Source organism: Simochromis diagramma, unplaced genomic scaffold (genome assembly GCF_900408965.1).
Source record: "Simochromis diagramma unplaced genomic scaffold, fSimDia1.1 OVJJ01000159.1, whole genome shotgun sequence".
NCBI lineage: Eukaryota > Metazoa > Chordata > Actinopteri > Cichliformes > Cichlidae > Simochromis > Simochromis diagramma.
The window spans coordinates 287,280-575,637 of record NW_024387197.1 but is presented as its reverse complement, the minus strand read 5'-3'; the positions used below and the strand labels follow the sequence as shown (position 1 = coordinate 575,637).

Genomic DNA, 288,358 nt, shown 5'->3' with positions numbered 1-288,358 from the left:
CCCGAAAGCTACTTTTGAAAAGGGCTTAAATGCTTAACTAACCTTGACCTTGAACTGCAAATTTTCTATAAATTTCCTAAATCCAACTTTCATGATATCAGTTTTTATGCTATTTCCCCATATGTAGGGAAGGCAGTTGGTGTCCTGCGACGTCTCCAACCTATTTGGAACTCGACCTCCCTGAATGTAAGGGTCAAGATCAGACTACTGAACTCTATAGTCTTCCCTACTGCACTTTACGCTAGTGAAACCTGGCGCTCAACAAGTGCAATTATTCAACACCTGAACGTGCTTCAACAACGTGGCTTGCGGCGAATCCTGAGAATTTCCTACCGGGACCGAATAACAAATGAGGAGGTCCTACGAAGAGCAGGCACCCGCCCATTAGCCGATGTTGTTGCAGAAAGGCGCTTTTGCTTTGCGGGACATATTTTACGCCTACCCCCTCATCGCCCAGCTAAGATTGCCATGACATGGCGTCCACGCACTGGCAAGCGAAAGCAAGGCCGACCAAAGACCACATGGCGTCGAACATTTATGGACGATCTGAGAACTGTCGACATTGCCTGGGACGAAGCTGAAGCAGTCGCTGCTGACCGACATCGATGGAGATCACTAGCTGCCCGATGCGCCGCTCGGCGTAGGAGGAACTAAGTCTAAGTCTAAGTCCCCATATGTCCTATGTCATAGTTCCTTTGTGTCAAGTTTGAGTGTCTTTCCTGTCAATTCCTGTTTTATTTGATAGTGTGTATTTTTTGTCTTCTCTCGATACCCGATCACCCAGTGTACGTATAAATAGAAATAAATATAAATATAAAAAAAAATTTTGCTTGGTTTTTGTTTACTCTGCCTGCCTCCTGAGTTTGCATTTGGGTCCCTAACCTGCAAAGTCTGATTTACTTTAATTTAATTTCCCTCTAAGGTCATGAGTACCAACTTAAATGTTCTCACGACAATGATTCAAAGTCAAAACTTGTCATCAGAAATATGGCAAAACACATCTAAGTAGACACATAATGCAGCTGGTAAATGTTACTCTTTGATTCTGAACTTTTGCACTGATTAACAGATCACATTAAAATGATGTCTTATGCATGCATTACAATATGCGAATGTATTCAGAGGACAAGGTGTTACCACATGCTCAGCCAGAAAGATCTCTGTTTTTAAAGCAGATTTGCATTCTCAGAAGACAAATATGTAAGACAGGCTGGAACTTAATACCTGACATGCTGTTGTTGGACTAATAAAACTAAATATGAAATATTCACATTCACTGTTTCCATTTAAATGGATTCGAGTTATAGTTTAGTTTGACATTTATGTAGGTGTACATTGGCTCGGCAAAATGCTTGGAATCATTGCAGAACATACCAAACACTGCAAAATGCACTCACAGGCTGTTTATTTGATTTCAGCTCGATAAACAGTCAGAGCAGCACCGAACACAATAATAGCTTTGGGGGTTCAATAGGTTTTTATAGCCATAAGTGAATCTAGTCAGGCAGTATATTACAGTCATGTGGCAGTCAGGGGAGACTTACTAAAGTATAAATGTGTCTGGAAATCAGAAGGGAGGTAGCAGGGCTAGCACTCAATCAATCTCCTCTTCTTATTGTGGTAAAGGAAAAGATGAGTAGGCATGTGGAAAAAAGAGGCAACAGAGAATGTAAGATGATATTTCAGTTTCTGATGATTGCTATGATTCTTATAAATGCTTTCACTGTGAGGGAGGTTGTTTGAAGGCTGGGAATAGAGTGAGTCAGTTTTATAGCTGCTTTACACAGGACATTGAGGAGACGCCATATGATCCATCTGGTCTCGGAATGGCATGTCAGCACAGAGGACTGGTCTGCGAACAAAGGCCCTTCACTTAATTTTGAAGAGACCGTCAGTATGGCTACAGCTCACTGCTCACAGTAATTTGAAAGGAGATCCCACTAACATGATATTTCTACATATTTGTACAAATTTTGCCCGAGATTATTTCTTGAAATATTATTCTTATGCATACACATATAAAACTGACAATACTCAGATCTTTATCTCATAATAACAATGGCTCAGATTACTCTGTGTGAGCTGTCTAATTGTAACAACTGACTTTAAGCCCAATATGTTCTCATGTTCCCAAGTCAGAGCATACTGACAGTTTGTCTGGATGAATATAGGTGGTTTGGTTACCACTTTAACTTAATTTCTCAGTGTGCCGAGTAGAATTTAACAGGAAATCATATGAAATAGATGTGAAGAGAACATGGGTAAGTGTTCTGCTCAATATGTAGAACACTTTGACCTATGTTCAAAAGTGTGAGGGGTGGGGATTGAATCTAAAAAACTATGTATAACAAACATGATGCAAAATTATCAAAATAAACAGGAAATAAATAAACTACATAAACAAAGGAGACTGAAGAAAGTGGTTCTAAATACTAAAAATAAATAATATAGAAGAGACTGAGATCAGAAACAAATCAGGAGTCCCCAAACATAAGCAAAACAGAAACTTAGAACCAGGTAAACCCACAAAAAATGAGACAAAAATCACAGACTGAAATATCACTCAAGACATAAGATACTCTATAGAATAAGAACAGGAGGACACTAAACCAGGAAACATGAGCATACATTAAACCTCACTGAAACCTAAATTCAAAAGCAAAAAAACCCAGACGCCATGACAGTTATAGCAAGACATTATCTGTATATATATCCCATTGGCAGGAAGAAACACTGGCATTCATTTGAGTGATGTATCTGGGGATTTTACGTCTAAACATCTATCAGGTCACCAATGACCAGTCATTTTTGAGTTTATTTAATAGAAAAAAAGAATACTCTACATATAAATATTGATTAGTGTATTATTAATTCTTCCAACAAATCTATGCATACTTATAAACTCAGAATGAATCCATTAAAATTACACAGGAGTGAGAATCAGTTAGTGCAAGCTGTCATGTTATCTCACCATCTTGAATCCAGTGGCCAATCGCCATTCTGCATCGTTGCATTTTTTTTTTATGTTTCTAGAGATGAGGGTTAAGGCAGGGATGGGCAACTGATTTTCCCAACGGCCCTCATGAAAAACTGGGACTTTTGTGTAGGGCCGCACCAATAACAGGCACAGTGAAAACACCAACATTTTATTAAAAGTTTAATTTATTGAAATGTGCATGTTTTTGCAAAATGTCATTTTACTTCTAATTTAATTGCTTCCTCTGCACTTTTCAGTTATTTTCTTGTTCGCTGAGAGAAATGTTGTCTGTTTTGACCTTGGACAAGTGCATTAAAGTCAGGTTCAATGTCTAAGACGGAAATGCAAGATCTGCCTTCCATTCTGCATCTCAGAGCCGCTCAGGAACAACCGAAGGGTTAGATGTGGCCTGGGGGCTGTGTAATGGCCAGGTCTGGGTTACAGTGTAGTGCTTTCTGCATTTCTGTAAAAGTCACCAAACAGCACTGATATATAACCACTTTTTTTCATAGGCATATGGTTCATATAGCATATTGAGTTGAAAAGATCAAGATGCATGAGCGATTTGGTTGAAACTGAATCAAAAACGTTGTGCTGTGTTGGCAGTGGCACTTAAATATTACTAGGTCTGATCTTGTGTGGCTATTGCTCTTTTCACAAGAACATGTCCCGGCTGCTTGCGACATACATTTGGATGCTGTATTGGGAAGTCATCCATTTCTGGAAAGGTTAGGATAAGTAGCTCTGATTTTTATTAGCACGTTGGATACATGAATTAAGTACATGAAAAGGCAAAATTTTACTGTATTGCAGGACATGGAGGTCTACTCATTTTTTGACTGCTTCCTTCAAAATGTTTTCCGATTCCTCATCACCTTTGCTTTTTCAAACAGTGGTTATATTGTGCAAGGAAATGATGATTAAGGAAAATCCCTACACACTATTACACACAGCCTATAAATGCTCTGAGTCTGAGGTTTGAAAACTCTGTGTGGTGGCTGCTGTAAATTACAACAGCAGCCTGATGTTGCCATGCAGGTGTGTAGAGACACAGACTTTATCACCCCAAAGATTTTAACATGTGGCTGACCTTGTCTGTGCTAAAGAGCAAAACTGGATTCTAACAGCACCTCTGCACACATCTGACATCAGAAGATTTAATGTCAGATTTACATTTGGACGTTCTGAGGAAATGAGTCATGCATTTGCAGAACAGACACATCTGATTGTAGTCTGATGAGACCACAGTATTATCTTGATGAAAGCCAGATTTGAGCTCACTTACTGAGTTTGGTTAATGCTTCAATTCACAGACACTGAAACTATGTCTGAATCCAGTAGCTCAGAGTGTAAATCTTGTTATATGACCTGACCTGTGACACCAATTTTTTTAATTGGTGTGGCAGCCTCAGAGGATAATGACCTCATCAATGCACTTGGCAAGCACCTGGGAGCCAAACTAAGGACTAAGGCAAAATCCTATTTGGCCTTTGGAATGTACGTGCTGATTACATCTTGGAGAGCAGCACTTCCAACTGCTACTGATGCCAATAAAACAGTGGGTGGAAAGACACTGAGCAGCAGGCATACAGGTCGCCCTCACACACTGGGCCACTGGCATGGCAGCTTACCGTGTGACCTTCTATACATCACCACTTGGCCATTAACCAGGTAAAAGGATGGGAGAAGGGCAATAGTGCACACCAGACCTAAGCGCACTATGTAAACGCATTTATCCCAGGATGCATGGAGTGTGGACATGCTTAAATCTGCTCTGCTGGCAGTTCGGTGGTGGTGGTGATGTAAAGTGGCACACTTCACAGCCACACTCAAATATTGCTCAGGCTCACCGCTGTCTGATAAATCAACAGAAAACATCCCACATTGCTAGGGTGTTAGCTCTGAGAGTGATCCTCTGGCATGCTGTCTGGAACATGCCTTTGCATTTTTGCAGGAAACTAGCAGCAGAACAGTAAACATATCTGCTGGTAAGTGTGCAGCCCAGCGGCCTGGCAGAGTAATAGGAGATCCATTATAGAGAGATGGCAGTCTGAATAATGCAGGCGTTTGTTCTGTCTGAATGAAAAGGAGCTGGCATTGGGCTAGCTCTGCTGGCAGATGATCCAGTAGCACAGTTCCGCCTTCTCTCAGAGAGGAGAGGGGGCGAAAAAATACAAGCCTCAAGCAGAGTCTGCCCTCACACCAGACCTGAAGGTAAACTGCAAAATCACACATTCCTGCAGCCCTCAAGTCACAAAGTTTGCAGCTGATAAATGAAGAAAACTCCTCCAAAGGCATAATTGACCTCAGAGGAGTTTGCACCGTTGTGTAGCTACCTGTTACGATCTGACACCAGCTCCCCTGGAGAGCTTGTGCCCATGGAAACGGGAGCCTGAGAAAAGCGCTGTGCAAGGTGCTTTTTTATACCCTTTTGCTCCCATTAATTGGTTGCCAACACCACTTGACTGTAGCAAGTTGAAGCCTCCCCCACTTGGCAGGTTTTTCGCTCTGTCCAGAGAAAAGCTGGGGCCAGATGAGCGGAGGGCTTTTTGGGGGGGGGGGTTGTTTTTTGCCAGGTCTCAGTGCCAAAATCACCAGGGAGCCGGATCATTTGCATTGATAAGACAGGCGCTGTGTGTCACACAAGTCTGGGCTAAGCCTGGGTCCACTCTTTTTTGGATGAAAGCTCTGTTTCAGGCATCACGTACAGAAGGAAATTATTTCATCCGTTAGTCTCCACTGGTGACAAGGTGGGGGAAGATCATCAGCTCCCTCCTAACTAGGTCACTGTGTTATTCAAGTCCAGCAGGAGACTGGAAGCAAGAGAAGGCTGAATACTGAAACTCCCCCTCACCCGCCGCTGGAGATCTTGTTTAAAGATGCCACAGAAAATGAAGAGGGAAAATAGAACAAGCCTCATTTCATTTCTAGAACAAAAAAGTGTAACACAGATATTCTATTTCATGCACTTTCCTATTTCAATAGAGTACAATTTATCCACTGGCTTCCCTGAGCCATTACAGCTACAGGGAATAGTAAAATAACCACTAGTAACTGATAAAGAATTCAGGCTTTTTATAACTTTATGAGCTTAGTATTCCTTTGGCGTGCTGTTGTCAAGTTGAGGATCATTTTACACAAATCTACCCGACCGCTGCCACTGTCAAGAGCCTCATCTGGAGATACGAGCCAAAAGCCAAGTCATTAGTTTTAGTGGTCTCATCATGTCAGTCAAGAAACTCCCATCTCAGACACTTGTGACAAAAAAATACACTTCTTCAGAAACAGCCGCCTCAACTTTGGACAACCTTAGTGAGCGGCTGCTGCATGAGGTGTCAGTGGCTCTGAAAAGAAGCACACTGAATTGCCTCTAATAAGGTCTCTCTCAAGTTAAACGCTGGGACTCTCAATGACTTCTGCACCGATCATCTTACACCACAATGGCTTGAGGTTAAAATGAGAGACTCCAGCAGAAAAAGAGAGCACCTGCAGAACCATTAAACTTTTAGAAGGCTTGTGGTAAGAAGTGCAGGGGCAGGGGAATGAAAGGATGATGTTACTTCTGTATAGGCCTTTTGCAGTTAATATATGATGTGCTGTTATCACTGAAGCAATTTCCATGTGACATTCAATGGGATGGAGTTAATATTTCTGGGTTTTGACCCAGAATTCTAATTGTCCATATGAAATATTTGCACTGATGAAGTATATGTATAAATCACTTTACTACTCAGATCAGTTAGCTTTCCAGCCAAATAAAGAATCTGCAGAAACAAACTGAACTGAATTCATGTTTCTACCCAGTGTCTTTATATTAGGGATTGATTCATCAAGAAAAACAGCTGGCGGCACTAATTGGTGCTAGAGTGGTGCTCAGTCAGGTGCAATCAAACCACAGCAGGAAAAGGGGACGCAATGATATAAATGAAGTGCCACTCAAACCTGAAATGTTAAAAAAAAAAGAGAGAACAGAATATGAGAGATGCAGAAAACATGATGGAAATATGACTTGAAGGTTATAGTTTCCCAATCATTCCATTTTCATGACTTTTTCCCTTTACCAGTACCAGATTGTTTTAATTGCATATTTAAAATTTCTGCTAATGGTTTATGGGCAAATCAAAAATGTCAGTTTTTTTGTTAATATTTGAAACAGTTTTTTTGTATGGAGTTTATATTTTTCACAAAATTTTGAAATTCCAATATTCCATATTTTTAAGAGTTACTGTGTTACTATGTGTACAGCAACAACAACAGCATTGTGTAGAAGCAGTTTTTAAAAGCCTTTGGAGCACAATAACCTGTCACCTGTTTGGCACTGTACGTTTTAGCACTACAAAATGGCAAATGGTAAATGGCCTGTATTTATATAGCGCTTTTAATAGTCCCTAAGGACCCCAAAGCGCTTTACATATCCAGTCATCCACCCATTCACACACACACATTCACACACTGGTGATGGCAAGCTACGTTGTAGCCACAGCCACCCTGGGGCGCACTGACAGAGGCAAAAGGTTTTAAGGACAGCCTACCTTCTTTTTGTTCCACGATACAAGGAGAAATACTGTACTTCATTATCTGCAGAGTAGACATGAAAGTAGAAATCTGAAACCAGGGAGTGACACCTCCTGTACTCCACATTTATTTATCCACTCCTGGATTCCATAATAAATGCATCTACATTTTACTATTTACTAGTCAATAAATAAATGAAATGATGCGTGCACAAGAGGAAAGCTAGGCTCACTGTAGGTCCAGTCTGATCAGTAATGGCATCCTAAGTAAACTGAATAAAAATCTGTAAGAATACATTGTAAAGTACCAGGAAGTGCACGGAATTTCCTGTCTTCATTTTTTATGGATTTTTTTTTTAAATACAAAATTTACAGTGACTAATATTAGAATAGAATAGAATAGACTTTTCTTAGCCCATGAATTAGAAATTTGGGTGTTACACAGCTCTTATAGCAAGGGGAATATGAAATATAAAAGGAAGACACAAAGTAATCCTATATACATAACCAACTGAAGTTCATATATACAGGCAACAATGTATGGAAATATGTATAAAAACTGTACGGAGATATGTAATAAAGTGTACAGAGTGTTAAAATATTGATTCATGTTATTACATTTTTGAAAGGTAGCTTTATTACAAACATTATTGCTTCAGATGTATGACTTTATAATAACTCTTTTATTCCATAATCGCTACTTTGGATCTGATTTACAAGTGGACTATGATAGTCTATGTAACATTCTTTCTTTGTGGAGTTTGCGTGTTCTCCCCGTATTTGCGTGGGTTCTCTCTGGGTGCTCCGGCTTCCTCCCGCAGTCCAAAGACATGCAGTTAGTGGGGATAGGTTTCTATGTTTTAGCCCTGTGACAGACTGGTGACCTGTCCAAGGTGTAACCAGCCTCTCTCTAACTAGAGAATGGATGGATGCGTATTATATTATAGGTTAAGGCTAAAACTATTAAACTAATAGTAAAAAAGTACACAACAGTTGAGTTTATGAAATGTGTTTTGTAGGCCAGCAGTTATCCTTGCATTATCTAAATGCCAGAATTAGCCATCATAAATTATTGTTGACTGATGTGTCTCTTTTTTGTGTTATAGGGACTAAAAATAGTAAATGGAATGGAAGTTGTGCTTTTCTACAATAACTTCCCACTTAAAACACTTCATCTTCAAGATAATTGATCAGGGTGATCAATGGGAGTCTGGTACCTTAGGTACTAGAGCCAACAATACAAAATAATCAACACTAAACACAAAACAATAGCTAATATGTTACTGTCTATGCGCAACACCAAACAGTGCCAACATATATAATACTAATGCTTGATGACATTATTAGGGAAGGTTAGAATACTGTGGAACCAGGTATGTTGCAGGACCCTGAACATATATGAGAGCTGTAACTTTTTGCACAATTGCTTTTTTGCTAACATGCACATCTCAATCAAAGCACACATGTTGCAGATGAGATTGTAGGTCTGTTAGGTAGTTAGAATCTGGCTACTACTATAGAATTAAACTAAATTCCCAAAGACCTCTCTACAGATTACATACTATTGAGCTGCATGGCTCTTCAGTCTATTGGGTGGATTGAATTGATGGAAAGCAGAGCTCTAAGAAGTTTTGTTCTATTTTTAACAGAATCATTCAAAGAACAATATTTGCTAATGCTTTGTTGCCTCCACAGCCAACATTGCCTCCCCCAAGGCTGCCCACCCCCAAAAGGGGACCCCAGCCTAGAGGCATGCAAAGGTAATGTGGGGGAAATTCTCCAATCAAATAAGCCATGAGGGACTCGCTGCTGAAGAGCGAGGGCTTCCTCTGCCTGCAGCGCTCTCCCTGGCTTTGTTCTTGTCGTTATCTTTGGTGGCAGATAATCCTGAATGTGCTGTGTGGATCACAGCTGCTTCACCAGGAATCAACCAGCGGCTCATCATGCATGTTAAACTCATTACATATTCAAAAGGAACTAAATCTCCTGAATATCTGCCTGCCGGAAGGGCATTGTGCATGTGTATTTACAGCCATGCATGTGTGTGTGTGTGTGTGTGTGTATCAGCTATGGAGCTCCATCCTTAAACAGGCTTTGCTAATGGCATTTTTCATCCCCCATTTAACCTTCCTCTTTCATCCTTCCTCTTGTGCACTCAAAAGATTTTGAAAACACTTTGATGACAAACTTCACTTAGTGCATTCTTTGGTGATGACCCAAAAGCAAATAACTGTTGAAACACACCTAAATATACATCAAGGCACTCAGATGAGGTGGCTGTGTTACACAAGGTCAAGGTTGTAACCACCATGTGTCTCTAAGGGACATGACCTTCTCCCAGTTTAAACAGGTTAGAGGAGACAATTGATCCTACAAGGGTCAAAGGTCAAACGGACCTACCTCTGGAGGTACACATCACGTCATTTTAAAATCTCTGGATGCAAGTTTTGATGTCCAGCAAAAATCAAAAATTATTTCACAGTACAGTTAAGTATGTTTTCACAGTATTTCTGGTTTAACTTTGCAAGTTGGATGGACAACATTGGATAAACTCTCTAGAAACACCCCGAGAAACAATATCCACAGTGTCTATTGTTTTTGACATTAAGTTTCACTTCACTATAGAGAAAGTCTTTATATATTATAATTTCTATTTCCAAAACTGGCTGAAAACCCAAGAGCAGCACAAACAAGACTACAGTAGCCCACAGACTGCGTATTTCACATTTTGTTACCTGGTGACATTAAACAACTCCACCATATAGGCAACAGCCTGCAAAGCTGTGCATAGGCTCTGAGCAGGAGCATTGCACAATAATACCAATCCATTAAACAGTGTTGCTGGAGGCCAAAACAGAGACTAAACACAGTTAGTAGTATTTCACATTTGGGTCTAGATGGGATAATAATTACATTGCTTTATTAGGGATGAAATTTTAAGAAAAAGCCAAAAAAAGAACTAAAGGAAAAATTTAGTTATTGATTTTTGAATATATTCATTGAGAAACTGCTTTTAATGCAATTTTATTTTTTTTACATTACATTTTATCTACAATCATAATTGTATTTACATTTATAGCTGACAAATAACTACGTAAAATAATGCTGAAAAATGTATTGAAACAGCATACACTTAGTCTGACCAGAATTCAAAACAAGCTTATGTTTGAACTCAATTAACAAAGACTGCAAAATCCAGAACTTAATAGGATAGGGTGTATACGCGTTCAGTATCCCATCTAATTAAGCTATATCCCAGCTAGACGGTTATTTGGATTTCTCATAAGAAGGATTAAAGCTAATGTGGACTTTCTGTAACAACAAAATGATAATGACTTGAGCAAAATCTTAAATGCAGGAGGCGACTGTTCTGAACAATAATATTGCCATAAAAGCAAAGCTCTATTGGATTAAATAGCTGCTGCCAATATAGACTAAATTTGTTCCACAAAGACAATTGCTGCAGAATACGACCATCAATGAGAGGGATTCTCTGTTTACTATACGAGTTGATCAGCTTACCTATAACTTATATTCTTGTACCAATCACATCATATTCTAGGATCTGCATGAAGGGAATTAAACAGCACATCGATCTACTGCAGACATGTGCTCAGTAATGTAGCTAAATTAGTCCTGTTGATAATGCGCTTGTTTGCATGTGTGGCTCAGTTAGTGGCCGCTGATCTATCTACAAGTCCTTACCTCCATATTCACCCACTAATCCTGTTCCCAGACAGGCTGATGCCAGATCATCAGTGACTTCAGGCTGGAGGGACCCGTGTCTCCACAAACACGGCTGTTAGACACCCCCTATAACAGTATTTACCAAGTATATGGATGGTGCAGTGAACTGTTCCACACCTGGCAGCTGCAAAAAATATGTACTTCTTTATACCATACTCACAAGCCCAGTTATGTAGGTTCATCTATTATATATAACACTGCTCTATCAAGAATTTTGCACTGTTTGAAAAATTCTTTGCATTTTTTAATAGAACAACAGAAACAAAGAAGCCACGAATCCCCAGTCAAAAAAGGCTAAACATGTATTATAAATGTGTTTATTGATTAATACAACCCATCTCGAGTGCCACTAAGTCATTTATTTTCAGCATTTTGTTGCATGAACGCTCAGTCATGCAGATAATTATGAGGCTACAGCTGCTGGTACAAAAGCCCTCTAGCTGGGATTCTCCCACAAACAGACAATAATTTTGGACTTTTACTGTACAAAAATGGATAGCAAAAGTCAATTTTAGTCTCTCCAATAATACATTAGAGCTGATTACTGGGCCTCAACATAACTTCTGAAAACACTGCCTTCAGATAAATAAAATCAACTTTCTAGGGTAACATTGTCCTTCTTGACAGCCAAAAATGTAAATTTATGTTCCCATTTATGTTCCGATTTGTATTGTTTCTTCTACATCTTAAGATGCAAGGTAGGTGCAAAGTACATTTTTTTATGTTTATTTAATAATATAATCTGTTCAGAGGTTAGCACTATCATTTCACAGGGAAAAAAACATCTTGGCTTCCGTTTTGGTGCGGCAGTTTTCTTCTGCAATCCAGTGAAATATGTTAGGCTGACTGGCCAGGTAGATCCAGTCTTGAGTGGTCAGTAAGACAGTACTTAATAAAAATATTTCATAGAGATAATTGATGCCCACTTTTGATTCTTTTTTTAACCTTTTAACATCCCCAAGATCATTGATGATCCATCTGGAAACAGGTATAGGGTTTCTGTTAAGTCAGAAAAACTGTCATTCCAAATTGTTTCAGACATGATTTGAAACATGATATGGTTTTTGAAGTTTTTTCAGTTTGGATTATTTAGTTTGTGACTAAAGCTAAACCCAACTCTTACCTCAGATAATTCTCAGGTGACCTAGCAGCAGTACAAGGGTTTAAAAGGTTTGATTTTGTACCAACACATTCAGTTACAAAATGTTTTGCCTATTTAATTACCTTTGTGGAGTGCTGGTCTCTTTAAAGTCCAAATCACAAGGCTACAAAAAGCACCGCTTTTCAAGTTTACAAATCCAGGGATTGTCCCCATTGATGATTCAATGTAATGTTAACAAGTTAATGAGGTACTAGACTTCTTTGAAAGTTTACATCACTAATAAGGCCTTTCAGTGTCTTTACCATCAAGATACATATATAAATATATATGCACATACATATATATGTACCTTCTTTAAATATGAAATGCTCAAATGTAAGCTGACACATTCAAAGATCCAACCATGCAGGTTTACTGCCAATAAACCCAGGCTATGATCAGGAGGTGTTGCCCAGACATCTATACCTCAGTCCCAGAAAGATGACTAAATATGTCAAAATGGACAAAGCATCTATGACCCAGGATCAATTTCACCTCCTGACATTTTTGTTTTTTACAGGAGCTTATTGGCTGCTGTGAGATAAACAATGGCAATTTCTTGGCTGGAAAGGGAGAGTGTGTGAGCAGAATAAAATTATGCCTCGAACACAAGGGCAAAAGAGCAAATCGTTGGAAAGAGAAAAACATATACAGTACTAGCTGCAAAATAAGTCAGTGCAATTTCTGGCAGGGCTTACTAAAATTGCCCTGATCATAAAATATATGCAAAGGAGCAGAGATCAGAACTGCTGCATGTTTATTTTTCATGAAATGTGGAGTTCTGGAAATAGGTTAGATTACTGTGATAATGCTTCTTTTATTTACAGGACGCATATGGACTGGGATTCACCATCACCCCAGTGCATGCTCAGAATTTCTATCAGATACTGCTGTCAGACACCCCCACTAGCACCAACACCATCTCCACCTCCCCATCCTCAATTCAGCATAAACCTGTCTCAGCAGATCATCCTCCTCCACACTTGCCATGATATCCTAGTCTTATCATCATCATCATCCATTGTCTGAGAAGCACAAGGGGAAATCAATGTCTGATCATGAGAAATGCACAGAATAAGGCAATCTGGGCTGTATATGACCTATAGGGGCAAAATATATTATATGTCTGCAGAGCTCAGGTCATAGAGAAGAGAGCCTGTCCACAGAGCCTTTGATTACACTACAAAGTCTTTAAAAATGCACTTGGGTCAATGGAACCCAAACTTGGATCGATAGCGCTTTTGAATCAACAGCTTTGTGGGTTTGTGTTGTCAGCTTGATTAGATTCAGGAGGAAAGTGGGTTGATGAGTAAACACGACAGCATCAATATTACATGAGACTGAAGATCCAACGATTTCTTTCTTTAATGTCTGTAAGAGATCTGGGTCGAATCCCCTTAATGCCCTGACATAAATACGTCCTGTTTTTCTCATGGATTAAGCTTAAAAACTGAACATAGAATATAGAAAAGTGTAAGAAGCAAGAAAAAGTAGAGAAAAAATTATCCAGTGCAAAGTCACATGTTCACACAACAGTCTAATTTTACCACATGAATCATTAATGTTATATAAACAAAGGAGAGAAAAAAAACACAATTCTTAAGGAAAAGAGACTACATCCTCTGGATGATAAATCAAAAACAACAAGAAGAAGTGGAAAGATTCTACCTTGGTCATATGTAGCCAGGGCACTGTCAGTGCTGTAGCTGCAGGGTGCTTGTGTTTCCCCAGTGAACTGAAGCAGATGTCAGCCGAGACACCTGCTCTGGCTCAACCTCCTCCTCCACTGCCTGTCGGGCCCAGCGTTGGGGTTGCCGCCCTGCCCCAAAATACACCCAGCACTTAGCCCCCTGGCATGCTATTGTCTTAAGCGCAGCCATGGATTCATGAACTCATTGAGACATGCTTGCGCATTTCTCATCTGTTGCATGAGATGTGAAAGATGTAAACTAATGGGAATGATAGCTGTTAATTTATAAACAAAAGGAGGTGTCGTTAGCATCATCATCAGTGCAGAAATATGACTGTGATTGCTTTCACAAAAATACACAAATTAGTGATAAGCATGGTTAAAAAAATTCTAAGGAGCTTAGAGTGTTTTACTGACAGAGGGTGGGGGTGTGCGCATGTGGTGGTGACTGGCCATCTGTTTGGGGACATTTCATGGTGTGATTGCATCAACACTCATATGATTGACTGACAGTTGAGTAATCCAATCTCTCCAATTCTCTCCGAGTGAGAGTGTGGAAAGAGTCTGCAAGGCACAGGGCAAGAGTTCTCGAAAGAACATCTAATCATGCGGTATAAAAAAATAAATATATAAACACATATATATATGCATATATTAAAAAATGTTGTGTAACTTGGCAGTGTCGGGTGAGTCCTTAGGTCATAGGTTGCTGCTTTAATCAGGCCCTGCTCAGCAAAGACACAAGGAAGGGTGACCTACATTTATCCTCATCTGAATGACAGATGTCCCCTGTGTTTGCTGCACAGTGGTGGTGCTCATTCTTTAGTGATTACAGCTGCACGCTCTCAACTTGTGTAGCAGAAAAGATAATCTGGGAGTATTCTGTAATCAGGGGTTTCATGCATTCAGTTCTTAAGGGGGCACAATTTCAGAATTCCATGACATTACTGATCAATTTATGACCAATGTTTGATTCGAGAAACCACATCTGTTCTGAAACGAAATTTGTCATGATATCCAAGACACCAGTGATGCGTCTAGCCCCTGTGCAATCACAGGCTGTAATTTAATTAATGAATAAATTAATTTCAAGAGAATAATGAAAATTACTTTCCAAACAACATCAAATGCTATTTACATTTCCCTTTTCCAAAAAGTTGCTGGTTGCCTCATGACCTTCACACACCAGTGTGTGTGAAGCATAAAATCTGTGTGATTATTTCACTGGATTATTTGTGACTTCTTCTTTTTTTTTAAACCAGGCTCAGTATTTGCTAAATAAACAGATCTGACCAATCAGACCACTGCATTTGGCAACAAGTGCAGTGTAGCTCAAAATGTGCACCGGTCCTGAATACACATACAGTAAAATAATGCTATTTTACCTCAGACACACAGCTAGGCGCTGCTGGTCAATTGGATCTCTAAAATGATTTCTCTGCCTCCTCAGATGTGGTCCCAACCCTGCCAATCACAGCTCAAACTGCCCCACTGGCATCCTGAAATTTGGACAAAATTTATGATACAGCTTCAACTCCTGGATCAAACCATGAATTTCTCCCTGCTGATTTCTCGTGTGATCTGGGTGAACTCTGAATCTGTTTCTTCTGTTTCTTGTTTAGAAACATCACATCAAACATCACAACCAGCTCATCACTGCTTGATGTCAACTTTATTTTGTTTTCAAATTCTTCTGAATATGTCACTTTTTTGCAAAGCGCTTGGTGTATCCTGGCCTCTTAACCGCTTAATACCAAATTACTGGCAACTCATCTAGAGTGTATTTGGGTAAGATTTGCATCAAGCTCTTGTTTGGATTTATTTTGGAACACCTACATAAAAGAGGTTTTAACAGAAAAAACTGTAAAACTTATCTGAGGGGTAACATTTAAAGGTTTATGAATGTTTTCTATAACGCATTGCTTAAAACATGCAACAGTATCTGCCCCCAGCTTGCACTTAATATTTTTTTTTACCTGTTCATGAATAAAAACTTTAATTTGTTGCTTTGTTAGGCCACTAACAAGATCTTTTAATATCAGTGGATAAGGTTTCATTATGTCCTATAAACCTACAATAAAAACCTGTATTCTGTGTAACTAAATCAGGTTTGCATTATTATACGTCTGACACATTGATGTGGATGCGCTTCTGTTGCTTTGATTTCTTTTTGTAACTTGGCCTGTGGATCATAGAGCTTTTTTCTCTTTGATGTGATGAATGGCTAAACTGGTTCATTAATCCACACAGTCATTACAACAGAAACCTGGCTGTCAAAAAGGCCTGGCTAATCTGTAGGCATTGCAGTGAGGGGATTGCATCTATCATGTTACACACCTCTACTGATGTTCTTCATTGTGAAGGTAAGGTCAAATTTCACTCTCCCACTCATACACACAAACACACACACACACACACACACACACACAAGTGTACAAACAACTAGCTTCAACTCACCAGTATTTTAAGATCCTCTACACATTTGTAAAATATGCACATAGAAATTTTTTTTTAATATTATTGAGGAGCAATACCAGTGTGTTGTGAGACAAAATTGTGAATAATTTCTGATCCAAAGTTGTTGTGTCACATCATGGATATACACACTGAACATTTTGCATTTGAAAAAATAAAGTCAACATCAAGAGACGATGAGTTGGTTCTGATGTTTCTAAGCAAGGAAAGACAGAAACAGACATTCTTGGTTTGTCCAATTCTCATGGGAAGCAGCAGCAGGGAGAATTTCATGGTTTGATCCAAGAGTTGAATCTAATAATAATAATAATGTATACTTATATTGATCCCTGTGGGGAAATTCTGTATCATGAATGCTTTCCTACATATTTCAGGATGTCAGTGGGGCAATTTGAGCTCTTGTTATCAGAGTTAGGACCACATCTGAGGAGGAAGAACTAATTTCAGAGAACCGGTTAACCTGAAGCAGTATCTAGGTGTGTGCCTGAGGTAAAATAGTATTATTTTACCATTTCCATATCATTTTATATTGAGTACCGATGTGAATGTTTGAAAGTATTTGCCCACTTGTTGCAAAATGCAGTGGTCTGATTGGTCAGATCTGTTTATTTGGATATGAAAATCGAGCTTTGTTTGAAAAAATAAATGACACAAATCCGTCCAGCAAAATTGCACAGTTAATGTTAACATCTGCATTAAGAATTGGTGAGTCCAAAAAATATTTTTCATGAATGAAATACTTGCAAGGATTTTACACATTTGGTGTGTAAAGGCCTTTCCTGATACTTCTTTGCTGTGATACTGGGTTGTAAGTGCAAAAAGACAACAATAAATATAAGAAGAGCAAGAAATAAATATACACTTTAAATTTACAATTTACAGTTGAATGATTTAAAGTGACCTTGAAGTGGTTTGAAATGATCAGGAAATACTAATACACAGTGTTTGTAAGAAATACTAATTTCAGTGGAACATCAATTGGCTCTCCCAAACATTTTTTAATCCCATAGGCCCAAAGCTAATTTTCACATTAATGATAAAACATCTCCAAACAGCCCCCCAACTATAACACCAAAATAAACAACCTATGGATGAGGCAATCCACCTTATCACCCTCCCAGTCCAGAGAGGATATTTAAAAGAAACTTCCCAGCAAATACTACTACTATAAATAATAGCTTAATAAAAATGTGTCAGTAGACAATGTTCTCAATGTTCTCCACTGTACTTCACCACATTTGATTCACTAAGAGGGTTCTTCAAAGACTGTGCCATTTCAGGTCAAGGAGCTCTGGAGTTTAAAAAAAAGTGTGTGGTTATGTGTTAATTAATTGCATAAAAATTGCATTTGGTAAGGGATTGATAAAAAGCATAGACAAGTCTGCTTTTTAAGGTCTCAGTGAGGTCAAGAAAAACAAATGCTACACAACTGCATTTTAGATAATAATGGCATTTGAGTTTTCTGACTCCAGTTTTAGGAAGACTGTTTCTTACTCGAACATGACAGTAAGAAATAAGAAAAATGTTCTCAAAAACCAATCAAAAAGTTCTGATTTTAAGATTTATTTCCTAAATCCAAACAGGTATCAAAGAATCTGGAAGTAACTTTGAATCAAACTGGATTTCTGGCCTGATTCAGATTTACCACCCAGCAGTCTTGGACCTTGTCCAACCCCTTTGAGCATGAACAGAGGCAAAGCACAACAACTAGGTCCCAACATATGGCATTTCATTGGTTTTAGAATGTGACACGCAGCCATTTCCACATATAGATATAAATGAATGTTGTATGCAAAAATGTATTGCTCTTCTTCAGTTTCTTAGTTATTATGCGTATGATTAACGAGAGTTTGACTAAAAGGAACATGAATGATCTTGAAATACAAGCTGTGATTTGTGAATTTTGCCTCAGCATCTCTGTAACTTTGATCTGCCACTTCATGATAACTTTCTGTGGTTGCATTTTGAAAAATCACCTCATACAGGAATATCTATCTAGATACTTCACAAACATGTTCTACTTACTGGTTCTTTGGGTCTCGCACTGTACTGGTAAAACAATGTGTTTAAAACATCAAAAGCTGTAACAGCAGCTTGCTCCAGTCTAGTGAAAGTGGTAAATGGACTGATTCTTATATAGCGCTTTTCTACTCTCCTGGCGTACTCAAAGCACTCTATAACTTGCCACACTCACCCAATCACACCAGCCCTTTCTTTAACCTGAGTGCTTTCTAACAATATTCACACACATTCATACTCCAATGGATGCATCAGAGAGCAACTTGGGGTTAGTATCTTGCCAAGGGATACTTGACACACAGATTGGAGGAGCCAGGGATCAAACCACCAACCTTCCAATCAGTAGGTGACCTGCTTTATGTCCTGAGCTACAGAAAGTGAAATTTAGAGACTGTATAGTGAAATACATTTTATGTAGGGTGCCTATATACAATGTATAGCGACCTGAAACAACATATTCGATGTGTACCCAAATATTGAGAATATGGGGGGTTTTTTTTGCCTTGTTCTCGCCACCAGATGAGATCAAGTTGTATTGAAAATGGCATTTGCTGTTTACTGCCAAACAAGTTAACTGTGTGGGGAGGAGAAATTAGGGGAGACAGATGCTCACATCTCAGAAACTCATTAAAATGAATGAAAGGCATTAGACTGGGGCAAATGTTTTTATCTGTAGCCAGTGGGAATTTGAAAATTGATTGAACATGGTCAGGGAATGGGAGGTTCTAAGGAAGATTATTGGCATGTTATGCCTGTGACAGACACCTCAATGCTGGCTTTGCTGACAGTAGAAATTAAATTGTCTTTTGAAGATATTACGCCCCTCATTGCCTTTTCTTACAAAGAAATAACTGGAACAACTTAATTATGCTCCCTAAAAAGATGAAGATGTTGTATACTGTATTTCAGCACGTCACAGGACATGTGGCTTGGAGAAAAGATACACGAGGATGAATAATAAAAAATAACTTCAGTAGTTTTTCCCTTTATCCCTTTGGCTTTTACCTATCACATCACTGCTGACTCTGTTGAACCACACAACACATGTCCATGTAAGATTTAGAGCTGCTCTCAGTTACTTATGTTACTTTTGACTAATGCTCAGTGATCCTGAGTACCTTCCGTTGTCTCTGTTGTCATCTTATGATGGTACAGTATCATGTTTTTTTTTTCTAGCACTGATGGGGTTTATGAACATTTACCTATGCAATTTTACTCTAAAGTCACTGAGTATGGCCACATTTTTCTTTTACAAATGCACATGCTACACACAACTCAGACAAATCTGCAAAGGACTGTTGTGATGTGGGGGTTGATCCACTCATTAACATTGCAAATGAAAGTGAATCTAGTCTAAATATAGTATTTCATAAACAAATATAGGTTACTGGGACACAAGAAACTGTCTTGTCTTTAGTCCCATGGGGGTTGTATTCTCAACCTCAAGGAGCTTTAGAAGAGTAAGCACTGATTTCTTAAAAAAAAAAAAATGCTGGCTTTGTTGTCAAGCTCAGAAGCCATCATATGCAGATTTGTGGAGGTGGGCTATGCATCCTTTGTGGTTCAACCAGTACATCTTATGTACATTTGTGGATGTTCAAATGGTGCTCCTCAATTTCCACTTTTGATCACTTTACTTCATAAAATATACATTTATATATATATAATATATAATATACCTTTATGCAAACTGCATTTCGTTGCCCTGTACCTGTGCATGTGCAATGACAATAAAGTTGAATTCTATTCTATTCTATTCTTTGCCTTTTTTTTTTATAATGTTCAGGCATAAGTTATCATGTCTGCACCACACACTCTTAACCTTTTTCCACTACTACGTACTTGCCTTAACTCAGATTTGCTCCATTGCAATCAAGTACCACTTAACGTGCGTGTTGTTATAGCAAACCGGCCGAAAGTCCCGTGCCGTCATTTGTATGCAACATGAATGCCACAACAAAGGAGCATGTGCCTCATTCTGGGACTATTGTATTGCTTTTTGTGCAGGCACTTCCTTCGTTACCGGGTTTCAAAAATGCCGATTTTGATTTTCGTCAAGGAGGCACTGTCGTGACTCATCAAGTGACACCACTGACTAGCCAATCGGTGGCATACGGTCTGCTGACATCACATTTTCCAAGACCCTGGCCAAGCAAGTACTAAAAAAGTACTTGGTACCAGGTACTACCACCTAACCCTAACGCTAAAAACTGAACACGTACTAGTGGAAAAGAGCTTTTTATGTGCACATACAAAACTGTGCACTCTGTTTTAACTGCTTGATATAAACTTTTTTTTTTCTTGCAAGTGTCCATTTTCATTTACAATGGAATATGCTAATGGAAACTAACACAATCTAATCAAACTATGATGTTGGATTTTTTGGTGAAATTAGTTTCCAGTCAAAAACAATGCAAATGAAATATAAGAGAAATAAAAATAGTATTTAACAGCTGTCCTTGTACACTGGACAATGCCATGAAATCAGTTTGGTTCAGTGGCCATGCTTAACATGACAGTAAAATGTAAACTTGCATTTTGATTCTTCAGTGAGATTATATTACTTGAGATTTTGTCTATAAAGAATAAAAGTGACCTACATAAAAAATGACCTTTAATAAAGTCCATGAAAACACAAAAAACTAAAGACTGATTGCCACAGAGATGGTTAGAGACATTCACAAATACGACTTTTCCTCCATTCAGTCTTTCAGCAGGTAATAGGACGCTTTCCATCTTTCCATCTACTTAAGTTGGCCGAGATTCACCTCAGAAACTGTGCTTTTATTCACTTAGCAGACAGTGTGATTCATAAAGAGGTAGATTACGGTATACTATGAGTCATGCCCAACCACCAACCACAGCTCATATTTCAAGATCATTCATGTTCCTTTTAGTCAAAGAGAACATGAACACTGAAGTTTTCCTCTGCCTAAAATTACAATTACACGTCATGAACTTGGAGTGTATGACATGTTTCTCCCAGAAGGTAAGCACATAAAACGTATGTCATCCAGTTTTTATAGCCTGAATAAACTCCATCACGGTTGAGCAAGCATCCAAACTTATATTTGTATTCTTTCACAAATTCATTTATCATTAGGCTGACTAACTAGCTCCTGCTTTGGGGGAAAACTGAATTGTGTCATTAAATGTAGAAGAAATTTGAAAACTCAAGGAAATTACCACAGAGCTATGCCCTGTGGCTTATGTAATGATTGCTATGTTCAGAGTGTTAGCATGCTGACATTTAATAATCAAAGTCATACAGAAATTACAATTGTTGATTGGAACTGATTTTGAAACTTTTTGACAACTTTTTTGGTTTTAGCTTTTCGGTTGTACTTAAGGAAGCCTGCCATCACATGATCACTACTGGTATTTATCCCATAGGGAACATTACATCTGCTCCAATTGTCATTTAAATTCACCCATCACCTCATGGGACCACTCATCCTGTTCCAAGTAAGCCAAACAGCAAAGCCTAACTTCTAACCTTAACCAATAGTCAATTGGTGGCATCACACCCAAAAGGTGGATTAAGTTGTAAAATCGAGAGGAAGACAGAGAAGCAGGTGGTAGTTCCTACTGCCAGTGGACAGTAGCTTCGCCAAAAGATGGAAAGGGTTTCGATTGAATTTGAATCTCCTTCAAGTGCCCATTAACAGTAAAATATGTTGTGCATCATTTGGCCACAATAACCAGGTACTGTGTCCTTGAATATGATTATTAAATTTTCCACTTTGTACAGGGGTACACTCATTTTAAGGGTAATCTGTGTCTGTTGTTTATTTGTGTTACTAAGTTTACCTCAAAATTCCGGTCACTTCACATCTATGCGTGATCAGATAACCCCTGAGACTTCCTCCCTGATGTCAGCATTTCCTTTTTCACTTAATGTCTGTCTTTTTGTCAGGTGGTTTTCTCATTTACCCACAGCACACCTGCCAAAGAACACAAAAAAAGATTTCATCCATCAAACCAGAGCAGAGTGGAACACCCAAGCACGGAGAACTGAGCCCCCAGAGAGACTGTCATCCTCAAGTTACCATGCTGAACATAACTCTAGGTCTGGACATAGAAAGGCAGATGAAAGCCAGAGACAGAGGAAGTCAGCGAGCCAATGGACAAGTGTCAGGAAAACGAAAAGATTGGAACTGAGGGTAAATTTTCAAACAGTAAAATAAAACGTGTGGTAACCACACAACAAACAAAGCCCAAACAAGATAGTTTCACCACTTCAAACCAGATTAATGTCTTATTTTCAGAGAGAAACACTTATTGGTTATAGAATAGATTATCATAGACAAAGAGCTGTATTTAAAGTTTTCTGGACAGCATATTTTATCTGTGCCACCGAGTCATACTTCAGTGTTTAAAAAAATAGATATATTATGTAACATTGCTATGGATAATATTTGTTTGCTTTATATTGCAGTTTTACAGTTTCCATGTCTGCATGTCTATGTGAGAGTCTGCTTGGGAACTTTAACGGGCGACCGTGGCTCAGGGGGTTGGAAATTGTATCTGTAACCGGAAGGTCGCCGGTTCGATCCCTGGGCTCTCTGTCCTGGTCGTTGTGTCCTTGGGCAAGACACTTTTGCCTACTGGTGTTGGCCAGAGGGGCCGTTGGCACAATATGGCAGCCTCGCTTCTGTCAGTCTGCCCCAGGGCACCTGTGGCTACAACTGTAGCTTGCCTCCACCAGTGTATGAATGTGAGAGTGAATGAATAGTGGTATTGTAAAGCGCTTTGGGTGCCTTGAAAAGCGCTATATAAATCCAATCCATTATTATTGATGTGTGGTTCCATACAGACATTCACATACCCGCCAATTTGTTGTAACCCTGTGGACAGTTGGGCAACCTTGGTAGTTTTAACTTAATTCAATTCAATTTTATTTATATAGAGCCAAATCACAACAAGTCGCCTCAAGGCACTTCATAGATACAGAGAAAAACCCAACTATCATATGACCCCCCATGAGCAAGCACTTTGGCGACAGTGGGAAGGAAAAACTCCCTTTTAACAGGAAGAAACCTCCGGCAGAACCAGGCTCAGGGAGGGGCAGCCACCTGCTGCGACCGGTTGGGATGAGAGAAGGAAGACAGGATAAAAGACATGCTGTGGAAGAGAGACAGAGGTTAATAACAGATATGATTCAATGCAGAGAGGTCTGTTAATACATAGTGAGTGAGAAAGGTGACTGGAAAGGAAAAACTCAATGCATCATGGGAATCCCCGGCAGCCTACGTCTATTGCAGCATAACTAAGGGAGGATTCAGGGTCACCTGATCCAGCCCTAACTATATGCTTTAGCAAAAAGGAAAGTTTTAAGCCTAATCTTGAAAGTAGACATAGTGTCTGTCTCCCGAATCCAAATTGGAAGCTGGTTCCACAGAAGAGGGGCCTGAAAACTGAAGGCTCTCCCTCCCATTCTACTTTTAAATACTCTAGGAACAACAAGTAAGCCTGCAGAGCAAGAGCTTACTTGAAATGATGTCAGTCCACTTCCTCTAATGATTACTTGAGGTTGATTCCAAAGTAAGCCAGGCCCAGTAGACCATGTAAAATATGTCTATTAAAACATGAAAAAAAGCAATATTACTTTTGTACTTTTTAAAAATAACATAGCCATCTTATATGGATACCGTAAGACTTCAATTTAGAGGTGTGGTTTTCTGTCGCGCTGTGGGGAAAGTCACAAACTTTGTGCTTTAGTTTTGGTGTGAAAAGTCTAGTATTTTATTAGTACCAGGTGTATTCAAAGCATCTACTCGACCATTTTCTAATATTTTTGCATGCATTCTCAAGCATGTATAGTGCTAGCAATGTAGAAAGGCTTGCGTTAAAATTAGAAATTTACATAGGGAACATCATCCTGTCACCTTCATGACAACAATAGTCTGAGACCACATTCAGAATCTGAGCTACGCCTGAGCTAGTGTGCTCTACCTGATAATTATTTTTTCTTTAGTTTAGGGGAGTTTTTCCCACGTTTTATCTGTTAGTGGATTACTTTATTTGTATCTCAGCTTGTGTTGTCCCCTCACTTTGTATCAGTCTTTGAAAGTCTGACAATTTAGAAACACTTCCAAACGAGTTTTGTCATCACAGTGTTCACTACTTTGTGTAAAAGGTCAGATTTCACTGAGTTGTTCCACTAAATTATCTTCACCTATTACAAAGTTTTGCCTCGATTTCCACCAGAAAAACAAAAAAGAAAAAAAACGTAATTCTTTTACAGAGACCGCTCTCAGACTGTAATGGGTTTTTTTCAGTCTACAGCCAATAGCAAGGCAGGACCATGCCCGTTCAGTTCTGTATGGTGTCTCATAAAACTTGCACTCCACCATGTGTTTGCTGCGGAGGAAAAACCATAAAGGATATTTTCATTGTCACTAGGTAATCCTCGGCCCCCATCCCTATGACCAGACCAGACATTTACAACTTGTGCCTCACCTGCCTACAGTATTCATCTACCGTATGTGACTGTTAATAATTTGTGACCTCAGCTATGCCAGACTGAAAGAGGATGCAGGGTTGTTACTTGTAGCTCAGAGAACCTGATATTTCCATTGTCTGTTAACTCACAGCAGCTCTGTTTGACATTTTGCAGGAGGACCAGGAGACCTAGAGGACCTGGGTTACACAGAAGCTGCAAATCTTTGTGTTTGTTTTAATCTGCATTCACTGCCAGATGACTGAACTATAGATCAGACTTTTACTTCACTTAAAATATGTCACGTGTGAGATAATGTCCCTTGGGAAGACTAGAGTGAATATCGCATCAGTCAAATGACTACATTAAAGCAGAATTCCAACATTTTGTGACACGGGAATCTAACACAGTATTTGTAGATGCCTAAAACATCCATCAGTAGAAATAAACTGCAAGTTTATAATTGAAAGCCAAGTGTGTTTGTTTGTTTTTTCCTTTTCATATATATCTACTTCTGTTTTTGTGTGGTTTTATTGTGGGCAAAGTGGATCTGCAGAATCACTTGGTTCTGGGCCATAGTGAACCAGGGGACCACAGAACTAGAACAACATGAATGCAAAGACTGAATAGCTCTCCTACGAATACGCTACTATAAATTTTGTGAATCGAGTCTAGTTCTAAGGCAGGGGTGGGGAACTCCAGGCCTCAAGGGCCGGTGTCCTGTGGGTTTTAGATATCACCCTGGGTCAACATACCTGAATCAAATATATATATATATACATATACATATATTTGTGCGAGGCCCAGTATATGGTTCATACAATAATTGACACCTGTGTCAGTTACAGCCATACCAATTATAACCGCAACAATCAACCTTGCATATGCTGCCTGGATGGCGCGAGACCTTAGAACCAGACACGATTCACAAACCGGTCAATTACACAATTATAAGACTATTTCTTTCAAAAGTTTCTTAGTTACACTGTAAAATCGAATTAGTTCATAGAACTCAAAAAAACTATGCAAACTTGTTGCCTCAAAAAAATTGAGTAAAGTTTAACTTAAGATGATTAAGCTAGGGCAACTTACCCATTTTGAGTACACTGTACAGCCTCATTAGTTAGCCAGAGGGGCCGATGGCGCGATATGGCAGCCTCGCTTCTGTCAGTCTGCCCCAGGGCAGCTGTGGCTACAACTGTAGCTTGCCTTCACCAGTGTGTGAATGTGAGAGTGAATGAATAGTGGTATTGTAAAGCGCTTTGAGGGTGCTGAAAAGCGCTATATAAATGCAATCCATTATTATTATTATTATTATTATTATTATTAGTTCCCAGAACTCAAAAAAATTGAGTAAAGTTTACTTAAAAATTATTAAGTTAGGGCAACTTACTCATTTTGAGTACACTGTCCAACCTCGTTAGTTCCCAGAACTCAAAAAAACTATTCAAACACGTTGCATCAAAAAAAAAATGAGTAAAGTTTACTTAAGATGACTAAGTTAAGGCAACTTATTCACTTTGAGTACAGAGTAAAAACCTATTTTGTTTCTAGAACTCAAAAAAATATGCAACCTCTTTGCCTCAAAAAACACTGAGTAAAGGACAACTTATTCAACGTATTCATTGCAAGTCTGCAGTATTAAGAATAACTTGATATTTCTGACTGTACAATACTAATTGTTTACCTGCTGACAAACATTTCAAGTTCAACTAAATGAAAAAACAATTTGTGGTAACCTGAATATAATTAAAAATAATTAACAACACTTTTTGTAATGATGTTAAAATCAGCCCAACTTTTATTTTCAGATGCAAAAAAGTATAACAGCCAACATACTGGACACTGTTCTGCTGAATAACAATTATATTGCCATCACTAATCTTACAATTAAACAAAGTCTCAGATTTAATTATTCTGAAAATAAGTTTAGGCCTACCACAAGTTTGTTTGGTACTTACATTACGTACATAATCAAAATAAAAAATATTTATTGTTCTTTCACAAGTGCAGTCTCTGATTTAAACAACACATTTGTTTTTCATTCCAACACAGGAGCTGGAATGTTGTAATATTTTAAGGATGGCTTGTTTCCAGTCCAGGCATTACTGCCTGAATGACTATCATGGATCAAGGTGATCCAAATGTAGGTGCAGAAGAAAGTCTTTAACTTCCCTTAAGTACAGTGGCAGTGGATGTGGGTTGGAGATGTAATGAGCTTGAACCTGCAGGCGACCATCTTAACTCATCTCTGCTGGTGTCCTGCAAGCAAACAATCATATTTTTTGGAACATGAACTTAATTGCTTTCTTAAAACATTTTTTTTTTTGCATTTTGTATAGAACACACTCCGATTTAGACAATCTCAGGCTCCCTCCCTACCGGAGAGGTGACATTCAATGTCCCACTTGTCAGTCTGGATACCCCTGACCACCACCCGACACACAATAATGTCATGAAAGCATCATTTTAAAAAGGGCTATGCAAACATGGCCAATAGCTTTCATTCTAATGATGTGCAAAATGATTTGGGCACAAAACAAATTTTGCTGTTAGAAAACTTGCAGACTTCACTATATACAGTGTAGACCCTCTAAACTAAGTTTGGGGGGTGTGATCTTTCAAGAAATGCAGACCAAACTGTTGTTGTTTGTTTACTTACACAGCATGTCTTGTAGAATTAACTGGAGTCACCAGCAACAGCATAGTGCAGTCATATCTCAAGTCTAATAACAGAAGACAGGAAAAGATCAGTAAAGAAACAACTTCCCCAAACCAAAGCACAAATAAAACAATAAGTAAAACAGGCTGATCTAAAGTATGATTAAAGTTCAGCCTGATTAATAAAAATGTCACTGACAATTGCTAATATATTGGAAAACCAAAATACTTACCACTGAGTTGATGTCTTTCTGTCCAACAGTAGGAGTGCTGGTCCCGAGCCTCAAAGACAGCAAGAAGCAAGCAGAGGGAGAAAAAACAGAACATTTTTTAGAAGCTGATTTGATCCTTAATGGCTATAATGCAATCATTATAACTTTCAACACAGAAGGTCAATGTAGACCCCATACAACCAAATTAGACTAACACATATAGTATTAAAACACCATCTACTACTGTGTCTGAATGTGTGGTACTGGCAATGTCAGTTTAGGCCTAAAGAGATGTGTTTTAAAAAAAGACCACCTAATTTAAATATAATCATTACATGTTTGTTAAAAGTTAACTTCCAATATATAAAGTTTCTGATAAGCAAAAGGACCAGATCTAACATATGGCAGGGTTTATATGTAACATAATGTTTCTTATGATTCAACTGTGGAACTTAACTTAATTCTTTAGAAGGACAAGCTATAATACTTTATTCTCAATTATAAAGCCAACCTAGACTTTAACCATTTAACAGGCCACTATTCTGGATTATAGCTTTCACAACAAAACTTGTTTTTAAAAACATTTTTTAACAAAACAAATACTATTGTTATTATTATTTGAAATGTAATTAAACAGAAAAGTGGTTAAATATAAAAGCAGTTTGCTTATGTTGTTAAAGAAAGGCTAGATTTCACATTAGAATAGAATAGAATAGAATTCAACTTTATTGTCATTGCACATGCACAGGTACAGGGCAACGAAATGCAGTTTGCATCCATCCAGAAGTGCTTTAGTGATATAGATATATTACAATATATATTAGCAATAATATAGATATGTGAGTATATTACAGAAATGGGTCTATTATGGTATGTTATAATGTACACGGTATGAAGTATGTTGTGAATATTCTATAACTATAAGTATGTACAGGCTGTAGTGAGTACAAGCTATGTACAGGCTATGAACAGGATATAAATATGAAAAACTATACAGAATATGAAATAAATAACTTTACAGAATCTGAGATATACAGCTATACAGAAATGGGAACTATGCAAGTTGTAAACAGTTGTAGGATTAAAGATTATCGAATGTACAGAATGATTATTTACACAGAGCTATACAGTAGTGCAGTTAAGATAAGTGAGGGTGTAGATAGTTTCTACAGAGGCTATATAAAGTGCTAGTGGTTGTGAGTGGTGGTTCAGTCCATGTTATTATTGTGTGTTTGAGGGTACAGTTGTCCATTGTGGGTGTGTGTATGTTCAGTCCATGAGTTTAACGTGGGTCAGATGTCAGGAGGCAGAGTTCAGGAGTCTGACAGCTGTGGGGAAGAAGCTGTTCCGGTACGTGGTGGTCTTAGTAGGAGTCTTAGGAGCATTTTTGCAAATATGTGATGTCTTGCTAAATCGAGCAGATATTTGAACTTTATACGGCTACATTCTCGCCTGAAAATATCTTAAAAGTTTATTTTGTGACCCAGAAAAAGAAATATTTAAAAGTAATATTGCTGCGTTTGAGTTTTGGACAATTGCATTCTGGGATATTTAGCTCTACCAAGTCCACACAAGTCACCACTAGTGATGGGATTTCCAGCTCTTTTTAGAGAACCAGCTCTTTCGGTTCGGCTCACTAAAAAGAGCTGGCTCTTTTGGCTCCCAACAAGCTCTTCGGGTTGTTTTGTTGCTTTAATTAATTTATTATTAACAATAATATGAAATTATGCACAAAAGGAATTACTAATGTAAAAAAAAGTGGTTTTATTTATATAAATTTTATATATAAATATATGCGGTAGCCCCTAGAGACAAAGCACGTACAAACTCCAAAAACCACGTACAAATTCCAAAGCACATTTCTAGCGTTAATTGAACTTCCAAAACAGAGCTACCTAGATCACTTAAATTACACAATTGAAAGCATATGTGTATGGTTTGTGTATTTATACACAAGCACTCATATATATTCAAATAATTTAATTTTGTTCATTTACCTGTTACTACCACACACCAAATCCGGTCATTGGTACTTGCTGGCTTGTGTAGCCACTAGGTAACAAAAGCTCAACACTGCGCCTAGCATTCTGGAGCACTTCTGTTGTGTTCTGTACGTGTTTTGGAGTTTTTACGTGCTTCTGAGTTTTTACGTGTTTTGGAGTTTGTATGTGCTTCGGACTTTGTACGTGCTATGGAGTTTTTACGTGTTTTGGATTTTGTACGTGCTTCGGGGTTTGTACGTGCTTCAGAGTTCGTACGTGTTTTGAAGTTTGTACGTGCTTTGTCTCTAGGGGCCACCGTAAATATACTTTTATTTATTCACTCCACATAAAATGTAATAAATAAATCATATAATACAAAAAAACAACTATTCACAGTTCAACTTTTAACTATTTAAATTTTCAGCTTTTTCCTTTTAACCCTTGTGCAGCCTGGACCAAAAAAAAAAAAAGAAGGGGGGGGGGGTCACGCAGACCCCAGGTCTCGTCACGAAACAGGGCTCCGGTTTGCGGTGGGGGCAGATGGGGGTCAGGCGGACCCCCGGCTATAGCGAGTCTCGTCACAGCGTCGGACAAAGGCACCTAATTGGTTGTAACCCTCCATCGATCGTGTAAGTTACGATGGCAAACCCAAAGCGCCACGGCAACGACTCTCAACTTCACATCACCATCATCATCGTCTCCTTCTCGAGAGTGTTCGCGTACACCGGCCTCAGTGAGGACCTCGGACTCTCCGTTCCTCCTCGACCTCCTTCCTCCTTCTCCCCCGTTCTCCTGCTCCTCGCAGGCGAGCGCTTAGCCGGATGGGCCTCGGGTTACGCGTAAACCGGCCTAAGTGGGGACCGCGGGCGATCCGTGCTCCGTGGGTACTCTGTGACCCCTTAGTGAGCATGATGGGGTATTTCGCAACCCCACACCACATTCGTAAGTTACGATGGCAAATACTGGGGTCTCGAGGGACCCCGAACCACCGGAGCAAACATCTCTCAACTTCACATCATCATCATCATCGTCTCCTTCCTCCTTCTCCTTGGTCCTTCTACCCTGCGCTTGCAAACGCTCAGCTTTACAGAGGGTAGTATTCACGTAAACCGGCCCTCTCCTCAGTTCTCCTGGGCCTCGCTGTTGGACGCTTGGCTTTACAGAGGGCAGAGTTCGCGTAAACCGCCCTCCTTGAGGGCCTCAGACTCTCCCTGCCGCCTTCCTACCTCCTTCTGCTCCATTCTCCTGCTCCTCGCAGGCAAGCGCTTAGCCGGGTGGGCCCCAAGTTACACATTCGTGAGTTACACACAACTCACATTCGTAAGTTACGATGGCAAACACTGGGGTCTGGAGGGACCCCGAAACGTCGGAGGAAACAACTCTCAATTTCACATCATCATCATCATCATCTTCTCCTTCTCGGTAGTGTTCGCGTAAACCAGCCTAAGCGAGGACCTCGGACTCTCCCTGCTTCCTAGTCCTCCTTCCTCCTTCTGCTCTGTTCTCCTGCTCCTCGAAGGCGAGCATTTAGCAGGATGGGCCCCAGGTTACCCGTAAACCGGCCTAAGCGGGGACCTCAAACTCTCCCTGCCTCCTAGTCCTCCTACCTCCTTCTGTTCCGTTCTCCAGCTCCTCGCAGGCGAGCGCTTAGCTGCTGGGCCCCGGGTTACGCGTAAACCAGCCTTCGCGAGGACTGGGGGTGCTTTCTACTCCGTGGGTACACTGTGACCCCTTAGTAATCGCGATGGGGTATTTCGCAACCCCAATGCACATTCGTAAGTTACAATGGCAAACACTGGGGTCTGGAGGGACCCCGAACCGCCGGAGGAAACACCTCTCAACTTCACATCATCATCATCATCGTCTCCTTTTCGGCAGTGTTCACGTAAACGGGCCTAAGTGAGGACCTCGGACTCTCCCTGCCTCAGCGTCCTCCTTCTTCGCCCTGCTCCGTTCTCCTGCTCCTCGCAGGTGAGCGCTTAGCCAGATGGGCCAAAGGTTACGCGAAAACAGGCCTCCGTGAGGACCTCGGACTCCCCCTTTCTTCTAGTCCTCCTACCTCCTTCTGTTCCTTTCTCCAGCTCCTCGCAGGCTAGCGCTTAGCCGGGTGGGCCCCGGGTTACGTGTAAACCGGCCTTCACGAGGACCAGGGGGTGCTCTCTGCTCCGCGATTACTAAGGGGTCAAAGTGTACCCACGATGGGGTATTTCGCAACCCCAATGCACATTCGTAAGTTACGATGGCAAACACTGGGGTATGGAGGGACCCCGAACCGCCGGAGGAAACAACTCTCAACTTCACATCATCATCATCATCATCGTCGTCTCCTTCTCGGCAGTGTTTGCGTAAACGGGCCTAAGTGAGGACCTCGGACTCTCCCTGCCTCCTAGTCCTCCTTCCTCCTTCTGCTCCGTTCTCCTGCTCCTCGCAGGTGAGTGCTTAGCCTTATGGGCCTCGGGTTACGTGTAAACCGGCCTTCACGAAGACCGGGGATGCTCTCTACTCCACGATTACTATGGGGTCAAAGTGTACCCACAATGGGGTATTTCGCAACCCCAATGCACATTCGTAAGTTACGATGGCAAACACTGGGGTATGGAGGGACCCTGAACCGCCGGAGGAAACAACTCTCAACTTCACATCATCATCATCATCAATGTCTCCTTCTCTGCAGTGTTTGCGTAAACCGGCCTAAGTGAGGACTTCAGACTCTCCCTGCCTCCCCGTCCTGCAACCTCCTTGTGCTCCGTTCTCCTGCTCCTCGCAGGTGAGCGCTTTGCCGGATGGGCCTTGGGTTACGCGGAAATGGGCCTAAGTGAGGACCTCGGGCTCTCCGTTGCTCCTCGTCTTCCTTGCTCCTTCTCCATCGTTCTCCTGCGCCTCGCTAGTGAAAAACCAGCTGCTTGGCCTGCCTAGTACGCGAACACCGCCCTCCAGTTGGACCTCAGGCTTTCCGTGCCTCCTCGTCCTCCTTGCTCCCCCTACATCCTTGTCACGCTCCTCGCTAGAGTATGCTTAGGTTTGCAGAGGGTGGGTTTCGCGAACACCCCCTTCGGTGAAGACCTTGGGATCTCCGTTGCTCCCCGTTTTCCTTGCCCACTCTACATTGCTCTCAAGTGCCTCGCTAGAGAAAGAGCAGCTGCTTGGCCTGCCTATTACGCAAACACCGCCCTCCGTTTGGACTTCGGAAACTCCTTGCCTCCTCCTCATTCTTGCTCCCTCTACATCGTTCTCATGCTCTTCGCTAGCGTACGCTTAGGTCTCCGGAGGGCCGGTTTCGCGAACACCCCCGTTGGTGAGGACCTCGGGCTTTCCGTGCCTCCGTGTCCTCCTTGCTCTCTCTCCATCATTCTCAAGTGCCTCTCTAGTGAAAGCGCAGCTGCTTGGCCTGCCCATTACGCGAACACCGCCCTCCGTTTATGCTCCTCGCTAGCGTACACTTATGTCTGCGGAGGGCCGGTTTCGCGACCACCCCCTTCGGTGAGGACCTCGGGATCTCCGTTGCTCCTCGTCCTCCTTGCTCCTTCTCTACCGTTGTCATGCGCCTCGCTAGTGAAAGAGAAGCTGTTTGGCCTGCCTATTACGCGAACACCGCCCTCCAGTTGGACCTCGGGCTCTCCATGCCTCCTCCTCCTCCTTGCTCCCTCTCCATTATTCTCAAGTGCCTCGCTAGTGAAAGAGAAGCCGTTTGGCCTGCCCATTATGTGAACACGGCCCTCCGTTTATGCTCCTCGCGAGCGTACCCTTAGGTCTGCGGATGGCCGGTTTCGCGAACACCGCCCTCTAGTTGGACCTCGGGCTCTCTGTTGCTCCTCGTACTCCTTGCTCCCTCTACATCATTCTCAAGGGCCTCGCTAGTGAAAGCGCAGCTGCTTGGCCTGCCCATTACGCAAACACAGCCCTCCATTTGGACCTCGGACCCTCGCTCTCACGGGCCCCCGCTGGCAAGCCCTTAGCTTTTGCGAACACCACCGTCTGTGAGGAACCCAGTACCTCCCACACACACACACACACACACACACACAGGAGGCAGTGAGGAGTAGAAGGAGGTTGTTGCTACGCCTGCGTCGCGAAACCAGGGCTCATTGTGTGTGCGCCCGGAGCAGCTACGGGGGAAACACATGGGACAACCAACCAGTTTGGGGCCATGGTTTATTCAACGTGTATTTTCAGTGTGGTTTAACTTGCTAATCTGATCTGAAATACTTTCCTTGAATGTGCCTTAATTTCACCTCTTTTTTCTTTCTTCTTTTCTTAACTTACTGAAAATGTTGGCGACCAAAGGCTGGATCCAGGGATGTGTGCTGCTTGTGCTACTGGCGTTATGTGGGCAAACTGCTCGCTGTCAACATCGATACAAAGGTAAAGTGCAATCCCAGGGTTGTGTGCTGCTTGTGGTACTCGCTTTATGTGGACAAACTGCTTGCTGTCAACATCAATACAAAGATAACAAAAGAATAGCCTAGTGTAACGTAGTTACGTTAGAGCACTTATGGAAATATGTGATGTCTTGATAAATCCAGCAGATATTTGAAGTTTACACAGCACCATTCTCGCATGAAAATATCTTAAAAGTTTATTTTGTAACCCAGAAAGAGTAATATTTCAAACTCCGCCACTCTGTGTTCCTCCGCCACTGCCTCGTTTGAGTTTTGGACGAAATGGATTCTGGGATATTGCATTTCGTCATTTCGAGCTGATTGGAGACCAGAACAGCCAATCAGATTTTTTCCATCCAAGGCTGTGATTGGCTGGTTTTGTGGCACAAATATAATGGCGTAGGCAAGGGCAGAAATGTTGAGAGTGCGAGCAACACATTGCGAGCGAGCGCAAATACAAAAACTGAGCGAGAGGGGCTGCTATTGTGTCTGTGTATGGATAATAGCAAACACTGAAATACATTTTTTGCATGCAGCAATGAATTTTGTTCAATCAAATTCAGCTTTTCTTCGCTCAAAATAAATTTCTCCTCAAAATGCAACACTTGCACCTGCAAACCTTTTTTACGTGCGCTCAATTTTCTTTTTTTACATGCGCTCAGAATAGTGGCACAAAAATAACGCTATACCCTCCCCCCTCTTCCCAGCTCAAAGCACAAGGCTCACAAGGAGTGAAGCGGAAAAAAGTGCGAGAGAGAGGGTGAGAGAAAGGAAAAAAAACCAAAAACCCACGGCTCCCAATAAGGAGCCGGCTTGCGTCGTTCACTTCAAAGATCCGGCTCTAAGAGCTGTTTCGTTCGCGAACGACACATCACTAGTCACCACCGATTCATGCTCGATAAAACGGGATGGGTTTTTGCCCATCAATTTTTCGCGTTCTTGGCTTCATGTGTACTTTGAATTGTACTTTTGTGTACTTTTGAACTCCTTTTCCCCAAATTTCCCTTTCTGGGTCACAAAATAAACTTTTTAGATACTTTCAGGCGAGAATGTAGCTGTGTAATGCTCAAATATCTACTTAATTTATCAAAATATCACATATTTGCAAAAGTGCTTTGACGTTTTCGGAGAGCTCTGTTATCCACCAACGCCTTAGCTGACCGGGAGGTCAGGGCTCGATAGAGCCGGCGAGCACAGCTAACTCCTGGCGTATTGTTTTTCAACCCCCCTGCGGTCTTTTGCTCCTCAGGTTAAACATGATATATATAGTTAGTTAGTTAGTTATGGCTATGGATTGAAAATACCCCCCACACCCCACCCCTAACGCCTGCACCTCCTGAAAAATTTTGTATGGGCTTTTATCTCACTTTTTTATTTCAAACAATCAACAGAAAATTTCACAGACATATTTTTACATAAGGTTTTTAAGGCTGTGGTGTTAATTTTTAAGTACCATGAGCACAGCGGCAGCAGCAACGCTAGGCTAACACTAACAAGCTAGCAAGATTACATGGAAACACATTAAAGGAAAAAGTGGATGTATCGATGATAAAATATTGCCAAAATGTACCGATAAATAAGACAATATGAAATTGTCTGTCTGTTTTAAGCAAACACTGGAACTTGACGTTGTCTGAGTATGTCAGTGTTGCGCCCAGCTAAAGCAAAGTTAAAGTCTGGCCTTTATTTAGAGTAAACCTGAGTAAATCCCCAAAAAGCATACATTAATCTGGTACAACACGGCTAACGTTAGCTACTGTAGCTAAATTGCATCAATATCACAGCTCTATGTGTCCTACTCCTTACTGTTCAGGCAGCTGCCCAGGTTGTCCAATAACACAGCGCGCGTTACCATAGCGACGAGAGAGCATTAAGGGGCAGAGAGGAGGATGTTACTCTCAATGTCAGGGTCCTGGGTCTGAGTGTGTGTGCCCGCGGGGGTCAGTGTTTAACGGCCGCCGGAGGAGCCGGGGCCGCTGGATCTGTTTCACCGCTGCTGCCGAACCCGTGGCCGCCCGCCGGAGCTGCAACACTGCCATCACGGGACCCGAGGTAGGCCACCTGAACTCTTTTGTCGTAGTGATGTGCCGCCTGAGACTGTTTTGTGGCGTTTTTTCTTTCTTTTGCACTTTGGGACTGTGACCTGACCTTTGAAGATTTTCTTTAAATAAGGTAGAAAGGCAACAGCTTGTAGTCAGTATTTTTGCAGCATTTGTATTTGCAGAAGTTGTTTTTGCAGCTTTCAAAGGTTCACCAGAGAAGTATTCTGAAACATTTGGATTGTTTTCAGAGTCACAGTTTACAGACCACGACATGTCTCAGAGAAAACACCAAAAAAGACCAAAAGTTCACACTAACTCTCCTCTCTTGACACAAATGGAAAAAATGATTCAGGGGCTCCAACGAAAGCGTAATCAAGCGCTGGAAGAAAATGAAGGTTTGCCCGAGAAGTATTTTGAAACATTTGGATTGTTTGCAGAGTCGCTGTTTACAGACCACGACATGTCTCAGAGAAAACACCAGAAAAGACCAAAAGTTCACACTGACTCTCCTTCCTGTAGACAAATGGACAAAAATAATCAGGAGCTCCAACAAAAGCTTAATCAAGCGCTGGAAGAAAATGAAGAAATTCTTTTTGAGAAGGAAGACTTGAACATAAAGCTAAGAGACGTGGAAAACAAACTCAAAGGCATGGTGGAAAAATACAGAGTGCTCCAAAAAAGGCATGATGAAACACTGGTAAGAAATGAACAGTTACTTCAGGAGAACAAGCAACTACAAAAAAGACAGAAAGAAATGGATCGTAATCTTCAGAACACAGAGGACCAACAAACTAACAATAAGCAGCGCCAGCCTGACATAAAGATTATTAATGAGGGCTGGGGAATTTTATTTGGTCAAACCCGGGAGAGGATTATGAACCTGATGGAGAAAGACAAGAAAAAGAAAGCTCAATTAAAAGAAATGGCCAAGAGCTTCAAGACAGTGACACTCTTAATGGGGAGTTACATTGTGAAGTCCAACAAATGTTCACAGTGAATCAGGAGCTCAAACAAAAATTTGATGAAACACTGGACAGAAATGAACAGTTACTTCATGAGAACGAGCAACTACAAGAAAGACAGAAAGAAATGGATCGTAATCTTCAAAACACAGAGGACCAAAAAACTAACAACAGTACACAAGCCCAAGAGCAGATTCTGTTCCTGAGGAACAAAATCAAGAAAAAAAAGAGCTGAACTGAAAGAAATGTCCAAGCAGCTTCAAGACAGGGAAGCTATTAATGAGGAGTTACAGTGTGACCTCCAACAAATGAACATAAAGAATCAGGAGCTCCAAGGAAATTTCGATGAAGCGCTGGAAAGAAATAAAGAAATTCTTTATGAGAAGGAAGAATTGGACATAAAGCACAAAGGCACGCAGGACAAACTCAAACACGTGGAGGGAAAATACAAAGTGCTGGAAAAAAGGTTTGATGACACAGCACACAAAATGAAAGAGTTACTTCAAGAAAAAGCGCAACAGCAAGAAATACAGAAAGAAGAAAAACTTATTTCCCAGGACTTTATGAGGAACCATCTAAAACTGCAAGAATTTTATTTTGAAATGAAGGACAAAACAACTGGGCTGAAAGTAGCAATGGAAAAACTGGAAAAACAATTCTCAGAGATGCAGAGTAGGATTGCTGAAATGCTGAGAAAAAACACAAAGCTTGAAGAACTTTCTAACAACTTAAAGTGCAAAAACACTGAAATGCAGGCGCAAAAGGCAGCATCTAAAGAACTGAAAGAAAAGCTTGAAGAAAAACAAGCAAAATTAGAAGAAGTGGAGCAAAGATGCAAGAAACTTGAGATGCAAAATGCAGAAACAATCAATGAATTGAGAACCCTCATCCTAGAGAAAAAAACACTCGTGGAACAGCAACTGAAAAAGAAGAAAAAACGCTTCTGCTTGTTCCGGAGGAGGGACGCTGCTGCTTCTTCACCTGATGTACACTGAAAAAAAGGCCATGTTGGATTTACTTGATTCAATAATGGACATTGGTTGCACACAAATGTTTTGCTTTCGCAGAAACTTAAACAACTGAGTTAAATCAACACAACTTTTTCATATTCAGTAAACCTGTGCATTTTGTGTTCATAAAACGCGATTGAAACATGTTCAGATGAAGTAAGTTGAGTTCTTGGAATATTTTAATCCTTCACAATTTTGTCATTTTATTTCAACACTATTCAATAACTTTTACCCCAGTACTACTTGGTCACTTAAATACTACATGCTGTCTTCATATTACATAATGTTTAACAAAGTCTAGATCCTGGATCCATAAAAATTGAATGGGTCTTCAACAACTACCATCCTTCTATCTTTATCCTGGTTGCAGGAGGGCTGGGAAATAAACCTGAAGTGATAGGTTACAAGGCATGGTACACCCTGGACAGCTGACCAGTCTATCACATAGAAACAAACAACCATTTACATTCACAGATAATTTAGAATCACCAGTTAACCCTAACTCTAATAACTGCATGACTTTTAACTGCGGGAGGAAACCAGAATACCCAGAGAGAAACCTGCAAACTAGCCAGAATGTGGATTTGAACACAGGACCTTCTTACTGTGAAGCAACAGCACTAACCACCATGCCAACAGTCTAGGGAATGTAGGAAAGCTATGATTTCCTGTATTTGATGCAGAATTGTTTTGTTTTTGTAATAATACACAATAAATAGCAATAGCATGCACGTGGTGCGTGTGTAGTTGTCTGCCTCTTATAACTCCAGTGATTTTCCTGCAGTTTGAAATCTTGTGCGATCTTGTGAATTTCATGAGTTCAGCAACTAACCACTCTTACTAGATTGTATCAGGTCGTCTCAACAAGAACAAATTAAGTTGTTGAATTTCGTACAGATTCTTCATGATTTAATTACATTCATAGAAACATGAAATTATTGTGTTTAAATTACAAGTTAGACTTTTTTAATGTAACAACCACCCAATTTACTTTTTTTGGTATACTAAAAAAAGTAGAGGTGGCTGCTCGACTTGACTGAGATGGATGCCTTCCTGAAACCACGATCTAAAGAGCGCGAGTCTGAAACCCGTGCAGTGTCGCGGGATTTAACATTGATATATTATTGACTTACTTCACTTGAACATGATATGAACAATTTAATCTAGCCTCTCTGCATATCATGTAGTTTCTACACTATATAGTTACACTTAACTTTAAAGCATGAGGCACTTATGTTAAATACACGCAAGATGCTTACGTAAATCCAAGAGCTGGCCAATCCCCTTTTTTCAGTGCCTCATCTTTCTCAACCTCTGTTCCATCAAAAAAAAAAAAAAAAAAACACCCCAAAGAGGCAGGCTCTCGCTTCAGCCACTAAGAGACCTGGGGACGGTATTGATCTGACCAATGAGCCCAATTTTTCTTCTGACGAGGGAAGCGCACAGAGTATTTGAAATCAACCAAGACAACTTTGCAGACGCCCCAGAAATAAACAAATCCTTACCAGCTGTCCCAAAACTCAGTGCTGCGGGCTGGATCAGATATCCTTGTGTTTGCATTGTTCCCACATCATCATAATTTGTTGCTCCAGGTTCAACATGGCAAGTGACCAAACGTCACAGCTGTTCGACTTCGAAAAAAAAAAAAAGCCTTAAAAACTACTTTTCGAATTCTCTACCCTTAAGAAAATCACGAAAAATGTGTGATCTTCCTAAGGGTACAGAATTTTAATTGCTGGAGATTAGAGATCTCTCAAGTGGAGTAGATTTTTTTAAGGTGTTTTGTTTGGTACTCTAAATACTATGACATCAAAACAATGTGATTTGTCACTTGCAAAGGATCAACCTTATTACATTATTGCATTTTATATTTTCAAATGAAAGCACGGTGACATGGAAAGGTATTTTTCTTTAATGATGTTGCTTCAGCAATCTCAAATACTAAAGATTAGCATCTCAATACTGTGGATGCTTAATCAGCTTGTGTTTGGAGTAAAATGATCTTTGTCTGATGATTACTCTGACAACACGAACTGTTTTTAAAGCAGAAACAGTCTGTCTTATAGTTCTCAGATGTTACTGTTAGTTTTACAAACACATTCTTTTTCATGTCTGTCCATGTGGCTTTTATGGGTAAAGTGATTTTCAATAGTACAAGCATCATCTAACTTTTCTTTGCTCTTCAGTATAAATGCAGGAACTTAAAGGCTTTATTAAAAGTGTCACAATTTAACACTCAATGCCAAAAACAGATGCATGTTTTATCAACAGCTCTGGAAAAAAAAGTAATGTAGAACATGGTCTCTCTCACTCTCTCTGTCTGTAAAAAACCCCCAGTGAACTGGTAATCACTTTTAAACAATGGGGGTAGTTTATGGCTCTCATTAGCTGCAACGCCATGTAACACCTGGATGTTAGAATCCACCTAGGTTTTCTGTCTGTTTTTCCATGCTATCAGTATTTTTTGTAAAATACTCTTCTTTTTTTTTTTGTTAAACTAAAATGATATCCATATATGCAGAAGCTGTATCCTTGCACTCCAAATGTCTAATTCTTGAAAGTCATCTAATCCTTCAGATTTGTGAATTTCAAAGCTTTGTCATTCAACTAAGCTTTCATTTAGCATTCTGATACACTGTTGAAGGGATGGATTAGCATAACCCGATTACTGACTTGCCCTGCATCTGTAAGAGAGATTTTTATAATGTACACAAGGAAAAGTTTCTAATTAGTATGCCTTGTATTCCCTAGACGTTATACTGTTATTAACACGAAAGAAAAGTTCACACTGTCTTCTGTGATTATAGTCTCACCAAAATGTGGCTATGGAAAAAAGTTCTGTGATTAGGTGAATCAGGCTTATAGTTTTTGTTTTAACGTGCTCATTGGAAAGGTTAGAGTAGAAAAGCACTTTACGAATACCATTGGTGAGATTGTCCTCTGAATACTTTTCTGTACTACTTCATTCCAGCACCATGTCTCCTTGTCCTCTATCTGCTGTCGAGAGAAGACACCAAACACATTTTCTTGGTAGTTTGCCTCAGCACTGCAGCTGTACTTTCCCAGTCATCTGGTAATGATTCTGCAACATAGTCCTTGCTAACCCAAGCCCCAACCAATCTGATATGAAAATCACATTTTTATGATTCACATTTAATTTGGGAAAGATTTTTCACAGGATGCTCTTCCTGACACAACCCTCCCTATTTTTGCAGGCTTGGGACTTGCGCTAGACTGTGCCCCCCTTTTCTTGGTTATGCTACCATGTTAAATATTACATTAAAATAACATTTAGGGCTGTGTATATATAGATGTAATGCTAGTTTTCACTCGTTGGTGGCTACTTCCTAATTTTATCAAAGAATCAAAAATTATTGATGGATCTAATTCTTCACGATTGCATGAGTACCACAGATATTGGGGAAACAGCTAAAGATTAAGGAAATGTTAAAATTTTTCCTACAAATTAATGAGATGCCTCTGCAGTTTAGAAACAACAAAGCAATGCAACCACCAACGCATAAAATACAAAATGTATCTTGTGGGAAGATATTAGTCAGTATGCTGTATCATTTCATGAGCTTTCCGGGAAAAATCTGCACAGAGATAATCATCATGGAGCAAAAAAGTACTCCAACCCTTCTTACTGAACCTAGAGAAACTCGATGTAGGCAAAGTAAAAACATGCCGCAAGCCATGTGAGGGATCACTTTGTAAGTCTCTGCGTGTTCAGCTAAAGCAGACAGCAGAAAAAGTAGCTGCACTGTTTGTCCTGTGGGAAGAAGAATATGGTCGATACCCTCCTCTTACTCTGTCAGCTTAGGAAGCAGACTCAGTCAACTTCCTGGAATGTCTGAAAGAAAGAGACCGTTGCTATGGCAACATGTCTGTGGATGGTTTCTGAATAAAGAGTTGAAGTAGTTCAAACTGAAAAAAATAGATAGCTTTAATAAATATCATACAAAGAAGTTGTCTTTCTTTTGAGCTCTAACCTGTTACACATTTGAAGATTCTCCCAGAGGAAATTGCTAAGTAAAACAACAACAATTTATTTCTGGTGTGTACACCCAGGACCCTGGAGAATTTTGATCTGAGGGAGAATCTCATGTTGCTTAACAGCGGTGGCATCAGGAAAATGGAGGGCCGGCCCAATTTTTGGCGTTTCCTTCTAATCATCTATTGAACTAGCTCCGGGTAATGACCTAATTCTCATTGAGCTTCATACTGTGGCTCTCCATCTATCCATCCCTTCAGTCATTGCTGCATTCATCCAAAAGATGCAAGGGGACAGATATGTAGACAAGCAGGAGAAACCATTGGCTCAATAATGGTCGCTTGAGAGGACTCACATGAGAGAGGGGTCAGTTTAGTCCGTCACGCCTGGCTTCATCATTATAGCTCTGGCCAGCTGTAAGGGATGTGTTTTGAGTGTGGCAGGACACGAAGCACAACCTTTTTTCAGGATAAGGACACAGTGACATTGAGTACCTCTTATACACGCTCACACATCATCATAAGCTGTAATAGAAAGTGGTTCACTAAAGAAAAGAATCCAGGTGTGTTCCTCTGAGCTTTTTTTTTTTTTGATCTGAAAGCCTCATCATTTCTCAGTTACATGGCAATGTTCATGATGAAGGACCCTGTTATTGCTGCACTGAAGACTAGATGGTTCTTCAAGAAATAAATTGTCCAGACTGCCGGTGAACCCCTGCCTTTCTGCTACCTCTCCCGCTGCCTGTCATTTGGACTAATCTCCTGCCATCATTGAGGAAGTGTAATGGACAGTAATCCTCTGAACCATTCCACAAAGTAATACTCTCAGTGATGAGACTGTCTTTAAAGAGAAAAAAAAACTCTGACACCTCAAATCCATTTTACTTTTTTCACCATCAATCACATTACATTCCATCCATCCATCCATTCGCTTCCGCTTATCCTTTTCAGGGTCGCGGGGGGCGCTGGAGCCTATCCCAGCTGTCATAGGGCGAAAGGCAGGGTACACCCTGGACAGGTCGCCAGTCTGTCGCAGGGCTAACACACAGGGACAGACAACCATTCACTCGCACATTCAAACCTAGTGGCAATTTGGATTATCCAATTAACCTATCCCCACAAGCTGCATGTCTTTGGACGGTGGGAGGAAGCCGGAGTACCTGGAGAGAACCCACGCAAACACGGGGAGAACATGCAAACTCCACACAGAAAGACCCCGGCCTGATGGTGGAATTGAACTCAGGACCTTCTTGCTGTGCGGCACATTACATTCCTTATAGTTTAAATATTTTTAGGGATTCTGAGGAGGCACATTAACTGCCACTGACAAAGTAGTTGTCAAATTGGTAAAGAATATGTGTAAAGTAGCAGCACTGATGTGCATAGGGAGCCAGATGATCATAATCCTTTGATAGCTGGAATCCCATTAGCAACGGGTCTGTGACTTACAAAAGGAAGGATCAGATTATTGCTGTGATCCAGCATCATAAGCTGTTGACATTTGTCTGCTGAAGCTAGTGCTGCTGCATCCCCACACCGGTGTGGAGAACTCCCACAGACTACACACTGATCTAAGAGACAAGCTTTATGTTCTCATCAGTGCTTGCATGAGGACTGTTAACATTTGTTAATGTACAGTAGCTGCAGTACAGCTGGATGATGAAAGCAGTAATTAATGCTACTCCTGGTATACATAGCACACTCCTCTCACTTTATTAAAATAGTCTTTTAGAAGCAAAACTTCATGTAGCTGCAAATAACATTAACCTACTTTATTTAACTTTGAAAAAAACCCTCAAAATTTCAAAATTTATTTTTTAAAGCATTAAAGTATTTTTTTGAGAACATCATCATCATCATAATAATAATAATAATAATAATAATAATAATAATGAATTTGTTGTCAGTATTGACTAGTAGTATAAATAAATTTTCTTCTTTCATCAAAATTATTCAAACCCCTTCCAAAGCATTCTCACTCCCAACTCTTGAAAACACACGTAAGACCCTTTATGACATGAAAGACACTGATTCACAATACCTACTCACAGAACAAAGATGTCAAACAACCTACAAAAGCTTCCAAGTCAGAAGTCTTGTGTTCAGTTCCTGTCAGCAGGGCTTCAGTCTCATGCACTGCCATGCATGTTAAAACGTTATAGTGTACATTGAAGCATAGCATCTGTTGATCTCCGACCATTTGACAATTGGGAAGGAATTTATATTCAGCAGATATAAACTCTTCTGACTCAGATCAACATTAGATGCATTTAAAATGTTCTCTTATTCTCTAAAATGGTGTAAAATATAGCATTTGGGTTACAAGATATTTTTATTCTCTGAAAACAAGTTAGTGTTGAAAACATGACTTAAATTAATAATTCTACTTTACGCAAGTGCAGTTATTTGGGATTTGCATCAACAATAATGTTTATATGTGTGGTGTACCAAACTCAGGGGAAACTTCAGCATTGTGCCCACTTAGCCCCACGGTTTACTCACTACCATATGGTTTTCTCCCAGTATGCCTACACTGTGCCAACAGTATGTGTGGCAGAACCCAAACACAGGACTCACAAAGCACAACATGAAAACTTGTTTATAGTTGCAAAAACTGCAAAACAGTTAATCTGGGAGAAAACATGAGTAGGAAGGAAGAATCACAGCTAGAGGAAGAATGCAACAAGGAACAAAGGTAAACTTGGGCAATCTATCCACACAGAAGAACTCAGAAGGGACAGACGGAGGAAGCAAAACTGAACATCATACACACGAGACTAACAAAATAAAACAGGAAGTAACAAACACTGAGGTCAGGACTAAGACATGAACTTGACTGTGCAACAGGAGAATAAACATGCAAAGACATGACTGACTGGGGTGGAAAGAAAGGGAACACAAAAGATGAAACCTAACCTAATAAGGAACACAGAGTGGAAAAAAGGTTAACTAAAATAATCAAACTATAACATGTTTGATAACATATATAACGGAACTATAAATACTGAAAAAGAATGAGAACAAACCCCAAAACGTCCCACATGACAGCCAATAAATTACTTTTATTTATAGAAATAAAGTAATGTGTTATCTTTGTCTGCCTGCGTTCCTGTCATGATCAACCATCACCGTGCTGAAGAGGTGGAGAATTTCACATATCTTGGCAGCATCATCTCGAATGAGGGGATCTCTGACCGAGATGTCGACGTCAGAGTAGGGAGGGCGGCCGGTGTCCTCCGACATCTCCAACCTATTTGGAACGTGACCTCCCTAAATGTTAGGGTCAAGATCAGACTATTGAACTCTATCGTCATTCCGATTGTCCTTTTCTGAGTGCCCTTGATTATGTTGCTTAAGTGTTTTGGAAGGATAGTTTGAATAATTTGTCAGATTTAGATTAAAACATATGTCAGCCTGCACAAACAAAGATAGCAAGATTTTACAGTGGGCTGTAGGAACCTAAACTGAACCTAATCTGAACCACAAAGTGCAGGTCCACAGTACTTTACCATCTGTGTAGTGCAGCATGTTGCCAGTTCTGTGTCTGCAACTACAAAGTGTAAATGTCTGCTCCATGTGGGTTTACAATTTCTTTTCTTTCAATAGGCTGGCTCTCACGTAGTAGTGGTGACTCCCTAGATGACTGTAACACAATTTTGCCTTTTCAGCAACCCAGACATTCATGGAGGATTGCACAGTAGTAGAAATTGGCATCTGAAGACGATGCAGAGGAAATGATTTACAGTGCTCTCTTCTCTCTGTTGGGATAATAACTGCACCAGATCTTAGACAGGAAAAAAGCCAACAATGTTCCAATGGGCCAGGACCACAGCCAGAGGACTGACAATGTGAGGTGGTTCACCAATATTCCATGTTGTATTGAAAAGCATTTTGGGATTTCAAATTTTTATAGATATTGTAAATAAGGGCAGCTGTGCAGTTAAGTCCATGGGTATTTGGACAATGAAACCGTTCTTATAATTTATCAATCTTTGCAGCGCAACACTGGATTTTAAATTACCCGGTCAAGATGTTGAATATGCATTTGCTAGCTAATAAATCTCAATACAAGGTCCAAAGAGATGCCAATGAAATGCAAGGATGTTGTAATTAGGCTGAATAAAACAAAATAAACCATAAGAGCAACCAGATAAATAATCTGATACATCTTTAAAAAGAAGTAAAGCAGTGACCGGCTCAGCAACACCAAAAGGAAAAAAGTGAATGATCACAGAATTTTTTCCTTGCTTAAGAAAAACAACTATATGGCCAAGCTGAGTAACAGGAACACAGGAACATCTTTGCTGGAGTCGCTTTCATGAATGCAAATTCAAAGGGTGCACAAAAAGACTGTCAAATTTGACCTAGTGAAGGTGCTAACGGTTAGTTATAGTGCAAGAGAATAGTGCAAACTGCTGCGATGTTCTAATGATGACTAAACTGTACTAGTTAGGCGCAGGTCTTCTGGGGACTCGGTAGGTCACCAAAGAGCAAATGTGCACATTAGTGAAGTGAACTTGAAAGTCAAAATATGTTGGGTGGAGACACAATGGTTGCCTGTCATTTAATGCAGCAATTATATTGTGTCCAAAAGCATTGTATTTAATCCCAAAGATGTGAGCTATTGAGCAAAATTCTTCTGTTCAGTCTCATAATGACTGGCCTTGAAGGCATAGATGGAAATTCAGAAGTAGCTATCAGGCCGAACAGAAGTGACCCATCAACATACTTTATTGCAATGATCATTTTATATGAGGTTCAACAGGTTACTGTTTGTGGTGGAAGCTTAGAGACAGACCGCATTCTGAAACGGTTTGGGAGTTGGGAGCAGGTCTGGGTAATGTGGAGACAATAGTGGCACTATGAGGCAGACAGCTGGGTTTCCACCCCCATCTTCCATCCCCTGCCAGCCCCCACCAACGTGGCTTTGTTCCACTGGCTTAGATCACAGCAGACTCAGGGCTTCCCCAAACCCTCTGACATCACTGCCCAGCTGATAGGAGGCACAAAAGATCCTGCAGAAAAAATACCTTCTATTTATAAACCGTGAATGAGCACCATGATTTCTCTCTGCACCTTCAGGCCAAACACTGCATTACAAGCCAGACAAGGGTGGCTGGGGGGTTGGGCACACTTTACAAAAAGCTTTGCTAATATCCAAAGGGAAACTGTCATTCTACAAACACCTGTTCCCTGAAGGGTTTCTATGCTTAAAACCCACAATGGCTCATATACACATTTATATGAAGTTCAAAGACTGTTTAAGTGTTTTACTCAAGCGAGAGTTTGTATTTATGTGTAAGCACCTCAGGCTGTAGGTTGTAGTCGAGGGTAAATGCAGGTCAATGCACCACTCACATTCTGAAATTGTTTTTGTAATCCGTGTGATGGGTGACACGGGACACAATAAATTTGCTATATACAGGGTTCCTGCGGGTAAGTAAATTCTGAAATTTAAATCAACAAAATAAATATATATCAATATATTTTCTGAAATGTTGCTGAAGGAATTAAAATTGCAGGTGAAACTGTAAAGAATGAGATGGCCATGATTCAAGTTTCAGCCAGGTTATTAAAAATCTAGCAGTTTTATGTTACTTTTTTAACATTAATCGTTGACCATAAAACCAGATGCAGGATCCTAAGCTAGTGCAGAGATAAGTGTACATATGTTTATGGCTCTTATGCTCGAGTTAAAGTTATGTCAGGGTTTGAGCGTAAAAAAAAAAACAATTATAGTAAGGTCTTCAAATTGCTTTCTTCTCTGAATAATAGTCAAAAATGCAAAAGGATTCAAAGCATCAAATTGCCATGATTATCAGATTATCACAAGCAGATTGCATTTAACTCCTAACTCAACTCCAAACTGATATTGCACTATTTCTGTCTTATTGCCTTTTAATCACTCTCTGCACCAAAGCCACTTTGAGGACAGCAAATAGAAACATCCTGTCTCAGAATGATGCTAAAAAACTAGTTCATGTGTATTACTTTTAGGCCGGACTTGTTATTTATTTTATTTCATTATTATCAGGTTGTTCTTAAAGCTCCCTGAAATGCCTTCAGTTGATCCAGAATGTTACAGCGACAGTACCGACAAGGAGAGAGCATAATTCTCCCATATCGGCTTTTTTCTCCACTGTCTCCAGCTGAATCCAGAATTAAATTTAAAAACAAGGTCTTGAATAATCAGGCCCCAGCTTATCTTAAAGACCTCATATCACCCCGATAAATAAAGCACCTTGAGGTAACTGTTGTTGTTAAAATTGACTTGAATTGAACTCTACACCTGCACAGGCTAGAGTCAAAACTCACTCATTTATAAGTAAATACACTTTACTTTTTAAAGTAAATTTTTAAATTATGGGATTTATTTTTCTCAGTGTGTCGTTGCTGAAATAAACTGCTTTAACATGTCAGTACAATGAGTTTGTCAGCATGGCTCACTCCCAATCTGTGTGTGTGTGTTTTTAATTAGTGTGTTTCAATAGAACCTCACACAGCTTTCCAGGCAGGTCATTGCTGAAAGGGTTGCGAATTTCACCTTATTCTGGAGAATACGGTGAAATTCGCAACCCTTTCAGCTGGTCTGAAACAGTTAAGAGGACACAATTTGTCAGGTAGGACTATATGTAGTCTGTACAGCCAGACAGCATTCAATAAAGGGACTTGCTGGAGGGTTAAGTGTGCCCCAGTTTGGAGAGCTTAGAAAAAGAGCCTGCCTGGTTGTATTCATCAGAAGTACAATAATAGAGGGTTAAGTACAAGGCTGATTGTAGAGCAGTCCTGCTCATGCTATATTAACTCAATGCATGCAGACAGGAGCTGAGGTGTGATCAATAAAATTCATATTTTACTTGTTCTGTGCTGAGAACAGCTAGAGAGAAATGAGCAGGTACTGTAATGATTTCTCCTAGAATTTCCCGATTCTCAGTCAGCAGTCTTTCACAGTCATACTGATATTGACAGATCTTGTCAAGTCTGAAAGACGTACTTGATGAAGCCTAGTAGACACTACACAACTGTTTAATTCAAGCAGTTTCCACTGAAATAATCACATGCAGAACTACCAGTTCAGTTACAGTACTTTGTCACTATAAACACATCTCTACCTCTTTTGTGAAGAAATTGTTTTATTGAAACATGTAACACAAGTATTTTTATCTATATCCTCCATACAGATACTTGGATAGATGACAAATGTGCTGTGTGTCGTATAAGTATAAGGTCTTGTTATTATGAATGAAAATAACACAAAGCTGCATTACTTGTTAGCATGTTACTCTGACACTGTAGCTTCACACTTACAACTCATTCCAGACTGCATCATTATTACTTTTCAAAACTTTCTGTGTTCCCCAATAGATTTAAATAAAATCCACTCAGCAGCAGCTGGCTGTAAACTTCACCCAATTTCATAATAACGCTCTAAAACTGAATCAGGCATGGGGAGAAAGAAGGGCATAAGGATTGGATTGCAAACTCCAGACATGACCTGCAACACCCCCTCGTTCTCTCATCCTGCTGGTTTGACCTCTGGAGCACTAACAAAACACATGACTTCATCCACAAAAGCTACACTCAAGCATTTATCTGATCATTAGCAACTTGAGCTAAATCCAGAGGGAACAATTACAGCAAAACTAAAGCACAGCCAAAGCCTCGATAGCCGTATGTGAGCTGAGACCGGGTACTGTGGAAGGTGTAAAAGCACTCGTAAGGGAACGTCAGTAACTTCTGGTGCTGCTCAGTGGTGAAGGATTTAATTTTGATTAATGCTGGCAATTAAACAGTTTAAAGGAAAAAGGAGGCCTAATGAATCTATTAGCCTTTAGACCAGAATGTAGAGGGAGGCCTTGAAACAGGCACTACTGCCCAACGCTCTTAATTTGATAGCATAAATCACTCCAAGGGCTTAGATTAGGCTTTAGTGCCATTAAATCCTATTGAACACTAATGGCAAATGCAGAATGCCATCAGACCTCCCTAGTTAGCTCAGCCAATGAGAGATACTAATCAGTAATAATTACCATATGTTTACTTAACTGGGCCTGATGAGGGTTCAATTTGCGTGCAAAGAAAAATCTGTAAAATAGCTGGCAATACAAATGATATTACAGGAAAAGTAAACAACAAATTCAGTGTTTAACAGAATGTCACAGGCAATAACTCAATAAAGCTTTGAATTAAAAGAACAGGAAGCACAAAAAACAGAGTCGTATCAATCTTCAGAGAGGATTAACCCTTTCCACAGGGAATCCTGAAGCAATGGGAAAATATCCCCAGATGGGAATCATTCATTCTGTTACACTGTGTGTTTCCACTCACTGTGTGTGTGATCTCCTCCCAAAACCTCCTCCGGGCTAGCTATAGGTCAGTACACATGGCTTAACCAGAGGAAGCAGGATGCCAAAAGCTAGCTCAGATCCTTCTCAATCACCTCACCAGGAGGGCCTCACTGGGGTCATTGGCATAGTTCAGCAATGATGTCAGCTGTGTGGTTACTACAGGTTAAAAAAGAAGAGATACTATGGCCTTAAAGCTACAGTTTCATTCAAATTCTCTGGAACGTTTGAAAAAACTGAACATTGAGTTTGATAGTAACCTTAACTTAGTGAATTACTGTGGCCTGGTCATCTGTCCACCATCAGCGCTGGTCATTATGGATGCTTTGAGATTCAAAGCTGCAGTCATGAATTTGTAAATTACTTTAATGTTGCAGGTGGAGATAAATTTAAGCATTTATATACTGTGAAATAGATTTAATAATGCAACTTACTAAAATAAGTAACTAAAATCCAAATTAGAGTGAAGTAGAAGTTAAATAATATATTTAAGATTTAACATTTTGCGCATTTGTGGGCCCAGGAAAATAATTATAAACAAGGTGACTCTGAAAAGCTTTTGACTTATGATGTAGATGAATATTTTACATTTACATTACATTTACTTATACTTAAATGAAGTGTAAGTAAATGTAAACTGTGCTTCAGTACTTGAGTAAAGTTATATTCCATCCTATCTTATCCAGTGTGGTTGGCCACTGAACAGAACAATAGTACCCAGTTGCACTGGTGGGCATCACCAGAGGTGGGACATTGCCTCTGTAGGATACAAAAAAATGGAAAGTGAGTCCTAATTTTTTCCCCTCTTTTGCTCTAAAGTCCTTCAGATTTTGCAAAAATTGAGCTAGATCTTAATGTCTTTTACTCACTAAGACTCACCTACAAAACTTTCCAGCACAGCTAGATGGCTACCTTTGTCCACAGACAAACTGCTTGAAGGAAAACCTGCCTAAAGGAACTTTAACAGTAACTGTTGCAGAGAGTTTGTCAATATCCTTAACCACATTTCACATGAGGTTCATGCCTCCCCAATGAGCTGCATGCATTCCTATGTTCCAGTTTAGTATTATGATTACCTCCCCTTTTAATTTGAACAACTCACCCTTAATATTTGCCTAGTAAGACTCAAAAGGGCCACTGTATCAGAAAAGCTTCCCTTGGGGAGTTTGCTTGGTATTTATGGTTAAAACACTGAGTTGCAATATAATTGTGTAATGCAGGGCCTCCAAGTCAGGGACTACTAAAAGCTGGCTGTCAAGATTGGGGGTTTGAAGAGGTCATTTTTGTGCTGAGAGGACAGAAGATCTCAGAGAACAGAGTGTCTTTGTGCTCAATCCGCACCGCGGACCCCCTGGTCCTGTGGTGAGCCACTGAAGTGAGTGGAACTCATTTATGTAGTCCTGCTGAGCTGCTACTTATGGTTGTGTATTTTATTTTCCCAGTGTGCCATGACACCTTATTTCACCTCCCCTATAAGTATCATTAATATAGGTTGATGCTGCAAATACATTGGCTGCCAATGATTTATCCCACAACACTCCAAGTATCCGGAGTTTTCACCCACTTATAGTGTTAACTGAGTGGAAAAGCTGCTGAAGCAGCATTTGGGTAAGCAAGTAATACTAAACCAGTTTTCCTATAAAACATAATTAAATTCTTTAAGGAGTATCAGTCCCTTAGAGTGGATACCTAACACCCAAAACAAATCAACTGAGGGAAGTCAATTTATAGAACAAAACTGCAAAACAACAGTTTTTTCCTTCATTACCAATGACTTCAGGTAGCGATAATTAAACCTACTAAAATCAATATTTTTATAATAACCACAGATAATTTACCACATGCATTGTGAAAGAGCTTTCTTGTGTTACCATTTTAAATTATTTGGTTTACTACCAAAGCTCTCATTAACTTCATTAGCAGTTAATGAACATCAGATGGTTGTTTTCACAAGACTGTAATACTCAAGCTACAGTGTGCTATCTGCCTATCAGGAAAAATCATTGTATTTAGCTATTTAAAATAATAATACTTTTATAATATAATATATGTAGAAAACTGTAATCAGAACTAAAAGGACACTGAATGAAAATGTATCATATTAATGAGTCACAATGAATATTAATAGTGCTCAGCAATGGCTAGTGTGTGAACTGAAACTGGTTTGTTCACATCTTCTCTCATATGAGCTTAAATGGCAATGTTATATATCTTAAAGAATGTTTTATACTGTCTTGACCAATGTAGTACCAGACACACCGATGTACCTTATACTGTACTGCATATTCTGTGATTAATCTAATCTAATCTGGAAAAGCAGGTTTACAATGCATCTTTGTCAGTGTTGAATCATGTTATGTTTCGCATGGTACAACATATAAGTGTAACTTCACACAGAAGAAAGTTATAGCAATAATAATAATAATAATAATAAAAATAATAATAAGTACCAACAGTGGATAAAATAATTATTTGATCCCCTGCTAAATTTGTAGGTATGCTATCTTACAAAAAAATGAACAGTTTGCAGTCCAATTTGTTGGTAGTTTTATTTTAATTAAGAGAGATAGAATATCAACGAAAAAATCTAGAAGAAAAATGACATAAAATGTGCATAAGAGCAAACACGTTATTTGTTCATCACCTGGTTTCAGGTCTCAGGAAGGATCTTGGCCCACTTCTCTTTACATAAGCTCTCTAGGTCCTTCAGAGAGCGCATCAAAAAAATTTCCCCCCCTGTACCTAAGTCAGAGGATAAATATATTAAGGCCCCCAACACTGCAGTTCTCAAAGTGTGCTTGTGATGCATACGATATACCCATGCAAAGTTTTAATATACCCATGCAAACCATCACACTTTTTGTGTTTGTTTTTGTGCCTGTAGATTTATTGCACCACCTGGTCATTCTCTGCATTGCCCATCTGGTAATATCCCTCTGCCTCACTGCCTCTTCTCTCCACCACTAGTCTAAGGGCCCCCACCATGGCTCCCTGGGATATGTGGAATGACTGCAATTTATATGGTTTCCCCCCCATAAATTGATTTCACTGATGGGCTTTTCATTGTCAAAGAACTTTTCACTTCTTTAATAAACATCAGTGGAAGTATGGTGTCTTTCCTGTGTTGAACATGCATCTCTGCACTGGTTTCCTACGTAAATCCCATTTGCTGAAACTGCAACAATTATACAGCAGCAATAAAAAGTATCGGGGCAGTGCTTACAAAAATGCTGCACAGTTTCAGCTCCATCATTAATGATGTTTAACTCGGTTGACTCCATGAATATGTCGGAGTACTTTGTTCTATACAGCTTCAGATTTATCTGTGGGTGATACATCGAGAGAGCTCGCCAAGTCACACAGTTTTACCATTCAAACACAAGAAGAAAAGGCAGACAGCCAGGGTGGTGTTGCTAATGCTTTACTAGTCGAGCTAGAAACATTTGTTTTATCAGGTAAGCTGCCATGTTGGCACTGAGCTACTAAATTACTTTTTTTTTCTGTCAATTTTTATATAAATATATACTGTATGATGCTGTTAGCATGTCGACATCTGGTTATTTGTAAGTAGTATAAATAAACTTCTTATGTTCTTAATTATTCACTCTCTCTTTACCCCTCGTGAATTCTCTCCATCATTTCTGTTTTGCAAGTTAACATCCACATTTTGGACAGCAGTAGAACGAAATAATAACTATTATTACCATTTCTGACACCCAGTTGCACCTCGTAAAAAATGTGAAAGATCCAGGTGCTCATAGTGCTCATAGACTTTGAACATAGATGATCAAAGCCTTTGGGACAGGCTTGAAATACACCGGTACTGTTCCTTCACATTGTAAGCAGACCCCAAAGACTGGTCTAGAAAAACTACACCTGCAACACTCAAAGGTATAGGCTAGCTAAGTAGTAGTGGCTTTTGTAATGAATAGCTACTTAAAACTAGGTGGAGGGCCACAACTCATTCGGGTATTTTTAATGAAGGTGTCTGTGTCAGGATAGTGCTTTAACCAGGGCTTTGAAAGTGAACCAGTCTTTACAAATTTGTACTTTCCCAACTTTATAATTTGGTGAAATTTTCAGGGGCCTTATGCTCCAAAAATACACACGACAGGGTACAAATTATTTCAAAAGAGACTGAGTTCATTTGTTTCTCTCCCAACGTTAACATTTAATGTTTAACTCTTTCATTTGAATCCTAGATAGGCCAAAGAAATTTGTCAGTGCAGGTTAAAAGCATAACTACAAAAAGAGCACACACCTACCCAGAAAGCAGATACATGAAGGCCTTCCCTCGGCTGCCCCTGGCAACTCATTCGCATGGGCATGGATCAAAAGTCATGAGCAGTGATTGACAATGATGATTAGGCCCGATTTCTGCTCTGATGTCACAGTGTACCTGACATCTGGCCCATTTGAGATAGCCAGATTAATTCTGAGTTAGTGCTTTAGTTGAGACCAGATGTGATCCATGGAAAGATTTCTTTCTATCTGAACAACTACAAGGCATCAGAAAGCAAAGTGTTCAATGTGACAGTAACTTTTATATTGAAAAAGTTTCCAGTAAATAGCATTTTTTGCTTGAAATAGCTATCCCTATCCCAGTGACTTCTTCATCTGAGTGCAGTCCCAGCTAACCTTAGAAAAGTGTTAATATATTGTCTGGTCTGTAGTTTAAATTTTAAATTTCTCAGAACTTTAAAAGTGTGTCATAAAATGTATGTAACTCAGCAACCAGTTAAGTGACAGACTATTTTGTATCACTATCAACTCCTTATATTGCACACTGGAATAATCCACTTCTCTTAGGCAGTGCTGGGGTTCCTAATCAAAAAAGTAATTTTACATTACTCATTACTTTCTAATAATTTTCAATGCTCCTTAGCAAACAGGTGTAGTACGATGAAAAAGTGGTGGTAAAAACCTCAGTGGGACCCAGTTTCCCGCACTAAATTTAACATACTCATCTTCATTTTTTTCAGCCGGTTACATCTGCAAATTATTAGATACTGAGCCGTGCAACTGGAGGGTCACAGTTAGAGGGCAGGGTCGAGGATGTCATCAGGATTTGTGTCCCTCTACATCACATGCAAAAGGCACTCATTTAAGAAAATGGCAACATCTGTGTAGCAGTCCATTCAGAGCTGAGCTGGGTCATAAATTAAAGGCTCAGTCCTGAATGTGTGACAGTGAGAACCATACAGAGATTTGCTTCTACCGTGAGGGAGTTTTTTGTTTTTTTTTGTCCCCCAAATGTCGCTCAATAGGGAAAACTCCTCACATTATGCTACTGCAGCTCTATCAGTGGGAACAGGAGACCTCGAAAGCAAACAGTAGCTGCTGATAAAGAAAACACAGCCCTAGTGAGGTGACTGGGGCTGCGGAGAGTACAAATTCCAGCAATGAAAATAAAACCTCCTGTAAGTCCAGATCATCTGAAGACAAACAGACTGAAGCTTCTTGGAAACAACCACAAGGCAATCTGGAAGGATTCTGATGGTTATAAAACCATCCAAACAATAGAGTCTCTGTGAGACCATCGCTGCCAGCATACCACCAGCATGAAGAGAATGTACATTAAAGGTTTAAGAACATATCTGTGGAACAGTAAAGTGGTTGAAAATGAAGAGGCTTTGTCTTTAAACCACATAGAGAACTTGGATTGAATTAGTACAATATTACTGATTGTCAAGTCTTGTATTTCATCCATGAGGCAACCAGCTCTGGAAATCTGTATCACATCATCAGAACTTTTTCTTATTTGAACATAGGGTTTAATATTAAAAAACACTAAAGATGTATGAATCAGTGGATGGATGGATGGATGGATGGATGGATGATGGATGGATGGAACTGTCAAGTCTCAGCTGTGTGGCAGGCATAAATTGGGAGTGCAAGACTCAGAAGTCAATGTGAAAAAAACAGCTTTATTGCCAAAGCCTTGCAAAAATAAACTTATCAAATCCAGGAGCTAATTATCTGACAAGTAGGAACTTAAAGGAAAAACACAAGGAGGGAAACACACAGCTTGAGGGATAACATGACAAAGAACAAACAGTAACTCAGACAATATATACTCACCAGGTAATTAGGGAGATTGGGAAACGGCAGGGATATAATATGAAAAACAAGATAAAAGAAAGAAAAACTGAGCACAATCCCCAAGGATGGGAGACTACCAAAATAAAACAGGAAGTGACCAACAGTGAGACCAGAACTAAGACTCATAAGCTTGACACAAAGACAGATTCAGTTAGGTCCATAAATATTTCAACAGAGAAATAATTTTGGTTCTGTACATTGAACCAATGAATTTTAAACGAAACAACCAGATTTTAAGCTTCAATTCAATGGGCTTAGCAAAAAGATTGCATAAAAATGTGATGACCTAAAGCATTTTTATAACAGAATCCCTTCATTTCAGGGGCTCAAAAGTAAATGGACAAATTAAATATCTGAAAATAAAATGTTCATTTCTAATACTTGTTTGAAATCCCTTTGCTGGCAATGACAGCCTGAAGTCTTGAACTCATGGACATCACCAGATGCTGGGTTTCTTCTTTTTTAATGCTCTGCCAGGCCTTTACTGCAGCAGCCTTTCTGAAGTTTCATGTCCTCAACGTGTAAAATGTTCAACTGAGTGAAAATCAGATGACTGACTTGGCCAATCTTCTCTGCTTTTATAAACTCCTGAGCCTTTGGCTGTTTGTTTTGGGTCATTGTCCATATGTATTATGAAATGCCGCCCAATCAATTGGACTGCATTTAGCTGGATTTGAGCAGACAGTATGTCAGACAGTATGTCTGCTCAAATCCAGGTGTATTCTGAACACCTCAGAATTCATTCAACTCTTTCTGTCCTGTGTCACATCATCAATAAACACTAGTGTCACAGTGCCACTGGCAGCCATGCGCGCCCAAGCCATCACACCGTGTTTTACAGATGATGTGGTATGCTTTGAGCTTTTCCACACTTTTTTCTTGTTATCATTCTGGTAGAGGTTAATCTTGCTTTCATCTTGCTTTCATTGATAAAATGGGAAAAGCTTTTCTAATAAAACATTTTGAGAACTGAGAAAAAGTCTTAAGAATCTTTTTTCCCTGAAAGTTCTGATTCTGCAACAATCTTTGCTATTACAGAATTCTTCCACACATTTTAAGGATTCACACTACGCACAATTAGCCAACAACTACTCAATAATAGTGAAGCATTTATAAAGTGACAATCAAAGTAGAGCTTTAAGAAGTGAACATTTGACTTTGATGTAGTCCCCATACAGCCAAACATAGAGCATGAAACAAACAATTCTTTTTAGCCCATCTACATCACCACATGTCACATTTTTTGGAATCTTGTGCAATGTCTTTCAGCCAGTCTCACATCTATTCACGATTTATCATTTAGATGACACATTCAAGTTTTATCATTTAGTTTAATTGTTTTAAAACTTCCTAATGAAGCGCAATGACAATAATTTTATTGTAAATTAAAAGCTGAGTGGAGAGCACTCTCCAAGGATCTATTCACTTACGTCTTCCTCCTCCTTTGAAGTGGTGGGGAAGAGCTGTTGTTTATAATAAGTAAGTGCTCTTTGCTGCTTTTGGTATTTTTCTGCATTTGAAGTTCTTGGATTTCTGATTAGAAGTCCTGTTCCCATGCTGTCCATTTTGATTTACAGATCCCTGAAACACATAATTCTCTAAACTCCTCTCCATTGCTTTCTCCAAGTGATTCTTGGTGATTTTAGAGCTGTTCTACATACTCCATGTCAAGTGAATAACAAGCCTATTGTTTCACTGATTGATTATTGATTGATTTAAAGCTTTAATTGCCTACTTTCCACTAGTACTTACTCAGCTCAGCTCAACTGGGCTTGATTAAGTTTTTAGGGTATTCCATTAGGTGGTAGTACCTGGTGCCACATACTTTTTAGTACCTGCTTGGCCAGGTAAGTCAATACAAAAATGTGACATCAGCAGACTCCATTGGCCAGTCAATAGCATCACTCAGTGAGTCATGAGATAGTGACTGCTATACGCTATAATGACCCTGTGCACACTAAGCTGGAACTAATTTGTAACAGAAAATGACTGAAACCGAGTAGATTCAAGCCAGGTAGGTTCTATTGGAAAAGAGGCATTAGAACCAGTTAATGTAACCACTCTTTCCAACAGTGACAAAGTTTATCTGGTTCTTACATCTAGTGCGTGTACAGTAAACTTAACCGCAGTGGTTGCATTCATTTCTGAGCACAAAGCAGTTCTTTGTAGTTGTTCTTCCTCCCTAATCCAACTTTGCATCTTTACTGCTGACTCTGCAAATGCAGATGCAGAAAACTGGAACCTAAATGGAAAGCGCATAATGCTTTAAAAAAATCACAGATTTAAAGGGATCAATAAGAAATCAGCAGTTAAAGATGCCAGGTAAGTGTACTTCTCTGACATATCCAGGAATAGTCACAATCCAAGGTCATCACTCAAGGGCTTAAATTTGGCTCTCAAGGGTTCTTTATGGAAAGATCTCACACCATAAAATCATTGGCCTGAGAAATGTGTGGGCAAAATTGAATCAGCTTGTATTTCAGGTAATCTAGTTCAGTAACAACACTGTTTCACTTTTACAGTTTCAAAACAACCGATCTCTCAATTAAAATAATTTATCAAATGAAGTCCTCCACTTATAGCACAGATATGTCCTAGAATTGCTCATTTTATTTTTAACACAATTTAACAGTCATGCACGTTTTTACTTTACTTGAGAACCATTTTTAATTGAGAATGAATTAATTCCATGAATGTCTCCTCTATTTTCATTATTTTTCATTATTTAGTTTATTTATTTATTTATTTGTCTATCATATTGTTTCTTGGATTTTTCATATTCTATAAATTTCTTTCTTTGGAGAACTTTGTAACCTGAAAATTATTATTATTATTATTATTATTATTATTATTATTATTATTATTATTATTATCATCTTTAGTGTGACCTGCATAGAAAGCTCCTTTACAAATGACCTATTCACTTGCAAAGCATATCTGAAAGTTTCCAAGCCAAAGTAGGACGAACTTGGCTAGAATGAGTCAAATGCAATTTTCAGTTTTCATTTCTCTTTCAAATGCACGATGTTCCTGCTGGACTCTGAATGTATGAGTCAATCTGAATGTAATCTTCACTGATTTATAACAGTTAATGCCTTACTATCACAATCAGAATGCATGAATTTGACACAGGATTCAATCACAAACTGGTAGCAGGCTGATAGCAGACTGATTTTCTCTTATTGCTATCTTGCTGCCATCACAAAGCACCAAAGTCACTTTGAAAATGGCAGCTAACAGTGAGTGCTTGCAGACCCCATCTTTAAAGCAACCATCTCGAATGGAATGAATGAGTTGACAAGTTTGAGGTTGCAGTTATTTTGGTTGTACCACTTGTACCAGTGTCGCTCTAATGTGTAGCGTTTATAAAGGAAGAACACGCAGACTGCACACACAAAGGTTCTCACTGACTGGTGGAGTCAAAGCCAGGACCTTCTAACTGTGATCACTACTGGAACACAAATATATAAAACTGAAATATTTTAATGAAATTTTTTATTCTGACAAGCTCTGTGCTGTGACAAAAAACCCTGAACAATCTGGCATATATCTGTACAGAAGAACCAAGTTTTATGATTTAGATATTTTATGAGCTACATAAGCCTTGTTTGGTGTGTGTAATATATAACAGCAAATAAATTGTTAATATATAATATAGTGTACAATAACATTTAATTTGATAGAAATAAATATAGCTTGAATTTTTCTGCCCTTAGGACTCTTTGTACCTGTAACAAAGACACCAATTTTGCTAAAAGTTACTTTTGCTTTTTAAGATTTGGGGGTTTCACATTTCCAGTGTAATATGGTCCTCCTGTTGCCTGACTAGAATCAGTGTCATAAAGCATGTAAGTGAGTTCCAGTGCAACTTGAGCTACAGTGTGCCTTATGGTCTCACGTCACCACATACCAAACTATCACCAAATACAGCAGCCTGTTTAAGTTGTAGAATTTCCCATCTCCCATTCACATCAGCTGGTGCCCTGCATTGCTACCTGCTTTTTCAGTCTCTACCACCCAAATGTCCCTCCGGGTGCTCCAGTGGTGATGTTTATTCATACCCAGCTTCTTTGTGTATCATATTTGTTACGAGTGATGAACTCAGAGCTTAGATGCCAAAACTGTAATAAATTATTTCAAATGTTAAGAGGGTTTCTGAACTTTATTTATTTATGCCATAAATGCTGTGGATGTGTGAAGTGAATAATAGATACCAAAGAATACTTTCTGCTGTGGTTGCACAAAGCAGGCAACTGTTCAGGGCCACCCAGATCATATTTACTCCATGTCAATTGGTTCTAGATCATTTGAAGATTTGTAGACTGTTCTGTGTCTCTGAAAGCGTGGATATGAAATTGAGAACATGAACTTGTGTGACCTGAGGCTCGTAAATAATTTCCCCCAGGGATTAATAAAGTATTCTGATTCTGATTCTGATTCTGATACTACAAAGCAGCTTTTTTTTTTCCCAGTTAACCCTGGGTTTTATTTTCACTTCTTATCAGGATATATCACCTTGAAAACGTATGCCTTGAATCTTCCCTGCACCAGAACAGGTTTTGCTCCAGATTAGAGGTCAACAGTCATGAAACTGTCACCAATCAGTTATACAGAAAATAGTGTCACCATTCCTGGAAGATAGCTTAGACCTCTGTGTGACAGCAGTAGGAGGGTGTAAAGCTTTCCTAATGTCTTAACATTTTCCTGATGAAAAGTAGGAAATATACATTCTTCTGCAAATATAAATTTGCATGTAGACTAATTTTGAATTCTATTCTTATATTTATTCTTTACTTACTCTCAAACTCTCCAAGGCTCCAGCTGAGAGAATAAAACCTAAAATTGTCTTTTAAAGACTAAATTGATAAAATGCTTGATTATAAGCCATCACATTCTCCTGTGTCCTAATGACAGAGCTGTGATATTGATTGGCCTGTTAACTTACACAGTCATCGTACTATAGTAATTCTTTCCCAGTTTTATTGACCATAATGCTTGAAGTATGCATGCATTCATGTAACACTGTTCATATCCTACTAAAATAGTGGTAGTACTGATTTATCTATTGTATTGCTTTTGTTCTGTATTATGTGTGTGACCTCTTTAGATTTTTCTAAAATTATAGTCCATCCTTCCTTTGTAAATCAACTGTTTCCATTAATCAGTAAGACAGGCCAGATGTTTTCAGCACCACCCATTTGTGCGAATGTGCTCACACATAGATCAGAAAACCCCAAGTTAGCAAGCTGGTAACGAGGTTTGGATGACTGCTTCTCCTGACTGCCAGTGTTAGGGTAAGTGAATCCAGATGATGGAAAGATACCCTGGGTAGAGTGAACTTGTAGTGCATGGCCCAGAATGGGCGCATAGACTTTCACTACAACCATGAAGGTCTATGGACAAAACATTTTCCTTGCTTTGCACCTGTGGTTCCACAGGTGCGAAGCAATACCAAAAATTGAGTACTCGTGTACTGTCCCATGTATTTAAATCTAGTATGCAGTTAGACCTTTAATTAATTAATGAAAGAATACATAAAAATATGTTTAAAATAAAATTATTATTTCCTGAAAATAAAACAACATTCAGAGTTCAAATCTTTACCAGTAGTATCAGTAGTAAAACACCACTGTAACAAAGAATTGAATATGCAGAAAAGAAAATCTTTTCATTACAATAACAGATATTTGGTTCCTTCATCCAAGACATATTCCCATTTTAATTCCCTAACCACAACTCAAAAACATTAAATCCCTCATTTCTTTTCATTAATTCGTCTCAGTTGCCTGATGTCAGTGTCTCATTAGGCATACTGTGCTGTGAATTAAATCAAATAAAATTTCTTCTAGATGCAATAATTCAGGAATACTGTATCTAGAAGGAATTTAGCTTTATCGTCCCACTTCCCAGGAAATGGTATGCCATTTCCATAGATCAGAGCTCAAAATATGAACGCTCTGAAAGCGTCATATCTTACGCTAATCTCACTGTAGTATTTTAAAACAATGACTTCATATCTTACACATGCTTGCACAGTAAAAATGGCCTGGGCTGGGGCCAGTGACTCGTATGCTAACATTTGTCTCTGACACCCAGCATCCAGATATTAGATAAGCACGTGTCCATCTAGTGTTTATGCAAGAAAGCTTCTCAGACCAGGAAGCTTTCTTGATGTTTTCTTCAATTAACCTTGTTACCTTGGCACCAGGTACAGTTTAGCTTGGCAGATTTTCAAGATGTGGAGTCTGACCTTCCGTCATCGCTGGTTTGTTTCATTCCCACCAGCAGCTTACTTTGTTTCAAAGTGTGTGTGTTGGCAATGACTAATGAAGGACATTATGAGAATGTGTGTATTCACCACATCAGCAGGGGCAAGGCAACTCATGAAATGAAGTATGGAAGTGAGCTCAGGCTACCACAATGTGGGAACACTGTTAGAACACCACATGAAAGAGGCTCCTCTGAGTTTTGTGGGAATCTGTGATCCCACACCCCCAACTGCAAACGTTTCCAGCAGTGGGTCCCAGCTTAATCATGGATAGAGTGTTTGCTGAGGGATATGTGAACAGCTACCATTAATTTCTCTGTATGTTTAAGTACATCTGTTGAATTTCTATCAGACACATTCAAAGACTGATACTTTTCTATAACTAGCAGTGTGATGTGTGATGTGAGGACAATTCAGGCATTTGCAATTGTAACCATAACACATGCTAAATTTTAGAAACTATAGGGTGGTACAATTGAAAGTAAGTCCCCAACTTTTTTTTTTGGGGGGGGGGGGGGGGGTTGTTGCCATAACTCTTTGCATATGGGTATCCGAAATGGGCAAAAATTCAATGTAAAGGGTGGAGATTAACCATAACCATAACCATAAATATCCTCAATGTTAGGAGTTTAATAAAAATTTGCCAGCTTAGAAGAACTCAGTCATGCCAACCCACAGCTAAGTTGGTGATTACCTGAAACGTTCCTAGTTTGCTTAAAAAGAGGTGAACCAACTTTTCCATCTCAGCTGGAAAAAAATGCTTTTGCTTATATAAGGTTCACTTCAAAGTAAGGGCAGATGGGGCTGCGTTCAGACACAGCCCTGCTGCTCAGTAGGTAACTTTACTGTAGATGAAGAGCACAGCAGGTAGAAACTGTGAACGCCCGGCAGCATCTCCTGAATGCCATTCACTATTTCCACTGAGTAGTAAAACATCTGCTAGCCCAGAGAACACACAGAGTGGTGTGTGTTCTCAAGGGCCTCAAAAAGCAATAGCAATAAGTGATTGTCTGGCATAGAATGATCTAAGACAAACATAAGAACTGAGCACAGTACTTCTGCCAAGAAAGACACCAAGGGGGATGAGATAGTAAAACTCAATATATATAGCCTCTATAAAAAATAATGCTAGTGACCAAAAAAACCTAAGCCACCTCTCTTGTAAATTAGCTATGCTCATATACAGTATAGCTAACACGAAGTCACACATTGGTTAATGAATTACTGCTTTGAAACTTGAATTATCAGATATCATAAACCTGGTATGAAAAGTAAGGAAATTTGTGTTTGGTCAAATATTTTTTTGTTGTAAAATTGCTTATGAGCAATAAATCTTATTTAAAAGCCTGTTTATTTCCCCATAACTGGTGCCATACTCGTAAGGAAAATACATTTGTGGGTTGAGCAGCAGAGTTGAGCTGCCAAACTTACCAAATCTTCTCTGCCAATCCCAAACAGCTTATTCTGACTGAGTCTTGTTCCGTGTCATTTATTGGACTAGGTGACTGAAGTCTGAGGAAATGAGACATATTGGCAATTATCAACTTTTTAACAAACATGGGGCTCAGTAACATGTGAAAGAACCATACACAGCCACAACAGGCACGTCACCTTTTAAAATAAATTTGCATTAGGTTAACGAACAGGCGACAATAATTTTTTTCAAAAGAACCGTATGATCTCTCACTAATGAATGCATGCACTACAGAGGTGAGGTCATGTAGTCATAACTGACTGCATGACTACACCTCACCATCAACCTGCCATGACAGGATGAAGAATCTTCTCCAAATGTCTCCTACTCAGACCTCATCTGAGAAAAAATGTAACTTGAATCAGCCAACAATGCAGTACAGTGAAGTTCTGTAATGAACAGTATATTGTGTACAAAGCATTTTCTCCATTAATTTCAACGGCCATGTTTATGTGACTCCTGAAATTGTTTCAAAACAATGAAAACAGTATAATTTATTTATCTCCAAGCTTAATGTTAGTTATTTTAGAGATCAGATTACAACTCAAGTCTCCTATCAGGTATATACTTGAGTGAGAAAAATATCTTTATAAAAGCAGAAGGAACATGAAAGTACTCATTAACTTGAATTATTGCATCTTGCTGCAATTTGTGGCTGTAATTCTCCCTGCATGTAAGATGGAATCACATCCCCATCATCCTCAGTGGCCACCCGCAGTTTACATTTCAAATGGAGAACGGCAGCTTGTGAGCTCATGGCTGAAACATTAGAGTTCTGGTAAACCTCGTCATTTCAGGATTTTGAGAGAAAGCTGTGTTTAGAAACTGGAGACACAGAGGACCAAGGGGAAGTGGTCAAAATTATATCACTGATGGGAGCAAGCAAATAAGGTGACCGTGCCGAGGAGGTGACAGTGATGGAGGGCATAATGATGGGTGGATGAATGGATGGGAGACAACATTAATCATTCTCCTTACCAGCCACCAGTCTTTATATTTCCTCTTTCTAGAAATATGCTCACACAGTGCACAGCTAGCGCCGGTCTCAAGCATGGATAAATGGGGAAGCTTGCATCAGGGAGGGCAACAGGCATCAAATCATTGCTAGATCATCAACACTGAGTTTTCTCTATATCAGACTTATCAGGGCCCAGTTTAACAAGGACCGCCTCTGGTCCTGTTGGCCAACAGAGTTTCAGCAAAAACTGTGCTGCTGCTGGCCAAAGGAGAAAAGGCAGGAGTGAAGAGGTGAGTGTAGAGACTTTAAATGTTGGGCTGTAACCGGTAAAGGGAGAGAGATGGTTGATTTGCAGATATATTGTGTTTGCTAGTAACCAGGTGGGACGGAAGCAAAGCCAGGAGCATCGGATATGGATTCAAACTGTTCTACCATGGTTTAGATAGGAAGAAAAATAGAGTATGGACACTTTAAGGAAAAGTCTGTGAAGGTGAAAAGAACGTCAGACAGGATCATGAATTTGAAGCAGAGTGAAAGTGGTACCACATGAGGAAGTCGGGAGTGGCAGAGAAGTATCTGAGGGTGGTGCAGGATATGTGTGGACAGCAAGACAGTAGTGAGGTGTACCAGACTGAGCTGAATGGAGAGGATTAGAAATATATCAGTGTACATATACATACAGTGTACATATGAAAAAAAAAATCCCCACTCGCCCCTGTGGGCGGTCAATCCTTCAAGCTTGGGTCCTCTACTAGAGGCCTGGGAGCTTGAGGGTCCTGCGCAGTGTCTTAGCTGTTCCTAGGACTGCGCTCTTCTGGACAGAGATCTCCGCTGTTGTTCCCGGGATCTGCTGGAGCCACTCGCCTAGCTTTGGAGTCACTGCACCTAGTGCTCCAATTACCACTGGGACCACCGTCACCTTCACCCTCCACATCTTCTCGAGCTCTTCTCTGAGCCCTTGGTATTTCTCCAGCTTCTCGTGTTCCGTCTTCCTGATGTTGCTGTCATTCGGAACCGCTACATCAATCACTACGGCCGTCTTCTCATGTTTGTCTACCACCACTATGTCCGGTTGGTTAGCCACCACCATTTTGTCCGTCTGTATCTAGAAGTCCCACAGGATCTTAGCTTGGTCATTCTCCATCACCCCTGGGGGCATCTCCCATTTTGACCCCGGGACTTCCAGGTTATATTCGGCACATATGTTCCTGTACACTATGCCGGCCACTTGGTTATGGCGTTCCATGTATGCCTTGCCTGCTAGCATCTTACACCCTGCTGTTATGTGCTGGATTGTCTCTGGAGCATCTTTACACAGCCTGCACCTGGGGTCTTGCCTGGTGTGATAGACCCAGCCTCAATGGATTTTGTGCTTAGTGCTTGTTCCTGTGCTGCTATGACTAGTGCTTCCGTGCTGTCTTTCAGTCCAGCTTTGTCCAGCCACTGGTAGGATTTCTGGATATCAGCCACCTTCTCTATCTGCTGGTGGTACATACCGTGCAGGGGCCTGTCCTTCCATGATGGTTCCTTGCCTTCCTCCACTTTCTTGGGTTTCTGCTGCCTGAGGTATTCACTGAGCACGCTGTCAGTTGGGGCCATCTTTGTGATGTATTCGTGGATGTTCCTTGTCTCATCCTGGACTGTGGTGCTGACACTCACCAGTCCCCGGCCCCCTTCCTTCTGCTTAGCGTATAGCCTCAGGGTGCTGGACTTGGGGTGAAACCCTCCATGCATGGTAAGGAGCTTTCTTGTCTTGATGTCAGTGGCTTCTATCTCCTCCTTTGGCCAGCCTATTACCCCAGCAGGGTACCTGATCACGGGCAGGGCGTACATGTTGATAGCCTGGATCTTGTTCTTACCGTTCAGCTGACTCCTCAGGACTTGCCTGACCCTCTGCAGGTACTTGGTGGTTGCAGCTTTCCTAGCCACCTCTTCATGGTTCCCATTCGCCTGCAGGATCCCCAGGTACTTGTAACTGTCCTCAGTGTCTGCAATGTTGTCTTCTGGTAGCTTGATCCCCTCCGTTCTGATTACCATCCCTCTATTTGTTACCATCCGACTACACTTCTCCAGCCCGAACGACATTCTGATGTCATTGCTGTATATCCTGGTGGTGTGGATCAGTGAAACGATGTCTCATTCACTCTTGGCATACAGCTTGATGTCATCCATGTACAGGAGGTGGCTGACAACTGCTCCATTCCGTAGTCGGTATCCGTAGCCAGTCTTGTCAATTATCTCACTGAGGGGGTTAAGGCCTATGCAGAACAGCAGTGGGGACAGAGCATCTCCTTGGTAGATCCCGTACTTGATGGTGGCTTGTGCTATGGGCTTGAGGTTGGCCTCCAGTGTTGTCCGCCACATCCCCATTGAGTTCCTGATGAAGGTTCTCAGGGTCCTCTTGATCTTATAGAGTTCTAGGCATTCCAGAATCCAGGTGTGGGGCATTGAGTCATAGGCCTTCTTGTAATCAATCCAGGCAGTGCACAGGTTGGTCAGTCTGGTCCTGCAGTCTCGGCTGACTGCTTGGTCTGCCAGTAGCTGGTGTTTTGCGCCTCTGGTATTCTTGTCCATCCCTTTCAGTGCCCCACTCATGTATTGACCCATGTGCCTGTTCATCTTAGCTGCTATGATGCCTGACAGGAGCTTCCACGTGGTGCTGAGGCAGGTTATTGGTCGGTAGTTGGAGGGGACCAGTCCCTTCTGGGGGTCCTTCAGGATCAGGACTGTCCGGCCTTCGGTTAGCCATTCCGGGTGTCTCTCGTCAACTAGCAGCTGGTTCATTTGTACTGCCAGGCGCTCGTGGAGTGCAGTCAGCTTCTTCAGCCAGTAGGCGTGAACCATGTCAGGGCCTGGTGCTGTCCAACTCTTCATACTGGAGACCCTTTCTTGGATATCTGCCACTGTGATGGTTACTGGACCCTGTTCGGGGAGGTCGCTGTGGTCGGCCCTCAGATCCCCTAGCCACTGAGCATTGCCGGTATGGGTTGCGTCCTTCTCCCATATGCTCTTCCAGTATTGTTCTGCCTCCAGCCTTGGTGGTGCTGTTGAGAGTACACCTTGGCTGGTTCCGTGGAGAACAGCTGGTTTATTCTCTTGCCTTCTATCTCTCTGGTGTACCTCCTCAAGCGGCTGGCCAAGGCTGTGAGTCTTTGCTTGGCAGTTTCCAAGGCCTCAGGTATAGACAGCTTCCTGTACTTCTTAGGCACCTTCCTCATCGTGCCTTTCTGCAACTCCGATAGTTGGCTAACCTCCCTCCGTGCTACCTTGATCTTAGCCTCTAGCCTCCTTCTCCATGGAGGGTACTGCACCTTGTGACTGTTCAACTTGTAGCCAAGCATCTCACTGATCACTGCTGCCGTATTGTAGATCAGCTTGTTAGTGTCCGTAATCGTGGCTGTAGGTATCGTCCGTAGTGCTGCATTAACATCATCTAGCAGACCTTCTGAGGGTACTTCACGTAATCTTGGTAACCGGCTACGGGGGGTCCAGGTTTCAAGCTTGGCCATGATCCTATCTTTCAGGTCAGTTCCTCTCGCACTCAACAATCCTTCTCCTAACGCACTTGGGGCTTGGTACCCAATCTCGGGTGGGGGAGATGATATCTCCCCCCTGACCTGGCGTCCTGGCTCCCCCGTGCCGTAGCATTTATGTTGTACTTCGTTAATCTCTAGCTGTGAGAGCAGTCCCTTCTTTCGAATGTTGGAACACTGAGCTACTAGTTATGTATATATATATATATTGTAGCATCCCTGGCTGAATGATGGTCTCTTATACTGATGCTTCACAGAGGTTTTATTGGAAAAGTTTTTATTGAAATGTGGTGTATGCTGTACAGTGCAGCGAGGAATGCCCAAACCTCTACATTGGAGAGACCAAACAACTACTTCACAAGCGCATGACACAACACAGAAGAGCCACCTCCACAGGACAAGACTCAGCAGTCCATCTGCATCTTAATGTAGCCAGATGGGCTACTCGCCTTTCTTTTTCTCTCTCTCTCCCTCTCCTGCGCTCGTTCTTTTCGCCGCACAACTAGGTTAATTGGGAACCCACCTGCACATTGATTGCAGGGTGGCGTTAGCCCGTATAAAGCTAAGCCGGTGTTTTGTTGGATCATTCCTCCCGTGCATTTAGCGCAAAGCAGCAGTAAATGCTGGCACACTGCGACGGACTGATCAGCAAGAGCAGATTATATGACAGCTACAGGTATGCTCTCGCTTAACCTCAGATTCCCTCCGAATACTGGAATTTGTGTTAATATAGTTTTTGCGGCCTGTTGTAGCGCAGCAGTTTGTTTTATTCTGACATTGCGGAGAGAGGTGTTCGTGTTATCCCCACCAGTGAGAGTATAGCGCCTCCGGTCCTGGGGTAAGCCGTTAAAACTACTTTTATTAGCATTCATAGCTATAAGAGTTTAAGGTTACATTTATCTGTTGTTTTAGGGTTTGACTGCTGTACTCACCTCTCCGTGGCAAATCGCCCAACCTAAATTGGAAGAGTGAACCGCCTTCCCAGCCGCTGTTGTGAGGACTCCTCCTCGGTGGAGCCTGCTGTCTTGTCTTGTCTCGTTTTGTCTTGTTTTAGCTTGTCTTATCTTGTTTTTATTAAGTAGGCTTACCTTTTTCTGGTTCGCCTGGTTTTATTCTATTTTATTCTGGACTGTTGCTTGTACCCACGCTTCTGTGATCGGGCTGAAGCGACCCTCTGCCCGAGTGTCGTGCTGGGACTCTAAATCGCCTGGGTTGCCGGTCTCAGCCGGTGGGGAGCCAGACCGGCCTGCGACTGAGAATAATTACTACCAGCACGAGTGGTAGTTTGACCCGTGGGGTATAAGCCTTCCTGCGTGTGTGTGTGTGTGTGTGTGTGTGTGTGTGTGTGTGATTTCTTTTATTAAAGTTATTAAAGTGTGTTTTAGTTTCTTATGATCTGTAGCGAGCCTGACGCTCAGTGTCCTTTTATTCTTTTAACATATTTTTCTGTTTTATTTCAATGAATGGAGGACGTGCCAGTGGCCCTGGGACCTCAGGTGGTGGGTCGTTTTCACACTTCCTTTTGTACAGCACCGGGTGGGCTGCAGTGATTCTTTTTGTGTGATTTTCCTTTGGTTCCACGGCTGCTGGTAAGTCCAAGTTCCATGATTGTTTTATTTTCACTTTAGGACACTGTCAACAATGACGCTACATCTTGATTTTTAATATTTTATTTATTTTTATTATAAATAAAACTGTTTTAATATTGGAAGCCAACCTGCCTCAGTGTGCATCCTTGAATCTGTGCGGCCTCCTTTTATTCCTTTTATCTATTTTTCTTAAATATATTTCCTGGGGGTGAAATTCCCCTAGGTGGCGTTGTCATTTTATTATTTCCTTTTATCTAACCCCGCCGACCACTTGGTCACATACTTGGCATTGGTCGACAGGATGCACATTTGAGGTAGATGTTTTAAATTGTTTTATTTTTGTAAAGATCACAGTTCACCTGTTTGAAGGCTCTATTTGTTTCAGAGTGTGATTATAGACAAGACAGCAGTATCCAGGTAGGAGGAAGAGTAATAGGATTTTAGCACCTTGCTGATTTAATTTTCCTTTTTTTGGTCAAAATTTATTATGGAGGAAGAATTGCAGCAACTTAGAGACTTGGTAGCGCAGTTAAAGGCAGATAATGAGCAATTGCGCCGGGATGGGGGCGCTGTGCTCGAGTCTGGTGGTGGTGCCGCGTCGGCCTCCTTCGCACCAGCTGGTTGCATACCAAATGTTGGTAGCCAGGCCGCCATTACAGAGCGTTTGGTGGTGGTGCCTAGGGACCGTAAATGTCCCATGTTCAATGGCAGAACGGGCATCAATATAGCTGAATGGGTCGAAGAGGTTCAAGCGTGCATGCGTGCCCGGCACCTGTCTGTTGCTGATCAAGCTTTCTTTATTTTTGAACATTTAGAGGGAGAAGCAAGGGAGGAGATCAAATTTCGCCCTAATTTAGAGCGAGGGGATCCTGCTCGGGTGTTGACCATTTTAAAGGTACTGTATGGTAATGCGCAGTCCTATGTCACTCTGCAGCAGGCTTTCTTTTCGAGGAGACAGCGGGAGGGAGAGACTTTGCAGGAGTTTTCCTTAGCGCTAATGGCTCTGATGGAGCAAGTAAAACAAAGTGCACCTGATGGCATGCGTAACGCAGAGGTGTTGCTCCGAGACCAGTTTGTAGAACATGTTGTTGACAGTGCTCTCCGCAGAGAGCTTAAACAATACGTTCGCCATGTGCCTACTGCCACCTTGTTACAGGTGCGCGGGGAAGCAATTAGATGGGAAAGAGAAGGGTTTTCAGGCGGTGTTCGCGACTGTGGCTATTCTCACCCATCGGCATATGGTTTTCAGTGTGGAGTGCACACTAGCCCTAGGTTCGCTCCTGTTGGTACACCTGAGTCCGAGTGGCGTGAGCTAAAGGAACTCCTAAAGCGCCAACAAGAGCAGTTAAATCAGCTCACTGAGACAGTGGTTTCTTTACAGAACCCCCGAAGAAGTCTTCGGCCTTCACGGGCTGGCTCGGTGATTTGTCGCCGGTGTCAGCAGCCAGGACACTTTGCTAGGGAGTGCACTGGGGAGCGGGCTTCACGCCGCCCCAGAGCAGGTTCTGATTCAGGCCCTCCTTATGCCGCAGTTGGCAATCATCTTCCCGCTACCCAGTCGGAAAACTAAAGCCCTCTGAGCTGCAGAGTCACAGTTCAGGTGGGGAGTTCACTGGCTCACAGAAAGATAGGATTGGCAGGCTAATTTCATCGTGTCCAAAGATGGATGTGCTGATTAGTGGGGTAACTGTCCCTTGTTTGGTGGATACTGGGTCCATGGTTTCCGCCATCACAGAAAGTTTCTTTTTGGCACATTTTGCCCCTTGGGGACAAGAACGCCTTCAGTCATGCCATTGGTTACAGCTTCGGGCTGCCAATGGGCTTGCCATCCCTTACATTGGCTATTTGGAGCTCAGTGTACTCCTGTGTGGCAAGGAAATGCCCTCTTGTGGGATCCTTATAGTGAAGGACCCTCCTGGGGCTACACCCTCTGTCCCTGGCATCTTAGGAATGAATGTAATCCGCCACTGTTATCAAGAGCTGTTTGGGGCCTTCGGTGGCTCCTTGTTTAATTCTCCTTCTGTGTCACAGGCACCGAGACCAGTTTTGGAGGCCTTACATCAGTGTCACCAGTCTGCAGCCCAAGCCCCAGAGGACCCGGTCGGTACCGTTAAGGTACAGGGCCCGCGGGCTGTGCGGGTACCTGGTGGCGTCATGCAGCTGGTGGCTACCACCTGTTCTCAGCAGTTGTCAGGTCAGGCCGTGCTTTTTGAGCCTCCTGAGTCTGGGCTGCTAGTTGGGTTGCTGGCCTCTCCATGTTTGGTCCAGGTGGATAAGGGCGTTGCCTATATCCCAGTCACCAATGTGGGAACAGCTGAAGCTGTCCTCCACCCACAAACCCGTTTGGGAGTGATAAGCAAAGCTACTGTTGTTAGCCTCCCTGCAGGTGTTAGTGAGGAATATTCCTTTCCCGTCACAGTTTCCTCCCATACCACAAGCAACCCTGCTCAAGACATGGTGGATGCGATTGACCTGTCTGCTCTCGCTGAGTCAGCAATATGAGGTACGGTTACTTTTGCAGAAGTACCACTCTGTTTTCTCCACTTATGAGGGAGACTTGGGCTGCACCAATCTGATCTCGCATGACATACCTCTACTTGATGACGTACCCATCCGGCAGAGGTACAGGCGAATTCCTCCTTCTGATTATGAGGCTATCAGGGCCCACATCAATCAGCTATTGGAGACCCAGGTAATCAGGGAGAGTAGCAGTCCTTATGCCTCTCTCATTGTCCTCGTCCGCAAGACGGATGGAAGCCTCCATCTGTGTGTTGACTACCGCTTGCTGAATAGCAAAACGAGGAAGGACGCCTTCCCCTTACCTCGCATCGAGGAAAGTCTGGATGTGCTTGCTGGCGCACGCTGGTTTTCTACAATCGATCTGGCCAGCGGGTACAACCAGGTGCCAGTTTCTGAGCAGGATAAGCCCAAGACCGCTTTTTGCACGCCGTTTGGCCTGTTCGAGTGGAATCGTATGCCGTTCGGGCTGTGCAATGCTCCTGGTACCTTCCAGCGCCTAATGCCGAGGATGTTCGGGGATCAGCAGTGCCAGTCGCTACTGCTGTACCTTGACGACATCATTGTGTTCTCCTCGTCTGTCTCTCAGCACCTGCAATGGCTAGAGATGGTGATGGCAAGGCTGCAGCAAGAGGGGCTCAAGGCTAAGTTAGAAAAGTGTGCCTTTTTCCAGCAGAAGGTTAACTACTTGGGCCATGTAATCTCCTGTGAGGGTGTCTCCACCGATCCAGCCAAGGTTGACGCAGTAGCCAAGTGGCAGTGTCCTCGTTCCGTGTCAGAGTTGCGATCCTTTTTGGGTTTCGCCAGCTATTACCGGCGCTTTGTGGAGGGGTTTGCCACGTTGGCAGCTCCCCTGCATCAAGTGGTGGCTAAATCGGCTGGCCCCCTCCTCAAGGATTTCTTGGTATACTGGAGGAGGCACACCCCGCCCTCTTCGGAGGAAAGGATTCAGGTCCCCAAACCAGTCATGGTTCTGCTGCGTCAGTGGGATCGTCTGGTGGAGAAGGATGGCATCCTTTATCGCCGTATTTTGCGTCCAGGTGGAGGTGAGGAAGCCCTCCAACTTGTTCTTCCAGAGGCTCTGAAGCCTGAGACCTTGAGGCAGCTGCACCAGGACCATGGGCACCAAGGTACTGAGCGTACCACTGAACTGGTCAGGCAGCGTTGCTATTGGCCCGGGATGTCCTCTGACATCAAGCAATGGGTTCAGCGTTGTGAACGCTGTCAGGTCGCAAAGGACTCAGAGTTGGGGTCTCATAGTTATATGGGTCACCTGTTGGCGTCTAGGCCAAATGAAATCCTGGCCATAGACTTCACGGTGTTGGAACCTTCCCATAGTGGAGTTGAAAACGTCTTGGTTATGACTGACGTTTTTAGCAAATACACTGTTGCAGTCCCTACCCGGGACCAGCGGGCCTCTACTGTGGCCCAGGCCCTGTTAACAGAGTGGTTTTTTAAGTTTGGCATTCCTAGCCGCCTCCACTCTGACCAGGGTAGAAACTTTGAGAGTTTGGTGATGCAACAGCTATGCGAGTTGTATCGGGTAGCCAAGTCCCGTACAACCCCTTACCACCCAGCGGGTAATGGGCAGTGTGAACGGTTTAACCGAACCCTCCATAACCTCCTCCGGACCCTGCCATCATCTCGGAAACGCGACTGGGCTGCATGCTTACCGCATGTGCTCTTTTGCTATAATAGCACGCCGCATCAGGGCACTGGGGAGTCGCCATTTTTCCTGATGTTTGGCAGGGATCCTAGGCTGCCTATTGATTTCCTTCTAGGCTGCGTTCAGGACCCAGTGCCTGGAGAGGTACAGGACTGGGTGGCCGAGCACCAAGCCAGGTTAATGGTGGCCTTTGAGGGAGCTCGGGCACGGTTGTCGCTGGCCGCTGACCGTCGCAAGGAGCGGCATGACCAGAGAGTCCACCCTGTTCCTTTAAAGGTCGGTCAGCTGGTGTATCTTCGAGATCACAGCGCTTGGGGCCGGCACAAGATCCAGGACCTGTGGAGCTCTGTGGTCTATCAGGTGTTGAGGGCACCCCAAGAGAATGGGGCTGTTTATACCATTGCCCCCATGGGAGACTTGGAGAAGGTTCGACATGTCCATTGCGACATGTTGAAGGCACAGGTAAGCCTAGGGCCTCCTACACCTGGTCCACAGGTTCCACCCCCACCTGTGCCTGCTGACTCAGAGCAGACCTCTCTGAGTGACGACGAGTTGTGGCTCCTTGTCCCTGAGGTACCCTCACACCCTGTAGCACCTGTGGCATCACTTTCCGATGCCTCTAGAGTTCCATCGGTGGAGCCCAGGTCTACTCCCAGTGTGATTGTAGCACCCTCGACCTCTGCTCCCCCAGGTTCTTCCTCAGGCTCTGTTGAACAGTCTGAGGTGAGTGGGCCACACTTGCGGAGAACAGCACGTTCGACAGCTGGTCAGCACTCAAATGTTCATCACTTGCCACGTCCTGTTGAATCTGCACCAGTCGCTAATGCTCAGCTTGCCGTATTCAGGCCATGGTGTTAGGTTCCTTGAGTTATTGTCGGTGTGCCAATACAAAAAGGGGGGGTAGATGTAGCCAGATGGGCTACTCGCCTTTCTTTTTCTCTCTCTCTCTCTCTCTCCTGCGCTCGTTCTTTTCGCCGCACAACTAGGTTAATTGGGAACCCACCTGCACATTGATTGCAGGGTGGCGTTAGCCCGTATAAAGCTAAGCCGGTGTTTTGTTGGATCATTCCTCCCGTGCATTCAGCGCAAAGCAGCAGTAAATGCTGGCACACTGCGACGGACTGATCAGCAAGAGCAGATCATATGACAGCTACAGGTATGCTCTCGCTTAACCTCAGATTCCCTCCGAATACTGGAATTTGTGTTAATATAGTTTTTGCGGCCTGTTGTAGCGCAGCAGTTTGTTTTATTCCGACATTGCGGAGAGAGGTGTTCGTGTCATCCCCACCAGTGAGAGTATAGCGCCCCCGGTCCTGGGGTAAGCCGTTAAAACTACTTTTATTAGAATTCATAGCTATAAGAGTTTAAGGTTACATTTATCTGTTGTTTTAGGGTTTGACTGCTGTACTCACCTCTCCGTGGCAAATCGCCCAACCTAAATTGGAAGAGTGAACCGCCTTCCCAGCCGCTGTTGTGAGGACTCCTCCTCGGTGGAGCCTGCTGTCTTGTCTTGTCTCGTTTTGTCTTGTTTTAGCTTGTCTTATCTTGTTTTTATTAAGTAGGCTTACCTTTTTCTGGTTCGCCTGGTTTTATTCTATTTTATTCTGGACTGTTGCTCGTACCCACGCTTCTGTGATCGGGCTGAAGCGACCCTCTGCCCGAGTGTCGTGCTGGGACTCTAAATCGCCTGGGTTGCCGGTCTCAGCCGGTGGGGAGCCAGACCGGCCTGCGACTGAGAATAATTACTACCAGCACGAGTGGTAGTTTGACCCGTGGGGTATAAGCCTTCCTGCGTGTGTGTGTGTGTGTGTGATTTCTTTTATTAAAGTTATTAAAGTGTGTTTTAGTTTTTTATGATCTGTAACAAGCCTGACGCTCAGTGTCCTTTTATTCTTTTAACATATTTTTCTGTTTTATTTCAGTGAACGGAGGACGTGCCAGTGGCCCTGGGACCTCAGGTGGTAGGTCGTTTTCACACTTCCTTTTGTACAGCACCGGGTGGGCTGCAGTGATTCTTTTTGTGTGATTTTCCTTTGGTTCCACGGCTGCTGGTAAGTCCAAGTTCCATGATTGTTTTATTTTCACTTTAGGACACTGTCAACAATGACGCTACATCTTGATTTTTAATATTTTATTTATTTTTACTATAAATAAAACTGTTTTAATATTGGAAGCCAACCTGCCGCAGTGTGCATCCTTGAATCTGTGCGGCCTCCTTTTATTCCTTTTATCTATTTTTCTTAAATATATTTCCTGGGGGTGAAATTCCCCTAGGTGGCGTTGTCATTTTATTATTTCCTTTTATCTAACCCCACCGACCACTTGGTCACATTAAGGATAAAGGACACTCTTTCGAGGATGCCAATGTTCACATTTTGGACAGAGAGGACAGATGGTTTGAAAGAGGAGTGAAAGAAGCCATCTATGTCCACTGTGAGCGACCATCTTTGAACAGAGGCGGTGGTTTACGACACCAACTCTCTGCCATCTATAATCCAGTTTTGAGATCCCTTCCCAGACGCCTTAACGCCCACTCACATCCTGGGCCATCTGATCTCAGGAATTCGCATGATAAGGTGGGGCCAGGTTTCACAATGAACTCACCCGAAACTCTGGCTGATTGGGACCCACACCCAGTTTCACACCTTGGCTCAGGCGATTAGAGGATCATCAGGGGGTCCTTTTGTCCCTCTGTGGGGGGTCACTCCCACTAGGTTTATATCTGGGACTCTCCACCATTTGACCTTAGAACTGAAGAAGCTTCTTGGATGAGAGGTGAAACATCTTCAAGTAACTTAAAGAAGTCCAGACGCTTTTCTTTGCAAGCTCCTTTGACTACGATGACCTGGATGACTGAGAACCTTCACAGAGTTGAATGTTTTATTGAAACATTCAGTGAAGACACCGTAAGAGCTAGGAGCAAAGCAAAACCAGCAATATTAATACCATAACATCAAAGGAAACAAATTTCTCCTGCTCACATGTAGCATTTACATCAAATTTACATCATTCAATTCATTATATCACCTCACTAACTTACAACTACACATAAAGGTCAAGGTCAAGGTTAACAACACATAAACTCTATTAAACGACATTTAGATTGCATGTAACTTATTCTGTTAAAGGAAACATTAACAAACCTTGTGCCACTGTCAGCCAGGTACTAATTGGCAAAGGAAACGTACATACAACCTTACCAAGATGGCGTCGAGTATGGCAGCCTCGTCGCGAGCTCCCCCAAGCAACGGCTTTCTTCTGTGTTTAATTTTACTTTTCCTTTATTTTTTCACGAGCAGCACTTGTCTCCTTGTGTACGACCGACAAACCTTACTGGACATAAAAGACGGTCTTTCTTATAACTTTCCGGAGTTCAAGTTTTGCAACACGGACGCTCCGTTTGCAGACCCCCCATTCATCTCACCTGAGACGCCTTTGTTCTCTGGCCCTGGAGGCCGCAAACGCCGACGCAGAGGGAGAAGATCTGGCGTTCTGGTTCGACTGAGACGGCGCACTTACAGACCACCGTTACCCAGTTTATTACTGGCTAATATGCAGTCTCTGGAGAACAAGCTGTGCGAGCTTCGGGCACGGATCTCATTCCAGCGAGAGATGCGGGACTGCTGCGTGATCTGCCTCACAGAAACCTGGCTATCGGACAAAGTACCGGACTCCGCAATACAACTGCCGGGGTTCTCTGTGCACCGCGCGGACAGGTCACAGGATCTTACTGGGAAAAGCAGAGGCGGTGGTGTGTGTTTCATGATCAACAACAGCTGGTGTGATTATGCGAACGTGCACCCGGTCAAATCCTTCTGCTCACCGGACCTGGAGTACCTGATGATTAAGTGCCGGCCATTCTGGCTACCGAGGGAATTTACAGCAGTGATTATTACGGCTGTTTACATTCCCCCACAAGCCGACACTGACCGAGCACTCAGGGAACTGTACAGCGCGATCAGCAGCGAGGAAACCGCACACCCAGAGGCAGCGTTTATCACAGCCGGGGACTTTAATAAGGGAAACCTGAAGAAAGTCTCACCAAAACTCCATCAACATATCCTTTTTAACACACGTGGAGATCGGCTACTCGACCACTGTTACACCTCTTTCCGGGATGCGTACAAAGCCCTCCCCCGCGCCCCATTCGGCCAATCAGATCACTGCTCCATCCTGCTCCTGCCCGCCTACAGGCAGAAGCTGAAACAGGAAGCTCCAACCCGGAGGGCGGTGCACTGTTGGACGGACCAATCGGAGTCTGCGCTGCGGGACTGTTTTGATCATGCGGACTGGGAAATGTTTCACGTGGCCGCCAGAGACATTGATGAATACACAGACTCAGTCTGTGGATTTATCAGGAAATGCGTGGAAGATGTCGTCCCATCCAGAACAGTTAAATCCTTCCCAAATCAAAAACCCTGGATTAACGGAGATGTTCGCGCGGCACTGGCGGCACGGAACACCGCCTTTGCCTCCGCGAACACATCGGACTACAAACACGCACATTACCAACTCCGGAAGACGATCAAAGCAGCCAAACGTGAGTACAGGGACAGGGTGGAGCAACAGTTTGACAACCCTCGGAGTATGTGGCAGGGACTAAACACGATCACAGACTTTAGAGGGAAAACCAGCACACCGCAGACCACGGCCTCTCTGTGTGAGGATCTAAACGTATTCTACGCTAGATTCGACACAGCGAACACCACGAGACCGGACAGTGTGCGCACCGCGGATGACGTCAGTGCGCACACTGTGTCTGAGGAGGATGTGCGGAAGTGCTTCAGGAAGGTGAACGCACGCAAAGCTACTGGTGCGGACGGGATTCCCGGCCGCGTCCTCAAGTCATGCGCGGCTCAGCTGGCTGGAGTGTTCACGCACATCTTCAACCTTTCCCTCTCTCTGTCTGTAGTCCCAGCCTGCTTCAAAATGGCCACCATCGTCCCTGTACCCAAATCCTCCACCATCTCCTCATTGAACGACTGGCGACCTGTAGCCCTGACCCCCATCGTAAGCAAATGCTTCGAGAAGCTGGTCAGGGACTTCATCTGCTCTGCACTACCCGACTCACTGGACCCTCTACAGTTTGCATACCGCCACAACAGGTCCACTGATGATGCCATAGCCCTGACACTACACACTGCCCTGTCACACCTGGAGAAGAGAGACACGTATGTGAGGATGCTGTTTGTAGATTACAGCTCAGCATTCAATACCATCGTTCCCTCGAAGCTGGACAGGAAACTGCAGGATCTAGGACTGAGCAGCTCCCTCTGCAGCTGGATCCTTAGCTTCCTGTCTGACAGACGCCAGGTGGTCAGACTGGGCAGCATCACCTCATCCCCCATCACACTGAACACTGGTGCTCCACAGGGGTGTGTACTGAGCCCTCTCCTATACTCACTCTACACCTACGACTGCACGGCCACTAACAGCTCCAACATCATCGTGAAGTTTGCGGACGACACTACAGTGGTGGGTCTTATCACCAACGGTGATGAGACGGCTTACAGGGAGAAGGTCAGCGCCCTGACCCACTGGTGTCAAGACAACCATCTCACCCTCAACGTCGCAAAGACAAAGGAGTTGATAGTGGACTTCCGGAGGTGCAGAGAAGTACACACCCCCATCACCATCAACGGCGCTGCTGTGGAGAGAGTGAGCAGCTTCCGGTTCCTTGGAGTACATCTGGCTGAGGATCTTACGTGGTCAGTACACACAAACAAAACAGTGAAGAAGGCGCAGCAGCACCTCTTCTTTCTCAGGAGACTGAAAAGATTCGGCATGAGCCCCCGCATCCTCAGGACCTTCTATCACTGTGCCATTGAGAGCATCCTCACTGGATGCATCACCACCTGGTATGGCAACAGCACCGCTTACAACTGCAAAGCTCTCCAGCGAGTAGTGCGGTGCTCTGAACGGATAATTGGAGGTGAGCTTCCCTCCCTCCAAGACATCTACAGGAAGCGGTGCCTGAGGAAAGCGGGGAGGATCATCAAGGACTCCAGTCACCCCAGCCATAAACTGTTCAGACTACTTCCATCAGGAAGGAGGTTCTGCAGCATCCGGTCCCGTACCAGCAGACTGAGAGACAGCTTCTTCCACCAGGCCATCAGACTGCTGAACACGTCATAGACACCTCAGCTTCACTACTGGAACTTCAACATTATGCACTCCACACTGTATATAAATGCCACTTGTTTTGCACATATTCAACTCTGTATATTTTATATATTTTATTATTATTATTATTATTATTGTTTTGTTTTTGTTTTTGTTTTTTTACTATTTAATTTGTAAAAATGTGTATACACACACACACACACACACACACACACACACACACACACGAAAATATTTAGTATACACATCCAGAAATGCATACACTATTATATATTGTACATATATTTATTAGTTTCAGATCGGCCATTCTTGTATTTTGCTCGTTTGTGTTGTTGTGTTTGCACATCTCTGTTGCTTGTGGGGCTCGCACACAAGAATTTCACTCGCATGTGCTGTGCCAGTGTGCCTGCACATGTGATGTGACAATAAAAGTGATTTGATTTGATTTGATTTGATATTTTTCACTTTAAGGTACACTATTTACCATATCCTAAAAGAAGCCCTTTAACGGTTTTGCGCCAGTTTCCTGTTTCAAATTAAAAGCATGGATTTCAAAATAAAACCGAAGTACCTTTCAAAGAAACGTAAAAATATTTACCAAATTTAAAGGTCATTTACACTCCCACCAAATCATGAGTGTTTTAACAAAAGGGAGAACCATAACACGAATGATTTTTAAAAACAAATGACCTTAACCACAAGGCCTTTTACATAACGAAAACAAAGAATTATCCATGCATGAGCCTGCAGGTAATGTCCACAAGTCTTCATACAATAAAGGATATAGTTGTTGTCTTAGACAGCCTCTAAAAGCAAGATCAGTTTCTGAATGGGCCGTTCAACAATAGATGGCTTGCCAGAACATTGACCCTCCCTTTTCATTTTCTGGTCTCCAAGACGAATCTTAACTTTCCTCACAAGCCCATCTTTATTAGCGACTGTTTCTTCAACTCTGGCTAATCTCCACTCGTTCCGTGGCAGATCATCCATCCTTTCGATGACTATGTCACCAACTTTCAGATTCCTTCTAGAAATATGCCAACGTTGTCTAGTGGCAATATTAGAGAGATACTCTCTTCTCCAGCGGTTCCAGAATTGCTCTGCTAGATACTGGATATGACGCCATCTCTTACGAGCATACATGTCTTCTCTGATGAACGTCCCAGGAGGTGGTAAGGCTCCAGTGGGTTTCATAGTGAGTAGGTGATTAGGAGTCAGCGGTTCTGGACCATTTGGATCATTCAGGTTATCCACAGTGAGTGGACGGTTGTTCACAATAGACATTGCTTCGTAAAACAATGTCCTCAAACAGGCATCATCTAATCTTCCAGGTGAGAGTGAAAGAGTGGACCGAAGTACATTTCTTACTGTTCTGATCTGTCTCTCCCAGACACCTCTAACATGGCTTGAATGGGGAGCATTCATAATGAAGTTGCACTACCTCTCAGCCAAGAATGAAGTCAGATGATTGACATCCATCTGTTTCAGCGCATTATACATTTCATTCTTAGCTCCAACAAAATTGCTTCCTTGGTCACATCTTATTTGTCGTACTGCTCCTCTTATGGAAACAAAACATCGTCACTCTTTGCTCGCCGAAGAAGTCGCGCAACAGCTTGTTTGACCTTACACCATGAAGAAAACTTTGACAAGCGGTCTGAAAGAGTCACTTGTTCTGCAGACTCCAAATTTAGTGCTTGAACCCTTTTAACTTCAGGGTCCCCAACTGGGATTTCTGGGATTACCTCTACCTCTGGTGATACCTCTTTCTTCCATAAGAACTTGAGTCCAGTAAACCAGTTCGATGTCAGAAGCTTGCTTGCACTAGAACTTCTCGATGCAAGGTCTGCAGGATTCTTGTCAGTAGAAACATATCGCCACTTCTGAGGAGTTGTACTGAGATGTATTTTCTGAATCCTATTTGATACAAATGTGTGGAAGCAACGTGCCTTGTTGTTAATGTACCCCAGTACAACCTTGGAGTCTGTCCAGAAGTATTCATCAATCCCTGAAATTCCCAGTTCTTCCTTTAGAGTATTGCTTCCTGCAACTGATACAACAGCAGCAGTCAGTTCTAACCTGGGGATGGTCACAGCTTTGATTGGAGCAACTCTGGACTTTGCCATAATCAGAGCACAATGAACAGTTTCATTTTCATTCACATGTCTCAAATATGAGCACTGGCCATAACCATACGTGCTTGCATCAGAGAAGTGATGTAGCTCTCTCTTTGTGACCTTTCCAAAGTCAGCTGGTACATAGCATCGGGGTATGGTGATTTTATCCAAATTTGCCAGATCACTCTTCCAGGATCTCCAGACTGGTTGCAGTTTACTGATGAGTGGGTCATCCCAACCTGTACCATGCCTACACATTTCTTGAAGAACCCTTTTCCTAGTTAGCAAGAAAGGAGCAATAAGCCCAAGTGGGTCATAAAGAGAGGCAACAGTGGATAGTATACCACGCCTGGTTCCTGGTTGGTCCTTCAAACGGGTATGGAACCTGAAACTGTCTGACTCAATGTGCCAGTGGATTCCTAAGGCTCTTTCCAGCAATGAATCACTAAAGGCAAGATCAAGAGCCTTTACTTCAGTGGCACGCTCAGATGGTGCTATACTCTCAAGCACCTTTGCATTGTTACACACAAATTTGTGTAGTCGCAGACCATCCATAGCACAGAGCCTTTGGGCTTCTTTTGCAAGCGGAATAGCCTCATCTACATCTGCTATGCTTGTGACACCATCATCCACATAGAAGTCCCTCATGATGAATTGGGAGCCCAGAGGAAACAGGCTCTCGTTCTCCTTAGCGAGATGTTTCAACCCATAGTTGGCACATCCAGGTGAAGATGCAGCACCGAAAAGGTGAACTTTCATACGGAATTCCTGCGGCTCCACACTGAAGTTCTCATCCTTCCACCACAGGAAACGTAGATAGTCTCTATCCACTTCGCGCACATGAAACTGATGAAACATCCTTTTGATGTCGCACATCAGAGCAACATGGTTCTGTCGAAATCTGATAAGAACACCAGTTAGAGTATTTGTCAAATCTGGGCCCAACAGGAGATGATCATTTAGGCAAGTTCCCTTGTACTTAGCCGAGCAATCAAAAACCACTCTTTTTTTGGAATGATAAACTCCGTGGTGTGGAATATACCATGTTTCACCTTCCTTCTCTTCACAAAGAACTTCTTCAGCATCATTGTTTTTAATTACCTCATTCAAAAACATTACGTAGTGAGTCTTGTAGTTCTTGTTGTTCAGCAGCTTTCGTTTGAGATGGTTGTGCCGGATGATAGCTAACTGCTTATTATTTGGAAGGTAGGGTCTCTCTTGAAAAGGGAGAGGCATCTCATAGTGACCATGGGCGTTCATGTAAATGCTTACCTTTAGCATATTCAGGAAGAGGATGTCATCTTGAGACACTGTTCTGCTGTCCTTGCTGATGTCTTTAAAGTCAGACTCAAGTACTTTAATGGCATGGCGTCACTGGAGGAAGCTCTTTGACAGTTACTCTATGGCATATGTTGTCGACAGGAGGAGATTCAAGGTGAGGTGGTGAGCAGCCTATGATGCTCCATCCTAGGTCTGTGCGGACTGCATAAGGTTCATTATCTCTTCCTAGGATGACCTGTCTTGGTACTAGTGCCTGTGAGCAGTTATAGCCTATTAGAAGACCAACTTCACAGTCTAAATGTGGCTGAATATCATCTGCTATTGCTTTGAGATGATTCCAATGCCTCGCCGTTTCACTGGTAGGAATGTGCCTTCGATTCACTGGTATGCAGTCTTTGGTATAGGCAGGAGGGAGATCAATGTGATTTGTGGAGGTATAGCCACGCACTCTGAGACCTGAGACTCTTTCACTGTGTGATACTGTGTCCTTTCCGATCATGGTGGTTAGCTTTAGCCTTACAGGATTGGTCTTGGTTGTCAAGCTACGACTAACATCTTCATCAATAAACACAGTGTCACTCTGGGTGTCAAGCCAGACATAGACGATAGACAAGCCTTTCTATTCCTGGGTTGTTAGAAGAGGAAAATCAAAATCATTGATGTAGTCGTAGATGTGTGCTCAGTCTCTGTATTGAGAGACAATGTCGTAACTGCTTCGTCTGTATTCTGATTAGGGGCTAACACAGGATTCATGTTGGAATATCTGTCGTCATGAAGGCAAGTTGGGTGTCGTCCCTTACAGATATCACATAAGTGTCTGTGGCGGCAGTCTTTAACATTATGGCCTGGTTTCAGACAACCATAGCAGAGTTTGTTTTCCCTTACATACTTTCTTTTCTCTTCCAGAGGCGTTCCTTTAAACTCCGGACAACTATGTAGGCGGTGTTTTTTATCATGAAAGAACATACAAGGGGGCTTTAAGCTTGTCTTGGATGGTACATTCTTCTCATTCTCTGTAAGTGTCTGTGTATGGAGAACAGTAGATTTATTTTTTCTTTCTTTCAGATGATGTTTTTCTGCAGGTAAGTCTGATAAACGTAATGCATGGATGGAAGTTACTGGGTTACAGGCAATCTCTGCTTCTAATGACATGAAGTTGACAAAGTCCTGAAAGGCTGGAAATTCCTGTCTGTCCTTCATAAACTGGGTCACCTTGCGGTTCCACCTTGAAGCTGCCCACTTAGGTAACTTTTGGACCAGCTTTTGGTTCTCTTCACAGTCATTCAGAATGTCCAGCCTTTAATATGAGGCATGGCTTGTTGACGTGCATGTAGGAAGTCGGCGAATGCTCTGAGTTGTCTTGCATCCTTTGAGTGGATCTTTGGCCAGCTAGCTAGTTTTTCTCTCTTGCTTTCTGCAAGACAAATGGTTGACCGTACCTGCTATTAAGGCGATCCCATGCGTCCTTATACGCTTCACCATCCTCCCTGTAAAAGATACCATCAAGTGTCTTTCGTGCAGGACCTCCCACATATCTTCTCAAGTAATGCAGTTTGTCAGCTGAACATATGTTCCTTTTATCTATGAGGGATATGAATGAAGATTTCCATTCAATGAACTGAATTGGGTCGCTGGTGAATACAGGTGGCTCTGGCATTGGAAGTCTGTTCATGGCTATGCTGTCTTGAACTGGTTGAGCTAAGTGGGACACATCTGTCTATGGAGGTGAAGCTGGAAATCTTATGAGATGCTGAACTGGAGCCAGAGACACAGCTTGATGTGGGTGCATATGTTCCTGGTTCCTTAGTTTGCTGTTAGCAGAGCATAAGCTGCCCTCCTGCATTACGTCTTGGTTGTAAATTGACAATCTTGCTCGTGCTGCTCTTATATCCTTTTCAGCTCTTAGTCTTTCTAGTTCATGTTTTTGAGCTTCAAGATCCCTTTCTGTTGCTCTACTAAGAGCTGGATTCTTTCTTTTTGTTTTCCTTCTGCCAATAACAACTCATATTCTGCTTTCTTTGCTGCTAATTCTGCTGCAGCATCTGCTCTTTTTACTGCGACAATGGAGTCTATAGTGTGTTGACTTGGAGGTGAAACTGTGGATCCATATATGGAATGAGCATAGTTTCTGTTAAGGAACTCACGAAGGCGTTCTTTGACTGCTTCACTATCATAGTCTTCGTCTATGCCTGATATTCTTTGATATTCTATGCAATTTTAATAATGTCCTTTGTTACGGCCTCACATGCATCAACACGTCTTGTTTCACTGGATGGTGTGAGGTGATCTCTGATTTGTACATAAATGTCCGTAATATCATTCATGCATTTCTCTAAGATATCAATGAGAGCTGCGATTTCACTCTCTGGAATGTCTAGCTTTAGCTGATTTCTTGCCTTACGTGCCTGGATCTTCCATTGATCATAAAGGCGCATGAGCCGCTTCTCCCTTTTGTGTGTCTCTTTCTCTCTGAAATGCAAGCATCTTTTCCATGGGATTTCTTGGGCGATCAGATCTGCGAAGTTCCTCATCCTTGCTTGCTTGACAGATGTCTTTTATTTGATCTGAGCCTTCTGCTTCTGCAGTTAATATCTGAGATGCTTCCATTTTGAGCGAGTGTCACATTTAGACCATCACAATGAATCCCTCTTCTCTCATCATAGACTTTGGCAGTCAGGTGAAACTCGTGACGCTGAAGCTCTTACTGTAGCATCCCTGGCTGAATGACGGTCTCTTATACTGATGCTTCACAGAGGTTTTATTGGAAAAGTTTTATTGAAACATTCAGTGAAGACACCGTAAGAGCTAGGAGCAAAACAAAACCAGCAATATTAATACCATAACATCAAAGGAAACAAATTTCTCCTGCTCACATATAGCATATACATCAAATTTACATCATTCAATTCATTATATCACCTCACTAACTTACAACTACACATAAAGGTCAAGGTCAAGGTTAACAACACATAAACTCTATTAAACTACATTTTGATTGCACGTAACTTATTCCGTTAAAGCAGGGGTGTCAAACTCAAATACACAGTGGGCCAAAATTCAAAACTGGAACAAACTCGCGGGCTAACGTTAATATTTATTGAAATATATTTATTCCTCCAGATATAAGAACTAATCTTTTCTTATGGACTCAAACACGTTTTGCTGAAAAACTGAATATGGAACACGCAAAGCTTAATACTAAACAATAGATATATATATTAGCTGTATAATACCAGTAGGCCAGCTCTAATAGTAATTCGGTATGACCAAATTTGGCCCGTGGGCCAGAGTTTGACACCTATGCGTTAAAGGAAACATTAACAAACCTTGTGCCACTGTCAGCCAGGTACTAATTGACAAAGGAAACGTACATATTTTTCACTTTAAGGCACACTATTTACCACATATTAAAAGAAACGTTACTAACAAGTAGGGTGGGTTTTTATAATCAATTTATCGATTAAAATCGATTCTGGCTTGGATAACGTGAAATCGATTCATTAAAATCCTGAATCGATTTTTTAATATAAATTTATTTTGCCCGAAATGCCAGAATCTCTGGTGAAACCTCAAAATTTCAACAACCACCAAACAGCTAAGACAGTAAATGAGAGCAGGAACACGGATTCTGCACAAAGACGTAAACACATAGCGTGGATCCGCGGATCAGAATCAGTGAGATGTGACTTTCTCACTTGACTGCACGGACAAGGTCGGGGCCATAGCTGGACTGGCCATCGGGCATACCGGGCATTTGCCCGGTGGTCCGATGGTAATTTTTTGTTTTACGTCTATTGCAGCATAACCAAGGGAGGATTCAGGGTCACCTGGTCCAGCCCTAACTATATGCTTTAGCAAAAAGGAAAGTTTTAAGCCTAATCTTAAAAGTAGAGATAGTGTCTGTCTCCCGAATCCAAACTGGAAGCTGGTTCCACAGAAGAGGGGCCTGAAAACTGAAGGCTCTCCCTCCCATTCTACTTTTAAATACTCTAGGAACAACAAGTAAGCCTGCAGTGCGAGAGTGAAGTGCTCTAATGGGGTGATATGGTACTACAAGGTCATTAAGATAAGATGTGTAAACAGTGAAAGGTGGCGGATTGGACAGATGCTGGCAGACGTGTAAAAATAACTCAATTGTTTGGTAGTGGCTATGATGGAGCTTTCACAGATTCAGTAAAATTAGCAAGTGGTGGAGGCCAGCAGGTGAATGGGGGAAAGGGGAGGCGGAGGTGGAGAGACCCAAGGCGGCTGCCGGTCCGACTGTCAGGTGAAATGAGCTTCAGGTAAGAAGTTATGACCTTCAGTCTATCTGGGTCAGATATAAACCAAGTTTAGGTGTAGTTTATTTTCGTTGTGCTAACTTTTTACAGTCAGTTACAATAACTCGTACTGTGTACTAGCTAGCATGACGGAGTTTGTATACAGTTGGGTGGGTGCTATGATGTTACTGGTTTACTTTATTTTATTCATTTGGTTAGTTAGTAGAGTTGCCTACCGTCCAGTAAAAAACGGAATCCTCTGGTATTCAGAGTTAATATTATGCGTTTCGTATTGAGCTGAAAATAAACGCGATTTGTCCCATACTTCAGCTACAATAAAAAAAAGACAAAAAGCTGGAGTTATTCTGTGTCTTTACGCTGTCAGCTGCCTCTTCTTCTCTCATTCTCCCCCCTCCCTCTCCTGCTGCTACTTCAATCATGAAACTGATCAATGATCAGCTGATCAGCGTTTCTGCCACAAGTCCCGTCTCTCTTGCTTGTTTATCTCCCACTTTGCATCAGAAAGAGGAAACTAGCGGAGGTCGCGTTAAACAGCAGAAGCGCCTTTAAACTTGATAAGCTGTTGTTAGAATTTATTTAATATTACTTTCTAGTATCAGCTGATGTTTGTTGGAGCCACAGCCATAGAAGCTGCTGGTCATGTTATCGGTTTGGTTATCTGGTGAGAGGGAAACATGAAGATGAAACCAGGAGATGTCCTTACTGAATCATCAGAGCTGAACAGGTGATGGAGAAACAGGTTTACCTTTTAGGTGACATGAATGGGTTGAAGGAAAGCTATGAACTGTTTCTGAGAGACAACTTACACCAGGATCCTTTTCTATGTAGCTGACAGCTGGTAACTGTGCAGGGGCAGGTCTAACAAAGTTATGCCATGAAGCCAGGTAGAGCATTAACAGGGAAAGGGGGGCACAAAGAAATACTTTTCTTTCTTATTCTCATTTAAAATTTCTAGCTTTTAACAAATAATTATCCGAATCTTACAACCAAAGTTTTCATCTGATGTCAAATTTATAGAAATCCGTTATTGTACATAGTAAGTTTTTTTCAGGGTCCCAACATAATTTCTTCAGAAGAAAGTACTGTACATGATGCCAGTATTTTCCCACATTTTCTAGATACTGTACTAGTACTTTGTGTAAAATGCCATCAAAAAGTCAGTTAAGTTTTATTCTTTCTCACCTGTCTTTCTGTCTCCTTTCACTTTTAAAAGGTTGCAATGTTAGAAAAAATATTTTACCCTGCCATGCTGTTTATTGATGTGGTAAATAAATAGTTTATGAAAATATCACTAAATATGTCATTTATTATTTTTAATATTCAGTAATGGTCATGTCTCACCTCTAGTCTTCTCTGTCTCAATTTCAGGTTTCCACCATATGTTGTAGATAGTTCAGGACATTAACTCAACCAAGCAGTCTTTGGGTTTTGGCTAAGTACTGTTTAGAATACCAGAAAAGGGAGGATGGTGTAGGTTTAAGTTTATTAGATTGATACATATGTACCAACAAGACAGTGTACATCACTGTCACAACGACATTTGTTTTCATTCAAAGGCTTTATGGTTTTTCCTATAATACCTGGTGGGCCGGTCTCTAGTCAAAATGCCCGAGCTGATTTTTTGTCCCAGTCCAGCCCTGGTTGGGGCTGAAAGCCGACAGCTCGCTGATTCTGATCTGTCGGCGGGTCCGCGCTTTGTGTTTACGCCATTTTTGCGCTGATTCTAAAGCTGTTAGTTTTATCTCTCTCCAAACAATATTGACTGAACCAGCAGCAAAAGAAGAGCCAAACTGCGCTTCACATAAACATCGTCATGAATTCACACTGACTTTTACTGTTTTGCTTCCACCATGATAATATCACACTTCATGCACAGCTCACTCTCTCTCTCTTTCTGTATACTTCAAGAACAGTTTCCCGTCTAAAAATCTGTTTTCTGCATTATTCGCTTGCTTGTTACGCACCAGTCTACCGTTGTTTACAGCGCTCTCGGTCGCTGTTTTTTTTCGTTTTACATACTTCTGAAAAGAAAACCTAATTTCTGCCGTTCAATACTGAACAAATTTAAACTTTCTAAAATTATGCAAAATGCAAAACGCTTAGCTGTGTCTCTAATAAAACCACTGTAACGTCAGAGGTAACGTTTATATGTTGATTAATGGTTTTCTTTTGTTTTTGATGTACTGCAGAATATTTTTATAAAATCCCAGGCCAGGAAAAAAATCTTCATGTTTTTCTGTTTTGTCTTCAGCTACTTTGACACAAAGGCATCTGCTGTGACGCTTACACCTTTGATAAAGTCTTGCGTGTGTCAGCTTCCTTTTTATAGATACAAAAATATGTAAATGTACTGATCTGAATTATAATATTTCTGACTGTCAAAATTTCACAGATTCAAATTGAATTGAATCAAATCGAATCGAATCGAATCGTGGATCGAATCGATTCGGGACCTTGTGAATCGGAATTGAATCAATTCTAGAAATCAGTGATGATACCCAGCCCTACTAACAAGCCCTTTAGCGGTTTTGCGCCAGTTACCTGTTACAAAAAAAAAGCATGTATTTCAAAATAAAACCGAAGTACCTTTTAAACAAACGTAAAAATATTTACCAAATTTAAAGGTCATTTACAATATATGTATGTATTAGGGGTGCAACGATACACAAAATTCACGGTTCGGTTCGGTTCGATACTTTGGTGTCACGGTTCGATATTTTTTCGATACAAAAAAATGTTCATGCTTTTTTAATTTGTCATTTATTAAAATTATAAATATATATTTTAACTCAAAAGTACAGTTTTTAAATTTAATGTTGCTGAAACAACAAAGTAATAAAAAAATAAATCTATCTGATCGAGAAATCACTCATCTTTGGAAAAGAGAGTTTATTACAGAGAAATGGCTCTTTCCAAAATAAAAGCTATACTGTACGCTTCTTCTGGGCTATATTCTCAGCAGCATATTAAACATATCAGGTCCCCATAAGGAGAATCATGTGCTAACGGCTGTCTAAATGACTCGGCTAAAGTTTGTAGCATGCGTTTTTGTTGTTTTTGTCTGCTTCCACTTGTCTTTGCACTAGGATGATGTCGGCGTAAATGTGCAGTCATATTCATTGTGTTCCCACTAGTGCTGTCAGCGTTAATCTGAAATGACGTTAACGCCACGACACGGCAAATCTCCGTTAACGAGCTACCGCGGATCGCCCCTTGCGTGGGGCTGGACGGCGTCAACACGTTAACAAGCAAACTGCGCTAACGCAGTAGTTCCCACCCATGTAATTGAGCATTGCGTGGCACATCCGACATACCGTTTTACATTTGTCCATGACGCACTTACCTTCAGGGTCATACTTCACATGAAGACCAAAATAGTTCCAAACGCCACATCTGAATTAGGGTGGGGGTCGTTCAATTTGCCATGTTGCAACGAGCTTAGCTTCTGTCTTGCTAGCTTGCGCTGAGCTCAGTGGATCTGCGCTCGACAGTGCAGCCTAGGCGGAGTAAGCGAACGCAGATCCACTGATCTCTCAACACAGACAGAATAGTCAGAAGAAAAGTTGATAAAATAAATTAAAAATTTTGTATTGTTTGATACATATGCGTACCGAACCGAAAGCACTGTATCGAGCGGTTCAATATCGATACGAGTATCATTGCACCCCTAATATATATATATATATATATATATATATATATATATATTTAGTGCTATGCGCTATGTGCTATGCTCAATTCAATTTAATTTTATTTAATTCAATTCAACTGAATGGAAAAAGGAAAACATTCAAGGAGATGAAAGAGTCAGGACAGAAAAATCAAAGAACTATGCCTTGAAAAGAGAACATGCACAACAAACAAAAGCAAATGTCTAATGATTGTGACAGCACTGTAGAGAATGGACTGAGTGAAATTTAATTTACATACAGAAAACCCAGACAAAAAGTAGCACTTACACCTGAACAGAAGAACACAAGGCTACACCAGGCTAAAGAGAGGCAATCACAGACAGTGGATGATGCGATGAAAGTGATGCTTAGCAATGAATCACAAATCTGCAATGGTCAGGAACACAATGCTAGAACTTTGTGTGGGGCCATTCCAATGACACTCATTAAGATGACTGCCTGAGGAAAAACAGAAAAACAGTTTTACTGTTAGTTACCTCAAAAGTAAATGCACATTTTGGTTGGTTTGGTGATAAAGTCATTTTTCAGTATCTTGCCACAGAGTGTTTTTTCTTAAGAAAAGTCATATTAATTCAGGGACATGGACAACAAACAGTCCAGATCTTGATATAGCCAAAAGTTTCTGGTGAACATTTAAAAAAATAATAGATCTGTTTAATAAATGTTTCATATAGCTATCATACAACACTTAAGCAATATCTGAGTTTATTCACTGGAGAGTAATCAAAAATGAAAGCTTTTTTGGACTTGCAAGCATCACATCCCATATTCTCTACTATGTGTGCAGGTAATCATTGGGTACCAGCAGTTTATTGATCCACTGCATAAAATACACAACAAATGCTCTTTTCCCCATATTTGTGCCCAGTGTTTCAGAAGTATATTTTTTTACCATTTATAAACTATATTTTATATTTCTATTGAAAAAAAACTGACCAGTCACTGTGTCGTTTGTAAATTTTCAAGCCTTTAATTTTCCTCGGCTAATAATTTAACAGTGACACAGATGAGTTGATAACAAGCATGTACTCTGCCCTTGCACTGGCATGAGGATCGTGGATCGATTCGATCCACGATTACAGCCGAGCATGCCTTTGGGTATAAAAAGGAAATTCTCTCTCTAGGATATCCCTCATGCTAATTCACATATTAGACCACATGCCCAGGCATTGCTCACTGACTGCAGAAGCATTATTTAGATCCTAATTGCATGTGCTCTGTGATTACATACTCTGCCCTTATACTGGTAATGGAAGAAGGTGCCCCAGGCCACTCACACATAATACACAATAATACATAGTAATAATGCTATGGTACGGTGCACATCAGGCTCTCCTTATTAACTATGAAGCCTAGACTGTGTCCATTATTATCTTGTCCATTTTAAATGATTTTCCATTTGTAGTTCAAATTTTGAAATCAGAGATGAAAATGCGCTTCAGGTTCTGTTATTACTGTTAGACGATCTTTTTATGTTCAAGGATAATTGCTCAAAAGCACTGATGTTGTAATGAAAAGCAGGATCATTGAGGTTAGACACAAAGCTGTTTATATTTTTTCTAATGTGATGAATTCATCAAGATATGTGTAAATCATGATTCACTAAATGATTAATATGACCCAGTGATTCAGTAGCTTATAGACCCACCTTTATGAGCAACAACTTGAAGTAATCATTATCTATGACTTCATCACTCGTTCACATCATTGTGGAGGAATTTTGGCCCAGTACTCTTTACAGTGCTGCTTCAGTTTATTGGTGTTTTTGGAAATAAGCTTATGCACAGCTCCCAGCACGGCATTTCATTCTCTTGTTGATTTACTGATGTGCATGACATCACTGTCATGTCGCATTACCTAATTTTGGCCAGACTTTAGCTGTCAGACAGATGGCCTCACATTTGACTCTAAAATGTGGTTGTTTTAGTATTTTTGTGTTAGTAGTAAACAGTAAAACATCATGTTTTATTGTTTAAGTTTACTTTGGTTTCAGTTATTTATAATAACTTTGGTTTCAAACCATCCAAATATATAAACCATGTAACATATTTGTTTAAGTATGTCACTTCATCCATGCTCCCTGAAACAGAATGATTTACTGTTCGATCTTCAATCATACACGCAGGAGGAGCCTGTCAGAGAAAGTCCCTGAGAGCTTTACCAGATGTGTGAAAGACTTTATGCTTGCATTTGTTCCAGGGGATCAGCTAACAGCCACTGAGGGTGAAGTAACAAGGAGCCTGTGTGGCATATCAGTTACCACATGATGTTAGAGCTCAAACCTCTTGGATGAGATAAAGATCCACTGCAGTCATTACGTCTGTTTTTTGAACTTCCCACAGAATGATCAGCAGTAAAATTAAGATGGAGTCTCCCTCTTTTTTCTACTTAAGTGCTACCACAGCTTCCAGCAGATCCCTGACACACTGTTATCACGTGGTCTGTTAATCCTGTTGCTAGAACCAGAAGGTGCACTTTTCTGATTGTGCAAGTCCTAGCAGCACTTGTCTTGATGACAAATAACTCAGGGCACTTTCAGAAATTTAGACACCAGTTAAATGATAAGTCACCTAGAAATATAAAGTACATGACTTCATCAGTGGCATCACCAGCATCCTGTGCAATAAGAGGATCCCCGAACACCTTAAAGCTAAGATCTACAAGACAGTCATACAGCCGGTGGCTCTGTATGGAGCGGAATGTTGGCCAGCCACCAAGAAGCACGTGCAGATCCTCAAAGTCATGTAGGATGATACGCTTAACCTGTCTTGATCATGTGACGAACCAAGATGCCTGAATACGACTCGGAATTGCACTTACATCATGTGCAGTGAGAAAAGCCCTCCAACTCAACAAGGCCACCGACCACAGGGATGAGCAAAGAAGCGGTGGATGGTAGAGTTGGATGTCTCGAGATCGGTCTTGGTCTCGAGACCACTTTTACGTGGTCTTGGTCTTGTCTTGGTCTTGCTGTCTCGGTCTTGCTGTCTCAGATCGACATAGTGGTCGGGAGAGCCATGACACACAACGTAACATTTGATAATGTGTCGTGCACAAAAGCATCAGCTCTAAGAGCCGTGCTTAGAGAGTGCTTTGTAGTGAATCCGAAAATTCGACTCCCATTGAGCGAGAGCCGGCTCCTCACTCAATTTCCTTTCGCTGTTCAGCTCTCACACAGTGGCTCAGCTATGCTCCAATCCCTCCATATTGTGGCCAATCACATGCGAGGATATAGGATAATATCATTATGTGAAAAACAGAGAGGGTGAGTGATGCAACAGTCAAGTTGTCTGTCCTCTCAGTAAGTGAGTGAGACAGTAGACAGCAGTGAAGAGGACTGTGTGAGTGCATCGCAAAAACACATAAATATGCCTGACACCCGTAAACGAAGCAGCATCTGGCTGCAGTTTAAAGACTTTTTTGTCTTGGTCTCGGTCTCGTCTCGACTTTGTCTTGGTCTTGACTCGGTCTGTCTTGGTCTTGGTCTTGGTCTTGTCTGGGTCTCGATACCCTCTGGTCTTGGTATTGTCTTGGTCTTGGTTTAGGGGGTCTTGACTACAAGTCTAGTGGATTGAAGCAATCACCGAAGACATGCGCGCAGTGAATCTCGCCCCAGAGGACGCCCGACCAATTCAAATGAAGAAGACAGAGCCATGCAGCAGACCACATGCTGTGAAGACGCTAGGAAAGAGAGAGATGACCTCATCAGTGGCTCCCAATCTTTTAAGTTTGTGCCCAGTGCCTAATATTACACCCCGTGTTCTCACCCACTGGGGCATGGGCACAGTATGTCTGTCTTCTGTCCATTGGCACAGGTGATTGTTCTAGGGTAGTTGTTGTTTTCTTTCAGCTGCTCCTGAGTAATTCTTGTGGTGGGACAGGATGGCATTGGGCTGCGGGAGCCCACTACTGCGGGAGCCCACTACTGTTGGAACATGTCACACACAGAGTATAGGTCTGAGCAACAGTCTGAGCTGTAGTCAAAATATAAGCTCCAGTCAGAATTTTAAAATAGAATTCATCATACAAAACACTAACATCAAAGGGAAACAGCTATGGTATTTGATGCTTAAAAGTTAAGGAGGAAGACAATCCAGGATCTCTTGCAGAAGGGACAAATCATACAGTTGGACAACAGGGTCAGCTGTGCCACAGGCTTACTATACACTCAGCAGCAAGTCCTGGTCAGCACAAAGAAACAGGAAAACGCAAGTACTTAGCTGAATCTTGGTTGTACAACTCATAAAACCACAAAATATTTTCTTCTATAAAAATACAGTTTTTACCCTGAATCTGTGCTATAAAACTTACCTGCACAAAGATCTAGGAAATGTCAGCAGTGGTTGTAGCATTACAGTTGCTCACAGCAACTGTGAAACACACACACAAAACCACTCCCAAATAAGTGGCAGTTTCCCACAGAAAATATGGAGGTGACTTAGTGTACAGGTGATATCAGTCTACTGTGATAAGGGACCACAGGTTTTCCCAGCACAATGCTGCATTGTAACAAGGTGATCAATGCATTTCACTACAGTCATTTATCAAGTGGTTATAGGTGCAATTGATGATTGAAATGTGGCTGCACACATTCTCATGTGTGTAATTGAAACTTATAGTTAATTAACTTGTCGAGTGTGTGTGATTTTTTCACCCTGAGGTAGACTAGTGTACAGTCAATAACAGTTGGTCTTGTAACATGAAGTCAGGTTGCTCCTCTCCTCCCATAAGTTTTGGCCAGAATTGATTTGTTTTCTCTTCCAAGCAACTGCATACAGCATCTGTGTTGCCAGAACATTTTCTACCATTGCAAGAAAGCTGAAAGCAGAGAGAGAAATAAAAGAGAGATATAGGTGTATGGATTCCCATGCTCCAAAGGTTAACAAAGGTTGATCTGTTTGTGTGTATTATTTATTACAAATAAGAACTTTTTCCAGAACTTTTCTGGTGGAAAAACATTAAGTCACGATAATTAGAAAGATAGTATACCTTGTTATGTTACCATTAACATCAGTAGTTTAAATCTGATATTTAAAAAATACACTAAATGTCTCTGTTTTTATATTAGATTTTTATATATTTTTTGCAGTCTGGGTAGTTACATAAAATGATTGGGACATCATTTTGACAGGAAGATAAACTTGTGTTTTCTTCAGTCTTATTAATTTACACCCATATTGAAGAAGAGGATATAATGCCAAGTACTGTTAGTAGAATGTGTTTCATCATAAGATATTCAGAACATTGTTTGATCTTTATGCTTACTTCTAAAAGCTGAAGACTAAGCATTAGCATTACAACATAGAAAAGCAGTATTTTTAATTCAGTTTTATTAAATACAGCCAAATCACAACAACAGTCACCTGTAAAGACCCCACACTAACACAGAGAGTTACAGTACAGACACCAACCCTTTTGCCTGAACCTTGCAATCTTCATCTCTGATCATCTTATTTTGATGTACATTTTTGAGTAACATTCAGTTGTGTTCCTCCTCCACTTTTTTTTACTCAAGTCAGTTTTGTGGACATCTGTTGGCAGCTGTAGAGCTGCTTCCAACATTTACACAGACTGTCCGCTTCCTTCATGATCAGGATCATGGCCATTGGTTTGCTTTCAGAGAGAGCAATTGTCATAGAAGATGGCTTACTGCCTAGCAAGAGAGCATCTAAATGATTTTTCGCATCTGAGGACATCTAGAGCCTTTGTTTTTAGGTGTCGGCTATAACCATGTTTAACTTACAGAAATATGTTAATTCAGATCAGCTAGTCCAGTTTGAAAGTGACTGTTGAGGTAAGACAAAGTTTGGAGTAAGCACTTTATTTCTGGTCAGTTGTTTCTACTGTATGTATAGTTCCTGAATAGAGATACCCTTTGTGACTCCAGCTAACAATGATACTGAACTCTGTTTGAAAACAGTAACTTATTGACTAGAACCAAATGTATGAAAAAATGGCCTCTTGGACTTATATCAGTGTAAGAAATATATAAGATGGCAGAATGCATCTTTTCAGAAATATTCATATGTGTTAACATTTTAGTTTGACTGCACCCGAAAGTGGAATACAGTATAAATTCCAGGCGGCCCACATTTATATACAGTCTATACATTTTTATGCCAACTCAGTATCATATCGAGTCATTAAATGTATATATTTTAAAAGAAAGTATTTTATAGGTTTGCAAAACTCTCTTTAAACCCTCTATAAATGTTATTTCTAAAAAAGAAAAAGTTACTGTTAATTTTTAATGTGTTTGATTGATTAATTATCAGCATAAATGCCATTAGTTTTCAGTCCATCACATGACATTACTATGATCCATGAATTTGGCCTACCCTCTGAAAGGACAAAATACTGTATGTGCATGTGTTTGCATTGAGCGCCCTCATGTGGTAGAAGTGAATTCAAGGACATTGATGAGTGTGAACAAATTGAGAGACATGGCAGTTCTTTGCATAGAGGGCATCTTAAAACCTTTAATAAGTCAAAATTAAATACAAATATGGAACAAATTTCCTGTAGTACAAAGAGTTTACTAACACGTGACTTACTATCCACAGAATGTAGCAGAGAGAACAACAAGTAAGACTGCAGTTTGATGTCATTGCTACAGATGAAAGCTCGTCATCTTAATCTCAACATGGGCTTCGGATCCACGAAGAGAGAAACAGATATGTAAATAATTTAAACCAACCTGGTTTAGTTTGTCAGCTCTGAAGAGTTATTTGAAGTTCACACATCACATCGACATAGTGTTTATTCTGTTGCAATAACAGTGAGGCAGTGTGGCATTTCCTACAAGTCAGTATCGCTGATACAGCATAACATCAATCGGCTCAAATGTGACTTTGTTCCCCAGCCTGTGAAGGGTTTTTTTTTTTTTTTCCTTTCTTTTTTTCCCCTCTATTAAACAGTTCAAGCTATAAGCTGGACCAAAACTGGACATGTCTATGTATGTCTGCATGTGACATTTAGGAGATGAAACGGAAATGTGAAGCCCTTTTGTTAAGAAGAAATTTGAAGTCCTGGCTCACATCAGGTCGCACATTTTGTAAGATTAAATATGAATGTCCGCATAGTGCTTGCAAGGCTGCATCTATGAGCTCCGATCAGCGCACACTGGAGGGTCACACAAATGTAGCAGCTAATTCATTTGATGCTGCAGTTACACATGCAAAATGTAATCTACATAATGTGCAATAATACCAACGTATTCTAAAGAGAATAACAGAGGAAATATGTTTCTGAAATAACCAGAAAGCAAAAAAAGCTGCTGAGGTCAGACTGCAGCTGCATCTTGTCACCATCAGCTAACGCATGCTTTTAAACTGTCTCAACATATAACTTCTTTAATAAATAAAATCTATGTATTATTAAGATATGGTTAACTCACACACACTTCAAACTTGAGCACAGCATCAAAATTAGATCACACACACTCATATGTTTTATACTATATCAAGAAATCATAAAAAAATAAAATGCTGGTCTACAATATGAACCAGTAATACATGTATTTTTTTCCTACTGACACATCTCATGCACAGAGAGGTATCAGTGTCCTTTGACAGATTTAAAAACATGCCGATGTGTTTAGGTGCAGATGCCAAAAGCTGCGAGTTACAATGCGCTGACCTCGTTTTCCATTAAAGATAACATCTAACATTCACTAGTTTATGTATGTAAAGAGAAACATTCTTAAGTCACTTAAGTTTTATCACATCTAGTAAAGGGGCCTCGTAAAAGAAGGACAATAAAAATGCTGAATTTTAAAAAAATAAATAAATACACCGCACAAATCAAAAGCGTCATATTGTGAGTTTGAACTCACAGAAAAGCACATTCTCATCCTAATGGGATCGTGAAAACAAAACAAAAAAAACACTACAGGTACAGGCACTTCTTTTTTCTGTAAAAAGTAGGTCAGTTCAAACCTGTGAAGAAAGCCAATAATAGGATAATATTACAACAACATCAAAAATTTGCTCGTTTAATATCTCAACTTGGATTCCAACCCAAGATTTTCGTATCTCACTCAGCTCCAGCCTCCACACGCCTGTGTCTGAGAACAAAGGTTACACCCATATGAAAATACAGCAATATTGAAGTTTTCTGCATCTAATAACCTCACAGCATGAAGATTAAATCGTTTAAGCTAAATAATATCAATTAAACGCTACGGTTTGTAACTTAAAGTAGCCTGTAAGACTATGAGACCCTCTGTGACAAAAGAACTAGACGGTGAGACTCGAAGAAACACAAAATGACTACAAGCAGTGTGTCCATGTACTCATTACATCTTAGTGCGTGACTGTTTTATGCATGTCTCTGTACTCTTGTCTCTCTTAGAGGTGTTTTTTTTGTCTCTGTACACATTTTAAATTCCCCTATGGGAATTTTCCATCACTGAAATTATTTTTCATATCACACTGTCGTTGTACTTGCTGATTAAGTTTGTCCTATCTTTTTGACATTGAAAACCATTTCAAAGCAATCTCTTCTGTAGTTATTTTACATCTATTTATGTTTTACATTATTTGTGGAGTCATCTGGTCTTTGTAGTTTTTTTGCATCTCTCTGTGTCTTTGAAGTCATCTGAATCTCATTTTATTCATTCAACATATCTGTTTGTTCTGGGGCTTCTTGTGGGGACAGTTATTTTCTTTTTGTGGACATTTTTTATCTTTAAAATTGCTTTGCATCTCGCTGAAGAGATGGCTCTTTGAAGTTGTTCTGCATCTCTTTGTCTCTCTTTGTAATTATTAGGTCTGTTTTTAGTTATTCTGCGTAGTCATTTTCCTTCTTTTAGATCGTTTTAAATCTTCCTGCAAATATATCTCTCTTGAAATTATGTTGATGATAGGTGATATCATTTTGTAGCCATTGGTCTTCAGGATTTTTTTTTTGTAGGTCTTGTTTTGGAATAGTAATCTATCTCCCTGAATCTGTTTATTCTGCATCATTTTCTCTGCATATCTTTGTAATCCTTTAGTCTTTGTTGTTTGATCTTTGCAGTTATGTACTCTCTTCAAAATAGATTTGCATCTTTCTGTAGTTGTCGCTTTAAATCATTTTTAAATCTCTTTGGTGACATTCTCTTGATTTAGCTACTTATGGTCATTTTCCCCAGCTTGTGGTTTTGAATCACTTTGTACTTATTTTATTAGTCTGTATCATAGTAGTTATTTTCTCACTTTGCATCACTGTATTCATGTTTCAGTGTAGTTTTGTTCTGACTTTGTGTTTCTGTGATCACACTTGATGCACTTTCTGTACTATTAAAGGTACTGTTCATAGAGAAAATCATGTTACCCACTAGCTAGTAGGGGGCACATTTCCTTTCAGTGTCACCAGTTTCAGTGATTTGTCTCATCCCATCTCAGGAGCTTTTGAGAGTTTAACAAGGAAAGTGTCCCAAGTATCACATGGACGAACTGTCACAATATTAAAACCACTGACAGGGGAAGTGGAAAAACATTAATCATTTCTTTACAATGTAATGTTCAGCTAGAAAAAAAAACGTCCCATTGGCTGTGGATGCTATTCTAACATGCACTAACCAACTGAACAACGTTACAAACCAAGCAATCAACTGGATTAGCTAGAACAAATACTTTTTTGAAAAAGCCAGAGATTACTATCAAAAGATACTTATAGATTTTTTTAGAACCTGTATGCAAATATATGTTTATTTTTAATAAAATATGTTGCATTTCCATTTGGGCAAATCAGCTCAACGACCATCTCTGTTACTGTTTCATGGGCAAACAGCACACTGCTGCAAGCTACTGTATCTTCCACAGATCCAACATTAACTAACCCTGCAAATAACAAAAGAAATGGAACAGTGTACACATGAACACAGACACTCACAGACCGAACGTTCGAGTGAAATACTGCATTCAGAATTCATGGAATTCAAGCAATGCCCACCACCACAAATGATTATCAATGAACACAGGAGTCTGAGTTGGAGGCACAGAATGGGGAAAAAAAAAAAAAAGCAAACCAGTTTGAAATTCTACTGCACTACAAACTGTGTGCACAGCTGCGCAATATTCTGTAGGCTACATGGGTGTCACACTGTTACAGTTCCTTTAACAGTGTGACAAACTTGACTGTAAAGAAAAAAAAATACCAGCTTACCAAATGTTAGGCAATAAAGTCAATAAAGAGCCTAGACCTTGCAATGTCTGTAAGCCGTTCAATATACAAAGCTACGGTGTCACTGGTCTAAGGTTCAATATTTTCAGTCATTTAGGACAGGTTTTGGTGTTGCAAATTTAAGCTAAATGCTTAAAATAAGCTAACAAATTAGCATTAGCTTCAACATGAGCACTGTAGTGGACAGTTGGTTTGTTTTTTTCTTTTTATAGCTGCTCTACCAGAATTTTTATATTAATGATTGGCCACAAAACTACATGTCATATAAAACAGTTCGATTACACAGTTTTAATTCAGTCACACCACTCTGATTCAGCCTGTTCCCAACAGCAGGCAGTTGTTTTCACTGCCAAACCTACTGTCTGAAAACAAATTAAGCTAACAAGATAGTTGGTAGCTAGTTTAGCTAGCTAGCTAGCTAACAAGCCACAAAAACCTTTTTAAGAGTTGGTGGAGACAAAAACAGTACTAAGGAGATAAAAATTATTTTTACCACATCACCAAGTTGTCAGACACATGTCTGGAAACTTAAATGAAACATTATCAGCTAAACGAATCTCCTGTTGTTAAATCTTTTAAGGGTTGCCAATAATATTAGATTTTTAAGGCGTTTGTAAAAAAAACTCCTTAAAAAAACGTACACTTCATTTGATGGACTTATAATAAGCATGCTAGCTATTCCCTATTATTTTGTCATTAGGATAGCACAGTTGTTTCAAAACACTGGCCTGAGGGACTTCTTGGGGGAGGGAAAATAACACATTATCAGCCAAATACCAGTATGGATGTTATTTTCACTTTGGTAGGTATTTGCAATTTTTGTCAAACACAAACTCAGTTCAATTGGTAAGATAAGAATGGCTACACAAGTTTTTGGCCAGTGGCAAGTGGCCCAAAAGAACTTGCTCTGGTCTTGCATATTGCCACCAATAAAATCATACCAAATTCAAAAGAACCAAATAAATGTCAAAAGGCAAATCCCAATTTCTCGTGATACAAAATCCTGTTGACTTAAACAGGTTAGTAGCAACAAAAGGCAGAGTTGGATTCATGCCCTCAACTTTTACCTAAAGGCCTGTTAGGTCTACAATGGCTTTGATGAAAATGGTGTCATCACGTATATAGGAGTTTTTAGAGTCCAGCTTTGAGAGCGGACAGAAGAGCGGACAACCACTGGCGATGTTCATGTCGCTGACAGGCCTCTGGAAGGATGAGGATGAAATGTCAGGCCTGAAGGCATCAATTATGTGCTCCCTGTTGTTCTGGTCGAGCAGCATAAGGGTGACCTGTGCAGACGTTAGGAGTGCAGAAGCGTAATTACTCTCACAAGAAAAAACAATGACGTTGTTCAAGTAGATTTATGCATAAAAGCCCACCACTTAATGCCCAATCATTTCTCTGGAAAGCTGCCTTGACCTCAGCCACTGACATTAAGAATGTAGGTTTTAAAGACCTTGTTCCTTTCATTGACATGCGCTAATAAGTTCAAATTCTCAGAATGCAATTTCTGATTAAAGATTTTTAATGTGCGTTTACAGCAAACATGAACCAAAGTTTTGCCTTCTGTAACTCATGCAAATACACTTGCTCTAATGTTTTTGGAAATACTTGGTCACAACAGCCAATGGGAAGACATCCAACAATGTACATTAAGTTACAGCACACATTTTTAGAGCTCTTAATAAAAAGACTAGTTGAATCATACAGCACAAGATGGCGACAATAACCATATCTTGTTTTTGTATGCCAGTGCCATCAGGAACACAGCTTTCATTTCCTTCGTCCGGTGCAAATTTGTCTCTTTGCATCTAATTTGTATTTGCATTTGTATCTGATTTGCTTTTTGCTAGCCGATGTTGCCTCATTCAAAAATGACAATGATCACTTCCACCAGTGCAGAGGCCATGTTTGAACATAAAATTGCAGAAAAAAAATGTTTGGTAACTTTGGACCTCTGCCTCAGATTTCTGGATAAATGTGGAAAAACAATCAACGGATTGTTTCTAATTTAATCTTTGCATTTTCTGCTAATCTTCACAGATACAGAATATTTAATCCTGAAGAAATAAAGTTTAATTACATGATTCATGTTTAAGTACTTATGGGACCTGTGTGAAAATCTGATAATGTTTGACTTCATATTTATGTATAACTATAAAATCTCAACTTTTTCCTGTAACTAATGTTGTATGGAAAACATGCAGGATTTCATACATGCAACATGAATGATAAAGCTCTCACCTTTTGATTAAAAGGCCACTTGAGGAGTGCATCACTGTGTCCTCTCATCACCACAAAGAACAAAGACAGGTGGGTGCCTCGCCCCGTCCCATCACCATTCAGGTAGATCCGCAAGCACATCTTGTAGCCATATTTACTGGTATAAAAGGCTGGAAATTATTAACATCAGTACATTAAATAATAACACTAATAATCAAGTGTCATGTTACTTCCATCAGGAAGTGGAAATCCTTAATCAGGAATTCATCGTGTAATGTGGTTACCAGGAGAGAACATAGCAGGGGCCCGGCCAGCCACAGCATCCTGCCTCTTCTTGGTGAAATCAGAGATCTTCCAGACAAATATGCCGTCATAAGTGGCTGCGGACATTTCTCTCATTTTCCCCTCCATCTCCACGATGGACAGGTCCCTCAGGCTCACTGTTCTCTCCAGCTGACGAACCTGCAGCACAACACAAAAGTGTCACGTTTTTAATTTAGCTCAATATGACACCTTTGAAGAAGTGCCAGCAATGCCAATACTCCGTGAGTGTGTAGGGCAATGTACTTTTTTAGCAAAGATAAGAATTTTACTGTAACACAATAATATAAAACACATCTGAAAGATATTTTGGTAGTGATAAAGTGATCTAAAAAAAAGTTTTCTTTCTGTTACAAAATAGAAAGAAAACGGCAAATGAACCATTTAAGAAGAGATCAACGTAAAACAACATTAAGTATGAGGGAAAAGCAGCAATAAAAAATTTCAAAGCAAATATAAAATAACAAAAAAAAAAAAAAAAAAAAAAAAAAGGAAAATAATCACAACACAGAAATAAATCAAAGTGAAGGCATAAAAAGCCAATCTGATCTTGTCGGGAAGAATGTTTCAAAGAATCGGCAGCCTGATAAAAAAAAAAAAAATTCTGATCTGGTTATGAGTCAAGACTGTGGAATGAGTGGCTGAGTCCTAGCTGAGGACCTCAAGTTAAGACCAAGGCCACACGGTGTCAGGAAATGTTCGATATGCAGTGCAAGCCCAGAGTGGACTTTAAAAGTCAAAAATCATTTGTAAAATGAACAGGAGTTATTCTTCCCTTGACTTGGTTTTGTTTAGTCTGGCTGATGGTGATGAAGGCGTGATGATTTGGGCTTACTTTGAGGCATAAGACCTTGTAGTCATTGAATCAACTGCAAACTACTCGGCATACAAAGGTGCTTCAGAGTCAAATGTGAGCGATTTGTCCAGCAGCTAAAGCTTGGCTGAAACTGGCTCATACAACAATGGTGCCATGCAAATCTACATCAGAATTGGACAAAAATAAAGGAATCAAAGCACTTTAATGCTCAGTCCAAACTCCAATCCAACTGCAGAACCTTAAGAGCTGTAAATAAACAAATAACTGCAAATCTGATTGAACTGAAGCAATTTTCAAAGAGTCATGTGACAGTCACAAAAAGATGACTTCAAGTTTTTGTCACTAAAGGTGGTTCTACAACCTATTAAATAATGGGATGTACTCAAGGCTTTCAAAGGAGTCTACACAGTCTTGTGAGATATATATATATATATATATATATATATATATATATATATATTTATTTATTTATTTATTTTTTATTTTTTTTAAATCACTTGACCCATCAGAAACGACCTGGCCATGGTTTATGAATTGTTTTAAAGTGCTAACTAATGATAACAGGGTACAGGCATTTCAGAGAGACGGAAGACTCATCAATGCGTTTAGCCGCTGAGGCATCCTAATGACTTGTACTGTGGACTGCAAAGGGCAGTAAATAGGCCACAGTGAAAATTTTTACAAAAGATAATGTTTACTCTGTGGTCAAGTCAAGGGATGCATTGAGGATGTTCACAGGTCATGTGTCATTTTAACACCTTGTTATTGAGGATTTCAATCTTGTCCTGATCCAGTCTGTGTTGGCGGTTGTAGGCCTCCATGGTAGTGCAGGAGCGCTCCATCTCGCGGTTGAGGACGCAGACAATGTTTTCGAAAGTGCTCACTTTGAGCTCCAGCTCCTGGCAGCGCCGGCTTAGCTCAGCCACTTTGGTTTTTTCACTCTGTAGCTGCAGTTCCAAAGCGGCACCCATGGCACTGGGCAGCGGGGTGAAGGATGTGGTTAGGGTCGGGGCACATGCTCCATGGACAGGAGCTGCAACACACCCACCCAGCTGGCTCATCTTGAGTTCCAGATCCCTGAGGGACTGGTGGAGCTCCTGCAGCTTCTGGCTGGCCACCTCCAGGCTTTGGGGTTGCAGGCTCTCCAGGCTCACCTTGATGCCCATGATGAAATGCAGAAGCAGGTTAAGGTGTTCATACGAACACTGGCGCTCATGGTCATGGATCTTCTCTTTCTCCACCTTGAAATGAATGGAAGATAAAAGCAGAAACACATTAGGAAACTAAACAAAATCCTTTATTGTGTTTTATGATGATGTGAAACACTGCCACCACAGAAGAAAATAATAATACGAGCACAAAGCAAATAATAGAGAAATTAATGGATATATACACACTATACAAAGTATTCACAGCTGTAACTGTTCAGATTTAAGAGATTGCACAGAAAAACATTTGCAATAGATTAGCTACGTCTAATAAAATGTGCATTTAATCAGGTTAAATACAACTTGTAACATGTAAACTAAGTCCTTTTTTTCACATTCCACATTCCCAAATTAGGCTTAACTTAAAACTAGTACTGAAATCATGTTGAATCATTTTTTCTTTATTGTTTTTAATTGCCTTGTTCAAATGGTTAGACTTAAGATCTGAGACTTTGCTTCAGATTCTTAACGGCAGATCACTGGGTCTGTGAGAAACATGATTTAAGATGCACTAGATCAGCAACCAGTTAGGAACAGGCTGCAAGCTGCAACAAAAATCATCTACTGCCAATGTTTTGTTGGCAGATTCCACAGCTGGTGGTTCAGATAGAATCCAGTTTGGAAGCAGTAGCTAGAATGCCATATAACACATCAAACTCAAGCCTGCAGCCCAAATGTGGCCCGCCAAATCATTTATATGGCCCACAGGAGCTTGTGCATGATTGTCTTAAAATAAGTTTACTATATGCTGCTTAAAAGCGCACATTGACCATAAACTACATCTCCCACAATGCCCCCGGTACTGGGGGCAAGAGTGATGTACTGCCAGATCTGTTATTTAAATATACGTGTGGTATCCACAGAAACTCCGCTAAAAACTCATAAATCCATTTCAACGATCACCAAAAAGCCAAAACAGCACAAGATTAAAGAACAGGTAAACAGATTCTTTACCGTTTACCTGCTTTATCTTTACGTGGCAAACCCATCCATTGCAAAACACTTGTGCAGACCTTCGCCGGATGGTTTAGGTTTAACATTCTGGATATTTTTTTTGTACGTGGGATCCACACTTTGTGGACATGCCCTGTGCAAAAAGCCGACATTTCACAGATTGCGAAACTCCAGATTTCTTCACTCTCCAACCAAAACTCACTCAACCAGCAAGAAGACAAGATCACGATCACGTTTGAAAAACATTGTAATGAATTCTCACTTTCTTTCTTTCCCTCTTTCCCTCACCACCATCTCTCCGTGTGCTTTGAGACTAGTTTCCCATCACAACTCTCTATTTTCTGCCTTACTTGCTTGCTTATTATGCACCTGTCTGCCGTTGTGTACAGTGTTGTCAGCAACTGTTTTTGTTTTCCAAAAAAAAAAAATAACACCTGACAAGAAAGTCTCATTTCTGCTACTCAGTGCCAAATAAATTTCAACGGTCACAATTTATGCCAAACAGCAAACCGCTTAGCTTTGTGTCTAATAAAACCTCTGTAACTTTGTGAAAAACACAAAAGTTTATGTTTTTCACTTTCTACTATTAAAATCTCTGATTTTTATGACTACAGTTAAAAAACAACAACAAAATGGACAATCTGGACAATGAGCTACCAGAACTTGTAATTTTACACACTTTTTTCTTACTATTTAAGCCTGCCATATAACACCAATTGTGACATGGACATTATTAACAACTAGTAATAATAATACCAGTCGTTAACAGCAGTCCAACAACTTTCTTCATTCATCATTTATATTTTCACTCAGTATTTATAATAATTCAATACATTTCTATCAGAGCCTGTCACAAAGAAGGTTATCAACACACTTTTCAGCATAGTTTTTGTTGTGGAAATGAGCCCTGTATCTACTGATGTGAGACTACTGATGTGAAAGGATGAATGCTGCAATCAAAATTTTATTGTGTATAAACCAACTGTCCTTTAGAGAAAGTCTTAAAAACCCAATAGCTGAATACTTCGTATAGGCACTGTGCTAATATACAAACAGGCTTCCTACTCAACATCACAGTATTTGCATACAGGTGGGTAGCAACCAACTCTTCAACTGCTGAATAATATAATACCTTGGCTTTACATTATATGCAAACCACTGCGGAATATTCATACACTTTTTTAATAGAGATTTTACACTGCCCAACCTTTGTCAAATTATGGTTATTTTAGTAAAGAAATAAGGTACTTACATTTTGTTGTTTTAGTTAAAACTGTTGGAAAAATTTAGTCTGCTACATGGAAGATTTAGTTGAATTTTGCCAAGGTATTAAATGATTCAATAGTTATGATGTTAACAGGTGATCAGGTGATACACATACAGCAAATTCTGACAAAAATGTCTACTTACAGACGTATCGCAGCCAACAACATGAAATCTGCATGGAGCTTTAAATTTACTGCAGAACTTAATATGGTCCACATACTGCAAAACAAAAAATATGAAAGAAGCTAATGATCTGTAGAATACGGTGTAGAATTTGATCCCTAGCTAAATGGCAAATGAGATTAATCTAACAGAATTATGAAAAAACTATTAAATCTCTGCAGTACCTTTTCTCTGGGGATCTTTTTCTTCGCACAACCTTCACAAATCATTGGATACTTTGGACAGATCTCATCATGAGCCTGAAAAAAATAAGTAGATCAGAATAAAAGAAAACACTTCTCGTCCAGCTCCTTGCCTTAACTATTTAACTTAACATCAGTTTAACTATATAGATGCCTTAAGGCATGCAGAGGTAGTTCATACTGATATAAGAAAATTACATAAATTAGCCAAATTAGATGTTATTGTTGTAGGTGTACAGATGACTATCACTGAAATACCACAATACGGGTGAAAGCTCATTCAGTGGTTACTGAATTTACTCAATGGTCATTTATGAATAGCTTTAAAGGTAAATATATCTTTGTTTTCCTTTTATTTCACTAAAACTATATTTGTATCATATCTGTGTGCTTGAATATGTCTGAGAAGGGTAAATTTAAACCCAAATGTAATGGCACAAAAACAAGTGTTTACGGGTATGTGGTGACAATGAGTCAGCATTTCAATTCAATTCAGTTTTATTTATACAGCACCAAATCACAACATCAGTCGCCTCAAGGTGCTATATTATTGTAAGGTAGACCCTACAATAATACATACTGAGAAAAACCCAACAGTCATATGACCCCCTATGAGCAAGCACTTTGATGACAGTGAGAAGGAAAAACTCCCTTTTAATAGGAAGAAACATCCGGCAGAACCAGGCTCAGATCATTTCCCATGAAATATTGGATACACTTGCCATATACTTCTACATATCTTATACTTCACTGATGACTAAGTGCTGAGACAAGATGGCCATAAGATAAGGCTGAATACCATGGAAAACGTAATAAGCAAACGTTGAGATTACAATATTTTATCATATGCATTTAATCACATATACTGAATCATAACATAAACGTCAACTAAATTAGCATCATGTTAATGTTTCAGAATGCAATAGCTCTTTTTATGATGCATTACTGTAACAGAGAGAAGCCTGACCTTGATATTCTTTAACAGGAAGGGTTCTTTGCAGTATTTGCAGTTGAGCGTTCTCTCCGGACACTCTCTCTCATTGTGGCGTTCCTGCTCATTGGCTCTCATGAGCTCTTTACAGGAAGGACAGAGGATGATCATGAAGTCACAGTTGCCCTCGTGGCTGGCCTGTAAGTGACCAAAACAACTTTACATATTGTCCAATTACTGTATGATAAAATTGTTTGTACGGTTAACTTGATGACATTACAATGAGCAGATATAGTATTATGTTGTATCTCACATGAGGCCAAGTTAAACCCTTTTGAGGTGAGAATACTGACCAGGTAATAAAATAAAATAAAACATGTACAAAAAGTTGTTAAAACCATTTTAGAAGAACATACTCTAATTTTTCAGTTAGAAGTTGCATGACTGAACCAAGTTCAACACTAGGCAATAGTTCAGTCGACCAGAACAGCCTTAATGAGTAGTCACACTACAGTGGAAAAGCAATCAAGATCCAAGATCTGCCTTACTGCCCCCTGGGAAAATCTCTCTTGTTGCCACATAGAACCCATTCCAGTCACATAAAATGCATCCATCCAAAAAGTGCAAAAGTTCATATGGGTATGGGTAATGATGAAAAAAATATAAGTGTAAGAGTAAACTCCTGCAAATACAGACATATAAATGGTAAATGGCCTGCATTTGTATAGCGCTTTACTCAGTCTAAGGACCCCAAAGCGCTTTACACTACATTCAGTCATTCACCCATTCACACACACATTCACACACTGGCAATGGTGAGCTACGTTGTAGCCACAGCTGCCCTGGGGCACACTGACAGAGGTGAGGCTGCTGGACACTGGCGCCACCGGGCCCTCTGACCACCACCAGTAGGCAAACATATATACATACAATATATATACACATATATAGATATGTCATGGCTCCCAAAACTGGTTATTCCAAATTAACAAATGATACTGGTTCAATGTCATCATTTCAGAATGCATTGGTTCTGCTCGGCTGGTTCCACTCTCCGTTTACATCATTGATTTAAAAAAAATAACCATCTGTTGTCGCCACAGGTATAATTAATTACTTAATTTCTTTCAATTAGAGCTGGGCGATAGAACGATAACGATATGTATTGCGAAATAACTTTTCCTCGATAGAAAAATTAAACTATTGCAATAGGCCTCATCTCACTTGTCCTCTTAAAAAATAAGGATAAGTGTAAGATAATGGGGAATTTCAGTTTTTACTTTATAATTTGTTTAGCGTAAGATTTACAGTTAAATTGTATTTTTTCTTGCCTTATTTAATTTTTACGTACTGTTCCTTTAACACACGGTAACTGTGCACGGGGGGAGTGTTCGCGACGGGCAGTGTGGAGCTACGGGGGCTTTAACTAGCTGTGGAGAAAAACTGTTTCTTACCGTGTTTGCAGTGTACAGGAACATTCAAATGGATCACTGTATTTCAAACTGTGGAAATAAATGTTTGCCTGTTTGTTTTTCGACTACAAGCGGACTTTGTGGATTATGTTCAACTGCACTAAGACACGCGTACGGCCCGACTACCAGCTAGTGCTTCCGCGGTAATAGAAGGTATTTCGGCTATTTCAAGTCTGACAAAAAACAGAGTAGCGCACACTGTTGTGCCGAAAACAAGTCTGGAAATACAATAAAGCGGTGCATGCTCAATCTCTGACTGGAAGCGCTAATTCGTCATTCGGCTTTTGTCAGACTAAAGTAACTGTTAAAACTGTTTGAAAAGCTAAGCTATACAACAAGGAGAGATTGAGAATTTCCTTTTAGTTCTCAGTTTATTTGATATTGACAAAAGTTAGTCAATTTTGTCTGTTCTTCTGTAAAACAAACTAGGATTTATTTTTAGAATTAATATTTTGTTTTTAAGTGGAATTGACAATTTAGTAGTCTGTTTTGTTTGTTGTATTTTGAAACTTAAACGCTTTAGCGGCTGCCTTTTGTGTAGTTTGCAATATTTGCCTTTATTTATCTGAAAAAGTCTCATGTTCCTTAAGTACATCTACCCTGTTGAACTTATTATGGGAAATAAATATTTAAATCAAAACACGCTGCTGATTATTTCACATTTTACTTGTGAGCAACGGCACATGTAAATCTTACAAATATAGTTATTTGGCTTATATCGTGATATATATCGTTATCGCCTGAAATGAAAAAAAAAACATATCGTGATATAAAAAAAAATCTTATATCGCCCAGCTCTACCTTCAATACAAAAATATTTTGTTTGTCATGGCTTACACAAGTAAAATTAACACAGAACTTAAAATGACTATATGAACACACAGGTCATACCATTTTTTGTGTGCCAGATACTCCCCAACATCATAAAGTGGCTCCTGACAATTGACCATAAGGATCCAAGCCACCAACAATTAAAATTTTATATGAACCATGTCAGAATAAACAGTGTATATTACCCAACAGATATTATAAAAACAACACTATAAAGTAGGGGCAGTTTGAAATGCTGATAGAGTGTGTATATATGCTTAGATCTGTCTCAGTAGTTCAGGATTGGATATGTGACTGGTGAGGGTTGACGGGGGCCTGAAATGGTGAGAGTGTGGGTGAGAGCAACACAGGTCAGTACAGTACCATGGGTGGATTTCAGCAAAACCCACAGCGGGGTGAGCCTGATATACGTGTTGACCAAGGAATGGGTGGGTATGTGAACACACAGGTCTCTACAGGTATTCACAGCCAGTAATGAGACACATCTTCCCCTCCTTGAGAGTAACTTGAATCCCAACTCCATGCCCGTTCTGCTGATTTTGAGGGATCTGATGACTTCCTCATTTTCTTCTGTGGCTTTAATCTATTTGCAGCAGGACTGTGTGGGCTCAATTGGCAGGTCATTCACCTGTAGCAGGAGGTTGCGGTACCTCCTGCTACACCTTCTCTCTCTGGGCATAATCTATAGACAGGGTTGTCCCCTATCTGCTCTTTCGCAGTGTAGATGTCCTGTTACCAACAGGGGTCTAAGTTGCATAGGACCTCCTCTTTCAATGAGGTTGTGTACAAGAACTATATCCCCACAATGGAGGGCACTCTTGTCATAAAGTCCTTTACAATAAGAGCTCGTTGCCCATTTGCATTTGCTATTCAGTATACCTGAATCATTCCTGTCCACTTCTTGGCATAACCACTTGGTGTTTCAGCCTCCTGATCTTTACAGTCCAAAAAGGAGGTCAACGGGGCGACATAGATGATGGCCATAAAACAAGTAGTAGGGGAAGAGCCCTGTAGCCTTATGCTTTGTACAGCTGTACACATTAATGATATGTGGTAGGTGGTCTTTCCAGTTCTCCTTTTCTTTTTCTCCCAGAGTCCATAGCATTTACAACACAGTGTGCAATTTAGTCTCTCTGCCAGGTTTCCCCTGGGGCTCTTGAGTGACCAATACCAGATAACTGCCTGAGGGTGATGTTTGGTGGGATATTTGAACCTGGGGATGTAATCATTGAGAGAGAAAAAAAAAAACAAAAAAAAAACACAACAGCGGCTGCCTTGCCAGCTTTGTTTTTGGTTGGGTCGGCCTAGGCACTTATACAGTCCACCCAAGGAGTTATGAAAGCTGTCAAACACCTTAATCGTTCTACTATGAAACCTTAGTGGTAGGTCTGATCCAATATCAAAAACCAGCTGCATGACCATGAGTCAGTGGAGTCCGAGGGAGGGGGTGTCAGTGGCTCACTTTTTTGTTATTCAAAAGCCGATAATCAACAGAGGTGTAGGGAGCTACGGTTGTTCCTCACACATAAGAATGGGGCAGAATAGGGTGAATCGGACTTAAAAATCCATCTTTTTAACAACACTTCTTGAAAATCTTCTTTTACCTCAAGCCTTTGAGCTGTGATTGTTTTGGTTTGTGTGGAAACAGTCTTTTGTGTCTCTGGTGGGCCCATCTTAATAAGGTTGATAACATGCTGAATTGTACCGAGAAGTGTTCTCCTTGGTAGTGTGATCTCATGTTTTGAGTGGTTAGAGATCGGGACCTTGACACAAGGGTGACTGGAGTTCTGGACCTCCAGAAGGCCATTCCCTGAACTCAGCTGTGCTAGGACACTGTCCTCCTCTGTAGGTTATTACAAAACAAGGGGATCGGAGATGTCAAAGTTTGGGGGTACTCTGCACAACACCTGTACCACTCTTCCAGTTGGAATGAGAATATTGTTTGTCCTACTCTTACTGTAGCTGGGTCACAATATTTACTTGCCCAAACTGGGTGAAACAAACAATGGCCATCACCTGTTCTTCCCCCCATCACAAAGGCATTGCATAAGAGGTTGACAACCGTGGCAATGGCATCACCTAGGGCTGCATGATTTTGCATAAAATGAGAATCACCATTTTTTTGCTTAAAATTGAGATCACGATTCTCTCACGATTTTCTTTTCCAGTATAAATATTTATTGCACTTATTAACTGCACATCAACTTCGTAACAGTTGAGACTGAACATAAAAACAATAAATAAACATAAAAACAACAAATGTCTGACATTTTGTCGTTGCCGCAAAATGTTGTACAGCTTGAAATTCCGTCTCCACCGTTGCTCGACACTGCGTGTATAGAGCAGGTAGTGCAACAATAGAAAAATAGTTGCGGGACGGCACTGTGTAGCGTTTGTCTAGGGTGTTGATCATTCTCCTAAATCCCTCGTTTTACTCAGTGTTGATGGGAGCCATATCTTTGGTCAGGTGATAAGTAATAGCCTCCGTAATTTCTTTGTGCCTGCGGGAGTTCGACGGGTATAGGGAAGCGCTGTATAAGGTTCCCGTTATTGATGTTTGGGTGGTTGACCGGGACGGATTTTCTCCTGTCACTTTCTCGTCATCCCTGACGTGCTCTACGTTGTTTTTTCCCTGCCAATTTTAGCAGCCAGCTTCTGTATCACATGGTATAAGGCTCCGCCCTTGTCATTTGTTGAGCAGGAAGAGTGAGCGCTTGTTTTCATGCAGATTACGTCCCGGATCAAAATGCGGTACAATCGTCGTCTTCTTTTTTTTTTTTTTTTCTTTTTTTTTTTTTAAATCGTTGTCATTTGGAAATGAGATCGCACATAAGTATGAATTGAGATCGTGATTTTCTAACAATTAATCGTGCAGCCCTAGCATCACCTTAAAGTTCTTGTCTCTTGATGAGCACATCAGCTCCTAGTAAAGTCTGGGGCAGTGACAGCTGGCTAACCAAGAAGGGGGCTTGAATGGTGAGATTGGGATTGTTTTTCCCTGCCAAGTTGACGGTGAGCTCTACCCAACAATCATAGGAGATGTTTTGGACATTAACTGCATAAAGATCAAGGTCTTCATCAAGAAGTTCCTGACGTGGTCTTACTGTATAATTGAGAATGTGGATGTCGGCTGATATGATTTTAGCTGCTTGGATTCAATGCTTACTGGAAGGCCCTGCTGACAGGCTTCTGGCTTTCGCTTAAAAAAGACTGTCTTGTTTCCCTGAAACTTGGTATGCTTTAAGCATCCCACTGCTTGGTGTCCATGATCTCCACACACAAAACAATGGTTTCATTCCTGCAGGTTTCAGACAATGGGCTGTTTTCCCTCTTCCCCTGCTCTGCCAGCTGTCAAATGGCCTGAAGGTCTCTTTCATATGTTGTGTCTCTTGTTTTGTTATCACCCTGCCAACCTCATGTTTTGTAGCATTGTCGTCTTTTGGCAGGGGAGTTGTCCTAGTCTACGCTGGTGCTCGTTCTCATCACTTATTATATTCATTACTTGACTTAGTATTTCTTCATCAGTGATGTGGCTATTTGAGAGGAGGGGTCTTAATCTCTGTCACAGATCAGCATGCTTAATCCCCAGGCCCTGGCAGATAGTGTGGAGAAAAACTAATAATAGTCTAAGGTGCCATATTTAATATGACTATTTCTGACCCAGCAAAGCCTTCTTAACCCCCTCATCAATTTGTTTACTGATGCTGCTATAACTTGTGTCAGAGCTTTGATCCCCAATTTCAAAGGTGCTGCCATCTGTGGTGTTGCACGTGGCAACGACCAACTTTGTTGGCTTAAAGTAGTGATCAGTGGGTTGGAGGCTGCCTCACATCATCTGAGCCTCTCACCCAGCTCTTCATATAATCTTCTCAAGTCTTCTACTGACTTTTGGGTTGTATGAGCATGTGTATTGGAGTGGGCATGTGGATGCATAGCTGTGCTGATTAAATGAGGGTATGCGGTGTGTGTTCTGGAATCACAGTAGATTGGCTGGTACTGGGTATGACTGACTTGAGAAATAACATCATCCGATGCACTATTGGTAAGCCAACCGAGGGTCGGGTCTTAATATCATCACATGTCACATCATTCAACATCAACTATTTCTCCCTGTTCAGCAGTATGGATCCCTGTTGCAGCAGAGTTTATTTTCACACTTGAGCTCCCTGCTTCCACATCCACTAACTAAGCCACCCTTGGCTGTAGCTGCATGTTGTCACTTTGGCCTTGTGGTTCTATTATCACTGGATCTGCTTCTCTCTTGTTTGTGCAGGGGAAAGATCCTGGACGAGCCCATCAAATAACCGCAAAACTGGTTATTCCACAGTAACAAAGGACACTAGTTCAATGTTGTCGCTTCCCAAATTTCCTCTGAGGGCCAGGGGATGACATGCTGAACTGTTGTCCTCTTATTGACCAATATAAAGAGCACTGGTCTCTGAATGCTATTGACACCCTTTTCTCAACGAGAAGTCTGGGCTCGGGAGAGCCCGAGTGCCCTAGAGGGACTTTCCCTGCCGGATACACGATGGACGGGTGGCAGACATGGAGGATTGTGTGCCTGGCGGGACTGTCGATTGAGGACGCTGAAGATATCTACCTATTCGGAACCATGATAACAGGGTTCTTGCTGATCGGAGCTGGCTTGGCCCTGGCTTATCGGAGAATTAAGAAAGCGGAACCGGCTGTTCAAACCCCCCCAAGGCTGCCCGCTGGGATTGAAACGATGGGACGAGGGGCGGCTTCTCAGAAAGGACTCACTGAATGCAGCATGGTTAAGAGCTTGGAGGCGCTAACGGCTGCAGTGAAGGCTCAGAATAACACCTCTGAGCGTACATTGGATTACATCAGGGAAGAATCCACTCGGAACAACACCTCTGGGCGGAAGCTGGATTACATCGCGGATCAGTTGGCTGCGGTCGTGAGATCTCAGAATCTGCTCTGTGAGCAAAAGACTGAAAAGACCACAGAATTGAAGGTAAATAACATCATGGAGAAACTCGCAGCTATCCAACGGGAGATTGAGAGACCAGTGTCGGTGTCGGAGTGTTAAAAACAGTTTGAAATTCTCATGAGTTGTTTGTAAAAGAAAAATCACCATTATAATGCGGCTACCCCTTCGGCGCCAGCTGTGGGCTCAAGGCCGGAGCCGAACAAACACTCACTGATAACGACTGTTACGATGTTGTGCTGTGGACATTATGTGCTTTTTGTGCAGAGGAGTTCTTTTGTTTCCTGTTCTCATGCTATCCTACCATGGAAGCACAGCATGAGTAGAGGTCTCTTTTTTTCCTCTTGTACTTTCCCCATTGTAGTGTACATTTCAGTGTTTTTTCTGTAACGCTACCAATCTCCGACTTGTATCCCCATGTAATGTCTGTGTTGTGTGTGTGTAAGGTCGGGGGGGGGGGGGGTCCCATTTCACTGCAGGGCAACCTGCATGTGGCGAATAAAGCTTTGATTGATTGATTGAAATCACCTCAAATTCTTTGACAGTTCCAGTCCATGTGCATCCTTCATTGGGACAGACAGCTGCCAAGGCCTCCACTTCTCTGCGGGCTGCATTGTCAGGGAAAGCCTGGGTGGGAAAAAAAGGAGGTTGTTGTCAGTGTTGTTTGGTTTGCATCTTCAGTTCAGATTAAGCCAGGATGCACCAATTTCATTTTTCAGGGAGATTCAGGACATATGGTCAGAGGATAAAATGGCTATAGCTTAGGGCTGCACGATTAATCGTTAGAAAATCGCGATCTCGATTCATACTTATGTGCGATCTCATTTCCAAATGACAACGATTTAAAAGACGACGACGATTGTACCGCATTTTGATCCGGGACGTAATCTGCATGAAAACAAGCGCTCACTCTTCCTGCTCAACAAATGACAAGGGCGGAGCCTTATACCACGTGATACAGAAGCTGTGCCGTGTGATGCTAAAATTGGCAGGGAAAAAACAACGGAGAGCACGTCAGGGATGACGAGAAAGTGACAGGAGAAAATCCGTCCCGGTCAACCACCCAAACACCAATAACGGGAACCTTATACAGCGCTTCCCTATACCCGTCGAACTCCCGCAGGCACAAAGAAATTACGGAGGCTATTACTTATCACCTGACCAAAGATATGGCTCCCATCAACACTGAGTAAAACGAGGGATTTAGGAGAATGATCAACACCCTAGACAAACGCTACACGGTGCCGTCCCGCAACTATTTTTCTATTGTTGCACTACCTGCTCTATACACGCAGTGTCGAGCAACGGTGGAGACAGAATTTCAAGCTGTACAACATTTTGCGGCAACGACAAAATGTCAGACATTTGTTGTTTTTATGTTTATTTATTGTTTTTATGTTCAGTCTCAACTGTTACGAAGTTGATGTGGAGTTAATAAGTGCAATAAATATTTATACTGGAAAAGAAAATCGTGAGAGAATCGTGATCTCAATTCTAAGCCAAAAAAAATCATGATTCTCATTTTATGCAAAATCGTGCAGCCCTACTATAGCTGTTCCATCTATTGTTGTTACTGCTAAGACCTATAGAGCAGTCACAAAGTTTCTGTTGTGTTGGATCTAAACTGCAGGCCATTAGACTTGAACAGAAACAATGACTATGACATTACAGCGCTTTATAAAAATTCCAAACCAGGCCAAACTCTATTAAGAAAACTGCTAAAAATGCTAATAAAGTGTAACTGTAAGAAAATATACTTACACCACCTTGCTTAAGGATCGAGGTGGGTTCCTCAAACAGGTCTTCTTTGATGCATGCACTGCATTTCTGTGGTCCACAACTTCCAAAGAGAAAAAAACCCACATAAATAATAAACACTGTGGCAATGTCAAACTACCATTGAACATTTGGCATACAATGCCTCAGTAAGTATAACATATGACCTTAACTCAACTTTGTCTGAACACTCAAAATACATGCCATGGTCTTCAAGTATGATGGCACAATACAACAACTATAGGTTGAAAAACAACTAAGAGCTGGAAGAGGGTGAAAATCCAATAAGGCCTACATTTTTTCAGATTAGAGCACTATATTTATCTGAAAATAACAGATAATTGAAAATTTCAAGGTCATTTATAAAGGGGAAAAATACAGAAATGTGATACTTTAAAAGGCACCTATTCTGAATTCTCTAATATTTGGTCAAACCCAATTGTAAACTTTTATTAAAAACAGCCTAAACTCTCTTAGGGAATCTTTCTTGTAGTTTTTTAAAACTAGCCTTCAGGACTAGTTCTCCAGGCTTCTTTAAGGGCTTTCTAAAGCTCTTCTTTGGATGTTGGCTGCCATTCATTTTGCTGCCTGTCAAGATGAGTGTTTCTATAATGCTGAGTTCCAAGCTTTGGGGAGGCTAGTCAATGATAGTCTTCCATTGTGTTTTTCTATCCAGACATGCATTTATTACACAGACAGTTTATTTCAAGTCAGTCTAGTACTGCACATTGTATATTTTACTCTTACAATGGTGAATGCCCATGTTAAACATGGTCAAATGATCAAATAGTACCATAAGAATATGTGTAAATCGAAAAGAAAAGCACCTGTGTTACACTTTTTTTGTTGGCTCTGTATAATGTCAGGAGGTGAGGTGTGGTGAGGTACACAGCATTGGAAACAACCACTCTGTGTTTGGAAGGGGCAGCCAATAGGAAGAAACGTGGTTTTAAATGGAGAGGAGATGCAACACATTGCTTTACAGATGAATTGAGGGGCTGGATTAAGGCCCAGGAGTAACACAAATAAGGATCCATTTAAAATACCGCAAAGCTACATTAGTAAAATATTGAGCTTGAAAATAAGCAGAATAGATGCCTTCTTACTTTCAGAAGACTATTTTCTCTTTAATGACTCACACAAACATGATTTGTGTTGAATTTCTTTCATAGGTATATTAATCCAGTTTTATTTTTTATTTTTTTAATTTCTTTTTTACACCTACAAATGCAAAGAAAGACAAACATTTGTGAAAAAGTTAGGGTGTGTGTGGGGGGGTATTGTCCCACCTCCCCCTCTAGGTAAATAAAATGAGCACAATCATTACATCTTAGATTAGATTACACACAATAATTAGTAAAAGTCAGAAGTGAGTGTAGGGCACAGATGGATATCTAACACCTTAGGATCTGTGAAGTTAAATAACTGATTCATTCTTGAGAAACAAGTCATCTAAAACATAAGTGAAACTGAAATTGCTCTCGTGTCATCACACACCTGCGCAGTGTGAGAGAAGAAAACAGGTGAGTCACTACAAAGGTCCACTCACGGTGCTTTAACCCTGTGTTTTTGTTTCTGTACCACTATAAATACAGAAATATATACGTTTAAAAATGCACTCCTTATTACTGCATTTGAAAATATAAAACAATACTAGTAAGAAATACTAAACATATATAAATCTATGAACAGCTGGTCCTTCTTGAAGCCTGAGTCGTTAGGTCACCCGAATTTTACCTTGAAAAAACTGGCAACTTTATTTTGGCACACTAACTAGACAACAGACGCAGGGAGATAATACATTTTAAAGACACTGAGAGGTGCCAGACCTTCTAGTGAATTCGGCACAATACCGACCTGACAGTACAATAAAGCGCTGTCAGGTTCAACTTCTCGAAATGCACACCCCTGGCTGGCTCCTGTGTCCTGCCGACCCCAGCAGAGGTTAGCAGGACGAGACTACGAGGACACCTAGCCAGTCTATCGCACATAGACAAGTTGAGATATTATTTAGATAAGGACGCTATTCATTTATCACCTGTAGGTTCAGTTTAGCTGTATTTTGTTTGTAATTCAACTCTCTTTATGCAGGCATACAGCGTTACACGTGTCAATAAATGTTACATGGAGAGATATTTGAACGAAGGCTGGTGACGGGATCTGAATGCTTATTTTGGGCTACATATATCTAGCTAGCTCACTAGCATCCAGGACTACTCACCTCACAATTTTGTTGAAACAGAACGAACAAAAGCGGTGACCGCATTGGGCTTGCAGGGGCCTTCTCAGGATTTTCTGACACGAGTTGCACAAATGCTTATCCTCCAGGTTGTTAGCCAAAATTTTCTTTGGGAAGCCCGGTTTGTTACCTTCCAGGGAAGATGGTGGAGACGGCTCCTGTGCAGCCATTATTCCCCTTGAACAATATCGGGGTACTCAGCGGGGTGTGTTCAAGATAGCAAACACAGCTGAATATGACTGTAAAAATACCCGCAAGCAACGACTCATTGCTCTTTAGCAATTTATTAAAGCGTGTATACCTGCTTTGTTTATGAACAAATGACGACATCTAACTCCTCATCTGCACTGACAAACACGTCCAGGCGTTTTCATGTGATAAAAGTGACAGCTGAGGATGCTGCGCTTTACTGTAAGTTGCTACGTCTGCCGCTAGGTGCCGCAAGTCCAAAAGAAGAGCATCTGTGTCATCAGGAAGCTGGCTGGGATGAATTGGACGGTCTAGATTCGACCACAACAGCCGCGGCAAGCTAACTGCACTTAATCTCGGAAGTACTATAGTTACGTCTTGAAAATAAAAGCGAAAATCGCCAATCGGTTGTAATGTGAGAAAGTAAAGAAAATGGATCTTGTTCTACCCTAAAGCTGTCTGAAACTGTGCACATCCACGTGGAAAATAGCAAAATCATGAGACTTACCAGGTATTATGTGTTAATTCTCATTAGTATACACAATTCAAGTGAACTATTGCCCAGACTTCAAAAAATAACTAAATTCATAAAATATTCTTTAGTTTGGTTACCGTAATTGTATTTCAACCAAACTCGCTTGCTGGTAAATTAGTATATTAGTATTAGTATCTGTAAATTGATTTATTAGCTCATAAATGACCAACACCAAACTCGTGGATTTTAGTAGTTACAGTTACCTGACATAAACAGTATAAAAGATTAAAGCTGCATTCTATTTCATGGTAAGTAGGGGGCAACTCCTTTGGTTGCAGTAAGACTTTTAGTTCTATAGAAGTCTGTGGGAAAATAACCATCTGTGATGTCAGTAAACACTTTACTGATGACTTTATGGGCTTAGTCACTAGTTTCAGGTAATGCTGAATAAAACATGAGCCCAAATTGATTACTCATTATTGGAGTTCAAGGAAAAAACGAGAATCATCCCTGTGCTCACTGGATAATAATTTATGAGTCACAAGTTGTCAGTCAGTAAGCAGGAGATTTCACATTCAGAGGCAGCCCAATACAATCCAGATTGTATTGGTTTCACAATATGTGGCAATCTGCAAACACAAACAAATAAATATGCAGAAAAAAAATTCGAGGCACAACTTCTTCTGCATTGTTGGAAACCTACTCAGACCTATTGAAATTTAAGTAAGAATATCCACGAGTAAGCTACTTGGAGCATAAGCTCAAATAATGTTTCGATATCGCTAAGCTTGAGCTTTATTTTGAAACCGGATATTCACAAGTTTTGCGTGCTACTTGATGATTGGTCGGCGGTAGCTGTTTTCTTTGCAAAGGAATGTCGCTGCTATATCTCTGTCGGGATGGAGGTCTGACAGATGTTTTGAGGAAAAGATGCTGGGACTGCACGTTCCTATCTTAATATATACCCGTGAGTATTTGCAGCTGACGTTAACCTGAAAAACTCATCCTGACGTGCTGCCGTGTAGTGTCACTGAGCGCAGAAGTGGCAAAGCTAAGCTAATATTGCCTGGATTGCTAGCTAAAGAGAAGCCAAAGGATAACGTTACCCTTTAGCTGGTGTAACGTTAGGTAACAAGCCGGGCTGCCTCATCTCTTTTTGAAATCCGAATTGACCTTTACATACTCTTTCGAATTTTCAGATTTAAGAATGCTTAAACACATTGCTTGATATATTAAGCAAAGCTCACTGTTCTAGCTGAGCGAGCAACACAGTCAGCTAATGCTAGCAGGATAACGGTGAAAGGGAAATTCAACCTGAAAACAGAATTAATTCGCAGCCATTGGTAGATAATTGCTCGGCTCTTTGGATTTGAGCTAGTTAATACTTTTTTAAAATAACTTTTTAATACAAACAGACACAGAGCTTGTACTAATAATGTCAACTGAAGACAAAGCTGATCTTGATAGCGAATAATGTATTTCTTGTAGGGACACTGTGACAGCTCCCATCAGGACACGGAGACGTGTTCTGAAGCTTTCTGTTTTTCAGCTGGTCAGATATTGTTTTAGAGACAGTTTCTAATTCATTTTCATTAAACCTACTGCGAAGAATCATCTGACAACGTCGTCATTATGTCTTGCTTCAGCTTGTGCCTCTCATGTGCTCCCATTACCATTTTGGTAACATAGTCGAGGTTACCTCCCCCGACCCGTCAAAGCCAGTCGTTTATCAAATGATTTAACAGTAAAATTTGGACTGTGTGTGAGAGAGAGAGGGAGAGTGAGTGAGTGAGCTTAACCTTCTAATGTGGGGTAAAGTATAGATTGTGATTTACTGTTAAGTTCTGACCAGTCCTGTCTCTGTGGCAGGAATGATTGACAGTAATGAATATTTAGTCAAGTGCAAAATCCTTATGCTTTCTACCCTGTCATCTTCAGCTGTAATTGAAGCTGTGCTTTAATAAACTAAGCTACTATGACATCACCCCAGATGAGTATCTTTGTGATTGTCTTCCTGGCGTTTTGAAACTGGCAGGAGAGGGATGGATCAAAGTGAAAGTGCAATCTAAAACTATATTTAGAAGTTTCTATGGACGGACAGTTGTTTTAGAACTACTTTTATCTCGTTAACTCTCTAGCTAACTCTCCTTGGATCATCCGATTGTTGTGTTTGTGGTGTTCCAAGCGTGTGCGCAACAGTGAAGTTGTCAAAACGCGGTAAAAAGGTTTTTCCCCCTGTTTCTTTGTTTTTAAAATTTTAATTTATTGGGCGGTATAAATGTAGATAATGATAGATAACATCATTCATCCATTCTCTTCCGGTTATCCTTATCAGGGTTGCACGGATGCTCGAGCCTATCCCCGTTACCATAGGGTGAGAGGCAGGGTACACCTGGGACAGGTTGCCAGTCTGTCGCAGGGCTAACATATTGAGACAGACAATCATTTGCACTCACATTGACAACTATGGGCAATTTAGCATTGCCAGTGAACCTTACTCATCTAACTGCATGCGTTTGGACTGTGGAAGGAAGCTGGAGTACCTGGAGAGAACCCCCACAACAGATGGAGGAGTCAAACTCCAGACTTCTTGCTCTGGAAAGCAGCCTTAAAAGTAGTCAGTCAGTCATTTGTTGAGATTATTTAGCAGAGAAAAAAAAAAAAAGAGTATTGCATCCACAAATATCCATTTATTAATGTTTAATTATGTCTTTTAAGTACATTTTATTTATATAGGTTGCATTTAGCTCTTTTAATTTCTCTAACACAAAGCTGGTTATAAGCCAACTTTATCCCAGGCTTGAATGACGGAAAAATTACTCTTTCTTCTGATAAAATGTTTGATTACATTCTCACATCGTATGAGAGGTTGTTCGATAAGTGTTCAAGGCCAACACTGTTAGATCCACTTCAAAGAAAGTTTCACTAATTCTGGCTAAGCAGCTTACTTACTCATAGACTTGTGTCGGTCTCCTTTTACTTTCTCGGCTGACTAAAACATATCTGTCCCAGCTAGGGCTGGGCCATATCATACCGTTCACGGTAATACCAGTATAATGTCGGGCAACGATAAGAAAATGAAATATCGCGATAGAATATGGGTAAAACACACATGTGCAGTGCCTTTGTTTTCATACGCACATGGCGGAAAAAGCATGGCGGCGACAGAGAATGAGAAGGGCAAAAGCTGATTGTTAAATGAAACGGATGAACCAGAATTGGTTTGTAAATATGCTACAACTTCAGTGGTGTGGCACTGGTTTAGCTTTCGTCCTTCAGATACACAACAAAGCACTATTTTTGGTAGCGCATGCTAGCGGGCCATCGTTATTACCGTGTTTTTTGGAAAATACGGCACACTTAAAATCAATCATTTGATTTTTCTGAAAATCGACAGTGCCCCTTATAATCCCGTGTGCCTTATGTATGAATTCTGGTTGTGTTTACTGACCTCGAAACGATTTTATGTCGTACACGGCGCTGGAAAATCTGTCAAATGTTTTAGTACGACTTTGCTAAGCTAGGAACCCGCACCGCATGATGGACTGTCGGAGCATTACGGCTATCGTAGGCAGGAGCCTCGCGGAGTGATACGTACTGTGCTTCAACATAATATTACCGTATTATGTGTAGAACCTCTTTTTAAGTTTTGTGGATATTATACATGGTTATGCTGAGGATATGTCGGCCAATTTCCACTGGAAATGCCTTTTGGTTAAACTGTCAGCAAGGAATTTGCATTTGCACTGTTAAATTTTTATGTAATTTTAATGCAGATTAAAAAAAAAACAAAAAAAAAACCAGCTGCTTGTTTAAGTGAAAATACATTGATTTTTTATTTTTTTTTTTTTTTGCACGAATAAAGTTGTGGAGTTGTAAAGTATTTTGTCTAGTGTCGATTATATCGTCAGTTACAGTGGGGCAAAAAAGTATTTAGTCAGCCACCGATTGTGCAAGTTCCCCCACCTAAAATGATGACAGAGGTCAGTAATTTGCACCAGAGGTACACTTCAACTGTGAGAGACAGAATGTGAAAAAAAAAAAATCCATGAATTCACATGGTAGGATTTGTAAAGAATTTATTCGTAAATCAGGGTGGAAAATAAGTATTTGGTCAATAACAAAAATACAACTCAATACTTTGTAACATAACCTTTGTTGGCAATAACAGAGGTCAAACATTTACTATAGGTCTTTACCAGGTTTGCACACACAGTAGCTGGTATTTTTGGCCCATTCCTCCATGCAGATCTTCTCGAGAGCAGTGATGTTTTGGGGCTGTCACCGAGCAACACGGACTTTCAACTCCCGCCACAGATTTTCTATGGGGTTGAGGTCTGGAGACTGGCTAGGCCACTCCAGGACTTTCAAATGCTTCTTACGGAGCCACTCCTTTGTTGCCCGGGCGGTGTGTTTTGGATCATTGTCATGTTGGAAGACCCAGCCTCGTTTCATCTTCAAAGTTCTCACTGATGGAAGGAGGTTTTGGCTCAAAATCTCACGATACATGGCCCCATTCATTCTGTCCTTAACACGGATCAGTCGTCCTGTCCCCTTGGCAGAAAAACAGCCCCATAGCATGATGTTTCCACCCCCATGCTTCACAGTAGGTATGGTGTTCTTGGGATGCAACTCAGTATTCTTCTTCCTCCAAACACGACGAGTTGAGTTTATACCAAAAAGTTCTACTTTGGTTTCATCTGACCACATGACATTCTCCCAATCCTCTGCTGTATCATCCATGTGCTCTCTGGCAAACTTCAGATGGGCCTGGACATGCACTGGCTTCAGCAGCGGAACACGTCTGGCACTGCGGGATTTGATTCCCTGCCGTTGTAGTGTGTTACTGATGGTGACCTTTGTTACTTTGGTCCCAGCTCTCTGCAGGTCATTCACCAGGTCCCCCCGTGTGGTTCTGGGATCTTTGCTCACCGTTCTCATGATCATTTTGACCCCACGGGATGAGATCTTGCGTGGAGCCTCAGATCGAGGGAGATTATCAGTGGTCTTGTATGTCTTCCATTTTCTGATGATTGCTCCCACAGTTGATTTTTTTCACACCAAGCTGCTTGCCTATTGTAGATTCACTCTTCCCAGTCTGGTGCAGATCTACAATACTTTTCCTGGTGTCCTTCGAAAGCTCTTTGGTCTTGGCCATGGCAGAGTTTGGAGTCTGACTGTTTGAGGCTGTGGACAGGTGTCTTTTATACAGATGATGAGTTCAAACAGGTGCCATTCATACAGGTAACGAGTGGGGGACAGTAAAGCTTCTTACAGAAGACGTTACAGGTCTGTGAGAGCCAGAGATTTTCCTTGTTTGAGGTGACCAAATACTTATTTTCCACCCTGATTTACGAATAAATTCTTTACAAATCCTACCATGTGAATTCATGGATTTTTTTTTTCACATTCTGTCTCTCACAGTTGAAGTGTACCTCTGGTGCAAATTACTGACCTCTGTCATCATTTTAAGTGGGGGAACTTGCACAATCGGTGGCTGACTAAATACTTTTTTGCCCCACTGTATATCGTTATCACAAATTTTCAAATGTATATCGTGATAAATATTTTTGGTCATATCGCCCTGCTCTAGTCCCAGCTACAGTGGCCCATGTAGGACAAATTTGAATTGGGGCAGGTAAGAAAACATATTTTAGTTGAATACAATCTGCTGATGTCATGTCAGTGAGAGGTTGATCTGATATCCCCGTGTTGGTGTTGTTCCCAGATCATCATACTAAATGTTGTTCCAGGATCAACATTGCAAGTGACCAATCAGAATGTTGTGACGTCATACTTTTGCGACTTCGGGAAAAACCGGCGTAAAACAAAAAACTGTACTAAAGCTGTGAGAAACCGCCTCTGTCCGCCGATCAACGGACCCTGACCCTAACCCTAACCGTAACCCTTTAATAAACAGTAAGCAGAATTGATATTGTCCTTGCAACATTGGAATTTCATAAATGCACGAATGGCTTGGCGCGCAAAAGAATAACGTCACAACAATGTGATTGGTCACTTGCAATGTTGAACCTGGAACAACATTTTCATGATGGTCTGGGAACAACACCAACACGAGGATATCAGATCATCCGTCAGTGAGATTTTCCATACTGTACCTTTAATGCACTTCCACATAAACTGTCTTTTGACTGTCGTGGTCTAATGCCGTTCATACTAGCTGTGCTGTTGTTGTTTTCTTGTTATATTGTGTTTATTTTACTGAGAATGAGTTTCCAGCTGTGACACAGCAGTTTTTCCAACTTTTTGAATAAATAAAGCATATCTTAATTTTTTTAAGTTGAATAACTTACAATTCGCATTCATTTATTTTATTTCCACATAAGAGTGACAAACTCACACAAGAAGCTGGAACTAGTGGATTTGTGGTTTTTCTCATGTTCTAACACTTGAGCATAGTTTGATATAATTTTCATTTTTTGCAAAAAATATCAAGCCTGTCCTTTTCATCACACCTACATGTTAACAGAAGAATTTCATCTAAACAAGAGTCTTTAATCCCCAACCTCTGTCTCTGTGTTTTTCTTTGTTTTTTTCCCCTTAGATGATGCTCAAAACAACATGGTAGTAAATTCTACTTGTGACAGGCAAAGAAAAACATCTGGTCAACTTTAAAAGAGGCACCGCTAAATTCAGTAAACCACTGAAGTTGGTACGAAGTGATTTGGCATCATATTTGCATCTCAGCATAGATCCTTAACTTCCTTGCCCGTGAAGATACGCTGCTACACTTTTACTTGTGTTGTCATTAAGGAGTCATCAGCCAGAGTTCCTCTCTACTGCAGAGTGAAGCTGGTGAAGCTCAGTCAAGATGTTCTCAGCGCTGAAGAAGCTGGTGGGCTCTGAGCCTGGCCAGCTCAAGGAGAAGAACATTCCTGCTGGTCTGCAGTCCATGAACCAGAGCTTGCAGAGACGCTTTGCCAAAGGGGTCCAGTATAACAGTAAGTAATCCAGCCAGCTAAATACATGTTCTGTCTTAGTTTGTTCAGTTTTATGGCATCTCCATCATGTCTCCTACTCCAGTGAAAATAGTGATTCGTGGAGACAGGAACACTGGAAAGAGTACTTTATGGCATCGACTGCAGGGCAAGAAGTTTGTGGAGGAGTATATACCCACTCAGGAGATCCAAGCTACAAGCATCCATTGGAATTACAAAAGTAAGCCAAGATAGCTGTGACCACATGTGATCATCTCACCAGGGCTGGGTGATATATACATTTAAAAAATATATATATATCATTACAGTGTTTTAGAATTAGCCATTTAATTTATATCAATGTAGTCCAATGTTGCGTTACCAACTTATACACTTATTCTGCCACTGCACCTTTAGGTGAAGTAGACTGTGTTGTTCATGTACACACAGACTTTTTTCCTAGTTTGGTCGAAGTCTGCTTGAAGGTTGGATAGTTGCTACTCTATAGTACAGTTCTGTAAATGAGTGCATGTTCACAAAAAAACTGGTGTGCACGTGAACATCTGCACAAAGCCTCGTGCTTACTGTCTGATGATGAAATTTACATTACTTCCACCCTCTTCAAGCACACTGAACTACACAAAACTGACTTAATATGGAACTAACTGCAATTCACTTCCTTTGCAATTCACTTCCTGTCCTGACTGACAGCCCAACTACCTTTAATTAGGACCAATAAAATTAGATGTCTGCTTTAATAAAAGTGTCTGTGACACATCACATGTTGTTTTTGTTAAATATATATACACATACATATTAGTGAATCAGCCAAAAGGAGCTTTTAAATACTGAGAGGATTCTTTTGGTTCATGTCACCCAGCCCTGCTTGTCACCACTGTTTTAGTTATGTTTCTGTTTTGGTTTGACATCTGCTGTTTGTGCCTCATAATTTATTCCAGTGGCACCATATCAAGGTAAAAAGAAAAAGTTTAGCTGTAGTTTGAGCTAACTGATTGTTAGAGGAGGCGTCCTGTATTTGTGTCAATGCTTCCATACTAGTGAGAAAACACTACACTACTTAGCGCGAGTAGATCCACATTAGTCATTTAACAGTCAATAGATTTGAACTCTTCTCTCTGTAGTCTCAGAACATGAATAATGAATGTGTCCTCTGTGCTTGCCTCAGCTACTGATGATGTGGTGAAGGTAGAGGTGTGGGACGTGGTGGACAAAGGTGAGTGGTGACACACATGCCAGTCAAATTTCCTCTGAGGCTGACCTCTTGCATTATATCAACACATCCAATAGAGATGCTTGTTGCTTGTCTGTTCTGTCCTCAGTGTTGATGTTGTCTTTTTTTTTTGGGCACCTCTCTTACACTCATCTCAGGCCAAAAATATCCTCTTCCTGAAGGTGTAGGTGAGCGCTGCTACAGTATGTAGATACTAAACTCTTGTGTGCTGTGGGTTTGCCCTGCCTATCCCCACTCTTATCTGAATGTCAATATTGTCAGAGTATGGCTTAGGGTTGCTGCCTAGCTATGTCTCAGAGTTTGGCTGTTTTGTTTGAGGGTTTTCTTTCCTTTCCTTTTTATTGTTTTGTTTATTTGTTTTTTGTTACTGCTGCACCCAGTTGGAGCGTGAGCATCTGCAGCGTGTATTTAAAGGGCACTGTGTGGTCAAAGTAGGCTGCGAGATGCTTTTCTGTTAGAAAAGCAGTTGTGCTGCTGCTCTGCTTGCTCTATACCTTTATACTAACTTAAAGCAAAAACCAAACTGTAGATCAGGATTTCACTGTGTGTCAGCTTGTCTGATCTTACCATTTGTGACCAATTGTTCTTTCAGGCAAAGGAAAAAGGCGCGGTGACAATTTGAAACTGGAGAATGAGCCCCAAGAGGTGACTATCACATGGCTGTCATGTGTTTTGGAAGAAAGGCTCACTTCTAGTATGTGGGTTGCAGATTTTAATCAGAGAAAGATGTCTTATAAGGAGGAAATTGTAAAGGGGGAAAAAAGGAAAAGAAGCATATGATCTCAGCAGAATATTTTCCTCCAATTGTTCTTAAATATTCATTTGTTTGTGTTATAGTCAGATGAGGTGGCCCTGGATGCAGAATTCCTGGATGTGTACAAGAACTGCAATGGAGTGATCATGATGTTTGACATCACCAAGCAGTGGTAAGAGAGCTTTGTGTGTGTTGTTGTCTCATCAGACAAGTCTATTTCTTTAATATGCATGAGCAGATAAAGTTTCATTGTGTCTGTCTGTGGCTATGAAGCTTCCACTGCTGGATTGTGTTCAGCTCTAGATGCACAATCCTTAAAATACATTCCACTATTGCTATTTTGGGCATCCCAAGGGAGAATATTTTTTTATGTATATATTAGCATGGCAAATGATATAACTGTAGGTTTTTCAGTGGGGTTTCATGTAAAGTAGGATCTGGTGTATCTTATGTCTCTGTGCTGTAGAGCTCTTTTGTTATTCAGCCACAATTAAAAACACATGAGTGAGCCTCACTGTTGTTCTAGGTGCTACAGTGACTAAGCACAGTAAATGATAGGTATGCTTAAGTGTAGCAAAAATTATAATCACGTTTACTTTGGTTAATGCTGTAGTCTAATCTCCATTATTAAATACTGTTTTTCATCATGCATTTAATCATCTTTAACAAGGGGATTTACTCACATTTCAAATATAATTCAAATTCAGATGTAAAGGAAATAAGTAAACTGTTTTAGGTGAAGGTGGCGGTTGGGGACAAAGGGTCCTCTAGAAGAGGCTTAGGCTCAGACTAACTTTCTGACTGTAAAGCCAGTCTTGGTTGGGCAAGACTAGCTAGCTGTCTAGGATCCATATTAGTGTTCCTGTCATGGTGTGACTCCCCAACCGGTTGCAGCAGATGGCTGCCCCTCCCTGAGTCTGGTTCTGCCGGAGGTTTCTTCCTGTTAAGAGGGAGTTTTTCCTTCCCACTGTCGCCAAAGTGCTTGCTCATAGGGGATCATTTGATTGATGGGTTTTTCTCTTTATGTATTATTGCAGGGTGTACCTTACACTATTAAGCGCCTTGAGGCAACTGTTGTTGTGGTTTGCCACTGTATAAATAAAATAAAATTGAATAGAAAATATGCCCTTGCAGGTGTATAATTTTCACAGACACCTCTGTGGGTAGGTCATTATTTTCTGGCTGTCATTAAATTACACAAAAATCAAAAAATGTGTCTATGTTTTAAAACATTTATACATTACTGTTTTGAGTCCCTGCTAAATTCTCTACATTTTGAAGCCAAATACTGAACTTCAGGGTTACCAGTCATAAAAACAGGAGAAAACAAGTATTTTAGAAAACTGTGTACCGTCATTTGTAAGCAGAGTTGGGGAAGCGATATTTGAAGAATAGTCAGTTTCCAGTGAATATTGATACTCCCAGATAAATGTTGTGATCCTATCAATTGCAGGACTTTTAATTACATCCTGAGGGAGCTGCCCAAAGTACCCACCCATGTGCCAGTGTGTGTGTTGGGAAACTACAGGGACATGGGCGAGCATCGTGTCATCCTCCCTGATGATATAAGGGACCTAATTGCTGGATTGAACAGGTAGATATAGATAATAATTGAATGTATACAGTTGAAATAAAAAGTGTGATAATAATAAAAGTTGTTTTCTCTGTAAAAAGTAAATCTTGTTACCTGATATAGCTGTGGAAAATGTTTTCAAATTTGAACATTTCGATGAGCATCGCATTTGCTCAATACTCTGGGATAAGCTACACAGACCTTTTTTGTGTCTACACTCTGAGCTTTTAATAAAGCCATAATGTCATCAAACCTTGCACACACATAGAAGTAAAAAAGTTTTAAAATCTTATTTTTAAGCCAAAAGTTCACCAACGTTTGTCCGTGTACCTCTGTATTTATACAGGGACTGTCTTGTTTTTCCACAACAACTGCATGAGCACATTACCAGGATGGTGCCAAGTTGCAGGACCTGCCTATAGGGACTCAGAATACTGCACCATATGTCACTGTGTTCAGTCACAGATAGCAAAAATACAGGAAACAGTACCAGGAATAAACAGGAAGTGTTGGAAGAAAACGGAACCGGGAACAATATAATTCTCTAAGGACTTTAATTTTTGGTTTTAACTTTAAAAAAATTTACATAATCAGCAACTAGATTAGTGTTCTTTCACTGTGTCTGTGTCTGCAGTCACAAACCAGACATCCAGGGAACTGAGGGCTCAGTGACACAACCAAAACAGGAAGAAGCTTTTTTTTTTTTTTTTTTTTTTTGTTAATTTTGTTTTCTTACCCAAATTTGAGCTTACACCTCACCAGAGGGACTGGCTCTGCAAAACTTAAAACCCCAGTAGTAGATAACAGGTATCACAACAGTGGCCATCAACTTTCTCTAGTGGGCTGTCTGCTTCAGGCTCAATGCACAGTTGTGTAAAAATGGTAATTTTGTGGGTCATCCGACTCTTCTTCCCCACAAAATGATCCCTATGAGTGCCACCACTCCAATCAGAGACGTATGGTACAGCTTAGCATCTTGCACATATAAAACATATTTGCACAAAGCATGCTGCAAGTAAAATAATCTGTGAAAACATGGTACTTCCCGGGGATTTTAAACCGAAACTCCTGCTACCTGCCAGTGTGGAAGTGCCTTAAACCTGAATTCTCTCTAACAGAAAAGATGTCTGATTCTATAAAAGTCTCTGGAAAAAACAATTTTCAGCTCCCTTGATCTTTGACTTCAGGAAACTTTCCTTCCTAGATTTTATTCTTAATAAATACAATATGATTGTTTTGTAAATGATGGTTCCCCAAAGTCAAAAGGGAGGATAAAACTGTATGTGCTCATAATACAAAATGTTTTCATTTACAGTTTGTTATCCATTGAGCACATCAATGTGGCATTAGTTTCAAAAAGCTGAGATGGTCACAGCAAAAACGCTAAACTTGTAGCGTTAAAAGAGAATATCACTAACCAATGAGGGACTTGAAGATTGTTACCTACAATTTTTATATAGACTCTGCGGTGAAAACAGCGGTAGAAACTACGCTGAACAGTAGACCGTGGATAGAAGATAACTCTCATAATAGTGTTCAAAAGTGATGATGATGGATTGGATTTATATAGCGCTTTTCAAGGCACCCAAAGCGCTTTACAATGCCACTATTCATTCACTCTCGCATTCACAAACACTGGTGGAGGCAAGCTACGGTTGTAGCCACAGCTACCCTGGGGAACGTGACTTATATTTATTTGGCTGGTTGGTAACTAACCAGTATAATACAAATGGATATTTTAACACTGAAAGCTGTCTAGTGTTAAAGGGAAGGTGTTATCCACTGTCAGTTTAACAACTTAACAAGCTGATGATGTGTCTGATGTTTTTGTGCCCTTGAGGTGGTAAATGCAGCTACACCTCTTTCCGTTTTTTTATTTTTATTTTTATTAAATAACACTTGGACATCAATGAGGCATGTAAATATAGGGTATATGTTCAGAAACTTGAGTTTACTACTAATGCTTTCCTTTTACAGACCTATGGGATCATCTTACATCCACTATGCCGAGTCCTCTATGAAGAATGGCTTTGGCTTGAAATATCTGCACAAGTTTTTCAACATCCCGTTCCTTCAGCTACAGGTTATTGTTTTGTTTTATGTGCTGAATATTTGATTTATTTTTATTTATAATATCAGGTTTTCAAATGCTATAATTTTTTATTATGATTTATTTATTGTAATGGAAGACAAAGCACACCTATTTCATCTCAGCACGTGCCCAGGTAATCATGCCATGTGTTTGTGTGCAGAGGGAGACCCTCCTGAGGCAGCTGGAGACCAACCAGTTGGACATGGATGCGACACTGGAGGAGCTCTGTGTCCAGCAGGAGACTGAAGATCAGAACTATGAGATGTATGCTCATCTTTATTCTCTCTGACAGCCTGTGCACTGCTGTTACTGAGCCACTAGAGGGACTAGATCAAAAGCTTTATTTCCCAAAATTCTCCCCCACTCTATGTAAAATATTATGTGTCCTCACTTTTTATGTATTAGTTGCTCTCATGTCCACTGTTGGGCTTACACTAGTGAGCTGGGTGCACACTACTACCTCCATCTTCTAGCAGTTGAATTTAACAGATTTGTAAAATGAACTACACATCTGTGTACATTTCCTTCTACTGAGTTTTTCCTTACTCTAGTTTCTAAACTGTATTGATAGCCTCAGATGTTATTCAAAGTCTCTTAAAAGTCCTGTTGTGATATCTGCAGTTTCCTGGAGAACTTGGAGTCTCGCAGTAAGGGCTATGGTTCCCCTGGTCCAGCCAACGGTCAGAGTCCCTCATCAGGCTCTCAGTCCCCCATTGTCCCTCCCAGTGGGGCCTCCACCGGCAGCTCCAGTCCCAGCACTCCACAGCCACCAATCCCTTCCCAGCCACTCCCACAGTCACCATCTGTGTCCACAACCTCTCCTCCGCCTCCCACAGCAGCAGCTGGCGGGGCAGCTTCACCTGCTGCTGAGGTAAAATCATTGGCCCAGTCACCCGAACACCTTCAGTCACCAGCTGCAGGAGCGTCGGGCCCACAGAAACGCAGCTTCATCTCCCGCTGGTTTGGCTCATCCCCAGCCACCGAGGCTTCTGCCTCAGCACCAGGTCAGTCCTACACAGCACTCACACAGCAGAGTGCTCCATGTAGTCTCTACACCAGCCATCTGTGACAATATTTCTGTCTATTCACAGCCATTAGCACATTCGTCCACGTAGCATTACAGTCCAACACTGCAATTTTGCACTCAGGTTAAGTGGACCAACACTCTCAATTATAAACGAATTCAATAACAGTAAATGATGAGTAGCAACCAGAGGTTTGATCCCAGGACATACACACCATGACATGACCATGCACTGCTGCTGGTTGAAGCAAATTGTGGCCATGACAAACCTGCATATGAATCACTCAATGGCTTATGTAGACACAGAGGAACTGCAGGCGTATATAGAGATGCTCATTTTTGGATGCTGTTTACAGGTCAAAAAAATTAATCAGTTTAAATCTGCAGGGTGCTGCTGCAAGCCCCTCTCATCAGCAAATGTGACTTTTCCATGGACAGGAAGAGAACAGCTGGCAGCACAACGTGGGAAGCTTACATGCAAAGATCAGTCTGTCCATTTACAGCTTCTGCTCCACCTCAGCTGGAGTCCCTCTTCTTGAGGGGTTAAAATAAAATAAAAAAACGTGATTAATATTTATATTTCAGGATGAAGTATTTTTGAAAGATTCCATCATTTAAAGTGGAAAAAAATCTTACTTTATAATATTTTTGCAGGAGTTTTTGCAAAGCTGCCACTTTTTTGTCCTTAGGGCATTGAGTGTTTGATTGATTGATTGAATGCTTTATTGGCCATATGCAGGTTGCCCCGCAGAGGAATAGGACACCCCCCCCCCCCCCCCCCCCCCCGACTTACACACACAACAAAGACAGTGTGACAGTTTCTTGGGGTGTTTTTTGTTGCGAAGAGAGGTGACTATGACGCTGCAAAAAAATAAATCGATAATGAAAAACAATGTTGCTGCCAATCAGAGTCTCATTTTAGGGCCTATTGAAAATAATCAAATATTCCTTGAAATGTATTTTATGGAAATTATTGTTGTTCTTCTTTGGGGGTTTTTTTTGTTTTTGTTTTTTTTGATAAAAATCAGTGGAGCTATATAAACATACTGGCCTTCAAATCATTAAAATCCATTAAATATTATTAATATTGGATATTAAAAGTTCAGACCAAAGTAGTTTGAAAAGACTGAGTCACTTAAAGTGAAACAAATATTACTATATAATACTTTTACAGCACTTTTTGAGAAGCTCCACTGTTTTGTCTTTAGAAAGAGTCAAAGACGAGAAGAGTGAGGATTTTAAAGAATCATCTAAGGGTTAAGTAAGCTGTTCAGTCACATCCGTCAAATCTTGATAAACTAGAATGTAGTGAGCTAATGAACACATTCAATGGAGGTTGTTATATCAGTTACTGAATAAAGAGTTCACTTTGAGTTTTCTTTGTCCTCCGGGCACTGAGAGTATCCAGACCAGCTTTAGAATACATTTGTTGACCGTAACTGAAACTGCCAGGTCCATAGTAAGTAGTCACAAGGTTTGAGACTTGGGAGTTGAGAAATGCGGAGCATTTAAAAGGATCAAAAGACTGGCTGGTGTTGGAATGTCATGTGATTTCAGTCTTTCCCTGCAGTTTCTGTATAATTAGCTAAAAGCAAACACACAGTGGTTCTGCTTTGGAGCTTTTGAACTTTAAAGCGTAGATTTTTATTCTGAGTCATTTAGCTCTCAGTCAAAAATTGTCTCAATGTTTTCCTCAGAGGAGCCTCCTGTACTAGTGTGTCCTGCTAAGGTGCAGAGTGTGGATGATTTTGTGCCAGATGAGAGACTGGACAAGAGTTTCTTGGAGGACAGCCTGCCCTCCAAGACCAAGGTGCCCCAACCTGCAGCAGCTCCCACTGTGGACAGTGACAGGTGAAAATTTTCACAAATACTTCTGACTTGGCCTGTTTCTACTTTTAGAAAATACTCTTTGTCAATGTTTTACATTTTACCTTCTTTATTCGACATTTAGAAGAGGTTGAATTAAATTTTTAAATGTTTTACTACATTGTTAGTCACTAAGTGTCTGCTTTCGGTCACCTCTTCAAGCCTCTTTGAACCAACTTTTCGTGTTCTTGCTTCAACCCAGTGATGGTGAGGATAGAGGAAACCCCATGGTGTCCAGTTTCCAGGATGAGCTTGACCCTGATGATACTGAGCCAAGCCTTTCCAACTCTAAGGCCCTCCCCCCCATTAAAGATATCACTCTGAGCAGTGACGAGGAGGAGGGAATACCAACAGCGCTTGTAATCTCACAGGATCAAGACCTGGAAAGTAAACCTGAGCTCAAAGCGTAAGTCAAGAAATTTCATTAGTGACACAAGTGATATACTGCTCAAAAAATTAAAGAAACACTTTTTAATCTGAGTTTAGCATTAAGTCAGTGAAACCTCTGGGATATTGATCTTATCAGTTAAGTAGCACAGGAGGTTGTTAATCAGTTCACTTAAAAAGAGGTGACCTAGAAGGGCAACAATGCGACAACAAAGCAGGAATAGTTTTACAGGTGGAGGCCACTGGCATTTTCTGCCTCCTGATCTTTTCTGACTGTTTTTCTCTAGTTTTATGCATTTGATTAGGGCCAGTGTCACTACTGGTAGCATGAGGTTATATCAGGACCCCGCATAGGTTGCACTGGTAGTCCAACTCCTGCGGAATGGCACATCAATACGCACACTTGCAATAAGGTTTGCTGTGCCTCCCAGCATAGTTTCAGGAACATGGCGGAGAATACAGGAGACAGGCAGTTACTCTGTGAGAGCTGGACAGAGTCACAAAAGGTCCTTCACCCATCGGCAGGTCTAGTATTTGCTCTTTTGTCCCAGAAGGAACAGGGTGAGCTCTGCTAGAGCTACAAAATGACCTCCAGCAGGCCACTGATGTCATTGTCTCTGAACAAATCATCAGAAACAGACTTCATGAGGGTGGCCTGAGGGCTCAACATCCTTTAGTAGGGTCCTGTGTTCACTGCCCAACACCATGTAGCTCGATTGGCATTTGCCATAGAATACCAGAATTGGCACCACTAGCACCCTGTGCTTTTCAGAGACAAGAGCAGGTTCACCCTGAGCACATGTGACAGATGTGAAACAGTCTGAAGAAGCCATGGAGAACGTTATTCTGTCTGTAACATCGTTAAACTTGACTGGTTTGGTAGTGTCAGATGGGGACATATCAATGGAGGGACACACAGACCGCTATAGGGCTAGCCAGCAGCACCCTGAGTGATGCTAGGTATCACGTTGAAATTCCCAGGCCCACTGTCAGACCCTACACTGGTGCAGTGGGTCCTGAGACATCAGCTGTTGTCTCGTTAGGAGCATGCCCCGACGTTGTCACACATGCATACAAGCACATACAAACATACAGCCATACAAACTGAGTACCATTTTTGCAATGAAATTTTGACAAAATGGATTATCCTGCTGCATCACTTCTTCACTTTGAGTTTTGAAGTGTCACTGTAGGTTGATGTGTAAACGATGTGGCATTCCTAACACATGACCCAGTACATATCAGTGTAGATATGCAGCCTATCCCCCCCCTTTCCCCCATTGTGATCTGATATGTTTTTTGTTTTGTTTTTTTACGTGTTCCTTGAATCAGGCCTATGATCACAAAACCAAAGGTGACATCTAAAGCTCCGGATCCCCAGGGCCAAACCACACCACCCATCTCCCTCACTTTAACTCCTGCAGCAGAGCAGCCAGCCCGACACCAAGGCAAGAAGAAGGGAAGCACGCCCAAAGTGGAGGACTCTGACACAGACCCTGAGGCTCCTGTGGCTCAGCAAATGCTCTCGTTTGTGATGGATGACCCTGACTTTGACTCTGAAGCATCAGACACACCTAAAATTGCAAAGGTAAACAAAGATACTTCCACTATGAGGCCAGTTCAGGTCACAGATCTGGAAAGCAAAATCTGCAACAGAAATTAAATAGATGAAAAGTCAATTAAAACTTTTCTGTTCTGCTTCTTTAATGAATATACATTTGCATCCCTTTTGAATGCAGGATACATTTCCAGTCAGGGATGAGCTTCTGTCTGACCTCTCTGATGATGACATGCAGTTAGCCAAGGTGCCAGAACCCCTAAAACCCACTGTGATCACCTTCAAACCCAAGGACGACACTGACCTGTTTGGTCTCGGGATCCAAGAAGAGCCTCCTGCAGCCAAGGAAAGCAGCGAGGATCAGGAAGGCAAGTCCTTAAATACTTGTCGATGTAACTCCACATTTGATTAGCTGATGAGCAGGCAGATTAGGTCAACAGAACCCTTTAGATTCAATTGATATTGCACAGTGACTTCAAGGTGCTTGATATTGTTATGTAAAGACCCCACAATAACAGAGAGAAAACCCCAACAGTCAGACAAAAGATGCACTATGGAAGAGACCCAGAGTTTAATATTAACTAATTGTTAAATGCAGAGAGGTGTGTAAGCACATACTGAGGGAGAAAGGTAACTGAAGAAGAAATACTTAATGCATCATGGGAATCCCCCAGCAGCCTACACCCATTGCAGTATAACTAAGGGAGGATTCAGGGTACATGCTTTAGCAAAAAGGAAAGTTTTAAGTCTAATCTTAAAAGTAGAGATAGTGTCTGTCTCTCAAATCCAAACTGGAAGCTGGTTTCATAGAACAGGGGCCTGAAAACCGAGGGCTCTGCCTCCCAATTCTACTTTTAAATACTCTAGGAACAACAACTAACCCAGCTGTCTGAGAGCAAAGTGCTCTGATGGGGTGGCCTACTTATGCGAGACGTTGTACGTGATGAGAAGGATTTTAAATTTCATTCTGGATTTAAGGGAGCCAAACAAAAGAAGCCAGTATGGGAGAAATATGCTCTTTCTAGTTCCTGTCAGTACTCTTGCTTCAGCATTTTGGATCAACCGAAGGATTTTCAGGGAGTTTTTAGGACATCCTGATAATGAATAATTACAATAATCCAGCCTAGAAGTAATAAATGCATGAACTAGTTTTTCAGAGTCACTCTGAGACAGCAGGTTTTTTAATTTTACAAAGTAAGACAGCCTCACGTATTTATTTAATATGTATATTGAAGGAAATATCTTGGTCAAAAACAACTCCATTACTCACAGTGTTAACTGAGACCAGGGTAATGCCATCCAGAGTATTGGTCTAGACACCATATTCTAAGATTTTTAGGGCTGATTACAGTAACGTCAATTTTATCTGAATTTAGAAGCAAGGATGTAATTGTTTCATGTTATTAAGTGGTTAAAACAATTGTCCTTTTTTGAAATGGTCTGTTCTGCTGGTTTTGTTAAGAAACTGAACTTTAACATAAAACGTATTTAAAATGACTCCATAAGATGTTCACCACTTGTGAGAGTGCTGTATGCATGTGTTCCTCTTTCAGAGAAAGAAAGCAAGCACTCCTCCAAGGAAAAGAAGAAAAAGAAGAAGAAGAGCAAAGAGGTAAACTTTTTGTTGATATTACATACTGTAAGGACTTTGTGTCTAAAGAAGAGAAATAAAACCGTTTTTCTCATTGACCATCGAGTGTATAATATCTATTAGAAATTCAATGCCTGGTACTGAGCTGTGGTGACGGTCGGTGAGCAAGAGGATAGTGTGGAGACATTGCTGCTACAAAGGTGTATGTAAAATGTTAAATGATTATTTGTAAAGAAAGATTTGAATGAAAATTCAAAGACATAATGAGTGGACATTCTTATCTAACACACTCACCAGTGAGGGGTCAGACGCTTCAGACTTCAAACTTGATTTAAGTCTTTAACTGCAAGTCTGCAAACAGCAGGTTTTTTTTTTTTCCTTTATTAAAAGGATTCTGTTGTTTTGCTATGAACGTGAACAGAACAGAAATAGAAAAGTTCAGCTTTTTATGTCGTGAACAGCCTCTGAGGTTCTGCCGGCGAGTCCTACAGTAAACTGTGTGCCGTCACTTACAGGAGGATGAAAAGAGCAAGAAGAAACACAAACACAAGAAAAGGGAAAAGGATGAAGCTGCAGTGCCCGATGAGAAGGAGAAAAAGAAAAAAAAATCCAGGACCAAGAAAACCGAAGTGGACGAGCTGGAGGACTTTCTGGGCGGTGGGGCAGCATCAATCAAAAGAGATGATGGCGATTATGAAGAGCTATAAGAGCTCCTGCAGAAGAGTGCCAGGGCACAGGGTTGTTGGTGGTTTGTATGTGCATAAAGCAGCATATCCAAGCCATACACTGTATACAAGGCTAACAGCACCCAGGTAAAATAAGCCAGGACTCTGCTATGTTTGACCTGTATATTACGTTTGTTACGTTTGTTTTTCCCATCTGCGCCTGTGCTGTCACTTCCGTTCCAACCACTAAGAACAGGCTGGGACACCCACATGTACTGTAGTGAGTGGTAACAGAAATACGATGATCAAGGTGGCCGCAGCTCAGCTCTTTGTACTCTGACGCATTTAAATATGTTGGAATAAGGTTTTATTTGACATCATCCACTCCATGAACCAGCTGCTGTAAATAAAGCTTAACCATTTAGTCTGAATGTTGGTGTGGTTGGTGTAATAACTGAGAGCATGCTCAGAGTGAGAAGTGACTTCTTAAAGAATCCATTGTGTTCTTTCTCTTTGTTTCTTGAGCTTAATGGTTAATGGTAATTTTAGTCTTGTGTCTAAATATGAACACTGGAGGAGAATTTAGATGATTTAAGAAGGCCTTCCTGTTTTTTCACACTCCTAAAGTTCATCATCCTTGCAAAGTTGGCTGAATCTGAAACTGGATATTTTTCTTTCTCATGGCCTTCTGTGTTTAACTCAACATTAGGCTCTTTGTGCTTGTGTTATTATTAAATTATTATTATTAAGCAAGATCATCTCAGTGGGATCTGTTTGGTAGGTTTCTGGTGCCGTCTTGCTTCCAGATTTTTCTTCTGTGAGAGTAAGAACAGCAGCGACTGTTTTCTTGAGCTTCCTTTAACAGCAGCTTTAGCTCCTTCTCCCTGAACAGCAGGAGTAAGTTGATGGTTATTTTGAAAGCAGGACACCTTCTAATCTGTGTTCTTAGCTGTGTGTATTTTAGAAGGAGCTGTTAACAAAGGCCTTCAATAAGCAAATCTCTCAATTCAGCAGCCATCGGATCTGGGGGCTTATTTAAAAACCGCTTTGAGACTGGGGAGAGAGCCGCGACTCTGCTACTACTCACGCCTACAGCATAGCAAAGGAAGCTGTTACTAACCTCTACTGTGTGCATGTGTCAGTGCAACAACATGATTGGCTAAAGTGTTTCTCATTTCAACTGTTGACTGGCTCTTTAGACTTGTAAATCTTGTACACAGTGTACATCTTCTCCTTAGTGATCTCATACGGACAGAAGGTCAAGCAGGGCCAGAGCTGTGGCTATTTTTTTTGGACATGATATTGGACAAGGAGTAGAAAAAATGTCTGAAATGGAGCATTTAAAGCAGTCTGAAGCCTCACTGCCACTTCTGCATACTGATTTGAAACATCCCACTAACTGGAAGCATCCAGAAAAGTATCTGCAAGTGACTGATGTTATCAAGACATCACCACCAAACAGGAACGCAAAGTTTCCGCAGGGTTAAATCTCAATACATTTGAATTACATACGAATCTGCTTTGAGGCGTCCATGACCCTCACAGTCCATGTTTTTTTTGGGTTTTTTTTTTTCTTTTCTTTTTTTTCCCCCCACATAAAAGCAAGCTGTGTGTGATTCCAGTGCTAAATTCTCTTCCTGTTTTCCGATTGCCTTAACGGAGGTTTACTACAAGGGAATGATGTGCAGCTGTCCTCGTGAACCATTTCAAGTGTTCTTACTGTAATCTGTTGGCTAGCTTGGTCAGGTTAAGAATGTTGTCCTAGCCTTTTGTTATAGGTGGATCTGTATCATCTTTAAATTCTGTTTAAAAGATTGCAGTGACTCGGTCGTTTGCTTTGGTGTCACTCTCAGTGGAGTTTTGTTAACATTCCAAGGACTTTTTCTTTATTTATTGCTTCCATTTTGTTGTTTTCTTTGCATGTTTTGTGCCCAGACTTTCCTAAAAACTCATGCAGGTTTTTTTGTTTGTTTGCTTGTTTTAGTTGTTGTTTTTTTCGAGTTACATCTGTTGATATTTGTCATCCATTTCCTGTTATCCATCATGCTGTGGTTTACTGCCAGAGCTTCTTAAGAAACTCTGCGATGGTATGAACTGCTCCACCTTTGTTTATTTCAGCTGCTCTTGATGGACTCGTGATGACATGCATCATCTCCCAATACTGAAATTTTTCAAAGAAGTGAGGCTTCCAAGATACATCGCATGTATTCTTTTGACAGCTTTAATATGGTTTTCCATCACATATACACACAGTTTACAAAAAGGTAATTGTGTTATTCCAAAGTTGAAACTATGCAGCATTGATCCTGAATACTGTATGCTCTTCTTTTTATTGTCTCTCGTCATGTGATTGAGGATAAATGCTGACACCACAGTTTCAAGCAAAGCATGAGACTTAAAATGTACAGCAAGAAAAGAATGTAAAAAGTGTAAAAATAAAAAGATATATTTGAAGAGCTTTGTTCCAAAATGAAATGTACAGCATGTGGGAATAATGTCATCTCCATGAAATAAATACAGCAAAGCTTCATTAGGGGGTTGTTGTGACTAAAGTAATAAGATTTCTGAATGAATGATGTGCTCTTTAAAATACTGTTGTTTTTTGTTTTGTTTTGTTTTTTTTCCTCCTAATGGTTGTACAGCATTTTGGAATGAAACCCTTCATTTGTCACCCCATGACATGGTCCATCTTTACACTATGTGTGAGTTTGCTTATGTTTGGTTTGTCCAATAAATGCAAACTTATTTCTTCATAAAAAAAGATGTGTGTGTCTCGTCATATGAACATATTGAAGCCCCTTGAAGCAATTGCTGTTGTGATTTGGAACTATATAAATAAAATGGAATTGAATTGAACATTCGGTCTAACAATGAGCGGAAACAAACACCATGACTGGGACGGTTATGTACTTTAACATGACATTATAGTACAGCAACTGTGTTCTCACTATGCTGCTTCACATTATAAGGTAGATACCCTACATAGGTTTTTAGCAAAGTTATTATGTAATGTGTGAAGCTGGCTGTTGTTACAAGTATAGGTTAGATGACACTTCTGGGACTAAAGTGTACATTATTAATGCAAAGTGGCTATTGATATTATGGAAGTCTGTTATGCTATGTGTCATCAGAAAAACATTCCTGATGACATTATGGGCTCAGTCATCAGTTTCAGGTCATTTTGAATAAAACATAAAATTTCAGTTTGTAAATTATGGTTATTATTAGAGTACAAGTTGACAAGCAATAAATATGTAATGTCTTTGATAGTATTGTCATATCCATTCCTCATTCGCTATATCCACTTTCAAAATCCAAGGTGATGGTGAAAAAGCTCAGCTCAGGTTTTTATAACATACTGCTTCACAAACCAATGAGTAACATGCATGCCGAAATCTTTTGTAAACAATCTGTGATTGTTCTCCAAAGTTAAAGTGAAAATGTATGAGAAAACTTACAAAAATATTAAAGAAGAGGTCGCTGACACTCTTTGGTCATTCCATCTCAAAACAGGATATTTTTAGAACATTTCTTGCTTAACTACCTCCATTTTCCATTTTAAAAAAACTTCATGGTCCAAGATTTGAGCATATGTAATGACTGCAAACTTCTATCTTCATATATAAAATACTTTTTAAAATATATTACCATCAACATGAATCAGAATCTGTAATTTGGGAGAAAAATGAAGTTTTATTCAGCATGACTCGAAATGAATGGCTGAGTCTACAGACTAATCAGAAAGTGCCAACAGTATATAAGTCCGAGGACCATTTCCCCACAGACCTCCAAAGAATGTCTTTTAACAACCACAGGTATCAACCCCTGGTGGCTTCAAAACAGTGCAAAGGAACTTTATGCTTCACATTAGCCAGCTTGCAGTTGGACATTTTGTGAAAACCATATGTAGGGTCATTGGCTAACAATGTACAGAACTGTGAAGCCACTCCTGCTGTGAATTGTTGCTCTATTTAAAAAAAATGATTTGAATTGAACATTTTCATTGGCAATTGTAATTTAACTGTTGTTTTTTCTCAGTATTTGATTAGAATTTCAGATTGAATAATTAAATTATTCCATTACATGTACAGACTCTGCCAACGCTCCTCGTGCCAGCATTTCACAGCAGAGATTCTGCATTTTCATACTCCTGCTCAGTCACAGCTCTGCCCACGTCGTCATAAAGTCCATCTGCTTTCTGAGGGAAGACCAGAAAAAGATGTAACACCTGTAACTCTTCATGCTGTTGAAATGTTTCAAGATATGGAAAGTTTAAGTTTACCTTAAAAAGGTGTTTTTTTGTTGCTATGAAAGAAAAGTCGGAGAGTTTAGTGAACCCACCATGGTTACATGCTACAACACGATGCAGTGACCATTGTTTATTATTCATGAAATATTAAAACAAGCGCTAAAATTCTTACATTGCAAAATGGTTCATCTCATGCAGCACAAATATCTTCCCTTACCATCATTTATCATCTGAAGGACTCATTAGAAGTGAAGAACATAAATGAATAAATGAAGGCCTGTCTCTACAGCTGATGGTGAAGAACCTGAATCCAGAATGTGCAAACAAAGATTTCATCTGACTAATTTTCATCAAACATGATATTCTTAATTTCATTTTCAGCTGTCATGGTCTCTAGGTCGTTGACCCCAAGTTTTGAATTTGGGAGGTCTTGGGGTTTGTTCTCATTTCTTTTTCCATATCTTTGTATTATAATTCTGTTGTCCTGTTCTATAGGGGATTTTTTTTTTTTGGTTCATCCTAGGTTAAGATGAGATTTGGGTTGGACCTCCATAGTCTTCTTCTTTTCTTTTTTCCTATGCCTCTGAGTTTCATTATCTCTATTTTTGGTTTCTTGTTTGGTTATCTTAGTTTCCCTTTATTTCCACTCTGTGTTCCTTATTAGGTTAGGCAATGTTTAGTTATCATCTTTTGTGTTCCCTTTCTTTCCTCCCTAGTCAGTCCTGTCTTTGTATGTTTATTCTCCTGTTGCTCTGTCAAGTTTGTTATTTCCTGTTTTATTTTGATAGTCTTCTGTTTCATGTGTATTATTTTCAGTTTTGCTTCCCCTGTCTCATCACTCAGATTAGTGACAGCTGTGTTCCCGCCTGTGGCCCGTCTCCCTGGTTATCCTCCTTGGCTGTGTCCCAATTCAGAGACCGCATGCATGGAGTATGCATTTTGAGACCTATTACGGCACCGCGACGCGACGACGGCTGTCCCAATTCGAAGTGCATTCCAAATGTGCCGTCGATTTCCCCAAAAATCAAGCGTCGTCCGGTGCACGCTTCGTGGTCCAATATATCCCACAATTCGTAGCGCAGCGGTGGGTGTGAATAGTTTTGCCGCAAAATACGGCAGACGGCAGAAGCGGAGCGGCCGAAGAGTAAACTTTTAAAAGTACTGAATATCATGTCACTTATTTATGTGCGAATGTTTAATAATGAAGAACATCAAAACATTACTGTTGGCCACATGTTGGCAAAGTTATGTGACATTAGCGATGTTTGTACTTTCAGCGTTAACTTGGTTTAGAGCCTTTACTTTAAAATATACACCGTTCAACAGTTGACCTTAATCCTACAGAGAATGTGATGATTTTATGGATAATTTAAGTCAGTCATATATCCACAAACACAACAAGCTGAAAGTCAGTGATGCTGCTCAGTTTGCAGTCCTGAATCACGGCACAAGCAGGATTCACTGCACTGTTAATGTTAGCTATGTTATATTGCTGCCTCTGTTCGGTGGTATCGAGCCAAACGGACTTTAACGTGTGTTTGAACGAGCTGACGGTTCACTCGTTAAGCTGAAAGAAAGATGCTTTAAACACATGTGTCCACTGTACCATCTGGGAACTCTTCTTGTTTAGCACTCGTAATAACACAAACACTAAATCCTCCTTCTCTTGTGCTGTTTTGTAGCAGTGTATACACCTGAGACTGTCACCCGTCTGTCTGTCCTGCACTCTCTCCCCTTTTCTTTTTCTCTGATTGTGGAATAAAAGTATGAACATGTATTTATAAGTTACACTTGTGTTTGAATCCTGCAGCTTATCACACATTTGATTTCCATGTGTGACGACTGCAAGTGTCCAGAGTGAGGACAGACTGAAGGACCCACTGCTGCACATCAGCTGTGAGGCTTTGCACCCCTGATGATCCACCAGGACAAACTCAGCAGTGTGTGAGGAAGAAGAGGAGGAAAAGCCAGCACCAGCTGACAGATAGACAGACTGTTCTCTGTTTGTGAAGGACTGCTAGAAAAGTTTAAAATAACTAATTGTCTGTCCTGAATCAGTCTTATTAGGTAATGTTCAAATAATTTTATCATTCCAGTGTTTTCAGTGTGGGAGAAAGTACTCAGGGCCTTCAGGTTGAACACTATGAAAGGCAGCAACAAGTTTAATATTCAGAAACCTAAAGTATGTATCAGCAGCAGAATGGACCTAAAAATAAATGTTTGTTTCAGTTCTATGAAGCTTTGAGTATTTTGGATCAGTAGCACTGCTGTGTTTGTTGCATCATATTGCTGTAATTGTTTATATGCTTTATATATTCTGAGGTAAGTTGATCTATAGTGTTACATGATATTCTATAAGGATGTTATGTGTTTGGATACTTTCTGCCCAGTTTGACCCGTTTAGCAGAAATCAGCCTGTTTAAGGCTCTGATATCTATTCTGTATGACTTAAAGCAGTTATGACATGGTATGATTTTCTCACCCAATAAAGGGATATTTAATAGAATGAAGTCTATTCTTCATTCTATCAGAAACAGTTATCACAGCTCGTACATTTTCTTTTTACACATATATGTAAGCATTGAGCCAAATGTAATAATGCCAACATATTAAACGAACAATATTTGTCTCTTATATATAATACATCTATATATACACTGTAAGAGATACTTGTCTTTGAGTGAAGATTTAAGGTGATAGGACATAAATAACTGCAACTTGAATCTTTGACACAGAGTTCAAGCTCACTGCTGTAATATTTCCTGTAATATATATATATCATAATAATCTGACAATAAATATAATATTGGCCATATTATATTTACATTACCACAGTGAGATGATTTTAGTCTCATGCACAACATTAGCTAATTGTTATTTACTAACTAATCTTGAAATGACTGTTTAGTACAGAAATGAAGCCCAACAATCAGGTTTTACAGTCCTGTGGTCTCAGCCTCAGATACTCAACTGATCAAAGTGATGTCATGAAAAAAATTAATGACCAAAAGAACATTTTTTCTCCTTCATTTCTGTCAAACAATGCTGTATGAAACGTTTCTCGCGGTTAGTATCATGGTTGCGAGGCAACCTGAGCAGCATGACGAAGGCTAGACCGTACCATTTCACAAGCCTCTCACTTCCGCACTTCCCGTACTTATAGTACGCACCGTACGTAGTATGCATACTGCACGTACTCCAAGCATGCGGTCTCTTAATTGGGACACAGCCCTTGTGTATATATTCCCTGTGTTCTCCTTCGTTCCACGTTGTGCTGGCTGTCTCCATTCTCCAGATTAATGTCTACTGTAATTCCAGCAATAAAGCTGTGTTTCTGAGTTTAGTTCCACCTGGGAGTGCTGCATTTTGGGTCCTACCTGCTTCAGACAGCATTTTAATGACATCAACCAAACATAAGAAGACCACCACCAGAAACAGATGTTTGTGCTGAACATTATCAGTGTAACTGCTGGTTCTTACATGGCGTTTCTCTACTTGAGCACTTTATATTAACACGCACTTTTTTTCTATAACTTTAACATTCATACACTGGAAAGTAACTTGTGGTTTAGTGTCTTGCCCAAGGATGCTTTGGCATGCAGACTGTCCAGAGAACCACGAACCTTCCTTCTGACTTACATCCACTCCATCCATCCATTCGCTTCCGCTTATCCTTTTCAGGGTCGCGGGGGTGCTGGAGCCTATCCCAGCCCCGTTTAGGCATTTAAGAAACATTTGCATCTTTTAAAAGCTCTCATCCCACATAATCTTTAGAGGTGCCAAAATTAAAGTGATTCTTAAAAATATGATGTATACATGAATGATAATATTGTAAAACTGTTCTTTTTGTTTTCTTTGTTTTTAATATATCAACAGCTCTAAGCTCCACTAAAAGTTAACATGTATAAATCTTTTAACTCTCAAAATCTAATAAATTGCTGTGTTGTTGTTGTGCTCTTGATTTCCTTCCCTCTTCCCAACTGGTCAAGGCAGATGCCCGCCCCTCCCTGAGCCCGATTCTGCTGCAGGTTTCTTCCTGTTAAAGGCGACTTTTTTCCTTCCTGCAGTCGCCAAAGTGCTTGCTCATAGGGGGTCATGTGATTGTTGGGTTTTTCTCTGTATGTATTATTGTAGGGTCTATCTTACAATATAAAGCACATTGAAGCCAATGTTGTTGTGATTTGGTGCTGAATAAATAAAATTGAATTATAATCTGAAAGGAATGAGAACAGGATGGATGGATAGATAGATGTTTTCTAAGTTTTATACTTCATGTAGTTGTGTCACACAGCACAATTTTTCTAACTTTAGCTTCAGTGCAATAACTGTGTGTCTGTTGTGGTGAGGTATAAAAATATCTTACTTTTCAGGTACATGCGGGTAAATGTGGTCACTATGGGCAGCAGAGGGAGCAGAATCCAGCGAATTAAACTCCAGATATATGAAGCAGTAGCTGCAGGGGGTTTCAGAAAAAGCATGTGGTTTGTATACATGTTGTGAAGCCCATGAGCACTATAATGACATTTACTTGCTTATCCACATTTTTGACACTAGAACAGGGAAACTACTGACTTGTCAGTGTTTTAATATCTGTTTGCACATCCAGCTGACACACTGCAACACAAACACTATGTTACTAACTCCACTTTGGTCTCCACCATCTCCAGAGATTAATATATGGCTAGTTATGTTTACCACCTGGCCTATTATTAATTTATGCTAATCTAACCAACCAAAATTTGTGGTGTGCAAAATCAGGAACTAATCCCAGAAATCCTAGTTAACACAAAGTGCTGAGCAGCAGTCCCAAATCTTAACTGGGCTTACAATCATAGAAAACTATGACTCCCATAAATACTCATATTAGAACATCACCTTTTGTAATTTTTAAAATTATGAAAGCTTAACATGCACATAACATTGAAATATCATCTTATGCTTACAGTTGTGGATGTAGCCTTCAGCCAGCTTGATGATGGTGCCATTCCTGCTCAGCAAACCACACCAGTACACTCCTTGTTTGTGGTTTGGCTCCAACACTTCCACAGTGAAGGAGCTCACATCCTGGGTCACCTTCAGTTTCCCTCCATCCACCAAGCGTTCACTGTGACTGAAGGTGAGGCCGGTGCAGCACTCGGCAGAGTTCTGCTGACACCAAACCCTCAGAAGGCTCTTGTACTTCACTTCATAAGGACATGTCAGCTTCTGCCAAAACAATGCTTCACAGGTACCTGCACAGTGACATTGTTTAGGTGTGGAAATAATTTTTAAATGCTTTCTGGGGGTCTACTAAAGTTTTCCTCTTGATGTTGGTTGTTTTTCACTCAGTTTCATTCCAGTACTTGTAGATATTAATTTGAATAGGAATGGGTTTTTTTTTTTGTTAAGCCATACTGTTTCATACTGACCTGTTAATACTCATGTACTAAGATATATTAGTAATAGCCAGCACTAAGTAATACAATAACAATACTCTAAAAGCCCACATAAACAGATTACAAGATAAAGTACAAGTTGATAGTTTATGTTTATTCTTTCTCACAGTTTTAAATAATAATAATATCACTAAATGTAATTATGCAAAAGAAATTGTGTACCTCTAAATGATAGAAGATAATTTTCCTTCATGATATACCGAATGGCACTGATGCATAGTTTAATCTACTTCCGTTAGTGGTTCAGACAGGCACTATAATAATCTACAAAAACAAATATTTAAGATCTAAGATATGATTTCAAGTTCTCTGTAATGATGATGTGTACGCTTACCTGTTGCCAAAAGAAATACTGAAATCAGAATATGCATGATCCAAACACCGAATCTGATTATACTCAAGTCTAATTTATTAAACAGGAAGAGGTGCTTTTAAAGGCAACTGACAGGAAATATTTGGCCACAGAGATGTTGCCTGCCTTTCATGGTGAGGGGATGATTTACTTGATACTTGAAATGTGCAATTCACTTGTATTTTTATTTTTATTCCTATTTATTCTATTTATCCCCTTCGTATATTTTATTTATATATGTCTCTGTATTTATATGTGTGTGTGTGTGTGTGTGTGTGTGTGTGTGTGTGTGTGTGTGTGTGTGTGTGTGTGTGTGTATAATATTCTGTAACTCTGTAACTCTGTAACTTCTGTCTGTGCTGTGCTTTTGGAAACCGAATTTCCCAGAGGAACCCACCCGAGGGATTAATAAAGTTTTATCTTATCTTATCTTTAATCCTCAAGGGAAAAACTTCGTTCTAACTACAACCTGGTGGATTTATGTTTATTTATGTTAAGTTTGTCGGTAAAAAAAAGAAAGAAAGAAAGAAAGAAAGAAAGAAAGAAAGAAAGAAAGAAAGAGAAAGAAGAAAAATAATTATTTGGCTTTTAATTTGAAAAATGAGTCAGTACAGTACAGTACAGTACAAGTCAGTATCGACGTTTGCCATTGGTCCTTCTTTCAGCCAATGGCGCAAACTCTTGTAGGCTCGTCTCTCTCCGTGTCCATGTGAGTAGCGTGGGTTAGCTACTAGCAATAAACACATCATGGTAAGTAAAAAAATTGTAAGGTTTGTGCGAGCGTTAATTTGTGTTTTAGTTTGATACCAAAAGGAGATTGTAGAGGTCGAAGCTGACACAGAAGCCAGGCTCAAGGCGGATGTACCGAGCGCATTTCCCCACCCGAGTGTTAGCACGCATTCACATAGAGCCATAGAGCACAGCAGTAAAGTTCTGTAACTGGTAATGTTGAAATACTAGAGTACTGTTTACCGTAAACGCTTTATTTCGTTCCAACTGCGTTTTCTGTATCGTCACAGACTGGTGTATAACTGGGAAAAATAAACCCACGAAGCCTATGTAATGAGTGAAAAAAAATTGCTCGTTGGTCAAGAAGCGTGAGTTTTCTAATCAAAACAAAGATAGCAGCTCTCAGAAATATGACATTTTGTGCTCACTTTAGGAGTGTCAGAAAGAAATAATTGAGAATTATGTGTAACCTTTAGTGAATTCTCACAAATGTGTCATTAAAATGTGACTGATGAAGATACAATCTTGATTGCCAGACACAGAACATTGAAGGGAGAACCCCTGTAGGTTATTAAATGTGAATTAACGGGACACTGTATGTGCTTTTTTTTTTTTTTTTTGTAACTGAACTTTTATGTCTGTGTACCTTGAAAATAGAATATAGATAAAGTGGGGTTTATGTTCAAATGCCAGGGTTTTTGAGAATTGTTTAATCATTTATGTCACAGAGTTTAATGAAATAAATCCACAGACTCTTCTGTTCTTCTCAGTTTAAGGAGTCTGTTCATCAGTGTGATTTGAAGTCATTTGTATAAATAAATTACTGGGTAAGTCTACGGAGAAAGGGACTGGATTGAATGTTAAAATTACAACAGTAACAATCACAATGCACTTTTACTCGTTGTAAAATCAGCATCTGTTTTTGTTTTGTTTTTTAATTCCAAAAAGAGTGTCTTGGGTTTAACTCCCAACTCCAGGGGGTTATATGAAGTTGCTGCTATTATTGCGCTACTTTTCATTCCTTTTAATCCAGGTTAATGAGCTGAGTGAATTGTTAGTGGCTTCCTCATTTTAAAATTTCTCCAAGTTAGAGTAACTGCTTTTACATTCTAAATTATATGGGGTGGCTGTGGCTCAGGAAGTAGAGCAGGTCTTCTACAAATCAGAAGGTTGCTGGTTTGATCCCTGGCTGCTCCAGTCCAGACAACGTATCCTTGGGCAAGATGCTGAAGCTCGAGTTATGAAACATTAGGTGCTCAAGTTAATTAGTGTTATATAAGAACCAGTCCAAAGTGACCTTAATTCAATTTAAATTATCTTTTTTTACTTAAGTAAAATTTTTACTGTAGGAAGATTTAAGCATAGACCTGTTCAGATATGTTCAGTCTTTCTACTTATGTGTCTGCCATTATGTATTAAGTTTTTACGATTATAAGTTATTTCTAATTTCGTCTTGTTTTCTCACTAACTTTCGACAAAGTCCCTTACCCATGTTTCCTAAGTTGTGTGAGATGTGTAGACATGTTCAGATATTGTGGCAAATGTCATTTTGCAAGGTAATGTCATTATGTTAAGAGGCCTGTCTTTGGAGTAATTTGGTGTAATGTTTGCGTAGCTGCGTCGAGAGGTGAGACTGAGGCGGGAGTACCTGTACAGGAAGGCACAGGAGGACAGGCTCCGAACAATAGAGGAGAAAAAGCAGAAGCTGAAGGGTGCCCTCGACGGTAGGTTGGCGTGATCATTAAGATCCTTTTTCCAACTACATTTTGCTTGACCAGAGTTGGCACCAAAATGCTCTGACCACACAGAAGTAAAACATCTTTTACTTCTCTGCAGAAAATCATCTCCTTCCCACTGAGATACGCAAAGAAGCTCTTGAGCTACAGAAACTAGTGGAGTATGACGACGAAGGGGCAGAAGGCAAGTGTCGTGAATTCTTACTATCAGCAGCATTTTGTCAGTTTTCCTCACATTTTGTTCACTCATAAATTTTGGTGTTTTCTTGTGTGTGCAGGTGTCAGCTCTCATGTGGATGATGAGTATAAATGGGCTGGAGTAGAAGATCCTAAAGTCATGGTCACTACATCCAGAGACCCAAGCTCCAGGCTCAAAATGTTTGCCAAGGTTAGATCACTTTCTGAGCACAAGCACGTAGAGGCATCTAAAACCTCAATGACAGAATTAACACAAAACATTTACTACAGCACATATTTAATGGCATGTGCAGTTATTTCAACCCTGGTTCTTCATAGTTTTCAGAGATGTTTCTGTATATTACAGATGAAAAATGAAAACGCATGAAAAATTGAAAGAGACGTTTTATAATTTCCAAATATAGAACAACGTCTACAGGGCTCGCAAAATCGCTAGCTCGACGTCCCGGGGCTAGCGATCTTGCCAGTCGGGCTACCAAAATCTATCTCTGCCCTGCCCGTCGGGCTATCATAGAAAGGAAAAATATATGTCAATGCTTTTGCATTCTTTCGGAAATGTAGCTGGGTAATTATGTCATTGGCATCGGTGAGCCACTGTCAATATGTGACATATTGAAATCGCGTTTGAATTTGCGCTTGTTTTTTGCTTTCACTTTGCAATCGCGCGAACTGTGTATAGAGAGCGACAGTACTGATTGGTGAGTGATGATAATTTGCGCACCAATTCCTCTGACATCGTCTTATCAATCGTTAGCTTACTATGCAAACATGACAAGTGAACTCTCCTGCAGCTTAAACATGTGAGAGGTTGATCGTGCAGAGAATCGCTGAGCATTATGTGAGTGCGTGTGTAAAAGCAGCAGGATATATATTTTAGTTCTGCTGAGCCAAATAAAACAGGTCAGGGTGAAGAAGTGACAGCCAAAGAAAAGCTTACCACAAAACGGAAAAGTTATGACAAATCAGACTATAAGGCAAAAAGAAAGTGCAGCTTTATGGTTTCATGGAAAAAATAATTTCTGTGGCTGCAATATGACGAGCTATATAACCAGGGCTGCACATAAGTGGTCCGCAGGTGCGCATTCGCTGTCAAAATAAAAAACGCGCACAAGATAAGAAGTTGCAACGCGTGTTTGCGTACATAGGATTTTCTGGAGGAGGACAGACATTTGTTTAGAACTCTTAAAGATGTCGAAGAAACAAAATCCTTTAAGCAATTACTTTGGTGTTCCTCCACCTCCAAACAAATGTCAGAAGGAGTCCGAACCGCAAAAGAAGCGCGTATTCTCGGAAAAGTGGTTGCAGGAGGTGAGCTGGCTTCAAACAAATGATGAACGCACAGAGATGTGGTGCAGAATGTGCCGTGAAAATCCCACTCTAGCGGACAAAAACAGTGCCTTTTATATGGACGCAAACGCGCATTGCAACTTCTAATCTGGTGCGCGTCTTTTATTTTGACAGCGAATGCACACATGCGGACCACTTATGTGCACCCGTGTAAATAACATAATGTTCTGCCGGGTGTGTCGTTGGTTTTCCCTCGATTTCTGAGTCGACAAGTGCCTTTGTTACTGGGACCAGTTTTTCCAGTGGAAATTTCAAATTCAGGATCTGACACAGACTAATTCATGTCCTACACAGTTCTTACAAGTTCATAGAAATTTCTGTTCAATTAGAACCAAGTATTTGAGTTGATGATTGTAATTTTTATACAATGTTGTAATTTGTGTTTCAACAATTTTTTGATTAATGTTTTGTTTCCTTTACAATATTATACTTTAATGTATAATATTGTAAAGGAAACAAAACAGGAAACAAAACATCAATCAAAAAAATTGCTCTCTTTTTTATTCGGGCTACTTAAATTTATTTTGGGCTAAAACTGAAGAGTCCCTGCCCGAAGGGCTACCAGGGATTTTGAAATTTTGCAAGCCCTGGTCTAAAACCAAGGGAGGTCCAGTATTAAAGAATTTAAATGGAGTTCTGTGAATGAAAAGATAAATAGCACAAATAGTGCTAACTTAGAAATATGGTGTTACATGATGCTTTCGTTGATATTTGCATTAAAATGTAAAAAATACTGATATGCAGGCTTATTGACAGGCTTCAAAACTCTTTGAAGGATACAACTAATTTTTAATCCAACAATTCTCTAGCCCCTCCTTGAGCCTGGTCCTGCCAGAGGTTTCTTCTTGTATAAAGGAAGTTTTTCCTTCCCACTTTCGCCAAGTTTTTGCTCATAAGGGATTATTTGATTGTTTTGGATTTCTCTGTATTATTGTAGGAGCTATATTTACCTTACAGTAATATATATAAAAATTGATTGAAATTAAATTGAATATCTGCCCCCTTCTGAAATGATTGTCTGTGTAGGGAGCAGCTACACTCAAAAAGAGAAAAAAGGATGAAGGGTGCTTCTGTCTGTCGGCTTGATTTGAACGTGTGTGTGTGTGTTTCCATTAGTCTGTTGTTTGTTTGAGTGAAAAGGAGAGACAAGTGAGCCATTTAACATGTGAAAACGTGTGGTAAAACTAGGCCTTAACCTCCTAGGACCTGGCGTCCACATATGTGGACATCACATTTTGGGTTAGACCACAATACAAAATTTTGCTCTTTCAAATTAGCCATACAGTGGCACAGTTGTTGTTTCTCATTTTGTTTTTGTACTCAAGAAAAATGCTGCTGTGTTCAGACACCAAATAAAGAGTTTTGCACATCATTACTTAATTGTGACTCACAATAGCAAAGAGAAAAAATGCATGCCATGAAAGAGTTCGGGTCTTAGGAGGTTAAGGAAAAAAGGTGGATTGTTCAGATTAATAGGTTCTTGTTGACCACAGTATCATATGCAGATATTGTAGAAATAGCAAAAACATATTGTAATGGCACCTAGATATAATACAATAAGTAAAAAGTAATAGATGGCATGAAACAGCAAGTGTGATATATTAATAAAATTGAAATGACAGCTGCCTCCTGTAAGTGGCTACATTGTGCTAGTTGGACTCATAAGCCCCGTTCCCATTAGCACCTACTCGGATCAACTCGCCACGACTCGACTTGGATTGACTGGTTTTCCATTACATTCGGATAGTACCTGTTATGCATGGCTGTCGTCATAGCAAAGCATCCAAGCGTCCCACAAAGTAATTACTATGTGACACGGACGCTACAGCAAAGGTATACACCGAGGCAAGAACATACCCGCTGCTCGGTCTGTGACTTTTCGCCAGTCTCAGGGGACCACAGTGTTGTTTTTTGTAGTTATTTCCCTTGTTACCGGGATTCCAAAGTGGCGGTTCTGATGTTCGTGAATGAGATACTGTCATGACTCATCAAGTGACACTACTGACCAGCCAATCGGTGGCATGCAGCCTGACGACATCACATTTTAGTACCTGCTCAGATCGTTTGGAACCCAGGGCAAACAGATACTAAAAAAGTACCTGCTGCCAGGTACTGTGACCTAAATGGAAAACCTTGAAAACTGTGGCGAGCCATGCTAAGTAGATTCTAATGGAAAAGGGGCTTTAGTTCTGACAGATTTGGGTAGTTTGTCAGACCCCATAGTGATTTGTATTATGTGCTTTAGGCCATGTCCGCACTAATACATTTTCGTTTGAAAACGCATCTTTTTCTCTCCGTTTTGGCCGTCCATCCACAGATGGCGTTTTTGGTCAAGGAAAACTGAGCTTTTTGAAAATGCTCTCCAAAGCGACACATTTTAGTCATATGATGAAGAATTAAACTAAAATAGCGGTGGCCTATCTTAATTATACAGCAGTTGTTTTGTTTGCTCTCAATTTTGACAGCCCTATTAAAGATTAATATCAGTTTGTACATGCTTCAGATAGCTTTTCTTCAAATTCTTTAATTCTCACTCGCTTTTGCAACTTTGTACTCTCGTGTTACTCACAGCAACAACTCCACCTCATTGTCAGTCCATTTAAAAAAACTTGGTGCTTTTCCTCGACATTTTGCCACAATGTTTCAAAGGGCTGGAAAGTAAATAAATGGCAGACAGAAATGACACAGGTCGAATCATCTTACTTTACACACATGCGCAGTACTGGAATGTAAGCATTTTAGGTTGTTTCAGTGTGGATAAGCAACTCTGTGAAAACCATAGTGTGGATGCGGAGCGTTTTTAGACGAAAACACAGTTTTCAAATTCATCCGGTGTAGACGTAGCCTTAGTGAGTTTGTGATCTGTGCAGATGTGTGACTTTTTACACTTTGTCACTGCTCCCTGACATGCACACACCTCTTCTGCGCTGCTTTTCCTAATTTGGCCACATATTGCATGCCTTGCTGTAGTTCTGAGTTTTTCTTGAGGCTTGTGGTCGGTGGTAAACTCTTCTGTCTTCTGAAGTTTTTGCTCTCTTTTAGCTGCACAAATACAGACAGTGATGCTGTATAAGGCGCTGCCCCAGCTATTGATAACAAACTGGGGTTCGGGTTTTATATATTTAAAAAAAAAAAAGCAATGTAGACCATGACCATTAAAAATTGAGTTGACAATAATACACGAATCCCATCTTGTATGTGATTCCAGGAGGTAAAGTTGATGTTCCCTGGGGCCCAGCGAATGAACAGAGGAAATCATGAGATCCCTGCATTGGTACAAGCCTGCAAAGCTAACAGTGTTACCGACCTCGTCATCGTGCATGAGACAAGAGGACAGCCAGGTATACTTGCTTTATTCACTTATTCATTTTGCTGCAAAGTCCACCCTCATTAACCCCACACTCAGTCATTTTGCTCTACAGGCAGGCTCAAATATGACAGAAACATTCAGTTCAGAAGAGCTTTAATGGTTACTCCCACTCAGCTTTCATAGGGTATAGAGTTAAAAGACTACATAGTTTTGTGTTCTGTATGCACAACATCCACCAACAGTGCTAAAACTGGTTGGTGGTTTCAGACCACATTGTACAGCTTGTTCATACATCCATTGCACATGTGCATTGCTGTTTTTTGTTTTTTGTTTTCCATTCTAGCTGCCCTATAGTCTTCACATTAGGTCAACACTAGAGAAACAAACACAGTTTCTTTACCAATATGAAAACTCTGCACTTTTAAAATTTATAATGGAGTGTTTTGGGTTTTTGTTTAACTCTCAGTATTGACCATAATATTTGTTATTTTGCTTAGTTTTGTTTGTTCTTATATATTTACAGATGGCCTGGTGGTGTGCCATTTGCCATTTGGCCCAACAGCTTATTTCACTCTTTACAACGTGGTAATGAGGCACGATGTTCCCGACATAGGCACCATGTCTGAGGCCTACCCCCACCTCATTTTTCACAACTTCACCTCACGGCTCGGCAAGAGGGTGAGTGAGTGAGTGCTGGACAGCACATGCCTTGGATATTCTTTCTCACCGCTTGTTTGTGCGTAGAACTAATTAATTCTACTCACGCAGGTATCCAATATCCTCAAGTATCTTTTTCCAGTGCCAAAGGAGGACAGCAGGCGTGTGATCACATTCGCCAACCAAGAAGACTTCATCTCTTTCAGGTGAGCATCAAAAGTGAAAATTCATATAAACAAAATGCTATTTGGGTTAAAGAGTAAGATATGATGCATTTATTTTTAACAGACATCACACCTATAAGAAAACAGACCACAAGAACATACAGCTGACGGAAGTAGGGCCCAGGTTTGAAATGAAATGTAAGTATGGAAAGTTACCGCTCTTCAGAGACTGAATTAACCATTGTTGACGTGGTTACATCTTCTCTGGAAATTCTTTGTTTTTCCATCTGTCACTACTTGATCCATAGCAGAAATCTGATTTGTTTTATACATAGGAGAAAGACGTTTTTTCCTGTCTTTACCTTTCACAATAAAAACCCTAGACAATGCATGGCTGCTGTCCTTACAGTAGTAGAGGGATTTCTTGTGATCAATGAAAGGTTTACAAAATTACATCAAAGCAATTTACACCCGATTTAAGGATTAAAACAACATGGTGTGTTTTAGTCCAATTTAGTCTGGTGGAAATTGTTTCAAATTGTGATTAGTTTGACTATGATTTCTGAAAGCATTGCCGAGCATGTGCAGTCATATTCATGAGAATCATGCCGCATAATGCAGTGCAGCCTCCGGGCCCGAACATCACAGCCATCCATGGCAGACACAGAGTTGTTCTGATTGGTTAACCTCTGCCCATTTGTACTTTTGAGAAACTCTTTTTATACCCATTCATATTACTGAGCTGTTGCCAATTCATACGGTTACCACTTTCTTTCCACCTCCCAAGTTTTTGAGGTATGTTGGTGCCATTGCTGCTTTAGTATTTTTCATGAAATTTACATTCTACAGTTTTTATGTACATGTAGTCTAAACTTTTTTGGAAGTTTAAAAATGTATAGTAAAAATATGTAGCTTCAATTTTTAATATAAATCAGTGTATTGTGTGTTGTGTAATGTATTGTATACTAATGTGCAACACCAGGGAGAAAAAAGATATTTTGAACTGATTGGAAGTAAGAGCATCAGGGGAAACTCCAGTTGTAGAAAAAATGAATTACTATCCTCTGCTCTGTACAAATTTTCTTTGGGCTCGTTAAATATTAACACCACGTCCTCTTTCTATTTAGTGTATATGATCAAACTGGGAACCCTGGAGAACGAGGTCACCGCAGATGTGGAGTGGCGTCACCACGCATATACACACACAGCGAAGAAAAGAAGATTCCTTAGCATTGAATAGGAACTGAGTCATCATCTGGAATTATAAAATAATATGTGATTTTTGTTAAAGGAGCATAACAAGGGATGACAAGTCCAAGTGTAGTCAACAGCTATGGATGTCTACAGTGATGAGGAATAGGACAGCTGAGCTCAAGTAGATTGAGCCCTGTTTTTTATGACAACCCTATTTGTAGGGTTATATATACAGTATAAAGCATTGCATTCTATATGGTTATTCTAACTTTTTTATGCTGTTTTATAATAAAGAGTTTACTTGATCTGCAATGAGTCTCTTTTTAAAAAAAAATAAATATATATATATATATATATTTACACCAATCTGCCTTCGGGTCTTTGCCTTCTGCTCCTGGCTGACATTCTTTGTCCAACATATCTGCCGTCACTCTGTAAATGTCCAAACCATCTCAGCCTTGCTTCTCTAACTTGGTCTTCCAACCGCTCAGCCTGAGCTGCCCCTCTGATGTACTCCTTTCTAATCCTATCCACTCTGATCATTCCAGTGAAAACCTTCGCATCCTCGACTTCGCATCTGCCACCTCCAGCTGGACCTGCTGTCTGTCTTGCCTCTGCCTTTGCTCACTTCCTCTTTTTGATGTCCGAAGTCGTTCTGCAGACTGCTACCTTAACTACATTCTCCCCTGCCACTAGTCTCCTGTCTCTTTCAGATTAAACCATAACATGTATTCCACCTGTGTGTGCTTTTTTCCTCTCTTTTGTCACCCTTTGTGTCTCTCTCCCCTTAAAGTTATATTTCACCACAGAGATTTTCATCCTTTTTTCAGTACCAATTTGCCAAAATGACACATCCGCAAATATGTGTCAAGTGTCTGAACAGTGCACTAGTATGCATTTATACTTGTGTCAGTAACCCTAGTACAATCTTGTAACAGTTTTTTAAATTAATTAATTTACTCGTGATCAAAATATAATTACAAAACAGATTAACATTTGTCATTTCCACCGGTTTTAACGCTGAACAATAATCACAGGTGTCTACTCTTGCTGTAGTATACATGTGTGTCGTTACACAGCAGCTCCCACCGTTTGGATTGCAGCTTCTGTCCAATGAAAGAACGCGCCTACAGAAGTTGACCAATGAGCACAGAGCATTTATGGAGTTTTTCCGCTTTCCCCTGAAGTTCTTGACAGATTTGCCTCCAGATTGCGAGAATTCAAGATGGCCGTTACAGGTACGAGTTTAACTTTTTATTTATCCCAACTGTTTCAGAACACTGAGACGAAAGGAGATGTTACTGTCACCGTAAGCACTGCATAGCACAATCTGGACCGTCCTGTGTTGAGCATGTCAAGGAAATTATTCGCTGCATATCTGAAAAGAGACTCTTAAGTAGGCACCAGCCTGACGCCGTGGTAAAACCCCTAAGTTTGCTAACCTTAGCAGGCTGGGACTCGCGTTAAAGCTTTTAACTGTAAACTGCGCTAGTGACTGAAGCAGCCACATAATCTCTCCCGTTCCAACTAATGCTAATGCTTAGCTATGCTAGTTTGCTAGCTGGTTGAGCGAAGAGGAATTTCCGAAAACTCTGATTACTTTGCTTTGTAGGAATTATGTTTTTATTATATCGCTTCGCACCTCCTTACTACAAATTACCTTGAAAGGCAGTCAGCTAGTTAGCCGGAGACAATTAACTCGCGCTCCAAGAGGAACATGGCTTCCCCAAACTCGAAATGTCATTTTACAAGGCAGTCGAATCCCATGCTAGGCTACCGGGCTAATATGAGCTAGCGTTAGCATCTTTCGGCTGTTAACCAAATGTGCAACTTTGTTTGTCAGCGGTTTGTTTCAGTGTTAATTCCAAGCTCGCCCGGTCTCAAATATGAGCTACACCGTTTAGAAAAAGTTAGTTCTTGCTCCTGTAGGCCACTTTGCGAACACCTTAGTTGTTGGTGCCACTGGATTACAAGCTAACCGGTATATGGGACAATTCAAAACTCAGGAAAAAGCTTTCGCGAGGTTTCAGTGTTTGGGTTAATCAAACAACTATTATTTTCAACAACACTTTAAAGTATGTGATTTTTAAACTTTAAAGTTTTTACTAGCGTGTTGTACAGTAGTTGAGACAGAAAATAGCACTCCCTCTTACTAATTTAATTGATTTTTATCCAAAAGAAATGGTAAAAGAGGGGGAAGACGAGTGCCAGGGGAGATTCGTGACAGAAGGACAGGAGCAAGATTGAAAGGTGTTTACAAGATGGTAGTGAGAGCTGCTATGATGTATAGTTTGGAGACGTTAACATTTTCATTAGGAGTGACTATGATGGACAAAATTAGAAATGAGTGCATCCAAGAGACACCTCAGGTTGAGCGGTTTGAAGACAAAGTTGGCCAAGGCTGAGTTGATTTGGATATGTGCAGAGGAGTGATGGTGAACACAGGATGTTGAAGACTGATCTTCTAGACAAGGAGGAAAAGAGGAAGGTTTGGGGATGTTGTGAAGGAGAGGGGTACAGAGGGTTCGTGTGATAGATGGGGATGCTAGGGAAGGGTTATCGGAGGTAGATTTTCTGCTGTACAACCCCTAAAGAGAGCAACCAAAAACTTATTTATAGTATTCTTCTAACATTAATTACCTATTAATGTTTATACAAGTAGTTAAAGTCTGTGCGTTATCAATTTTATCATACCTATGTGCACTTTTTCATATTCTTTTTGTGTTTGTGTAGGTTCTAGGTAAAGGGCAAAACTCCTCTGGACCCCACTGTGCATGAAGCTCTCCTGAGGCTTTGGTGTCCAAGTACTGTGTCTTCCCTTCCCCCCCTGCCCTCCCCCAATTCCCTCCTGCCTCTCACCATGTCCTCCACCTCCTCCTCCTACTCCTCCTCAGGGGAGACCAGTCCAGAGGATCCACCCCGAGGTGGAGGAACCATCCGAGTCTACCTCCCCAACAAACAGAGGACAGTGGTGAGATACTTTTCTCCATGTTTGTCTTGACCAGTGACATTTTTTATATTAAACATTGTAACTATAAAAAGTGCCTTGTTTGATAGAAAACAATTGACATTTAACACTTCTGTAGGAGGGAGAAAAAATCTTCCATCACTGTTGGTTGTAACTGTAATTGCACCAAGTTTGACATCTTTCAGAATGTGCTAATGAGTAAGCTAGTTGGACAGTTGGTATCAGGTTTCTCAGATGGTGCCTGCCACCATCGTGCTTTAATTTGACTTGTAATTCCTGTTAGATGTCAAGTTTTCATACACTGAAGCGTAGCTGTTGCATAGTCCTGTCACTATGTCAGTGTTAAATTTAGTGATATGAGTGGCAGTGTAGAGGACACTGTGTTCATGGCATTATCCAACATGAATCTCTGGGATTCATGTAGGAGCATTCTCCTTTTAAATCCTCAGTGTTTACAGGTGAGTTTTACTAGCTGTACAGATCCTTCCAAAGCACATCAAACTGAGCTTTTCCCTTCTCTGCTGGACCTTTTTTGTACAAAGAATGAGCACATGTGCTAAATCTGTGTAGTATTAGCAGTAGGTAGGTAGGGCTGCCACAAACGATTATTTTGATAGTCAACTAGTCACCGATTATTTTTGCGATTAGTCGACTAATCAGATCATGCATCCATTGGATGTAAAACGTACAGCTTATTGCACCAGCATGCATCTGCTCTGATATAACTATCATTAGATTACAGCTTTAAGTGTTTAAGTTATGTGCTAACTAAAAATAAAGACAAGATGTTAGTTTATAAAATTTTAATTAAATTTGCAGATTGTTTCGGTGGAGTTTAATAAACTCAACCGTCTGCTCCTTGCTATCTAAAATATAACAGGACACCGGAGTATATTCTCGAGGATCTCACACTTCTGATAAGCAGTTGTCTGCTTGACGTTTATTTTGCTGTGTAAAAACTATAACTTTAATCTCAGCCAAACCAATTTACTCAGGAACAAATAAAATACTGAAAAAAGCCAAACACAGTGGGTTTGAAAACGATTTTCTGGGAGTTTGGTGTTCTCACCGGCTCTAGTGAGCCTTGAACCCCGGCTAGCTATCGAGCTGGTGGGTAACAGACATATCCGAAAACTAAGGGTGCAACGATACACAAAATTCGCCCAAAATAAATTTAAGTAGCCCGAATAAAAAAGAGAGCAATTTTTTTTTGATTGATGTTTTGTTTCCTGTTTTGTTTCCTTTACAATATTATACATTAAAGTATAATATTGTAAAGGAAACAAAACATTAATCAAAAAATTGTTGAAACACAAATTACAACATTGTATAAAAATTACAATCATCAACTCAAATACTTGGTTCTAATTGAACAGAAATTTCTATGAACTTGTAAGAACTGTGTAGGACATGAATCAGTCTGTGTCAGATCCTGAATTTGAAATTTCTACTGAAGTCACGGGTAAGAGGCAAGTGGAACCAGGTTCTAGGCCTTTTGCTTTTTGAAGTTTGCAAAGACTGCTAAATTGTGCCAGTGGTAGTTCACTCTTTGCAACATAGTACGCTGTTCTAAACAGATTTTTCAGGTTTATTTTTAGTTTGCAATTGGTGTTTGTTCTGGGAAAGATATTGCAGACTGAGCAATAATGCATTTCTCATGGGTTCTAATGGGGGCCTTTCTTAAAATGACTGGTCCCAGTAACAAAGGCACTTGTCGACTCAGAAATCGAGGGAAAACCAACGACACACCCGGCAGAACATTGTTATTTACACGGGTGCACATAAGTGGTCCGCATGTGCGCATTCGCTGTCAAAATAAAAGACGCGCACCAGATTAGAAGTTGCAACGCGCGTTTGCGTCCATATAAAAGGCACTGTTTTTGTCCGCTAGAGTGGGATTTTCACGGCACATTCTGCACCACATCTCTGTGCGTTCATCATTTGTTTGAAGCCAGCTCACCTCCTGCAACCACTTTTCCGAGAATACGTGCTTCTTTTGCGGTTCGGACTCCTTCTGACATTTGTTTGGAGGTGGAGGAACACCAAAGTAATTGCTTAATGGATTTTGCTTCTTCAACATCTTTAAGAGTTCTAAACAAATGTCTGTCCTCCTCCAGAAAATCCTATGTACGCAAACACGCGTTGCAACTTCATATCTTGTGCGCGTTTTTTATTTTGACAGCGAATGCGCACCTGCGGACCACTTATGTGCAGCCCCGGTTATATAGCTTGTTATATTGCAGCCACAGAAATTATTTTTTCCATGAAACCATAAAGCTGCACTTTCTTTTTGCCTTATAGTCTGATTTGTCATAACTTTTCCGTTTTGCGGTAAGCTTTTCTTTGGCTGTCACTTCTTCACCCTGACCTGTCTTATTTGGCTCAGCAGAACTAAAATATATATCCTGCTGCTTTTACACACACTCACATAACGCTCAGCGATTCTCTGCGGGATCAACCTCTCACATGTTTAAGCTTGCTGCGGGAGATTTCACTTGTCATGTTTGCATAGTAAGCTAACAATTGATAAGACGATGTCAGAGGAATTGGTGCACAAATTATCATCACTCACAGATCAGTGCTGTCGCTCTCTATACACAGTTCGCACGATTGCAAAGTGAAAGCAAAAAACAAGCGCAAATTCAAACGCGATTTCAATATGTCACATATTGACAGTGGCTCACAGATGCCAATGACATAATTACCCAGCTACATTTCTGAAAGAATGCAAAAGCATTGACATATATTTTTCCTTCCTACAATAGCCCGACGGGCAGGGCAGAGATAGATTTTGGTAGCCCGACTGGCAAGATCGCTAGCCCCGGGACGTCGGGCTAGCGATTTTGCGAGCCCTGTATCTGATTGAGGAATCACTCATCTTTGGAAAAGAGAGTTTATTACAGAGAAATGGCTCTTTCCAAAATAAAAGCTATACTATACGCTTCTTCTGGGCTATATTCTCTGCAGCATATTAAACATATCAGGTCCCCATAAGGAGAATCATGGCTGTCTAAATGACTCGGGTAAAGTTTGTAGCATGCGTGCTTGTTGTTTTTGTCTGCTTCCACTTGTCTTTGCACTAGGATGATGTCGGCGTAAATGTGCAGTCATATTCGTTGTGTTCCCACTAGTGCTGTCAGCGTTAATCTCGTTGAAATGACGTTAACGCCACAACACCGCAAATCTCCGTTAACGAGCTACCGCGGATCGCCCCGTGCGTGGGGCTGGACGGCCAACACGTTAACGAGCTAACTGCGCTAACACACTAGTTCCCACCCATGTAATTGAGCATTGTGTGGCACATCCAACATACTGTTTTACTTTAGTCCATGACTCGCTTACCTTCAGGGTCATACTTCACATGAAAACCAAAATATTTCCAAACGCCACATCTGAATGAGGGTGGGGGAGGTTCAGTTTGCCATGTTGCAAGGAGAGCTTAACTTCTGTCTGGCTAGCTTGCCCTGCGCTCAGTGAATCTGCGTTTGACTACTCCGCCTAGGCTGCACTGTCGAGCCCAGATCCACTGAGCGCTCAACACAGACAGCATCGTCAGAAGGAAAGTTGATAAAATAAATTAAAAATTTTGTATTGTTCGATACATATGCGTACCGAACCAAAAGCACTGTATCGAACGGTTCAATATCGATACGAGTATCATTGCACCCCTACCGAAAATGTCAGAGCGCTTTTGAAAATATGTGGTGTCTTGATAAACTGAGCAGATATTTGAAGTTTACACAGCTACATTCTTGCCGGGAAAATATGTTAAACGTTTATTTTGTGACCCAGAAAGAATAATAAGAGTAATATTAAAACTAACTAGCTGCCGCTATTGTTGGAAACTGAGCAGGGCCGTGCTATGAATTCTGGGATGGGTTGGGCCACAAAGTATACACCCGACCCATCCTTCAAATTTGGGGAAATGAAGGGCGTATTTGTCAGCTGCATTTGTCGGAGTCTTCGAATTTGGACAGTCTTCGTCGTGTCACTGTAACGTAATCGGCCTACAAATGCGGGCACAGGAGGATGCGGTTTCTGAATTTGGACGCAGCTGCTATACCGGACACTGCTTCTTCTTTGAGGTTTAACGGCAGCTGGCATCCTTGTACATGCAGTGCTGCCATCTTCCGTTTCAGTCCGTTATTACACTCTTAAATCCTACTACTTATTCCTGCATCTTTTGGAATCTTACAAAGCTTCAAATGACGCATCGACTATTAAATTAGTCGTCGACGTAATCGTGACTAGTCAACATTATAAGGGAGAGACATGACACTCAGTCCCGAATAGAAATGTAGGGAAGAACTGAGTAACTGTGAAGAGGTTGGTTATTGAGTCCCTGCCTCCAAACCAGCCACAAAATGAGAGAACCTATTGGCCAATTGTGATGTGCTATAACATAAGCACACAGCTGACGTTTGACAGTTCCACATGTGTGGTGGCAAGGGTATGTCACTACATATTATTGTAGCAGACAAGTAGGAAGGTGCTTTCTTACTTTTTGAGATAATATGAAGTGCTGTGTTGTTATTTTTTATTTTATTTTATTTTTAAATGTAATTGGTTTTTCTTCATTGGGATAACCAAAGGTGTTGATTGTGTTGGCTCTGTCGACCAAGCAATTAATGCCATAATTAGGGCTGCTCGATTATGGCAAAAATGATAATCACGATTATTTTCACTGAAATTGAGATCTCGATTATTTGACGATATTTATTTAACCCTTACGACCTATTATAGAACCAAGTCCGCCAGAGCTTATATTATTTTTTTTATATGTTGTAGTGCCATTTGCATTTCAAGTTGCTATGCAACTGTTATAGCCCATATTTTAATAATATGTATGCATTAAGTCCATAGTAATTACATTAATTGCAAAAAAGTGCAATAAACTACAAAAAAATTGAAAATCGTTTTTGGTTTTTTTACATATATTTCTACTTGGAGAAATTTAAGAGGTTTATCCCTCAACTTTAAATACAAAAAAGTTGCAAAAAATAGTTTACAACAACAGGAAATCTATTTTGAGTGTCTTCATAGTTTTATTTTGGAGATACACCAATTTTTATACACTGCAGGGAAAAACGAAAAAACAATCCTATGATGCAAATTTGCAAAGAAAACAGCATGTGCATCAAAATAAACTATTTCCAGCAATGCAATTCGAGTTGCAAGCATCCCAGAAACTATTCAGAAAAGTCAAACATGACTTATAAAAACACTAGTATAGGCTTTTAAGGCCAACAAGTAAAAAACTACATTTTCCGCGAAAATTATGTCACTTCTGGTTTTGGGCAGGAAATGGCGGACATGCGATAGTTCGCGCTGACGTCTGTTTCAATGTGGGAAGTGTTACGAATAGCTGATCGGATCGGCAAAGCGTGTTTCTGGAATATTATGTTTTTGTTTCTGCAAGCCCTTTTTATGCAACTTTTGCAAAGCTATATGTTGAAGGAAACCGTGACCGAGGACAAGCTGATGGCATAAGATGTAAGTATAACTCCTCTGGTTTCTTATGCAAAAAAAAAAATATTGCCCTAGCTTACACGGTTCAGGTTCTACAGGGATTTAAAAATAGTTACACAAAACAGAGCATGCTGCTCTGACCGGCTTTAAAGGGTTAACAATAACAATGTATTGAATAATGACTTTAAATAATAATATAAAATAGTGTACAACACCACTGAAGGTTTTTTTTTGGTTTTTTTTTTTTTTTTTTTTTTGGTTTTTTTTTTAACCTCTCTTTTCAACCAACAGCAGTCACTCTCCTCTCCAAATAACTTCTGCTTAGCTTTTCGAGCTTCCCTCGGGTCCTCTTAATCAGCGGTCTCCAACCTTTTTTGCGCTAAGGGCCGGTTTATGCCTGACAATATTTTCACGGACCGGCCTTTAAGGTGTGGGAGGGGCTAATAATCGGCTCAGTCATTTTTAATGATCGTTGAAAGCCCAGATCGTAATCGTGATTAAAATTCGATTAATTGAGCAGCCCTAGCCATAATGATGTGTAAATTGAAGTTATATTTATTTTTTTAAATGACATTTGGCTGGTGATTCAGTAGATATTTTTTTTATTTTTTATTTTCAGGTGACTATTGAAATAAAAGGTTTTATGGAGAGGTTCATTTAGATGGGGTCTCAGCCTAAGTTAGCGCCCAGATGTGTAAGCGGTAGTCGGGGATGTAGTTCAGTTCGTTTCATTTTGAAAAAGGTTAGTTCAGAATCGTGTTTATTGGCCAAGTATATGTGCAGACACATACAGGGAATTTGGTTCTGGTAGATGGTGGCTCTCAAGCACAGCAATGTAAATCTCACACACACACACGTCTATATACACACATTACACATACATACACAAAGCTGTGTAAACAACTATAAATAACGAATCTAAACTTGTATACATAAAATACAGAAATGAAATGAGGTGGAATGAATACTACAGAATGTACATAAGGTGCAGTTGCAGTCTGGCAGTGGGAGCAGTGCGACAGGTCAACTGTTAAGAAGGGAGATGGCGAGGGGAAAGAAACTGTTCCTATGTTGGGTGGTCCTGGTCTGCAGGCTTCTGTACCGTCTGCCAGAGGACAGCAGATCAAAAAGTCTGTGTCCAGGGTGTGAGGGGTCTGTGATGATTTTCCCTGCCCGTTTCCTGATTCTTGAGAGGTACAGATCCTTCTAGTTCTGCTCAATCCACCCACTATTACTCTAAACCTTTCGGTGTGTGGTACAGAAAGAACGGTTGATTTGCTCATGGTATTTCCTCCCATCTGCAGCTCTTCAGACAAGAGACATGATGTCCCTTTTTGTCTTTCTTGTTTGTTCTCCTGTGTGCACCTCTAACTAGGGAAGGGGAGATGAGGGAGATGGCGACAGAGACTGAGGAATTCATTTCCCACTTACAGCATGAAGAATAAGCTGGAAAGCAAAGAATCATATTCAGCCACATTTACATGTAGCTTTACGTTCCACATTCCTAAACACATAATGGGAACAGTAACCTGCATCATCTAATGTAATGTTTGTTTCTTGTATGGTCAAAATTGATGCTCTTTGTTACTGCCATTTTACCCAAGTATGCCTCTGTGTTACCTGTGTGATCAGAGAATGTCATGTCAAAGTCACACTTATTCAAATATGGCATTCTGTTTTCAGGTGAATGTCCGCCAAGGACAGACTGTGCATGAGATTCTAGATAAAGCGCTCAAAGTGAGAGGCCTGAGCCAAGAGTGCTGTGCTGTATTTCGCCTTCTAGGAGGGTAAGATTGCACTGCTGTTTGTGCCACGTCCTCTCACATCATATTGGGAAAATGACTTTGCATTCCTTTTAGCCCACATGAAACTCTGAGAGGCAACAGTGAAAAGCTGTCACAAGACTACATGTTAGACAAACACATGTATATAAAAGAGGCTGAAGATGTAATGTGAAGTTGATTCAAAGGCTGAAACGGTAGAAAAGTCAATATGCATTGATAAACAACTAATATACAATTAATTATTCATTGTGTATTTTTTTCCTTTTTTTGTTTTGTTTTTTGTTACCGTAATGCATTTGAAGGGTTTCCTGTGTAACGATGGGTAACATTCCTATGCTTCATTAAATATTAAAACAGTCTAACAAAGGGAAAGAATCACTGACCTTCTGTTCAAACTTTAGCTACGCTAGTAGAATCTCAGGATAAAAGTTGGAAATGACCATGAAAGATCCACTTTAAAGAGAAAGATGAATGAAAGTAAAAATTTTACTCTACTCTGTGAACATTCAACAGCTTAAAGGTAGAATTTGTAATTTAGCAGTTTTGATGCTTCAACATAGTTGTAAACTGTTTTCTCGCACCATAAACAGTTGTTGACATTTCTGAGAAACTCATTGATATACAAATTAAGTGCATTGGCCAATTAGGATAATGAAGACCTCTCCGTTGTTATTTTTTTGTTATCTTAGCCATTTTAAACCTTGAAAGGGGTTTCAATATTGGTGATATGTACAAAGAGTGTTTAAATTGCTTCTAAATGTTCCTTTTTTTGCCCCTCTAGTCGAAAAAGACTGACAGACTGGGACACAGACATAACTCCTCTAGTTGGAGAGGAGCTTTTAGTTGAGGTCCTGGATGATATTCCCCTGACCATGCACAACTTTGTAAGTATCTCACATACCTGTGTATAAAATGTTCATAGCTTATGTGAAATGCCTTTTGTTCATACGTTTTTGGCCTGTGATACTCTAATTGAATTGCTGCTGTTTTTAGCCTTGATGGTCTTAAATGTTATTACTGCAAAGTAAATTTCATGAACTCTATCTGTATAGGTACGCAAAACTTTCTTCAAGCTGGCTTACTGTGATTTTTGCCACAAGTTCCTTTTCAATGGCTTCAGATGTCAGACATGTGGCTACAAGTTTCACCAACACTGCAGTAGCAAGGTCCCCACAGTGTGTGTGGACATGGATACTATAAGAGAGCGGTGAGTTGGAGTAGTGTTTATCGTTGGCTGTACCAGATGCTTTGCTGGTAATATTTCACCAAGAGAAGGTGGCTAGTTGGAAAATAAGTCCTATTTTTAAGGAGGGCCACAATTCTATGGATTCAGACGATATTTTCCAGACTTTGCAACATGATGTCGACATACAGGCCATACAGTTTTTTGTTTTTTTTTTATTTGTTAGTTGTTGTGTTTTTTATAGCTGCCATGTTGCCCTGTAATTTTGATTACAGTGGCTGATATGAACATTGTATTCTGGTTAATCATGTTTTATGTAGAGACATACATAGTAAGCCTTTTGTGATCTTTAAAGGCTTACATAGTAAGCCTTTAAAGATCACAAAAGGCTTTTAAATGCTCTTTCCTCATTTCCACCTCATCCTCTTCACCTCAAGCCTCATCTCCTGAACTGCAGTCAAGGCTCTAGCACACAAAAACATGCTTCTTTATTCCCAATATTATTGCAATTACTTATTGTAATTAGACTCCAGACAACTGACTGCCAACTAAACGGCTGGTTATAAGAGTTGGCCAGCTAACGTTAGACTGGAGTGTCCTAAAAATCACACTTTCCTTCTGATAAACAGTTTGAGTGCATTCTCCTTGTGTATAGGAGTTTGTCCACTAAATGTTTAAGTTCAACAATGTTGGATCCACTTCAAAGAGAGTTTCTCTAATGCTAACAGCAGCGTTTACAAAAGAAAAGGTCAGGATATGTGTGTGAAGGTTCTTGATCATCCTGGTCATTGTCGTCTAAGGAGCTGTGAATTGAAGAAGTTTCTCGGATCAGAGGTGAAACGTCTTCCAAGAAACTCAAAGTTCAGACGTTTTTCTTTCCGAGCTCCTTAGTTCAGGATATCCTCAACAACTCACTCAACTCATATTGGCCCCTTTCACTGTCTTAGCTGACTAACACGTTTCTCCTAGAACAGCCAACGTAACTAGGATTATGAACTTGGATTGGGAGGGTTAAAAAAAACAACAACAACATTTAGTTGACTGCAATCTGCCATCTACTAAAATCTAGTGATTTTTACACACTGTAATTTTCCTTCTGCACTCTTAAAATAGTCTTTTACTTTAGTCTTTGTAAATAACTTTATTGGGACTGATTGATTAGAGCAGGGCGATATGACCAAAAATATTTATCACAATATACATTTGAAAATTTGCGATAACGATATAATTGACACTAGACAAAATACTTTACAACTCCACAACTTTGATGGGGTTTTTTTGCTCTAATAATTTATTTTCACTTAAAAAAACAAAAACAAAACAGCTGCTTGTTTATGTGTGTTAATGTTAAAGGCATTTTTCAGTAGAAATTGGCCGACATATCCTCAGCATAACCATGTATAATATCCACAAAACTTAGAAAGAGGTTATACACACACAATACGGTAATATTATGTTGACGCACAGTACGTATCACTCCGCGAGGCTCCTACCTACGATAGCCATAATGCTCCAACAATCCATCAAGTGGTGCGGGTTCGTAGCTTAGCAAAGTCGTACTAAAACATTTGACAGATTTTTCCAGCGCCGTGCACATAAAATCGTTTCGAGGTCAGTAAACACAACCAGAATTCATACATAAGGCACACGGGATTATAAGGGGCACTGTTGATTTTCAGAAAAATCAAAGGATTGATTTTAAGTGTGTAGTATTTTCCAAAAAACACAGTAATAACGACTGCCCGCTAGCATGCTCTACCAAAAATAGTGCTTTGTCGTGTATCTGACAGACAAAAGCTAAACCAGTGCCACACCACTGAAGTTGCAGCATTTTTACAAACCAATTCTGGTTCACCCGTTTTATTCAACGATCCACTTTCGCCCTTCTCATTCTCCGTCGCCGCCATGCTTTTTCCACCATGTGCGTATGAAAACAAAGGCACTGCGCGTTTTACCCATATTCTATCGCGATATTTCATTTTCTTATCGTTGCCGAACGTTATACCAGTGTTACCGTGAACGGTATGATATGGCCCAGCCCTAATGATGAAAAACAATTAAAACACCTGAAGTTCTTAAAATTCAGAACAGTTTCAGGGAAAAATGGAGATATACGGACCATCTTTTTGTGATGTGCCTAGATGATCAGATTCAGACTTGACATTAAAAAAACAGTGCAAATATGCACTTACTACTTAATTATTTAGTACTAAATAACATAAATTTTGCACATAATTGGAGCCTGAATAGTATGAAACTTCTGTGATAATGTTTAATTGTTTTCTTTCAATCCTATGTCCAGTTCTGATCCCAGTCCTTGCCCAGATGGATACCCACAGATAATACTGCCAGAAAATTCCCCCACGCAGAGCAACCCAGCCTTAACCCCAGAGCCTTCTGGGTAAGCTGGGCAGATGGCGTTCTATCAAAATTGCAGCATTGCTTTATTTTGTGAAATGTATATTTTAATCAAAATTTTGGCCTTCTTTCTTTTTGCTCAGAATGGGCCACCTGTCCCCATCCCCGTCCTCAACCTTTCACTTCCCCATGTCAGGCGGAGATGGTCAGTCTCTACAGAGGCATCGCTCCACATCTACTCCCAATGTTCATATGGTCAGCACATTGGACCCTGCTTCTGCCATGATTATAGAGGTCGGTGTTGGCTGCTTGTTTGCTTTTGCTTGAAGGATTGTCACCTCCACTGTGTATTCATCAAAATAACTTTGTTGCATATCTCTTCTTAGGAAGCACTAAAGTTCAACAACACAATAGGTATGCTTTCCATTTTTTCCCCTCTCTTCTGTTTTAGAATACATTTGTTATTCTATGCATGACACTTATGTTGTGCTGTCTCTTGTTGCTGCAGGTCCTGAACCCTCACCTAAGCCCTCCACCAGCCCGCCCTCTTCTTTTGGCTCTCCAGGGAAGAAGCCACCAAAGTCCCCTTCGGAACCCAGGGAGCGCAAGCCCTCGTCCTCTGATGACAAAAAGAAAGTGGTAGGGTGTCTTTAACATTGTTCACAGGCCACTGGTCACTTTACATATTCACAAGGGCAACCTTTGAATGCATTGAGCTGCTATCTCTTTTTAACAAATTTAACAGTCAATCTGTTGTTTCAGCACCGAGGAGGCAACAGAGATTCAAGTTACTACTGGGAGGTCCACTCTCGAGAAGTCAACATCCAGAAGAGAATAGGTTCTGGCTCCTTTGGAACTGTCTTCAAGGGAAAGTGGCATGGAGATGTGGCAATCAAGATCCTCAAAGTCAAAGAGCCAACGCCTGAGCAGTTACAAGCCTTTAAAAATGAAATGCAGGTGTTGCGGTGAGCAGTGGTTTACATGACTTTAACTTGGTTTTATTTGCACAAATCTTTCCACAACTGCTGCTGCTGGTGGAGTTATTAATAATGGTAATGATATTAGTATTATTAACGCTGCATAAACTGGTTTTATTAACACCAGTTCACATTGTTATAGCACTTTAATTTAACTCTTAACAATGTGGTGACTGTAACTTTCTGACTGCGGATGAGGTAATGGAATTTGTAAGTTTCACTATTTCTGTTCTCTACAGGAAGACCCGCCACGTCAACATCCTGCTGTTCATGGGCTTCATGACTAAGCCCAACTTTGCCATCATCACACAATGGTGTGAAGGCAGCAGCCTGTACCGCCATCTGCATGTCTTAGAGAGCAAGTTTGACACTGTGCGTCGCATTGATGTGGCCAGACAGACAGCACAGGGCATGGAGTAAGACTTGCTGCAATATTCCATTTCACCATCATCACTTAGTCAGGCCAAGTAGCAGACATCAAGTCTTTTTGTAGTGCAAGAAGTTCATTCTGTATACAAATGTTTGGCACCCATGAATTTAATTTACTAGTTTTCAAATTGTTTTTTTTGCTTTTTCTTTCAGTTATCTTCATGCAAAGAACATAATTCATCGAGATCTAAAATCAAACAGTATCCTTCTCTTGTGCATGGTGTACATAAGTGCAGTCATTGTGTGTTTCTGAGTTTAGATAGCTGTACCTTTTTAACCCGTAATCACACGTGCTAATTTGAGCCTCATGCTCTGCAGTTATTAAAGGTTTAACAACACACAAAAAGCATTTCCTTTTAATAGACAGTGATATACAGAGCAGCCAAACCATTAAAACTGTGATGTGTCAGTACTCTTAACGCAAGAAAAGAAACAAACTCTATGCTGACTCTTACCTTGAAGACACATCTCCCTTGTTTTCATGAAGAGGCCAATTTAAGATGATACGGTGCATCGCTGCTGTCAGGGACAAAAATTTGAATTTGAAACTGAGGTATTAAATTTGAGTTTGTCGAGTCATTCCACACTGTCAGGTGGACATTTCTTTGTTTCCCATTGTTTACTTTGGGTAGTTTCCTCTGTCAGTCTCACTTCTTATAACTTCTTTCTTGTGAAATGTTTATGTAGTAACTGATACTATGAAAACGTCCAGCAGCTGTCTGTTGTATTTTTCTGAGATTTGCTGCCAGATATTTTTCTCCATGAGGGCTGGACTGTTAAAATCGGTGACTTTGGCTTGGCTACAGTGAAGGCTCGATGGACTGGCTCTCAGCAGGTAGAACAACCCAGCGGATCCATTCTCTGGATGGTAAGGATACTTAACATGTTTATTGTAGAGCTCAGAGTCTATATGACATTTTAAGGCCAGTAGGGGGAGCAGTTTTTGAAAAGATTTTGGGTTTTATAGAACACTAGAGCAAAATGAGCCTCTGCTCCTTTGTATGAGTACTCAATTCTGTTTCAGATGAGTTCTTGGGCTAAATTGCTAGTTTCAAGTCCTATTAAATTTGAAAATTTCAGTTTGTAAGTTCAGCATACAGAATCTCTTGTTTTGCCAGTCGGATCCACCTGTCCTCGTGACATTGATTTTAAAAATCCAACATGGCAGCAGCTAGAACATTTAACTTGACTCTTGATTACATGGTAAATGGACTGATTCTTATATAGCGCTTTTCTACTCTCCGGAGTACTCAAAGCGCTGTATACAACATGCCTCATTCACCCGTTCACATAAGCACTTCTAAACACAAGTGCAAACTAATCTACATTCACACTCCGATGAACGCATCGGAGGGCAACTTGGGATTAGTATCTTGCCAAAGGATATTTGACATATAGATTGGGGAAGCCAAGGATCGAAGCACCAACCTTCCAATCAGTTGCTGATCTGCTCTACCACCTGAGCCACAGCCACCCGTACATGAACTGTGGCTGTCTTCTTTCACCTTCAGTCTGACATTGCCCTTACTTAAATTGTTTTCTACGAGGGAGCTTTTTTCCCCTCCTAACTAGTTACTAAAGACCAGTGGCTCTGTCTGAAATCTAATGTGTTTAAGTCCCCACTGATACGTCGCTATGCCGACAGACATAACAAACTGCAGTGTCGGTCATTAGTGTTATTACTCCTCGGTTCTAGCTTGGCAACAGTGTTGATCCTGCCCGTGGCCACAATTGGCTGATTATCCAGCTTCCCACAGCACTCATTGGGCAGGTTCCTTTTTCTATTGGGACTGTTGTGTCATGTCACAGTGCCACATGTCAGTCAAGTTGGTGGAGTTGACTGAAATCATAGAATAGAATAGAATAGAATTCAACTTTATTGTCATTGCACATGCACAGGTACAGGGCAACGAAATGCAGTTTGCATCCATCCAGAAGTGCTTTAGTGATATAGATATATTACAATATATATTAGCAATAATATAGATATGTGAGTATATTACAGAAATGGGTCTATTATGGAATGTTATAATGTACACGGTATGAAGTATGTTGTGAATATTCTATAACTAAGTATGTACAGGCTGTAGTGAGTACAAGCTATGAACAGGATATAAATATGAAAAACTATACAGAATATGAAATAAGTAACTTTACAGAATCTGAGATATACAGCTATACAGAAATGGGAACTATGCAAGTTGTAAACAGTTGTAGGATTAAAGATTATCGAATGTACAGAATGATTATTTACACAGAGCTATACAGTAGTGCAGTTAAGATAAGTGAGGGTGTAGATAGTTTCTACAGAGGCTATATAAAGTGCTGGTGGTTGTGAGTGGTGGTTCAGTCCATGTTATTATTGTGTGTTTGAGGGTACAGTTGTCCATTGTGTGTATGTTCAGTCCATGAGTTTAACGTGGGTCAGATGTCAGGAGGCAGAGTTCAGGAGTCTGACAGCTGTGGGGAAGAAGCTGTTCCGGTACCTGGTGGTCTTAGTCCGTAGGCTCCTGTGGCGCCTCCCAGAGGGCAGGAGGGTGAAGAGTCCATGTGATGGGTGACTGGGGTCTTTGATGATTTTCCCAGCCCTTTTCAGACACCGCTTCCTGTAGATGTCTTTTATGGCAGGAAGTGGTGCTCCGGCGATGCGCTGGGCAGTTTTCACGACCCTCTGCAACGCCTTCCGGTCCGAGGCAGAGCAGTTCCCGTACCAGACTGTTATACAGTTGGTCAGGATGCTCTCAATGGTGCAGCGATAGAAGTTCACCAGGATGTCTGAGGACAGGTGGTTCTTCCTCAGAGTCCTCAAGAAGAAGAGGCGCTGGTGAGCCTTCTTGACCAGCTTGGAGCAGTTGGTCGTCCAGGTGAGATCCTCGGAGATGTGGACTCCCAGGAACTTGAAGCTGCTCACACGCTCCACAGCCGTCCCCTTAATGTGGATGGGTGGATGTGGGTCAGCATTCCTCCTGTAGTCCACGATGAGCTCCTTGGTCTTCTCGGTGTTAAGCAGCAGGTTGTTTCTGTCGCACCACTCAGCCAGACGATCCACCTCCTCCCTGTAGGCGGCCTCGTCGTTGTCACTGATGAGGCCAATCACCGTGGTGTCATCTGCAAACTTAATGATGGTGTTGGAACCATCAGCAGGTCTGCAGTCGTGGGTGAAGAGGGAATAGAGGAAAGGGCTCATCACACAGCCTTGTGGTACACCGGTGTTCATTGTGATGGTAGATGAGCAGTGGTTATCCAGCCGGACATGTTGGGGGCGGTTGGTCAGGAAGTCCAGTAACCATTTGCAGATGAGGGAACTGATGCCCAGGTCTGTCAGTTTCCTGATGAGTTGTGAGGGGTGGATTGTATTGAATGCTGAACTGAAGTCTATAAACAGCATTCTGGCGTAGGTGTTGTTGTTGTCCAGGTGTGAGAGGACAGAGTGCATTGCGATGGAGACTGCATCCTCTGTGCTCCTGTTCTGGCGGTATGCGAATTGGTGGGGGTCCACGGTGGGGGGGAGACAGGATTTGAAGTGTGCTAGGACCAGTCGCTCTAAGCACTTAGTGATGATGGGGGTGAGTGCTACTGGGCGGTAATCATTGAGGCAAGATGGGTTGGAGTTTTTGGGTATCGGGACGATGGAGGTGGATTTGAAGCAGGCCGGTACCGCAGCGTGGGCCAAGGACAGATTGAATATGTCTGTGAGCACTCCTGCAAGCTCCCCAGAACACGCTCTGAGAACACGCCCGGGGATGCCATCAGGGCCTGCAGCCTTGTGGACATTGATCCTGCTCAGCACCGCTCCTACATCGGTGGGGGAGAGAGTCAGAGGTTGGTGGTCTGGCGTCATGTCTGCTTTGGTTGTGGTTGTGGGGTTCCCTCGCTCAAAACGAGCATAAAAGTTGTTGAGCTCGTTGAGGAAGGAGACATCAGAGGATGCGGGGGAGGGTTTGGTGGTCCTGTAGTCTGTGATGGTCTGGAGTCCTTGCCACATGCGTCGGGGGTTGGAGTTGGAGAAGTGTTCTTCTACCTTCTTTTTGTAATGGTGTTTGGCTTTTTTGATGCCCTTCTTTAGATTAGCCCTGGCTGTACTGTAGGGGTGTGCATCTCCTGACCTAAAGGCAGTGTTGCGGGCCTTCAGGAGGAGACGAACATCCCGGTTCATCCAAGGCTTCTGGTTGGGGTACATGGTGATCCGTTTCTGGGTGGTGACACTGTCTGTGGTTTTGGAGATGTAATCCAGTACAGATGAGGCGTACTGGTCCAGGTCTGTGTGGGTGAACATATTCCAGTCTGTGTTTTTAAATCTGTCCTGGAGCACTGCGTCTGTCCCCTCTGGCCACACTTAAATTGTCCTCACAGCAGGTTTCACACGTTGGATGAGTGGTGAATACCGAGGTGTGAGGAACAGGGAGAGATGGTCCGATTGTCCAATGTGGGGGAGGGGTGTGGCTTTGTAGGCTCCAGCCAGGTTGGAATACACATGGTCTAAAGTCTTGTCTCCTCTGGTGTGGCAGGAGACATGTTGGTGGAATCTGGGGAGGACTGTCTTTAAGTTGGTGTGGTTGAAGTCACCAGCAACAATAAAAGCAGCCTCGGGGTGTTTATTCTGGTGTTTGTTAATGGCTGCAGAAAGTTCTTTCATGGCCAACCTAGCATTAGCGTCGGGGGGTATATACACGGCAGTGAGTATGATAGAAGTGAGTTCTCTGGGGAGATAATAAGGTCTGCATTTGACCATTAAAAACTCCGCATTAGGTGAGCAGTGACTCTCAGTAGTAGTGGAGTTCATGCACCAAGCATTGTTAATATAAATGCACAAACCTCCACCTCTGGTCTTGCCGGAGTCATCTGCTAGCCTGTCGGCTCGGTGTGTGTGGCGTCCTGCTAACTCGATAGCATTGTCCGGGCAGCTGTTGTTCAGCCATGTTTCGGTGAAAAACATGACATTTGAGTCCATAATCCGTCTGTTGTTAGTGATGGAGAGCCGTATCTCATCCATTTTGTTTGCCAGAGAACGGACATTGGCGAGAAAAATACTGGGTAAAGGCAGCCGGTGTGGTGTTAGCTTTAGCTTAGCCCGTAGCCCTCCGCGCCTACCTCGCCTTTGTTTACGATCTCGGCGCCGTCTGCGTGCACTTCCGCCCGGCCGGGGAGAGTGGGCAGCCTCCGGTGTTCTGGAGATCTCTGGGATGAGTCGGAGATCGGCGATAAAACTGTTGGAGTTGTGAGTCCAGATGTCCAGAAGCTCTTGTCTGCTGTAGGTCAGCAACGCACAGCAATTCTGGACGAATAATCCGGTTAAAAGTAGATAAAAAACCGCTAAATAGCAGATTCTGGAGAGACACTGAGCCTCGCGTTGTTCACGCGGCGCCATCTTGGATGGCGGCGCCAAAGAGATGTCAGGTTCTGACTGTGCTGGGTGCCACACACCACAAAAAAACAGTTTTGGTAAAGAAATTGTTGATCTTTAGTAATACTTTTACATCATGTCATTCTTCAGCTGCTGATACTTGCAAAATGAGCGGCTGATGCATACTATTACCGATGCATGTTAATGTTGTCCTTTATAACCTGTGTACATCTTGAGTCTTGACAGGTTAAGTTATATTGTTCGTTTGAACACTTTTCTTGAAAAGTGATTACTGTTGATACCATAAATAACATCAAGTCACATCTGTATCATTAACTGTAAAGCAGAATAATAGAAATATGATGGTTTTCCATTGTATATTGGAACCCTGGAAGTTTTCCATCCACTTGTTTAAACACAGTAAAGGTCACACGCACATTATTTGATAGACCCTATATCCATACATGCAGTTTTTATGTACAAGGGTTTGTAGTGTATTTGCTTCTATTATGGTTGAGTCACAACATCTTTACAAAAAGCTAAATTAGTGTAATCGGTAGTGTTAAAGTACCTCTTTGTCAGTTTTTAATTCATTTTTTCCTCTCTCCTCTCATTAGGCTCCTGAGGTGATCCGCATGCAGGACACAAACCCATACACGTTCCAGTCAGACGTATATGGCTACGGAGTAGTTCTGTTTGAGCTGATGTCAGGAACCCTGCCTTACTCCAATATCAACAACAGAGACCAGGTTCCATTACCCAGTTTATTCTAGTTTATGTTAACACACAACACTGAGTCAGTATAAAATATCTGACTGACTCTTTCTGAAGATTTTGTTAATTACTATTAACATCAAAAATATAGCCATAGAGTAAGTCACAGTTCCAATAAACTAACAAATATTAGTAGAGTTCAGTAGATAAACTGTTAAATGTAACTCTGAATTAAATAATTCATCTGGAACACATGAAGCAAATTTTGTGTGACTTGACTTGTGGCCCAGTTTCTTAAGCTGTCTTCAGACCTTTGATGTAATACTTACGTTTGTTCTGTAGCTCACCTTGTTCGGTCCTCTTTTTCTTTGTCAGATAATCTTCATGGTTGGACGTGGTTACCTGTCTCCAGACCTCAGTAAGCTGTATAGTACCTCACCCAAAGCAATGAAGAGGCTGATCGTCGACTGCCTGAAGTTTAAACGTGATGAAAGGCCCCTTTTTCCACAGGTCAGTCTTGTATGGTTTATTGTTTATCACTTTAATAAAAAATATCCTGCAATGTTAAAATGTCCTGTGACTCGACATTCTAAGGGCTTTCTTTAAATTTAACTTGAAACTTTTACTTTATCCAAAACTTTTGGCGACAACTAGGTTCTGTCAGAAAGATGATCATTTATTGTAGGGATCGAACCACCAACCTTCCGATTAGTAGTTGACCTACTGTACTGCCTGAGCCACAGCCACTCCTCTGTATCAATCTAAAGAGGATTTGTTTTTGGAAGATTTTAGGTGAACATAAAGACCTGGAGAAATTTTTGGTGTAAAGCAAGATACAGCAGGACTGTAGGCCACCAGTGAGGAATCTTGCTCAGGATGCTTTAATGAAAGTTCTGGAAAAGCAAATCGGAGTGCTCAATACAAATAATTTGCAAGACATGGACGTGTCATTGTAGTTGCCTGTAAATTCATACTATCCTTTAAATCAGGTGACTGCCAAACCATATGCAATGTAGTTGCGTAATGTTGACAAAACTATAGTCTGTAATTTTCCTAATATTTCTGTCCTTCCTCAGATTCTGGTGTCCATTGAGCAGGTGCAAGATTTGCTGCCGAAAATCGAGCGGAGTCGCTCCGAGCCGTCGCTCCATCGAGCTGTCCATGCTGAGGACCTGAACCCCCTCCTGTTCCACACCACCAGGCTCATGCCCCTCTAAGCTCTCCACAGCACACAGCAAAGAGGCCGCCAACCTGTCAAGGACCACAGCATTCCAGTGCCTCAAAGAGGCCACAGCTGGCTGCTCTCCACCATTGTGGAGCTGCAGCTCTCAGCAGCAAAACTCAGTAACAGACTGTAGAAGTAACCTTAGTCTGACAGTGAATTTTTTTTTTTTTTTTTTTTTTTCCTTCAACAAATGACACGCACATGCCCATCAGGTGAAAGAAAGACCTTCTGTTTGTAGACATATGTGTAAAATGTCTGCTCTTGCCAGCTGAGAAAGTCAATCGACATCTCGACTTGTATTTGGCTCTTAGACCTGCTTTGGAGTTTCAGTTGTTCTAAAGAAACTCACATGGTTGCACATACAGTGCAAAAGAGTCTAATTCAGATCTTTGAGGACTTAAATCAGTCATAGAGCTGGAGCTGCTGGTTCAAGTCACATGATCCACTTACATACTCCATGCTCAGCGGGCATGTGCCCCTTTCGCTGTAACACAGCATAAATGGAATGGGGACCTGAGATGTAACGCCACTCATTTGAAAGCAACTCTTTTTGAATACGTGCCTGACGTGATATGTTTTGTAAAAGGTTAGATGTTTGCCCCCAGTGTGGACTTTCAGCATTTACTGGTCTTGTAAATATCTATACAAGACCTGGCAACTTAGAACACTGAACTATGCAAAGAAGTTTAGGGAAAAAAATGTATACCAGTTGCTCATTTAACCTGTTATAGTCTTTTGCTGTACATGAAGCAAAGCAGTGAAAGGCCTGGAGGTAGATATTTTCTTTCACTAACATAAAACATAAATGTATCTTGTCAGGTAGATATTCTTCAAATAGGAACTTTGAAATTCACTAAATTCATCTGAGGATCAAGTTTCCATTGATGCTGTTTGTGGGGGGATGGAAAGTCAGTGAGAAGGGCCTGGCAGAACTGGCTGCATGTCCAAATTTAAACATTACAAATTACAGTTTGAGGGTTTGAAAGTTATCCCATTCCTTAAATCCTGTGTTTAGTCTTAAGAATGTGCTGTTTCAAACAAACTTTTAGTAAAAGCAGTTGCCCACCCCTCTACCCTTTTCAAGTCCTGAAACATCACCTAACTTGTGTCACTTACCAGGCAACACTGTGATACTTTCAATGTTCCAAGTCCACTGAACACGGGGACTAAATGGTTAGGATCAATACTTCAGCAGTGGATGTTATTCATTTCTAAACCAAAATGTTTTCCAAAGTGAAATGTTAGTCAGGTCATCAGAGGACATTGTTGTTAGAAATGTACAGATGTAGTTTCAAGGGCTCAACAGATGGCTCATTTCAATTCCAGGTGTAAACTGAGGTTTCCATGTTGAGGCACGCACCTTACAGCTCTCACACTGCAGGAACAGCAGAGTGCCAGCCTCTGCACCACAGGTCTGCACCACGTGGGCTTAAGTGGTTTGTTGTATTGCTGCTACATATTGTGAGTGTTTTGTACACCTTAAAGATTGAATTGCTTGGTACACAGCTTCAGCAGTGTTGGCTAGTTTTTCCACACTCCAGAGGTCCATTCTCCAATGCTGCAGTCCCTCGTGCATAGTTCACTCACACATGTCCGCATATTTTCAAAATATTTCTATAGCTGTGGGGCATGCCTTAAAACTGTGAGAACCTTGGTTGATTAGTTGTTCTAATTTAGGCTTGAAGAGGTGTGTACATTTTTCACAAAAGTGAGATCACATCTAAAGGCAAATGTGCAAACTCTGTTGTGATGGCCACAAATCTACTCTGAAGAAATAGCTGAATTATTAAAATCTGTAGTATTCAGAGAACAGAACAAATGTCAGGGTTGTCTAGTTTGCTCGTCCAGCCGTTTGTATGTTACCCACCAGGAGATTGCTTTAAGCTTGTATCCAGTTGATTTTTCTTTGGTGGGATGCTCACTTGTTATGAATGAAAGCCCTGCATTTTATTTTCCTGAGATTGAATTAGTTGCTGCACAGCAAGAAGGTCCTGAGTTCAATTCCACCATCAGGCCGTGTGGAGTTTGCATGTTCTCCCCGTGTTTGCGTGGGTTCACTCCGGGTACTCCGGCTTCCTCCCACCGTCCAAAGACATGCAGCTTGTGGGGATAGGTTAATTGGATAATCTAAATTGCCACTAGGTTTGAATGTGAGTGCGACTGGTTGTCTGTCCCTGTGTGTTGGCCCTGTGACAGACTGGTAACCTGTCCAGGGTGTACCCCGCCTCTCGCCCTATGACAGCTGGGATAGGCTCCAGCGCCCCCCGCGACCCTGAAAATGATAAGCGGAAGCGAATGGATGGATGGATGAATTAGTTGAATATTTACTCGCCTCTGTGCTTGTAACACACCGAGGCGGCTCGGTCCTGCTTCATGATATCTTTCAAAGAAATACGCATGTGCTCAGGGTTCAGCTGGGCTGGTTTAAAAGCTAGTAGCCTTAGCTGTTGATCAGTGATAGTGTGTGGCCTTGTTTTGGGGGTTTGTGGAGAGAGAGAGATAGATAGATAGATATATCTAGATAGATATCTAATTTGTTTTTTTCTTTTTGCCCCTCTTTCAGCCCCTCATTTTTGCTCATTGTAATACTGGTGGGAAATATTGTCTTAAAAAGCCTTTACTCATCTTTACTTAAAGCTTATCAGCCACAACAATTTCATTGCCATCAACAAAAAGCAGGATACTGAAGATCAGCCACTGCTCTTCTTCAGTGTAATCCTTTGTAGATTTGTAGTACTGACTAATGAAAGAAATGGAAGCGATAGTCATATCTACAGAACCTTTTAGTTTCTCCTTCAGCTGGACTGTTAGCATCTTCGGGCTAGTGCTCGCAGGTTGACCTGACAATGCAGTCACTCAAAGCAGATTTAATCCATAGTAAATTAAGGGCACAGACGCAACCCTCTCTGTGGTGATTTTGGTGACTTAACAGTAGGGGATCAGGAGCCATGCCTCCTGGTCTGTCCTAACAGTGCTGTATTCTGAGGCATTGACTCTTGCTGGTCGTGTCTCGCCCAAGTGAAGGCAGTAGGTGTGAGGTGATGTTTCAGGCTTCTGTGAATCCTGCAGGTGATGTGACAGACATGAAGCAAAACTCCTGTTGATGCAGATGTCTGTCACTAATGAACTGCTAATTTAATATTCTCATGTTAATCTAGGGGCTGGGTACCCTGACTGATGCTCATTCCAGTTATGTGGTGGGTGTGGGAGAGGTTTTGTGGTGGGCTTTTTTTGTTTTGCTTTCTTATTTATTGATGTTATCGCAGATGTTAATCTGCAAGTACAGCACTCTGAAATGGATCAGATGTTTACTGGGAATGTTTATCTTTGAAATGTTCATCAGCACCAGGCGCTCTCTCGCTTTCTTTTTCTCTCCCAAACATTCTCAACATGAATGTATGTTTCGGCGCGGTACTGTTGGCTCCTCTGTTCACTCGGACTCTGTCAAATGCAGGGGCATTTCTAGCAACTTTGCTTTCACACATCCTGAGCACAAATGGGTGTCAACTTTTTTTTTCTTTTTTTTTTTTTTTTTTCTTCTCTAAGCAAGATGTTGTCCATAGGGTTTCACTACAATAGCAACACTTAGGGAACTGTAACTAACGGGTATTTGAATGGCCTGAAGCTGCTGAATGAAATCTTTGTTTTTCTTTTTTTCTAAATGAGCTGCTTTTTATAAACATTCAGAAAAAGCAAAACTTTTTTTTTTTTTTTAAACCACAATATAAGATCAGGAGTGCTTTGGTATAACGTCAGCAGACCAGGTTTTCTGTGCATCTGTAAAAAGTAGAGTGGGTTTGGAGAGCTTATTGAACCATTTTGTGCTCAGTTTCACATTGAGGGGATGCCTCCCGAACGTCTTCATCTGGGGGATGAGGGAACAGGTGCCACATCTCTGTTCAAGTGGACCTGAACAGCTTCAGGAAACACGAGATTCTCATCTGGAGACTCAAAGGGGCACCATAATATGGGGGAAGAGAGGCACTGCGACTGTTTCAGAGGATGAGAGCTGTGTCAGAGTAGTTTCTTATTTTATTTTATTGTCTTTTCATATCTGTAGGTGAGTTGGAGTACTTGTCTATAGTTTCTGAGGTGTCAGGGGTGTTAATTTGCAATAAATAGTGTTTTCTGCTGTGTACAGTCTGTTTCTTTTTTGTTTTCTTGTTACTGTTTTTGTGATTTCAAAGAGAACAATTATTTTAACATGTAAATCATTTTTTTTTCTTAAGGGTTGTGTGTGTGTGTGTGTGTGTGTGTGTTGTGATCAGTAATGATGCAGGATTTATTCTTTAAATAAATGAATTCATCTGTAACTTGTTGTTTTTAGCTTTCAGTACAATCAGTGGAATCCATTAGTGGAATCTTGTTTGTCTGTTTTGGGACACAGTTCGTTTCATCAGCTTACCAAGTGAAACATTTAACTGGTTTTTAAACGACGACCTCTCGACCCGCTTAAGCTTAAAACTAAATCTTGTTCAGGGAAACTCGCTGAACAGGGTCAAAAGAGGAAGTGGTTATTTTTAAGGCTCCACCACAGATCAGTAAACGGCAAGCTATAAACAGGAAGTCATCTGACAGCAAGATTGTTCAGAAGTCTACAGAACACTGTTTATGCTCTTTATTTTTATAAAGTTAATTGATCTCCAAACGTTGATTCTGTTCATCTGGACGTAGCGTTTTGTGGGAGAAACGTTTCGTCACTCATCCAAGTGACTTCTTCAGTCTCAGCTGACTGCAGGTTAATTGGATGTTTCCAAATTTGCTGTCAGTAAGTAGTTTATTAAAGACTAGTACAAAGGTAATATTTTACAGAAACTGTTTTAAAAAGTTGACAGACCTTAAGATAAACTTGGCACCAAGCAAGTTCTGTACAAAACTGAACTCAGCACACAGCTTCACCTGAAATGGAGTAGTGCACTGAAGGTCAAAGGTGCCAGAATTTACAGTTATACTTTATATTCAGGTACATAAACAGGTTTAAGCTTTAAGCAAGAGCTTAGAAAAATAGTTTTCTCATTTTAAGTAAGTTTTTCCAGAAACTTTCCCTCTAGTTCCTAAAGAACTTTACAGTGATATTTACTGTAAAATGGGAAGATAATGTTTGAAGGTATTCAGAACTTGTAGCCCAGTCCAGATCTGCTAATGTGGCAGAACAGTGTCATGGCGAAGCACATTCCCAAAACCTGTAAACAGAAATATAGAAATTAAACTGGAAAAGGACATAAAATGCAATGTTGTACTGTTTTATAAAAAAAAAAGTTATTCTGAGCTTCTCAAGCTGACTGCAATTTCATTGGGTTTATGCTTGTTTATATGAAGTATTTTTATTCCTTTTGCAATCTAAAGAGTGGTCTTTTCTTCCCCGATCCATTCTAGAGCTGTGTTTTTGGGTGTGGCAGTGGACATTGTCCAGCTGGAGCCCCAGTTTAGTAAGTGGGAGGGGAGCAGGTCTTGGGCTGTATCCCAATTCAGGGTCTGCAGCCTTAAAGTACGCAGCCTCAACGATCCTCAAGGGCCGCGTACTTAAAGACCGCTAAGGCCGGAAGTGCGAGGCTTGTGAAATGGGACGGTCTAGCCTCCGTTGCGCTGCCCAGGTTGCCTAGCAACCATGATACTAACAGCTAGAAACGTTTCATACAGCTTTGTTTGACAGAAATGAAGGAAAAAATCGTTTGTTCATTTGTTTGTTTGTTTCTACATGAGCTTTGATCATTCTCTGTAAGCTATTGAACGGCGTAAATTTTAAAGTAAAGGCTTTAAAACCAAGTTAGTACAAACGTCACTAATGTCACATAACTTTGCCGACATGTGGCCAACAGTAATGTTTTAATGTTCTTCGTTATTAAACATTTGCACATAAATAAGTGACATAATATTCAGCACTTAGTTTACTAAGTTACTCTTCGGGCGCCCCTCATCCGCCTTTTTTCTTTCGCCAAAATTATCCACACCCACCACCGCGCTATGCATTCTGGGATATGTTGGGCCACGAAGTCTATACCGCCACGTCCTTAAAATTCAGGGAAATGAAGGACGCATTTGAGGGACGCATTTCGAGCAGCCTTCGAATTGGGACAGTCTTCGTCGCGTCGCTATGACGTAATCAGCCTTAAAATGCGGCCTTTAAGGCTGCAGACCCTGAATTGGGATATAGCCTTGGTCTGCGGCAATCATAGACTGTATATGAAGGATGGCTGTAGCGGCTTTAACGTCACACATTATTTTGCCATTGCCAGATAGCGAATGTGACTGATATACAGGGATGCTGGACAGTCATTGGTTAAAGACGTGTAAACCACTTTTATAACTTTAGTGGGGACTAGTCTTAACAGTAAGATGTGAAACTGGCAAAGTATAAAGTCATCAGAAAAATGTTTAGCATGAAGTGAACTGAAAGTTAATTTTTCTTACATTTCTGTACATCCTAACTTCTATTCCAAAGCAGGAGTTGGCCATTAGGACAGAAGAATGTAGGTTAAAAGTACTTGACCATTAGCTTTTTATTATTTTATTTTCAAGAGCTGCAAGCTACATTCATCTTTTATTTCCTTTTTTCTCTTCACTCCCAACCAGTTTTATCAGATGGCTCTCTGCCACTGTCACTGGCTCTTCTGGCTCTAGTAGATGTAACATGGGCTGCAAGATGGTTTCCACCAATGTGGAATTGCCAAAAATAGAGAGGGCATAGCCTAACATATGAAACAGGAAAAGACTGCTGTGTAATCCATTTATTTCAACAAAGTAACTATTCGGAATACCATGTATTCAGTTACTCCCGCACACTGTCTGGAGATCTCTTCCTGTCAAAAAGTTCTTTCTCCCCACCATTGCCTGGTACTTGCTCATAATGGGTTATCTGATCATCAGAGTTCTCTCCATCTAATATTGAAGGATCTTTATAGTATAAAACGCACTGAGGCCATGGTTGTTAACTGCTAGAAATGAAACCATACAGTCAAAGGCAACAAAGTTTAGGTATATTTTAACAGGAAGATGCCACATTTCTGAGCAGAACATTGTATTAACCAATTCATTCACTTTATAATCCAGTTGTCTTTTATACAGAAGTGAAGATGGTAATTTCTGAGACATGGTACATCTGCAGGTTCATAGATTAACTTTGCAACACCTGCGTAAAATAGTATGTTAACAGCTTACCTCAATCATACAGAGGACAATGACAGAGACCCCAATGGTTAGGAAATTCTTCTCAAAAAAATTTGTCACCTTTGACAAACAACCCTGCACACAAAACATTTTGAAATTACCTGGAGCAGTAACAATGTGACCTTTGACCTCTATGGTACATTAAAGCAAGTATGAATCTGAAAGGATCAGTGATTAGTATGAGCCTACCGTTTGCCTGTATTTATGACTTTTACAAGAGGGGTCCTCAGGAATACAGCAGGATTCTGGCACGTTGTTTCCCCAATCTGTTACATTATTGATTCCACAGCAGTCAAGCTAAAACAAATGAATTTGACAGACAAAAAAAATAAACAAATTTCTAAAGTCATTTGTGTCACAACATGACATCTCCACTCTGACACACTTACTTTTTCTTGAATATTATCCCAGTCACTTTGTTTTGAATGTGTTGAATTTCCTTTTGCATCATTCAAGCCCTTTATCAGATCGGTCTTCACTCTTTCAGTAATCTGAACAGTAACGGAGGATTTGGTGATTACATACAATGTATACATTTGCTTTAAAAACAGAACATATTGTGTATAGCATATGTGTCACACACTTCTCCCTCGTATACAAGTAGCAGACATGCTGCTGTCAGTTCCAAGAGCATCATGAGGAAGAGCATCAGGAAAAACTGTAAAAAATAAATAAAAAGGTTTATGTGAATGTTACTCTGAAACACTTTACATACACATATGAAACGGTACTGTATAGTGAAGTTATTTTCGGCTGCTAGTTCACAGCATGTAGCTCAACATGTCTGATTTCGAGAACGTTTTAAACTTGAATGCGCATAAATGCCCAAAGATGGGCATTTATGCGCATTCAAGTTTAAAACGTTCACAAAGATGTGTTTCCTCCTAGAAAACTAGAAAAACTAGTCCTGATTAACATCTAAATGACCTTTTTCCCAGAAAAGCTGACTCTTTAGATATTTCCGTTTGTTACATAAATGCTATTTTTGTAGCATTCAAAAATTGGAGTACACAACAGTGAAGAGGCAGTGTTAGAGAGCCCACCCCCCTTATCAAAATTATACAGGCTTAAAAAAACAAACAAATTATACCCTTTGGGGGTACCAAAACTAGAGTGTTAATTACCTAAAAATATGAAGTAATCAGAGGGAGCAGAAAACCACATAATCTGTGCTCTGCTTTGAGTATTTGTGTGTGTGTTACCGATAGGAGGAGACAGCGGTTCTCCTTGAGTGCGCCGAGAAATCCCAGGAAGGACACGCAGGTGATGATGATGCCGGTGATCAGGAGGATGTTGGCTATGTTGAAGCTGGCCAGTGAGGGGGTGAGAGCAGCATAATTTGAACTCACCATCATGATGACGCCGAAGGCCAAAACGGCCACACCGCAGATCTGACAGAAGAGAAGACAGACTGAAGCCAAGTCCACAATACACACTACACAGAGTACAGTGAGCTGCACCGGGCCCTGGTCTGCTTCAGAGCTTGCCTACAGGCAGCAGTGTCAGGCAGTACATTTTCTCAAGTGCTTCTGCTTTTTATTTATTTGTTATGCAACAGACTTCTGGCAAATGTTGACTTTTCCTTTTCTTTTGTATCCACCAAGTCTGTGGAACAAAATTAATGAAATGAAATTGAATTAAAAAATATATTATATAATATAAATATATTATATAATATAATGGCGCGATATGGCAGCCTCGCTTCTGTCAGTCTGCCCCAGGGCAGCTGTGGCTACAACTGTAGCTGCCTCCACCAGTGTATGAATGTGAGAGTGAATGAATAGTGGTATTGTAAAGCGCTTTGGGTGCCTTGAAAAGCGCTATATAAATCCAATCCATTATTATTATTATTATTATTATTATTATTATTATATTAAATATATTAACACTCTTTCTCTTCATGGCCCCTGTGAGTCAGGCATATCTATCTATCTATATTCTCACATATTAGCAGACATTGGCTTTCTAAAATTGAACAAGCAAAATTAACTGCCTCCACTCTAATTGGCTCACGTAATCGTCATAGTAATAATACAATTACACAGAGTAAACAAAACTGTCAGAGCCTTTTTTGTGTTTTTTTTGTGTGAACTTTTGGTAAATCCTTTTAACTGATTCATTTTTAAGAATCTGACCATCTGGTAGAATATTTGAAACCCAAAGTAGACACCTGAAGCATTTATAAATACTAACTAATTTTCACACACTCATACGTCTGTCACACCTGACAGTTTAGGTTTGAAAAGTGAGTGGATGAATGTGACAGGATGTTTCACAGTGATGTGTGATGTAATGCTGGATGACTGAGACATACGTACAAAACAAAGCAAGTTGGCGACACACATGGTGTACTTTAAACACTTGAGGCAGCTGTGAGCCATCTTGCAACTCCTCTGATCAGACCTGCAACAAGAAAAGGCCGTTATTTTTTATTGAATATAAATATCGGAAGCAGGGCTGGATGTGGTCAAGGTTTAATGCAGCATCTCTTATTTATGTCTTGCGTTTGTGTGTGGGTGTGTAAGTGCTAAAACAGACAAAACGTCACGGTCACAAAGCGGGGAAGTGATGCTCACACATCTCACTTCCTGTGTTTCCTCTCAGTTTACAAGCAAAACCAAAGTTCTTCTTCTGTACAACACGATATGAGTGCATTATACTTTGGGAGGGTTTAAAATTACATCATGAGAGGGCAGGCAGTTTAATTGTGGAAATACCAAAACTTCCTCAAAATACAAGGTGACCCGTTCTAAGTAAAAATCTTCTGTATTTGTGTTATAAATATGCGCAAAACATCAAAATTTTGCCCTCTTTCTAACTGATCTTTGTTCTGAGAATAGAAACGAGACTTCTTCTTCTTCTTCGGCCATTTAAAACTACTAAAGTACAGCTCTTATATTTTGTTTTCCACTTAAGTCAGTATGTACACATGACAGACACTTTCAGTTAGATGACTGCCTATTTTGGTCTAAATTTGAAAGATTTTTGTTCACTTTTTCATCTTCGTGGGGTTTTCTTTTCTCACTTACAAGTTTTTTTTTTTTTAGAGATTTGACATCAACACGTTTCTGACCGATAAAGAAACATCTTCACAATATTCTGAAGATTTAAAGAGATCTCTAGAGCTTCAAGACAAAATAAAGTTTAACTCTTACCTATTTGGAGAAAATGATATCTGCTATCGTCTCTGTTTTCAGGCGTGTGCTTGTCGAGCTCGTCTGCTGTTCGTACTTCCCCTTCTCATAGCTCTGTGAAGCTTGCAGAGTACATCATGGGGCTTTCAGCAGCCCTTCTCACTTCCTCTTCCTAAAGTCTAGCAACATGGAAAGAAACTGATGACTGAGAAAGTGCAGTAGGGACAACCAATAGCGCTGCAGAGACGTCAGGTGCATGTCTGTGACACACTGCTTATATTTAGATACAAGCTGAAACTGTGGTCAGCAGCTGCAGAGGTCAAAACCCCTCACTGATGTGAAATCGATTGTTAATATTCTTATTGCACAACTAGAGATAATAAAGCCCGTATGTTCGTCACAGAGGAACACAAACTGGTTAAAACATCTAACTGGTGTCATTTCTCACCTTCTCAATGTGTCACGTGCCAAGGTAGTTGTCGGCATAAGCAGTCCTGGTTTCATTTAGTCATGTTGCAGAGTGTTACTTTCTTTATCAAAGGCCGCTACTCTGCATTTAACCATTAGCTACTATTTCTCAGATGGCTGCCCTTCCCTGAGCCTGTTTCTGATGGCCATTTCTTCCTGTTTAAAAGGAGTTTTTCTTTGCCACAGTTGCCAAAGTGCTTGCCTACATGGAGTTGTCTGATGATTGAGGTTTTCTCTTTCTTCCCCACCTTCCAAACATTTACCATTTATAATAAATGCCTGCCCCCTCCTGAGCCTGATTTTGTTGGAAAATCCCTCCATGTTTAAAGGAACCCCTGCCTCCCTACCAAAGTTTTGCTCGTAGGGAATATTTACATTCATGGGTATTTCCAAGTAAAAAAAATCAAATGTGAAACAGTTCTCACCTGATCCCTCAGAATCAGTTCATTCTGTTGTTATTTTATATACTCAAAATTTCATTTAAACGGTCTCCTGATACCAGGCTCCTCTTCTAGCCTTTGTTTCATTCCTAATGTTATATATAACCTGACAACTAGCCTCCCCTGACATTACGCCCTGAACCCGCTGTTCCACCCCTCCCCTGCAGCTGCGCCACAGACCACACCCTGCCACACAGTCACTTTTAACACCTGAGATTGTTGCTTGTTATGGCAACAACAGGAATGGAGAAAGAACAAAGAACATTTTCTGTATAATAGGTGACACAAAAACACTGAAAATGTTTTTAAAATTCTTAAAATCTGAGCCCACGGCAGGATGTCCAGATGTTCTCAGGACTACTGTCAGCTAATGAAAAACCTCGACACATCAGAGGCAAGCATTCAGTTTCTTCAACACTTGTTTTAGTAGTATCGTCATTTCCTGACTCACAATCAGATCATCCATTTTTATTTCATCTTATTACCAGTGTGCCAGGGTTGAAATAAAGACAGTTTTAATCTCTATCTCTGCTGCACATACAGCCAGTGTGCCACAGATCAATACGCACGAGCAAACTGAAGCATAGTACAAACAGAGTAAGGCTGACTGAGCACTAGTTCACTTTCAGGGTGAAACTAAACCAAACCTTCCCGGTGGCCTACTGGGCAAATCCCTCAATTAGGGCAGCTGTAGACTAAAATACAGCGATGCATTAATGATATAGGCCAAAGTATATGACCGCTTAGTCATTCAAAGTTTACCTTATCATTACTTGGAAGCCTGTGATGAACTTCACAGCATTGTTGTGTGGGAGCAGGAACAGTGACATTCAGGAGGGGGAGCTTAGCCATCACCATTAAGAGGAACTGTGCAACCACAAATGGGGATTTAACAGTAAAACAACTAATGTACTTTAAAAAAGGGCCTCTTAATGCACCTGGTTTGTAGATTTTAGCTATAGTAAAACCAAGACACCGTTTTTGTTTAGACTGAAATGCCTTTGATCCTTTTGCTTCTCTTCAGGCACCAGCGAGGGTCTCTTCAGTAGTGCTTAGTTTTTCATTTTGAACTCCGTTGGATGAATTGTCATTCAGGTTCAGACCCCCTTTGTTCACTTCAAAATGAATTTTTCTCCACTTCTAGCAGCAGTTACTTTTGGAATAAGACTACTAATTCAATTCAGTTCAGTTTTTATATCACCAAATCACAACAGCATTCAGCTCAAAGCACTTAATATTGTAAAGTAAAGACCAACACCCTACCAAACAAGTATTTGGCGGCCTTCAGTGGAAAGGGACAGTTTTAGACCACCAGATTTCATGTTCCAGTTACCTTCTTACTCAGATAAATAACATTTTAACCTTTGTTAAAATTTGTTTTGTGTGTAGAGTGGGCTGGAGTGGGAATTAACGCCCTCATAAAAATCCAATTATAGCTATAACAATAGTGAGCATTCCTTTAGCATTAGTAAACAAAAACCAAATACTGTATTTAACTCGATCAACTGTTTAGGAATTATTTACGTTGAGTCATCCCTCAGACAAAATAACAGAATTTTAAATATAAAAACTCTTTTTAATTCTTGAAAATTGCACCCAGTGTCTGTCTGAAGTCTAGGACTGATGCACATCACCAAATGCTTCATTTCCTCCGACGAGGAAATGAAGCATTTACTGCAGCTGCTTTCAGTTGTTTCTTGTTTGTGGGTTTGTGGGTCTATTTTCACTTACTGAAAAGCGGCTCTGCCGAGTTGAGATGACAACTGACTTGGCCAATAAAGAATAAACTGAGAAATTAAGAATTGTTTTTGCAGCATGCTTCGGGAGGTTGTCGACTTGCACTCTGTTATAATGTGGTTTGTTTTGGATTATAAGCTGCTTCTTCCTGTCGCCACACTTTTCCCTGGGCAAGTTCAAGTTGCACCTTGTTTAAACTCTCTGTACCTCCATTCATCAATGCATCTCTTGATTGTATACATGAAAGTCTGAAAGTCTTTTTGATTTGGTTAAATATTGTGAAGCTATTTTTCTGAACCATGGACATAATCCTGTTTTCATGCATGTATCAGATTGTTGCTGATAGATGTATTTTAGTTGTTCAACTTAACAACAGCCGCCTTCACTTCCACTGCATCTCTTTTATTCTTATATTTAAGATTACAGTGAAAAGCTATAACATACAAATTCAACACTTTGAATCAGCTGCAGATATTAGATAGCAGATATGTGACAGAGGCTTCATTGGTAATGAAGTAACAAGGGAACAGGCCTCACCTGGCCATGAAACATCTCGTCACTCAATTGTCTAATTACTTTGGAGCCTCTGAGGTTCTAAATCATTTCCAGCTAAAATCGCTTTGTAAAATCACTTGAATTAAAGCTGAAGTCTGCAGTTCTATCATATCTTGATGGTTTGTTGGTGGTACGTTCAACAAATTATGGATTCAGCTGTAGCTAGCTGCTTTCAGCACTTTAATTTAAACCACATTAACCTTTGATTCCTGTTCACTCTTTTCCAAGTTTCTAACGAGGTATATTAGTATTCTTTCACAAAACAGTTTCACTTCTGAGTTTGCAAGCTGCTTGTTTTATTACTTACATCACTGCTTCCACAGGAATTTACATGTTTACCGTTCTCAGTTCCGCTGACTTATCATCTTAGATCCAAACACAGCATGCAGCCTACCTATCATTCTGTGCAGGATGAAATGTTCTGGCTGGTGTCCTGTGTGTCCATTTATACTGTATTGTGTTGGAGAAGCAATCCAATTTTTTCTTACAAGTCTACCTTCTCAAACTCATAAAATCAGGATAAAATGAGCTTAAAACAACATTTTTGCTCTTGGATGATATCTCCATAACACCTTTGGATACACTCAAGAGAAACATATTAAAATCAAATAACAGAAAACAAGCGAGGCACTCAGTCTCTGATAAAAGTTGAAGTTAGCATTAAAAAAAGACAACTGTGTATCAACTCTGTCTTCATCAGGGTTAGGCAGAATGAAATATCAGCCGTGGGCCTTCTACCAGCACCCGAGTCAAGGTATACAACCCATAAGGAGACCTAAAATAAAACATAAACCCCAAATATGTCAAAAAGTCATAATGCACTACATAACACGAAGCTAAATTTTACATTTTCTACCTGCCTCAGTGAAGAGCATCAGAGCCATGCAGTGCTTCCATCTGTTTTTGTGACATTATTCAGATTATTAGCAAGAAATTGCCTGACATTTGTATGTTTCTCTGTGGTTGTGTTTTGCTTAGATTCCAACACAACAAACAAGTTTTTTTTCCTGATGATTTTTCTTCCTTTTGTTTTGTAGTTGAGTTCATGACTGAAAACAATGGTCAGTGCAAGCACCAGGAAGTGAGCCACTTTGTCACATCTACAAACAAGTTTAGAGCTGTTGGCGAGGCATCTTCTGCTGAAGATGCAAATCATTCACACTCCCACTTCCCTTCCCCTCTAAAGCTGAATAATCACATGGTAACTTTAGGATTTCTATATGCCCCCGTCAGCAGATTTATAGATGAGAATCTTTTCTTGCTCTTGCCAATCTTGTTGCAACTCCCATTTCTCAGTCACACTCCCCAGGCATGGAAACTTTGACATCTATTTATAGCTTCCCCTTATCTGCAGACATTAGTTAGATCCTCAGTTTGGTGCATAAAGTGTGCTCAATGCCTACTACAAAGTTTGAAGAGTTTGTGACTTTACATGATAATATCCACTTACATTCATCTATTAAGCTATATGATGACTTTAGGATATAGGTGGATGATCTTTTTTTTTCTTCTACAGCTAAATTTGGGCAAAACTGAGTTTTTGTAGTTGGCCCAAAAAGTCTAAATAAATTGGCGTGTAACAGGATACTTACTCTAATCCAAAACACCACTGTGAGAATAGCAACAGAGACTAGACATAAAAATGTCTCTCTCATATTGGCTTCTCTTCATAGGTTCCCTGTTGAATCCAGAAATGCTTTTAAAAGCCTGTTCCTCACAAAAAAGGTTTTGAATAATCAGGCCCCATCATATCCTATACAATATCTGAGATAAATAAAAAACTGAACCGAGTTGAAACAAATTTTTCAGCTCTCTGATATGATGAAACTCTGCAAGTTGAAGGCCTACACAATTCTATAGTTTATAAGTTTGTCGTGTGAACCAATAACCATCTGAAAAAAGCATATATTTCCAGTTTTATTTTGGAGATAGTAACAACATTTTATCTGCAGACTTATGCAGCATCGCATCATTTTGGCGTTCAGACAGGCCATGGATTAAAGAAATAAACACACACAGTGTATTGACGATTTAACATTCAAAATCACTCTCCATAATTCTGTTTAAGGATGAAACATCACAACAAATGGAAAACAAAGATTTCAGTTATTCACATGCAATGTCATGGTAACTATTCCCTCTATGGAACTTTAACTTTTGTTTTCTTGTAAAACTTGGACAGTCAGTTGATATGAAATATTAATACACCACATAATAAACCACAGTGATTAAAAAACTTGGCTTTAAACTGCATAATGATCCATTATAGTGCAGAGCTAATGTTAGGTACTCATTTCCCAGACAGGGCAAGTAGTGCTGCTTGCAACTGCATGACAAACTACATAGTAAAACTCATTTACTCCAGGCCTTAAAATTGAAGTTTGGTTGGTGTAAAGACAGGAGGCATAAAAAAGGTAAGGCCCTTTAATGGCACAGTTGCATTGACCTGCACAGTCATACTGAAGAACACCTGTTCTGAATAGCATCAATGTTCTCTTCATCCCATTTAACTCGGCTGTCTCATGGTCACTGTTAGTGATATTAGCTACATCTGTGTTTTCCCTGCCACAACAAGGTAAATGGTGTGCTGGTGTACTTGGTGTACTTGGTTAGAAAAATTAGATTCTTGTTTTTAAGATTTAGATCATTTTACCATTAGTATTTTAGTAATATTTATGTATTATGAAGCATGCAGCAGTTAGCTTGTCAGTGATGGTCAAGCTGAAATGGTCATTTCTGATAGGTGCACAATGCGCTACTTTCAATTTGAGACAATGTTAATTCTTAAAAAAAAGAAAAAAAATCACACACTATGCAAATAAAAACACAGTATGTATCAGCATGCATAATAAAATGTTCTCCAATGAATTGTACTAACAGAATATGAGACATAGTGCTTCTTTAAGACACCATTCTGAAATGGAAAGCACAGGAGGAATAATAATGATCCATTAGGCATGGTTGGTGCTAGACTGGATCAGCCATGGGCATGTTCTCTTCTGCTGTGATTCAGGAACTGATGACACTCTGCAGAGTTACAAATGTTGCACCATAATTACCCAACATAAACGTGGGTGAGTTTCATACTGTCACAATGGCTGATGTTCATATTAGGCATGTCCAAAGTTCAAATGGTTTACTGTATGTACAAGTAATTCCTAAGCCAAAAGCTCAGGATTCAGACTGCTCCAAATGCAAGCGAGAGGGGCAGCCAATCAGAAGAAAGGTGCCTAAAAGGAGGAGGAAGTAAACTAAGTTGTTTCACAGAACCAGTGCTTTCACAGCACTGATTGAACAAACAAATCTCAGTGTCTGTGCCCATCAAAAAAGAGATGGATTAATAAAACTCTGAATATAGTCTCAGAGCTCACAGTCACCACCCTCAATATATTTGCTTTTTCTAACAGATACCCGAAAGCTTTCAAAACTGCAACAGTTTTTATAAAAATAAGAAAGAATGAAAGTAATGACCTTATGCTGTCAGATAAATATCAAAAATATAGTTTTGTTACAAAAAAGTTTTTTTAAGTAATTAAAAAGTGCAGTGTTTCTCTGAAATGTGGTGGGATGGCTTTAAAAAAAAAACTGGAATAGTCAAACACATGTTTGGTTGGCACACTAAGGGGGTTCTTTTTGAAAACTGGAACTGATAATAAACTTGATGAGAGACACACTATGTGAGAGAGTATAAAAAAATTCCATGTGCATATACAGTGGGAAGTTGTGATGTGAGGATTTTTCTCAATAGGATTTTACAAGCAGTGACAGTGTTACTTTGTAGTCTGTCGTACACCCGTGTCACACCAGGGCTTTCTCAAGACAGCCACTCCTCCAATTTGTGCCCTCCATGTTAACTTGCATGGAGTGTGACACAAGTACATGTGTCTATCCGTCCTTGGGCATGTCTATGGGCGACACGTGTGTAGTGTAAATGTAATCAACAACGTACTTTATCAGTGATGGCAGAGCAGAGCAGCCCACAGCCTTATCCCACCTAGCACCAACCAGGGGATTCCTGTGACAGTGAATCTGTGAAAGCACCTCCCTTAAGTAGAATACAGTCATCATTAATACTTCCAACTTTAATGCCATGACATGTGAGGATATTGTTGATCAGAACCATCTATAGCTACATTAATGATATATTCAATCATCAGCTACTTTGAATTATGCATTCAAGTTAGACAGAAACTGGAACACAAGCTGAAAGGAGACATACACATTTGTAATCCTTCATGTAAAAAAACATACATTCAACATGTGATTGATGCACACACTGTCTGAAAGAGCTTATTACAGTCACTGTTAAGAGTGCATTTGGCACATGTGTGTGTGTGCGGACTGTTCTTAAAGAGGAGAAATCCCTTTATTATTGGATGGAAACGAGGGTAACACTGTACTTGAAGTGTTCTGTAACGACATAACAGTTTTTAACTTGAATGTGTATAAAACAGAATACTGTATAGGACTGTATGGATCAGAACATCACGGCCGGAAGCAGCAAGGCGAAAGAGAACTGTCCCAGAAAGGGCTCGGTGTTTATCAAGTATTAGGTTTTACACTGTCAGAGTCTGTGACGATAAAACAAGCTAAAACAAAACACACTGTTTCTTGTTTTTTTAAGATGTATTCATTTCATTATTAAAACTTCTATTCTGCCAAACTGCCTAAGTTTACAGGTGCTCCGACAGTAGGAGAGCATCGCATCAGCCCGAAGGAGACCACAACGGCAACTTGTGACTGTCTGAAGGCAGCATCGACTGTACCTTACTGAAGTGTTCAGTGAGCGTGTTATGTCGCTGCTCACTGGACCACAGCCAACACTGCACTGGAGAGTGAGCACTGTGCTCCAGTCATAGCACACCTGACAAGAAATCACAGAGGAGCACTTTGCAGGGGGTTCTTAAATCGGCGCCGAACTCTGACTGGAATGTCTTCATCCTGTTAAAAGATTTTTTTACATGTAACTTTTTATTTTTCTAATTTTTGAGTGTTTTGGAGGTCCAAACAAGCCAAATATTGACAAAGTTCATGTAAAGCTTGGTTTAATACACACAGTTTCAGCAGTATCTGCCGTCTCTTCCTCCTCCTCCTCCTCCTCCTCCTCCTCCTCCTCCTCTGTGTGCTCACTACCGGGGGTGAACGCCTCATAGTCAGACAGTGCACTTTCCACCGCCTCTTCATCGTAGTCTGTCTGGTACTCATCAGAGAGTTCCTCTAGGCGGACAAAATCAGAGACGGCAGGAGAACCTTTCATTGATCAGGCTTTTAAATGAAGAGCAGATAAAAAGAAGCTAAAATAATAAATTATAGTATGGATTGTAATATGCGTTGTTCATGTAAGAAATCAGATTTCTAGTTTAGATTTTACTAACCCTCGATTAAAGCATTCTTGACGGGTTCAATTCTCGACACAATCTCTGCCAGGTCAGTGAAGGAGGCATTTGGACATGTGACCACCTGAAAGACAGAGCTCATCATTCCAGCGAAGACTTTAAGACCACCTTCACTGGATTCATACTGTCTGTGACTGCAGACTATAGTACTCGACAGCCAAACACCAAAACAAATAATATAAGCAAATAAACATTCACTTTAGTCTATAGATACACTAAAATGTAATTATGAGCAATTTAAAAATAAATGCATATGTAAATAAATATTCACAAATAGAAAATTAAATAGTAATGCTGAATAAAACACTATAAATAATTAATGAGCTATGAACAGTGAATAAAATAATGCAGTAGAACAATATAACAACTCAGATCCAGAGTTTTAAAGATGACACGCAGCTCAGGGCTTAAAGGATTAAAGACCTTTAAAGTTTTTTATTTTGTCCCTCTGCTGGAGCCAAACAACAAAGTGCTTCAAAAAGTGCTCAAACTGAGTTTCTAAAAGTTTCTGAAAGAGAGAAACTGTTTTACTTTAGCCGCATGATTTGGTGATTAACAAGTAGCTTGAGTGACTGAAGGTTTGAATGTCAACATGAATGGTTGCCTCTCTCCAACGATGGACTATTGACCTGTTAGTCCAACGCAGGCTTTTTACCCTGTGACAGCTGTGACAGGCTCCAGCCCCACTCGTGACTATGAATTGGATAAAGAGTTAAAAAAATGGATGGATGAAGGGAAAAGGATCACCATTAAACCTCTGATATCATAGGTAGGGTTTAACCGTCTCTGAAAACATACGATTAAAATTGCTTTACAGGAGAAAACATTTAACGTCTGTAAATCTGTATGCAGTTAGTTATGATGGACTATTAAACGTTACAGTCATAAATGTGGTGAGCTGCTGTTTTATAGTAGAGGGCCCTGGTTAGGTTACCTGTGTATCTGACACAAACTTATATAACAAGAGTAAGAACAAGAGTCAAACTTGATCGCAGATGAACAATCTATTTGTATTGTTATTTACACTCACGTGACCAGTTTTGGTCTTGTGAAACTCCTCCTGATGTCGGTCCTTAAGCATACTGTCCACCACACCGCTGCGCTGCCACACATCAAACAGTGTCTTCCCATGCTGGTACCCCACCTCCTGCAGATAGTGAACCTCTCAGTGAGTTTGTGGGCCAGCAGATTAAATAGAATTAAATAAAACATGGAGGAAGAGAGGAGAAGCTCACAGCAATCTCATCGAACTTGCCAAACTCCAGTGTGCCGTAGCGGTCGATAGGCGGTCGGATGTACTCGCAGTAGTCGCTGTCTTTGACCAGCTCCAGCTGCCGCACGCAGCAGACGTAAGCAAGCCGTGTTTGGATCTCTGCCATGTTCAGGACCTGGAGGGAAAGTTTGTTCAGTCTGACAGGGCTATGATGGCAGAACAAAGAGTGTTTAGTGGCCGTCATTCTGCCCACAGTTGACGTCAGGCTGTGGTAAAATCAAAGCACCTTGACTTTCTCAGCCAGTGGATTGAACCTCTTCCACAGCAACCACCAGCCATTCAGATAATCACCGTAGTTGGTCAGATTGGTCTCATCTCGACTTCCAACATCGATTGCGATCACAACCTTGGCACCCATGGAGCGAGCCACGTCAGCTAGATATCATGAGAGACACATTCTGATAACCAGTTTCCTCTTTCAGCTAATAAATATAGTCAAAAATGTTTGTTTCTATTCTTCTTTGTGTATCTGCCAATCATATACGCCCACTGATAAGCTAATATTACTTTCTTTGGCTTTGCACATCTCTGCAGTTTGCAGATAAGCATGCTGTCTCACGACACTCCACTTTCGTCTTCTTAATATCTGTTGTTAAACGGTGGTCTGCATCTGCTTGCATCATAGCCATATTTTAATGACTGCTTATATATTCTGAATGACCATCCTCACTATGAAATAAGCACTTTTAGCTCTTCTCTCTCGAAGTCAGCTTTCTTCCAATCAGCTGTTGTTCATAAAAGGAAGACAGAAACATCAAGTGGGAGGGGCTTCTGCGCTCACAAACAGGGCTGTGTGTTTCAGATGTTAAGGCTGTCTGTGCTCAGAGGCATCATACAGATCTAACAATATGATAAACATGTTTACAGAAATCATATGCTGATCTTATTATTAGAAAGTTTGGTCATGTTTACTATGAATGTAAATTAAGTCATTCAAGATGTTGTTTTTTGGGGAGGGGGGGTTTGATAAAGCTCATAGTTAAGGGTAGATCAGGTGACCTTTAATCCTTCCTTATGGATTCAAGGTTATGCTGCAACAGGTTTAGGCTGCTAGGGGCTTCCCATGATGCACAGAGGGCTTCTTCTTCTCTCACTGTTTTTCCCCTCACTATGTGTTTACACACCACTTTTCATTTAATTGTTAGTTATTAATAATCTCTGTCTCTCCCCCACAGAGTGTCTTTTGTCCTGTCTCCCTCCTCTCACCCCCAACTGGTCTGATTGATGCCCGCCCCTCCCTGAGCCTAATGTTCTGATGTGAGGTTTCTTCCTGTTAAAAAGGGAGTTTTTCCTTCCCACTGTCACCAAGTGCTTGCTCATAGAGACTGTCTGGCTTTAAGGGTTTTCTCTGTTATTATTAGTGTGGATCCTTTACCTTACAAATACAGAGGACCTTGACATAACTATTCTTGTGAGTCAAACCGCGATCACCCCAGTTTACTTCAACTCGTACACAGCGCGAGTAGAAAAGCTTACTACCCTCTCAGTGTTTCTCACCAGGTAGGTTGTTGATGTAACCTCCATCCATGAGCAGATGTCCATCTTTGGGATCACAAAGCGGTGGCAGGTAACCTGACAGAGACATGCTGGCCCGGACATACCGCCACAACGAACCTAATCATGTAGGACAATCGTACAGTCACAAGTATGAAGTGTGTGAAAACACTGTCCACAAATTAATGATTAGGTTAAGTACAAAACATCTCACAATTAAATTTATATTTTCCCTTCTTTTTCCTCAGCTCCTTCTTAAAGAGCTGAGGAAAGAGTGGAGCTCCTTAAATGGTCAGAGTGCTTCTAGTACTAGAGGAAAAACGAGGTTTCCCATACCGTCAGTATGAACTCTCATAGCGGAAGCTGTGATATCTGTTGTAATGTTGAAATACGGTAACCACAGGTCCTGGCAGTGGAGAGGTTGGAAACAGAAAAAAAACATAACACAGAAAGGCACGTGAGCTGTGACTTTGCAAGAAATGTGTTACATGCACATGATGCAAGCTGCTGGTGTTTGAAACGCTCCTCTCCTTACCTCTATCTGTTTGTTCTTGAAGACTGAGCTAATGCTGGAGTTGAAGGAGGCTCCAGAAAACATGGAGGTAACTGGGTATGTCAGATCCAAGATCTTCTTAAAGTATGAAGTCATACCCTGAAGAAGAAAGTTTTAAAAAAGGGAAGTGAAGAAAAACACACCATGGTTGATAAAGAACAATTCAGCTTTTCACTTGGGTCTAAAGAAATCTGGAAGTGAAACTAGTGAAACTTCAGGGAGGTGAAACTCTTTAAAAATATCAGTGCAGGTGTCAGCAGAGTGTGTCATCCACACACCATGGCCCACTCGTGTGCCCGGACCCTCATTCGACTGATGCTCTTCTCCTCAGCATACAGTGCTCCCATGAACGAGCCAATGGAGGTGCCACCCACCATGTCCACAGGGATCCCCGCCTCGTTGAGTGCCCGCAGGATGCCCACCTGAGAGCAGCCTCTGAAACACATTCATTTAGACGATTTCTTTTCCTTTTCAGACATATACCAATATGTGCACAAGGAGTTCTACCCAAGTCCTGCACGCAGTGACTGAATGTAAAGTCCAAGGAGACAGTGCAGCCTTAAACAATCATATTGCATTTAACAAAATTTATATTTAATTGGTGATGATGGGAGACTTGAGGCAGGATGTATTATGTGTCACTGCACAATTACATTATCATGTGGATTTTTTTTACTTACTGGTTTAAATGTATCTGCAAATACAGCTTTATTATAAAAAATATTAATGAAACATTAATTGTTAGCTTCTTCTTGGCTAAAGCTAGAATAAAGAAAGTGCTAGGAAACACAATCTACTAATAAAATGTACCATAAATATTTATAATATCTTGCTCAAATAGATATTTTATTTAGTTTCATATTTAGACTTTATATAAAAATATTTACACTAATAGGCACAAAATATCGAGTTTTAGCTAATAAAGCAGAAACTGCCTATTCATGTTGGTGAAGCTACCAAAATAGGGCACAGCTGGCAATTTACTGGGCATGTTTAAGTGCTGATATAAAAATATTTCAGATTATTTTAAATGGAGCCAGAAAGATAGCAGTGCTCATCAGTTTTGGCAGGAAGCAACTTGGATAGCTCATTTTTATGTAAGCAAATGTGTTACTTTCAGGCCTTTTTCTTTCATCTCGCATCAGCATCAAGACTGTGTGATTATATATCACAAATGCTTGTTGGTTGTGTCCTACAAATGCTGTTCTCACAACAACTGCTATGCTTATGTTGAATTAATTTCAATATACAACATATTTTTGTCAGGGTGTTAGCAATACACCGGTGCAAGAATTTGCAAATCATTTCGGAAGAAAAAATAGTTCCCAGGGTTCAGTTGAAATGCCAGTACTGATGTAGTAAAAGTACCAAATGTAACCACAAGTGCTTACATAGATGACACACAGCAAATACCTGGCTAAGACTGGATCTACAGATTCAATAATAGGTCACATGCAAAAGCATTACTGCTGTAGTCATGTGATCATCGGGTGTCTTAGGTCCCTACCTTGCCAGAGCTCCAGGATAAGCCAGAGCGGTGAAAAAAGAAACAGATTCATCAAGAAAAAAAAACAGTCATTACACAACAAGAAAAACACACAAAAAAAGAACTGTTCTGCTGATCTAATATTTCAGTAAGAATAAGTCAGGCGTCAGACGTATTCAAATCCTAATGTAGCAGTAACAGTAAGGTGTACCCAAAACTCTGGCGCAGATATTCCCAACCTGAGGAAGGCTCATATGGTAATCAACAAAATATCAATATGGTCTTATGTCCACCTGTAAAAACGTATCAGCACCTTGCTAACCAAATGTCTATATTTTCATTTACTTATCAGATGAGTTAGGGCAAAAACAATCAAACTAAGAAAGAAAAACTGAGCAAACTAAATAAATAAATCCACACGTTCGGTATACTGTGATTTTTTTCCCTCACTACCTTTCTGTATTCGCCTCTTCTGCTACATCAAACAAACATTTTGGCAGTGTGGACATATGCCATGTGTCCTTCCATGTAGCAGGTGAATTTGTGAGTGAGTGGGGTTTTCTTGTTGAAGTAAGGAGAGTGGGTAGGGGTTGTAAGCAAGAGGTTGAGACCAGCGGCTGGCACTAATTTAGACATTTATATTTTCACGGATCTAAGCGCAAAAGTGCAAAACTTCAGTTAGCTGAACAAAGCCTTTTTAAGTGGTTAATCAATAAATATGTTCCCAAGCAGCAGAACTACCTTGCGCCCCCTCCACCTAGCACCAGGGCGATACTGTTTCCGGTCAAGATCCTGGCCAGGCGGGAGAAGTCGGAATGACGATCTGGACATTTTTCAAACACACGCTGGTATAACTCCCTCTGAAAAAAGCATTCACAGACACAGAAAAGAGATGTAGGCATTTGCTAACCAGGTCAGTGGTTAGTGAAGACTCTGTAGTCTGTACCAGCTTGGGTAAACTCCTCCTGGAGAACACCCTGCGGGGGCAACACAGATGATGGTGTCTGGAGATCCAGCTTCGCATGTTGAGCCACTCTGCCGTCCCTCTGGGCGGTGGGCCGTCCTCTCTGTGAAGCAGCACGAGTTGCTTCTGGGCTCGGACTGCACTACTCTCCAACATTCGCTCCAACTACACATGCAGAACATGAGCAGAGAGCTTTCACTCAGGTCGTTATGAATGCAATAAACACCTTTAACGCAGACTTGTATTTAAGTGTCACAAACAGATGTGGTTTCTACAACTTCTATATGGTATCTATGTATCCAGGAGATGTTTCCTAAATAAAGAATTTCCCTCTGATTTCTCTTGAAATTCAACACGAGCATTATATAAGGAGCTTGGAAAGAAAAGCGAATGAAAAGCTGTTGTAATTGGCTGGCTGTGGAATAGTAACATCTCCTGCAGCTTTAAGTCACATTCTTCTCAAACTCTACAAAATAAGGTAATATTTACACTGACCTCGCCCACTGTGGGCTCCTGCTCACCCAGTCCCACAATGATGATGCAGTCAGCCTGGCGGATGCAGCGCTGGGTCCATGGTGTGAGGCTGGGATCAGACTGGTAGAGGACGATGCGATGGATGTCTTCCTGCTGGCCAAGCCAACTGGACAGGCGGTACTCATGGACACTTGAGGTAGAGATGAGGTAGAAGCATGTCACTGCATTAAAGTTAGATCAACCTATGAAAAACTGCAGAAGTCAATTTCAACTACAGCTGTATTTATTTCCGTGATCTACCTGTCCAGAGCAGCAGAACCCAGGCGCTGTTTTATGTTGTCACTGGTCAGGAGTAAAGTGGGACCTGTAGAAAGACTTGCATTAAGTTGTTTAAACTTAACAGTATGCCCCCCTTTTTAATAGCTAATAGCTAATAGTATCCCATATCAGTAATACTGGAATAATCAGTATTACTCCCTTCATCTGTTTTAATGGTGTGTGTGTGTGTGTGTGTGTGTGTGTGTGTGTGTGTGTGTGTGTGTGTGTGTGTGTACCAATGCCACAGAGCGCATGCTGTAGCTCCAGAGTGAATGCAGTGAGTGGAACCTCCTCGGACACAGGCAGGATGGCCACAGTGGACAGGTTGGAGACTGGGTTCCCAGCATCCCACTTGCTGGTAGGCGTGTGGAGACCTAAACTACGAGCTGAAGAGTTTCTGCCATTAGATATTTCACATATGCAATATAATCTTCTGTACATTGTTCATAGTGTTTCCAATATGAATTCCAGGGTTTCAAACGCTCATGCTTCTAGCATGTGACACAGGCTAGCACAATTCTCAGACACACTCACACACTATGCAAACTGATGCCACAGCAAAGAAATTTAATGGTCAAAGCCAATATTCTCCAAAAATTTATCTAAAAATTTATAATCAAGACTTAAAACTCCACCCACGACCACCTACACCACAAATTTCTGATGTTTGATAGTTGAAAGTCAAAGAGGAGAAACTACAGAAACAGTAAAAAGATCGATCAGTTCACCTCAGCACTGATTCCTTTGTAACTCTACTGTTTCACCTCTGTAGAATAAAAGGATCAGTCAGGACAACTTTGTACTGTTTTATAGTGAACCTTGTCTAAGTGGACCTAAACCACAAAACACACAAAGTAAAAACAGTAAAAGATTACCAGCCAGGGGTCCAGTGACCTGTTGCATGTTGCCCAGAATCTTCTGCCCCAGCAGATGAATCAGCCTAGTGACAACCTGGGGATATCTCCTCTTGATCGAGTTCAGAGCTCCTTCAGGGAGCTTGGCCAGCTCTGAGTCCCTAACAGCATGGACTGTGGTGGCTCGGTTCATGTGGGTCAGGGCCTCAACCTGTTCAATCATGAAAGAGATGTTATGGTACAAAATATTGTTTTTCCACGTCTTTCGTTTTTTCTAAAACTTTCTCTCAAACTTAAACAGGAGGTCACAATTCTAACAACTCACCACACCAATTAGATCTCCGCGGCCATACTCCCCGGCAAGCTCTTTTTTCCCATCATCCTTTGCAATGACAGAGCGCAGTCGGCCACTGAGGACGATGAAGGTGCTGTCTGACTTGTCTCCCTGTCTAAAAGCAAACAGGCAATCATGTAAGAAAAAAAGTCCATCAATATAAATCACACATTTATAAGCTGTGATCATAAAGTTCCCACTTAAAGTTCCCACTTCATAGTCATCTGCTTTTAGTTCTGCTGCTATTCTCGGAGCTGTTATGACACCTTGCATGTGAGAACATCATGGAAATTCATGCTCTATTTCTCAAAATGAAATTCAACTTCATTGGCTGCTTTGTTTACACTGGATGACATTTAGCGCACACTGCAGATGGACAAGTGCAAGTGGACTGAATGGGAATGTGAAGGCAAATTTTTAGGTGTTTTGACTCCATCACAATTAATAATTAAACTTAAAAGTGTTTCCATAGATTAAGGAAGTTTTTTGAATCGAAAGTAATTGCAGTTTATGTTGCCTGCACATTAACAGTTTTAGTAAAAGTACCTGTAGACAGCACGCCCAGCCTCCACAGCCATCCAGTCCAGGGCAAAGTCGATCTGTCTAACAAATGGCGACATCCTCTTCACCACAGTGTGAGCCACATTCAGCACCACCCTGGGCTCCTCGCGCATAATCCTGCAAAATTTAAAATTAAGATGTATTTGAAGCCTGGCTGTGACACTGAGGCAAGCAAACAGCTGACTGCTTGTGCATGTGCTCGGTCATACTCATAGAAATGGGCCTTGGAAATGGAGAGGTAGGTGCAGTCTCGGTGCGCTCGCACTGTGAAGATGAGGGGTTCCCCTGTGAGGACAGCCAGGTGACCCACCAACTCCCCGGGGTGAGTAACAAAAAGCAGGGTCTCCTCTTCGCGGTCTATCATACGCTGATAGACATGGAGCAGCCCTGAGATGACAAAGGCCACACTCACGTCCTGAAAAACATGTAGAGAAGAAAATGAGGTCTTGTGACTTTTCACCAGTCAGTGGCATGAAACCAAAAAGGTGATAGTGCTGGATTTTCCTGCAGTTTCAGCAGCCTGATGCTCATTTGTTTCTGCTGACTCTCCCATGGTTTAAAACATATCCTCTTTAAAACTGAGCAACACATTCTTAAATCAGTATCAGCTGATGTGTTTGATCAGCCCAGTTTTTAATATCCACAAGTACCCTGATTAAACGAGGAACAGTAAACGTCAAGAAAAGAAAGAAAACAGATGTGACAGAGAACCTTTAAGACCTGCATTTGTTTTATTAAACTGAGCTACTGAGACTAATAGCCAATTAAATGTAAGAATATTACTTTGCTCCAATTACAATAAGCATTGGTAATCCAAAGCAAGCAGAAGAAGAAGAAACCGAAGGAGGCGAAGGAGAAGAAGCACAAGGAGGAGCAAGAGGAGGATGAGGATTCTTGTCCGTTGTCATTAAACTGACCTGGTCTCCCTGGTGGCCTACAACAGATCCAGCTTTGACCTGGCGAAGATTCACCCTCCCATCCAGCAGACTGGGGTCCTGACATGTGCAAAAAAAACACACAGAGGACAGTCTCTAGTAGTAGTAGCCAGGACTCAAATATACAACCACTGTGGGATTAATAAAGTTTATATTTTTGAACTTTACTGTTGCTAAAAACACGATCTCCTCATTTGTTTTCAGTTGACCTTTGGTGTAGTAATGTATCCTTTTCATAGTAAGCTACCTGTAATTGGATGACCTGCAGCAAATCCTTTTTAGCAGCTTGGAAAATGGCATTGACTTTATTATGGTAGACACTTCCTCCTCCTGCATCACTGTAATGGTACACAGCAGATGGAGTTTGCTGCACTGTCACACTCTTCTTTAGAATAGACTGAGGAGGTAAAGACAAAAAAACACGATGTGTGTGAGATCCACACTCATTCTAGTAACTGTGTATGTGCATATATGGTGTGATGGGTGCACAGTTAGATGCCCTGTATGCCCAATGTTCAACATAAACCAGCAATTCCCTGAAAGTGTAACAAAGATAGTTTCTATGCAGAGACCTTGACAGGACTATGAGGCACCGTCTCCTCTTTGGCACCTGGAACGTATGTACTGTTGAAGTCAGGTGACATTTCCCCTGCAAAACACAAATTGTTTAAAATTTCGATAGAACAGTAGCAGTATAATGTCTTCGTAAGTGGATATCAGGCCCTTGTAGAGCAAGAGTATTTTAGTCTAAATAACCCAAACTGTGATGTCCACATATGTGAAGGTCCTACGAGGTTAAGCCACAAGTTTGAACAGAGACTGGTTTAAACCCAAACTGACCGAAACCCAAATTAAGGAGAGCCACATTGATACACATGTGGTAAATGCAGACTACAGATACCATGGCAGTGCCAGGATTGTGAGTGATTGCTGAAAATGTTGAATTGTTTGTACTCACTCACTTTTTATTATTATTTGTAAATATGTGTACAAATGGTTGGTTTTTTGTACTGTTTTTATCAATAAATCTTAGCAACAAAGGACATATACCCATGTGTGTTGATTTCTCCCTAAGATGGCAAACTTAGATGGCCCTCAATCACACACCCCCACTCCCCTCCCTCCAGAATTCCCAGATAACGACCCAATTTACATATGAATGACTAGACAATTTAGCTTCCACTTGGCTGAAGCTAAAGCTTAGCTAAAAGCCATTTAAGTATTCTCCTGACTGTATCCTCAGTTAAAGTCAGCAGCACAGTATATCATCATTTTGTATTTACCTGTATTTGTATTATCTATCTATCGATCAATCGATAGATATGTCTAATATTAACATTTGTTTGATGACCTGAAATGTTTAAATTTGACAAATATGCAAAACAATAAACGCTTATCATGGCACTGTCAAAAAAGCCAACAATTCCCTTACTTTTTTATAAGTATACATATATGTGTGTGTACAGTGACACTGCATGTATGTATACCTGTAACAGTAATCGGGTTGGAGAGGGAGCGGGATCTCTTGGTTTTTGATGTGGACATGGAAGAGAGGCTGGACTTTTCTGCTACATCAAAAAACAGATAACATCAGCAGTTTTACTTGATGCACATCGCTTACGTCTCATAGTGAACATATTGAGAAAATGCTGTTATTTCTGACCCGTGTCAGCTTTTTCAGAGCCCAGATCATCAGAGTGAGACTGCTGCCTGCGGAAACCTTTGTGTGGATGAGTCTCACACAGAACGTTTGCCACAGACACCAAGGAGATCGCTTGGCTCTCCTGATAAACACAAGTTAATCAACAAAGTCACCTTTTAATACAAGAATTTTCTTAAATGATCTGAAATTTTAAATCAATATTAGTAAGAATCAAACTTAAACTCTGACTTTGAGAAAAAACTTTTCAAAAGCCCAAAACCATGTTTCTAATACTACAGATTTAATGGTTAGGCTACCTCTAGGAGTCTGCAGCTGACCAACCAACCTTAAAACCACCCCTATGTTTTGGATAAAGACATAGGTCTTGGGTAAAAATTTTTTTTTTAAAAAGTCAAAATTCAGATATTCTGATAGTATTCCCAAAATCTAAACTCTAGGTCGGTAACTTAGCAGCCTCGAAGAAAAATCAGGGGTCTCTTGAGATTATGGAGAACAATTGTTATATGCTGAAATCATTAGGGTACTTGTCACTATCAATGATAACTCACACCTTGCAGGACAACTAAATATGTGCTCTGAAGAAAACACTTTGAAAAAACAAACATAAAAAGCTTTTGCAACAGAAAAGAATGGCAGAAACAAAGATAAGGCTCACATGACAAGAGCAGAAAGCACAAAGTACTTCTGTTAGCAAGATTACTTGGTTAAATGTGTCCTGTGGACTTTTGTCTTTACCAATGGTAGTACTGTACAGTACCAGTCCTACCAAACGACCTGTTTGCGGATCACCAGACAGAATTTACTCAGTGTCTTTATATATGTATATGTAAAGCACTACTCTCTGTTTTGAGACAGTGTTTCATAACTGGAAAAAATGATGAGTTAATAAAAGAAGGCAACAACACAAGAGTGCGAGGAGAAATTATCCAATCAAAAACAGTTTTGCACTATTCATGTCACTGGTTACAGTCTGGAGTACTGGTAAATGAAAGAGCACTACCGGGTTGAAGAGCTCAGTGGTAAGGCCAAGGTAGTTGTGTAAGGCAAGAAATGTCACTCTCTGAAGCCGCACCATTATGATCTACAGGACAAGAAGGAAAGGTGACAGAGAAAATGTGTTTGTTTTTTTTAGCTGTACAGGGTGGATTCAGTTTAATCATCGCCCTGTGCTTTGCTGAATGCTATTTACTCGTGGAGAGCATACATACAGTATTTGCAGCCCAGCTAATAAATAATATGATTCATTTTTTTCTGTGGACACTTTACCTGGATGACACGAACCAGAGTTTCTGGATACTTCTCAAACACTGACTGAAAAGCTGCAGCTGGAAGACGCAGGACAGCTGAGGGAACTGCAGCTCTCGCAGATACTGTCTTATAAGGTGCTGGGTAACCCTGAAAATTAAATGATGCAGATCAGAGGAGATGTTTCGCAGTAAAATGCTTTATGAAACCAAGAAATCGCTAATACAGAAAATGCAAAAAGAATTCCTCAATTAGCAGTGCAGAGAGAGATATATGAAGAGAGAGAGGGACCGCACACATACAGTGATGATGTCCAGGATGCTGAGCAAACTGTGAACACTGTCTCCAGGTAACACCTCCTTCACTACGGCATCGGTGCCATCCTGCAGTAATAAACACAGTGAGAACAGAACATCAGAACAGAAAAACAGCACACAAGAACCGAGCCAGTCACATAGATCAAGACATCCTGGTGAAGCTGAGCAACAGAATGGGGAAGGAAGGTGATTTAAATAACTTTGAACATGGCATGGTTGTTGGTGATAGATGGGCTGGTCTGACGATTTCAGAAACTGCTGATCTACTGGTACTTTCCAGCACAACCATCTCTAGGCTTTACAAAGAGAGAAAGAAAATATTCCATTCAATTGAATTCCTTTTTTTCAAGCTGGCATGATCAATCATTTTGACCTAACAGAAAGAAGCACTGGTACTCATCTGGAGTGTTAATAATCAAAAAGAATGTGCCCCCCCCCGAATCAATACTAGCCCTTTATATTCAGCTCATTTAACTGTATGAAGCTGCACGGGTGCTTACATTCTCGTGGACGCACAGCTCCAGGCGGCCATCTTGAACCACGTAAATGCTGTCATCAGTGTCACCGGGTCGGAAGAGTCCCTCTCCTTGGTGCAGCTGGATCAGCACCATGTGACGACACAGCTCCAAAAACAGAGGTTTCTCGAAGTGCCCGAGCACCCTGTGTGCGCACGGCATAGTTCTGTTACTGCTAGCTGGGATAATCATGCTACATATCAAAGAATGAATATCCCTAATACTGATTGCGAAACCACAGATGAATCCTTACAATGACCTAGTCATTCTTTTCTGGTTTACAGATAACACTAAGTTGCATTTGAAGGTCCCCAAGACGGAATTGCATGGACACCAGGCTCACCCATTGAAATATAAATATAAAAATTGAGTGAATTATTCAAATTATTAATTTGACATTAACACTCATTAGCACTCTGTGAATCACTTTACTTTCTGAGTTTGGTGCTGAATGAGGACCGTTATGTATCAAGAGTACTGACCTGACATTTTTCAGCATGTACAGCACTTCAGAGGGTAAATGGGAGTTCTGCACGTCAAACTCAGTGAGGTCAGCCTCCAGCAGGCAGGGAGGAGGCTCCTTGGGCTGCAGGGTCGGGGGCTCCCTACGAATGCGCAGGATCCTAAAACAGACACACTTATCACACTTTGTTGCTGTTTTGCTTTTGTTTTTACACTATGTTTCTTCTTCTGTTTATACGGGGCTCACTTGCGAGCTATAGAAAGAACTTTAGTCCTCTTCCTCACTCGCTGCCGCACGGCTGAGTTTGAGTTGGAAGCAGGCACCGAGGAAAGTGTCTGAACCTGCAGCAGCAAGAAAGAGAAACATGATGCTACACAGAAGGCATTCTGATGATAATACACGTGCCAGTATAGATAGATATAGATACTGTAAGGTATATGATTCTCTCTAGCAGCCATGCCTAATGACAAGGCTGTTAGCACCAGCTAAATTCCAGCACACTAATGTCTTTGTGATTTGTCATCACTAATCTGTCTGGACAGCATTCAGTTAAGATGACTATACACTGCAGTCACAAAGGAAAAATCAACGACCATATCTTCCAGGTGGTATCGTGTAACCACTAACCATCCCTTTGTTATAACCTCCTATGATGCAATGTTAAAAAATTTGGCTAAAAATACTCAAGTTAGAAGGTTGTTAGAAAAAAAATTTAAAGGTTTTGCCAATGAACTGGAAGTGCAAAAAACCCGGAGTGTCTCGATTTACCTTCCACCTCCCTTTTTTCAGCATTTATAAGCCATTATTGCTTGTCACTGACTTTTGTCTTCTCTCTCTTGTAGTTTGTGTTTGCTTCTCTTTTCTCCCTCCTTCTTCCCTCTCATCCCCCAACGGGATTGTAGGAAACTGGAATTTTTCCTAGCAAGGTTTTGCCAAAGTGGCAACTTCCAAGCTAAAGAAATAAATAAAACTGATGCAAAAGTGCCAAAAACTACAGTTCCTAAACTAAGGCCACCTTCAAAAGAAATTAATTCCCATGGACAGTTTAAAAGATGTACACAGCTTCCAGGTGTGAAAAGTAAAGCTTTAAGACTGCATTATTTTCAAAGGCCTCAGTAATTGTGGCTGCAAAAACACTTCTGGTCCTAAAGAAAGATGCGGAAAAATGCCTCTTTTTCCAACCGCGTTTATGGTGTCAGTGACTCATTTTGGGTCACAATGAGTGAAACATCAAGTAAACTCAGTGCCAGAAGGATAGTTATCCAGGAAATGCTCAGGACAAGTCATTATCAAATGAGTGGGTGGATCCACAGTCAGATCTGCCACTCACTCATTACATTAACCCTATAAGACCTACCATAGAACCAAGTCCACCAGAGCTTATCTTTATATTTTTACATGCTGTAGTGCCATTTTTGGAAGCATTTCAAGTTGCTATACATCAATACAACCGTTATAGCCCAAATTGTTAATAATATGTATGCATTAAGTCCATAGTAACTACATAAATTGCAAAAAAGTGCAATAAAGTACAAAAAGATTGAAAATCGTTTTTGTTTTTCCCCCCATATATTTCTAGTTAGAGAAATTTAAGAGGTTTATCCCTCAAAACTGTAAATACAAAAAAGTTACACAAAATAGTTTCCCATCACAGGAAATTTATTTTGAGTGTCTTCATAGTTTTATTTTTGAGATACACCAATTTTTATATACTGTAAAGTATATTTTACAAAGCTATATGTGGAAGGAAACCGTGACCTAGGGCAAGCTGATGGCATAAGATGTAAGTACAACTACTACAGTTTCATATGCCAAAAAAATCATTGTGCTAACTTACGTGGTTCCGGTTCTATGTGGATTTAAAAATAGTTACGCAAAACGATGCGGTCCGACCGGTTTTAAAGGGTTAAATTTCAAGACAGCAAGATGGTGACAGCAAAAACTCTTACTCCCAGGATTCAAAACTGAATATGACAAACCAATGGATGATTGGTTGACTATACTGTCTGTTCTCCTGTCAATGACTATTCCCCATAAACCCTTGTGTTAAAATGCTTTAGTAACTAGCAGAGCCTGAGTCACTAAACTGAACATCTTGACTCTGTTTGTCCTGTTGGTGCCTACAGACGACTCAGCAAGTTTGTGCTTCAGTTTTAGTGGGTGAACTTTGGGTATTTTTGGAATACACATGTTAGCTGATAAGTTAGTGCTCCACACTCTTGTACAATTACAGTCACTTTTAGCTCTGAAAAGCCTCACACTATGGTGGCCAAAACACTAATGGTGAGGCCTTGAAATACCTTGAAATGCAGAGTCCTGAATTGGGTAAGTAACATAATGGTGGCTATGTCCATCTTTTATATACAGTTTATGGTTTTGCCCAAGGTCTCTTCTGTTTCACTAAATGATTGCTTATAAGAGATTGAGGTTCTCTGTAACTTGTACAGCATATACATGACGTTGCAGACCTGCATTGAGGTTTTGTTTTTCTCTGTAAAATTTTCAGTTTTTTTAAGTATCATCAATTACTCAAAAAATGGTCAGTGCAACCTCAGCTAACATTTGTCACTCAGTAAAGACTTCTGCAAACTATTAGTGATCATGCAGTGAAGTATACAAAAATAGCATTCAAATGAGTCATCAAGATTCCTGAATAAGTTTGTTCCTTGCCATCATCTTTAGCTTGATTAATAAAAGGAAAACAAAATATGATAACAGACAACAAAGACTGTGGACACATGGTTTATAAAACACACACAACAGAAGGGCGCCTGCTGGGGGTGATGGTCCCCTCAAAGTGTGCATCAAGAAATAACTTACCTTTCTCATGATCTTTCGGCCGTAGAACATCACTTTGTCTCGCTTCCTAAAACGGTAGTGGGGGACCCCAGCCTCCTCCTCTAAAAGAACCACAAAACCTCTGTAAGATCTGTCTGTGCTCAGCACAGAGCAGGAAATCTAACTCTGCAATGTAACTGTTGATTTATAAAACACTGCTCCTTGAATAAACACTGTCCAATAGTCTCAGGCTATCTGCTAAAGGTCACCTTACTGTCACATTTTTACAGCAACTCTGTTTAATTAAGTTATTTATGTATTTTAAATCAGGGCTGAAGACATACCATCATTGACTTGAATTACATTAACTTATGGACAGTTTGTCCACCTCTTTGTTTCAGTTGCACAAACATCAGCTAAAACAGTCATATCAATGGTAGACTAGAAAACTCTTATACTTAAACTATAAGGTTTATGACTCTGAGCTCTGCAACTTGTTCATCACTGAATATTTTTAGATACACTGAAACAGCATGGGTTTGGGGTGTGCAGCCTGCAGAGAACTGACTTGATAGTTTGTATCGTCTGTAAAGGAGGAACACAACAACTCCAACGACAGACATCACCATCACTGCTCCGATCAGTACAGCTGTCCACTGGAAGAAATTAAAAAAAAAAACAGCATACCCAACATCAAAACACTTTCACTTGCACATTTGTGTACCTAAAAAAGTAAAAGCTAAAACACATTTTAAAAGTACTCCTTGTATATTCAAACCTTCAACTAAGGCTGTCAACAGAGTATTTAAAAAGCTTGCCTGTGTTGTAATGAGAAAATAAACAGCTTAAATTAAAATAGGACCAAACCATACTTTCATGCAAGACCAACTTTTACCACAAGATGGTGCTGCTCCTTGTCAAACCCCACTGTGCCAGCGCCTGCTAGTCTGTCCTGAACTGGAAGTCCCACAGGACCTTAGCTCCACTGTTCTCAACCACCTTTAGTGGTGTCTCCCATCTGGACTTGGGGACTTCTTGTCCATATGTGGTACAGATGTTCCAGATTCTAGCCAACTGGTTGTGCCTCGGTGTTTGCGGTCTCAGCTTGCACCTTGCATCCTGCTGCTCTGTGTTGATCAGTTCCATGGCACCTTTGCAGTCTAGAACCTGTCAGCTGTAATAGAGTCCTGCCTCTATTGATCTGATGCTTAGTGCCTGTTCTTGTGCTGACATGATAAAAAACCTCTATCCTTTTCTTTAGTCCGCCCATTTCTGGCCACTGGTAGGATTTCTTGATGTCTGCCACTTCCTCTCTCTGTCAATGGAACATCCCATGCAGAGGGATGTATTCGCAGATGCTCCGTGTTTCATCTTGGATTGTGGCTCTGACACTCCTTAACCCTCACCCTCCCTCTTTCTGTTGCTCATAGCCTTAGGGTGCTAGAATACATGTGAAGCCCTCGGTGGCATCTATCTCCTCCTGTGACCAGCTTATTATTCCAGCTGGGTATCTCTAATGACCGACAGGGTGAATGCATTGGTTTGGATCTTTTTCTACCATTCAGCTGGCTTCTTATCACCTGATAGTTATAGATCTCTCTATCAACAGATCACTACATCAATCTACAGATGTATATATCTATGTATTGAAGGATCAATAGGTTGTAGCTTTTGTCTGTTAAACAGAATATTTGTCAGGCTAAATACTGCCTTTTCTTATTACATGGGTGGACAATTTCCACTAGCAGGAGTGGTCTTTTACCAGAAAGTAAAACACCACCCCTGCTGGTGGAAATTCTTCTAAATTTAACTTATTCTGAATACAATGAGTACCTTTAAAGGAATATAAATAATATTTAAACATACAGTAATAACAGAAAGCATTCACACTTAGTCACTATTTGCATGAATTTACTTAATTCTTTCTTTTGTTTCCTTTCAGTTTTTTGTTATATATCGTTTAGTATATAAAGGCACACAAGCCAACTTCCACTGTTTACCATATAGGCTTCTGTCCGTTCCTCCACAAAAAGTTCCATCGTGGCCTTAAGCCTATCCAGCGGAACCAGCTTATGAAACATCAGAGACAACACAAAGGAAATGAAATGACTCACAGCTGAAGGTGAGCCAGGGTGTGCATTCAGAAAAGAATCAGGGTTGGGAACAGTCAAGACAAGATTAAAATACAGTCTGTTTTCACACAAAAGATCTAACAGTCTGATAAAGCATTGCACAATATTCTATAATATATTAGTTGTAATTGAGAGCCACAGTGGAAAATATCTGTTAATTTCCAGCTCCGTGTTTTTATTCCTGGGGTCTATTAGACTTATTTTATGTACTCAAAGTTATAATTACCTCCCTGTTCATATTCGTACTGCCGAGTCTATTCAGTCTTTTAAATCACGTCTTAAAACTTATCTTTTTACTTTGGCCTTTGATTCTAACTAGTTGGCTGTTCTAGCTTATTGTGTTGTTACCTATTGTTTGTCGTCCTGTTTTATTGTTTGTTTTAATTGTCTCATGTTTTTACTGACTGTGAAGCACTATGGTCAACACTGTTGTTTTAATATGTGCTATATAAATAAATATTGATTTGAATTCTTAATTGCTCTATGCTGATCCTTTGTACAGCCCTACAGTTCAACCTCTAAAACAAATTGTTTTAAGTCATCCCCCATTAACTTTCTTCAGACTGAAATTATTTTTTTATTTGCTTTCTTGTTTCCATGTGACAACCCCTTAACTTCTTACTCAATGAAAGCAGACTAGGAGTAAGCCTTGAAGCTCTTTTCTGTCATATTTCAGGCCTTCTTATAGAACAAAATGACTTGGTGTGCATCAGATGTTAGTGAGGGTGATCTTTGACTATGTAGTTGCCCTTGGAAAAACTCATAAACTAACATACTGGTAGTCATCAAACCAGAACTTTATTTATATATACTGAGGTGTCAAAACTCTGTCATTAATGTTGTCTTTATGGGGGGAAAAGACATAAACGATTTCTTTTACTGATTACATGTTCTACTACTAGAGCATGTTTGCATGAATCACGGCTCAAAATCATCCTCACCTTATGGTACATCTAATATTTTCTCTTATCTTATGCCCCTTAGTTCTTTTTATCTTCTGACTCAAGTAAGCCATTTGAACACGATGCACCACAGAATGCCAAATCATTCCTATCTGTGGAAATTAAACTCTTTATGGGTCTATCTGTGGGTTTAATCTTTACAACTCCTCCGGGATTATATTCACTTGTAATATCTTGTTTACAATATCTTGTTTACTTCTTTCTTGTACATGCATCACTTACTTTGTAATATTTTATTCAACATTGCTCTTTGAGGGCCTTATTATTTATATAGAAGATTTACATGCTCCATCTTTCATATTTGTATTTTAATTGAGCATCTATAACAAAACTATTTTCTCCTGGGGTTAATAAAGTATTCTGATCTGACTGAGGTGAACAGCTACATTAAGTCTTTATACAGGGAGTGCAGAATTATTAGGCAAATGAGTATTTTGTCCACATCATCCTCTTCATGCATGTTGTCTTACTCCAAGCTGTATAGGCTCGAAAGCCTACTACCAATTAAGCATATTAGGTGATGTGCATCTCTGTAATGAGAAGGGGTGTGGTCTAATGACATCAACACCCTATATCAGGTGTGCATAATTATTAGGCAACGTCCTTTCCTTTGGCAAAATGGGTCAAAAGAAGGACTTGACAGGCTCAGAAAAGTCAAAAACAGTGAGATATCTTGTAGAGGGATGCAGCAGTCTCAAAATTGCAAAGCTTCTGAAGCATGATCATCGAACAATCAAGCGTTTCATTCACAATAGTCAAAAGGGTCGCAAGAAGCGTGTGGAAAAACCAAGGCGCAAAATAACTGCCCATGAACTGAGAAAAGTCAAGCGTGCAGCTGCCAAGATGCCACTTGCCACCAGTTTGGCCATATTTCAGAGCTGCAACATCACTGGAGTGCCCAAAAGCACAAGGTGTGCAATACTCAGAGACATGGCCAAGGTAAGAAAGGCTGAAAGACGACCACCACTGAACAAGACACACAAGCTGAAACGTCAAGACTGGGCCAAGAAATATCTCAAGGCTGATTTTTCTAAGGTTTTATGGACTGATGAAATGAGAGTGAGTCTTGATGGGCCAGATGGATGGGCCCGTGGCTGGATTGGTAAAGGGCAGAGAGCTCCAGTCCGACTCAGACGCCAGCAAGGTGGAGGTGGAGTACTGGTTTGGGCTGGTATCATCAAAGATGAGCTTGTGGGGCCTTTTCGGGTTGAGGATGGAGTCAAGCTCAACTCCCAGTCCTACTGCCAGTTTCTGGAAGACACCTTCTTCAAGCAGTGGTACAGGAAGAAGTCTGCATCCTTCAAGAAAAACATGATTTTCATGCAGGACAATGCTCCATCACACGCGTCCAAGTACTCCACAGCGTGGCTGGCAAGAAAGGGTATAAAAGAAGAAAAACTAATGACATGGCCTCCTTGTTCACCTGATCTGAACCCCATTCAGAACCTGTGGTCCATCATCAAATGTGAGATTTACAAGGAGGGAAAACAGTACACCTCTCTGAACAGTGTCTGGGAGGCTGTGGTTGCTGCTGCACACAATGTTGATGGTGAAAAGATCAAAACACTGACAGAATCTATGGATGGCAGGCTTTTGAGTGTCCTTGCAAAGAAAGGTGGCTATATTGGTCGCTGATTTGTTTTTGTTTTGTTTTTGAATGTCAGAAATGTATATTTGTGAATGTGGAGATGTTATATTGGTTTCACTGGTAAAAATAAATAATTGAAATGGGTATATATTTGTTTTTTGTTAAGTTGCCTAATAATTATGCACAGTAATAGTCACCTGCACACACAGATATCCCCCTAAAATAGCTAAAATTAAAAACAAACTAAAAACTACTTCCAAAAACATTCAGCTTTGATATTAATGAGTTTTTTGGGTTCATTGAGAACATGGTTGTTGTTCAATAATAAAATTATTCCTCAAAAATACAACTTGCCTAATAATTCTGCACTCCCTGTAATGAGGTGCTGCAACTCTGCAGTGTAAATTATCATTCAATTAGCAGAGGGAATTTTTTTACGTAGCTTTAAGGACATAAGACTTAGACACTGAAGTTTAACAAATGACTTACTGGATTACTGGACTTATTGCAGAGCTCCTCTTCATCATTGTCTTCCATGCCTATTTTAAAAAGAAAGAAAGAAAAGGCCACCCTAAAACAATGTTTGAAAACTTTGCAAAGCCTAACCTTTCATGTGACTCTTTACTCATTAAATCTTTGTTCTCGCCAGCTGATCGAAACAAGGTCACAGAGCAGAAATCTGGGTTAAAGATCACCTCCAGCTCTCACTGACTGTTGGTAACCAGACACTCCCTCCCGCGCTGACACACTGCAACCCTGCCGCATGCGTATCTATATCTGAATTAGTACAAAGCTCGACATGGGGAAAGACAACGTTTTCACTTTGTTTACTAAACTTACTTCTCGCTTATTTGCTTGTCATCATATAAAAGATCCAAATACAACACGGATCATAACGAGGCTGATCCTGGTTGACGGGATTCCAACGTAATATGGAAACAGCGTCTACCTACAGCTCCAACCTTACCTTTAATATCACATTTAACTTTAACTGTAAAGTTGTAATTCTCATTTTTGCATGTGTGTAGCTCTGTTCCGTTACCCAAGAGGACAATGGAGTGGAAAAGAAACACTAAACTAGTAGGTCTGCGGTGACAGAGTCCCTCGGTGATAAACCGCAAGATACAATCTCTAGCTTACCTTTTTAGACTAAAGTCAAGCAAAGAATGTTGCCATGTACCTTTCTTATGCCAAAGTTTTTACGTTTACGTGCTTTCCAGTTCTTTGGAAAAAGCAATCTAAATGTCCTGTCATACCTATCAAAATAAAACCTCTCTTAACAAAAGGCTACAGCAACACCGAATAGAATATACGATTTTTTTAAAAGATGTCGAATGAAAAACAATAGCTTTTATAATAGAAATTATACCCATAGTTCATTTGAACACGGACAAATTTTTTTTAATCTTTTTATATGCTAACATGTTTATGAAATATTTAGCTGTGTGGGTTGCATCCTTCGAAGCATGCAGCCCTTGAGCACACAGCTTTTATTTTGAAGGGCTGTTTCTCCACTCATGGGCTCTGCGTAGTTGTCTTAAATGACGTACCTCCAATCACTGGCAGCGAAACAAGCATCTCGTATTTTGATTGGTAGATGGTGCCTAATGTCGTCCAATCACCAAACAGTTTGTTAGATAGTGAAGCAGCTCGATAGCGTTCGGCTGACGGTGTGGTGAAGGTGAGTGAAGTCGAATATTTTATAGATATATAAATATGAATGTAACAATTTCTGAATCTGTAGTTCATCGAAAATTCAAATAATATCCAGAATTTTATCTGAAATTAATGAGCTCGAAAGCAGCATTACATTTAGCTATCATTTAAGTTGTTTGCTAGTTAGCAAGCTAACCAGTGAACAAGTTACAGAAATAAGCACTTAAGGTTTCTTACTAAACTGTAATGTAACGCATGTTGACCCTAATCCTAACCCAGAGTGCAGTCTGAACAGTAAAGAATCACTGTTACCTGACTACCAAGTGAAAAATGAAAGTAATTTTTGTGTATTGATCGTCAATATTCTAACAGGATTTTGTCCATCTTCCCTGGCAGTGTATTTGGCTGTTTCATGAGGTGGTGTATACCCACTCTTTATTAAAATCAACGCTTTTGTTTTTACTCTCTTCTGTCCTGTAGGAAGGCTGTGCCAGCATGGGTGTGTTATCCACGCTGATGAGGGGGCTGGTGCGAGGTGCTGACAGGATGTCTGAGTTCACGAGCAAGCGTGGATCAAGGACTCATAATAAAGGCAGGGGCGCCAGGCCCGCTGGACGGAATCTCCCCAGCTCCAAGTTTCTAGCCATTCGGGCCATGATTCCGGAGTTTGTGGTGCCTCCTTTGGAGGGATTCAAACTCAGACCATATGTCTCATACCGTGCCCCGAAAGGAACAGAACCTCCACTCACAGCACAGAGTCTGTTCGATGAGGTTGTGGCTCCTCAGATCAAACAGGACTTGGAAGCAGGCACTTTCAGCAAAGACCAGCTAGTGAAGTATGGATTTGAGCCCACACAGGAGGGGAAGCTCTTCAAGCTCTATCCAAAGAATTATGTACGTTAATGATGGATTTCCAAAGACTCGCTGATTCACTAGGGACTGAAAGCTGCAGATCAACTGATGAGAGCCCCTTCTAGAAAATCAACTACTACATAAACTGTTCAGGAAAAAGACCTTGTCTTACAGGTTTTGTTATTTGATGACCTGGAAAAATAAAACAAAAAGCATGACTAATACTGCACAACTGTCAGATATTCATTATAATGGTTTGAGCTCCTGTTTTTTTTTTTAAGTTATGAGTCTTCACTGAGGGACTGGTGATCTTGTTCAAGGGTATATGCAGACTAGCTACATGTGACATATTTCAAAGTTAAACACAGTGGTAATTATTCAGTTACCACATAATAGTTTTCTTTATTTTTCAGGCCATTAAGTACCTAAAATTGCACTTACCTGTACTCTAATGCCCACTTGAGACTGGCTAAAAGTGAATCAATCCTCAGACTCATATTACAATAAACAACATTAAAAAGCATAATTATAGTCTGGTACAAATAGTTTTGTTCTGTAGGTAGGTTCATTATATCTCTACATCGAGATGAGTAACTTCTAAGGGTGGCCGCTTTAGTTCAGATGTGTACAGATGAAGGCAGCTGTAGCCGATTGCAGTGGGTTAGGGCTCACATGTGCTAACTGGAGTCACTAAACTGAACCGAACCTCTTAAACAGGTTTGTGCAGTATTTTATTTTTGTGTTCTCACTTAATATAAAATTATTACTGATTGTCACGTAGGCATGTGGTGTGATCTTAACCTGAATATCACCAAAATTAAATCAACTTGATTTAAACCACCAAAATGATATCTTGAAAACTGGATGCTACACTGCTAAGTGCTAACAAACAGAATTCTCCCTTCAAGGGGAGAGTCACCTGACAAACAACATGGCCTGTTATAATTTTTACGGGTGCATTTCTGATATTTTGTCCTGCTCCTTAACATTAACAATTAGCTGCTATGTTTTTTGATTCAACTTTAGGGATGCAGCTTGCCAAGTGGGCATCTTGACCCTATTTTAGCCCCACAACAACCACCTCACACGACCCTGCAGCTGGTCTGGGCTAAAGAAGAAAAAAACCAAACAAAGAACATGTGTAGGTGAATGGTTGTATTGCGCTTGTAGCTACAGTACACAAGAGTATGAGGATTATAAACTTTTTTTTTTTTTTGCTTAAATACAAGTTTATATTAAAAAAAAAAAAATCAGTGTCACTATGAAAATAGAGGGTCTTGCTAATTGCATATAATGTGATAAGTCATTCCAAAGTATAGGAATCTTCATGATAAAAACAGTGACTGGAATAACAGCATGACATGCTCTTGCTGTAGTCAGGCTATACATTTAGATTTCAATAGCGTCAACATTGCTATGACTCCTGTAAAGCCTGGTCTGGCATCCAGTCCCAGCGCCACACGTGGAGCATGTGGTCATAGAATGAGCAGCTGGCCAGCAGGCAGGACAGTGAGGGAGCATCCTCATCAGGGTTGAGGGTGGGAACTGGAGCAGGGGAGGTCTGAGGTGCTGCAATTCCCTCTGGGATGTATCGACCAGCATCGTCCTCCAGGGAAGTGTCAAAGCTGGCAGTGGGAGATTCATACTGAATCCTTAAGTGTCCTCGGTTCTCTGCGGGGCTTTCCTTTGGTTCTGTGGCAGGCGGGGAACAGGGAGTATGGTCCTCCAGTGACAGCCTGGACCAGTCTGCTCCATATGCCAAGGAACTGTGGAGGATGTATGAGGTTACAATGGGGCATGGTCCTGCACGGCCCTCTGTAAGTAAACAAACAGTAAGTTATTAAAAAACCCCACAGATTTCTCCTGGTAAAAACAACCATTTGTACAATATGTGAGGTCTACTGATGTTTCAGGTAGAGAAGGAAGCCTTTCACCATTCAAAGCTATTTACACTGCCAGCACCATTCACAGAATCTTTCCTATCAAACACAAACACCATTTTGGCGTGTTTGGCATCCATCTGTTTCAGACAGGTTTTTTTTGTGTTACACACCCCTTGGCAAACATGGACATGTGTCCATGTTTGATTTGAGAAATTGAGGACACAGAGAATGTCATCAGGAAAGCATTTCGTGAGGCAACAGATTTATAGAGCAGTATGCTCATTTTCCCATACATTATTATAGAGTCAGACTTCTTTTCACGACAAGGAGTGGCTCCCTGCTGGCCATTAGAAAGAATGCAGGTTTAAAATGCTACATGGTTTGCCTTTTCAGGCCTGGACTCTAGTCTATCGTTTTTAAAGAGCCTATAAAAAAAAGCAAAAAGGTATATGCTCTGTTGCTTAATTTCTTCAAATTGTGCAGTATCTATAAATAGTAATGATGAGTTCATTAAGCTACCTTTCCGCTCTGAGAAGCTAAAAAGATGGCTAAGATCAATTATAATTAGACAATTGTCAAACAATTCTCATATTTAAGAAGCTGAAACTAGACCATTCTCTGGAGTTCAAACCAGCTAAACTAGGCAAGAGGCTACAGCCCACGCAGGCTGTCAGTCCAATGGGAGAGACAGAATCACCACATAAAGTGTGAGGTGAAAACTGTGTTTTCACAGGCCTAAAGCTGGTCTAATTCAGAGCGACCATTTTATTGTTTATCACTTATTCAAACACACCTAGAGCCTGCTGACAGTGAAGGATGTGGAAGTCATTATGCATGCAGGCTGCCAGCAGCAGGTGCTGATGGCTGGGATGCCACTTCAGTCTCCACACTCCACCCCCCAATGGAGTCTCACTCAGGGGCTGCCGCATGTTTCGGCCATCCCACAGCAAAACCTGCTCATCGTAACTGTGGAAGGAGAAGTGCGTGAGAGGAGCAACAAGTATACAACTCTTACACAACAACAGCTCAACATCAGGATATTTACCTGCCTGTAGCCAGAATGTGCTCCCGATGAGGGTTGCTGTGAATACTGCACACACCCATCGAGTGCCTTTGAAAGAAAACAACATAAATTTGTGTCTGCACACTGTCAAAATGGAATATATACATGAAAACTGATACACTATCAGCCTCACCTTTTACTTATGAAAGTGGGGCTGGAGGGACCGATCCTTAAATCCCAACCTTTCAGTTTACAGTCATCACCACCTGGTGAGAAAACAACACATGACACAGCACAGGAGAATATTTAGATGGCCGATTTAGAGGCAGCATCAATGTGAGCTCACAAACTACCCGTGTAAGGCACACAAATTGGTGGCACATATGTATGATTTACAGTCATGATAAAAAAATAAAGTACACCATATCTGAAATCTAAGGTTTTATATACAAGGACAAAAAATATCATCTGCTTCTTAGGAGAGGTTACAATTAGGTAAGTACAACATCAGATAAACAACACATGGCATATTACACTGTGTCATTTATTTAACAATAAACCAAAATGCAGAAGGGATGTGTGAAAAACCAAGGACAATATGCTTGCACGGGAATTAACAGCCTGAGTAGCAGCCAATTAATTATCAGCAATCATCAGCCCGGAGCCGATAATCAAATACTGATTATCAGCTTGACAGTTTTCTGGTCCAGGAGCACTCATGTGTGTTAGCACAAGGCCCAGCAGGAAAGCCGTAAACAATGAACTTAGAGGAGCAATTGTTGCTATTGATTAAACTTGGAAGGGTTATAAGGCCATTTCCAAACAATTTCAAATCCATCACTCTACAGTGAGAATAATTAGTCACAAGTGGAAAACACTGAAGACAAATACGAATCTTCCAAACAGTGGCGATCCCAGCAAATTGACCCCAAAGTCAGACTGTGCAATGCCGAGTGAAACTCCGAAAATCGCTACATTTCACAATATGTAGGCTTCACTTAGCATGTTAAATGTTAAACTTCTTGACAGTACAATCAGACTGAACAACATTGTCTCATTTGAAAGGGCAAAGAAAACCAAAAACAAATACACACCGCAATATAGCTTAGGTTTATGAAGTTGCATCTGAGGAAACCACAACACTTCAGGAACAATGACCTTTGGACATACAAGACCAAATTGGAGAGATTTTGCTATAATGCACAGTGCCATATTTGGTGAAGACCAAACATTGCATAGTAGTACAAATACCATCTCATACTGAAGCAGCTTAATACCCTTTTTGTCAAGGTGAAACACCAACTCATACCATCTGTCATGGAGCTGTGGTGGTGGAGGGATGATGATTTGAGATTATTTTGCAGGCACATAACCTGGGAACCTTGACCATGAACTCCTCTGTATACCAAAGAACACAGAGGAGTCAAACAGCTAAAACTCTGGACCAAATGCTGTCATACAACAGACGTTGCAATTACCCAAAGAACCTCAACCCAAAGAAACCTGGACTTTAAGACAGCTGTACCCACAAACGTCAATAAACTGCAGTAAAGCTGTAAAGCAGAATGAGGGCAAGATGCATCCACAATAATGTCAGAGACTAATGAAGTCACACAGAAAATTATTACTTCAAGCTACAGTTGCTAAAATTGGTTCTACAATCTTCTGAATCATGAGGTGCACTTAAGGTTTTACTCACTGCTTCTGGATTTTGGCTTAGTTTCAAATACATAAATAATGGCATGTGTTGCTCATCTGAGGTAGTAATTTTATCATATTAGAAGCTGAAAAGGATTCATATGTGAAACCTCAGAACTGAAATAGGATGTACTTACTTTATTTTTCACATGACTGTTGTATATCAGTTTTACTGACTGATTTCAGCAAATAAGATGCCACTCACCAATTATTAATTAAATCCTAATTAGTATTTAACCGTTATTTTGTTTGCAGAAAAAGATGGACTAAACAAAAAATGTTTTAGATCAAAGAATATTTTATTTTTTAATCACAGAGCCAATCCAAGTAAATACAAAACAGAGTTTTTAAAACGAAAAAAGCTATTCAAACCTACCTGATATGATGGGTTTCCTGTTCTTACTGAAAAATCCAGTTATTTGGATTTATGCAAATGATACGCAAGATTCTAGAATACGCTTTTCTTTGTTTGCAACAATTAACACATTAATTTTTTAAGAGTGACAGGATATATGTTACCAGAGTACACAAGCTGTGTGTCCCAATAAGAGAAGGCAGAGATCCAGGCCTCAAAGTCATGGGCTTTCCACTGAGACAGTGTTGTTAAAGCACCTTCAGCCAGAGAGAGCACACTGATGCAGCCTGCAGAGTCACTGCACACAATCCGCACGTCACTGCTGCTGACACGACAGGGTGAGGTATTAACATGAATGATATTTGCACAACATGTGACATTGGCTCTTTTATGGAGGTAGTAGCGTCTCCAATAAGCTGACCTGTCCAGTCTTCCAGTGGACCAGTCTAATGACAGAGCCAGCCGCTCTGCTCCAACCTCCAGACTACTGAGAGACTGCAGACTGTGGCTACCCTCCTACTGGATACACACATTCATGAGTGCACACCACAACATCAACACAAAACAACAAATGAATGCACAGTTAGAGGTGAGGCATAAAAACAGCAGCCTTCCTGTAGCCTGAATCTAAAATAGCTGCTGCGCTCATGCACTGCAGCTCGAGCTGTCTGTCCGTTACACGGCAATCAAGGCCTTAATGCGTATTTTAGTGTGCTAAACTTAGTAACTGTTAAATACAGGCAAATTTAATGAAACACCAAAATCATAGACTCGACTGATCTTGGGGCCAATAAATCAGCTGATATTAACCATAAATAATGCCATATCTACATTTATAAAAGTCAATAAATATGTAAAAAATAAAGAAAAGTTATACTTTACTCTTCTCCAGTGCACTAATCAATGTGATTGGACAGATTTTGCTGCCCCTTTCATGTTTCTGTCGTTAGATCAGGAAAGCCTCGGTTACCTTAGTGAGCTGACAACCAGTTTTGTGTAACTTTTTATCCTGACTACCAATGATGGGGTTAAGTGAATCCAGATAATGGAAAAATGTTCTGGGTATGCTGAGATGTCTTCATAATACAGGCCCCACATGCCACTGTCTAAATCTTTTGATGCCACATTTCTCACCTGACTGCGAGACAGTGTGTACAGCTGCAGCTCCCCGGTAGCTGTTGCCATCCCCAGCACTGCTCTGTCTGACACAGGCACGTGGCACCTATGAACACGCGTAACAATGAATATGAGGGAAATAACAACAGAAGCCACACTGACCAAATCTGGTTTGATGTAAATAAGTTATCATTAAATATAAAGAAAACAAAATTGATTATTTTTGGCACTAGACAAATGAAAAATGTATCTAAAATAAGGGTTAATGGAATTGAAATTGAAAGAGTGTACGAAAATAAATTTCTTGGAGTGATAATTGATGATAAGCTGAGTTGGAAGTCTCATATAAACCATGTGAAAACAAAAATGTCAAAAACCATTGCTATTCTCTATAAAACAAAGCATGTCCTGAACAAAAAAATCATTATACACACTTTATTGTACTCTGTTGCTTCCATATATGACTTACTGTCTGGAGATATGGGGTAATGCATATAAAACGAACACTCTTCCTATTTTCAAGTTACAAAAAAGAGCTATAAGAATTATAAACCAATCAAACTATATAGAACCAACTAACATTTTGTTTATTAATCTGAATACCCTGAAATTTTATGATTTAGTTGAATATAAAATGGCACAGATAATGTTATAAAGCACAAAATAACTTGCTTTGCCCCAGTACTCAGAAGCTGTTCAAAGTCAGAGAGAGTCAATATGACTTAAGGGGAACAGATTTCTTTAAAAAAAACAAAAAACAAGATAAGGACAAATATAAAGCAGAGATGTGTTTCTGTTAGAGGAGTTAACCTGTGGAATAGTTATGACAGTGATTTAAAAAGGTGTAGTTCATTTTCCTTGTTTAAAAATATGTTTAAAAATAGAGTATTAGAAAAATATATATATATCAAGAATGAAAAGAGCAAAAAATAAATAAATAAATAAATAAAAAAAAAACAAACCCCCAAAAAAAACCTCTTCATTCTTTTGCTTTGATGTAGTTACTTATCTAAGGTGGAAATTTTTTTTTCTTTTTCTTGTTTGTTTGTTTTGTTTTTGCTTTGTTTTATTATTTGCTTCGAGCCCTGTGTACAGGAGCTGTATGCAAAAAGATATTTTGTTAAAAGGGTTGGCGTAATAAGCAAATGCTTCAGCCAATACCTTTTGATTAGCCTTGTCTCATGCTTTCTTGCTTTGTGGTAGATCTTTGTTCTGTCTTCACTGAGATATTTGAATGCTAATCAATAAAATAAAACAAAATCAAATCAAATCTGTTTTCTTACCATTTCAAATCTAAAATGGCTGCGGTGTCCATGCGCTGCAGCTCTGTAAGAGGGGGGCACATCGGTCCCTCGTGCCGAAATTCAAAAAGGTAGAGACGACCGATCCTGCTCGGGGTGGCATCTTCTTCCCCTCCCTGCAACATGAGAGCAGAAGTCACACAGAGCAGACATCAAGGTGGGTCCTCATTAACTCCACTGGTTGCTTCATTCGGCTACCAAGTCTTTATTAATAAAATGTATGCAGCACTCTGGGGCAGCAGTGTAATTTTTTTTTTAAGTTAGATGACATAAATGTAATCAAAAATGATTTCCAGGGAGAGTTTAAATTAGCTGCTGTGATCTGGGCCAGAGTGCCTGTATAACAAAGTTAAGTCCGTGCGCTGGTAATGCCATACGCCTATACAGCATTTGTAAGCAAACCGAGCGGCTTCTGAGTGCGTCTGCTTTAATTACCAGCTAGCACTAGAGCAAGAGGAGGAAACCAACTTAAAAAAAAAAAAAAAAAAAAAAGAGTTAGCAGGCAATAGAGGAATAGCTTGCATTACAATCCTTCTCCTTACATACTAACTAATAAGGCCCTGTCATATTTAAATACGACCCCGCCCCTCACCTTTGGAACCAGTTCCCAGTTTGGATTCAGGAGACAGACACCCTCTGCTCTAAAAACTGAACATAAAACTTTCCGTTTTGATAAAGCATATCAGGTAGGGCTGGATCGGGGGGGAGCTTCCTGTGATACTCTGAGGATTTCTTCTCAACTCACTTCTTTTCACCCTGCACACGTTTTATATACCACTGCCACATGTCATTAAATTGTATCTTCTCTCTCCCACAGTCTGCCCTCATCTTTCCTTTTTCTCTTCTGCTTCCTTTCACAGCTGCCTCTCCCTGAGGCTGCTTCTGTCAGAGGTTTCTTCCTGTTAAAAAGGTTTTTTTCTTTGCCACCATCATATAGTGCTTACTTATAGGGGGATTGTTCTAGGGGGTTTTCTCTCCAATACTGTAGGGTTTTTACCTAAATTGAATAGATGTGATGTCACATGAAAACTATGAAAAAGTTGTCTGACGTAATATGAAAGCGTTTTAATTTCTTAGAGTACATGCTTAAGGTAATTAGGAAAGACTGCAACAAACATTTTATTTAAGGGGAGCAAGGGCCAATCTATTAATACCGGATTTTTTATAAATATCAATATCTCCTAGTTTGGAGTAAGGTTTACTGTTAGCATGTACTAACCCTTTATTCTGCTCATATTTATCTTATACTGGACGATGGTGCAGTTTAGCCCCAGTCTGAAATAAGTTCCTTAACGCCTCTGCCTTTAAAACCATCCTGTTTTTAAGCTTACTTTCACACAATTCTTCTGCACTCACAGTCAGAGCTATAGCTTACAGAGCCATGACTGGAAAAAGAAAACTGACTCAAACCAAGTCCCAGTCTGAAGACTAGGATTACTTGTACATACACTGACCTCATTATTTAAAATGTTGTCCATGTTTAATATGAGAACCAAATACTGGAACTGTATACATATACAAAAAATGTAAAGAATTTAGGTCCATGTAAGTGAACAACTGGAACTTCTGCCCAGACACTGGGTAAATCTATTACCCCACCATTTAAAAAATAAATAAATCACAGCCCACATTAATATCTATTCCTGACTTGACTTAAATGGTAAAATATACTAACTAATTATGATTCAAAGTAAAACACTGAAGCTTTATATATTATACTTGTCAGCTGACATCAATTGTACAAGCCATCACTTTTTTTGTTTTTTAACAAACCAATTAACATTTCTCAGGCTTCTTTACTTATTACTAATCTGGTCTAAATGCTTACAGCCAGCGCTGGAGGTAAGCATTTTAGCCACAAACCTCTTTTAGCAATCCAATCCGGTGATCCAAACACCGCCAAAACAGGTGGACAATGTACACGGGACCAAATTCTCATAATTTTAAGCGAAGGAAGGGTGTAAAGACATTTGTATACAATTCTATTCCCATGACAGGTAATGGGATGTAATCTCACCCCTTTCTGTAGCTGATACGTGCCGCAGGCCAGGATGCTGTGGTTGGGTGAAACAGGACACCACTCCACCCCGTCAGGGCTCAACTCCGTGTCGAACACCTGTAGACTGCGGGTCTTCGACTTCCAAGCCATGAATACCTGATGTGCATACCGTTATCCCACGGGTTGCTACAAATTCCAAAATATATCCTGTTACGACTCAGTTGTTAAAAGACAGTAAACTAGTGCACGACATCTTAAGCATTTTTAGTTAAATTTAATTAACGTAACAAAATGTTTTGGTCGCTAGCTAGCAAGCTATGAATAACTGGCTGCAGCCTCACAAGAGCCAAAATGTCACCAGTCAGAGATTTATAGCATATTCGTATACCGTATTCCTAACGTTCATATACACATTCTTTGTATATGAACATTTAAAGTCACTTTTAGTTTAGTTTAATGCCGAATAACCGCAGAGAAACACGTAACAAACAAAACTCACATGTGTGCCAGCCCTGAGACTCGACGCTTTTAGCGTCCTTACGTCATCTCTGAGCGTCACGGTGTATTTAGGTGCCAAAGTGGGGAATTGCTATTTAAGAACAAAAGATAGTTTATTTATCCTGTATTTGGATACATTCTTTTGTTAAAGGAGTTCAATCAATAATAAAGGTATTGTAAAGAGTTAATATATTTTTTAAAAAAGTATAAGACAGAGTTATTTCATATGGTATGAAAACTGTATATGTCCTTTACACCAAAATGTGGAACAGAGGCAAGTAAATTAATGCCAGAGTCAGAGGAATGCAGACACATGCCGAGGCATTTTTCTTTCTTAATTTTGTTGTGAGGTTTTAGCCTTCGTTTAGAAGACTGTTCCTTGGTTCAGCGTCATTTTTGCGGCATTGTCAACAATAAAAATGGCGACATCTGCTGGTATGAAAGCTTATACCACTGGCTATGGTCAATTTCTATATCGCAGTCGTACTGAAATTTAAGATCTGATTACGATCAGATTTCAAGTTACTGTTGCTGTCTTGCCATGTTGTATTGTTGTTAAATTATAAAAATGTCATACTGCTATAATCTAATGCTTTTCCCATTTCCGTAAAATGATGCGTCTGACGTAAAGTAAGGTCACGTGACTTTGGCGTGTGCCACAACATCTAGTGGATAGTGTTAGAGAGCTCTCCCTCGAGTGTTTTAAATCATAAATAAACGAAATGGATTTCAGCGTGAAGAAATTAGCCTCTGGTGCTGGACTGTTTTTGACACGGGCTGTCCAGGTAATAAAGCGCTCGTGAGTGCCGCGAGCGGAAAAGTGTTGTGGCTTTTGCTGTCGCATCCTTTCACTTTGGCAGTCAGTTGTTACTAGCGTTAATAACAATTTGGTACAGTCGTTTATGACTTTGCGGTATATCGCTATGTCTAACGTGACGCTGCATATCAGCATCTAAAGCAGGTGAAATTGATAAGATATTCAGCTGTGCCTTGCTCGTAGTTTGGGCCAGCGGCGCAGTTCAACATAGGACTGACTGAGTGCTATCTCTGGCAAGCTAGCGTAGCTAATATTAATTATTTCTCAAGTTAAAAGAGGCACAAATATAGTACAAATATAAACGTTTTTTTTTTTCCATTTGGATTAAGGGTGACAGGGGGACGGAAGTGACAACGATTAAGCACGAGCAGATCATTAACCGGACTCCTTCGTGACGTCACTTTTCTTAATATTACTGTTTTGTTTTATTTTTTTATTCGCATGTATGTGTGTAACAACTGATTCCATCTCAGAGCAGACAGACGCAGATGTGTTCGAGTACCGTCGTTCACCTGTGAGATGTGTGTTGTTTGCGCTCTGACGCCTCAGTTCACAGAGGAGAAGTTGGGCCAAGCAGAGAAGACCGAGTTGGACGCTCAGTTTGAGAACCTGATCAGCCGGGCAGACTGCACCAAACACTGGACCGAGAAAATCTACAGACAGACTGAGGTCCTGCTTCAGCCCAACCCAAGTATGACATCAACATAGAAGTCTCGTTATTATAGGTATTATAGGTGGAAAGAATAATCAATAATCATATTACTTAATAAGGAAATTAAATTATACACTCACTGTCAATTTTATTAGGCACACATACTCATTTTAAAGCAGTTAAACATGACAAATCTTGTCTATAATAATAATAATAATAATAATAATAATAATAATAATATACGTATATGTAAGGAACCATATTAATTGATGTGTTATGTAAAGCATGGTGGCACAGTGGTTAGCACTGCTGCTTCACAGTGAGATGGCAGATTTGACCCCCACCTGGCTGGGGCCTTTCTGTATGGAGTTTGCATTGGTGATTCTAAATTGTCTATATGTGTGAATATGAATGTGAATGGTTCTATAAGTGTTGTTGGCCCTGTGACAGACTAGCAACCTGTCCAGGGTGTACCTCGCCTCCCATCCTGTAACAGCGGGGTATCTCGACCCCCCATCTCTAGTGTTGTTAACGGAGGCACCCAAAGCCACCCAAAAGGTACTTGCAGTGTGTCAAATGCACTGTAAGTAATGTTTATTTATATAGCACTTTTCAAGTTGGTGCCACTCACCAGAACAAAGTCATGTGTTTCTGCATGTGAATTTTAATGTGTAGACATTAAACGAGTGCCCACATTGGGATGGCTTTCTGCTTGGAAGTGTTAGCTGCCTGATAATATTGATGAATTGCACTTATCTAGCAAAACAGTATGTTATATAGATTACATCAGTTTAGACATCCAAACTCCCAAGACTGGTTTGACTGAGAAATGTCTAGCTTCATGTTAATTAATGTTAAGAAATAACCAACACCAGGTTTTATACAGTGTACCTAACTTACAACTAACTAGCTAGCCTTACCTTGCTAACTTGATTTATGTGCTCTGAGAGCATATATTGCTTGAGAGAACAATGTTTTGTGGATGCTTTTTGACCATGCATGAATGTGCTTTAAGTGGATTGTGTTATAATGTTCATATTGCCATATTTAGTAAGTATTTCATAAGAACAATAGCCCACCCCAGGCTAGTGGTATGCTATGATTATATTAAACGTAAGGGGACTGTCTAAGCCAAGAATCTTAACTGTGATCTAATTACAACATCCTGAGCTATTGATTAAATATATGAAAACAGGGGCTCTAACTTGTCACCGTTTTATTCTGCATGCCACAGTTGATCATACTGGTGAGTATTTCGCCTGCCTACTCTAGTGACCTGCTTTAGAAACCTATCATGTCTCTGAATTATTAGTAGAAAACGAATAATTCCTTAACAGGAATCAGTGTGAAACACAGTCAGTGTTTTGCAGTGCAGATTATCCTGGCAAGTATAGCAACTTTTAAATGCAAAATTTGAGGCATTTATAAGATTTGTATTGATCACTAGCTTTTACAGATTGTATTCAATTATATTGAGCCATCCACTGGATGTAGATGTATGTCTGTATGTACCCTAACAAGAATTAATGTATCACAAACCATCAAAACCTTGTTAGAGGCAGAGAGATAAATGCTAAAAGTATTTCTTCTGTTAAATTAGTTCTCTAATAGAACAGTTTGTACTTCAGACAGAACATCACATCTGTGATGAGGATGATAATGACTTTAACCTCTTAAGAGAGAATGACAAAAGAAACTCCACAGAAGATGATACTGGTGGTTGAGAGCTAGTGGAGATAATGCTAAATTTAGAGATGGCAGGGACATTTTAGATTTTAGAAAACATTTGGCTACCCTTTTTCACTGACACCCAGTTCTCCCTCATAGTAGCTATCCATACACTGGACTCCTCTAGTAACTTTTTAGCAGTTTACAATTACCTTCATTTCTACAGCTTATTTTACATTCTTTCATAGTGTGTAGTGGTGTGTGTATTTAAGGAAGATGTAAAGTCAAATTTGTGTACATACATTACCAGTCAAAAGTTTGGACACACCTTCTCATTTAATGTTTTTCTTTATTTTCATGACTATGTACATTGTAGATTCTCACTCAAGGCATCAAAACTATGAGTGAACCCATATGGAATTATCTGGGAATGCTTTGCACACTCTTGGCATTCTGTCGACGATCTTCATGTGGTAGTCACCTGAAATGGCTTTCCAACAGACCTAAACAAATCTCTTCTGCTTGCTACTTTTCCTTAGTAGTGGTTTCTTAGCAGCTATTTGACCATAAAGGTTGATTCACACAGTCTCCTCTGAACAGTTGACGTAGAGATGTATCTGCTGCTGGAGCTCTGTGTGGCATTTATCTGGACTCTGATCTGAGGTGCTGTTAAGTTGTGATTTCTGAGGCTGGTGACTCAGATGTACTTATCCTCACCAGCAGAGGTGACTGTTGGTCGTCCTTTCCTGGGGCGTTCCTCATATGAACCAGTTTCATCTGAGTGCCTGATGGTTTTTGCGACTGCACTTGGGCACACGTTTAAAGTTTTAGCAATTTTCCAGACTGACTGACCTTCAGTTCTTAAAGTAATGATGGACTGTCGTTTCTCTTTAATTGCTGATTGGTTATTGCCATAGTATGAATTCTAACAGTTGTCAAATAGGGCTGTACCAACCTGACTTCTGCACAACATAAACTGATGGTCCCAACCCCACAAAGAGGGCAAGAAATTCCACAACTGAACCCTGACAAGGCACAAATGTGAAGTGAAAACCATTTAAGGTGACTACATGATGAAGCTCATTGAGAGAAGGCAAAGGGTTTGCAGCACTGTCAACAAAGCAAAGGGTGGTTATGTTCAGAAATCTAAAATATAAGACATATTTAGAGTTAATTATCCGTATCTGTATTCTTTTTTGCTACGTAATTCCATATATCGTGCTTCATATATTTACTGTCTTCAGTATGTATCTACAATGTAGAAAGTAGTAAAAATAAAGAAAAACCATCCTTCAACAGTTCAAACTGTTGACTGATGGTTCAAATAGACGTTTTCTTTATTTGATTTACAGTTTTCCACAAGTAATAAAAAATACATGAAAAAAACTGAGCTAATAAGCAATTCAAGAAAGCTATGATCACTAACAAATGAATGAAAAAAGCCACACACAACATCAATAGGAGCAAGCTACAACTTTTTTGGTCATGTTTTTCTCTCTGAGAGCTTCAGTACTTTTTCTTATTTGTACTTGTGGAAAACATGTTTACTTTAGGTATGGCCAAGTCATCCACTGGGCTTTATTTTTCCATAATATTCTATGTAACATTAGACTTTTAATAATTGTTACTGTATCGTTAATTCAAACACTGTATTTTCAGTATTTGAATTGAATTTGTTCTAAAACTGCGATTCATTTAATTTATGTTTCTGTTTGACGCAAGCCAAAGGAGCCAGAACACACATTTGGTCCCTGCTGTGCGTAGATCACAACCTGCTGTTCTGACTTTTAATTCAATTTAATTCAAGTCACTTTTATTCACATATTCACCAATTTACAAGAGTCGCCTCAGTTTACTTTAGATACCTGGCTTCGGGAGGATCAGAAATACGCTGCGAATGGTTGGGTTTAAGGGGAACAGGTTTAAGGACAAAAGACAAACTATAGAAGTTATGAAGAGCTGAATAACTCTTCGTCTGAAGTTAGTTTGAAGCCTTAAACTTAAGTAGTGAGCGTGCTAAGTCCAAACTGGTAGCTAGTTCAATAGTAGAGCGGCCCAGGGGACTACAGTGGGACTTCAAGCTTTCAATTAGAAAGTATCTAGTGCCGTTAACTCTTTGTTAATGTTATGGTGACGTGCTAATGTAAGTGATGCACTGCTAATGCTGCTAATGTTTTTTTCAGGTGTACATGCTACAGTGCAACAGTAGACTTTGACTCACTTGTAAATGTTGTGCTTCATGTAGCAAACCAAAGAGGAAATGACAAATGAAGACGAATGGCTTTTTAAGTTCTGTATTTATGTCGAAAGAATGAGTCAGCATTCAGTAGTGTGCAAAACAGTTGAGCCAACCCTACTTTATTTCTATTTTGCTAGAAAAATGGGGAACGTGTATCACAGTTTATTATAACATATGCAACCATGTATGGAGTTACAGTATATAAGGCAAAAACAAAGCTTGAAACTCAGTATTTGGCATGACCACCCTTAATTCTACAACACAACCTAAACTGCTTAGCCAAACCTTTCCCATCCTTTTTGACAAGATTCCCAACACCCCAGGATGCAATGCAGTGCCTTAAAAACCAAAATGGCACACTCTGAGAATGATAAGTTATGAGGATGGGACTGAAAATGAGTGAAAAAGCAGTGAATTTCTAAAGAAAAACTCTAAAATACCCAGAGAAAAGCTGGAAAAAAGCCAATAAAAAACCAATAAAAAGTGTCCTAAATCACTCAGTCACTAGTTTCAGGTCTAACTGAATAAAACAAATTATTTGAGTGAAAAAGGAGGATAAAGCCGGTTTTGCTTTGCCGTGTCATCCACAAGCCACCTGGTTTTTCAGTCGGATCCAGATTGTTTGATTCCAAAGCGCCATAATGGTGAGGGCTAAAGTCCTCAGCTTGAGGCTTCATAGCGAGACCTCACTTTCTAATAGGTGATGCTGCTATGTCCTACTGCTATGTCCATCTTTTATATTTAGTTTATGTGCACAACAGTCTGTTGGTAAAGGTTGTTAGTTTCTCTTTGGCTTTGGTTATGTAGAGCTGAGCAGCAGAATTTTAGATTGTATGAAATGGCTGTGTGCAGCAGTTTATGAGAATCAGTGACTCAAACATATCATCGTACTGTAAGAAGAAAACAACATTTTGCTTTGGGTCCTCACAGTGTCTGAGCTTTTGTACATTAATTCAGCAGTTTGGCTCCATATTTAGAGTTTCAAGCATAATAGACTACATTCAGGTAATTAAAGGCTTACATGAACTAAAATGTTTGTTCTGAGGAGCTTCTGATGTTGGGCTTGTGTCAAACAATTTCATTCTACGCTATAAGGCTGCAGTAAGTGGGTTTTATGTACTGACTACATTGCGGTGGACAAAATAACAGAAAACTTAGAATTCATTGTCAATTCAGTGACCCTTATCTGGTATGTTTTGGAGGTTATTTTGTTTTTTTACCATAGTGAAAATGTGAGTAGCATCCATTCAACCTTTTCCTGTTGCAAAGTATTCATTCTATTTTGTCTCCCTGCGTTTTCCATGTGTTTCTTTTCATTTACAGTTGCTGCAGCCAGACATAGAAACATCTCATATAGAAATTAAATGAAATTAAATGAAGACTACACCCAGAAATGCTTTGTATTGTCTTGCCACACTGTGTTACCTGCAGTGCCTCATAGGGGAAACTTTCCCTGCATGCCAAGTGATGCACACTTGCACCAAAGTTTGAAGGGTTTTTCCTTCACCTATGCACCACCTCGCTACCAGATTCCATGATATTCAGAGATGTAGTTTCACATTATTTTGAACAACAGCAGCACTTGCTTTGACAAACGAAATGTATTATATATATGGCTGAATACATCTTACTTAAGTACTGTTCTAAAATGAAATTATCACTATTATCACTCTTTGCATTTCATGCAACTTTAAAATTTTACCCTACTATGTTTCAAATAGAATTTGTTTTTAGCCACAAGGAGGCTGAGAAGTGTCAAAATGGATATTTACCAATGAGGTTACAGGTTATTAAACAGTAATAGTGGTGGCTGTTTATTTTGCTGAAAGCTGTCCACCCTTTAATTCGGTCTGTCTGTTGTGCTGAGCAGTCTGAAGGGTTTGACCACACAGGGTCATTATTTCTGAATATAGTTTTCATTTAATCAGCATGTGGGTAAGAATTTCAACTGGTTCTTTATTTCTCAGTTGTGCCATGAATAAACTCTTCTTTATTTTTCACTGCAGGTGCCAGAATCGAGGAGTTTCTTTTTGAAAAACTGGACTGGAAGGTGCCGTCCAGGGTTACTAATGCAGAGCTGCTGGGTCAGTATATGCAGGATGCAGCAAAAGAGTTTGATCTTGGAATGCCATATGGTGAGTATAAAAACTCCCAACAAACAAAGTCTTAGGAGTTAATAAAAAAAAAATGAGTGAGTTAATTATTGATTTAATTCTGTATCAGGAAAAACAACTGGAGGTGGCCCAGAGTTCTAATGATAAATAAATCTATTTGTCATATTTCTCCCATACTGGCTTTTCTTTATTGGCTTCCTGTTAAATCCAGAATTAAATTTGAAATTCTTCTACTCGCAAACAAAGTCTTGAATAAGCAGGTCCAGTCATATGTGAAAGACATTATAATACCGATAGAGCATTTTAGAGCTCTATTTGTACAAGCTACAGACTTGTGGTTGCTAGAGTTTTTAAAAGTGGAATGGGGGGCAGAACTTTGAGGTATGAAAAACCTGGCTTTCCTGTGGAACCAGGCCAGGTCTCCGTGTTTTGGAGACAAACACCCTCTCTAATTTTGAGATTAGACTTTAAACTTTACCTTTTGATAACTCCAAAAAGGTTGATTCTGTTCACTAGTAACGTAGTGTTTTCAGTGGGAGAAAGGTTTCGTCACTCATCCAAGTGACTTCTACAGTCTCAGCTGACTGCAGGTTTCCCCAACCTTATAAACAGTACATTTGCACAATGACTGAAACTAGCAGCACTGAATGAACAATGGGCTGTGAGGTCAGTTTGATCATTAATATGCAAATTCTCATGACCATTGATCAACAACTACTGATCAAAGCCCACTGATCAATGGCCTTGAGTACCATTCACAGAGAGTTGGGGAATGGCTGCAATCACAGCATTGTGAGATGGCGATAGATGTACCCTTAGGCCCCCTCGTCGATTCAGAGATAGTCTTTCCTTGACTTGTGTACATCCTCATCATTGAAAGAGTGTCAACTGGCCTGTAGGTGTAAATAGGCTGCAGAGTCCTGGCCTGACAAGGTGAATCTTGTGTGTTGTGCCATCCGCTTTACCAGAGGTTGTTTGGTTTCCCCACTGTATAAATCCTAGCAATCCTCCTGGCACTTAACAGCGTACACTACATAACTCTGTTTGTGTCGGGGGAACAGATCCTTGGGGTGGACCAATTTTTGGCGCAGCAATTTTTAAAGTTTAAAAGCCACAGAGACGCGGTGTTAAGAAAAAATGCGTCTCAACTGTTCCGATACTCCTGACACATACGGGATCACTACGGGTTTTTCATTTAGGCAGCAGTTGTCCTTCTCTCCTTGATTGGCTGGAGCTTTCTTTAGGCGCCTGCCCAGCTTTCACAGCCCATTGTTCAGTGGGCTAGTTTCAGTCCACTGAAACTAGTTTCAGTCATTGTGCAAATGTTCTCTTTATAAGGTTGGGGAAACCTGCAGTCAGCTGAGACTGAAGAAGTCACTCGGATGAGTGATGGAACCTTTCCCCCCTTTAAAACGCTACATCCAGATGAACAGAATCAACCTTTTGGGATTTCCTTACCTGGGTGATTGAGCATGAAGACACCTTTTGATAACATTTATCAAGATGTTGGGTCAGGTGACTCTGAACCTTCTGTTAGTTATGACACTGAATAGAATAGAATAGAATTCAACTTTATTGTCATTGCACATGCACAGGTACAGGGCAATGAAATGCAGTTTGCATCCATCCAGAAGTGCTTTAGTGATATAGATATATTACAATATATATTAGCAATAATATAGATATGTGAGTATATTACAGAAATGGGTCTATTATGGTATGTTATAATGTACACGGTATGAAGTATGTTGTGAATATTCTATAACTATAAGTATGTACAGGCTGTAGTGAGTACAAGCTATGTACAGGCTATGAACAGGATATAAATATGAAAAACTATACAGAATATGAAATAAATAACTTTACAGAATCTGAGATATACAGCTATACAGAAATGGGAACTATGCAAGTTGTAAACAGTTGTAGGATTAAAGATTATCGAATGTACAGAATGATTATTTACACAGAGCTATACAGTAGTGCAGTTAAGATAAGTGAGGGTGTAGATAGTTTCTACAGAGGCTATATAAAGTGCTAGTGGTTGTGAGTGGTGGTTCAGTCCATGTTATTATTGTGTGTTTGAGGGTACAGTTGTCCATTGTGATTGTGTGTATGTTCAGTCCATGAGTTTAACGTGGGTCAGATGTCAGGAGGCAGAGTTCAGGAGTCTGACAGCTGTGACACTGTAAACTCAAGCTGTCCCCATGATGCACTGTATGTTTTCTTCTGCTTGTTTTACATTTTGTCTTGCCTCTCCCATAGTGTGTGTTCTATCCTGTCTCATTATGCTCTCTTATTGGTTTTCTCTTTCCCCTCACCCCCAACCTGTCGGGGCAGATGGCTGCCCTGCAAACCTGGTTCTGCCTTCCTGTTAAAAGCGAGTTATAACTTCCTTCTCCTGCATGGCTGGAGAAGGAAGTTTCATTTGGTTCACGTTTGGTTCACGTTTCATTTGGTTTCATTTGGTTCACGTTTTCAGAATACTGTAGAGTCTTTACCTTACAAGTGCATTGAAGCGACTTTTGTTATTTGTATATGTTGGTATTAGCTTACATGGATATAGCCAACATTCTGCCAAAATGGCAAATATGCATCGGGAAGAGTTGAAGCAAGTAATTCTTGCAAGCATGATGTAACTAGAATAATTCAATACTGAGAGAGTAAGAATATAGTGCTCTGAAAAAAGTGAAACCAATAAGGAGATTACTTTATCCGTTCTCTTGCTAACAAAAATTTGTTAATTTCCAGAAGTTTCTGTTCTGCTGGAGGTAGTTTTTTCTGAGTTGTCTTTCTATGTATAGAAAGACATAGAAAGAAAATACATATTTGTCTTGCATAACTCTCTGTTCTGTCACCATGTAGGTCACTCTGCTGCATAATACAGGCATATGTGTCAGATCATGATCCCTGTGATCATGTCCCTGTGTGGAAATCTAAGAATCAATACTGCTTTGAATGAGCTAGTCTGTGCACCTCATTCTGTTGCTGCATCAATAGTCAGGGCCAAATGTGACCAGTGTCACAGAGGAGGAATTCCAGGTCTCAAAAAAATCAATAGGAGAATGAGATTTATGCAGGAGCACTTAACTTATCATTTAGATCTCCTTCCCAGACATTTAGAGTGAAACTCCCAAGAAGTTATTTGTTGTATCCCCTGGACAGAGCAAAGAAGACAAGGGACTTGGTATTGGAATGAAGAAGTACAGGACAGTATTAAAAGGAAGAAGTCAGCAAACAAGTGGCATGAAAATAGACAGGAATATTTGGAGGCTAGGTGTAAAGCCAAAAAAGGGCTTATAGTAAACTGTATGTGACGAAGGACAAAGGACTTGTATCGATTGGATAGCCAGAGAGATAAAGCACAGAGATGGAAATGTATCAAGGAGTAAAGCGTGTGTTGAGAAGATGGAACATGGAAAATGAGAGAAGGAAAGTTTGTGAATCAGGAAGCGTAAAGAATTAGTAAGAAGGGCAAGGCAGCTATTTAAATGTTGAAGCGTGGAAAGGCGATTGGTCCAGTGACATACATGTGGGGGTATGGAGATGTCTAGGAGAGAAGACAGTGGGCAGCCTAAGAAATAGAGAAGTGTACCGATTTTCAAAAACAAGGGTGATGTGAAGAGCTATTGTAATGTCAAAGGGATAAAGCTGCGTCATCTATATAATTGGGGTATGGGGAAGAGTTGTTGAAGCTAGATTAAGAAGACAGGTGATGATCAGTGAGCAGCAGTATGGCTTCATGCCAAGAAAGAGCGCTACAGATGCAATGTTGCCTTTGAGAGTTTTGATGGAGAACTACAGAGAAGGTCAGAAGGCGTTGCACTGTGTCTATATGCAGATCAGGCAGGAGTCTCTGTGAACTATTATGTTTGCAGGACTATGACGTTTGTTTGTGATCTGTAGTGAGAGTTGGAGCAGGTGGAGGTATGAGGACAATCAGTAGAATCAGTACAGAATACATGTGTATGAATGAGAGGGAGGCAGGGGTAACAGTGAAGCTGCAAGAAGCACATGATGAATGTAGATGAGTTTAAATGCTGTCCGAAGCAATGGACAGTGTACATGAAAGGTGAAGAAGACAGTGCGGGTAGAGTGGATGGACATACATGTCAGGGCTGATCCGTGACAGAAAGATGGCAAGAGTGAAAAAGAAGGTTTAGAAGATGGTTTGATTGGATTTCCGGATTTCATGAGCTTTAACATGAAAAGTTTCCAAAATGTATACTGTAGGTAGAACAGCACAACATGTTTTTCACATTGTGTGATGTCTCATATATATGTGTTAAGGGAAAATTGTACTTAGTAGTCAGTATAAGCTTTTAATGATATAAGTTTACATGTGATAGAATACTGCATGATGACCTTTTCCCTGCTTAGAACTGATTGTTCTTTATGAAACGTGTTCTGATATTTGTATCTGAATCTTCCCACAGCGTCAGTAAGAAGTCAAACAAGCAGATCTGACCTCACACACACACACACACACACACACACACACACACACACACACACACACACAGTGGCTTGCAAAAGTATTCGGCCCCCTTGAACTTTCCCACATTTTGTCACATTACAGCCACAAACATGAATCAATTTTATTGGAATTCCACGTGAAAGACCAATATCACATACGCACATGCTCACGTCACTGAACAAATGTATTCATTTTTCTTGTGTATAAATAAAGACAATTGCAAGAACAGAGCGCGCATTTCACAGGGCCCCCACTCTGATTTGAGCGCTCTGCGAAACGCCCTTGCAAGTTAAAATTGCAGCGTCTGTGTGTGTTTTCTCCTCTTAGACTCTCAGCTGAAGAAGTGTCATTTAGAATAAATCTCTTGACAATATGAAATGGATTCTTGTATATAATATTTTTTCTGCTAAAGTTGTTAAATCAACAGATACCTTGATATATCACATAAATCTATAAAACAAATACATAAAAAACAACTACAAAATTATGCCAAGCTAAATGAAGGATGCTACTTCCGAACTCATGTAACTGCATAATGGAATATCTGATTGGTCCCAAATTGGATATGACAGTTGACACTGGCTTTAGCTGTGTGTCTGAAAAAACTTCTGCAAATAAATATAATCATCACTACCCATTTGAGCATTACAGTGTACTGTAGGTAGGTCTGGCTGTGGTTTGTCCACGTGGTGTTGCTGCAGCACAGAAAAAGCTGCTGCTGCTGCGAGGGCATAATCAATGCCAAACACCATGCTGCCTCATTAATTTCAAATGGATTAAAGCAGACAAACAGAACAGAAGTATAGTAGTTAGGATTCATGAATGTTTTCCTTGAGCTGTTAACAGCACACTTATAAAATCATCGCAATAATACACACTGAAGGAAAGGCATGAAAAGGTAACGTAAATGCCATCACCTCATTTTTTACTGGAACTGTAATTGTGGAAACAATAATTTCTTTGTTCTAAACTTAAATTTTATAGTTTAATCCATTTTATTCTGCTGCAACCAGATGCAAGTGTGCAAAGGCTACACTAGCATGTGCACATGGGCATGCCATGACATTCATTCAAAAAAGTTTCAATTCTCTCTTCTTTACCAATGCTATGGTGTGCTTACAGCATGGTGGGAGTCTTTTTGGTGAGTAGATCTAATGTGTTTCTTCCAGGGAACACTTTGGAGAAGGTGGGGGAGTGTGAGAAAAGATTAGGAGAAGCAGAGAAGGAGTTCCTCCAGACGTCAGCCATCAGCTTTCTTACGCCTCTCAGGAACTTTCTGGAAGGAGACTGGAGAACTATTTCAGTGAGTCTGGAATATCACATCTATTCCAATGTTGTTTGAGTCATACTTCCAATATACACAATATACCACACACTGTATCACGACAAAGTGATTCTGTGATACGCAGTATGTTGCAAGACAATAATGTACAATACATCTTGATATCAGTATAACTGAAAAAAGAAAAATCTCTATGAACATGTCAAAAAACATTATGTATGCCATTGGTGTGTGTATCTGTGTATTAACTTTATTATTCAATTTATTAGCTCTTCAATGTACTTTACTTATTGTCTGCTGTGTCAGCTATGTTCACATCTGCGAGTTCTTTATTTTTCTTGATAGTGAGCTTTTGTTCATTTGTCCCCTCACTGAGTAAGAAGGAATCATGAAGAAATTATATTTATCCAGTGAATCACTAACCTATTGCAAAAGAGAGCAAAATGATATAGACCGTATATAAAAGATGGACGAACTTCCTGAAGCCAACATGGAAGTTCCAGAAGGGATGAACTCCTCTGGGGGGAAAAGACATTTCATCTCACCTGATGGGATTATGGTCTCAATCGCTAGTTTCAAGTCTTATTGAAAACATCAGTGTTTGTTTGTTTTTTTGGTAAATTGTGGTACTAATTCCTGTGGCGAATTTCCGTAAAGAAATGTTATGTTTTCAGAATGAGTTGGTGAAAGCTGAGTCATTAAGCAGACCTCATGTCCACTACTTCAGAAGTGCTGCTGCACACCTGAGCTGTGGGTTAGAGAGATGTCAGGAGGATCTGCAAACTGAGGCCACTTGCATCACAGAATATTGCACAATCATCATGACCTTGGAACGTTACTTGATTCAAAATGCAAGCTTTCTTGCCACTGTCTGTAAATGAATATGACCTTGAATGTGACTTAAAGAAAGGTGACAAAAACAGGATGAATGTCTGATGAGCTTGCCACTCCTGCTTCTCACCAGCGACTTGTTGGAAGGCTCCTGTACATCAGAGCTGCTAGATACCATGCGGGGTCTGCTTATGATGCTTGTATTTTCTCCACTTGATATTGCTTAAGATTAGAAACAATGAAGACAAAATTAGGAAGGCTAATTAACCTCAAGTAGTATTTTACCTTGCCAAAAACCAAAGTCATGTCACTGCATAGAGACAGTTTAGCTTTAAAAGATACTTTTAAACATACATCAGCCAGTATGTTTAAATACTGTTTTTCACTGTTTACAAACCGCCAGTGAGCAATCGAGTGTTTTCCTTGTAACATATGAGCAAACCAGCAGAGGTCAGCATTGTTGTTGTTTCTATGTTGTCTGACACCACAGCATGTATTAAATGTTACATGTCCCAGTAAGTTAGTAGCCTTATAACCTGCTTGAACTATAAACGTTGCTTTTTTTGTTAACTTTTGTGATTAGGACTAAATCAGATGAATCCCTTAGCTTTGCTGCTACAGGCTGCTGGAAGACTTCCCATGATGCATTCAGCATTTCTCATTCACTCCCTGCTTTTACTATGCATGTATTTAAATGCTACTTCTGCATGTCATTAATGTTTGCCTGCTGCTTAGTTTGTGTTTTGTCCTTGTTACGGTATAGAAAGAACGTCGCCTTCTGGAGAATCTTCGCCTGGACCTTGATGCCTGTAAAACACGAGTGAAGAAGGCAAAGGTGGCTGAAGCAAAGGCCGCGGTGAGTTCATAAGCGGCTCACAATCAAATTCCCACACGCATTACCTCAATAATTCAGATGATTAATCTTTGGCGATGCTTGGATTAACCATAACTAACTGTTTATGCATTCTTTGCAGTGCGAAGGGGAAGTGAGTATTGAGGACATGTCTTTTAAACTCTTGGATGCACGTCTTGGGTTGTTTTTCTTGTCATTCTTGCTTTGGCTCGATTTAATTTTCTGCTGTTACTGCAGGTTTTACTGTTAATAAGTGAAGTTTTCACAGACAAGGCTTGACTATTACATTACGACGAAATGTGGCGATTAGTCAAATTTGGCAAACTGTGTTAATTGAAAGCAACTCACACAGTGTCATTTACCATTTAGTATCTCACCTGGGGGGCCCTCTGCATGGATTCTATATGTGTAGTTTTTATGATTTGGTCGTTGATATCTTGGTTTTTCACAGCAGATATATGATTGGCTGTCAAGGCAAGCTACTTGGGAGCAGATTTATTTAACATAAACAAGACTTAATGACTGTCTTAAACTCACTGTTGACCATGACACAATTCAGGAACTGAGAACATTGCACAGTCCCTCTTTAGCATTCCCTGACTCAGTTATTGCAACCTATTAGGCAGGAAATACAGAAGGCACACCACAAGACCACAAAAACAGTGGGAATGTTCAATGAGCTGACTTTGCCGGAAATAAAGTCAGCACTCCTGCTTCCTGGCAGCGTGGAAGGAATGCTCGCTTCCGCGATGAACAATGTATTCAGTTCATAAAGGGTAAATGTGAGGTTTTTTTTCAATTCAGCCTGCATCCCTTTTTTAAAAGAACATTAGTTGCCCTCTTTTGTATAAACTAACAAATCAGCTAAATAAATAAATAACATACCTGAATTTCTTTGTATTTTCCTTTAGTTGTTGTTCTAATGTCCTTAGTGTGCTGCTTCTTTGATCATTAAGTGAATCAGTATTATCAGGATTACACGATCCTGGATCATCAAGGGACCTTGGCTTTCTTAAGCAGAGTATGGAGAATGCATCCCTGGTTAATATTGCAGTGACTTTTCTTTACAAATATCTTAACTTAGTGCTCATTTTCACTGAAGATTGAGAATATTTTCATGGACACACAGATAGATACTGTGTATTGATGGAGATCTCTATTTTGTCCCTACGGCCTCTAGGACTGTGTTCAATTTCCTAGCCAAGCATCCATACAGTACATATATATATATATATATATATGTACAGGGAGATGTAGGATCTGTCTCTGTCACTGCCACCTTTCTCAGCACTGGGGTCTGAGCCCTATTTATGTGCCTGTGTGTATAGACCTCTGATGCCACAAACACATGCCTTTGGATGCCCAGCACTTGCTGAACAATATGGCAGCCACAGTGATTCATAGTTCAAATGAACAACAGTAACCGGTACAGCATCTGTGTATATGTCTGTCAATAGGCATCAGAAAATGTACTTGGATATTCATGAAGTCCTTACAAGCATGTGTTCTTAACGAGCTGATTATATATTACTGCAAAGATAGGCATGTTCTTACTGTAAAACTGTAACCTTTGTGGCACACAGAGCCACTCTGCAAAAGGAATCAGGCTGCATCCAGATGCCTCACTAAATGCCACTACTGCTCTCAGTTAAACCTAATTAATGATATGAAACAAGTACAAAAACATCTTCTGCTACTTTCCCCTTCATAGTTAGTGGCAGACCCTTGTAGTTGATAACCTCTCTTGAAGCTTGTTTTTGTTTTTCACTGTTAAACAGGACTTTTGTTGCACTTTTATCCTTCATTTTCAGTAACTTTTGCAACCAGAATGCATGTTAGCATGCGTATGAATAAATAAAAAATATGTCAGTGTTCCGTTTAAAGAAATGTTGACAAATGTTAATCACCAGCAAACTGTCACACTTCTGCAATTATTATGAGTGCTGTGCTTTTCTGATTGTAATTTGGAGGAATTCTTTTTAGTAGCAGTGCCTTGTTTACACTGAGTAAGCAACAACAGCAAAAAAAACAACTGTACTGTTTCTGTAGACAGCTCCAGATTTTCAGGAAACCAGACCTCGCAACTATGTGCTTTCTGCAAGTGCCTCTGCGGTAAGAAGACAATCTTGCTTTATTAAATACTGATGAGAAAAATAACACAAACCTATGTCATTATGCGATACTTTTTCATCTTCTGTTTGTCAAGTTGATCTTTCACTCTTATGACCAATGCATAGTTCACTGACTTTTTATGCTTCATAATTAAACTTAAGGCAATTCAGAAATCGATATACTTTGTCATGCTGGCAAGTAGTTCAGGTAGCTGTGAACCTATGCTTCATTAATGTTTGACTGGAGGTGTGTCAGTCCGGTAAGAATGTTTATTACCCGTAATCATTACTGGTGGCAGTTTGCATAGCATCCTTATGTGTCATATCACTGTATTATGTATTGTGAATGATTGTTGTCATACCATTGATAACAAACGTCCCACATCCTAGAGTGATGTTGTTCATTGGTTTAAATCTAGCAGTCTGTCACTGCCTTTACTTTTGAGCAATGCCAAACCACACCTGCTGGGTGTGACTAAAAGTGTGTGTGTGTATGTGTGTGTGTGTGTGTGTGTGTGTGTGTGTGTGTGTGTGTGTGTGTGTGTGTGTGTGTGTACCGGTTTTTCCCATCTGGTGGGGACCAAAATCCAGGTCACCATGGGGTTGAAGGCAAGGCATTTTTCACGCTCAAAATGTGGTTTTAGTGTCAGGGTTACAATTGGGTTATCGTTAGGTTTAGGGTAAGGGTCAGGGGTACACATTAATTTTTGATGATAGAATTAGGCTAAGCGGCTAGGGAAAGCATGTCAATGAGATGTCCCGACGAGGATAGCAACACCAGACGTGTGTGTGTGTGTGTGTGTGTGTGTGTGTGTGTGTGTGTGTTATATCAGTTTCAAAATTCATAAATATGAATATTTATTCAGTGTCAAGATTTCAGAGTTTAAAAACATCTAATACAGATAATTCAGGTAACATTTTGACAATATGCACAGAATTAAATGTCTTTTTTAATATTAAAATATTTAAACTAAGATCATAGATGTGTTTTTAGTATCAGAGTGAGAATGAGTATCAGAATTTAGAATGAGATTTAGTTCTAAAAAAGCAATAACTAGAAATATTGTTTCAACATTTCTTGGTTTATTTTTTTTTACTACTTTTCAATTAAATGTAGAGTTAACATTGTGTAGTTTACATTTTAAACAGTGTGTTAACCTTTGTAAAAACAGGGTGGTAGGTTTTATTTAGTAACGACCTCAGGTGCTGGTTCTAGGTGACCATGGTGAAGTTATTCTAGGATTTTCATGTTATAACTAAATTTTCTCTTCTTATGCCACATGTTTTTGGCCCATCAGCTCTGGACCGAGGAAGTGGAGAAAGTAAGTATGATTGTGTGTGAGTTGTGTACTTTGTCGATTGTCTGTCTGGTCGTTAGATTGAGATACCTGTGCCTTGAGATATTGTGCCTTAAACAAACGTGCTTGTTTTCAACGGGCCACGATTTAAGGTGACTCTTAAACTTAATTACCATAGACCTCCTACCAGCTTTTACTCTTCTCAGAGCACATAGTGTCAAACGCTGTACATCCCAGCAATGCAAAAGAATTAATGTCATTTGGGTGAATGAAGCTGGAGCGTTTGTCTTCTGAGGACTGTAGGATATGAAAAGTAGGGGTGGGTTTTGATTATTGATTTATCAATTAAAATCGATTCTAGCTTGGATAACGTGATATCAACTCATTAAAATCCTGAATCGATTTTTTAATGTAAATTTATTTTGCCCGAAACACCAGAATCTCAGGTGAAACCTCTCAAAAACAACCACCAAACAGCTAAAACAGTAAATGAGAGCAGGTACACGGATTCTGCACAAAGACGCAAACACAAAGCGCGGATCCGCCGACGGATCAGAACCAGTGAGACGTCGCCTTTCTCACCTGACGGCATGGACACGGTCGGGGTTGAAAGCCAACAGCTCACTGATTCTGATGTTTTGCCGGGTCCGTGCTTTGTGTTTACTCCCTTTTTGCGCTAGATTCTGAGCTGTAGGTTTTTATCTCTCTCCAAACAATATTGACTGAACCAGCAGCAAAAGAAGATCCAAACTATGCTTCACATAAACATCGTCATGGATTCCCTCTTACTTTTGCTGTTTTGCTTCCACCATGATAAAATCACACTTCATGCACAGCTCTCCCTCTCTCTCTCTCAGTATACTTCAAGAACAGTTTCCCGTCTAAAAATCTGTTTTCTGCATTATTCACTTGCGCACAAGTCTACCGTTGTTTACAGTGCTGTCGGACGCTGTTTTTTTCCTTTTACTTACTTCTGAAAAGAAAACCTCATTTCTGCTGTTGAATAGTCTACCGAACAAATTTAAACTTTTTAAAATTATGCAAAATTGCAAAACGTTTAGCCTGGTCTCTAATAAAACTTCTGTAACTTTGCTCTGCTTCACTTCAGCAGCATCAGGTAATGTTCATATGTTGATTAATTGTTTTCTTTCGTTTTTGAGCTACTGCAAAATATTTTTATAAAATCTCTGCCCAGGAAAATCACCTTCATGTTTTTCTGTGTTTCTCAGCTACTTTGACACAAAGGCATCTGTTGTGATGCTTACACCTTTGATAAAGTCTCACAAGTGTTAGCTTTCTTTTTATAGATATAAATATATGGAAATGTACTGATGCATGATCTGAATTATAATATTTCTGACTGTCTGAGGCAAAATTTCCCCGATTCGAATCGAATCGTGGATCGAATCGATTCAGAACCTTGTGAATCGGAATCGAATCGATTCTAGAAATCGGTGACGATACCCAGCCCTAATGAAAAGGTTTAAGACTCTTGACTTACTTAATAATTATAGAATAATCACTGTATAACTATTGTTTTTATTATTTCAGGCTGAACATGAGCTCCGAATAGCCCAAACAGAGTTTGATCGCCAAGCAGAGGTCACACGATTGCTTTTGGAGGGCATCAGTAGTACGCATGTATGTGAGTCACACCCACAGCCTCGACTTCTATCAGCTCCAGCCACACACAACCTTGACATTGAACTTTCAAAAGAAAAAGTAACTTTGTGTAACCATAGATGGCAATAGTCAAACACTTCACTGAGCTCTTCTCTGTAAACATTAAATATTAATTACAAAGTAAATACAGTACAGGTTTTTTTTTCTCTCGCCTAAGATTAGAGAATAGCTTTGCTCAGACTACATATAGATATATAGTACACACACTACCAGTCAAAAGTTTGGACACACAATCTCAATTAATGGTTTTTCAATTTTAGATTTTAGATTCTTCCAAATAGCCACCCTTTGCCTTGATTGCTGCTTTGCAAACTCTTGGCATTGTCTTAATGAGCTTCATAAGGTAGTCATCTGAAATGGTTTTCCAACGGTTCCCAGACATGCTGAGCACTTGTTTGCCTTTCACTGTGCCTTCACTCTGCGGTCTATCTCATACCAAACCATCTTGACTGGGTTTAGGTCAGGTGACTGTGGAGGCCATCTGGTGCAGCACTCCATCACTCTCCTTCTTGGTCAGATAGCCCTTACACAGCCTGGAGGTGTGTTTGGGGTCATTGTGCTGTTGAAAAATAAATGATAATCTAACGAAACACAAACAGGATGGGGTGGCTCTCATCCTCTCAGTCCTGCAGGAAGTGCAGCGGAGGCGCCGCCCAGAGGGGAGCCATTGAAATGCGGGGTGAAGAATATGAGAGGGGTCATTGATGATTTTGGCTGCCTGTCTTATGGACCTGTTGGCTGAAAACCTGTGCAAGAGTTCTGACTTGCAGGCCAATGATTTTAGAGCACACTGATGCAGTGTGCTGCGGTCTGTTCCTGTTCTGAAAGCTGACGGAGTGGAACCAGCAGGTAATGGAGATGGTCATGATGCTTTGCAGGAAGGCATAGTAAAACATCATCACGATGGGTGTGCTGACTCCAAAGGAGTTGAGTTTCCTAAGGAGGTATAACCGTTGGTGGCACCTCCTGAGAATCTCCTCTGTGTTGGCAGAGAATTTCAGGAGGTTGTCAAAGATGGTTCCCAGGTATTTGTACTCCTCAACTTCCTCCACTGGCTTCCCATGGATGGTGGTGGTGACTGAAGCAGCCAGATCCCTCTGCCTACTGGAGAAGGTCACCACCATCTCTTTGGTTTTGCTCACGTTCAGTTCAAGTTTGGAGCTGTCACACCACTCTAAAAACTCCTGAAGACCGGGCCCATGGTGTTGTGAGGGGCCGGATGGGATGGCACGTCGCTGCAGGATGCTGTGGTAGCCATGCTGGTTCAGTGTACCTTCGGTTTTGAATAAATCCCCATTAGTGTCACCAGCAAAGCACCCCCACACCATCACACCTCCTCCTTCATGCTTCAAGGTGGGAACCATGCTTGTGGAGTCCATCAGTTCACTTTTTCTGCGTCGCACAACGACACAGCGGGTGGATCCAAAATCTTAAATTTAGACTCATCAGACCAAAGCACAGATTTCCACTGGTCTGTTGTCCATTCCTTGTGTTTCTTGGCTCAAACAAATCTCTTTTGTTTGTTGCTTTTCCTTAGTACTGGTTTCTTAGCAGCTATTTGACCATAAAGGCTGATTCACACAGTCTCCTCTGAACAGTTGATGTAGAGATGTGTCTGCTTCTGGAACTCTGTGTGACATTTATATACAGGGAGTGCAGAATTATTAGGCAAGTTGTATTTTTGAGGAATAATTTTATTATTGAACAACAACCATGTTCTCAATGAACCCAAAAAACTCATTAATATCAAAGCTGAATGTTTTTGGAAGTAGTTTTTAGTTTGTTTTTAGTTTTAGCTATTTTAGGGGGATATCTGTGTGTGCAGGTGACTATTACTGTGCATAATTATTAGGCAACTTAACAAAAAACAAATATATACCCATTTCAATTATTTATTTTTACCAGTGACACCAATATAACATCTCCACATTCACAAATATACATTTCTGACATTCAAAAACAAAACAAAAACAAATCAGCGACCAATATAGCCACCTTTCTTTGCAAGGACACTCAAAAGCCTGCCATCCATGGATTCTGTCAGTGTTTTGATCTGTTCACCATCAACATTGTGTGCAGCAGCAACCACAGCCTCCCAGACACTGTTCAGAGAGATGTACTGTTTTCCCTCCTTGTAAATCTCACATTTGATGATGGACCACAGGCTCTCAATGCGGTTCAGATCAGGTGAAGAAGGAGGCCATGTCATTAGTTTTTCTTCTTTTATACCCTTTCTTGCCAGCCACGCTGTGGAGTACTTGGACGCGTGTGATGGAGCATTGTCCTGCATGAAAATCATGTTTTTCTTGAAGGATGCAGACTTCTTCCTGTACCACTGCTTGAAGAAGGTGTCTTCCAGAAACTGGCAGTAGGACTGGGAGTTGAGCTTGACTCCATCCTCAACCCAAAAAGGCCCCACAAGCTCATCTTTGATGATACCAGCCCAAACCAGTACTCTGATGTGCTCAGTCACCAAAGAGAAGGGTGGCTCAGGAACCATAGATAGATGGATAATTGTATATTAAATATTGTTTTCACACATTGTGGTAGAGGTTTTATCAGTGTAAAAAAATCCAATCACATCGTTGTGGTCCTTTAAGAATGACTGCTGATTCTTATTTTCAGGTGAATCATTTGCGCTGCCTGCATGAATTTGTGGAGGCCCAAGCAGCTTATTACAAGCAGTGTCACCTCCACATGCAGGAGCTACAGAAAGAGCTGGGAAGGTGAGAGTAAAATGGGGGGTGATGTGGGTGGATGGTTTGATTCATTCAGCTTCGTGCTTGGTGAGAATTGATAGCCTGTATCCTTTATACCCCAAGCCTGAAGTTGTAATGCCAAACACTTCGGTTAACACAATGACACAACGATCTACTCATAACTGATTAAAAACAGATAACAATATAGTTCTTAAAATATATAAACTAATAACTAATACAATTACACTGTAGCAGTTTCTACGAACCATGTCCAACATAGGACAACTAGGCAACTGGTATAACCCTTATCAAGCCTTATCATGCTTTTTCCCGTGGCGTTGGAGAAGCACTTTTTATTTAACTTCACTAGTATACTAAGAACCTTTATCCTGCTGCTCTTCACCTAACCACCGGACTGCAGTAGCTCTTTATCTTGTCATTCTTCCCTGCAATATTCTGTGTTACTCAAAATGGTAAAGATTGGCATCCTCTATGTAACATTTTATGATCCACATTTTATGATTTACAACAATGGATAAAGTAAAATTAAGAATAAAAAGTCTAAATGCAATCATAGAATGGCATAATTAATCATATTTTTTTTCACCTTTCACCCTTTTGTTGCTTTGTGTTCATGTTAGACGACTCTGCAACACCATGATGATTTCTCTTGGAGTAGTTTCTGCATTCCATTGTGCATTTCTATTTTGGCTGAAAATCTACAAAAAGCTACTTATTTGGCACTGCTGAGTGCCAAAAGCCATAATTAAAAAATATTATACATTTTTCAACATGCATACAAATATTGTATTTTTTTTCACTTTGCATGCATATAATATATTGTATGCATTGCTTCAAGTTATAGCAGTGTAGATGCAGAAAAAGCTGTTTATTTAGTTTTTTAAACAAAGTTTTGCCCATTTTTTATTATTTTAGTTTATTAGTGTTCTACATGTTCTGGATATTCAGACCATCACATCTACCTCTCCCCCCCAGGCTTCCTAATGCTTTCGCACTGAACTCAACAAACGCCATTGCTACTCCCAGTATGGTGACAGAAGGCAGCAGCAGCCCAGTGGAAACTGACACCCTTAAGATCGAAGAAGTTCAAGCACCAGCTACAGGAACCCGCAAAGCCAGAGTCCTTTATGATTACGATGCAGCGGATTCCAGTGAGCTCTCCCTTCTGGCTGACGAGGTGAGGTTTCATCATCAGCCTGGAACTAGGCAGCCAGTATATGGCTGTTGGTCTCTGGCCAGAAATCTCTCCAGGGCTTGGTCTAAACAATAGGCTCTGTCATGTGGCATTTGCTGGTTGTAATTATGTAATGCACTTACACTTTCCCGGATCTTTAATCTTTTGTTTGTGTGTATTTTCTTTTCTGATGATGGAAACAAGTACAACAATCTTGCTGTTCACATGCAGAGACATATACAAATGTACACCCGTTAAAAGTATAAAGATTAAAAAGAAAATCAGCATTCCACTGTAACATTAGTCATGGACATGCCCTATGTGTAAAAGTAATTCCCACCACTCTCCCACGATGCTTTTTTTGGAAAGCTGAGTTCAGTTTCACTAGACACAATCAGGCCTGATTACTGCTGGACCTTAAGAGTCAAGTAATCTGTTACATGGAACCTGTGTGACAGTGTGAAGTTACAAAACCCTAAGGCTCTTGGACTCCAACGAACCACAGTGCGAGCCATCACTCACAACTGAAGAAACCTTGAATCTTCCTGAGAGTGACTGGCCACCAAAATTACTCCAATGTGGCAAAAGCTGTGCAGTCCACATAGAGTGTACTAATGAGTACGGGTAACTGGAAAAACAGGCAGCTGATACAGCCTAAGCAGTTGTATGTAATAAAATAAATTCAAGTAAAAAATAAATTGTGGGGTCTTTTATAGCCAACAACAGAAATATTCATGATTTATAGAACTTTGCATCACAACCTCTGTTGTCCCCTGATGAAAAGCTTTTCTCATAATTGTTTGAAAATTAAATTTAAAGGATGGGAAACATGTATTGGACCTTAATAAGGTACAGCTTATCAGTGATGTTAAGTGATCCATGTAAAAACCACATATTTTAGGTTCCTGTTTTAATTTTGATTTCTAAAACAGATAAAATATGTTCGCAGATATTGTGTTTCAAATGTAGTTTCAAGCTTCATGCAAATTAAAAAGGAGCTAGTGACAAAATCAACAAGAGATGACTTTGATCAACATTGGATAGTTTATAGATTAATTGTAAACAAATTAGGAGTTCAGTTAAAGATGCAGAAAATTTAAACTGAACTCCTGGCATGATGTTGCTATGCTTTTATCCAGATACACTTTGTTCTTTGGAAAGACTGTGCATGACCTTTTTAGTAAACGTTTGCTGAGTTACTAGCATATTTTCATTTCTCAATATCATCATGTCATTCACAGATGATTTAAAAAATAATGCAATCAAATGTCTATCTGAGAAAGCATCCATGTGTTCATTCCAACTCTACAGTGTCAGCAGACACGTAGATACACACAGCATTTAGATTTCAGTCATAACTCTGAGTCAGACAGAGCTGCGCTTTTTAATCACACTCACATATTGAAAGTTTGATCATCTAAAAAAACTGAAACAATTTATGAACACCACAAAGGGGTTTGAGAAATCTCGCCCTGCTGTGGTTTGTATGTCAGCTGTGTCCAGTGTCTCTTTTATATGCTGAATTTAAAACACTTCCTCAACTGATACGCTTGTGCGTCATCAGTTGGTTTCTCCAGTAAGGTTCCTTTTTTCCTCTTCCTTCCTGCTTCTTTCCCCTTGATAAATTTTAGGAACTGAGACATTCATTATATTGTGAGCAGATCTGGATGACCTGTGTAACAAGAATCAGAATCAGAAAGACTTTATTTATCCCCAAGGGGCAATTAACATACAACAGAGCAGCATGACATTGAAGCTAAGGACAGGGCATAAACAGGCAATAAGAGATAGTAAATACACAGAGTATACAGTATATACATAAATAACACAAATATACACAAATGACACAGTTTTGAAATTAAAGTGGCTGAAAGGTGAATAAATGACTGTAAGTGAGGTGGCGGCAGTGTGAAAAGAGTGTAGTTTATGTTTATGGGTTTGGGAAATGGTCTTATTGGCTGAAGTTGAAAAGCAGGGTGGCTTTGGGGACATAGGTGACAAAAGAGACAAAGTAGACAAATTAGAAAAGCTTAACATACCCTGGGTTTGAGTTTCGGAGTAATTATATAAAAGAAATGAAGCCAGGAGAGCATCATGAGTAACTCTGCCTTTGTCCTCACCGGTGGGCAATTAGGAGTTAAGCCCCTTGTGAATAACAAGGGAACTGAAATGGTGTGACTTTTGTTCAATTCAGTTCAATTAAATTTTATTCATATAGAGCCAATAATAATAACCGCCACCGCAAGGCGCTTTATATTGTGAACTTGCATGTGAACAAGCATTTGGTGACCGTGGGAAGGAAAAACTCCCTTTGAACAGGAAGAAGCCTCTGGCAGAACCAGGCTCAGAGAGTAGCACCCAGCTGCCGCAACCAGTTGGTGGGGGGTGAGCAGATTGTCATTGTCCCTGGATCTGGGACCCAGGATTTTGAGTTTTAGGGAAGTTTTTTTTAGTTTCACTCATCACTTCATGGCTCTATATTCTTTGTTGTTGGTGTTTAGCTTTCTGTTATTTCTCAGGGTAGGCTTGATACAACATTTCCTGCCTTTAGTTCTGAGGTTGTCTTTCAACAATCTTTATGTTTATTCTGTGTTTATGCAGGTTTATGGTCCCCTTTTGGTTTTAAGATGGAATTTATATTCAAGTGCAATAGCCTTCTGTTTATGATGTTGTGTTTTATATTCCAGATGAACTCCGAGTCCACAATCATGTGTTGTAGATTGATGGAACGGTCCTTCTTATTGACTCTTGCTAGACTAGGAGAAGCCTCTTCATTACTTGCAGATCTAAACAGTGAAGTTAGGGTTCACCTGCAACACCTGAGCATGAATAAGATCCTGGAAAGCAGCTAAATCATTTCAAGGATTGAAATACAAGCATGTGTGAGAAACATTGCTACTCAGTTACATGTGTAGAGTTACAGAAGAATGTAATCCCCGTATGATGACACCATTTACCCCAGTGTTTTCCTGTTTTCTGTTGAATAAAATATGGATAATATGGTTAATATACTATACTATAAAATGCTGATTATTTACATTTGCCTCTGTTTTGCACATTTTGAATGCTCGCCTTCTTTCTGCGTTACAGCTCATCACAGTTTACACAGTGCCTGGAATGGACTCTGACTGGCTGATTGGAGAGAAAGGAAACCATAAAGGAAAAGTGCCAGTCACATACCTGGAGCTTCTCAGTTAGACAGCGCACACACGTATGCATGTGCATGTGTGTGATTGGACACATAGTGAAGCCACAAAGAATTTCTCATTCTTATACTAACTCTAATCCTCAATAACACTTCTCCCAAATACACAAAATGCTTCTCAGACAGCAGTGAAAATAGAAACACTCTTATAGTGACTCAAGGAAAATCCTCATTGGGGATGGTTAACATTTCTTTCAGTTTTCTGTTTGTGATGTTTTTGTGTTATGTGCATCCCAAAGTCCCAATGCGTCCCAATGCTTGAATGAAATTATATTGGTGCGTTTGATGTCTTTGCTATATTTTAAAACTGCTTTCTTTGCTAAACTCTGATGAAGAATTTAATTGTAAAAGTCTAAATTATTCTCTCACAGAGATTAGAAGTGTAAGCTTTCACTGAACTGGGTCTAAACGACGAAATTCCTCAGTTTTTCTTCAAAAGGCAGCGGGGCGCGTGAAACAATTTCCTGTTCTTAATTCTTTGGGTTAAAGTGGTGATATTAGGCGACTAAAGAAGAAGTGAAAACAAACGGGACTTCTTTATGTTGTATTATTTTCCAGTCCCACTTCATATGTGAGGAGCAGGGAAACCATTGAGGCCACTTTTGGTTTGTTTGAAAGATGTGACAGTTTCCTTCTTTTACTGCAAATGTGTTTGCCCCTTTCCTTTTTTTCCTCACAGTGACTCTTGTGATTACGTTAACTTATTGGTGATGAAACTGTCATATATGATGATTTCCATAGTTTACAGTTTACACTGTAGAATTGTAAACCACGGAAACTGTTTGTGAGGATTGTTTGGGGGAAAATATTTGCCTTAAGTGCTAGCTGAAGCGAATGCAATACCTATGTTATTTAAAGCAAGAATAGTCATTTGGACTTATTCTTTTTTTGTTTTTTGCTTCTCGCATTTTTCCACACCAATGCGGCTGCTCCTACGAACAATATGAACACTCTACACCTCTTTTCTAACTGCCTTAAGAGGACGGGTGGGGACTGCTGACAATGTGCTCTTCAAATATTGTACAAATGTCCTCTGATTTAAAGTTCACCACAGCCAGCATGCAACACTGACACTCCCCTGCAATTACACAACTGCCTGTGTGCTTTGGCCGTGAGTGGTTTTTTGTTTTTTTGTTTTTTTTTTGTATTTCCAGTGTTTGTCATTAAATTAAAGGATTTTCAGTCTTAGTGCTGCATGTGCTACAGCCGGTAGCCCGTCCTGTTGGACACTTATGTGTGTGTACATGAATGTAGACAAGTCTGTTTGTGTGAGATCTAAATCTATTGTGCTCCCTTATGTCCTGCATGTGTACATGCATGCACTGCCTTTATTTATTTATTTATTTTTTAAGACAGCCTGCTGATACGTTCACGTGAAATGAGCGTGTTACCTGCAGGTTGTGTCACATGATAAGAATTCTTGGTACTCGTGTGCGTTTTTGTCCTGCTCTCTTCTCTTCTGCTCATTTCACAAATTTGAAGTAACTTTCTGTTATCTGTCTGTTCCTTGCTGAATGAATGAAATGTGTCCATTAATAAAACTGATTGATTTGAATTCCTCGTTTTCAGTTATTTTCAGTTTGACTCATAAGAACCCCAACTACACTTTTTGGGGGTTTTGTTTTTGTTTGTTTGTTTTTTTAAAATTTTTGCCTCTGATTTAAAATGTACAATCGCCCAAGTTGTGACGTGAAGTGCAGATTTTCACTTTTAATTCAAGGTATGTAACGGTCACGGTGCCTGGGTCATTGACCCTGAGTTAAGCATTTTGGGCTTTTCAAGTTCTCTTTATTAGTTATTGTCGGTCTGTTTCTTAGTTGGCATTGTGTTTTTCTGCGTCCTTTTTTCCAGTTACTGTTATGCTTATGATATTCCTTCTTTCAGTTTACCTTGCCTTACTACTAGTGTTCCCTGTGTATTGTCTCCATCTATGATGTCCCCGTTTAGTTATTTCCTCTTTCATTTTTGTAACCTTCGTCTTGTGCGTTTAGAGTTTTTCACTTTCCCTGGTCTCATTTCCCCATGTAGTTCTAGCTGTGTTCCTTTGCATTTCACATCTCACTAATAACCTTACATCATCCCGTCAACCTTACAAGCCTGCTGCCTGTTCCCTGCCTACATGCATCCTAGCCATTAAGTTTATTTGTAGTTTCTTAGCTCCCAGTCTGAGGAGCTTGGAAAGAAAAGCATCTGGACTTCTTTAAGTTGCTTGAAGATGTTTCACCTCTCATCTGAGAAGCTTTTTCAGTTGGTGGAAAGTCTCAGATTTTAAGCCCTATGGGAGTGTCCCACCAAGAAGGTCATGGACCCCCTATTGATCCTCTACCTAATCACATGAGCCAAGGTTTGAAAATGAGTGTGGGTCACAATCAGCCAAGGTTTCAGGTGAAGGGTTACTTTGGGGCAGATTGGTGGAGTAGGTAGAGGATCAATAGAGGGTCCATGACTCTCTTGGGGGACACCCCATAGGGCTTGCTTAAAATATGGGTCGCTTTCAATAAAGAGCTGTTTCCATTTAATCCCTGCCTGCCTATGAGCCTGCACCTGAGATCTTCACTCTACAAACTTTACAACATTGCCAAAAGTATTTTATTAACTGTTTGGGGATTACAACAATTTTTGTACTTTTTCGGGGTCTCAAAAGCAGAGAATATGAGTAGATGTTATGAAGATGTTTGTATTAACCAAGGAACAAAGTATGCAATCATACAGTGGCTGTCTATGCTCTTCCAGGCCTTTGGAAGTTGGTGAGCTGGGCAGTGCATTCCTTTCCTTCGATTTCATCTTGAATGATCAAATGATAAGCTATCAAATGCTTGAAAATCACTCCAGATCTTGTATTTCCTTAATTTGTTGTGGAATAGTAGACCCCACCTAGTTATGAACTGGGTATCAGTCAATTAGCTAGTTATGTTTGAGTCTCTAGAAAGGCACTCTGCAAATAGTTGTGGCAAAATGATGCAAGGAATGCTCAGACCTTTACATTGGAGAGACCAAATAGCCACTTTATAAACGCATGGCACAACACAGAAGAGCCACCTCGACAGGACGAGACTCAGCAGTCCATCTGCATCTAAAGGAAAAAGGTCACTCCTTCGAGGATGCCAATGTTCACATTTTGGACAGAGAAGACAGATGGTTTGAAAGAGGAGTGAAAGAAGCCATCTATGTCCACTGTGAATGACCATCTTTGAACAGAGGCGGTGATTTACGACACCAACTGTCTGCCATCCAGTCATGAGATCCCTTTCCAGATGCCTTAACGCCTACTCACATCCGGGGCCATTTGACCTCAGGAAATCACATGATAGGGTGGGGCTAGAAAAACTCCCTTTTAACAGGAAGAAACCTCTGAGAACCAGGCTTAGTGAGTGCAGCCATCTATCATCACCAGTTGAGTGTGAGGGGAGGAAGACCCGAACCCAGATTTTAAGCAAGCCCTATGGGAGTGTCCCCCAAGAGGGTCATGGACCCCCTATTGATCCTCCACCTAATCCACTAATCTGCCCCAAAGTAACCTTTCACTCGAAACCTTGGCTGATTGTGACCGTAGAACTGAAAAAGTTTCTCAGATGAGAGGTGAAACGTCTTCAAGCAACTTAAAGAAGTCTAGATCCTTTGCTTTCCAAGCTCCTTAGATGTGTGAAAGAATTGTTACTCCTAAATGTGGGTGTTGTACTGTAATAAGATGCTGTCAATGCAAAAAGTTTGTTTATGAAATGTATTCCTTCCTAGACATCGTCCTATCAACTAAAAGTAGAAGTAGTTTGGAACAACAACAGTGTTCCTGAGTCAGGTCTCTTCTGACTCAGGCATTTGGAACCAAAAGCTCAAATTGATATTTTCTAGACTTCTTAAAAAAATATTAATTATTTATTTTAACCAGGAAGATCCCATTGAGATTAAAAACCTCTTTTTCAGGGGAGACCTGGCCAAAATAGGCAGCAGCAAGTATAAGATAAGATAAGCCTTTATTATTCCCACATGTGGGAAATTTGTTGTGTCACCGCAAAAATGTGGACAGTGCAAAGTTAAGCAGCAAAAATTAAGAAAAACAGTGGAATAGGATAAAATAAAAAAGAATAAAATACAATATACAATGGAATAAAATACTTTATGCAAAAGGATAAAATACTGCATTGTCAAAAAAAAAAGTATCTCACAGTTTGACTGTATTGTGGAGTCCTACAACTCTTCAAAAATGGTTCTCTTATCTGCTTGGCTTGATAATAATCAAACTCACTGTGATCACTCTTCCAAGTTAAAATAAACACTTTAGATATTTTGCTCTCCTTTGTTGGTTCTCCTTTTTCTGCTCTTAAAATCGAATTATATTTGAGGGTGTTTAGCGAACATTATACAAAATTCTATTCTTTTGTGGTTCATGTAGACTTTGGATTGTTCCAAGTTGGACAGACAATTGTATGTCTGTGAAAAGAGAGTCAGAACTCTGGTTTTCCCTATTCAATTCTAATATGTTCTATTCTGCTCTATCTATATAGTTCCAAATCACAACAACGCCTCAAGTTGCTTTATATTTTATATATATAGACCCTAAAATTATAGAGGAAACGAAGAAAACCCCATCAATTGGATGACCCCCTTTGAGAAAGCACTTTGGCAACAGTAGGAAGGAAAAATTCTCTTTTAACACGAATGAACCTCCAGCAGAACCAGGCTGAGCAAGTGCAGCCATCTATCATGACCAGTTGAGGGTGAGGGGAGGAAAACGGGACAAAAGGCACACTGTAATTAGAAGACAATAAATTCATGGATCTACAATAACTTTATACCACAGTGGAGTGAATGTAGTTAAATCTTTAAATCTACATTTATGAGTAAAACATTAAAAGATTAGTGTTAGCAAGGCTTAACTGGCTTCTGGAAATATTTTAGGCTTGTATTACCATACTCAAGCATTCTCCTGTTGTTTAATAATTTTTTGTGTTTTAGGTGTGTTTTTTAAAACATTATTTGCCAATGAGTAATCAGTAGCAATCAGTACTTATTGTTATATTTTGATGTGTCAGTTTGGCCAGCGGTAGCTTCAGACAAACAAATATTTGGACTATATCTTACTAGCTCAGCAATCAATAATTCTACAGCTGTTTCACTTTCTGTTTTGTAACTTCACTTTAATCAATCAGAATTGTGATGTAGTGGTGTCCTTTTTACAAAGGTTAGTGATTTTACGAGACAGATGAGGTCATACGGACAATGTATGACTTGTTTTTCATGAAAATATCAAGGATGATGGGATTTACTCATTTTTCCACAGGATTCCATAGAGAACAACTTTTTCACAAGTAATTTCTTCACTTTCTTTTCTTTACAAAATGAACAACAGTTGGTAGTGCAATTCATGTGGCTTTGCTGGCTGTGGTGTGCTGTGCACCCATCTTTTCCTACTGTTTAATTACACTATAGTCATTTTATTTCGCGATATATCAGCACACACAAGAACCTTGGGGGGCAGGGCTACTGAGAGCTGTGTAAATGGTAAATGGTAAATGGACCGATTCTTATATCACGCTTTTCTACTCTACCGGAGTACTCAAAGCGCTCTATACATTCACGCAATCACACCCATACTCACAAGCACTGACACTAAACCGAGTGCTTTTTTGCTAACTACATTCACACACATTCACACTCCGATGGATGCATCGGAGAGCAACTTCGGGTTAGTATCTTGCCCAAGGTATCCTTGGGCATGCAGACTGGAGTAGCCAGGGATCGAACCACCAACCTTCCGATCAGTAGGTGACCTGAGCTACAGCCAGGAGTGTGTGTGTGTGTGTGTACATGCACGCTTCCATGAAATTGCATCCATGACAATTTAACAAATCACAAATGGCATAGCTAATTTTGAACTCTCTAAGCATTAGCCAATTTATAAGGGAGTAGGAGGGTTTAGTTCCCATTACCCTTTTAGCTTGCACTGCACTATGTTAAAATGAACTTCTCCCAACGAGATGACATACAGGCAGCTTGTGCAATCATGTCTATGCACAAGCCCTACTGGTGGTTTGCCCTTTAATATGTCAAACTTGCATAATTCACAGCATTTGGCACCTACTCAAATTAACAGAAGTCTTCTAACAGACTTTTATAGGGAATACATACTCATCTAATTCTATAAAAATAAACAATCATAAAAAAAAATTGTAAGTGGATAACTGGTAGCTGTATCTGCTGCACAAAGTTACATTTGCTGAAAAATCTGCACAAACAGCCTTACCCTTTCCAAACTGTCTGTTAGATCAAGTCCAGGCAATGTGTAAGTAGCAGGGAAAGTAACAAGAGACAGAAGACTCATCACTATATTATCCAATGAGGATTTCCAAAGAACATTTAACAGGTAATAGAAACTCAGGCACAGGTTTGGTGTCTACAGTGCCTTGAAAAAGTATTCATACCCCTTGAACTTTTACGTATTTTGTCACCTTACAACTGCAAACTTAAATGTTTTTTATTGAGATTTTCTGTGATAGACCAACACAAAGTAGCACATAATTGTGAAGTGGTATGAAAATAATACGTGGTTATCAAAATCTTAAGCAAATAAAAATTTGAAAAGCAAGGCATGCATTTGTATTCAGCCCTCCTGCTACCTTATGCTGCAATTACAGCTGCAAATCTTTTGGGGTATGTTTCTACCAGATTTGCACATTTAGAGACTGAAATTTTTGCCCATTCCTCATTGCAAAAAACCCCAGATTGGATGGAGAGCGTCTGTGAACAGCAATTTGTAAACCTATACCCAATGGGATTTAGGTCTGGACTTTGACTGGGCCATTCTAACACATGAATACTCTTTGATTTAAACCATTCCATTGCAGCTTTTGCTGTAGGTTTAGGATCATTATCTTGCTGGAAGGTGAATCTCCTTCCCAGTTCTTTGTAGCCTCCAACAGGTTTTCTTCCAGGCCTGCCCTGTATTTGCCTCCATCCATCTTCCCATCAACTCTGACCAGCTTCTCTGTCCCTGCTAAAGAAAAGCACCCCAAGAGCATGATGATGCCACCACCACCACCAATTGCTTTGCATTTATGCCCAAAGGTTTAACTTTTGTGCCCATTTTTGCCATGTTCCCTACATGGCAAACGTCAACCTTTACGTCATTCTATACAAATGCTCGCATGTAAAAAACAAAAAACAAAAAAACATGCATTCTTTTCTTACCACTGTGTTGGTCTTTTAAGTTTGTGGTTGTAAGGTGACAAAATGTATAAAGGTTCAAGGGTACGAATACTTTTTCAAGGCACTGTACCTAGGTTTTGTTAATGTAAACAGGGTATTCATCCTGTACTTAAGAATAACCCTGGAATGACTCATGTCAGGACACTTTGTTCTTCATAGGACACAATAAGTTATGAAAGACAAAGTGCTCATAAACAGACAGATTAATGGAAGATTGCATCATGGTGTAACCTTTCGGTCACATAAATGCCACAGATTTGGCGTAGGTGGCAGTGAAAGTAATAATAGAAATCAGAAGAGCCTCAGGATTACATCATCAAAGACGACCATGGCATGTTTTCAGAGTAGATAGAAACTCACAGACACATTTCAGGTTTTGTTTTTTGGGGTTTTTTGCTTCTCTTCCAGTTTGACGTTTGATGAGATAAGCAGGCTGCTGAACCTGTATTTATGCTTTGTCAGGGCATTGTAAGGAATTTTTTAATCACCTAAATGTATTTCTTGCAATACAAGCTTCTGCAAATTAACAGGCCTTTATTGTTAAAATTGAACTTAACCATTACAAATGTGTATTGGAAAGCAAGAATCTGAGAGTGGATTTTCAGTTCAGACTAACAATTTTAGAACACGTATGTGATGGCCAATTCAGCCTCAAAATCCCTTTGGTTTAAAACAAGAAAATAAGAGCACATTTTTCTTATTAACTTTCATTGAACTTAAACTTCGTAAAGTATGTGTACTGTACACAGTGCATGCCTTTGTGTGGATGCCTCAGCCCACACACAAAGGCACGCACTGTACATATTTGAAATTACACAGCCAGACTAACAAGATAAAATGTGCCAAGTGAAACCTATTCATCAGGCTCAGGAATAGGATTTGTTTTGTCTATGACAGTGGTTCTTAACCTTGTTGGAGGTACCGAACCCCACCAGTTTCATATGTGCAGTCACTGAACCCCTCTTTAGTGAAAAATAAAATATGTTTTTCAAATTCAAGACATAGATATGTTTTTTACTGGTGCACAAAATGAGCCGTGCATGTCACGGCGGAGGCTCTGCCGAACCCCTGAGATCGACTCACCGAACCCCTAGGGTTCGATCGAACCCAGGTTAAGAACCACTGGTCTATGAAAAGGTGATCTTGCCCATACAATGGTAAGTCTTTTTTTTTTTTTTAGATGTGCCAGCTGGTTTATCCAAGTTAAATATTTACTGTTAAAGTAAAACTGGTACCGTGATGTAATATTTCAACTCCAGAATGTTGTCAAGTGAGTTTCATTCTCTACATACTCCACTTTTATTTATTTATTCATGCAATTTATTTAAACAAAACAAAAATAATGATGAATAAAGCTATTCGCTATTAACTTTGAGGTATAAGGTGAATAATAGTTTAAGAGTTCATTCCTGCTCGAGGAACAAACCCGTACGTAGTGACTAATGTTGTGATCTTGTCTTTGTTTTTCTGCTGACATTCGGGGGCTGGGCCCTCAACAGCCAGAAACTGATTTGATTTGACAAGTTGTTGTAGTGGACCACATCGTAGGTCTGCCAAAACTCACCTGAAAGTAAAATAATGGTTTAGTCCTTAACAGCTGAGAGTATTTAAGGCTGCCAGTGGTCATTAGACAGGAGAGTGATTTTTTTGTGCTGTGAGAAGGCTCAGCAATCATGCCAGTGATTGTCTGCCATGGCCAATTGTTGGCATCATCACTGATGGGGACTACAGGGAGTACAGAGAACTGACCCAAGGCTTTGTGGACTGGTGGTAACAGAACTACCTCCTGATTAACACTAGAAAAACCAAGGAGCTGGACTTCTGCAGGCACAAACATCCTCCACTGCAACCACTGAACATCCAAGGTATGGACCTTGAGGCTGTGGATAGCTACAGGTACCTTGGTGTTCATCTAAACAATAAACTGGACTGCACTCACAATCCAGATGGCTTCTACAGAAAAGGACAGAGCAGGCTGTACCTGCTGCAGAGGCTCAGGCCTTTTGGAGTGAAGGACCCACTCGGAAGACCTTGTATGACTCTGCGGTGGCCTCAGCCATCTTTTATGGTGTGGTCTGCTGGGGACAGGAAGAGACTGAACAGGCTGACCCGGAGGGCCACCTCTGTTCTAGGTTGCCCTCTGGATCCAGTGGAGGTAGTAAGTGACAGGAGAAAGGTGGCTAAGCCGTCATCCTTGTTGGACAACATTTCCCACCATGCAGGAGACTCTGACAGCACTGAGCAGCTCCTTCAGTGGCAGGCCCACGATGTGGGCCGGAGAGATTTCGCAGGTCTTTCCTTCCAACTGCTATCAGACTCTACAACATGATCTCTGCAGATCACCACACACGTGCAGACAGACACACACACACATCCAATAAACAATGGTAACCCACTTTCGCCCTATCTCCCTGATATGCAATATTATCTAGTGCAATTTTCCTAATATAACAAAGTATTTTATTCTATTTTGTATAGTACTTTATTCTATTGTATATAGTATTTTATTCTATTTTATCTTATCCTGTTCTATTGCTTCATTTTCTTAATTTTTTACTGCTCTTAACTTGTACTTTCTGCCATGAACAAAAACATTCCCACATGTGGGACTAATAAAGGTTTATTTTATCTTATCTTATGTTATCTTATTGGCAGGGCAAACAAACACTTCTTGCTTACACCATACTGTGTCTCAGTCTTCCTCACTGTAAATCGAGCTGCAAAACGCTGCCTTGTCACAGTGCACATACACTAGATGGCCATTTGGTTTCACACACATATGAACTTGAGTAATAGCCCATTCTTAATCCGTAAAGTTTAATATGATGTCAAACCACCCTTTGCAACTATAACAGCTTTGACTCTTCTGTGAAGGCTTTCCACAAGGTTTAGGAATGTGTTTATGGAAAGTTTTGATGAGAAGAACTTTTCCTGGTTTTCAAAGATATATTAAAGACATATTTACCTCTAGTTCTAAAACTGTGCTAGGAAGTACATATATATAGATTGTACTGTAGAGAAGGAAACAGATTTTTATAGCACCCTTATTCCTGAGAATGCATCGATTGCTTTAATTTTTGGTTTTTGGTTTGAAGACATTCTCTGGAAATCGATACTATTTGGTAATCAAAAGCATGTGATTTTCTAAAAATAGCCAATTACATTTTACATCCATTATCTAACAAAAAAATATGTACAAAAACAGCAATCATGCCCTTTGCATATTGAATGTGAACATTTAACTGCACATGAATTTTCTTGTTAATATGTCTTTTTGCAATAATCTACAAAGATGACGTTAATCAATTTTCATTGTCGCAACAACAACAAAAAAAGTTTGTTTGCAGTTCAGTTAATGGGCCAAGAAACTGAATTGTATTTCCAAGAAAGAGTCACATGAAAAAAATTGTAATTTGCTAACCACAGGTCTGATTAATGACGTCAAAGTCATAAGACGTATGTTTTTGATTGCGGTGTGACATAGATGTTCCACTTCCACTTTTTCTGATGAGTGCTGTGACTATTTTCTTAGCTCGGCAGTTTCTGTTTTTTTTTTTTTTTTTTTTACAGCTGCAAACATGTATTTCTCAATAATAAAAATGCCCCTCAAACCTTATTGCAAATTCACTAAACACTACATGGAAAACTCTGAAGAAGCCAACATCTGTAAGATGCATCTCTGCATGCATTTGACAGCCAAGCAGAGCAGCTTTGTCAGGTGTCTCCCGCATCTCTGAGTCACTATAACTAATGAACTGATGACTGATGGCTAGATGTTTTCCTTAGATGTCCATGTCATAAACTTAAAAAAACAAACAAAAAAAAACTAGTGTATACTACTGTTAACAAAGTACCTTTGTACTCATTATGTCTTTTTTATACAGGTTAGTGTTAAAGCATTTCCTTAGGAACCCTAGCCTGTAACTCCCTGAGCAATGGGAATTTAAGGTTTTGGTAGCTACTAAGTGTGTGTTTGTTGTGTTAATGCTATGTTTGATTCTAAGATTCTATGATTCACGCATTCACTTCCATTCATAGAAGCAGGGTTTTTTTTAATGCTTTTTTTTTTTTTGTCAAAGTGCTTTCAAACATTGACACACATTCACACTGATGGATCCATCTGGGGCAGCAGAGAAGCCAAGACCTCCCTCTCCCCAGCCACCTCCTCCAGCTTGTCTGTGGAAAAACCAAGGCCATCCTGTTAAATCCAGAATTGAATTCAAAATCCTGCTCCTCACATACAAGGTCTTAAATAATCAGGCCCCATCTTATCTTAATGACCTTGTAGTACCATATCACCCTATTAGAGCACTTCGCTCTCGCTCTGCAGGACTACTTGTTGTTCCTAGAGTATTTAAAAGTAGAATGGGAGGGAGAGCCTTACGTTTTTAGGCCCCTCTTCTGTGGAACCAGCTTCCAGTTTGGATTCGGGAGACAGACACTATCTCTACTTTCAAGATTAGGCTTAAAACTTTCCTTTTTGCTAAAGCATATAGTTAGGGCTGGACCAGGTGACCCTGAATCCTCCCTTAGTTATGCTGCAATAGACGTAGGCTGCCTGGGGATTCCCATGATGCATTGAGTTTTTCCTTTCCAGTCACCTTTCTCACTCACTATGTGTTAATAGACCTCTCTGCATTGAATCATATCTGTTATTAACCTCTGTCTCTCTTCCACAGCATGTCTTTATCCTGTCTTCCTTCTCTCACCCCAACCGGTCGCAGCAGATGGCCGCCCCTCCCTGAGCCTGGTTCTGCCGGAGGTTTCTTCCTGTTAAAAGGGAGTTTTTCTCCTCCACCCCAGAGAGAAGGGTTACATCTCATGGGTCTAGGTGCGGCTTGCCCCTCTGGGGGCGGGGGTACCTGGACCTGGGATATAGAGTATGTTTGGGGAGTGTGACTGTCTGTGCAGTGTCTATTTGTGTCTGTCCACACATTGGGTGAGTGCCGAGTATTTGGTTGTGTATATGGGGTGGGAATGTACGTTTGTGTCCGTGTGCGCCTGTTTGTCTGTGTCTATATGTCAGGTTGGGTCTTAGACTCAACCTCTCTGGGTACATCTCAGGCCCTCCAAAGTACGGAGGCCTATCTCCCCTCACCACACTCCCTGCCGGTGGCTGATGCCCTCAGACATTGGTGTGTTGGTGGTCCTTGTCGACTGGGGCTGGGCGCTCATGTATGTACCGGCTCACTCCTGGTGGCCGATTGGTGGGGCCTGGCGGCTGTGGTCCGGCTGGGCCCCCTCCGGGGGGTGGGGTGCCCTCAGGCCTCTGGGCCTGAAGCTTGGTCCTCTCTGGCACAACTGGCTGCCGGCAGAGCCCGCGGGCACGCCACTGCAACCCCCTCTGGCCTCTGCTCCGTAGCTGCTGGGTGACCTCTCGTTTGGGGCTCTACTCAGCTCTTCCCAGGAGGGTGGCACGGTTACCCCCCTTTTGGTGGTCCTCCTCGGGTCCTCGTACTCTGGGGCCTGGATCTCCTCCATACCTGCTTCATGCCCTGGGGGACAGGGCTATGGCTCCCCACACTCCCTAGAAGATCATTACATGGAGAAACCTTTGGAATACAAGCATGCTGATCCACACAGGTATGCACACAGGTGTACACACGGGTGTCCACAGACGCGGACTACACCTTTCTTGGCTGCTGCCTCAAAGCACATTGTGCGCTGTCTATCTTGCGTGCTGCACAATATCGTTTAATATTTAGTATCTACTGTTATCTACTGCTAGCTAGTTTATTGTGATGGTTCTGTTTTTTTATTATGTTGTTCTTTTTTTGTTTGCTTTCTCTTCTGTTTTTTTTTCTCCATACAGGTGATCCAGGTGATTTGTTTGTTTTTCTTTCTTTCTTCCCCCCTTTCTCACTGTCTCTTCTCCCCTCTGGTTTTCTTTCTCTCCCTCTCTTTCTTTCATTCTTTCTCCCTGTCCTATCCCCCAGTCATGTCTGTCCCGTTTGTAGCAACCGAAAATAAAATAAATTCATAATTATAATAAAGGTCAGTCAAATGGACCAATATGGCAAGGCCATGATGATCCACTTGGTGAAATAAATCCGCTTGGCATCTTTCTTGGCCTTAAGACAACAATTCTGATGGCTAAAGATCCAAACGGGACAAAAAAAAAAAAAGGGGGGGGAGTTTTTCCTTCCCACTGTCACCAAAGTGCTTGCTCATAGGAAGTCATATGATTGTTGGGTTTTTCTCTGTATCTATGAAGTGCCTTGAGGCGACTTTTGTTGTGATTTGGCGCTATATAAATAAAATTGAATTGAATTGAATTGAATCCGAGAGATATAATCTCTCCAACATATCCTGGGTCTGCCCCAGGGCCTCCTCATGCCTGGAACAACTTGCCCAGAAGGCATCCTTTTCAGATGCCCGAACCACCTCAACTGGCTCCTTTCGATGTAGAGGAGCGGTAGCTCTACTTACTGACCCTTCTGAGTGGCTGAACTTCTCACCCTATCTCTAAGGGAGAGGCCAGCCACCCTGCAGAGGAAGCTCATTTCTACCGCTTGTAGCCATGATCTCGTTCTTTGGTTACCACCTACAGCTCGTGACCATAGGTGAGGGTAGGGACTGAATTTCCAGTCAAGCAAATTTCTAGTGCTTTTTTAGCTGTCTTCTCTAGAGTCATTGCTGTGAAATTACAGAATTTAAATTAAATCTCAGTCATATTGTTTTTTTTTTTTTTTTGTATTATTTCTGTTATCATATAGAAGAAGTGCTCTTTCCTTGTTGGAATGGAATCTTGGTTTATGCCAAAACTATCGCACATATGATAATGTGTATTATAGGGTCACTACATTATAATATAAAGCGCCTTTAGGTGGCTGCTGTAGTGATTTAACACTATATACACTGTGAGAGCGAGAGCCAGGTCTCAGCACAAGAATGTGTGGTGTGACTGAGGAATGTGTGTGGAGGTTTCTAGATGTTAGAGATTATGGTAGGTGTGTGGAGGTATAAGGATATATCTGTAAAATCTAGATCTCATAGTGTTCCTAGAGATAAACCTTTGACATTAGAAGAATGTAAATAAAATGTAAAAAGACATTTTTACATGAATCAGATGTCATTATTAGTTGACGGAAGACCTTGTATGACTCTGCGGTGGCCTCAGCCATCTTTTATGGTGTGGTCTGCTGGGGACAGGAAGAGACTGAACAGGCTGACCCGGAGGGCCACCTCTGTTCTAGGATGCCCTCTGGATCCAGTGGAGGTAGTGAGTGACAGGAGAAAGGTGGCTAAGCTGTCATCCTTGTTGGACAACATTTCCCACCATGCAGGAGACTCTGACAGCACTGAGCAGCTCCTTCAGTGGCACGAGACAATGTGGTCTCTGAATATGTGACTTTTAAAGTTTATGATTTAGTACGGTAGGCTTCAGACAGCAGTGCCTCCTTTCCTGAGGGTTCTGAGATGGAACAGGCTACTGACTGACCTACTAATGTGTGAGAGTATGCTGGTGCATGCCATCCCTGTGTACACTGGTTGCACAACAGCTGACAAGAAGAGGCTCCAGAGGGTCATCAGAACTGCAGAGAAGGTGATAGGCTGTTCATCCTCCCCCCCTGGACTCCATTGCCAGCTCTAGATGTCTCTCCAGAGCCAGAGGGAGCCATCTCCATCCTAACCACCACCTTTTCAACATCCTGCCCTCTGGAAAAATGTTCAGATCAATCAGGTGCAAAACCAATACACTAAAGAACAGCTTCTACCTGTGGGCTGTCAGAATCATAAATGCAAATTAAGAGCGTGAACAGATTTCATGGTGTTGCTCACTCTGTTGCTGCCATCCCCTGTGCAATGTTTCGGTCTTTCCTTTTACTGTACAATATTTTGGCCTCTGTGCAATATTCTAGCAGATGTGCAATTACCATTCCCATCCTTAACGACCAGTCATCCCTTCCACCCTTATTTATTATATTATATTATTGCCCCTGTAACACCCCCCCACAATGTTTCTGTTACTCATACACCGTCTATACAGCGTACTTATATTGTTTTCCTTTGTATGTTGTTTTCAGTACTTTTGCACCTTTTCGCTGTGCAAGCAACTGCACAATGACAATAAAAAAGTTCTAAGTTCTAAGAAAATGTATTTGGTTTAATTGTGATTATGCTAAAGTGAATGTGCTAATAAAATCTGATCTTAATGGAGACATGAAATTCAATAACCTCTGCCTTAGTTAAAAAAAGGTGAAGGGTCGAGGAAGGAGAGGATAATAAGGTGGGGGTAAAGATCAGTGAATCTTATGTACACCTGATTGGTTTACTAGATATTAGAGAGTTGGGATGAGTGGGCACTTGAAGTATGAACTGGGATACCTGGAGGCATTCTGGATCAGTCACTGGCACCCTGTGAGTTGAGCAGTTAAAAGGATTGGATTTCAGGAGTTCACCAATTGAAATTCCAGCAGAGGTGCCAAGGGGAGATGCCCATGGTGAACTTACAGATTGGACTTGGATTGAATCTATTTCTGCTCATCGTCATTATCATCATTGCCGTGTTTAATTATAATTCTGAGAAGGATCTGGACTTTCATCATTTTCCTAGTGGATTGCAGCTTCTTAAGACTTCCAAAGTTTTCCCTGTGGATTACAACTTGGAGATGATGTGGGATCTATCAAGGAATCCTTTTTTCTGGATTATTTCTATTAACACAGAGCACTGAGGTGGAACACATCGTCAGTGCTGGAAATGTCTCTCACCACCAACCTCTCTCTCCCCACAGATGAGAACAAAATTAGAATTTATCTTTTTTTACTTTTGCTTTGCTTCTACCAAGATGTTTTTATAAAATCTTCTGCAATTAGAGTCTAAACTGTGGACATTTCCTGTTTAACCCTTTGTGAAACAATAAAAGCATGAAAGTATCAATCTATATTAGTCCAAATAACTCTAATAGGTTGCTCTAGCCTTAAAACCACCCCAGGCCACAATCTAGAATGGAGCTGCCAGGTGTGACTGATAATATTTGACCTGCAATGCTACTCAGGTTTTTTCATATCAAACAGGGCAAACACAGAAAACACTTTGATGTCATGGTAGTCAGGCTGGGCGAGTCCCCTCCACCACCCATTGGCTCCAGAACCCTTGGTCAGGGCATCTCCAAAACTCAATTTTGCCAATTAGCTCAAATTGCCAAAATAATTTGTGATGGTTCTGATAGAAAGGTGTCAAAATGTGCAGTACATTATAATTTGTTGTTTATGGAGCTTTAATCCAAGGACCAGTCAGGGTGCCTGTGCTGAGCCCGGTCCCTCACTGAAAGGGCCCATAGTGGGCATGTGAGTAACAGAACAGGACCTCAGAGCAATGGAAGAAGGTGACCTGGCCTGAATAACATTTTCTTTTACATCATCACTTACCTGGAAAAGCACATGGCACTAAGATGCACTATGGAAAGATGGCAAGGTCAGCTGGGAAACCGTGCCATCCATGTGGATTCTGCCACGTACCACCTACCAAGCATTGTTCCAGACTATGTAGCCCCTTTCATGCAAACATTTCCTTAATATTGAGTGCTGATGTAAATCACTTGCCAAACTGTCTGTGTGTAAAGATATTCCTGAATATCTTTAGAAAACGTTCCTGGTTGAAGGAAAGCTTTGTCTTCAGTGGAGCACAAAAACAGAAAAAGTTTCCACTTGTGATTCACTGCAATGACTAAGTGGATATGTCTTGCCAGGAATCCACAGGAACAGTGCCTCAAGGGAGCAATCTTATAAAAATATTCTGCTTGTAACTGGGAAAGCAAACACTATGGACAACTGCTTTAATAACATAACATTAGGTCATCTTACAGAGATGTGAGGATGCAACAAACACACTCCCTTTTACCAAAGAAACCATTCATCAGGAGAAAAGATAAAGTGAAAACTAAAACTTTCCACCCACTGACAGATGCAGGCACAGAACCGTTATTTGTGGAGACAAACGGTTCCCACAAACTGAGCCTCTGATTTTGGACATGAAACATTTGAAATATGAGAAAATGTCTTACATATAAGGTCAGAAAGTGAAACAAATCTGTAATGATCACCAAAAAACGGGAAATCGTGTCTTGGCATAAACTTTGATTTTAGAAACTATTCCCACAACTCGCACAAAAATACAAGTTTACAAATTATGTAATTTCTTTCATCGTAGCAAATGCTGATTTATATACCACCAAGTATAGAATTCCCTGCAAGCAATGAATTAAATAATTAAATACAAACACACATTTCTAGGCTTGTTAAATAAGTGTATATGAGCACACAGCAGCAACTCATAGGTTAAAAGTATAAAGTGAAAAGTTCCACATATATGTTTTCACCAGTTTACAATGAATCCCGTGGAAAAAACAACAAACAATAGTTACATTCTACCACATATAAATACTATGGTATACAACGTAATCCATCACTAACTCTACAACTGAGTCTTCCAGCATCCCTCAAACATTTCGAGTCACACCTGCAGGTAGTGCAGTGATTTAAGCGTTCCTCCCAACATTGCACATGCTTCCTATTACACATCAATAAACTGTGAGTATATGAGTCGGAGAAATTCTCTCACCATCAGCGTTAAAACACTGGCACCAACGATGCACAGTGTTCATACGGACAAACTGCTGTGCTAAATCTTTTAAACATCATATCAAAACACAATAAAAGTTGTCTGGCACTGAGATGCTTTTATCACCCCTTTAAAGCTTTATTACCTGATGAGAGCATCACAGGTTTAGACTACTACAAACATGTTACAATGACTACAGGACTGGACACTAAGCAACCAGTGCTGCATTTAATCAGCATACCACAACACAACTGTATCTACAACTGTACAAAAAATTCATATTTCAGCTAATGCTTCCACTCTTTTTTTGTTTCCTGCATCATTCACCACGTGGCTAATTAACTTTCCACTGGCGTCCTTTGAGCCAATATAATCTCGTTTTAAAACCTAATTTTTCACAATACATGGTATTTAGCCAAGAAGTCTCGTTTTTAGTTAGCTGAGATGGAGCCTTACAGCTTAAAGTATCAGCCTCCAATTTAGGCAAAGTGGCCTTCAGTGTAACTTTTAAATCTCGATACAATTTAAATGAGAGCGTTATAGAAAAATTAAGACAGGAATTAGCTACAGAGACCAAAACTATTTCAGTAAAATGCTGTAAACATAATGTTTAAATGCTGTAGAGTGTAGGACTTTGAACTAGAGATCTATGAGAACTGACTCACTTTTAGGGCCAGTCCAAACGGGCCAAGTCCTTAGTTGTGACCGGAAATAAATACAGTCATGATGGCAACAGTATATGTGTGGCTGGAAATTATGGGCTAATGATTCACCGTCTTCCAAAAACTTCTGAGCAGTGTCTCTATTTCCACATAAAGTTCACACTTGGTCATGTCTTTGGCTCTTTTGCTTTTATAGACCTTGAGACTGTTCGACTTTGAGAAATTTAAACCGAACTTGAGAAAATATTTCAAGACACTTTAAAAGGGACCATCACCAACAATTATCACAATGGCAAAATATATAAAAATGGTAAATGGCCTGTATATGTATAGCGCTTTACTAGTCCCTAAGGACCCCAAAGCGCTTTACACAACCAGTCATCTACCCATTCACACACACATTCACACACTGGTGATGGCAAGCTACATTCTAGCCACAGCCACCCTGGGGCGCACTGACAGAGGCGAGGCTGCCGGACACTGGCGCCTCCGGGCCCTCTGACCACCACCAGTAGGCAACGGGTGTCTTGCCCAAGGACACAACGACCGAGACTGTCCAAGCCAGGGCTCGAACCGCCAACCTTCCGATTACAAGGCGAACTCCCAACTCTTGAGCCATAATCGCCCATACATTTTAATTCCACACATATAAAATAAGAAGAAGGCTATAATTGATGAGTTTTGCAGTTATACGAGTCAGGTGCTGTCAAGGACATATATTATATTTTATACCAGGAAACCATTGTTTGGGAGGCAGTATGTAAAGTGAGCTGTCGTTAATGAGTAAAAAACAATGCAGCTTATAACTTGCATAGGGTGAAATTAACCCACTGTCATAGCTTGTTCAATAGCTTCTCACTGCTGTTAATCAATCGGTAGCTGCATATGTTTCATGAGCAAAAAGAGTAAAGGGGAAACCATAAAATACACTGATTTTCCTGGAGAAGAGGCTAAAAACCATCCTCAAGATCGGATTCGAACAATCTTGATATATGTGATATAGATATTAGTGAGGAAAAAGCACAGCGCCAAAGAACACTTCGTATTCTGCCTTGGTAATATAATCTGGATGTGATGACATCACACGTAGTTTGTCTTTTGCTTTCAGGAAAAAGAAGCCAGCTGTATAGAGGGATTTACTCCAGACATCTTCGCTGCAGCTCATTGTGTGGATCGATGAGAGGAGAGTCATATCATTTCTGTATTCTTCTGAACTATGCAACACCTTGTTCATCAGTTTTTTATAGACAGGACACACTAAACCACTATAAGTGATCTGCAGGTAGACACTGTACAAGCCATCTCTGGGCACCACAAGATCCCCATTGGAGTAGCTGAAGCCGCCGTGACAGTAAGCATTTCCGATGTCATGTGCCCATTGAAGGTACTGCCCATTCGTGTTATTCCCTACAGGAGCTAAAGAAGAAGAAGAAAAAAAAAAAACTAAGGTTACTCATGTTTCTACTTCTTGCAGAGTCATGTGCAAATAATTTAGGCACAGAACCTTTTTTTATGATAAGCTCCATACAAAGTGTGGTTAATGAAAAAAACTTAAATCAGCATAAGATAAAGACACACACACACATCATTTTTAACTTTACCTGTTAGCATGGCAGCTGGATTAACCAAGTTTTGATGTCTTGAAGTTTCTAGTTTGTTGACTACAACACAGATTGAAAAAAGAGATTGTTTGAAATGTGGTGATGGCGTTTCTGTTTAAACTTCATGCTAACACAATATTAACGTTTACCTGACAGGTCGGGTGGCGTGGTTGGCTGTAAGGAAACAGACAAAGTCTTAGCATACTTTATTAGAATGACCAAAAATATGATGTAACTCGATGCCAATCTACCCTACACTATTTTCACCAAAGTGTGATAGCAGAACACTGTTTATGTATATTAGAAACAATAACCACAGGAACACTCAAACTATAGGTGCCTGGTAAATGAGCTATGTTAGAACATTTAGGGAATATTCAATCAATTTCAACAGTTTCGCTTCCTGGTTAAATAATGGTTTGGGACTAAAAGATAGAGAGACACTCTCCAAATCTGAGGGTTTTTTTTTTAAATATACATTATACAACTGTTTTACTGCAGGAAGCAGGTTTCAAAAACAGCATTGACATGAATGTCTTTAAATGTTTTTGGACGCTTCACTGAGTCTGTGGTTCAGAGTTACTGAAATATTATGACCTCCTTTGTTTGAGGACCACACAGTTTTTAGTATTGTGCCAAAAAGCGATCATCTGACAAAAAGTGATTTCCGATGTTTCTGTGTTCTATTTCAGCAATTATTTTTCTAAATAATAAATAATATCTTTACTTACCAAGAACTTTATTGGTAAAAAGACAGCAGTGAAAACAATCCAGGAAGGCTTTATGTAAGAAATGACCAAGTATCATTACCAGCATCTTTATGGTGCTGCATTATTGTACCTGTAAACAATCTAGTCCTTTTCAGTCACATAAAATATTCTTTTAGAACTGTGATGTTATATTTGTTTCAAGTTCTGTTCGCCTCTTGGCCAGATCTCTCTTGAAATTACTTTTTTGTTCATTTTAAATAAATAAAAGATATGTAAAATCCTCTTTGCCAAAAACTGATTGTGGCTTCCACTTTGTGATAAGAATGTTCTTTCTGGCTGAAAAGGACTTGATATAATTCACGAGAAATGTGTTTGACATGTTTTTGACAGAGTATATATGTCTGTGAAGGTTCTCAGTCATCCAAGTCATCGTAGTCTAAGAAGCTTGGAAAGAAAAACATCTGGACTTCTTTGAGTTGCTTGAAGACGTTTCACCTCTCATCCGAGAAGCTTCTTCAGTTCTGAATCAGAACTGAATTCTGAATCAGAAGAACTGAAGTAGCTTCTCGGATGAGAGGTGAAACGTCTTCAAGCAACTCAAAGAAGTCCAGACGTTTTTCTTTCCAAGCTCCTTAGACAGAGTATATACCAACAGGTCACTTATACCAGTTTAAATACCCGCAATCTGTTTTTTTTTTTTTTTTTTAGCAAATACCGGAAATCACTTTGTGGCATAACACCGGTCACTGTGGTCATAAAATGAACTCGCCGGCCATAATTTCCTGAATCACAGATCCCTTATTTTGGAGTTCATCCCTCTAAGGCTACGTTCACACTGCAGGTCTTAATGCTCAATTCCGATTTTTTGATCAAATCTGATTTTTTTTTGTCTGCTTGTTCACACTACAAATAAAATGTGACAGCAAACGCGCTCTAGTGTGAACCCTCAAAGCTCCACGCATGCGCAAAAGAAGTCGTCACACACAACGCGCTCTGTTTAGACCCAAACAGTAGTGTTTGACTGATGGCCTTGATATAAAGATTTGTTTCGGACTTTACGTTTCCCAATTTTGCTTTAAGTTATAAAGTTATTTTGTTATTTTCATATGGCCTAATAATTATCCTTGTTGCCGTTTTAGAGAGGAGCGGTGCTTCAAAGGGTAGTTGCAGATTTCTGTCAGAATCTGCAGATTATACAGTACAAATAAAATGTTCACGTTTCTCCAACGCTGTCTTCCCAACAGTTTCACTGGATGGCCAGGAAGCGTTCACGATGTTTTCTCGGGCGCTTCTCCGACGCTGATAATTGGCGTCTGTCTTGTGTCAGTGACGTAAAAAGCGGGTTTAATGCGACATAACCATTCAAACAGCAGTCGCTTTCTAAAACATCAGATGTGTGTCGGATTCAGTACCACATACGAAAGTGACCCAGGTCGGATTTGAAAATATCGGATTTGTGCTGTTCACACTGTCATACCATGATTGGATATGGGTCGCATAGAGTCAAAAAAGTCGGATTTGATGCGCTTTCGCCTGCAGTGTGAACGTAGCCTAAGAAGCGGTTAGTGCAGTGTCCTGTGGCACCTTTTCCTAGGCAACGAAACTAACACAGATGATAGGTTGGGTTCTTCCTCGGTGTCTTTTACAGAGGCCGTTTTTAAGGTTTCAGCATTTTTAAGCAAGTACGTTTCTGTAACTAAGCACTTCAAACTACAGCTGTGCGGTAACAACATCTGGGCACGTGCGCTCTGTTTTGCTGGCCGTGTGCGTCGAGCTACCGCGCGTGCTTGGCTTCAGTGTGCCCACGACTCACAAGTGCGAATAATTTCGTGGAAAGTACGCCGCCAACGCGCTTTGGCTAATGCTGTAGCCAAGTTTATCAAAACATTGCATGAGGGAATAAACTTTGACCCGGCTGGCTTGGAAACATAAAGAGTAGAACATATCGTGAACGCATCAGCCGAGGATTTAAAGGCGTATGAGTTAGCTGCGTTTATAATAGATTACATTGTTTAATATGCGCTAAACTATTCTCCTCTCTTTTTGATTTTTTTTAAAGCAGTGTTAAAATAATATTTCAGCAGCAGCAGCTCTAAACGGAAAATCTTAAGAGTGTGTCGGGTATATGTTACCTGGCTGCCCGGCGGTGCATGCCTTTGACTTCCGAGTAAAATCGTGATTAGTAAAGGCAGAACTCCTGCAAGCACCAGAACCAGCACCAAGGCTAAAAGCTTAGCCATTCGCCTGTTTCGTGTCTCGTTCGGCGACAGTAACTGAAGAGAGGTGTTCGGGCTTTGAAGTACTGCCTCCTCCCCTACTTCAAAACCCCATTTGTCTTCCTCCATGCCTCTGCTTTGCTATTCCCGGATTAGCCGCTGGCTCCCATCCTCCATCTCCATTTATTAGCGTGGTGTCGCCCACGTTGTTGCAAGTCTCGCTTTAAATGAGTTTCACCGGGTATCGAGTATCAAGCACGAACTTCCTCGTTTTTGGGGCTGGCTTTTCTCTAACACCGTGAAATACGTTGGCTAGTTTGGTTTTTAGTGGAACCAAAGCACGAATGCTAGGAGAGGGATTGATTATAATATAAAACCACGACCATAAAAACTCACCTCCTGTTGAACACGCTGTGAATGACAGTCCCATTAATGACCATTGGCTAGACTTTGTTTTTCAGCTGCTCGTGAGGACACTGACAGTGTTTTCGAATGAACGTCAGCACTCTGCTAGCTGTTATCTGCCCCTTTGTCCAGATGTAATTTGCAGACTAGCTGTAATCACGTCCGTGTAGTCTAGACATAATAAATAAATAATTAGTGGTATGCTGTAGTAGGTTTACACATTTTCCAAAGAACTAGAGGATGGTGTACCTTGTGAGCGGATCTATAAAACAACATCTAGTATAAAACACATGGTTATGAATGCGATAATTGAATCAGTTTCTGCAAAAAAAAAAAGAAAAAAAAAAAGAAAAAAACCTTTACAGTAAAACAAGCTGAACGATAACTACAGATAAATGGACTGATTCTTATATAACATTTTTCTACTCTCCCAGAGTACTCAAAGCGCTGTATATAACATGCCACATTCTCCCAATCACTGACACTAAACTGAGTGCTTTTCTAACAACAGCCACACTCCGATGGATGCATCAGAGAGCAACTTGGGGTTAGTATCTTGCCCAAGGATACTTGGCATGCAGACTGGAGGAGCCAGGGATCGAACCACCAACCTTCCGATCAGTAGGTCACCTACTGATCGGAAGTACCTACTACTAATACCTTCTGAGCTACAGACACCCCAGATGACAATAACTTTAACAATAACCAAGTTACACAAACTGCACTGGGCAGTCTTAAAAGAGACTGCAAACTCCTGGTAACATTTGAACTGGAAACCTCCCATCTATCCACCCATTAATTTTTTCCCACTTATGCAGGGCTGGTTCATGGGGGCAGCTGCCTCAGCAGAGAAGCCTAGACCCTCTTCTCCTTGGCCATCTCCTCCAGCTTGTGCAGGGGAACACCAAGGCATGCCCAGGCCAGCTGAGAGATATAATCTTTCCAGCATGTCCTGAGTCTGCCTTAGGACCTGCTCCTATTGGGACATGCCAGTAACACCTTGCCCAGGAGGCATCCTTGTCAGATGCCCAAACCACCTCAACTCGCTCCTTTTGATGTGGAGGAGTTAAGGCTCTACCCTGAGCCCTTTATGAATGGCTGAGCTCTGTACCCTATCTATAAGGGAGACACCAGCCACTCCTGGGAGAAAGATAATTTCTTGTATTTTGCTTGTATCTGCGATCTCGTTCTTTCGGTCACTACCGAAAGCTTGTGACCATAGTTGAGGGTAGGGACCACGGCCTAAGACTTGGTGCTGATTCCCATTCCCGCAACATCATCTGGAGATGAGATTCTAAGAGCACCCAAGTGACACACAGTCTATTACACTGCACCTCCTATCGTTCTCATTTATTTGCAGTTTGTAGTCATACTGGCATTTAATCTGTCCTCCATTATTCATGTGCCCTATGTCATGTGACATTATTCAATGTCACATGACATTACGACAAATTTCTCATAATGTTATCTAAAATAAATGCTGCTGCAGCATTAGTTGCTTACATAGACAAAAAATTCAGAGTGCTATGAAAACAGAAGCTGATAATATATCAATCAATGAAGTGTTGTAGATTACTGATCTGAGTAAGTTGGCAATGTTAAGCAATTTTAAGTAGCCTGCAGTTGAAAAAGACTTTGAAAAAGAATTTAAGAGAGTATGTCAACTGGTTAGCAGCAGTCAGCCTGCAGTAATTAGGGCATTAGTTACCTAGAAACAATGTGTGAGTAAATCAAGTTCCTCTTCACTCATCTTTGTAATTGTGACTTCCCTTGATTGTTTCGGTGAACAGTAAATGTTTTGCATTCTTCGAAAG

The 288,358-nt window shown here is 40.4% G+C and overlaps 11 protein-coding genes and 5 long non-coding RNA genes across 36 annotated transcripts; 7 read left to right on the top strand and 9 right to left on the bottom strand.

Annotated features, from left to right (window-relative positions):
* Positions 1 to 7,995: 7,995 nt before the first annotated feature.
* Positions 7,996 to 25,625, bottom strand: LOC120745253. Its single transcript, XR_005698598.1, has 3 exons — positions 25,615 to 25,625; positions 11,435 to 11,438; positions 7,996 to 8,344 (listed from the first exon to the last, which is right to left on the bottom strand). It is a non-coding gene; the product is annotated as an uncharacterized LOC120745253 (long non-coding RNA).
* Positions 25,626 to 27,329: 1,704 nt separating this feature from the next.
* Positions 27,330 to 28,415, bottom strand: LOC120745390. The gene is made up of 2 exons (XR_005698621.1): positions 27,900 to 28,415; positions 27,330 to 27,731 (listed from the first exon to the last, which is right to left on the bottom strand). It is a non-coding gene; the product is annotated as an uncharacterized LOC120745390 (long non-coding RNA).
* A 10,792-nt stretch (positions 28,416 to 39,207) lies between these two features.
* LOC120745285 lies at positions 39,208 to 43,609 on the top strand. The gene is made up of 3 exons (XR_005698605.1): positions 39,208 to 39,546; positions 42,810 to 42,813; positions 43,599 to 43,609. It is a non-coding gene; the product is annotated as an uncharacterized LOC120745285 (long non-coding RNA).
* Positions 43,610 to 69,170: 25,561 nt separating this feature from the next.
* Positions 69,171 to 70,057, top strand: LOC120745398. The gene is made up of 3 exons (XR_005698623.1): positions 69,171 to 69,602; positions 69,679 to 69,764; positions 69,839 to 70,057. It is a non-coding gene; the product is annotated as an uncharacterized LOC120745398 (long non-coding RNA).
* Positions 70,058 to 98,644: 28,587 nt separating this feature from the next.
* traf2a (Tnf receptor-associated factor 2a) lies at positions 98,645 to 122,214 on the bottom strand. Of its 4 annotated transcripts, XM_040050057.1 has the most exons (12): positions 122,011 to 122,213; positions 121,692 to 121,886; positions 119,456 to 119,534; positions 118,223 to 118,321; positions 110,477 to 110,638; positions 109,492 to 109,566; positions 109,289 to 109,363; positions 106,475 to 106,957; positions 104,863 to 105,040; positions 104,600 to 104,748; positions 103,426 to 103,644; positions 98,645 to 100,128 (listed from the first exon to the last, which is right to left on the bottom strand). In XM_040050057.1, the coding sequence occupies exons 1-11, from the start codon at positions 122,037 to 122,039 to the stop codon at positions 103,426 to 103,428; spliced, it is 1,743 nt and encodes a 580-aa protein (XP_039905991.1). In that variant the 5' UTR covers positions 122,040 to 122,213; the 3' UTR covers positions 98,645 to 100,128. The 4 variants fall into 4 exon arrangements, with proteins under 4 accessions (XP_039905991.1, XP_039905990.1, XP_039905993.1 ...); XM_040050056.1 differs by having other exon boundaries at positions 98,651 to 103,644; XM_040050059.1 differs by lacking the exon at positions 109,289 to 109,363 and having other exon boundaries at positions 98,651 to 103,644; positions 122,011 to 122,214.
* Positions 122,215 to 123,187: 973 nt separating this feature from the next.
* rabl6b (RAB, member RAS oncogene family-like 6b) lies at positions 123,188 to 144,834 on the top strand. 6 transcript variants are annotated; one of them, XM_040050052.1, is made up of 19 exons: positions 123,189 to 123,340; positions 127,967 to 128,011; positions 128,939 to 129,046; positions 129,148 to 129,335; positions 129,418 to 129,552; positions 130,498 to 130,545; positions 130,701 to 130,730; positions 131,156 to 131,208; positions 131,401 to 131,489; positions 132,771 to 132,911; positions 134,868 to 134,973; positions 135,143 to 135,246; positions 135,604 to 135,986; positions 137,704 to 137,857; positions 138,075 to 138,278; positions 139,592 to 139,847; positions 139,999 to 140,185; positions 141,371 to 141,429; positions 141,924 to 144,834. In XM_040050052.1, exons 4-19 carry the CDS (start codon positions 129,206 to 129,208, stop codon positions 142,113 to 142,115), a joined length of 2,271 nt encoding a protein of 756 aa, XP_039905986.1. In that variant the 5' UTR covers positions 123,189 to 123,340; positions 127,967 to 128,011; positions 128,939 to 129,046; positions 129,148 to 129,205; the 3' UTR covers positions 142,116 to 144,834. The 6 variants fall into 6 exon arrangements, with proteins under 6 accessions (XP_039905985.1, XP_039905987.1, XP_039905986.1 ...); XM_040050051.1 differs by lacking the exon at positions 127,967 to 128,011 and having other exon boundaries at positions 123,188 to 123,340; positions 129,180 to 129,335; XM_040050050.1 differs by lacking the exon at positions 127,967 to 128,011.
* Positions 144,672 to 151,744, bottom strand: si:ch211-102c2.4 (uncharacterized protein LOC568178 homolog). The gene is made up of 4 exons (XM_040050046.1): positions 151,731 to 151,744; positions 151,266 to 151,600; positions 150,686 to 150,775; positions 144,672 to 146,378 (listed from the first exon to the last, which is right to left on the bottom strand). The coding sequence occupies exons 1-4, from the start codon at positions 151,742 to 151,744 to the stop codon at positions 146,194 to 146,196; spliced, it is 624 nt and encodes a 207-aa protein (XP_039905980.1). The 3' UTR covers positions 144,672 to 146,193.
* A 1,008-nt stretch (positions 151,745 to 152,752) lies between these two features.
* imp4 (IMP U3 small nucleolar ribonucleoprotein 4) lies at positions 152,753 to 161,756 on the top strand. Its single transcript, XM_040050099.1, has 9 exons — positions 152,753 to 152,859; positions 154,454 to 154,562; positions 154,675 to 154,758; positions 154,853 to 154,962; positions 159,328 to 159,460; positions 159,953 to 160,107; positions 160,198 to 160,292; positions 160,375 to 160,448; positions 161,378 to 161,756. The coding sequence occupies exons 1-9, from the start codon at positions 152,857 to 152,859 to the stop codon at positions 161,488 to 161,490; spliced, it is 876 nt and encodes a 291-aa protein (XP_039906033.1). The 5' UTR covers positions 152,753 to 152,856; the 3' UTR covers positions 161,491 to 161,756.
* An 805-nt stretch (positions 161,757 to 162,561) lies between these two features.
* Positions 162,562 to 185,886, top strand: araf (A-Raf proto-oncogene, serine/threonine kinase). Of its 2 annotated transcripts, XM_040050097.1 has the most exons (16): positions 162,562 to 162,682; positions 164,178 to 164,415; positions 171,565 to 171,668; positions 172,447 to 172,549; positions 172,718 to 172,872; positions 175,151 to 175,249; positions 175,350 to 175,500; positions 175,593 to 175,620; positions 175,715 to 175,845; positions 175,969 to 176,171; positions 176,423 to 176,599; positions 176,766 to 176,812; positions 177,362 to 177,480; positions 182,574 to 182,705; positions 183,046 to 183,180; positions 183,747 to 185,886. In XM_040050097.1, the coding sequence occupies exons 2-16, from the start codon at positions 164,305 to 164,307 to the stop codon at positions 183,885 to 183,887; spliced, it is 1,836 nt and encodes a 611-aa protein (XP_039906031.1). In that variant the 5' UTR covers positions 162,562 to 162,682; positions 164,178 to 164,304; the 3' UTR covers positions 183,888 to 185,886. The 2 variants fall into 2 exon arrangements, with proteins under 2 accessions (XP_039906031.1, XP_039906032.1); XM_040050098.1 differs by lacking the exon at positions 162,562 to 162,682 and having other exon boundaries at positions 162,691 to 164,415.
* Positions 185,887 to 187,378: 1,492 nt separating this feature from the next.
* On the bottom strand, positions 187,379 to 195,146 carry zgc:64051 (leukocyte surface antigen CD53). Its single transcript, XM_040050228.1, has 8 exons — positions 194,218 to 195,146; positions 193,381 to 193,465; positions 192,265 to 192,453; positions 191,646 to 191,720; positions 191,452 to 191,553; positions 191,252 to 191,359; positions 191,054 to 191,137; positions 187,379 to 189,078 (listed from the first exon to the last, which is right to left on the bottom strand). Exons 2-8 carry the CDS (start codon positions 193,441 to 193,443, stop codon positions 189,007 to 189,009), a joined length of 693 nt encoding a protein of 230 aa, XP_039906162.1. The 5' UTR covers positions 193,444 to 193,465; positions 194,218 to 195,146; the 3' UTR covers positions 187,379 to 189,006.
* A 3,257-nt stretch (positions 195,147 to 198,403) lies between these two features.
* Positions 198,404 to 224,953, bottom strand: pnpla7b (patatin-like phospholipase domain containing 7b). 8 transcript variants are annotated; one of them, XM_040050214.1, is made up of 35 exons: positions 224,882 to 224,944; positions 224,191 to 224,240; positions 221,020 to 221,088; positions 219,588 to 219,675; positions 219,062 to 219,141; positions 216,488 to 216,582; positions 216,261 to 216,401; positions 215,764 to 215,923; positions 215,249 to 215,329; positions 214,968 to 215,096; positions 214,702 to 214,782; positions 213,702 to 213,822; positions 213,526 to 213,606; positions 212,611 to 212,687; positions 212,286 to 212,435; positions 212,021 to 212,098; positions 211,313 to 211,518; positions 211,089 to 211,220; positions 210,534 to 210,657; positions 210,230 to 210,419; positions 209,591 to 209,740; positions 209,337 to 209,400; positions 209,058 to 209,226; positions 208,545 to 208,727; positions 208,340 to 208,458; positions 206,391 to 206,547; positions 206,095 to 206,211; positions 205,896 to 205,965; positions 205,563 to 205,679; positions 204,292 to 204,440; positions 204,028 to 204,180; positions 203,823 to 203,939; positions 202,772 to 202,856; positions 202,453 to 202,613; positions 198,404 to 202,337 (listed from the first exon to the last, which is right to left on the bottom strand). In XM_040050214.1, exons 2-35 carry the CDS (start codon positions 224,236 to 224,238, stop codon positions 202,272 to 202,274), a joined length of 4,008 nt encoding a protein of 1,335 aa, XP_039906148.1. In that variant the 5' UTR covers positions 224,239 to 224,240; positions 224,882 to 224,944; the 3' UTR covers positions 198,404 to 202,271. The 8 variants fall into 8 exon arrangements, with proteins under 8 accessions (XP_039906148.1, XP_039906150.1, XP_039906154.1 ...); XM_040050216.1 differs by having other exon boundaries at positions 224,842 to 224,926; XM_040050220.1 differs by lacking the exon at positions 221,020 to 221,088 and having other exon boundaries at positions 224,882 to 224,953.
* A 304-nt stretch (positions 224,954 to 225,257) lies between these two features.
* On the top strand, positions 225,258 to 226,433 carry mrpl41 (mitochondrial ribosomal protein L41). Its single transcript, XM_040050230.1, has 2 exons — positions 225,258 to 225,382; positions 225,838 to 226,433. Exon 2 carries the CDS (start codon positions 225,853 to 225,855, stop codon positions 226,258 to 226,260), a length of 408 nt encoding a protein of 135 aa, XP_039906164.1. The 5' UTR covers positions 225,258 to 225,382; positions 225,838 to 225,852; the 3' UTR covers positions 226,261 to 226,433.
* Positions 226,434 to 227,349: 916 nt separating this feature from the next.
* Positions 227,350 to 236,151, bottom strand: dph7 (diphthamide biosynthesis 7). The gene is made up of 10 exons (XM_040050222.1): positions 236,064 to 236,151; positions 235,583 to 235,750; positions 233,548 to 233,681; positions 232,283 to 232,370; positions 231,570 to 231,664; positions 231,313 to 231,470; positions 229,289 to 229,361; positions 229,138 to 229,203; positions 228,886 to 229,058; positions 227,350 to 228,024 (listed from the first exon to the last, which is right to left on the bottom strand). The coding sequence occupies exons 2-10, from the start codon at positions 235,712 to 235,714 to the stop codon at positions 227,624 to 227,626; spliced, it is 1,320 nt and encodes a 439-aa protein (XP_039906156.1). The 5' UTR covers positions 235,715 to 235,750; positions 236,064 to 236,151; the 3' UTR covers positions 227,350 to 227,623.
* A 542-nt stretch (positions 236,152 to 236,693) lies between these two features.
* On the top strand, positions 236,694 to 264,738 carry LOC120745394 (endophilin-B2-like). 5 transcript variants are annotated; one of them, XM_040050223.1, is made up of 13 exons: positions 236,694 to 236,847; positions 237,429 to 237,570; positions 238,766 to 238,777; positions 243,445 to 243,573; positions 249,196 to 249,329; positions 250,903 to 250,995; positions 251,114 to 251,125; positions 253,042 to 253,104; positions 254,402 to 254,425; positions 255,953 to 256,042; positions 258,710 to 258,810; positions 259,780 to 259,981; positions 263,069 to 264,738. In XM_040050223.1, the coding sequence occupies exons 1-13, from the start codon at positions 236,785 to 236,787 to the stop codon at positions 263,174 to 263,176; spliced, it is 1,173 nt and encodes a 390-aa protein (XP_039906157.1). In that variant the 5' UTR covers positions 236,694 to 236,784; the 3' UTR covers positions 263,177 to 264,738. The 5 variants fall into 5 exon arrangements, with proteins under 5 accessions (XP_039906157.1, XP_039906159.1, XP_039906158.1 ...); XM_040050227.1 differs by having other exon boundaries at positions 236,744 to 236,847; positions 237,353 to 237,570; XM_040050225.1 differs by lacking the exon at positions 251,114 to 251,125.
* A 6,632-nt stretch (positions 264,739 to 271,370) lies between these two features.
* On the bottom strand, positions 271,371 to 273,818 carry LOC120745399. Its single transcript, XR_005698624.1, has 3 exons — positions 273,808 to 273,818; positions 272,408 to 272,416; positions 271,371 to 271,508 (listed from the first exon to the last, which is right to left on the bottom strand). It is a non-coding gene; the product is annotated as an uncharacterized LOC120745399 (long non-coding RNA).
* An 8,311-nt stretch (positions 273,819 to 282,129) lies between these two features.
* On the bottom strand, positions 282,130 to 286,513 carry LOC120745318 (lymphotoxin-alpha-like). Its single transcript, XM_040050071.1, has 4 exons — positions 286,056 to 286,513; positions 283,363 to 283,387; positions 283,214 to 283,273; positions 282,130 to 283,028 (listed from the first exon to the last, which is right to left on the bottom strand). Exons 1-4 carry the CDS (start codon positions 286,266 to 286,268, stop codon positions 282,619 to 282,621), a joined length of 708 nt encoding a protein of 235 aa, XP_039906005.1. The 5' UTR covers positions 286,269 to 286,513; the 3' UTR covers positions 282,130 to 282,618.
* Positions 286,514 to 288,358: the final 1,845 nt, after the last annotated feature.

What these genes read in the sequence shown, in the direction of transcription:
- LOC120745318 (XM_040050071.1), bottom strand. Translation starts at nt 286,268, where the DNA reads ATGGAGGAAGACAAATGGGGTTTTGAAGTAGGGGAGGAGGCAGTACTT. An exon ending in CACGCCACCCGACCTGTCAG is followed by an intron (nt 283,274 to 283,362) that starts GTAAACGTTAAT and finishes TCTGTGTTGTAG; the next exon opens with TCAACAAACTAGAAACTTCA. An exon ending in TCCAGCTGCCATGCTAACAG is followed by an intron (nt 283,029 to 283,213) that starts GTAAAGTTAAAA and finishes CTTCTTCTTTAG; the next exon opens with CTCCTGTAGGGAATAACACG.
- pnpla7b (XM_040050214.1), bottom strand. Translation starts at nt 224,238, where the DNA reads ATGGAAGACAATGATGAAGAGGAGCTCTGCAATAAGTCCAGTAATCCA. An exon ending in CCACTGAGCTCTTCAACCCG is followed by an intron (nt 213,823 to 214,701) that starts GTAGTGCTCTTT and finishes TGTGTTTATCAG; the next exon opens with GAGAGCCAAGCGATCTCCTT. An exon ending in TGCCTCATAGTCCTGTCAAG is followed by an intron (nt 212,436 to 212,610) that starts GTCTCTGCATAG and finishes TTACCTCCTCAG; the next exon opens with TCTATTCTAAAGAAGAGTGT.
- zgc:64051 (XM_040050228.1), bottom strand. Translation starts at nt 193,443, where the DNA reads ATGGCTCACAGCTGCCTCAAGTGTTTAAAGTACACCATGTGTGTCGCC. An exon ending in TCGCCAACTTGCTTTGTTTT is followed by an intron (nt 192,454 to 193,380) that starts GTACGTATGTCT and finishes CTCTTCTGTCAG; the next exon opens with ATCTGCGGTGTGGCCGTTTT. An exon ending in ACCGCTGTCTCCTCCTATCG is followed by an intron (nt 191,721 to 192,264) that starts GTAACACACACA and finishes TATTTTTTACAG; the next exon opens with TTTTTCCTGATGCTCTTCCT.
- imp4 (XM_040050099.1), top strand. An exon ending in GAAGACTTCATCTCTTTCAG is followed by an intron (nt 160,293 to 160,374) that starts GTGAGCATCAAA and finishes TATTTTTAACAG; the next exon opens with ACATCACACCTATAAGAAAA. An exon ending in GCCCAGGTTTGAAATGAAAT is followed by an intron (nt 160,449 to 161,377) that starts GTAAGTATGGAA and finishes CTTTCTATTTAG; the next exon opens with TGTATATGATCAAACTGGGA.
- araf (XM_040050097.1), top strand. Translation starts at nt 164,305, where the DNA reads ATGTCCTCCACCTCCTCCTCCTACTCCTCCTCAGGGGAGACCAGTCCA. An exon ending in GTATTTCGCCTTCTAGGAGG is followed by an intron (nt 171,669 to 172,446) that starts GTAAGATTGCAC and finishes TTGCCCCTCTAG; the next exon opens with TCGAAAAAGACTGACAGACT. An exon ending in GCGGATCCATTCTCTGGATG is followed by an intron (nt 177,481 to 182,573) that starts GTAAGGATACTT and finishes TCCTCTCATTAG; the next exon opens with GCTCCTGAGGTGATCCGCAT.
- LOC120745394 (XM_040050223.1), top strand. Translation starts at nt 236,785, where the DNA reads ATGGATTTCAGCGTGAAGAAATTAGCCTCTGGTGCTGGACTGTTTTTG. An exon ending in TTTTGACACGGGCTGTCCAG is followed by an intron (nt 236,848 to 237,428) that starts GTAATAAAGCGC and finishes CTGACGCCTCAG; the next exon opens with TTCACAGAGGAGAAGTTGGG. An exon ending in GAGACTGGAGAACTATTTCA is followed by an intron (nt 249,330 to 250,902) that starts GTGAGTCTGGAA and finishes GTTACGGTATAG; the next exon opens with AAAGAACGTCGCCTTCTGGA.
- traf2a (XM_040050057.1), bottom strand. Translation starts at nt 122,039, where the DNA reads ATGTCGTCATTTGTTCATAAACAAAGCAG. An exon ending in CGATCCTTAAGCAAGGTGGT is followed by an intron (nt 118,322 to 119,455) that starts GTAAGTATATTT and finishes TTTCCCACCCAG; the next exon opens with GCTTTCCCTGACAATGCAGC. An exon ending in GAACTGTCAAAGAATTTGAG is followed by an intron (nt 110,639 to 118,222) that starts GTGATTTCAATC and finishes GGTCACTTACAG; the next exon opens with GCCAGCCACGAGGGCAACTG.
- dph7 (XM_040050222.1), bottom strand. Translation starts at nt 235,714, where the DNA reads ATGGCTTGGAAGTCGAAGACCCGCAGTCTACAGGTGTTCGACACGGAG. An exon ending in CCCACTTTCATAAGTAAAAG is followed by an intron (nt 229,204 to 229,288) that starts GTGAGGCTGATA and finishes TTTCTTTCAAAG; the next exon opens with GCACTCGATGGGTGTGTGCA. An exon ending in CACATTCTGGCTACAGGCAG is followed by an intron (nt 229,059 to 229,137) that starts GTAAATATCCTG and finishes CTCCTTCCACAG; the next exon opens with TTACGATGAGCAGGTTTTGC.
- rabl6b (XM_040050053.1), top strand. Translation starts at nt 129,206, where the DNA reads ATGTTCTCAGCGCTGAAGAAGCTGGTGGGCTCTGAGCCTGGCCAGCTC. An exon ending in TTTGACATCACCAAGCAGTG is followed by an intron (nt 131,490 to 132,770) that starts GTAAGAGAGCTT and finishes TATCAATTGCAG; the next exon opens with GACTTTTAATTACATCCTGA. An exon ending in CTAATTGCTGGATTGAACAG is followed by an intron (nt 132,912 to 134,867) that starts GTAGATATAGAT and finishes TTCCTTTTACAG; the next exon opens with ACCTATGGGATCATCTTACA.
- si:ch211-102c2.4 (XM_040050046.1), bottom strand. An exon ending in TGAAGGCTACATCCACAACT is followed by an intron (nt 150,776 to 151,265) that starts GTAAGCATAAGA and finishes AACCCCCTGCAG; the next exon opens with CTACTGCTTCATATATCTGG. An exon ending in TACCCGCATGTACCTGAAAA is followed by an intron (nt 146,379 to 150,685) that starts GTAAGATATTTT and finishes TTTCTTTCATAG; the next exon opens with CAACAAAAAAACACCTTTTT.
- mrpl41 (XM_040050230.1), top strand. Translation starts at nt 225,853, where the DNA reads ATGGGTGTGTTATCCACGCTGATGAGGGGGCTGGTGCGAGGTGCTGAC.